General features: G+C 42.7%; 6 protein-coding genes and 1 long non-coding RNA gene across 20 annotated transcripts; 5 read left to right on the top strand and 2 right to left on the bottom strand.

Moving 5' to 3' along the window:
- Window positions 1-234: 234 nt before the first annotated feature.
- Window positions 235-52,352, top strand: hcn4 (hyperpolarization activated cyclic nucleotide-gated potassium channel 4). Its single transcript, XM_057025453.1, has 8 exons — window positions 235-2,014; window positions 13,581-14,004; window positions 22,866-23,027; window positions 26,038-26,256; window positions 34,054-34,200; window positions 34,302-34,542; window positions 43,503-43,667; window positions 45,319-52,352. Exons 1-8 carry the CDS (start codon window positions 1,335-1,337, stop codon window positions 47,601-47,603), a joined length of 4,323 nt encoding a protein of 1,440 aa, XP_056881433.1. The 5' UTR covers window positions 235-1,334; the 3' UTR covers window positions 47,604-52,352.
- Window positions 52,353-65,598: 13,246 nt separating this feature from the next.
- Window positions 65,599-68,909, top strand: LOC130517575 (trans-1,2-dihydrobenzene-1,2-diol dehydrogenase-like). 2 transcript variants are annotated; one of them, XM_057019557.1, is made up of 7 exons: window positions 65,599-66,032; window positions 66,173-66,230; window positions 66,304-66,467; window positions 67,205-67,457; window positions 67,896-68,020; window positions 68,219-68,369; window positions 68,669-68,909. In XM_057019557.1, exons 1-7 carry the CDS (start codon window positions 65,943-65,945, stop codon window positions 68,776-68,778), a joined length of 951 nt encoding a protein of 316 aa, XP_056875537.1. In that variant the 5' UTR covers window positions 65,599-65,942; the 3' UTR covers window positions 68,779-68,909. The 2 variants fall into 2 exon arrangements, with proteins under 2 accessions (XP_056875537.1, XP_056875527.1); XM_057019547.1 differs by having other exon boundaries at window positions 65,600-66,032; window positions 66,119-66,230.
- LOC130517587 (uncharacterized) lies at window positions 67,819-68,739 on the bottom strand. The gene is made up of 2 exons (XR_008947747.1): window positions 68,618-68,739; window positions 67,819-68,038 (listed from the first exon to the last, which is right to left on the bottom strand). It is a non-coding gene; the product is annotated as an uncharacterized LOC130517587 (long non-coding RNA).
- Window positions 68,910-70,509: 1,600 nt separating the features above from the next.
- On the top strand, window positions 70,510-73,269 carry dhdh.2 (dihydrodiol dehydrogenase, tandem duplicate 2). The gene is made up of 7 exons (XM_057015197.1): window positions 70,510-70,664; window positions 71,534-71,645; window positions 71,784-71,947; window positions 72,077-72,329; window positions 72,416-72,540; window positions 72,659-72,809; window positions 72,953-73,269. The coding sequence occupies exons 1-7, from the start codon at window positions 70,575-70,577 to the stop codon at window positions 73,060-73,062; spliced, it is 1,005 nt and encodes a 334-aa protein (XP_056871177.1). The 5' UTR covers window positions 70,510-70,574; the 3' UTR covers window positions 73,063-73,269.
- pkma (pyruvate kinase M1/2a) lies at window positions 73,267-83,608 on the bottom strand. Of its 3 annotated transcripts, none has more exons than XM_057015186.1 (11): window positions 83,386-83,608; window positions 80,088-80,266; window positions 79,756-79,847; window positions 78,398-78,529; window positions 78,112-78,298; window positions 77,724-77,994; window positions 77,493-77,643; window positions 77,224-77,376; window positions 75,920-76,086; window positions 74,429-74,610; window positions 73,267-74,318 (listed from the first exon to the last, which is right to left on the bottom strand). In XM_057015186.1, exons 2-11 carry the CDS (start codon window positions 80,239-80,241, stop codon window positions 74,212-74,214), a joined length of 1,596 nt encoding a protein of 531 aa, XP_056871166.1. In that variant the 5' UTR covers window positions 80,242-80,266; window positions 83,386-83,608; the 3' UTR covers window positions 73,267-74,211. The 3 variants fall into 3 exon arrangements, with proteins under 3 accessions (XP_056871166.1, XP_056871159.1, XP_056871160.1); XM_057015179.1 differs by lacking the exon at window positions 83,386-83,608 and adding an exon at window positions 81,607-81,893; XM_057015180.1 differs by lacking the exons at window positions 75,920-76,086; window positions 83,386-83,608 and adding exons at window positions 75,353-75,519; window positions 81,607-81,893.
- A 1,776-nt stretch (window positions 83,609-85,384) lies between these two features.
- Window positions 85,385-99,095, top strand: parp6a (poly (ADP-ribose) polymerase family, member 6a). Of its 5 annotated transcripts, none has more exons than XM_057015158.1 (23): window positions 85,385-85,632; window positions 86,892-86,961; window positions 87,390-87,467; window positions 88,506-88,600; window positions 88,740-88,800; window positions 88,982-89,072; window positions 89,168-89,234; window positions 89,300-89,449; window positions 89,834-89,984; window positions 90,659-90,712; window positions 90,908-91,003; window positions 91,936-92,028; window positions 92,226-92,351; window positions 92,428-92,547; window positions 92,665-92,732; window positions 92,836-92,884; window positions 93,002-93,114; window positions 93,828-93,900; window positions 95,188-95,257; window positions 95,786-95,865; window positions 96,137-96,200; window positions 96,478-96,562; window positions 97,152-99,095. In XM_057015158.1, the coding sequence occupies exons 2-23, from the start codon at window positions 86,959-86,961 to the stop codon at window positions 97,252-97,254; spliced, it is 1,890 nt and encodes a 629-aa protein (XP_056871138.1). In that variant the 5' UTR covers window positions 85,385-85,632; window positions 86,892-86,958; the 3' UTR covers window positions 97,255-99,095. The 5 variants fall into 5 exon arrangements, with proteins under 5 accessions (XP_056871138.1, XP_056871147.1, XP_056871121.1 ...); XM_057015167.1 differs by having other exon boundaries at window positions 85,388-85,632; window positions 92,482-92,547; XM_057015141.1 differs by having other exon boundaries at window positions 85,388-85,632; window positions 86,833-86,961; window positions 90,581-90,712.
- A 38,874-nt stretch (window positions 99,096-137,969) lies between these two features.
- celf6 (CUGBP Elav-like family member 6) lies at window positions 137,970-256,188 on the top strand. Of its 7 annotated transcripts, XR_008947621.1 has the most exons (14): window positions 137,974-138,259; window positions 145,987-146,069; window positions 213,208-213,256; window positions 222,020-222,148; window positions 225,393-225,472; window positions 232,658-232,831; window positions 233,759-233,906; window positions 235,021-235,170; window positions 235,732-235,794; window positions 236,379-236,459; window positions 239,189-239,332; window positions 242,953-243,100; window positions 246,554-246,627; window positions 248,660-256,188. XR_008947621.1 is itself a non-coding variant. In XM_057018571.1 (13 exons), exons 1-12 carry the CDS (start codon window positions 138,010-138,012, stop codon window positions 243,078-243,080), a joined length of 1,443 nt encoding a protein of 480 aa, XP_056874551.1. In that variant the 5' UTR covers window positions 137,970-138,009; the 3' UTR covers window positions 243,081-243,100; window positions 248,660-256,188. The 7 variants fall into 7 exon arrangements, 6 of the variants coding, with proteins under 6 accessions (XP_056874551.1, XP_056874542.1, XP_056874516.1 ...); XM_057018571.1 differs by lacking the exon at window positions 246,554-246,627 and having other exon boundaries at window positions 137,970-138,259; window positions 232,658-232,801; window positions 233,762-233,906; window positions 236,382-236,459; XM_057018562.1 differs by lacking the exon at window positions 246,554-246,627 and having other exon boundaries at window positions 137,973-138,259; window positions 232,658-232,801; window positions 233,762-233,906.
- Window positions 256,189-286,264: the final 30,076 nt, after the last annotated feature.

Genomic DNA, 286,264 nt, shown 5'->3' with positions numbered 1-286,264 from the left:
ATCACAAAGATCTTTCTTTCTTCTTTTTCATAAGACGTTTAAGCATCTGTGATCATCTTCAACATGCAGCTTACTTGGAAATAACTGAATGCACAACTATCCTTTTTTTTTAAGTGAAAGACATCTGAAGGTTAAACTGGTTGTACTGGAAAATATGCTGCCTGTAAAAATAGACTTTAAATAAAGACAATTTCCAGCGCACCCAAATAGTGCCACATGTGAGAGCGAAGGATTCCTGTGGAAGATTAGTAGTTCTAAAAGCACAGATGGGTAATGGCTGGGCTCGGTCCATATGGAAAAACTGTTATTCTCAAAGGTCAGTGAATTTTAAAGATCAATTTGAATTAAATGTACATCACAGTTTATACAAAGACAAGGACAGGCTCAAAAAATAAAAAACTAATTTTATAAAATGAATGAATCACTAACTCTTAAACATTGTTCACACAGATGAGGAGAATGTGCCCTTTTCCGATAGGACACACTTCAAAATGTGATTGTGAATTATAAACCACTAAATCGGAGCGTAAACATTTGGCGCCCGGGAGCTTCTTCGCTTCGACCTGCGTGCGCAAATTACGCAGTGGATCAAATCGATAATGGAGGTGACTTCAGCAGGTTTCAGTGGGGGGGGGGGGGGGGGGAGCCCTGCCGCGAAGGTAACCCAGGTTTTCCCATCGTTTACCTGTAGCCTCAACTCAAGAAAACAGGGGAGCGTTTTAAGAATGGGGAGAGCATTTCCCTTTAAACAAGATGGGCTGAGCTTATTTGCAGTTCTCGCTCCTATGGCAACCCAATAGCTCATCATCATGAATATTCAGAATTTGCCAAAACGCACCGTGACTGTGGTTCACTGATGCCAGCGGTGCGTGGAACGCTCCACTGTGTTTTTGCGTTGTCTGCAGGCGACCGGCAAGACCTCCCCAATAAACGCGCATCCCTCGTCGTTCGCGACCTTTCCCTCGTCCCTGCACGACGGTTCTTCTGCACGTCTCTCACATGTCACGCTAAGGTGACTTTCAGGCAGTTTTTTTTTTCCTCCCACTTTTGCGCACGATGACGGAGCGGCACAAAGGCAAACGCCGGGAACGCGGTAGCCATGCGGGCTGTGCGTGAGGACACATGCGAACTGTCAGGTACTCCGCTCGCTCATCTGTCTGAGGAGAGCCACGGCGGTCCGTGTCATGTGCAGAAGGATTCCAGGGATTCAGATTAGCTCCAGACTGATCACACTCACAGGCAGATAGGGAGCGCGGGGCTGGTGGCGGCACCCGCGACAATTCAGCTTCACAATTTCATGTGTTGAATTTTCATCACCGTGTCTCAGTGTCACAATGGACAGGCTGCACTCGTCCATGCGTAAAAGGCTCTACAGTTTGCCACAGCACATCGGGCACAAAGCATCCATCATGAGCGAAGGAGAAGACGCAGACAAGGACACCAGGAGGAAGAGTATCAGGATGAAGCCTCTGCCGTCGCCGACCTCTGCTGGGAGCTGCAAAGGCATTGGGGAGACCAAAAGTGGCGAGTCTGGGATCATGGAGACGGATATAGGGAGACCGATGAAGACCAGTTCGAACGGGGATTGTCGGAGATTTCGAGGCAGCCTCTCGTCCATCACCAGTCGGCATGTGCACGAGTCGGACTCGGCGGAGGAGAGGCGTCTCATCACCGAGGGGGACGTCACCCCCAGCGAGGAGAGCCCCCTGGGTGCCATCGGCGACGGGCCGCCCGAACAAGGCGCGCAAGGGGCCGGCGGTGGCGGCGGCACCCAAAAAGACTCCCCGGACCAGCAGCCGGGGTTTGTAAAGTTGGATGGCATCGATCAAATTCTCCCGGACGACGAGAGATTATATCAGGCTGGCTTCATGCACAGACAGTTTGGAGCGATGCTGCAACCGGGGGTCAACAAGTTCTCCCTGAGGATGTTTGGGAGCGAGAAGGCGGTCGAGCGGGAGCAAGAACGGGTTAAATCGGCGGGGTTTTGGATAATTCACCCGTACAGTGATTTCAGGTAAATGCAGACACCTCACACCGCACGCGCTCCGATCAACGAACGGGTCCGTGGGACGCGTCACGTTAACGTCACAGGCCCAGATGTTTTCATCTGGCACTTTGCTCACGTATTTCCTCTCCTGAATGAAATGGCGTCAAACCCAAAACTTTAATTGGAATAAACTCTATTCTGCTTAACAGTCATACACAGGTAAACCAAGTGTATTTAGTGTCACGGATCAGTTAAAAGCTTTTACATTAGATTCTCTGTCTTGTCATGAACTACCCTCGTAAATAGGCCAGATTTCCAAATTTGTTATTCTCCTAAATGCTGTTCCTTTGCACGAATATGCTTCAGAAACCAATCTGTGCTTTTCCTTGAGAGACTGTGCAATGGAGATGATTTTTCTGTCATTTAGTGGAGCAATCCACAATGTGCACTCACTCTCCTTTAATACAAAATATCTTGTGGCATAAATAATCATTGACTCTGATTAAAAGCTGGAGTTCTCCTTCTAACAGCTGCTGTCTGATGTGTGCCTTTAATAGTGTTGCCAGGCCTTCTGTCAAACTTTGCATGTAACGCTGAATACACAAAGTGAGTGCCAGCGCTGGATCATATTCCTGTCTTTGCTCATGTCCTTGAGTTTGTAATTGAACATATTTCTGTGAATCAGCCAAATGGATGCTCCCGTCTCACACAAACAAGATTTGAATTAAAGGCCTTGTCCTTTTGGCTTTAGGCAAATTGGGAGGCTCCTTCTACATTTCTCATTAGTTGAATTAAACCAATCAGCGAATGCAAATGACACCTCACGCACGTCAGGAAGGCCAAAGAGATAAAGAAACAGGGACAGCCTGAGCGTGAGAAATAAGTGTGTGGACATGTTTCTAGTTTGGCCACATAAACTATGGTTATATTCACCGAAACAAAACGGAGGAATGAACACAATCACATCCAGTTCAAATAGGTTCTTTTAACTATTTCCTGTCATGTAACTGATGTTATGAGTCAAAGGCCCAGATGGAAAAGGTTAATCAGGGTCTTTTTTGCATCAGAAAAACAACCCATTCATCATTTTATGCTTTTTACTCAAGACGTTTAGATCAACTACCAGCAACTGTCATGTTTTTGAGGAAACAATTGAATGAGGAACCAACCTAAATTATTATTAAATTATTATTATTAATCACCTAAAGACAAGTGGGACGTTTTCCATTTTTGTTCTGCTGCTCCCAGCTGGTTCTATTTTCTTTGACCCTCCCTCCTCCCGCTTACTCACTGGTTTTACATGTTGACACCAAAGGAGAGTTGGGGCTTCATTCTGGTGCTAAAAAGTCAGAGAGTTGGCTTTGAGCAAGGCACTGAAGCAGGGACTCACACTCAAGGCGAGTGCACTCACGTAAAAAGTCACAGGGAACAAAATACGTGAGGAAATGAGGTCAGACCTACTCGTTCGGGGTCTGAGACGGGACACTAATTCTAACCAAATTAAGGAACAAACACCATTATTAATGAAAAAGGGCAGAGAAATACCAAAGATGAGAGTCAGGACAAGGTGGCTGGAATTAAAGCCCTCAGAGAGATGAACAGGACCTTTTATTGGGCCATGAAGAGGAGAAGGGTCTCTGACGAGATGTCCCCATCCCATGGCTGCATCAAAGCTTCGGCGCCATAAGCTCAAATTAGAGTGTCACAAGAAATCACATACTCATCACTGCGCCGGAATTCAGTGAAATCTGCCCTTGTCAAGTATTGTATAATGCTAAGAAGCAAGGGAGGAGCAATATCTTGCAAGGGGAAAAGACGGATTAAAAACGGCATCATAATCCAATCTGCTGCCTCGTTTCCAGATCCAAAGCCGAACGATCTCCTTTGATTCAGACCGAGCAGCTCTGTCCGTGAGCAGATGTGGTCACTTAACCGGGGAGTGAAATCTACAAGCGTCCCCCCCCCCCCCCCTTCCCCCACCGATTTTTAAATAAGATGGTGGTTATTGCTGTCTCTGACCACGGAATATCTGCAGGCCTTTGGGAAGGGATTGGTGAAAAATACAATTGATGCTTACTTTCCTGACCACCCCGCCTTGCTTTGTCCTGCCCCCGTCGCTAGCTTACTTTTTCGCGAGCGCTCCATCCTGGAAATGTGACATTTCACCTTTCACCTTTTAAGCCGTTCCGAGACCCAAACATGCGGGTTTTTTTCTGCACTCCTGAACGTTGTATTATGCTCCCGATGGCCAAATAGATGGGAAATATCTCAATTCCTATGTAGACAACGGGCACCGTTGCCTTTCTGTATATTCTATCAGCATTGTGCGGAATCCTAGCAAGCGTCGCGCAGCAATATTAGAATGCAGCCCTCTGATCGTCAAGTGCCTTTTAATTATCTTGTGATTCAGAGCCCAGAGGACACATCTGTTGGAAAGGCTTCCACATTTCCCTGGCGGAATAGAAAAGGAAATTTCACACATTAAAACTTTGACGTGAAGGGTCTATTAATCCCTCCTTTCTCCTTCTGAATTTTGTTAGCAACACTATCAGAGGGGGGGGGGGTCGGCTGTCCACTAGTTTCTGTCAATCAGTTAAATCCCTTTGCGACACAAAGGTGAATCCTTCCATTCCGGCTCCAAAGCTCACTTTTTCTCCAGGAGCCCTTTATTCCTCACAGCACAGCTTGTTCTGTTTTTTTCCCCTCGCAAGTCACTTACGAACACGGAGGCAAAAATAAACCACCAAAAAGGCATCTTGCGATTTTGACATTTTCCTTTCGCTGGAAACACATTAAAGAAAAGTAGAGCGCGCGTAGTTTCAAGTGGGGTAATGGTTTTGACGACGCGAAGCGTGTTCAACAGGAAAACCTTCCAGCTTCAGAAGCTCTGATTTCTTGACTCTTTGTCCTGTCCACGCTTTGTTTCAGTCAGGTGGATTATAGTTGATTTGGGACAACACTGTCTTATTGATTTGCTTGGGCCCTGCGGGGGGTCGGACTCTCGGTCGCAGGATTTGTTGAAAAATCAGATGAAGAATCATGCGCATCTGCAACGAGGGCGAGCTCGGTCCTTTTGAAAGAGTGAAGGTGAGATTGCTGAGGGAATGTAAAGTCTGAGTAAACACGCTTTATTGCCGTGAATCTCAATAAAACACGTTTGATTTTATGTGATAGTAGTTTTGACACTAAATAGGATGAACGACACTCTGCTGCTATCCGCCTGCGTTAAATAATTCCCCCTTTAATTTAGAGAGGGTAAAACACGGGGATTACAGATGGTTCTGGCCAGGCCTGGAAGTGAGGTAATCAAAATAGACTGCTGCACTCATCCACGAATATGAGGAGCCAAGAGATTATTACAGTACAATTTATTTAATGGAGGGAGCCCGGGGGGGACGTGCGTGGCTGCTGGGTGGAAGCTTGACTGTCATCGTCGCAGAATGATTGAACAGCGCCATGTGACCTCACAAATACGTGGGAGTGTGTAGATGGTACACGTGAGTCCAACTGTAAAACAACAGGCTTTTTTAAAGCATGTACTACAGCACCAGAGCGGAGTTTCCCCATGGTAACGCAGTGGTCATCTTTATCAAGTGGACATTATATCCATTTTAGTAATGGGACGTTCCTGGCAGCAGTGTTGTTGTTGTTGTTGTTGTTAAGGGATGCCTCCCCCCCAGCTGGAGATGTTTGATGAATTTTGGTCACCTGACAAATGTACTGCTTCCCTTCCGGCTCTGCCGTCACATGCTCCGCAACATCAATCTGTGATCTCTGCAGGCGGATGCACAGCGCCAGTCAACCGAGAACCATCTCCCATTTTCTCTCTCTCCTTTAACACTTCCGAGTGTCACGTTTATTTATGTTTCCGCTGGACGGATGCTGTTGTCCCAAAAGACCAGCGTGTTTAATATGCCTCAGAATGCAGCAGGGTCGTTTGGAGAGAGATCCGGTTAATCTGAAAATGATTAGAGCCCGGTCACGTTTGAAGGGCTCTCTGCTTTACTGAGACCCTTCCATGTTTCACCTTCTGATGGTTCCACGTTGTTTACCTGCTCTGTACGTTCAGTGCAACAGTCCGATCCATCGCGATCTTCACCTGTCCGCTTGCAGAAGCTGACGCAGGCTCGCAGGTCACATGAGAATTTGTGACGCACACGTTTGAATTGAAAGTGGAGAAGGACAGGGATGCACACTACGGAGATAAAGCAGATAATGAACTGGGAAGAACTGAAACCGCTGCCGTGCGTCTTTTAGCCAGGGTGGTTGTGCCTGCTATAAATCTTAATATGATAGTTTTAGCTTTAATTCCAGCCTGACATTTCACATGTAATCACCGCTGGTCCACAACAATTAACATCAACTCAAGTTATGTAGGCGTAATCACCCAAGTGGGCATTCCTAAAGCTGATCCTGGGTGATTCAGCCTTCTCATAACCTGACTGAAGAGCACATCTCTTATTCCTTATTTTCAATAACTGCAGTGTCATGGGTGAATTATTAAATAAAAAGGAAAAAAATGAACACAAGAAACATTTTTCCTGGGGGTATTCAAGCAAGCACATCTGGCTTGATTTAATGGGAATTTTATGATGATACGAATGAATAATCAAGACTGTAAAATCAACTCCTATTTTCAAGGCGTTGTCTTTGATCAGTCAGCGTCCACGCACGCTCTTCTCATGCTTATGCTTACATGTTTGTTCCTCAGTTTGTTTTTGCCTTATTAGACGGCCGAGGGAGAGCTGGGATCATTTAAACGACACGCTCACATTAGGAGGCTCGTGGCAGCATCATTGTTTTGACCTGGGAAAAATGAAACTCGGACATCCTGAAGCTCTGTCCCCGTGCGCCTGGCGAAGGTCAAAACAGATCCCAGTATTAATTGGAAACCACGCTGTGGCCACCGTCCGTCCTTGAGCCGACCAAAAGCATTTTGCTGAGGATATTTTATTTCATGTTTTGCCCCTGAAATGACGTCTCAATCACAATTTGTTTAATATAGTAACCAAATTTAAGATCCCCCAGGTTGACCTCTCAAGGCTGTTCATTCCTCCGTCCCCATGTTCTGCTGTGTCTGGTACAGGTTGACCTTTCCAGCCCTGCGCGCGTCCCAGGTGGATTCTTACACCTCCTGTCTCACTGAAATTGGATTGGTTTTTTTCTTTTTTCTTTTTTTTCCCATCAGCCTAGATAAAATGACCAAGATGTCAAACCGGCGCTGATATGCTGCCGCACGATGTGAGAAACACCAGATTAAATAGCACTTTAACCGCAATAAAGGGGACTGGCTGTTACAATGAATGTCAATCCTATAAAATGTACAGTCAATCAGTCAAATGCGTGAGTTGCGCACTTTCAGGTGACTTGGCTAGCAACGGCAGAGGTGGATTAAAGACATTAAGTAAAAGGATTTTATATCTGATAGTAATTTCTCTGCATAATTTAACCAACAACATGAACGTACAGCCCAATAAAATAATATTTTACAAAACCTGAAACCTTTTTACATGATTTTCAAAACATTTCAGGAAATGCATTTGCAGTAATGGGAGACACAAACTTTAGATTTGGTCATTTCTTGGTAATGTATTTGGTTTGTTTCAATGTGTGTTCTGTGTTTCCTTTTTTTCTGAATGACAGATGCATCTCATGGTCTTTTCCCCCTGCTGCTCAAGCACATGGTTCAGCATTTACAACGCAGTAATGTGTCATTTTGATCTGGAAGAAATCCACAGGAGCGACATCTCACACCTGCCACTATTACTACTATTACTCCTCATGTCATTGATAATATGTAGTTAGTTCTTTAGTTAACAACATGTTATTTGTCTTTAATGGTGCCACTGAGCACCGGGGTTCACACTGTATGGTTGTGCAGAAGCTCAGGACGGTGGGGTTTCCACTTAGAGCACCAGAGATAAGTGCGCTGAATAAGGAACTCTGTGTGTGTCTGGCCTGATTCACAGGAAATACTTCCCTGGATCAATGTGTTTGGCCTGGCCCTGCCACATGCTGGGTGTCTAGAAGACTCAGAGAAATGGCTGGATTATGAGTCGCAGAATGGCTGAGACTGTTCCCGCTTCTCTGCTGTCAAAAGGGTGTTGGCGCTGGAGGGGGGGCTCCTGATTTATTTTTACCATTGCCATAACGTGTCCTTTTCGTGGCCCGCGTTCACGTCGGCATTCAGGCGCCACGATCTCGTGTGCGTTAATCTGATGCCGACCTCACGTAGCGTGCAAACAAAAAGGCATGAAGCTCTATCACGAGAAAGGGAAAAACAATCAGATAAGCTGCATCTCTCCTCTTGATCCGGGCGTGAGTGGATTTCTTTGGTTTTAATTCTGCATTAATTGAACTTCATTGTATTTTATTTCTCAAAATATTAGATGGTGCTGGTCCTCTTTTCTGCCCAAACATGATCATACCAGGCATGAGAGGTTCTTCTTTCTATCCCCTCATTTTGTCTTTTGTTGCCCCTTGACCTTGGATTGGTTTGATGACAGAGAGACAGAGCGAGAGAGACAACGCGAGAGAATTTCGTTGTAGCTGCTCCATTTGCTGATTGCAGCACCTGAAGTGGTGAAGATAATGGCTGATGCAGCCCAGCGCAAGGGCAGGAGGTGATGGCACCGTGTGCGACCAGCGTCTGGTGTTATGGACAGTAGAGAGAGAGTAAGGCCACTGTGCCTCTCTCTCTCTCTTTCTCTCTCTCTTTCTCTCTTTCTGCCTATCTTTGGCTGTCTCCATCAGAGCAGCGTCCGGCCGAGAGAGACGCTGGACCGTGTTCGTTCCACCACGCTCTGCCACCGGCTGACAGGAGACCCTTCTGACATGACCCTGAGGACCGTGCAGGAGATAACAAGGCATCATGATAAAACACAGATGCAATTAGTGGCAGGATGACAGTGAGCAACACTGGAGTGCAGATCTTGGCACGTTGCAGAATAAGTGCATGTTGCTGGCACTGGCTGCAGAGCTCTCTGTCCTCTACATGTCCAGGTTGTCGTCTTTCCATGAATTTCCAACTGGGGACATATTTTGTTTGCGTCTACCGGTATATGTATGCCATTGCTCTAAGAGCACTGCTAGCCGGTAGCGCTTGTACAGGATTCTCAGCAGGGCTATCGTGACCAAGGGTATGTAGCCACTAGTGATAGAATGGCGACAGCATCAGGACAAAACACTGTAAGTGGCTTCAAATCTTTCTTCTCAATTGGTTCCTTTGATTAGCTCTGGACAGTCTGCGAAGTGGCATCAGATGGTTTCAGCGCGCGCTCTTCAGCGCGCACTTCTGAGATATCCAGACTGGGCTTACATGAACGAGGAGGTCTGGGACAAAATCTCCATCATTTTGAGACGGGCGCAGCAGAGATTTTCATGTCTCATTGGCCAAATTATTTTTAGATAAATCAGAGATAACCGTGATTATAAGAATGCATCACTTTTTATAGTATCATCTGGCAGATGGAGAGGACATGAAAAAAAAACTCTCCTCTAGATCCAAAGCCTCCTCTGCATTATATGATGGGCAAGAAAATACTCCTAATATTAAATGACCCACGATTTTCTCAGACAGGATGTGATGAAAAATTACTGACATTAATCATTTCTGATATATGGTCAGTAAAAAATATAAGCTTTGATTGCTCTTTTAGGCGCATTGATCTTATGGACTCAGACCTGTACGTGTTTATGACCCATCAGCTGATATAGACAGCTTTAAAGGTAAATTGGGGAAAAAAGAACCATGTCCTACCATAATAATAGTTGTAATCTTATTTATAGATCTCTTTTAGCACTGGTCAGTAAGGTTAGCGCCTTTCAGTTGTGTTTTATTTTGTCTACTCTACCCTCTGCAGATATTTAGCAAATCCCCCTGTTTCCCCGTAGCCTGAGGTTGTGGAGATTTGCCTCTCCCTCCGCTGAAATCTTCTTAGCCTAGGTTTGATAAAACGGCGCATCTCGCCTAAATATAGCCGCCTTCGACTGCACAGCCCTAGTGTCAGTGATGTGCTCGCAGTGTGCCTGCTGGCTGCGCTCGGCAAAGACAGCAGCATCACGACAGTTCACCAGAGCGAGTGACAACAAAAATAGGATTAACCCCTTTAACCTGATGTTTTTTAACCCTCAATCACACTCTTTTGTTTTAAAATCACTTTACTGCACCCCTATTGCACATCAGTCCTTTTTTTTTAAGAAAGCAGAGATCCATGAATATGTGAGCGGCTTCGTTGTGCTTGTACTTGTTGTTTTTGTTTATTCATGGTTCTAATCATATAGAAGCATTTATCCTTCATCGCCGGGCCAACTCGACTTGTACCCACATTATGCTCGGACGGGCCGTCCCCGAACTGCAGAGAGGAAACACCGACTGTTGTCCTGCTGTTCCCATTCAGTCAGAATCAAGGGGCCAGTAGGAAATGTTCTGTGTCACTTGTACCTGACATGACAGGTGATCTGTTCTCGTGCTAGGCCATCACTCTCCCAGCATGGTAGCAAGCAGACACGTCTGCAGGAGGGATGGAAACACCTGCACGCACGTGCAAGCAAATACGCACGTGCACTCCAGCACCAATGGGGTCCATTCTTTTGTCCTCTGAGCCTCCTTAATTTTAATACCCTGAAATTTAAATGTGAGCCCATCTTGGGCCTTTGTGCTAGCTCCTGCAGTCCTTTTCAGGTAGCCCGGCTGGCAGGGTGAGGAGAATGAAAGAGGCTTATCATGTAGTCTGAAACACTCTGAGTGTGAGAACATGTTCCTCCTGCCCCTGGTCGTCCCACTGGAGAGCAGAATGGACTGTGGATTTGTCAGTCTACAGTCAGGAAAATGTCAAGGTTTCCTTCATCACAACCTGCTATAAGAGCAGAATAGATTGGGTGTGATTTATTGTACAGTTTCTTTGCTCCTGTGTCACTTGTGTATGTGCTGTATTACTTCTGCCTTCTATGTAAGCTTGATTAATATCTGCTTGCAAAACTAAGAGATTGGCATTAAAAAGGCTAACAGATTTTTGCTAACAGATGACGTTAGATGACGATCTGTTTTTTTAAAAAAAAAAAAAAAAGGAATTCTTTGGCTTTGCCTGGCAGGACACCCTTTAGTTTAATCGTTTAATGGTTCAGTGGTGGGAAACGGAGGGTAAACCAACCCAGTTATTACCTAATACTGACCCTACATTCAGATGATAAATTCCCAGATTAAAAACAGAGCTTCTATAGGAGGAATAAATCTTTTTTTTTTTTTTTACAGAGTTAAATACATAAGTGTAACAGTTTTGTTTCAGACGAAATAAACAAAATCATACTTGCAAACTGGCATCTGATCGAGTAGAATGGTAATTTTTTTTCTATGAAAGTGGAGTTATGAGATACATTACATTGAGATTTAGGAAATAAAAAAAGAAATAAATAAATCTGTATTTATAGAACAATCTTCTGCTATGTTGGGGTCCCTGTGCATAATAAAACACAGTAAATGGATCCCTGCTATCTTTAGGTCGCCATTAGGAGGCAACCACAAGAGTGAAGAGTGAAAAGAAGAAGACATGCACATACACGCGCACACGTGCATAAATACATGCATGTAAAATCACAGAGCACACAGATCCTCCTGCAGGCCCTCAAGAACTCCACTCCTTCCCCACTCATTTCATCCACTATTTTAGTGAATTGTCTATTACACATGCATATTAAGATGCATTTTCAATGAGTCAACAGCAGCTGCCCTTAATCTTATCAATCCCCACTCCCCGTATGACAAACGAGGCTTACTCAAACAGGTGGCATCAGCAGCGGCTCTGTTCTGAGAGAGTGACATTCAGGGGTCTTAAACAGCATTCTGGCTTTCTAGGATAATGCTGTGGACCCTTTAGCACTCCTTTATTCTTTATGTCACTCTATTTTCCCATATCGCTTATTTGTTTGTAGAGATTTGTCTGCATTTCTCGGGAGCTGACTGCTACCATAAAATAATGATGTGGTCCAGACACGTGAAGTCGATCAGTTAGGTGCAATCGTTTGTTTGAGGTGATTGAGCAAGGTTCTAATATGAGAAAAAACATGTTTTTAAGCAAATGATTCTATGTGGAAATGCTTTTGTTCAAGTAGCAGCAGCCAGAAGTAATAATGATTCCATTCGGGCTGATAATGGCGCTAACTGTAATTGCGTCTGTGTGGCTTTTGTGCTTGACTCCTGTGTCTGGATTTGTCTGTATTTAAACAACCAACGATGTTAAGTGGCATCCACACGAAAGGATGTGTGCTTTGAACGGGCTCTCGGTCTGGCCAGCATTTGAAACATCAAGATCACGCCGTGAGGAGCCACAGCGTTTGTGTTTCCGCTGTTTTCCTTGTCTTCATGGGCTTAACGTAGGCAAATGCGACGGAAGCGATATCTGTGTGAAGATAACTCCACTTGACAAAAAGTTGGAGGTCGATGCTGTTTTACTTTGAAGAATTCCAATTGCTGTTTCCTCTGTGTGCTTGTGCCTGTGTGAGCTGCCACGAAGCGGAGACGCGCCGCAATGATGCGTGCATGCGTACTCGGGCAAACGTGGGAAACACCTGTGTTCACAGATTATTTGACCTCTAAATTCAACCAACTGGGACAAAATAAAACATCGGTGATGTCGTCTGCTGTGCGTTTAGTTTTCATAATGCCTTCTGGGATCGCCACGCTCAGAGAAAACAAATAAAGACTCAAAGTATTATCTGTGGCTGAGTCTACACCTGTTAGAGAGAGACGTTCCCTGTCTTTGTCTCTGAACGTTCCATCCATCCATCCATCCATCCATCCATCCATCCATCCATCCATCCATCCATCCATCCATCCATCCATCCATCCATCCATCCATCCATCCATCCATCCATCCATCCATCCATCCATCCAAAAAGCAGAACTTCAAGAAGAAAAAATAAACATCCTGGACAAATCTTTGTTGAAAGACCTGGACCGCACCATCTTGTGTTCATATGATCTTCACTCTGTCTTCTAAACATTTATTAAAATTTGATTTTGCGCTTAGTTTGAGCACATGACCAGATCGTTGTAGCGTTGCTAGCCTTACTGGCTGCACCAATAAAGTGCGCGATAATGGTTAACGTTGCAGGTAGACTTGACGGGAACAACAGATCCCATTACTAAGCCAGCAGTGCAATTTATATCCAAAGTTACCATCTCAAAAGATAAATGAGGCCACCGCACACTTTGTGATTAATGATTAACCCCTGCTGACCTTAAAGCTCTGATATACTGTTCCACAAATGGCTTGAACATCATCTGGTATCTGGTGCGCAGACACAAACACAATATGTTGTTATGTTGTCCACTGTGCAGCTAGCTAACATCAATGTTGCTAGACTGGGTGGGTTTCTGCCCAATCGGATCAAGTTGGCTTGAAAAAACAGAAGCCAGAACCATAAAAATCTTTTTTTTAAAATTGTTATACCAAGTAAACAGATATATGTATATCATCCTTTGATTATTGATATTAAGATCTTAAATTATATGAATATGATGTATTATTAATATTACGAAATAATCTGCTGTAGCACCATTTTGTGACCCGTCTTTCTCCATTTGTTCATACAGGTTTTATTGGGATTTGACCATGTTGCTGCTGATGGTGGGTAATCTCATCATCATACCTGTGGGCATCACGTTCTTCAAGGACGAGCACACGCCCCCCTGGATCGTGTTCAACGTGGTCTCGGACACTTTCTTCCTCATGGACCTGGTCCTCAATTTCAGGACGGGCATTGTCAAGGAGGACAACACGGAGATCATCCTGGATCCGCAACAGATCAAGATCAAGTACCTGCGGAGTTGGTTCGTGGTGGACTTCATCTCTTCTATCCCCGTGGACTACATCTTCCTCATCGTGGAGACGCGCATCGACTCGGACTTCTATAAAACGGCGCGCGCCTTGCGGATTGTCCGGTTTACAAAGATTCTCAGCTTGCTGCGACTGCTGCGGCTCTCCAGGCTCATTCGCTACATCCACCAGTGGGAAGAGGTACGAACGTGTTGTTACGATGCCGCTTTTGTTTGAAATATTATATAAGGCAACCAGATTTTGAGATCTGGGTTAACGTGAACAGAGAAAACACTTTGATTTTCTGACAGATTGACAGATTCATTCATTTAAGTTAGCTCTGCACAATTATTGCAACCAATTATCATCCGAATGTGTCGCCATGCTGAGGCGCTGCTGCGTGGATGGTTGCAGAACGCTTCCCCCTATGTCTCAGAGATGGCTGCTGCTTCTGATTACACCCAGCCGTGAAAGCAGTGAAGAGGCTCTTTTGCTGTACCCAAGTCACCAATAAGTTGATGAATGCTAGGATGCTGATTAGCATTTTTCCCTCTGTGAGCCCATCCAGCTAGCAGTGGGACCGCAAACGCCAGAGGCACCGCTGCTACAGCGAGCATGATTATAATTACAGCAGTAATTATAGAAGTTTCCTCTGCTGTCACATGATTGGCGTTGTTGCCAAGACTCCGAGGTAAAAGGTGCAAAGTGAAGAATTAGAGCGCCAGCATGGAGTCAATCAACATATTCTTCACTATGAGGATAATACAGCCAGTCAGGCCTGGAGGGCAATATGAGAGATGACTGGAAGATAAACACATCTTAGCAAAAAGCTCGATCAGGCGCAGTCGTGCTACACGACCTGTGGAATAGAATAGCCATTGGAATAGTTCAAACTGTGCTGGTCTTTATTCTGACTCTGAGCCTTGCCCTTCCCGTAGATACAAGATAGATGACAGCCTATAGATATGCATGGGTTCTATTGGTCAGGGGTTAGTTAGCGTCTCCACCTACCGCAGTGGAGATTTTATCCTTTTCTTCCTGTCCGCAGAAGCTAATAAACAGCTGCACAGTAGAGCTGGATAATAAAAGAGGTTCTTTTTAAAAAAAAATAATTATTAAGACACAGAGTATGTCACATATTTTCTAATTTGTTTTTGGTATCGCCTTTTAAAATGCACAACAGACCACTTAACTGGGATTTTTCTTTTGGGCCTAATGTCACATTCATATGTTAACAATGCTGTATTGATATCCAATAATTAGCTTGTTTGCGCACAGCAGCTCTCGGATAGTCGGCGGGTTTGTTCACCTGAGTGCCTGACATCACAGGGACAATTGGGGAGGTTGAATAGCAGGTTGATTGCCAATCAAACAGCCGCAGACCTGCCCGCAGGCTTTAAAAGTTTCCTCTCTTTCAAGTATTCCGTCGTCCCTGTGGGTAGAACCGTGCGAGAGCGGTGACACTGATCACGCACGACCTCTGTCACGCCATTTCAAAGATGGGAAAAGTTCAGATGAAGCATTGGGGAGCGCTACAGCAGCGGGGATCAGGAGGAGGCAAATTGTGACTCCTGACATAAATTATTCTGATGTGATCTATGAGAAGTAGGCATTATCTTGAATTCATTTCTGTTTTTTTGGGTAGGGACGACGTGATCGTTGCTCGGGCGTGAACAAAACATGCTTCCTTTAAGAAGCTTCATTTTAAAAGTGACATTTTCACACATTTTAACCACATATCACAGGTATCGTATTGCTTCAGCCCAGCTTTTCCTTCACCTTCTGAAGCAGCGGCAGCTCCTTTAGCGAGCTGCCATTTACAGGTTTTATGTGTGTGTGTGAGAGAGAGTGTGCATGTTTTGTTGATGAACGCTAGCAGGGCAGATAAAGTGAAAGGCCAGCTTAGCTCCAGCACCAGAGTCCTCCAAACGCAACCTCACAGAAATGTCATCTGTCAGTGATGAATAACTTGGTGCCGGGGTCTCATCTCCCGACTGACTTTTGGACCTTTCCTATTGACACCTGCAGCTCAGACGAGGTGTCGTCATCTCTTGATAATTTTTTTTTTTGCATGAGGGTCTCAGAGGATGTTGTGACTTGATTTGCAGCAGTTTTTGTTAGAGCCGTTCCAATAAAAACTGCACTATTAAAGCATATACGACCCTGATTTAATGGCTATTACATGTTTGTTTAGATGGTGTACCAACAGTCCAGCAAGTGGGAGGTCCTGTCCCTCAGTGGTCCTGTCCCTCAGGTCCTGTCCCTCAGGTCCTGTCCCTCAGTGGTCCTGTCCCTCAGGTCCCAGTCTACTCTCAATCTGAAGGTTGATGATGTTGCAGTCACAGCACGGGTCCATCCAGTTGCTTTAGACAATTAAATTAATTTTGTTTATGTTGTGCATGGTTGCGTTTTCACCGCTGGAAACAAGGAGGTGTCTTTACAATTTCCATGGGTGCTGTACACCCACAGGAGACTTTGAGGATTCAGCGATCATGTCTGTGTTATTGTGAGCACACATCCATGAAGGTGATTATTTTCCATTTAAAGTTAAAAAAAAAGATTTTAAAAGAGCCAGCGGATTTCTTGTTATAGCGGATGCTAATCTTTCTCATAAAAAGCTGCAGACCCCTGTTATCCTAACAGTGCATGAAAAGCTGATTTATATTTATCTTAATTCACAAAATATCTCCAAGCTATAAATAGCCCTGCACAAATTCATTTGGCCTTTTTGTTTGAGTGAGTGGGGGCTTCATTTCCGCAGTGAGAAGTCACACAGAGGACACTTCTTCCAGGAAGCGTCAAATGCGGCTCGGTGCGCAACACTGCGTGGTTTCATGCTTCACGAAGTGATACTATTGGGAGCAACTTTTAAATTAGAATCTGTTCGTCACACAGCCGCTGCTGTGAATAAAGCTCTTTAAGATTTCATTACAATACGGCCGCATGTATCATCAGCCTGGGAGGCAGGACAAACCGAAAACAGGGACAAAACCATCATCAGATGCATCGCAATTAGAGACTGGGGAGATGGACACTGTTCAGAGCCAGTACAAATAAGGGCATAAAACAAAACAGCTGGAGAATTAGTGCCCCATCAAGACCTCTAAAGGCCTTGTCAAAAGCTGACTGTGGTAATTATTGGCTGCCTCACTCAGAGAAATGTGTTACATTGCTTAGTACAGCCTATTGCAGCTTTATGGGCCAGTCCGACACACTGCAAATCTTTCATAATCCATCAGGGACAGTTTGCTAAATCCCACGCAGCAGCGTCCTTGGTCGTTTCATGAGTGAAATGAGAATCAGTCCAGTGGATGTCAAAGCACTGAATTTGCTCAAGTCTCTTAAAGGGAACCAGGAAAAGACCGTCCTTAAGGTTCTCAAAAATTGGCTTAGTTGACAGGTCAAGGAGAGGTCACCGTTGAGGAGCCAACCTGGATGTCTGTGGCAGAATGTTATAGACCTTTATTGTGGCACCAAAACCCCGTTGGCCTGTCAGGAATCGAAGAAATATCAGGGGGTTGTTCTGGGTGGGCGTTGGTGTATCCTCTATTTTAAATGGGATAGGATGCAAATGTTCTGCGCCATTGTTGCATTTTCTTTTGCAGAACGTATCAAGAGAGCGATCTTATCCTCACTGACAGCAATCATGAGCATGAGACTGAGAGTCGCCTGTTATGACAATGAAGAGTTTTATGTTGTTCCTGATCAATGTCGTATTCTCTGGGGGAGCGCGCTCTTTTGAAAGACACAGCTGTGTTTGTGTCCTTGAGCGTGATCTTCACCCAAACCTTGAATCTGAATAAAGGTGTCTAATAATGCTCCAGGTCAACCAAATGGATGGCGCGGATGACTGCAAACCTACATCTCTTCTCTGTCTACACGTCTATCTTCACAATCCTTACAGTGAAAACTGTATAAACAAGACAATACCACTCCTAATGTGCTATTCAGGATCCGGATGAACGTCCTCGTCAATTGGGACATTCAAGAGAACATCTAAATCTAAAAGCCGGAATGGTCCTCAAATATTTCAGCAGCTAATGTGACGTCTGTACAATCACGTCATGCTCATCTCCTCAAACACTCTAATCCATATCCAGAGAGGAGATTGTGACATAAGTAAAGCAAATACCCCGGCAGCTCAGGATCTTCGATGTCCTTTTCTATTGCAGCTATCATAAATGAGCTCTGATTACTTCCATTTCCTTTTCTAAACACTCCAGATTTCAGGCTGCTGAATGCTGTTTGCAAACACAGGGTGTTTTCTGGTGGCGGTGACTATATGCCAGCGATTACAGTAATATACTGCACATAATGGCATTACATGTGTGTGTGCACATCCCCCACACACATGCACGTTTCCTCCGTCTCCTTCTGTCAGTTTCCTCTTGTCAGCTTTTATCTGGATAAAAATAAGACTGTGGCCGGATATTCCCCTCATTTGAGTCGTCTCCTTTTGACGAATCGGTGACTTGGATGAGATGAGTCATCCCGTTAAATCAGATTCAAAGCAGCACGCTAATGTCTACGCTCTGAGGGCTTCCTCCCTGTCTACAACATGAACATCTGGAGCGGCGAACCATCGTTTTTAGGGTGGCCAGAGAAGAATTTATGTGGCCTTTGCAGAAAAGGGGACAATGACTCGAAACTTGTGCCACGGAGCCAGTGTTTGTTCATTAAAGGTGGCAGAACATCTATTTCTATGAATATTTATGGTTCCCCTGTCAAAACGCCACAGTTAGAGGTCAGTGAAAGGATGGGGCACTGGGTAAAAGTTTGCATGTTTCTGCTCTGCGACTCAGGAGAAGGAGTGAGGCGCCTTTCGTTTCCGCTCAGTACATCTTTGCAAAAATATTGAAATGAGCTAAATCAGCTAATCAGCCCCCTGCTCACTGACCCATTACCTTGGCCAAGGACTGCTCTATCTGTGATAAGAAGAGCTGGAAGAATAGATTTAATGGGCTATTATTGAGCACACAATGAGGCTCGCCAGCAGTGGTGACAGGTCCTCAAAACTCTGAATACGCCTGGTGTGATATCAATACTCGCGGAGGATTTGCTTAAAAACTAGAATACAAAAAAAACGTGTAATTCTGCCCAAACCCAGTGGCACAGCTTGGTAGGAAGCGCTGTGAAAGGGTTTTTTTGTGATCCAAGCCCTCCAGGCCTGTTTAGACAGATGATGGAAGGGCTATCCCAGCGGTCCACTCCCAGGCCTCCTTCTCATTCTCCACGTTTACCACGGCAGCGCGAGCGTGACATTTTCGTCGGGGGCATTTAAAGTGAGAAATCAAACCCCTGCCAACGTCATCGCGTACGATTAAAACTGAGACATGCACAGATTGATTTAGTTTAGTTACTCATTAGTGATTACAGGATGGTGCAGCATGTTGCTCTATGGACTGGATTTGATAATACGTGTTCAGACTCAAACGCTGTTTAAGTTGATAGATGACTTCAAAGTCGCTGCGTCAAAGTGTGAAACTGTATTGCAATATTTAACAATATTACGTGATTAAATTGTAAAGTTGTGCAGTCGGTTGAAAAGATGCTCCTAAATGAAAAGCCCATTTATTTATTCTTTTTCTCTCATTAGCATGCTACATAGCAAAGTGCAGTCAAACCCAAAAGCAAATGTCGGTAAAGGTCATCTTTTGAGGTCACACAATGAAAAAAACAAAAGGGGGGGGGGGGGGTAGCTGAAGTATTCCTCTTTTCTCTTTCGTGCCAAGCATTCATCATCATTAGCAGCACGAGCTGCAAACACCAGATGCCTCAGACGAGTGCTACATCAACTGTGTCTGGGCAGCCACCATCAGCACCGTGGGACATATGCATCTATTTTCTTTCACCTGGATCGCACTGTTCTCCATCCATCTGCTGGAGATGACTCGGCAGCTGCCTCCTGGGCCTGATCGCTGCCTCGCAAAGTTGCCAAAGATTCGTTTTTATGGCTTTCTTTTTGTACTTACCTTTAGCGTTGCTTCCATGATGATCAGATGGACTGACTGTGATTTTAGACGAGCTACTACTGCTGACAACGCGACACCTATCACTATCATTTTATTAGCATCCTTTGACTGTTTTCCTCACGGTGGATAATGTGGCTTTACCCACAGGATGACTGTTGCTTATTTACTGCCTTGTCATGTTGTTTTATGAGTTACATTTATGGAACAACTACAGTGCAGTCAAGGTCAAAGTGGTTTGACCCATGGTTCTGCTCTAAAAAGGCCTCCTGTACAAGGGAACCAATAGGCCCCCCCTTGAGGAAGTGTTGTGTACCCTCATCAATCAAAACGCTCTTGTTTATGCTGATGCTAATACAGCCAAGCTCTCGGCGTGTCCCTATCAATTAAAACAAAGTGCTGGGCAATCCATCATTCTGGGTGTAACACACCGTGTTGCTAAAGTTGATTGTATGCAAAATGTTCATTTAGCGTTTCATATGCATCCTTGCTACTGTGCAGTCCATGTTTCTTTGTTAAACATGTAGCTGCTTTCTAATGTCCTTCAAATGAAATGAAAGGGATTTGAGGTTTGCCTCAAAACATTGATTCTTTGATAAAGTTTAAACCCTCTAAAAGAACCCATCTCTGGAGCTATTTAATTTTTAACTTTCTGCCCAGTGTGGAAGTATTTGAAATGATTGCAGCTGTAAAAGGAGATAGGGGCATCACCTTCTTCCCTGACAGTTTGGGTTACAAACTGAAGATTTGCATGGCATTACTCATGACAGTTCCTGCAGCGTCTATTCTCCTCACAGTGGTTAAAGTGCCCAAGGTCCTTTGAGGGCATGTCTACTGTAGGAACATAGCAGAAGTTATTGTTGCACAGTAATGAGTCACTGGGGCTGCGCCACAAGATAGCGGAGAGAATTTATCCTACTTGAGAGAGGCACTGATGCTGTGGAGGGCCTGATAGTGTTCAGTGTACTGACAGGTTCAAGAACAACCCGCGACACACTGAAGACAATAAATTTCATGCTTCATAAGGAGAGACGCCTCCTCAGATGAGCCAGTGCAAAGATTTAGCACATTTGAAAAGATGAAGTGAAGAGAATCAGCATGATTCCACAAAACAGCAGTTTTCAGTTTTTTTAATGGCAGCTACGCCGGCTTCTCTTAAAAGTCAGTGTGGTGCTCTTTAAATTTTAATACTTCATCATTGCAAGTGAACACAAACCATGTTGTAGCAAACCCAGTGAGGTGGCTGCTAGAAGTCGGGTTTGAGGTTGGAAAGATGTGGGTTTAGTCCCTGTTTTTATATAACACATTTCACAAATGCGAAGAGGTACCTCATGATTTATTCAGTCAGCCAGAGAGTGAATTTAGCACACTTATGCTATTAACTACAGCCCACGAGCTGATGTGATGTAGACAAGAGGCTTTATTTGTTGCTGTGATTACACAAATGGTAGTTTGCCTACACCTGGAGAAAAAGTGGTGGTTGCAGACAGAGCAGGTCCTGCAAGGTGAGTGAATCAGTACAGGTGGGGTGAAAGTGCCCAGGGCGACACATTTTGAACAAAAGGCCCAGTATTGAAAAAATAAGATAAAGGCAGAAGATGAGAGAAGGAGGAATGCGTAATGTTGCTGAGCGGGGACGCTTCCATCCACTCTGAGAGAGCGTCGGGTGCCACTCCTCACCTGGGCATATTTTCTTGGGCATTCCTCTGGCTCTGTGCTTGCTAGTTGACGGAGGTAAATTCATGCGAATTGATGGACGCGGCACTGTTGCAGCTCACCGGTCGCTGCCAGCCTCCATTTCAACGAGCACAACGAACTGAAAAATACACAGATGCACTCTTTGAGATGAAAAGAGGAAAAAACAAGCATTCCCAGTCATTTTAATGACAAGGATTCAAGATGAGTGACAGCCGTGTCTTCATCGTGCTCTCCTCCACTGCCAATGGAGGACATCGATAAAAGATCCCCCCCCACTCAAAAGAGCTTAAAAGTCACTGAGTGGATATTAATAAGGAGTGGAGTGGTTAACGGCTCGCAACACGGTCTTCAATGGGATTAAGAGGCAATTGAATGGTGGAGGCCATTAAAAACCACATCAGCCGAGAAGCTGGAGCGTCTTCTGTGTATATTTAACATTAGGATTAACAAACCGAGCCTGTGAACACCCTCACCCCAGGAGGGCGGCCACTGCTGCCCATGTACCATTATTGTGTTTGCAAGTGGCTGCAGATAAAGAGCCATTCTGCAGCAGGGGAGGTGAAGCTCCAGTCTGAACCCAGTGGACCACTTTCACTACAGCCACATCTGCATCCACTACAAACTGGTTAAAGGCTCAAGGGTTTAAAGTGCATCCCCTTCTCATTCCAGTCTCTTTGCCTTCTCTTGCATTTACATTTCCCCCAAATTATAGCTTGGATGTGTGGTGTGTGTGACATAAAGCAAACTGTTGAATGACCCCTTTGATTTTCTTCTATCGTCGAATTCATCCACACCTGTAATTTATCAATAACTAGAACAAGGTTTGGAGGCTCTCTTCCTTCAACTACATTGTTTCAATATAACATTGAATAATTCATCAGTATACGTCAAATACATGATGTGTGTTTGTTTATTTATTTATGAGAAGTTTCTGAATGAAATAAATGTCTCTAAGTATTTACAAGTATTAACAAAAGTCACTTATGAAGTTCAATTTCTCAAGCAGAATCTTCACCTTTTTGGTAGAGAGACGACTATTAAAAATGTTTTACAGAAGCAAATTGTATATTATAAATTATAATGATAAATTATTATCCTCAAACCTGTTAAACAAATGTAATGTAATTTTTTGTTCTGTGATGTCTTTGTTTTTGTTTTATTTATTCTTATCATTATAACACAATTGTACTTTTTTCCTCTTGATTTATTATTTTTGGTATTTAATTTAATTCTGTGATGTTTTTCCCCTCCCAAAACCATAAAATCATTTTAACAAAAAACACACAATATAATCAAAAACACATTTAACAGAATCTGTCTATTATTTTTTAAAAATTACCCAGAATGCCTGTTTCTTTTCTGTTTCCTGCTTCCTTTGGCTCCACCCCTTTTTAGATCTTCCACATGACCTACGACCTGGCCAGCGCCATGGTGCGGATAGTCAACCTGATTGGTATGATGCTGCTGCTGTGTCACTGGGACGGCTGCCTGCAGTTCCTGGTGCCGATGCTGCAGGACTTCCCTGCCGACTGCTGGGTGTCCAAAAATAAGATGGTGGTAAGTGGCTCTCCTGGGCAGATTCCTCCTGCCTGTTTGAATCACATTATGTCCTGTCATATCTTATCCATCAGCTCCAGTAATTACTGGTCTCAAACCCTTTTGCAAAGAACGCTTCACCTCGCTGTCGTCTGAAGTCCCAAATCAAATAAATCTATCTGCTACATTTAGCCACATTTATTCAATTTACTGATTGTTTTTATTTATTCAGAGCTTACAGCATCTCCCCCGAGGCTGTGTGGGGGGATATTGATTTTCCCAGTAGGATGGGGAGCCCTCCAGTCAATATTGGTCCAATATTGACTGCTTCCAGTGAGCACTCATGCTGCGCTGTAATTTTGCTGTATTGTCAAGGCAGCTGCAGGAGGAGAAGCCGTTTAAAGCTCGGCCAGCTTTCAAATTCTTCCTCTTATGTAAGACAAGTGTTGGACATGTGTGTGACTCACCCTGAGCTCGTGTTAATACCGTGTAAAAGAATGCGGTTCCAAAGCAAGCAGACTTGACGCCGTGTCATCCGAGGGGCCCTCAGCAGAGATTGATCGGGCACCAGCGATGCTGCGCTCTCCAGCGAAGCGGAGCAATAAATCCACACGTATTTAACCCTTCTGGAACGCAGCTGGGGCCGCTAATTTCCCAACTGATGCATGATCAATGTGCATGACAATTTGTGAGTCAAATAGTAAGTGGAGAGCTTTCCTGTGGTCCCATATTCATGATAAAGTCCAGGCTGCCGGTTCGTTCTCTTCTCAGTGGGTTTTCTGGGAATATTTAACTCAGACCTGGTTTATGTGATAATTGGTCTGTTTATTAGTATTAATTTAACAATTAACTTGAATGATTCCACGGCGAGTAATGATTTCTTGACCCCCCCCTCCCATTAGGAGGGTGCTGCTATATCTCTAAATGAGTCGCCAGCTCATCGCAGGGCCCTATGTGACCATTTTGGGGTTTTGCTACCTTGCCCAAGGGTACCTTGGCTGTACTGTGAAGGTAATCTGGCACCTCCCATGCTACTAGAGCACCTCCCATCTTTTGTCCTCACCGGGGCTTGAACTGAGAACCCTCCGCTTCTTAACCCAGTCCCTTACAGAGCGAGCTCCTACTCAATTTTTTAAAATAAATTTTATATTTTTACATGAATCAAAAAGATGCTACATAGAAAACATAAAAATTGCCACTGCTGTGGATTACATGAATAACACGCTCATTCGTTCATTCATTGGTGCATGTAAACACAGGTCTAGGGCATAAATAAACAGCCAACCTCCTCCAATAAAGCAGACACTTAAAACACACAAAGACATCTAATTATGTGCACTGGAATAGTTGTAACTCTTTAAACTGCGGGGGAATAAAACAGCAACTGTAAGGAACTTTTCATTTTTGCCCAAACCAGATTGTAATCAGCTGCGTGCTCGCCTCTGCGTGCTAGAGCAGATGTCACATGAGTTGTTCCATCGCTCAAGGTATGATGTATTTGGTTCATCATGCCTCGCTGCCTCCCTGACATGCTGGCTTGTTATATTTAATCACAAGAAATGACAGATGTTGGAAACCACTGTCCCCTGAGATGTTTCACACGTTATCTAATTTCTCTGTGTTTTCCATACCTGCGTGTGCAGAGGTGCACGGCGTCTGGTGTGACAGTTTGAGTGAGGAAAATCATTTAGGAGATAAACTGTTGTTACAATCCCCTTGTTCCTCAGTTTTATCACTAGTTTAAAAGGGAAGTTGCAAAGGGATTATATTTAGTTACGCAAGGCTGAGCTGTCAGGAAATATAATGTAAACTGTGGCTCGTGATTAAGGCGGAGGATTAAGATTTAATGTGATACGTCTGTTGTTTCAGTTGCAGTGAAATTAAGGGCTAATCTGTTTGTTTCGCTCAGACCGACATTCTAATGCACTTACCTCTACTTCCTGATGGTGCCAACAAAGAAAACGCATGTCTTGCGTTAAATGTTTCAGGAATAGGGGCTCACATGCCAAATTGCCTTGTCGCGACCCGAATCCAGGCACTTGTAACGAGATTATATTTGGACATTTTCTGTCCAACCTCCGTCTCAGCTGTGTTCCCAATATTCCCACTAAAGTGGCGCTGGCAGACGCTGCCAATGCTGAGGCCCTGGGACACGGGCAGCAGCGCTCAGTGTACTCGCTCTGAAATCCCGTGTGATGGATGTATCCTCTCATTAACATCAAAACGGAGTTTGTTGTGTTTTACGGCGTCTAATTAACTAATTAGATGCAATACATTCAAGAATCTTTGTGACAGCGGAGCAACTCTTTCTTTCTGAACGCGTGCAGAGTGATCAGACCGGAAATGTGATCCCTCACATTTGTTTGATGTGAAATGGCAGATAGTGACAGTGATTTTTGCACGGTGGAGGCTGATCCGCTCCTGATTGGAATCATTAAGAATCTTCTTTTACAGTAGCTGTGCTGTTATCTTGCTGGGTCATCGCTCCTTACCTTTTGAGGGGGGCTGCCCGCATAAAATGTCTCTCTCTCTCAACTGTGGAAATGAGTTTGAAAGCAATTTGGACATGTCACCCCCAGGAGAGAGTTGATATTGATTTGCCACGAACTACCACCGGGATATAAAGGAAAGGGGCCAATTTATCTACAAATGAGAAAGCTCACAGATAAATCGCTTTTTTTTTCTTCCCCAAAAAGCTGACCTACTTACTGTCATGCAACCCTCCACTCGCGTTCCATTCTCAGGGCTCTGTTTTAGGCTCTTGCCCAAATGTCGGCTTGCTCCAACTGTTTGCATATTGAAAAGTGTGTTTCACTCTGCCAGCTGCTCCTTTTTGGACCAAGACAGTGTGAAGTGGACATCTGCCATTAGTTTTGGCTTAAATAATTGTGTGTGTGTGTGTGGGTGTGTGTGTGTGTGTGTCTCCACGGGTGCTGATTGACCTTTAATGTGCCGTCACCCTACGTAAGAGGGCGCGAGAGATAGACGATGCGTTCACCCTAACTCACCTTGTCTCCTCTGTTTCATCCAGAATGACACATGGGGACAGCAGTACTCCTACGCACTTTTCAAAGCTATGAGCCACATGCTGTGTATCGGCTATGGCATGTACCCACCGGTGGGCATGACAGACGTGTGGCTGACCATCCTCAGCATGATCGTGGGTGCTACCTGCTACGCCATGTTTGTGGGCCACGCCACAGCGCTGATTCAGTCCCTGGACTCATCTCGACGGCAATACCAGGAAAAGGTGAGTCACAATGTTGTGTTACAGGAAAGGTGAAGTTGAGGGCTAAATGGCTGTTTGAATATAATGAAATGTAGTCATTTAATAACATCCATTGGAGTCATGGGTATCAGCTGTAATGAAACTTTGAGAGCAGCCTATAATCTAACTAATGGAGGTGGCAGATGTTGCTTAGGGTTTCCTATGTCAACACATAAGTCACCATTGAATCAAATGCTCTGGAAATGAGTCCCCTTTCTCCTGCCGTTTGTGAAAATTCAGGCTCTTTTGAGAAAAATGTAGGCTTAATTGTCTATGACTGGTTATGCAGTTGGGCATTAATATGGAAAAAAGAAATTCTAGGCTAGCTTATCATATGGCAGAGCAGGTAAGCACCAGCTACAGGTGGGAGACAGGAAAAAAAGCAAATGCAGGGTGAGCAAAATTATACATTGATTTTTTTCCCCAAGTGTAATCAATAAAAATAACTGGGCTGAAGCAATTTGATAGAAAAGTATTTTTTCTCAGTTGTTAGAGGTCCCTTATGCTGCTATAAGGAATCTTAAAAATATAATATGATGAGCAGGAAAACCAAAATACTTAGTTTTTCGTGTCAATTGTTTCACTGACAACTACCTGCACACTCCCCCGGGATTCCACAAAGCAGCCTTTCATCATTGGCCGGTGGAGTTTAGTCACCTCAAGGAGTTCCTGACAGCTGGCTGTGGTGAGGGAGTGATGGGAGGGGATGATCCAAGGAGACAAAGGCTCTAGAGACGCCCAAGCAAGAGTAGGAAAAAAGAAAAGCAAAGAAGAACAAAGTGCTCAAACATCCAGGAGCTGTTTTCCACCAGGTTCTGGCCAATTCTCACCAACGTTGGGTCCCGATTAATGGCAGTAATCTCACTGGCAGTTAAATGGAAGGGGTCACTCTTCCATCCCAGTATCCTACCAGTACTCTACTGGTCGGATTTGTGATGCCAAGTTAACAGCCGGAATTTCTGGACACCAGTCATTTTGGGGTTCCCCCTTAAAATGTGTTAAGAACCCCACTGTCAGTTAAAAGGGCTCCCCCGTGTTCCAGCAGCAGCTGCCAGCAGAGAGGTTATTATTGCAGACCAGGATGAATTTTTAAGAGGTGGATTCTCTCATTTATCTTTCTGGAGGCCTCAGTGATAAGGCTCTCTCTAGGTACTCACCACTGTAAATGGTTTTCTTGCTCTGGGAGCCACATGGTGGTAATTTCTACTGTACTGTACACAGCAATGCTTTTGTCTCATCAAAGCTAGCTCCTTCAAAGACCTAAACCTTCTCCATAATTGGCCCTCATGTCATTTGTGTGACAATCAGATCAGCTTCCCCTGAGATTTCATGCTGCTTTTTCCATGTCAGGCTGATTCCATAATCCAACCACTCAAGATGTGGACAGTCTAATGGTCACCCCCAAGAGTTTTCAAGGGACAGGTGGTTGATTTCAAATGGTCACTGGGTTTCAATGAGAGGGACTGTTGTTCCTGTCTGCTGGAAACTAGCCTGGACAATTTGGAAATCCAATATAGTCCAGTGCACCATCAAGCTTAATAAAAATGTCTTCTGTACCTGTCCCTGTGCTTCTGAGTCAGTCATCAATTTAAAAAAGAAAGGTTGCTATGGGAACCATAACAGTATCTACCATTTTGCTGCAGGGTCCATCATTTAAAGAACAGGAAGCATTATTAGTTTAGTTTGACCCATTAGTGCAGTCTCCTCCTGTATTGTTAAAATATTTTGAAAATGGGATTTAGGAACATTATTTTTCATATATATTTACTTCAAATGTCACTCAAGAATAGACTCTACTGACATCACCATGAACTCGAATCAGTTCAGATCAACTTTATTTTTAGTGTCTGTTACAGTCAACATAGTCTCCAGAAGCTTTACAGAAACCCAGAGCCTGACCCCCAGCAAGCAACAATGGCAAGAAAAAACAGTTTTTAAAAGGAGGAAACCTGGGTAAAGGAGGAGCGGGGGGCAGACAGAGGAAAGAATAGGCATATATGCAAATACATTAAGTACAAGGAGGAATCAAATGCCATAGCTGAGCAGGTCAGGGGTCACCTGGCCTCACCTGGTCTCATCTGGGCCCACTAGTGCCCCCTAGCATGCACCAAGAGAACTGCTGCATCACCTGGTACTCTTCACTGGGGTTGTGAGATAGCTGAGAACAGGAAACAGGTTACACACATACATTATATATTGACTAATCTATGGAAAGGTGGCATATATTAAAGGTGTTTGAAACATTTAACTTGCAGAGCTCTCACCCTGCTTCTCTTCCCTGTATTTGAATGGAAAATATGAAAATCCAGTGATTTTTAATTTAAAAAAATTGTTCTGGTTAAATAGAAAATAATTTTATGGTTAAACCATTGGATATACTGTATATAACAATAGAATTGTATTTGTTGATAATAATTTTATTTGTTGATGACATAATCAATAATCACAAGGCAGAAATTCTACTCTTGTTTCTACAGTGTCATAAATATATTGTACAGTAAATGATTTATACCTTAAAACTGAGTCAGGTTTTGAGGTTGGATTCAGTGCAGAGGTGGTCAAGAATGATTGTTGCGCTAAATTCAGTTAGAGATGGGCTAACAGCATCCTCCCTTAATGAAAAATCTCAACAGAAATTCTTGGTACAGCTCCCTCATTGCATATTCCTGGAGTCCATCTCGCTTCATTTATCGAAAGAAATAAACAATTTTTGTCTGGGTAAATATTGAAAGTGCCACTTGATTCGTTTCAACAAAACTGGTGACAAAAGTGCTAAATGTTTCAGTAAGGTTGAAAACGTGCTGCGTGGCCACGATGAAACACCATCTGTACAGTTCACATGTTGAGGTGACGTCGACAGCCACTGTAGTTACGAAGCTAATCAGTGAATAGCAACTGCCACAAGCCCCTGGGAGAGCGTAATGGGGAAAGTCTTCGAAGTACACCAATGAGAAGAAGAAAGGAGGGGAGATTTGCCATCAAAGATGTTGGAAATTATCATCAGAAAGCCTCGGTTTAATCTTTCCTGAATAGATTTCTTTTACAATGTGGCACCATGTGATAAATGCCTGGGCTGTCAGAAGCTTGCAAGCAGACTCAAATAAGCTCTTGAAAGGAATCTGTCCCCGTGTTAACTATTACAACAAAGCAGAGAGCGCAACAATCACACTAAATACCAGGAGTTGGAGTACGGCTCCTGCTGAGATGAAAAATATCTTTATTAGTCTCATTTTCAGTCTGCTAAAAATATATTCCTGATAGCGGGCTTTTGCTGCGTGTAAACACAGCCTCTGGGAAACTGAATAATGAAATGTCTTCATAGTCTACCTCTTTGCAATGCAATTTGTAGCAGATGCATCTGACAGCATGGGTTAGATTGGCCTTACATCCAATCCGAATTGAAAAGAGAACATTTGAAAGTGGACATGATGTAGCAGCTGGTCCTAGCATCCATATTTTCAGGTTAAAGCGGGCAGACGGCATTTGTATCCTGTTATTATTTTTTCCTTTTTTTCACTTTAGAATGGATCTTTGGACAGAGGTTTGCATCACACCCTGGTCTCTGTAATGTCACATGAATCACAGACCTGGGATTACACCTTGCCTGCTATTAAAAAGCACATTTTTGTGGAACTTACATGCTTTCATGTTCCATTTACATACAGGGATGGCTGTTTATTTAGCACAATTTGAAAATGGGAAGTCATCCTGATAATAAGAGTTTTCTTGTAATAAAGCCAGGGGGCTGCATCGATGGAGAGAAAAAGAAACAACTTTAGATGGTTTAACATTGATGCATATCTCATCAGGATTCTCACCAGCAGCAGCCAGAACATTACATCATCAACATTACACATCAAAACCAGTGATTTACATCATTTGCATAGACTTGTTTAAACTCTGGGGGGAATCTCTTCAGGTTTTCTGTCAGCAGCTGGTAACAGAGCAGAATTGATGGGGCTCATGCCGTGCGTGTCATGCACATCATGGCTCTCTTCCTTCTGGAACGCTGCAGGCTATCTAAAATGGCTCACTGCGGTGGCATTAGGCCAGGCTCTGGTTCGGCGTTATAGATGCAAAGTAAGTGCAATTACTCGCACAATTGTAATGTTGTGTTCGCACTGATTTCATGTGTAAGACGGAGGGTGATCCGTCGCTTCTCACACCCCCAGTTCTGCTGCAGCGCAGTTAGAAACGGCGTGAGCCAGGATGGGTTAAGAATCTGACAGTGTCCCACGAGGTTTTTTTCCTCTTGTCTCAAGCATGATGAGCCCCCATTATCACACAAAGAGAATTACATCTCCAGATTGGGGGCACAAGATGGCTGTACATGTGACTGCGCATACAGGGAAGCCTCCACTCCGGCTCTCTGTAAGCCGGCGATTATCTGTCACGATGGTCCTTGACAGTGGGAATGCATACAGTAGGCAGAGAAGGGGATGGGGATGCCAAACAAAAGCCATAATCTCATTCATTTGTAGGTAATGTGTGTCTTGTCTCATTTTAGAGAATCTCTCTGATCCTTTTCACTCATGATTCATGCACATTATTAATCATTTGTGATTACTGAGAAAAGTTCTCTTTGTTGTTAAAGAAATCAGGGGCGGCTCTTGGGATTTGTTCATGTCAAGCGTGTTGTGGCAAGCCAGCCCCAGATGGGTTTATAAGGAAACAGCGCTGAGCTGTTGCAGCCCCTCCCCTTTAAAACTCCAATTAACACTTTACAATTAAACATTTCTCTTGAGGGAATAGTTCATAAAACACTCAGGAATAATTATTCCAAGTAAAAAGGCTCCAGAGCTCTTTTGTCCACTCACTCAAACTCCCTGTTAAGACCTTTTGCAAATACATTTGGACTGAATTTGCACCTGAATAAAAGGAGGAAACTAGTAATAATTAAGAGGAACATGCACAAAGACTGTACCCTACTGTACAATGGTAAACAAAGAGGTTTCAGACATAGACAGGACTTCCTAAAGCTTTTCAGCAGCCATTTTCCTATAGAATCAACACATGTAGAGCCGTCAACATGTTGAGAAGTTGAACTCTCATGTTGCTTGATAATAGGTGCTGTTCTCATAAGACAAGACTGAGGACATTAAACAAAACCCCTATTTCCTCTGTGTCTCATGCAAAAGTGCACGTACTAGACTGGGGGTGTGACCAAGTGGTGCCTCACCATTAGATGCTTTAACTATAACCACATAAGGACTGGTAGGGTTTTCTGAAACACTTCCATAGCAGAGTTTCACTCTGCAACATGGAGGCGCTGATGTGTGCAGGTATTTTACATATGTAACCCCACATGTGTGGTTGTACTGATCAATGTTTAATAACAATGTCACCCTAAGGCTGTGTGTTTAAGTGATGTAATGTTAGCAAGTTATAATTCCAAGCAGAGCAGGGTTGCATTAAATTAGTTCTCCTGCAGTAAGGTCAATTAAAGTAATTCTGCGGCAGACATCACAGGCAGTCAATTAATTTTGGCACCCCACGGCAAAAACATGAATCGGGGCCTGTGACTCCAGCATATTACTGAAAATCGTATATGAACATCTGGTGCAAAGTGATACTAAATTCAAGTCACTATGTTTTCATACTTTTATACTCTATGCCACAGTCCAAGGTTGCAGACATGGAGACAGAGAGCATCGTAGAAAATAAATGTTTAGAAAGTATAATTAAGCGGCTGACATTTCTTATGGGACATGAATTATTCATCTTTATATGGTAAAAGTATTTGCATAGAGCAGCACGAGAGTAAAGGGAATTGGACACAAATGAAAAGCCACATAAAAGAGCAGAGAGATGGAAAGAATAGGAGGTGATCAGAGCTGATAATAAATATGGAGAAGCAGACAAAGTAGCGGTACAATAAAGATCTGCAGTGTGGGCATAGTGCAGGATGTGAGGAGGTGGACACACGTGGAGACTCCGGCCTGTATGTCAATGGAAATTCAGAGAGGATCAATCTGGTGTGCTCACCTACGCAGAGTTTGAGCATCCACCCTGCAGCCTGCAGTCACAGCGGGATGATTACCGTTTTGAAGCTCACCATGAGTTGATTTAGCTGAGTATTGCAGCTCCTGGCAGCAGTCAGGTGGCAGCTGAGCAGCAATGAGTTAATTTCTTGTCACAGGGGGGAGTTATGAGAACATCACAACCCCAGGAGGACGCGGGACCCCCATGCCCCCCACGAGCCTCGTCTTTACATCCCTCTCAGCTGCGCTTCAGAAAGCGTGCACGATTAGCCCACATGCAACACGGAGCTACTGCGTTGAAGCACTCATCAAATGGAACTTTATCTTGCATTTTTCTTCTTGGCTAATGTCCTTTCATGCTGGGAGGTTGAGGTCATTGTGGTAAATAATGAGTCCTTTAGAACATCCTGATAGTGTTTGGGAGACTTTCTGAAAGTGATGTTAATCCTTTGAAACAAAGTGCCACGCTATGGTGCACCTCATGCCAGCCACATAAAGAGATTAGAGAAGACACAGACGGGTTACACCTTCTTCACTCCGCCATCGCAGGCCGACACGCCATCTTGGATGCAACACTCGGCAGCCAATGAAGCTGCAGCAGGAGACGACGGTTCATTTATGCTACAGGGATGGCGGGGATAGAAAAACTCCAACCCTGACCCCAGGGCAGGGCTCATCCGTCTCCCCATACAGTCACAAACAACGAATCTCTGAAAGCAGCTTCCCCCTTCTAATCTGCCACATCCATATTACTTCTTTACTGTGTTACATTTCTAATAGATCCTCCGCTTATGATCTCCCGCCAAGATTAGCAGTGACAGGGGAGAGGGAGACATCTGAGGTCAGCCCTGTCATTGAGCTGCAGCACTGCTGGCAGCCTGCAAATGCTGATCAAAGAGCACCTCCAGTGTTGCAGTGTTAATGGTTAATTTTCATTTTCTTTATGTTTTCCCTCACCGAGGGCCAAGGATTCTGCTGTTATTATTCCCAAGGTGCTCCTGCTCTCCTTTGATGTAGAACACTGCTGTAGGAGGTCCAGAATCAATGCAGATTTTGTTATTTTTATTTATTTTTACTATTTAAAAACACATACAATGGCTTTATTGTCTGGCTTTTTTTTAATTCATTTTGTATTTTATTATGTTTTATTCTAATCTCAACCATGTTTGCAAGAACACACACATACATATACAATATATGAACCAAACATGAATGTGTCTCTGAGGTGTCACCTTGTCTTCTTTTATGTTTTTCTCTGTTGGCTCTAGTTTAAAAGTGCTATGGTTGAATTTGTAATTATGTCATACTTCCCCTTGAACCAACACACATTCACGTCCCCATACACTTAAGATGCAAGCCAAATGAAACATTACTTTTCAATAAATCCATGTAAAATTACAATAACTTTAATTTATGGATGTTAAAGATGAGATGCAAGTTTTCAGAGTTGGTTTCACTTAGACTGTCACTGAATTATGCCATGGCCTCAAAACCTGTAAAAGCTTTCCTACTTGATGCTTTGAATAAGATGCCAAGAGGGGGGTATGACCAGTGATGAGCATGGAGAGGTTCCCGTTGTGCAGGAAGGTTCATAATGAAGAGCTGTGTGAATTCGTGATTAGACTTAGATCAGAGTAATGTGAAGAAAAAAAAAAAAAACGAGTCGCCTGTTCATACAGTATCTCCGTGTTGTCGGGAGTCTGACCTCAGCTCCCGCTGCTCCCTCTGGTTGTGTATCAGTCTCCAGGTTTATGGCCTGAGACTAACCTCATTGTTGTGCGTCTCTGTGTCCCCGCAGTACAAACAGGTGGAGCAGTACATGTCCTTTCACAAGCTGCCGGCGGACATGAGGCAGAGGATCCACGACTACTACGAGCACCGTTACCAGGGAAAGATGTTCGACGAGGAGAGCATCCTGGGAGAGCTGAACGAACCACTCCGAGAGGTAGGATCCGCGGTCCCATCTCTTATTCATTTAGAATAAAACCCACAGATCGTTTCCCCGCTGTTATTCTAACGGGTGTGACGGTTGTCACCCTCCCACAGGAAATCATCAATTTTAACTGTCGGAAGCTGGTGGCGTCCATGCCTTTGTTCGCCAACGCTGATCCGAACTTTGTCACCTCCATGCTCACCAAGCTGAGGTTTGAAGTGTTTCAACCGGGGGATTACATCATCAGAGAGGGCACGATCGGCAAGAAGATGTACTTCATCCAGCACGGGGTTGTCAGCGTTTTAACCAAAGGCAACAAAGAGACTAAGCTTTCAGACGGCTCATACTTTGGAGGTAAGATGGGCGGCTGCTGCACCCGGACGACAAACCCAAAAGGTCACATAAACACACATTTCTGCACCGCTTTAATATTAATACCGCTGTCCTTTAGCACCTAAAGAGGTCAGCCCGGATTTGAATTTTGATTCGCTGTGGCATGAGGCTGTTTCGTCGCCGTGGTCATGCGATGCTGTGTTCTGCAGAGTTTGTCACCTCCTATAAAATCCTGCAGGGCTTTTCATTTGTCAGGCATGCCGTTAAATGTACAGGAAATCTGTGACGAAAATAGTGGTTGCTGTAGCACAAAATTAAGAACTGAGCATTGAGGGGTCAGGGGTGAGACAGCTGCGAAATTGCACCGCATATAAAGGCAAGAAGCCAGCGTTGATGATGTAGTTTACTTATGTTATGGTTCTTATCATGCAGTCCTCCCATCGTCCCACTGAGCCTGCGACACAGTATAGGAGACAATGCTCTCAAACTGCCCTCACTAAATAGCAATTAATTTGCCCAGTGACAGTGTATCGTTTAGACCACACTGTTAAGTAATGAGAAATTGTGGCAAAGCATTTAACAGCACATGACCCGGCAGTGGAAGTTTAATTATGCCTCGCCTGCTCAAGTCTATTTCCGTGCCCTCTCTCCAGGGCGCCGGGGGGGGGGGGGGTTCCAAAAGAAATAATGAAAAGATGGCAGGCAATCTATCGCTAGACACGCCAAAACTAATCAACATTAGACGTTGTGGCCCCGGTTCTCTCTGGGGCCTTGCAGTTTAAATGTTGTCCCAACGTGTTCGCTCAGCGTCCGGAGCGGCCAGCGACCTTATAGATTGGCTCCGGCGATCTTCCTCCTCATTGTTTCTGGCTCGTTTACGTCTCGAATGTCGTTTTTTTTTTGTTTTGTTTTTTTACACATTATAAGCAAAAAGCTTGGATTTGATTGCACTCTGACTGTTGCTGGCATCATCACTGGCCACTCCTCACAAGGCTGAGGATGGGAGCCAGTCAGGTAGGCCTAAAGCCACTGGGAGTATGTCACCAAACACGGCTTAGTCATTCATGAAATTAATTGGTGCAAGATCAGCATGTAAAGTATGCAGCATATGTGGAGCTCAGTCTGATAGTCACGTTCAGCGGGCAGGAAGTGAAACGCCTAAGGAATGCATTAAGTGATGGGAACACTTCATCACTCGGGATTTTTTGACCTCTATATTGGGCAAATTATCAGAATGAATCGCCCATGCTGACTTTCCAGTTTTGTCTCCAGTGTACGGAAGGACAGCAGGATGCTCTTCGCCATTCTTGCCACAGTTTAGCGCTGTGTAATTTGCTAATTAGTTGACAAGCTAAATTATTTGCACTTGTATGAACTGAGCAGGGTGCTCCAGTTTGTTAGCTTTGGATTGATTCGAGCTGGGAAACCTGAAGTCTAAAATGGACACGACGTGTGCTGGATGGGAGTGTCGACTGGGCACACGGCAATCCACTGGAGAGGGGAAATGTAATGTGACTGCAGCGCTAACGCCAAGGGACACATGGATCACTGCCAAGTCCGCTCGCTGGATGCTCTGGGCTCGGCAAGAAAACCCTCCACCACCCCCACCTCCACTTGACTCTGTCTTTCCTCGTAGCTCAGTGGACACACTTCTCCAAAGAGCACCTCCGTTGCCCCATCGGTGCCCAGACAGAGAAGGTTTTTGTGTTGCCACAGTTCATCCTTTGTTCATCCTGCAGTAGTTGGTGTGTTGCCAGTGGAAGCTGCATCTGCCTCTTGTTTGGAGTGGAGCCCAGTGACCTTGTGGTGGGCTTGCGTATCAGCCAGAGGTGCTTATCAAAAGCTGCCTCTGATCGCGCTCTTAAGATGGTTTCATTCTACCTTAAAGAGAGGGGCCTGTTGTTGTCTTCTGGGTAAGAGAGGCGCTGGAGATGGTGACTGCACAATCCACTTTCTCCTGTGTCAGCTTTATTCAATTTCTATTACTGTAATCCGTAGTCCTCTCAGTCCCAGTTGGGCAGCTAAAATCCCGTCCTTCACGTGTAAAACATTCACGTTGCAGCTTCCATTCACTCACTATACATGTTTGGCCCAGCCTGAATGTCTTGTTTCATATTTGTCTTTGAATGAATTCTTGTATATTTGTGATAATGTTGGGTAAAATTCCCAACTGGATTTGTCCCCGTGCTCATTTTCATGTCATGATAACTAAGTCCTCTCCAAAACTCTGATGGGATGCTAATGCTTGCCAGTTTCCATCCCGACATGCGATGTCTTCAAGTGAAAATGAAAGGAGCTGCTGTGCCACTCTTAGTCCCTCCCAGTTTCTTGCAAATTCCGCTCTGTTCTCTCCTCGAATTGATTGTTTGAGGAGTTTCTGGTGCAAACAGTCACATCCTGTCAGCCAAACAACAGATGAGCTAGCATGTTGATATACATTTCTCAGCAAATTCTAAGTCAGATTGTGCTAATCATACTTTCTGTATCGTGCAGTGAAGCTGGATATAAATCTGCATCCATTTCCGTGACTGTTATCTTTTCCCATGTATTATTATAAAGCAGTAAGCGTCTTAAATAGAATTATGCTGCTCAGTTTATAGCTCACCTGAGCTATAAATGCTGCCTGCAATTGGACAGTTGAGCAGCTGTGAATGTGACATCAGCAAAGCACTGGCATGCATCAGATATCCTATGTTTGCATGCCGGCCAAATGGGAGGTGTTTACCACGCTATGCTAATACTGTGAGGAAGTAAGCAGAGCTTGTCATGGGGAATCAGGGAGTCCAAAATGGATATTTCAAGAGTTAGGGAATGTCGGCTTTGTAGACTGGGGGCTGTGTTGGGGAGGAAGATAAGAGTTGACAGCAAAACTCAGGATCCAGGTGAGTTTTGCCAGACCAGGCTGCAGGACACAGATACTTTATCACAGACCAAGCAGTCCTGCTCATACGCATTAGTTCATATCCTTGCATACTTTTGAGAGGATGACGAGTGCGTCCACAAAACGAAATGCAGATGTGGAAAAGGAGAATCAAACTCTAAAGGCCAGAATTTGCATTGTCTCAGGTGTGTGTGTGTGTGTGTGTACACTTTTTACTGAAATGGTAAAAAAATCTTTGGACACTGTTGTATATTTCTAAAAACAGAGCATTTTTGGAGGACCAGCCAGGCCCCAGATGAAGCTTTAATCCAAATTCATTATGCGCATTATAATTGCATTTAGGTGTGATATTGTTGTGAAGGGTACGAAATCACTTGGGCAAATCACAGTGAAATTATTTCTACTGATTTGATATTACCTCTGAAAATATTGCTTTTTTAATCATCGGTGTTCTTTTGGGTGCCTACTGGCAGGAACAGGTTTAATAAGCTATTGATCTTCATGACCTAGGCCTCAGATAGTAGCAACAATGAAAAAGTACACGCATATCTGCACTTTAAATGCTTGTTCATTTTCTCGATTTAGTCGACATCAAACTAAGCTGCACACAGTCCTGCAAAATGGAATTTTCCCTCGCAGCCCTGTCTGTGATGGTGTGAAACCAGCTGGTTTCTCACACTGAGGGAACATCATGACCTATTATGGTGCCTTCATATGAGGTAGTGTTTAATGTATTCACCTAAATAGTTCATACGGTTGACATAACATACTATTGCTGGGTCAGGATAGCATGATCTGACATTTTGCTGCATTTTGCTTGAGTTTAAGACAACAGCGGTACAAAAATGCATAAGAGGAATTATTATATGCCTTATTCGCATTTAGATTTTTGTTGGGGCACAAAATACACACAAAGTTTTTTTTTTTATTAACATGCGCATTTATTCATAGCCTGTATAATTAAATAGTGCAACGAATTTGGGTTAAAGAAGAAGGCAGCAATGCAAATTCCGATATAGGACGGCAAAAACCCACAGATGACGTCACTCAGTTCCTCTATAGAGTTGCCGGTCACGAATGTGTAAAGAGCGGCTTGGCCCTGTATGTCTAAGAGCTGTGAGAGCGGGCGTAAGGACTCGAGGGGGAGCGTCTCTCCAGTAAAAGCTCGGGACACGTGGGCTGTTACATCCAACACAACAGCACATGTGTGTTTTCACCAAGGTCGTGGCGCATGATGTCATAGTCTCCTTTCCCTGAGCAACATTCAATTTTAATTGACATCTTTCATTTTTGATGAGCGCTTTGTCACTTAAGTGCGTAAATTTAAAAAAAGTCACAGTCAGAGCAAAGTTGCAGCCTCTCTTGCAGACTTTGCTCTGTTAAAGGGTGCTTTTTCACCAAAATATGAAGACAGTATTCACAAGTTGCACAAATTTAAGGCAAATGTAAAAAAAAAAAAAAAAAAAAGTACTGGCTATCTTAATAGAATCACCACAAGACATTTAGGGACTATTTCATACAAAGTCACCCGATAGCAGCACAAATGAACCAGGGCTCAGTTTACACGGCTCAACAGTCACACAGTAAACAATGATGGTAACAGAGATCCAAACCAAGGTGGGTTTGGCAGATAATTGAGGTGTGAACCCCAGGAACACGTTGCAGTCCAAAAATGATCAACTGGCCCAACAAGTGAGCAGTGATTCAGGTGTGAGCTGGGTGAGAATCTGGACCTTGAGCAAGAACAGGTTGGAATCATGGAAAAAAATCTCATAGTCAGGAGCAGAAGAGTGGCATTTGTCAGGGCAGACACAGTGCAAAGGCAAACCAAGTCCATACCAGGGAAGCTGGATGGAAGCAAATACTGGAGGCTCGACAGAAACTCAAATACAAACTGGCAAAGAGTCGCCGGACTGAAGCTACTGGCTCGATTGGCATGTCAGCATGAAAGCAGTTGCAAACCGATTGGGGGGGGGGCATGGCTGAGGGCAAGTGGAGCAGGTGAGCATGTTGAGAAAGGGGGTGTGGTCTGAGCAGAGGGGGAGGGGCAGGGCAAACAGTGACACGCCCAACACAACTTTATTCTAATACATACAGCACATGTCTCCAAATAAGCTACATTTTTACAGACTACATTTGTGTACATCAGTGGGCCTTTTCTCAGTCTGAAAATACTGACAGGCTCACACTAAACATGTGATATAAAAGATGTTTATCTGCTTTAGTTTTGCAAATTAACACCTTATAAGTTATTCAGCCGTCTTATAATAAATCAGTAACCTTGTGCCATTTTATTCTTGATGCTTTACTAATCAAAATGTAAATCCTCTGGTTGTAAATGAGGAACATAAAGAAGACTGGTGTCTGATTTCATGCAGGAATGCCGATGAGTTGAAGGAGATGTGAGTAAGCAGTTGGAGTGAAACATTTAGAAGCTCGAGAGCAACAGTCCTGAAGCTCATCTTAATTAAACCGTCCTTAGTTTGTCCTTTGTGTTGATCTGCAGCACGGTTTGAGGGTCCGTCTCTGCTTATCTCCCATCAAGTTTCTTGAAAGTGGTTTAATGGTCTTCAGTAGCCTCCATGGTTTTGGCTGTCGAGTTGCTGCCTGGTTTGATACCTTCAAAGGCCTTTTATAAAACTTCAGAAGGCAAAACTGCAACAGTAAATACTTATACAATACTAAGTTAACTGGTCTTTGCTACCTTGACACACACGTATGTTTAGAATGCAGCTATCTTTAAAGCACTTCTCAACTGGTATTAATTAAACCATTTACATGCAAATGTGGACACATTTCTTGGAAATTTCTAGAGGAAACTCATTCGAAAATTTTTAATAAATTAGCTAAGTGACCCTTGACCTCTCACTGTCATCTTGAAATAGCAGCTCCTTTTTACATATTCACAGATGTATACATTAAATTTGGGCAGAACTGTACATAATCATCATACTACCACTATTACTACCACTAGTGATGCTGCTACTACTACTATTATTGTCAATATTACACACATTATTGGTTACGTTTAAATGTAAGGTAAGCAGATATTCAATTAATTAAATAATTTAGTGTAAAGAGCAGCAAAATTGTAATGAAGTATCAATGGAATAAATGTATTTTAGATAAATGCACCACTGTACATTCAGATTAAAGTAGATTTTTTCTTTCTTTCTTTTCTTTCTTTACAGTTATGTGTAAAATCCAGTATCAGCTACAGTATATTTACATACCATAAATCCACATTCAGCTACCCACCATTTTGGCACCACATTTAATGTAGCCTCTAATGTGAGTTTCTGATACAGTATTCTGGATCGTGAACAGCTCCAGAGCTGCCGTCTGCATGTAGAGTTCCCTGCTAATCTCTTATTGTTTAGCTCAAAGCGAGTTGTATGAAACTGAAACCATGCCATGGATTCCCCCCTCCTTCCTCTTTTGTCAATGATACTTGTAGTTCTGATGGCAACGCTTAGTGTCTGGGCTTCACTTGCTGCTCTGCAAAGACAGTGAGCTGAGGCCAGAGAGCTCGCTGCAGCTCGCTGCCTCGTCTTGGCAGGGCTGGCTTCATCCAGAAAGCTACTGCACAAGAGGATTTAATACACAGCTGTGATGCTCCTCTCCAGAGGGGATTACCAGAGCAGTGCTCTGGGAAATGGACTCCCAGCACATCTAGAGCAGGGCTGCCCTTTTAGTGCACATGTACAGGCCACAAGCATGTGTGCAAACTCACACATGGCCTGCTGATCCCCCCCCCCTCCCCCCCCACACACACACACACACACGCGCGCGAACGCACCAGTAACATCCATCCATCCATCATCTATCTATGGTATATTTACACATGCACACAATGTCGTTAGCTCAGTGTTGTTACGCTTCATCAAAAGTGCACATTACTGTCAAATTACACCTTCTGTTACCTTTTCCCGCAGCTCTGCTTTAAACACATTCACGCAGCTGAGTAGTTAATTTGCACTCAGTGACCAGAGAAATTTCAAGTCCCGCTCATTCAAATGCACATCAACGCAGTCACGGTGCGTGGAGCGTACCACGGTCTGCTCCATGGTAATTCAGAGGTGTTTTTTTAAATAATGTTTTATCTTAACATGAAAGGATTTTCCAGCACCGGTCTCTGTTTGTCAACTGCGACTGTCACGCACATTTGGAAACTCTGTACTTCAGGTGGAATTGTGTTGATCACAGTGTCTGTGTTGTTTTCCTGTTATGGAGGATAATTTGGTACCAGGGGAATGGTGAAATTGTGCAGTTGTGTTTCAGTGAGGTCAACAGTGAAAGCATTTAGTGTCATCTGCCTGCCCACAGTGAGGAAACCGCACCTGGTGTCAAAGTCTCTCAAACCCTTATAAAACCCTCATTTTTTATTTGATGAGACCATTTTGGCCTTTCCCTAGCAAATCATTCACATTGTTTACAAATTGAATATCAGGTGCTTATCACGCGTAGACCGCTGCCAACAGGATCAGCTTGTTAGGCTTTACATTTCGTTCTATCCTTCCTCCAACCCCTTCTGCTAGGCTTCTAAACACGATGAGGAGGCTAAGGCAATGCAATACAATGACAGTTTGATCAAGAATCATTACTTGCAAGCAACATTGCTTATATTCTCTCTCTTGACAGAGTATTCAACACCAGAAATGTTTCTATTTCAGTACTTTCTCTTTTAATTCAGTGGTGACCCGCACAACTACACCGTATCGTCCTGCTACAATGTAGCGGTAACCCAGTGATCGCCATCCATCCACAATCAGATTCTTGTGCACTGGATTGCTCATTGATAATTTCATTTGGTTGCTTAACTCCTGGAGAAGATTCAACTGACTCTACTACACCAAATATTTGACATTTACCATTTGTTGTCACCTCATGGGCTCTGGAGGTTTTTTCTTATGTCTGGCCAGTTCTATGTGATGGTTTTCCCCATTCAAGGCCCATACATGTACAGGAGATGCTCAAAGTGTCTCCATGAAGGGAACCAAACAGGTGCCATAACACATCTTTCTGGTTCATGCATACATATATACCCCTGAACTATATTATGGTGGCAATTCACAGGGAGTTTTGGGTGATGACTGAAAGAATGAGATCACACATGCAGGCAGCTCTAATGAGTTTCTTCAGGAGGATGACTGGGCTTGGCTTTAGAGGAAAGTTGAGGGGCTTGGAAACTCTGGACAGGAAATCTTAAGGGGTAGTTCCCTTTGAAAAGAAATCCTGTGGAAGTTCAAAAACATGTACCGTGGATTATATATTCCATTTGGCCTGGGAATGTCTTAAGATTCCCAGGGAGTCACAGGGAAGTGTTGCTGAAAAAAGAAGGTTGTCTGAAAAGCCAACTCCCACTGTGATGTGCAGGAAGGATTGACTTAGTCCACCAGTAACCCCCATCAGTCTTTTTGTAAATGTAGGCTCCTTCATCTTTCTCCTTTATTTGATTAAAGGCCTAGGAATTCTTTAATGAGATACGTTTATAGTCATATAAACTACATGCATAATATCAGATATTCCAGCTGGAGCTCAACGCAAAATGTTAAAATGACCAGATTGAATCACTTTAAAGTTGTATAAATGTGTACTATATGATCAAATGACATTCTTGTATATACAGAACATATGCTGTGTGTTTTTACCAGAGATGAGGGTATATGGTACCGTATGTTATACTGCTTTACTCTCATGAATAAAACACTGACATACTTGCACAAGCACAAATATAGTACATTCTAACACACTTGAGTGTACACTTACAACGCGCACATGTGTGTGTTTCAACCTGTATATGCTCTCTTAAAATCTTCTGCTAATTACTTAAACCTTTTTTTTGTTTTTTAGAAAATGTGTTATAACAAAAAGCAAGTTATTATATAGCAGCTGTTTATATTTGCTAACAGAAGTGGAGTGTTTACAAGGACTTGCAAAACCTTTGGTAATAAAGTGGAAAGATTACATTTGTAAAAACTCTGTACTTCGCACATTGCGTTGACCAGGGCGTGTTTACTTTGTGTTGTAAAGATTTGGAGAAATCTGTCTCTAGAACAATGAATGATTTTCTTATTATTTATCCCGTTTTATCTTGCAGAGATTTGTTTGCTGACGCGAGGCAGAAGGACGGCCAGCGTTCGCGCGGACACATACTGTCGTCTCTACTCTCTGTCTGTAGACAACTTTAATGAGGTGCTGGAAGAGTATCCAATGATGAGACGGGCCTTTGAAACTGTGGCTTTGGACAGGCTGGACCGCATCGGTAAGAAAGCAGTTGCCTAGCGAGACCAAAGTCCTACTTTAATATTTGGTGGGGGTTGCAACTATTTTACTTAGCCAGCACATTGATATGTTGACTACATTAATGAGACTTTAAGAGAATCACTGTAGTCCAGTTGTACTTCTGCTTTTATTAACTCGTGGACATGCATGCACTGATAATGAGAGGGTAAACAGATATTTCATGTGTAACCAAAAGCTCCCAGATAAAACATTACAGCCGAAAGAGACTGAGGGAAATTACATTCTGCTACCAGATGAAGGGTTTCAAAATGCCTCCATTTTATCGTCTGTGCACACAATTAATATTTCCCCCCATATCATCACATTTCCTCAGTTCAGTTCAAGCAGATGAAAAATTCACAGTGAATGGCACGCCTCAGCCATCACCACTCAGCCATCACTCCATGCTCTGTTTTATCCTCAGCCATGTTTAGAAGGGAAGATAGAGAAATTGCTTTAGGGATCTCCATAGAAAATGGGCGCTTTAAAAGATGTGGTAGGCTGATAGCAATGTTCCCATTGGATTTTCTCTGGCAGCCCCCCCCCCTTCTTTTTTTCTTTCCTGTTATAAATTCACTGAAATAGAAACAGTCCTCAGATTATTTGCTGTCATGACAATCTGATTTGGGATTTGCAAGTGACCAAGGCTCACTTGGGTCAACGTGGATCAACACGCAGCAACTCCAGGAATCTGCATCCATTCGTAACAGAACAGGGTACGAGCAGTTCTAGGCTAATTGCCTTCACAAGGCTAATTTTATAGCCTTTTCTGAGCATTAAATTGAAAATGGCACTTTTGTGAATTAACCATGTCACCGATGGTGCAACATTAAACAATGACTAATGGCTTTTGTGAGTTGAACATACTCCTTTCAGGGGTAAGGTCAGCAGTTATGTCTGTCAGGGCAACATGATTCTCACTCTTTGACCTTGTGCAAAGCTCGCAGTCGTTTCAGAGTCCATGTTGTAATTGTAGAAGCGACTTAGAGCATTATGACGTCTTTCCTTGGGTCATTTAATTGGTTGCTGCTCAGATATTGTTGAACAGTTTGGTATTTTTTTCTCCTGATATCAGAATTCAATTCTTGAGATAATCTTCAACCAGAAGAACATATTACACCAAATTAGGGCTGTTTGTTGAATGGCCTTTTGACCCAAAAGCTCAGTTTAGCCCACACTCTATTCCAGGCAAATATTGGTTGTGCAGTTTTTACTTTATGGTCCCTATTGAATCACATTCAGGTCAACCATATACCATCTACACTCATCATGCTATTGTGTATTCAGAGCTCCTATATAGTCTATAGATAGCTATGTCTCTACTCTCTCAAAAACCTTTTCTTTGAGGTTGTTTCCCCCTACATCATATTTTCTTCTCTGCCATAATTTCAATCACATTTTTCATTCAATATATTACTCGAATATCAATATGTTATATACCGGTAATAATATATTGTGTTGAAAAAAATAAAAGTGACATCTTTCTTATCCAGGATGTAACTGGCACAGTGTCATTCTAGGGAGGTGACTTACTCTTGCTCTGCTAATTCTCTGCTTATCTCTTCTCTCCCAATCGTCTCTTTTTGTGGGTCTGTCCATGTGTGTCTGTGTGTGTCTATGTGGTTTCTCAGGCAAGAAAAACTCTATCCTGCAACACAAAGTCCAGCACGACCTCAGTTCTGGTGTACTGAACTACCAGGAAAATGAGATCATCCAGCAGATTGTACAGCATGATCGAGACATGGCCCACTGTGCCCACTTAATGCAAAATGTCCCACCCCAAACACCACCATCACCTACCCCGGTCATCTGGGCGCCTCTGATCCAGGCCCCTCTACAGGCAGCCGCTGCAACCACCTCCGTAGCCATTGCACTGACACACCATCCGCATCTTCCACACACTCTCTTCAGGCCTCCTGTTTCGGTTTTGGGGTCCCTAAAGGACCCCTCCAGCCGAATGAAAAAGTTGCACACTTTTGCTCCATCACCAGCCCCAGGGTCTGCTGGGGACTCTCCAGCTAGCACTCCATCTAAATTACATACCGGTGTAGATATGCCATTGTTAGCTTCTTTCCGGGCCCAGCACATGCCATCTGGTACATTGATTACTGGTTCTAGCAAACAGGGCTCTAGTAGTGAAGACCAGCAGCAACCGAATACATCCAATTCTGGGTTGGGTGGAGGAGGGCTTTCAGCTTTTCCATTTGAACAATTTTCCTCTTCTGACTCCCCCTTTTCTAGCACAGCCCAGCTACACCCACAGCCGAAACATCAACAGCCTTTTCGCTCTGAGACACCCCCCCTTTCAAACCTTTTCCATCAAGGATCTGCAGGTGGAAGCACAGGTTCAGGATTAAGTGGAGGGGCTGGTGGAGTTTTTGGCACCACAGGGTGGTCTTCAGGTGGAGCAGTTGGAGATGCTGTGGAAGGAGCCACTGGAGGGGACACCTCTTGGGCTGGGGATGACTTTACAATTGGAACAGCAGATTTAAATCCTGGAAGTCACTTTGGTATGGGAATAGGCAGTCGTGGGTCAGTTGGAGAGATCTCAGGTGAATCAATAGGAAGAATATCTGAAGGATTAATGGGTGCTGCATTTGGGAGATTAGGATGTGGGGCATCAGGTGCATCAGGGTTGGCTACCTGTGGACCGATAGGAGATGTCGCCAGATCATTGCAAGGCACCAATAGAGGATCGACTGGGACATCCTCTGGGGGATCAGTAGGATCCTCTGGAGAGACACTGGCAGCGGTGACCGCCGAAGGGTCTTTAGGAAGAGCTTCAGGTAGATCAAAAGGTGTGCTTTCAAGAGGAATGACAATAGGGAGCACTGGGGAATCACATGGAAGTGTTTTGGGAGATTCTGTGGGATTGACTTCTGGAGGACCATTTGGAAGAGCTTCTGTAGGGACATTAGTTAGCCATATGAGTGTAGGGTCAAGTAGCTATGGGGGAGGGGTACCTTTAGGACATCCCAGCAGAGCAGCAGGGGGGAGCCATATAGGACTTTCTACATGTGTGGGGGGAGCGAGTTCTAGTGGAGTTACCACTGGACATGTTACTTCTTCACGTTGTCAAAGTCCTATATTTACAAGCTCATCCAGCTTTGCGCCCAGTCAGGTGCCCCATTGCCAGCCATCTGCTAAACCTCCACAAGTCTCTCCTTTGCAACAGTTTGCTGGGGGAGGCAGGACTACAGGTGACTTAAGCCTCCTACATTCCCCTCCACAAGGATCACCATCAACTCGTAGAAGATTTCATAGCCAGCAGCCTGCTGAAGGCTCCCCTTCTTCGCTCAGCCATTTTAACCTGACAGGCCTGTCATCCGGAATTCTGCCTCACCAAATGTCCATCGAGAGGTCTGCACTGGCTTCTTTGGCCCAGTATGGATCAACAAACGCCTCACCCTGCCTTACCCCTGTGGCACCCAGCCCTACTATTCAAAGTCCAGTGGCAGGCAGGACTTTCCACTACAGCGATCCCCCCAGTATCACAGGATCCAACAGCTCCCTGCCAATGCCTCATTCTTCTTTTCCTTCACAGCTCCCCAGCCAGTCACCAAAAACAGGGAGAGATTCACCTCTGGGCCGCTTTTCTGAGGACCTAAAGCTTTTATCCAGCTCACACCCATCACTACCCCAGGAGGTGGTTCAAGCATTAGGTCACCATGCACCTTGCTCTTCAGTGGAAACTGGATATTACCCCTCACCCTTCTCATCACCCACTCTTGTACCCAAACCTTGTAGCCCGATGCCAGGACGTATGACTCCTCCGATCCAAACATCTCCAGGGCACCGTCAGCAAACTCAATCCCCTAGAGTCTCACCGGCCTTGCCTCTACAGAGAGGCTCCTCTGCGTACTCAACAGACCTAGAAACACAAACTGTCCGCTCTAAGTTACCTTCTAATTTGTGAAGTTTAATCACACCCTCCCCTGCTCCTCCAAACTGAAACAGATTATCTCCATGTGTGGCATTACTTTCTTTATTTATTCAGACTTCACTGTGTTCCACCTCTGATTTTATCTATATCTTAAATTTACCGTGATTTAAATGACATTGACCAGGTATGTCTGAGCTCTAGAGTATTTGATATGTTTTACGCTTTGTCTTCTTTTTTATTGGAAAACTGTTCCAGATAGAAATATAGTTAACTAAGTTAATCAACCCAGTGGGAGGGTGTGAAAAAAAAATCTCCATTTAAAGAACAGTCATTTTGTTTGTTTTTCTACCTATGCCAAATTCATCTGGTGATGATTAGAAAGACAATTCAGCTATAATAAATACTCTTTTTTTAGCAGGAAACTATGCACTAATACCTGCATGTAAAATGCTTTTTGTGTGTTTCAAAAAAGAAATCTACATTTTTAGCCAAATAATATTTGAAAACAGGCAGTCACTGTCTCTTTACGGACTCATACAAGATCTCATATTGTTGATCCTTAAATGTATCTATTAGATTGTACTTATTTATTCTCTGTATAGGCTTCTGCTGAGGGATGGAGAAGAGATTTTAGGAAACCAAAAAGGCTTTTCCAGTGAGGTAATCATTCACCTCCTCTTGGCCCGTCAACCCTTATTTTATACCAATTTATCTTAATAATACTGTTATATGAAGCAGGGGGAGAGGGGATCAGCGAGTTACCCTCCATCACAATATTGAGACATAACAGTATGAGAGGGACTAGCTGTCTGCACAGTCCTCCACCATGTTCAAACAAGCTCACGTTGTCTTCCAAGCCCATGCGCTATTGTATAGAAATCCGGCTTTCTTTTTCTTCCTGACTGTGTGGAACTGTTAAAGTGTGAGTGTTGTGAGAAATTGTGCGTGACTCAGTGGAACAGCAGAATGCAAAGCAAGGCTTGACCTTGGACTGTTTAAAAGGATATTTGCCTTCTACACAAAAAACCTAGGACTTCCATTCACCGCAGATTCTGTATTGCATTGTGTAGCAATAATGCCGTTGAGAATAAATCAAAACCCTGTTCTTTCATGAATATTGAAGGCGTAGCATGCAGAGTACAGATGCTGAAATACCTGACAAATGCTGGAAGTAAAAATATGCCAGATAATTTTTGTAATTCAACTGTCATAGCTGCTGTGTACAGTTAATGTAGAGGTGTTTCTTTGTTGAAGGCCTGGGTGTTTGAGGTGTTGAATGTATGCACATCTGCTGTCACAGTGCTGTAGCCTATTTATATGCGCTGAAAGTATGGTGCCCCAAGGGGTCAAGAGATTCTTTCATAACTACAAGGTCATTGATTGTGTGTCAGGTTTATTTTCTCTTTAAAGTGAATATTTCTGCCAGGTCCTTTATCCAAACAAGCACCCATAACAAAACAGAAGTAGCGCATACCACTGTATCCTTCATTTTACACATACCCTGAACATTTTCATGGAGAAAGATTAAGATGGCAATTGGTCTAAAATATACATTGTTGCATATTTAGCATTAGCGGGCTTTGTAAAAGTTCCCTACACGGAAATGAAAGCGAGAAACGTGTCGATTATCTCCCAGAGGAATAGTGCATGATATCGTACAACATGACTGTCTATAGCTCATCAGGAAGACAGATGCAGGTACCACTCAGACAGCTGAGTCCCTAACTCAGTCACAGCACTCAGCCGCCGCAGCCTAATTTAACAAGACATGTCTCTAATCCCTTGACCCTCACAGACTATCGTAGACTTGCACACAGTGGTGCTCCGGTACCATGTCCTCCCCTCATTACCGTTCCCAGAAGCCCTATAATAAGGTATAGCCTTACATAAGACTGCGCCTCGATACACATACACAAAGAAAATATGTTGTTTTTGGTCCAAAATTAGTACAAATATCTTACAACACAAAAATAGCTGTGAAACTGGTTCCATTTTGACTGGTTTACAATCGCACCAACAGTATCTGTAGTGAGACGGCAACCTTATCAACGAGAGTAGTGTTTTGCGAGTGGTAGCATTCATCGTGCATTCTGGATAACGTCATATTATTCAGATTGTTCAAATTGTATTAAAATGTGCTATTTAAACTATACTTTCATAGTTAAAGTGTAGTAAGAATACATACAGTAAGATAAATATTATACACCAACAAGATCCACAAACAATGACAAAGACTAGTATTTTGCAAATGTAGATAAAAGGGTCTATTTTTATAAGCTACACTTGACTGTCGAGGTTGGAGAACTTGTTTATTGGCTCCTCCATTAGGTGCACTTCTCCCAATAGCAATATCCCTAAGCTACATACAATGTCACACCTAATCTATCCAGACTCCAGTGCACACAGGTGTATGGGTACATGGACAACATGGGTACTGGAGACAGAATCCTTTTCACAAAGGAGTGTTCCAAAAATTACACCGTTCCTTTTATTTCTTCTGTCAATCTGACCTTCTAAATGCCCAGAGTTGGAGAACAGCTTGTAGCCCATTGCTGACACAAAGGTGTGTATGTGTGTGTGGAAGAGAGAGAGAGCATCTGAATGATGAAGTCAGCAGCAGACACAGGAGCAGACAGAAAGACACCCCATGGGTACTTATGCTGACAGGGTCCATGTGTCTTTCTTTCAACATGTCGCCTGCTACCTCGCAATTGTTCCTGAGTGCTAGTGGATGTTTTTCATTGCAGTATTGATTGGATGGAAAGGAAAAAGGCTTGGAGTGTAGCCATGTTGCTAGCAATGTGTGCCTGTTTCCTATTGTGTCTTCCTTGTAAGGTGTGTGTATGTCTCCGTAAATACAGAGTCAATGTGTTTGTCCCTTCTCTGTTGCATTTCTATTGATCAGTGTCAGTCATGAATGTTCCTTCAAGGTTTTAACCATGGAACTATTTGACTCTTGATGTTTTCCTACTAAGGGTGCGTCTTTTACCAAGTCCCGTGTGTTTCATCCTAGCCAACTTTTTATGCAAAGATAACCTAAATAAAGACGATTCATGACCGTTTTTGGTGGAAATGTAATAGATTTTTTTAAGAGAAATTCCATCAACGGACTTTTAGCTTCGCACTGCAAAGAAAAAAACATTCAACACTGACATTTTGTCCTGACGGTACAGCCATGTCATTAATCATGGGTGTGTGCTACATTGGCCTGCACCTTTCCCAGTTTCCACTGGTGGTTCTGTAAGGATGCAGTCTCAGATTCCAGTAGGTGTGCTTCCATCATTGGTGTCTACTCTTAGCCAACCTCTCGCTTCGTTTGGCTTATATTCGTTCATGAATGCGAGCAATACTGAATCAGTGGCGCACGCTAATGAAATCATTTGCTGTGATTGAGGATTAGGTGAAGCCATGGTGGAATCAAACCTGCAATTTTCCCTGGGAGATAAAGGTGTTTTTCCCAAGATCCTCATTAACCATTCATGAGGAAAAATGCCCCTAACCATCAACAAATGGTCAATTATCCTTGTACATTCGGGTGTTCGGTATCTCAAAGTTAATTGCTATGACATGACGATCGCCTCATGTGCTGAAAAGTTCTGTTTACTGTAGCATCTAACACAGCTGACCTCTTTTGCTGATGCTTCAGTGAGATGGAATAACACAAGAGTAATGTTATTTTGACCACTAAGTGAACTGCTGTCTAATCTGGCTATAACCAGGATGTGACCCAGTTTACCAGGAGAGGAACTGCCGAGAGCATGTGAGTTTACTCCGAGTCCGTATCACCTTTAGGGTAACGGCACTGTGCAGCTGGCCGACGGTAGTTTTTTCCCCGACAGATGCCATTTTAAAGAAATATGTAATAACATGATGATAGGATTGAATCATCTTCTCTACTGGATTGAAGTTAATCAAATGCTATCTCCAAAGGCGAGGCTTATTCTTCACTGGATTAGAGTGTGCTTGAGTCTGGGTGTGGGTGTGTGTGTGAGGGCGGATCATGTCCATACTACATTTCAAAAGATGAGTTGTGCATTGAAAAGAAAAGCAAAACAGTGTCATAATAATCATTTATTTATGAAAGGATGTACTGTAACACTGTCCAACCTGATGCTTGAATGATGGAACTAACTGTAATGTCCATGAGGTTGTTACTGTTATAGATTTATATATTTGCCTAGGACCTCTTTATATTTCTGTCATCATTTTTGACTCTCTTAGTAAGTGATGTCATGTCCATACCAGGATGTTAAGCACTGCTCACCAAGTTGTGTGTATATACAGAGTTCCCAGCATGATCATGACTTTTGAGGAAAACGTTGTCATTTGCATCATGTGACCTCTGTGTGTAACCTTTAAGGTGTTACAGAAGCAGCACCTGTTTTGTTTGTTTTTTTATTATTGACTTTCTACCTGAAGGCTCAACCTTTATGTTCCGCGGAGGCAACGACCGGTTCAACTCTTCTTCTGAGGACTCACAACCTTTTGGTGAGGACAGTATTTTGACCACTTTGCTATTGATCAACGGATATCTATTTTTTCTGCATTGAACACAGGAAATGCGGAGGGGGGAGGGGTGGGGGAAAAGCAATAAGGGAACTGCACAGGTATGGCTGGATGTGTACCCACGGGACAATACACCGAACCACTCGACAACCACTGACAGACCCACATGAGTCGTGGCTTGTGGCGTGTGTGACGAATGGGGGAAGGCAAAAAAAACTACATTGTCAATAAGCACACGTACTGGATGAAATAAAATATAGAATTAAACATACAGGACACCTGCCTGCAGTGTTTGTTCTCTTTGCTCATATGCTTAATTGCGCTTCACAAAGTTGCAAATGGCGGAGTGCAAACGGGACACTTCTGGAGGCGACAGGTCAGCTGAGTGCAGCTACTTGATCGCTTCCTCTATAGCGGGTTGATGGGCAGAATGGTTCCCCCACACACTCCACACACAGAGCGGTGAAGAGACAGGTGAAACTCCTTAGAATGCTGGAAATGTTGGCAGACTGCAAAAAGGAGGACAGGCAGTGTTGGCCCCTGTGAGCACTCAGCCATCTGCTTCATTAGAATTCCCCCTTGAGGTAACCTTCCCTTCCCCTCCAAGTGGAGCTCATTGAAAGTGAAGGGCTTTGTTTTAGATTGTCTATTGTAATTACACATTATTCTCCTTCTCTGATGCCTGCCTGCTGAGAGAAGAGAGGTGCTGGCTTGCTGATCTGCATCTCAGGACAGCGTAAAAAAAAAAAAAAAGGTCCGGGACTGCTGCTGCTGCATGTGCCCCCCGGTCCAGATCAGTGGTGTCACAGCGGCATCCTTGTGATTGAGGTGGCTGTCTCTTGGACACTGAAGAAGGACGACCAACCCTGATGCCGTCCTATGCAGCATCGATGTTAATCTGCTCCGGTTTTCCTTGGGTCAATCTCAGCAGTAATTAATCCCACCATCACCCTGCAGATCTCATGGTTAAAGAGCTGTCAATGCGCCATACGCACTCTCAATGTGTCTCAGTTTTTCTTTTTTTTTCATGGGAACCACTCTGGTTGGTGCTGGTAAGTGTTGGCGGTAGAAGATTTGAATGTATCATATTGACATGGGGAAAAAAACCATTAATCTTCAATCACTACGATGTAACAGTCGCTGCTGTGTTCGTGATTTACAGGTCTGCTCAATTTCTGCTGCACTGTTTTGAAACATTGTTTTATTTCATGTCTGCAGACCTGGCTTATATGTTTTTGGCAGCACAGAGCTCAGAGCACTCAAAAACACACAGTAACTACAGCACATCCGTATTAGCGCCCCCCCCTAAAACCCTGCCGTCAAAGCCTTCTGACATCTGCCAGTTTGTTCGCATAATATTGTCCAAATGCCAAGTTTGGGATGCTCTGGCTTTTGACGTGCTTGGCTGAAAATTTTTCTTTTTTGTGCGTGTGTTGGCTCTGCATATGTGCCTCCTGGGATTTAGTTTGTGAAAGCATACGCATGGATGACATCAGAAAGATGGCCACAGGTTGCTAACCTGATGTCCCCATTCTACCTTTTTAGCTCTACCAACACGCTCCTTCTCTCTCTTGCTGACAAACCCTGGTCAGAAATGACCATTTGTGCCCTGCTCAGAGGTAGCGGATGCTAATGCTATAAAAGATAGGATGAAAGTATGAGGTTAAGTAACATGCCAAAATGATACCATCAATAAATCTAAGACTTTATGTCAATTATATCTATTTTTTAGTATTGACTAATGTGCTAACCTTCCAAGGAGGATGCAAAAAAAATTGAAATTTTTGCAGGGTCACAGAAATTCAACCATTGAAGCTACCAGAAGGAGGAAAGGGAACCGAAAGCTGTTTTTTTCCCACCGGATTATGGGCTCTGTAATGTATTAGTGTAAATTAGAGTGTTGTCTTGACAGCTGTAATTGCTACACATAATGTACTCGCTGACCTCCACATGACCTCCTGGTTAGACCCTAACTACATCAATGAGGCTTTAGATTTTGTGTCATGGTCACTTTTTGGTGTTTCTCAGGGTTTGCAGTGTAATATATCAACACAAGGACCGACAGCTCAACTTGTAACCCTGCCATCTGTTAGCGGCCTCTCTCATATGTCCGTTTGGAAGCTCGGCCAATCCTCCCTCCTGGAAAGCTGGATGTGGCGTCCATAGCTGCCTGATTCAAAGGTCTTGCAACACTCCCAAAATGCTTAAAGGTCATTTATTTGATTGACTTGACAGAGATTATTTCTAAATGCTGGATCTGCTATTTTAAAATATGAACCCTGCTTTGCTGGCATGAGAGTACGATGCTCGAATTGTTTTTTTTGGGGGGGGCTGGTCTTATACTTCTGAGTAAAATGCCAGACAGTAAGCTGATGTCGTTTTCTTTTCAGCAAACACACAACCTATTTCAATATACTAGCGTGTAAGAGTATGTAGATCAGTGGGTGATTGCTGCATATTTCATAAAAGCGCTCTGTCCTCTAAAAATAATACGATAAAAAGAAACCCAGAGGAACTCATTTGAAAGAGAGGAAAATACCATTTCCTGATTTTTAGCAATTATAATCCTCCGTGACAGGTGATCCCTGCAACAGCATCCCTCTCCGCTTCCCTTCCTCCTCCTCCTCCTCTCCAGTGAGACTTGATGGAGGAACAGACCTCCCCCTCCCCCTCCCCCTCAGCCTCCACCTCGTAGACGTCGAAGCCCTCACGCGTTTTGCTAAGCGTGGGTTAACTGTGTTGGACAGAATCCACGCCACACACCCGCAGCCAGGCCGGCAGCCACTGCTGATCATATTAGCCCATCATTTTCCTCCCAGGCTCATCCTTTGAACTGAGAGAAAGGAAACAGGGCAGTGTACCACAACTCATAAATCAGAAGGTACATGTTGATGTCAACTGGCCTGGACCCGGAACGCTCGCCGTGTTTTCAAATACAGCATCTTTCTTTTCCATTATTTTCTTATTGGTTGTAATAATAATGAGTCAATAAATTAAACTGATGATGGAAATATAGCAAATGGAGCTTAAAGTGGAGCCCGGAACGAATGACCAACTGGATGAATGGAGAGAGGCTTAATTACAGCGTCGGGATCTTTCTTCATTACTCACTGCCACGGGGATAATCTTGCAGAGGAGCCAGAGTGTTGAGCAGAAAAGCAGCGATTTTCAAGTCAGCCAAGCAATTTACATAGTTTTTGCTGTTTTTTGGGGTGGGGAGGGGGAGGGGGGTTGCAGTCAGCCAAGGTTCAAAAGAAAATGAATTTCACCTTCTTGATGTTCACCGTGAAGGTGGGAAAGACTCACAACTGCCCACAGCAGCTGTTGCCAAAGTAAAAATCTGGTAAAATCTTTACATGAGGATGACAAAGATCTTCAGTATGTTTCAACCAAAGACACGAAGGACAGTTCAAGGTCAAATGAATGAAAGTTTTCAATCTAAAAGGAATGAAGTGGTCTACCTTTATTTCTTAAAGAAAATAATTCAGGTGACTAATGTGTGCATGAAAATGATTAAAATGTATTAAAAAAAACTTTCTTTTTTAAAAATCGATATGGTGCAAGTCTACATAACACAAACCTTGGACAATTGTTGGACAGCTGGAATCTTCTTTCTTTCATCATTTTTGTTCATCAGCTTTCCATTTCAAATACATTTAACTTAAATTCAAATTTCCTCTTATTTGTAACATATTTATTAGATTTCATATAAAAGCCAAGTGAGATCTGAATCAGGAACATGAACATAGCATTTTGTCACCTGAAGTGATCTAGAGCCACTAAACTGATCTCAGACTGGGACACTGAGGACCAAATCTGAATAGATATGAACAATTCAACTGGCTGAGGCGGGAGAAGGAGAAAGAACGACATAATTACATCTTTTTTTCTTTCTTTAGGTTTTCTTAAAGTAACTTTAGTAACAACTGCTGCACAGGAATCGACACACAATTCCATGTAGAAAACAATTTTTAAGGGTCTTTGAAACTAATATTTGTTGGTAAAAGTGATTTTTTTTTATATCTCTTGTCTGAATAGACACAGTCAAAAAAGACTAAAAAATGGCTCCATGAGCAAATGACCAAAATGCTCCGAAGACAAATTGGAATGTTCGCAGCAATTTCATGAAAAGCTGAGGCCAAAGAGTATTCACATTACCAGTTTAATCAAAACGCCACAGAGCGTAAATGTGCTCAGATATGGCTCCAAAACCCCAAATTTGTGTATCAATGTGCAGCGATTGATGTGTTTCCTCTGGTTTGTGTCACTTTCTATATTCTCGCTACATGCGGGCCAATTCACTAGAGTTTACATCAGCATCATCTTCACTGTTATTTATAAAATGCTTTAGAAACAGCCATTGCTAAAACAAAGTGCTGTCCATAAAGAAGAATCGAGCGAAAGGCAAAACACATCAAAACAATAGAAGACAAACATTGTTCAAACAATAAAACAAGAGCAGAGTCTCGTGCTGGAAGGGTTTGACCAGCGTGTAGCGGGAGGTGGAGTTTGGAACCGGCAGCAGACAACGGTTCTGTCCCCTCTGAGCTTAGACCTCCAGGAGCAGCTGATCAGCTGACCCGAGGGACGGAGCAGCTCAGAAAAGTGGAGCAAGACCCTTTAAAGATTCAAAAACCAAATAAAAGGATCTTAAATGAGAACCAGTGGAGGTAGGCCAGAATGGGACTAATGTGCTCCCACTGACGTACTCCATTTAAGAGTTTTGCTCTTTTCTGAATCTGTTACTCACAAAAGTTGTGAACGTCGGCTGTCTCTGTAGTTGTTGATATGGAGCAGGGTTGACTGCGGCTGCAGGCTCTTTACATTACACGAAGGAAGAGGAAGATTGTTTGAGTAAAGGATGACTCACTTTCATTAGTGGATCTGGAATTCTGAGCGTTTGGATCTTTGATGTTTCCTCCGTAGGTGTTTCACGGGGAATATTTTTATTTGCAAAATGCGCAAGATTTATATCGTGCATGTGACTGTCTATGTGCACCCACGGAGCTCAAAGGAACACACAGACAATTACAGTAAGGCCCCAGAGCAGACCTGAGAAAGGGAAACAAGAGGAAGGAGCAGGAAAAAAGCAGCGTCTTGTGTGAGTCCGTGGAAGAGTGAAGCTGTAAGTATGTCAGGAGGTGTAAAAGTGTGTGGGAGGAGGGTTGAAGGAGGGAGCCCACAGCACAGTGTAGGAATGGAAGGGGGGTGTGAGGAAAAGCCCTGTGAGGTGATGGGTGAGCAGCGGAGTGTGTCTGTGGCCGGGAACGCATGCTGCGCTTGTGTTTCAGAGCACGGTGAGGAAGGAAGAGCCACGCCGAAGAGGTGGTGATGTCATTCCCCCTCTAATCCGGGCCATGCCACTGGGATTAAAGGAAACAGTCAAAGTCTGAATGTTTCATGATTTCAGCGTCTCGTGGACAGTTTTCAAAATTTCGATGCTTCATGCAACATTGCTGGCGTACTCCCATTTAAGGCTCCCAGAAGCAAAAGTGGGCTGGACAAAAAAAGCAAAGTGTTTATTTCTTGCCCGGCAGCAATTCATTTATGATACAGTGGCTAGATTTGCATAGCGTAAAGTAACAGATTCCACATCTGAGCTGATTGGATTGAGGATGGATCTAGCAGTTAATTTAAATATTAATGGAGCAATTTTGTTCTGATGTTGAGTGTCATTTGTCCGCCATTAAAATAGTGATGCTGCTGGCGGCTCAGACCAGCCGCCTCTTCTGAAGACTTGGGACACGATGAGGATCCATATTTTATCCATCTGGAAGACTCAATAGAAAAAAGGGATACATTAAATATGAGCGGAATGGAGTGTTTGTTATTATTTCCACCCAAAAACATAAATCAGGACCTAAAAACGATGGTTCTTGGACATGTAATGCTGTATTTTTATTCCTGGGTTCAGGGTTTATACAGACCCTATTTTGGGGAGAGATTTGCTTGCTTGGTGAGACAGCGTGACTAACTGGCTGGATCCAATCAGTGCGTGGAGGGACTGCAGCGAAATGTTTTAAACTGCGCGCGGGGAGTTGCTGAACGAATTCAATAATTCCAAACATAAAACAGAGCTTGCACTCAAAGCGATCTCAGAGAGGTGAAATCCACTTCCTAATCCCCTGCCAAAAACTCAGCCAGCAAAAAAAGAAAAGGAAATTGGTTTTCCCCTGGTTTTGTGTTGGTTGGCAGTTAGCTCAAATAAGCATCCTACTCTCTCTCTCTGTCTCTCGCTGTCTCTCGCTCTCTCTGCCCCACCACTGACACCTCTTCCTCCCTTTACCTCCCACCAAAGCCCTAAATCACTTTGACGGTGGACAAGCATCCAGTTAATAAACCCAACAGGAGGCACCTGAAACTGCTGCTGTTGCCCTGTGTGTGTGTGTGTGTGTGTGTATGTGTGTGTGTGTGTGTGTGTGTGTGTGTGTGTGTGTGTGTGAGTGACCTGCATGTTGTAGCTTACAGTCTGGCTGCACGGAACAACCCCATAAATGATACAATACCAGCTATTGGTTATACATTCATCTGCTGTACTTCACAGCCAGCGGCCCCTGATAAGCAGATGGACAAACATGTCAGTGTACGCATTTGTGTGTGCACGTGCGTGTGTGCGTGTGTGTCTGTATAATCCTCTGAGCAGTGATGATGAGCCTCCAGTGCCAAAGCTGAATTTAGGTATGGATGCTCTGCGCCCTGTTATGACTGACTGACTAGGTCACAGTTTGATATACAGGTGCACACAAGCGCAGGGACTCCTGCAGGAAGCAGGCAGTCCTCCCGTCAGAGGCGTACCGAGGCATGACACGTGAAGACACACGCGCGCACGCACGCACACACGCACGCACGCACGCACGCACACACGCACGCAAGTATTCGCTCTTAGCTGTTATCTGCATTTGGACGGCTGATAAAAATAAAAAGTCCTATAAGGCAATTAAACAAGGAGTTACATGGCAGCATGTGTTGTCTGTTTAATACCCTCAGCTCCCCCACAGGGGAACCAAGGTGACCCCAGACGGGGGGGGGGGGGGGGGGGTGTTGAAGCAGCAACAGGATGGGTGCACAGGCAGACCACACGGCGTACACTGGTGGAATGTTTGCAGGGACGGTCCCAGAGTTGAATCATAGGGAATGCCGGCTCGATGCGGATGGAAAAAACAGAGGTTTAAAATCGATGACGCTAACAGCCGAACTCACGTTGTGCCCGAAACCTGAAGCAACAAGTTATCCATCATTCACATGATGGTCAAGTCATGGCACAAATCTGGTCATCTAATTCCAAAAGGGTCAACAAGCTGATGTCGCCCGTTAGCAAAACATGCAGCACCAACCATGATAAATTATGACAAGACACACATTGAAGCGGTTCGAACGTTGGTAAGATGAAGGCTTTGTCTACACTCTTGTTTAATACAGTCACTCCACACAAGGATGGATAAGATGTCAGCTGAGGGGACAAGCACCAACAATTACAATTACAATTCCTTCATCAAGAATGTACTGACGGCTACGTTGCTGTATCGACAAGCCTGTGCAATCTTAGAACAAAGTAATGATAATAAAAATAAACTACCACCTGAATGCTATGCCAAACAAGCTTTTGATCCACTGAAACGCATTCTGGAGCTTTTTCAATGACTGTCTGCCGTTTAGCTCCTGTTCCACCACAGTTACTTCTCTTCTGGGTCTTTTTCCTTTTTCCTGCTCTTGTGGTTCTGCGGAGGTTGACAGGTCGCCTTGACGATGTGTGTTGACAATGATGCTCAGGCTAGGTGATGACGCGTACCATCACAGAGAGGACAGACGTCAGCTGCATTCCTGGTGCACATGGATGTCATAACGCCACAGCTGCTCGGGACCTCACCCTTTAATGGACACTCCTCGCACAACCAAGGCAGATTATCAGCTGGCTGATAGTTATTTGGTGGTGTCGGTCCACGTCTTGGCTCCTGGCGTGTCACTGTCACCTCAACGAGGGGCTCTGTGATGTCTCCATATCGCCGCACACAATCTCATTGAAGCGATACAAGGCGGCGCCGGCGCGGGCTTAGAGGGAAACAATTGCTTTTTATGGCTTTGTTTCAGTGTGCGTGAGCGATACGGGCACAAAAAGAAGTGATGTTGTCCGTCCCGTGATACCAGGATTGAAGCTGCTGTTAATGGAGACAGATAGTTCTTACTCCAGTGGAACAGCAGCACACTCCTTGTTTAACACTCAACAAAAATAAACACTCACCACAGGGGTTTATCTGCCCGGCTGAAAAACATTCTCCTGCACATAGTCTGCACCCACCACATGAACTTTTTACCTTCAGGTAAACAAGACAACCAGCAGAAAGTATTCCAGATTAACTATCTGTCCCCACTTTGGGAGTCTTTTCTCACATTCCCTCTTATCCGCAACAATTATTTGACTCTCCTCCCTGGAATGAGGGCCCCAATGACCTTTGAACTATGTTTTTAGGGACGATTTGGGTCTAGAAGGGTATCCCAATGCAAATAATGTCTTGAATGGCAATTTAAAAAAAAATCTGCAGCGATGTGTCCTTTCATATTTTCATCTAAAGCTCACATCTACTTTTCTTCTGCATCGTAACTGATGTTCTTTGCTATACTGTAAGAGATAAAAGAGATCCTTTTAAAGTGGGACATCTACTTACGAAATTAATTGGTTCTGGAAGTTGTTTCGTAACCTGAAAATTATGTAAGTAGAGAGGCGTTTTCCATGTAAATGCCCTAATCCGTTCCAAGCCCCCAAAAATTCGGACATAATTTTTTTTTTATAAATCATAAAAATGCATCAAAACATGTAAGAAATACATGTTACAATAAGATTACTGCACAATAAATGTAGGAATTCAGTGCAAGGCTTCTCCAGGAACAAAATGAACTTTATTACAGGCTAATCTTACATTAGCCGTAATTACTAGCAACGAACGTTAACACTTGTGGAAACACCGCCATCTTAAGGACAAACATAGGAACACCCACAATAAATCCCGAAGAGGACGCTGGGATACACACAAACTTGTACATATTGACGTCCCTCCTAGCCAATGGGATTACAGGAAGATGCTAGGCGATAGCCAATGGCAGAACAACTACAAGCATTTTTGCGTTCGCTAAACTCCGCGAGCTGCAAGTAGCAGCGGTAGCGTATTTTTGCCTTTCGTATCCTGAAATTTCTTTCGTAACAAGAGGAAATATTTTCCCGATGCGACATTTCGTAAACTGAAAATTTTGCATGTAGAGACGTTCGTAAGACAGTCCCACTGTACTTGTGATGGCATAGCCCTTCTGACCTTTGACTCCACGATGCTTGCAGTGTTGGCTGGAGCCTCGGCCACGGGGCCTTTCACAGGTCTCCAACACTGAAGTGTGTGAGTGGGTGGTGTGTGTCATGCGATGGACTCGTGACCTCTCCAGGGAGAATTTCTGCCACTCACCCAGGAACTGCTGGGACAGACCTACCACGACCCTGATCAGGCTTAAGCATTAATAAAATGGAAAGGGTTAAACATTCTACCATCATACATCCTAATTAAAGTGTGTTTGTTATTACACAATTGATAAGCAGTCATCCTGACCTCCATGAGTAAGGATTTTTTTAAAAAAATCGAATTTACAGAAATATCCCAAAATATTTGATTTAATAAGTGTCCATAGAATCTAAACAATATGATGTAATGGAACTATATGTGGCCATATTGTCTCTACATGAGCTACCCCCCACATCAGCGCTAACATCCAGATGAGGGGTGCTCTGACAGTTCCGGTCGAACTTGCTTGTGCTCTATGGCTCAGGCATTCTGTGTGTGAGCTGCAGACTAAGATAGGACTCTCACAGGGCCGGCATAATGCTGGGAAGCTCAAAGGCTCCTCTTACTCTCCTTCAGTCGCACTTATTCTCAATCACTGGGAAAGAAAAAAAGTCCTCACATCAGAACATGAGGCAGCTTTGACAAAATGACATTTTGCTCCTCGAAGCACTCTTTCTTCCCCTTCCCTAGATGCATCGAGCTCCCCCAGCCTCCCTCAAAATGGCTGGCACCTCCTGGCGCTTGTCGAGCCTGACACCCTTCCTCTGCAGTGACCTTGAGACAAAGATGAAGGAGCGATTGTGCCTCAATAACTGCCGCAATATAGTTCCTCTACCCCCACAAAATAAAAATAAAAAAGTGGCGAGACGGCTCTCATTAACACTGACAGTCAGGGGGCTGGGGCGGGAAGGCGGGCTCTGCTTATCCACATCAATCAAAATGGGATTAGAGTGTCTCTCACTGGTCCCTTTTATTTCCCATTAACTTGAGGCTGCAGATAAAATGCAAAACTGGTAAATAAAGGACTCTTTCGATCTTCTGTGATTCCTTTGCTAAAAGACAATCTATTTACAACAAATAGGGTAAAACCTTTGCAGCATTGCATGCTGTAGCTCTCAGGTGTCATGTTTTTGTAAAGGTGTCATTCACAATCGAGATCTGGAAGTGTTATTGCAACTGCATCCCATGTGGAAGACAGCTGGGGGGGTGGGCTAGGTGGGTGTCGTTGGAGTTAGAGTCCCGCTGACAGCAAGATGCACACATGACAGGGCGTGACAGTGTGTGGAAAAAACTGTCTGCTTTGATCAGACTACTAAAATTATCCACCCCTCTGCAAAAATGACCAGTCACATGACTCATCTAATGCCATACATCCACATCCTGGAAGGCAGTGGGTGCAGAGATGATGCATGGATTATTATAAAGACAAGGGGAAATCCTCCTGGCCATGCTGGAAAAGTCAGGGTCTGATGTAGTGCAGCATATTTTAGGGTGACTTCACGGAAAACCATTGATTTTAGAGCTATGATAACCTCCCAGATTTCAAGTTCAAATCTGAGATAAAACTAGAAAGAGCCTCTTTATAGAAATCTGGGAGGGGCGGATACAAAAACAGCAACCATCATGGAAGTTGAAACAAAAAAATTAAACCTGCACAGAAGGTCACGTGTCAAATTTTCAAAAGAGGTTTCAAAGGAAGCAGCACCCGCGCCTGAAACTCACGTGAATTCTGGCATTTTGTTGTTTATTTAAAACAAGAATTAAATCAAACCTGCGGCAATTGAAAGGACATACTTTTTTCTTCAACCTAGAGTAACGAATGACTTGAATTCTGAGATTTTTTTCGTTAGCTTGTACAAGAGAACTGTAGCACTGAAAGACTGTAACACTGTGGTCAACTGGTCTCAGAAGATGGAAACCAAAGGGCACAATACTGTCAAAAAGTGAGGACCTGGAATTGACCCCTAGGTGACCTCAAAAGAAAGGGCTGTTGATGAGGATGACATCTTCTCCAAGACCACAGAGGGGGGAAAAAAGATAGCAGCTCTAGTTTTCAGATGTTTCAGGCAGTAATTCAAACAGCACAGTTCACCCTGTCAAAAGCTGAGGGGAGGTCAAGGCGGATTAAAATTCAGCAGGCTGCTTTAAACAAGGAGCAGTGGTGTCCTTTTGAAAATACCAGTGGGCAGAGACTGGTGAATGATGGGGATTTTGGTGGGTAAATGCAGAGAGGGCACAAGTTAACATCCATCTCTGAAACTTGGAATAGTGTATTTAATTGGTGGATGTTTTTTTCTCATTATTTTATCATTTATTAAGTGATAAAATGTCATTCAGCTCCCCCTTTTCAGTCTTGTATGATGTCTTATTTGAGGTTTGGAATCTGTCTAAGACTAGAAGAATGATTAATAAAAGGTTGCTGCAGTATGTTGTGTCAGGCTGCAGCGCATCGTGCGCGCTGCCGAGAAGGTGATCGGCTGCAGGCTTCCATCCATCCAGGACCTGTATATCTCCAGGACCCGGAGGCGTGCAGGTCGGATCACGGCCGACCCTTCCCACCCTGGTCACGGACTGTTTTCCCCCCTCCCCTCAGGCAGGAGACTACGGTCCATTCGGACCAAAACCTCCCGCTACATGAACAGCTTCTTCCCCTCTGCCATCAGGCTGCTGAACACCAAGTGACTTATCACTTAAGCACCATGTACAGCAGCCAGTCGGACCCATGAACATCACATTACTCCTGCATTGACCTGCACTATTTCTTACCATTTATGTATATACTGTATATATGTCTTATTTTATTTTATTTATCTTATTCTAGTGTTGTGTTCTTTATGTTGAATGTCGCAGCGTCACACCAAGACAAATTCCTGGCTTGTGTAATACTGTGTACTACATGAACAATGGCAATAAACCTGATTCAATTCAATTCAATTCAATTCAAAAGATAATTGTGAGATAAAAGTTGACACTAAGCGCAACAAATGAGTGGAGGAGCAAAGCAAAGACCAGGGTCTGAATCAAAGGGCCCAAACACGTGGGGACCGACCCAACCTCATTCAAGCTGTCACAAAAGGCAAGACATGAATAATAAACACCACTGCGACCCAAATTTGCATTACACGCTCAGCTCATGAAGGACAGGGCAGCAAAATTCAGCCTCCACTGGAAGAGGGACGTCCAGAGGAGGGAGGAGAGGAGGGAGGAGAGATCCCCCTGCACGGCTGTCAGGTAACTGGGTCCAGGTCCTGTCTCACCACTCCTCTCACCACCTGAGCCTCTGCGACGTCCACCCCTGCTGGAACCTGCGCAGAAGACAATCTTCACCTCGCGCCAGTTCCAGAACTCCAGCCCCGCTTTCTCTCTCAGGTGTCACCTCCTCCTCTTCGGCAATTTTAGCTCTTTTCTTAACACATGTGGCGGTGTCGCCCTTTAGCCCCGTCGTAGAAAAAGGGAAAAATTATTTGAAGAAGAGTTGGTCATTTCCATGGCAACCAGGTCCTGTGGTATAGGCTGGGACATTGGGGCCAAGCCCAATGCCATTTGCATACAAATTGCCCAGCTGGCACCTTGTTGTTATGACGACGGCACACGGCTCCCAGAATTCATTTGGAAGTAAAATACAATAGGATGAAGAGTTGTCGATAAAGTTTTTCTATGTTACTTTGCTCTAACCTCTATTTTAGACATTGATTTTAAATACAAGCCACATTGATTTCACAATCCGATTGTTATTAATCATGTTTTAGTGCAAAGTTTTGTTTTGTTTTTTTACAAGTGATCAACAACTTCTTGTGCCATACCCACGTACTGTACTTTGGAAAATCCAACCATCGTCCTGCATCGGGATTTTATCCAACCCCTCTCACGCCTCCCCAGGAGCCGCGGCTGATTCCCGGACTGTGACCGAGCAAACTGTGCTGACAACACAGTGTCCTCTACTGGCAGCATGTGGCAGAAAGTCCACACTAACAACAAATGGATAATATTTAGCTCAAGGGCAACAGAGTTGATACTTTTCCTCAGCCGGTCTCGGCTTGCCGGTCATTAAACCGACCTGCTGTGAACTGGTTAGTGAATATCAGAGCGACTACAAGCGTCCTCTTTAATCATTAGCCACTGTGTTGCTCAACAGTCCGTGGTTCAGCTGTTCAGCTGTGCAACAGCACTTTCTCAAAGGCGCAAAGTGATTTCTGCCCTGTCATTAAAGACCTCGTCTCCAATTATTAGAACCGACCAGTACAAACCACCTCAGCCCAGAAAGGCCTCCGTCAGCAGGACAGCAAGGCAGGTGTGCGCGTGATTTCTGTGTATGCTGCAGCCTGTACCTCAGGGTGGGAGCGGAGAGGAAGGTGACACTTCCTGCATCCTCAGAATATAAATGCAAGACTCTCCTCAGTCGAGCGACACCGGCTGTACGGCTGGACAGTAGTACTTTTCTCCAGCGGCGCGTGCGACCTTTTTCAAGGTCGCGACTCACCAGCAGCTTGGATCATTACTAAAGCACCAACTGTCTCATTTGTCACCGACCATCCAGCTGAACATGGCGACCAGGTGGGGCCTCTGCGGGGCTGGAAAGATCAGCCATGATTTCAGCGTGGCCATGAAGACCCTGGCGCCCGAACATCACCAGGTACTCAAATAAGCACGTTCTCGCTGCCACCAACCGAGCAGCTCTGTGACGAGCGCACGTCGAATCCTGTCCTCCTCTATGTACAGATAGCAGCCATCGCATCACAGAGCTTGGAGCGCGCCAAGGACTTCGCCAAGAAGCACGGCATTCCGACAGCTTACGGCAGCTATGCAGAGCTGGCCGGCAACCCGGACGTTGGTAAGGCCCACGAGCGTCTTGGGTGCGAGCGGCACGACGACCGAAGCTGGCTGAGCTCTCTGTTTTCCGACAGACGTGGTGTACCTGGGGGTGCTCCACACAGAGCACTGGAAAGTCGGCCTGCTGTTTCTCGAGGCGGGGAAGAATGTGCTGTGTGAGAAACCGTTCGCAATGAACTCCAGACAAGTGAAGGAACTCGTGGCCGCCGCCAAGAAGAACAATGTCTTCCTGATGGAGGTAAAGATGAAGGGATGCAGCCCTTTGGGTGAACCTTACCTGCTGTTCAACGTCATTTTAGGGGAACTCAAGGATGAAATAAAGGGGAAAAAATAGTCTCAATTCAATAGTTTAAAATCAATGCAGCTACTCAAAAACCAAAACCTGCGTATGACAGAGACACTTAAAATATCAGTTCTCCTTTATTCCTGGCATTAAAATACCCCGGTTTTAGAATCTGTTTAAACATATGTCTATGCTATGACATCTGGATATTATATCAATCTGCGGATATTTATTCCAGATCAGGTTATTAACAATATTTCTCTTTTTTAAATGCTTTCATATCTACATTCCAGTTGGTGCGGTTGTTTCTGCTGAGGATTGAGTACATTTGGCTTCATTCAAAGTCTAGGGCCACTGTCAGTACACCCGATTTACCTGTATTCCGGTGTACGTCCCACTACAACAGCTGGCTTATTCCGAAACACGTTGCTCCTGTATGAGTAATTGGAAATTTGGTCAGAATCATGTGTAACGTGGGTCCTACAGAAGCAGCAGCAGCCTTAAAAATTCATCAAGCTAAATGAATCCTTAAATAGAGGGTAAAATATGAGGAACATTTGGAATCAGGCAGATGAATTTGATGGAACATGCAGAACCAGGGGGATCTGGACCTGAAGGGCTGCTCGGGTGGAACTCCACCATCAAATATTGGAGGTTGTGTTGCAGTGGGCGCTCTGCTCTTCCCCTCTCAGGCCATCTGGTCTCGCTGCTTCCCCGTGTACGCTGAGGTGCGCAGGCTGCTCGAGGAGGAGGCCGTTGGGGAGGTGAAACTTGTCAAGGCCTACTTCGGCTCCCCTCAGCTCCACATCCCCCGTTCGGTGAGGAAGGAGCTGGGAGGAGGCGCACTGCTGGACATCGGGGTGTACTGCCTGCAGTTTGTCCTGATGGTGTTCGACGGGGAAAGACCAGCATCCATTCAGGCCACAGGGGCGCTGCTAGACTCAGGTGGGATTCAGCACAGGTGCCGGACGCAGAGTCGAATCATTAAACACAGAGAGTGAACTGGAGCTTATAAACCAGCTAGTAAAACAGCTGCTATGATCATAAATCAGAAAAGAGGAGGGGGAACCTTTTTTCTTTTTTCATAAACTGTCCAAAGTAAACACCTCAGGAGGGAATTATTCACACTGAAAATCCCAGACTTATCTTAAAAATGTCAGACTAATCCAAATCCCCGGAGAATACAGTAATACAGTAAAAATGTGACAGGGGACTATGTAACTGGGTGTCTTACAGCCAGAAACTTTAATAAACGCCATCACATCATTGAGCACATTTAACTGAACAAAGCCTTTTGGGAAAGAAAATGCTTTTAAAGTTTAATTATTGATTATATGATCATCAGTTTTCACTGGATGCCTCCTTTTTCAATGTGTTTTCCAGGGGTAGATGAGTCCGTGGTCGTGGCAATGAAGTTCTCCAGGAACCGGGTGGCCCTCTGTGCCTTTTCGATCGCCACCCGGCTCCCAAACGATGCTGTAATCTGCGGCACCGGCGGCTGCATTAAAGTACGTGGTGTCGGGTTGCTGCAAGAGCAGGTTTACCTTAATTAAAACCGAGACGTGCAAAACCACGTAGAGAGCTAATTCCCAAATTAAAATGAAGCGTTCAGACAAAGAACTGCTGCGTCAGGTGATTTAGGAGCTGAGCGACTCTTTGTGTGTGTGTGTGTGTGCGCATGTGTGTGTTTCTTCCTCGCCCTCCAGGTCCTTGACCACATGCACTGCCCCACCACGCTGGTGGTGAATGACAAGGAGATGAAGTACCCCCTTCCTGAACCCAGTCTGCCCCTGAATTTCACCAACAGCACCGGGCTTCGCTACGAGGCAGAGGAAGTGAGGCAGTGCCTGCTGAAAGGTAGGTCGCCATGACATCGAGGCGGCCCAAAAGCAGCGTTCAGGGAGAGAGACGCTTGTCCGCAGCCTCGTGAGGAGTGTGCGAACGCTCATCAGGATGAAAGTCCTTGAGTCGTCCTCTAGCTTTCAGAGCTTCTCACTCCGGTTGGTTTTGCAATTCATTTACATAATCTTTACATCCCGGCTTGCGTATAAATAATTTATGCCCTATTGTGGAAATGAGTGTGAATTATCTGCTGGTAAACAAACCTGTCTTGTCAGTCGGGATGGCTCCTCCATGAAACTCTTCTGCATTCTCAGGACTTAAGGAAAGCCAACGGATGCCTCTGGCTCAGTCTGTCCTACTGACGGAGATCATGGATGAAATCAGGAAGCAGGTGGGAGTCGCCTTCAGCCAGGACAGCCAGTGACATCACTCCAAAGCTGGTCTGCGTCGCCTAAGCCAAACCCGCTTAGATGGAGCAGGGGCAGGCGCTGAGGGCAGGCGTCGCGTGTTTGCTGCTCCGGCAGCATTTAAATAAAGCTCTGCACATTATCGGAACCCTTGTCTCCCGTTTATTAGTGTTTCTCCTTCCACATCCTTAACCAGATAAGGCAGCGCGCAACAGAGCGACCACGTGTAACCATTAAGTCTTTGCTCTTTGAAGACGAGCGCAGCCGTCGATGTGATTGATGAATCTGGTAAAGATCTGCTTTGAAAGAGGCCCCATTGCATTTAAAATGTCCGCCACTTAAGAGAATGACAGCAACAGAAGCCCTAAATACAACAAAAGGAAGAGTTTCTTGAGCCAAAGCATATTTCCTTTATTTGCACATTGATTTTTATTTCATTTTTTTGCCATAAATGGGGAATCTGTTCAGACTGAGGCTCATGAAGTGTGAAACTCTTTATTATGTAATTTCTTTGAACAGTTTAGGGTGAGCCACTTTCAAAACATGCTGCAGACACAGTGTGAAGTGCAGAAAAAAACCACCCTGAATGTTTCCCACTTCTCTAGAGGTGTGTTGAGAACAAAAGAACACAGCAGAGGTGATGAGGATGATGATGGTGACGAGAGATGCACGAATGTGTACGTGAGTCTGTTTTTTACTCTTCACTTTTGAAAATGAGGCTCACGCCTGAGCACTTCCAACAGGATTTTCTGATCAAGTCCACGGCCCAGTGAGTCATTAACGCGCGCCTCCTCTCAGTGTTAGTTACTGATTTGTTGTGGAGCAAAACTTTCAAAACCACTTCCAAGGCGGATGTTTTTTTGTTGCTTCTGCAGGGTTAGGGTTACCGTCTCACCTGGAAAGCACGTTCATCCCAGAACTCTCCTGAAACCATGAGCTTGAATCAATCAACCATTTCAATAATTTCAAGAACATATTAAGAGGATAACACAATAAAGTCTGTCCTGTTGTTCATTCATGATATCTCAAGCTTGCCTGTGATGGAGTTGTGAGCTTTTAACAGACACAAATGAAAACATCTAAAGAATGAATTTTTAGAGGTCGGAGTTCATTTGATCAGTCTATTTTACATATATTTGTATGTACATTGTGACTGTTGGATAAAAGTGTGAACATTTTGTGCATATTCAATTATTGTAGGACTAGTTTGTATTGAATACTGCTAAAAGGTTAAAAAAAATCTTTATTTTTTAAAAATGTAATCTATGTTGTTTCTTGGAAAAACCTTTCCCTTTCCAGTAACAAGAATTCAGTTTAAAAACAGCCCTTAAGACCAAATTAAGACAAAAAAAAAAAACACACCCCTGAGATGTCACTGTATCCGCCTATTGTCAGTTATTCTCAAGATTCAAGGACTTTTATGGTCATGCTAGCCCACACGAAATTACAGACTTATGTTCCGGATTAAAAGTCAATCAAGCACACAGCAGCCCAAAGTATGATTTAAAAAGTATATAAAATACATACAAATATAAATAGTACAGGTTCAGGTTAAGATAAGTGTATGTTGTCATTCCCCAATGAAAAGGAAAAAAAACATAATTCAGACAAAATTATATAATTTCATTAATTAGGACAAAACATGATTATATGATAGATAGATAGATAGATAGATAGATAGATAGATAGATAGATAGATAGATAGATAGATAGATAGATAGATAGATAGATAGATAGATAGATAGATCCCGTGTCTCCCCCTGGTGGTGCTCCTTTTGAACTGCAGCCACCGAGAAACGTCCTACTCTTCAACATGGCAACCAAGTGGGGAATCTGCAGCGCAGGAAAAATCAGTCATGACTTCACAGTGGCCCTGAAAACTCTTCTCCCAGAAGACCACCAGGTATTAAATATGACATAAACTCATAAATCAAGCAAGTCTTGGCTCTGTTTGATTTATACTGCTGCGTGATGGGTCAAGTGCTGTGAGCGTTAGAAACGAACTGCTGATTTAGAAGTTCACGCCGTCTCGAAAATGTTATAAATTGAGTATCGAACGTTTCTGCGAGCTACGTTTAATCGTATTGAATGCCAGTAAATGTGATATATTTTCAGTCGTTGCACTCAAACAAATTTTAATGGATAACACCCATTCGGAAACGTGTTGGTAAAATAGAAGCTTAATATCGTTGCTGTATTTCTTAATTTAAAACCTGCATTAGTGTTGAAGAAAATACTTATTAAGTCTGGGATTAGGACAGCAGGCTTAGCAAATACTTGTGACCTTAAAATGTTTCATACGGCTATATAAAAGGAGTATTCACTGGAAAACCAATACTTTATTATTTCCGGGAGTGAATGAACTACGTCTCCCACAATTCATAGCTTATATAAACAAGCTGTTCGCGAAACCAGTGCTTTGAAGTATACGACAAGTTCAGCATTTAACCAGAAACACACTTGTCATTAATACAAACGGAGTTCATTGAAAAGAAAAAAAATATTTTACGCAATAAATAGAAAAGTTGGATTAATATCAGCAATAGAGTGGTCAGGTGGTGGTAATCTTGTGAGTAGTCTCAACTAATCAGAGGCCTCGCTGTCATTGTGGGTAATGTAGTCATTTGTAGTTTGTGGTAGTAGTGACTTCTACAACAACAAATCCTTTTTTTACTGGTAGCTCCTGGCAAATCTTACTTAATTGTAACAGTTTTTAAAAACAAAAAATAAATTGAACTACCGGTAATTCAAACTTTGAAATTGTGTTGTCAGGTTGTGGCTGTAGCTGCTCGTAAATTGGAAGATGCACAAGAGTTTGCCAAAAGGCACAACATTCCACGAGCTTATGGCAGTTATGAGGAGCTGGCAAGGGATCCGGACATTGGTGAGATTTTGTGAGAGTGTTTTATTTGAAGAAAAATGAGCAAACAATCCTCTGATTTCTAGTATTCCCTAAAGTTTCCACTATTTGATCCTGAGATGCGATGTAGAAAACTGCTCCATTGTTTATTTATTTGTGCAGACGTGGTGTATATTGGAGTTATCCACCCCTACCATCTGAGCACTAGTCTACTCTTCACCAATGCCAAGAAAAATGTCCTCTGTGAGAAACCACTGGCCATGAACACCAAGGAGGTGCGGGAGATCCTGGAATCTGCAAAGAAGAATGACGTCTTTTTAATGGAGGTGAGGATGGTCCCACCAAAAACATTACATTACAATTCAAATGGATCAAAACTAGGGATAGCCTGTAATTAGCGATCCTTGTTGAGCTGCAGCTTAATATGAAATGGCCATCCTGTCCACTTTTAAAAGGCTGTCTGGTCCAGATTCTTCCCGGCTTCAGTGGAGATAAGACGACTATTGGCCCAGGGGGAAGTGGGTGAGGTGAAGATGGTGAGGGCAGACTTTTGTATTCCGGTGGTCAATGTGAGGAGATCAGTGGACAAGACCCTGGGTGGAGGAGCGACCCTCGATCTTGGCATCTACTGCCTGCAGTTCATGTGCATGGTGTTTAATGGAGAGAAGCCAGAGTGCATCCAGGCCATGGGGACGTGTTATGAGACAGGTGACAAAACGATTCATTTTTTAAAAAGAGCGGAACTGTTGTCTGGAGCTCTACGCTGCACTAAAATACTGCTTTTGCCACCACAGGAGCCGATGAAACCACAGTCGTCACTCTAAAGTTCTCCAACAACAGGATGGCTGTGCTGACTTTCTCTTCAGCTTTAAAACTGACCAACGAGGCCATCGTCGTGGGTACAAAGGGTGTCATCAGGGTAGGTCATCACGCCATCTTGCGATCGGACAAACTGTAGCACCCAGGTACAGCTACGCTAGGAGGAATTGACTGAGCTTTATGTATCATGGATGTAACATGTATGCTTTTTCAAACAGATTCCAGAACACATGTGGTGCCCAACAGCCTTAGAGGTGAATGGCAAGGTGACCGAATACCCTCTGCCAGAACCTTATTTACCTCTTAACTTCCCGAACAGCACAGGGATGCGTTATGAAGCAGAGGAGGTCCGACAGTGTCTCCTCAAAGGTACTTGAAACCTCTGACTATGGAGGTGGGTGTATATAGACACCCCGCTAGGTGGCGCCAGAGATGCTGGCGCTGGCTGAACGAGCATAGATTTAATTAGAAAAGCTACTGTTTTCTTATAGTATGGCTCTCTCTTACTTTAGGGCTGAAGGAGAGTACAACTATGAGCCATGCTGATTCTCTGCTGCTGGCAGAGCTGGAGGATGAAGTCCGCAGGCAGGTGGGGGTGGTGTACAGCCAGGACTCCCAGTAAATGAAGAAATACCTTCTTTCGCCGTTATAATTTCACAGCACCTTTGAGTGTTAATGAGTAGTATTGTTTAATTTGATTACACCCTTAGTATTTGAATCAGTATTCATCACTCATATGTACAATTATACCAAGTATTTTGTTTCATGTGATTAGACTGCAAAATGAAAATGACTGAAAAGAAATTAAAAGAATTGCCACACAGAATAAGTGCTCCTCTTTAATGGTGGAAATCCAGCCTTAAAGTACATCTCAGCACACCAGTTAAACTTTAATTAGTTAGTACTTACACTTTGTAACAATCAAAGCTTGTTAGACATGAGAAGCCAGCTATAGTGAGTCACTAAATGGAGAAAAACAAAGTTCATCACCTCTGAAAACCACCCTCAAAGTGCTTATTCTTTACTGTCAAGAGGCAACTTAGACATGATCCAAAGGCTGTGTGATACATCTAACGATACATTAACTAGGGCAAACACTTGTAGTAGACATCCAAAACTAACATTTCTCTATGGTCAGACAAAATATAAGTAGTATTGGATGTCCCCAAGACAAAACTTTACCATTCACAAAAGTCAAGTATAATATTGAATGTAACATAGAGGAGATCTGGAGTGCAACACTTGGAAACTTCAATCACAATGGAAGCTGGCATGAAAGACACTTTACACACAGCACTACAGCGGGAGCTGCTTGGGTGGAATGGAGGAGCGAAGGCTGGGCTTTCGGGGCCCGTAATGGAGAATGAAATGTTTATTTTGTTCGTCATATCAGCAGGAGTGTAGTTGGTAAGCTTTTTGCTTTGTATTTTAAAATGAAGGTTCTCAGTCGATTCTCAATATCAATTGATAATTTCAGTGAATAAATACCATAGTTGCTGCTCAGTGGGTACTAAATCGGCGGCCCTGCTAACTGGCGTAACTGAGAAAAGAAAACTGTGATAGGAATGAGGACGTGAAAAGGAACAGGCCTCCGCTCGATCCCAGGGCAGCTCTTCAGCTTAAAAGTGACATGTCATTGATCTGCACTATTGTTCAGTGGGCTGACTGTATGTCTGGTGTCAGGTGAGCACTGCAAGCTTCAGGGGACTGTGGAGTGGAGACCTATGAAAGATAAATGAAAGTGAAGGGAGAAATCAGCCCCTGTGGCGGTTCAAGCCACCAGAACCACACGCATGGTGTTGGTGTAACCGGAGCCGGGACGCCAGCCAGTCAAGATGATGACAACATCGCCCTCCTTGAAGAAGCCTCTGACCTTGCCTGGAAATGAAACCAAAAACATTTTTAGAAACATTCAATCTGATATCTAGTGTAGAAACATCCTGCACTGATCCAGTTACAGCCGCACAAGAACCTGCCCACACACGTACCCATTTCCATGGCAAAGTTAACGCGCATGTCAACGTCCTCTGCCCACACGTCATTGGATGGTTTGGTGTACAGGACCGGAAAGATGCCGCGGTACAGGTGGGCCTGGCGTGCCGTCTGGGCGTTGCGGGTCACGGCGAGGATGGGAGCACGGGGCCTGTACCTGGATAACAGGTGTGCGGACCTGCAGATATACAAACAGCAGTGAATGGAAAAGAAAAAATATTTAAAATTATCTCTAGCTTATTGCAAAAATGGTTCGTGCTTGTAAATGCAGGCAGGATTGACCATTTCGGTGTGAGTATTTCCAAATCTTAATATAGCCGACAAAAATTAATTAGACAAAACAAATGGCAAAACATTAATGTAATTAAACTTGTTAGTTAAAATGCTTCCTAAACCTAGCACTTTACATAGTCACATTTGTATTACCACCGAATTAAAAACAACCCCCTCTCCCAAAAACCAAACTTGTTTATCGAGTTGACCGGAGTTGAACTCTAATCCAATTAGAAGTCTAATCACCCAAAATTACTCATTACAGGCAAAGACACAAACAGTGGCAGAATCCAAACGTCCCCTTCCAGACTTCAGCGCGTTGTCGCCTTCTGACTGACTGACAATAAAATACTAAAACTCAGAATAATAAATGACTAAATTAAGTTTTCTCACTATGTGAATGTTTTGGGTGGAAGCATTCATTATTCAGATTAGATTTAATAAAGTCTGGAAAAAAGACTTTGGAATTAGACCAATAAATTGCATTTATTATTCTATTTGTGACTCAAAAAATACCCTCTGCAGCACACTCGACACACACACACACACACAAATCAAAAGGGGAGGGCTTTTGTTACACAGTCGGTAGAGGGAGAACCGAGTTTGTCTTACCTCCTGCGCTGGCATCATGTCTTTCTCTTTCTTACCTCCCAGTTTTGGTGAGGACAATGATGGCGCTAGCGCAGCATTTGAAGGATGCTTCCACTGCACCGACAGCTACCGCCTCTGAAGGGTCTCTAGTCAGTTGCGTGTGTCTTCTCAGCCCCTCAAACAGCTGCCTGTGGAAGGTAGCCGCCTCGGCCTCTCGTGCTATCTGAGTCCAGAGTGACCATGAGGGGAAGGGTAGGGCTTTACTTTCAGTCACACCCAGCAAGTGCTTCTACACATCCATTCACTCTGCTAGGAGAGGCTGACACAACTGAGCAGCTAGTCCCCTGGTTACACAAAGCAATTGAATCTATAACAGAGGAATAATCCCTGACACATTTAACAAATACACAAATTGAGCAATGGGAAGATATTACTCATGTGGACCACTATATGGTGAATATATTACTGTATTTGAGTAAAAGGCAGCCATGTCAGGTACGTGTCAGCCTCTCCCAGTGACTTCTCCAGTCTGTCCCTGACTGACCCTGCTCTCTCTGGTTTAGGAATCTGAGGGGCTGAGGTGTTTTCTGCCTCGAGCTAGCAGGAACAGGGAACCTGCCTACCTTCCAGAGCCAGTGAGCACAATGATGCCAGAGGCTAAACTCTTAAAGGAGGCCTCGACGGCGCCGATTGCAATAGCCTCAGTTGGGTCTTTGCAGTGCGGCGTGGAGCGGCGCAGGTCCTCAAACACCTGCCGGTGGAACATGGCTGCCTCGGCTTCCCGGGCAATCTGGCGTAGGTGAGGGCAATACACATGAAGCCAGGCCAATCCCACACCAGGCAGATGCAGATGTTAAGAGAGGAAAATGGGTGGGATGGAAAAAAGGAACAAGAACACAGGAATGGACAGACGTATTAGAAGGACAGAAGAAAATAGAATAGAAAGACACATAAGAAAAAGGCAGAAGGACAAAGAAGAATTTGTGTGGATTTAGTGCGAGGATACAAAGTTAAGTCTTCACAATGAATGAGATATCTCATGTTAGATAACCCAACAACACCCAGACACAATGTCATTTTAAAACTATAAAAATGCTATAAAAACAGTAGACGCAGCTTAAGTGTTAATTAAAATTGTAAAATGAGAGCTTGAGATGTGATAGTGCTTTTGTACAGGCAAGGTTAAGGGGAAAAAGTACGAGACAATAGATCAGTGAGACAGAAAGAGTATGTTAAACACAGGTTAGAGCCTAGACTTGCAAGACATGCAACCTCAAAATGGGGGGGGGGCTATGGAGCTGCAGCTATGCTCAGTGGCTCTTGCTTCTGCACAGCAATGCAAAAAAGATTCTAGCTGAACACATGCGGGTTATCCGTGTCATACAGAGGGAATGAACCAGGCTGGGTCTGACCAGAGAAAGACAAGCAAGAAGCAACCACATCATATTCCATGTGATGTGAAGGTGAGGCTTCAGTTACAGCCTTTATTAGGTGTTTTTATAGTCTGTCCCTGACTTGAAAAACTGCTACAAATAAAAGACCATTACAGGAATACAGTTTTCCAGCAGAAGCTCGGTTTAGGAAGGTATTCTTTTTAACCGTGTCACTTTGTCTCAACTGTCTCATCTGTAAGGAAATGGCAATATTTTTAAGGCTTTGTTGCAATTTTGCTAACATTTTCCACATATTTGTAAATATGCAGTTGTTTTTTGTTTTCCACAGAATTAGCTCTGACTAAACTCAAATCAGTTAAGCAGTTAAGCAGCTTTTTGGCCAAGGAGGAAAACATGCAGTGTTGCAACTGAATAACATGCAAGACGTGCTCACATTAAGTGTTATTTAAATGGAAAATATCTCACAAGTATACACACACACACAGCTGATCATTATTCATTTCCACTGCTACATTTGAAGTATAATAACTCACCATATGCTGCGTGCGGACTGCCTCAAGAGGATAGTCTCCTTTAGCGGTCTCACCACTCAGCATAATGCAGTCAGCACCATCCAACACAGCGTTGGCGACGTCGCTGCCCTCGGCACGGGTGGGTCTGGGTTTCTTGATCATGCTCTCCAACATCTGAATTCAAATGAAGCGGCTAACTATCAGAGCTTAAGAGGCCTCCAAATGACAAAAACAAACACGTGGCATAGAGGAATCAGACATTAACTAGATAACTTTTGCTGCATCCTAACCTGTGTGGCACATGTGATGGGCTTGCCAGCTCTGTTGCAGCGTCCAATCATCATCTTCTGGGCGAGGAAGACCTTTTCTGTGGGGATCTCAATACCCAGATCACCGCGGGCGACCATGATGCCGTCGCTGGCCTCCATGATTTCATCAAATCTAAGCAGAGTATAAAATCAGAGTAACAACCATCTGTTTTACTTGAGACTGGACATTAAAGAAAGCAGAGTAAAGCACACCTGCGCACACCCTCGTGGTTTTCAAGTTTACTGATGATCTTAATATCTTTGCCCTTTTCTCCCAGCACTGCTCTGACGGCGTGGACATCTGCAGCTTTGCGGATGAAGGAGGCGAACACCATGTCGACTCCGTGCTCCACACCAAACTGAAGGTCCTCCACATCTTTGTCTGAAACAGCAGGCAGGTCTACAGCAGCACCAGGGAGGTTTACGCCTTTCTTGCTGCCCAGGGTGCCACCATTCTCAATTTCACACATCAAGTAATCAGAACCTGAAGATATAAGAAAATATAGAGGAGCAAAGAGAGAAGGGCTCTATGATTGACACTTCAGATCAAAGGCGGTTTTTGGGGCCAACTTGATTCTTCATAAGCCCCTCCTACACTTACCTATTTCTTTGACCTGCAGGGATATGAGTCCATCATCGATGTAGATCTTGCTTCCTACGTCCACCACTTTGGTGATGTTCTTGTAATCAAGCCAGAGGATCTCCTCACTGCATTTCTCAATGTACGCATCGTCCAAGGTGATCTTAATCATGTTGCCCTTCTTCAGTTCCACTTCAGCTGTGCCGCTCTGTCATAGTATTGCATCAAGTTTTTTTTCCCATTTAATTTCTTTTTTTTTTTTTTTGGCTTGCGTGTAAAATCTTGGAATGAGTGGTGCTAAACTCACTCCGCGGATGAGGCCAGTCCTGATCTCTGGGCCCTTGGTGTCCAAGGCGATGCCAATAGGACGGTATTGGATACTTCCAGGCTCAAAGCTTTCGCATGCCTCACGTACATTCTTGATTGTCTCTGCATGGTACTACAGAGGAGAAACAGAAACACCTGGTATAATACACACACACACACACAAAAAGATAATCTTTTCACATCAAAAGTCAGACTAAATCTTTCCTGATTTCAGTCAGCTAGGAATGCCAATATTATACTTACTTAATGCCAGAATAATCAGGGATTTTTTAATTTTTTTTTAATTACCGGTATACATATAGTGAATTTAAACGTAGTTGTCTGCAACTATAAAGTACATTCAAATGAAAAGAAAGTGGAAGCTGATTCAGATTTATAGCTTTATAAGGGTAAAACTGACCTAAGGTGTGTTTGACAGTGCAATCAGAAGTGTCACGTTGGCAACTGCATGTTGCTGAATAATGAGTTTCATCAACGCCGTAAACGAAGCTTCATTGAAAAAAAACAACTAAAATATGTACCTTTATCTTGGCCTAGTCATTTTAAATTAAATCTCCTTTAACTCAACCCGCCTTGAGTAAAATGTAAAAGCGATTAATGTGAATGCAAAACGAAATAAATAGCATTCGCCACCATATTTTGACTCTGCTGTTGACAGTAGACCTGACCCTGTTGCGTTGCACCTGCCCTCACACCCTGGGACATGACGGCAAAGAAGCTACACGTGGTGCACTTTAGTATCGACAAAGCTTTCTCTTTGCAGTTCTTCAATTCCACAATAATGAACCTTTTTTCATTGCTGCCATTAATTGTGAAGGACTTCCAAGATATTACACTTGGCAATGTTAAAATGTGTTGTTTAGGTTACTTTTTTCCCCATTTACTAGAGATTTAAATAAATTGAGAGCTTAGCGTTAAGTGTAATTCTAGAGAGAATTAAATGAGTTCAACCTTGCAAAATAAACTTCCCATGAGTCTCAGCTCTTCTGTCGCTGCCTATTTACTCTCAACACTTTAATCTGCCTCTTTTGGATGCTACTACAATTTAAACACAAAGTAAGGTGCCCTGCTTATTTCTCAGGTCACAAATGTCTAACCTGCTCTTTATCTTTCTCAGCTAAAAGTAGTTCACTCTTAATACTATCTTGGCCGTTCCAGACATCTTTATTGAGCAAAAACCTTTTCAGGGTTTCTTAAAATAACCTTGAATAAGATTAGGACGTGACATCCCAAAACCTACAAATCTGCGATAAAGCACATAACCATGTTTCACAAGAGATAAACAATAAAGACGTGACTTTTAAAAGTGACCTCCGGATACAGTTGCGCAATACCTACCTCGTGTGTGCCATGGGAGAAGTTCAAGCGAGCAATGTTCATTCCAGACTTGATCATCTCCTTCAGCATCTCCACAGAACGGGAGGCCGGTCCTGCACAAAATGTGTGAATACATCCCTTTATGACATTATAACAAAGTATTTCAAGTAAGTAAAACATGATTAGTTACATTTGCCTCTTATCAAAATCAGGCTGCTTTCTGATTACAAAAACTCAAGAAGAACTGGTTAAAAAAAATACTTTTAACAATTTAGCCATAAATGTGCAACTGTTCCAAGTAACAAGATCAAATGTGATTCAACAGTTGGTATTAAATTGTAGTTTTGACTAACCAATGGTACAGATGATGCCAGTGTTGCGAGCAGTAGTGGGCACTGAGTCGATGTCCAGCAGACACATGTGCTCCAGGAAGGTGTCGGCCATGGCAGCATTGAGCTGCTGCGTCTGGATGAAGGCAGAGCCCATGTCAGACTTTGGCTGGGGCATTGTGTTGGATGATACCTTATTAGTCCTGCAAAATAAAAAATAAGAAGAAGAGATCTATAATAGGCAGAGGAGAGATTTCTACAGCTGATCATATTTCTTAAGCAGCAAGCTTGAATTTTATTGTATTAAAACCATAAACTACATGTTTTATTGAATAGAATAGATAGCCTTTATTAAATCAATTCATTTTATTAAAAGAAATATTCTAAACATTAGGCTTCAGAAATGTTCCCAAAAACATCCTATTTAAATAAAGACCTTTGTAAGCCACTTGGCACAAAACAGATTGTGCAACCATTTGCCACAAAGTGGTGAATGTATGATTCCATTGTTGATACAATTCACCGTAGCTCAGAACTAAAAGAACAATCATTGATTCAATTCAGAAGTAGGACTAAAGCTTTCCTACGATGCTACTTTATACTGTTCCTCTTTAGGTTCCCAGTGAGTCACTGTGGCAACGACACTGCCATGAATACACAGTACAGGAAGTGCTCAACTTTCATCATAATACTAGATTCATTGTCTTGCAATGTGCTGCCTTGAAACTGAACAAGAGAAACTCAAGAACATAAAAGCAACATTTACGGTGGGCTAGTCTCTAAAAACAGCAATCATGAGTTGGCAATTTCCTCTTATTTGTTATGTTCCAATTACAGTAAATGGACGTTTAGGATGGGGGCCAGAGCCCCACCGACACATTCATGTCTGCTGATGACATAAGAAGTGTGGGGCAGACCAGACCAGCGCTGTACGTGCGCACAGTCACATCTCACAGATCCAACACACACAAGGGCTGGAGGCAGACATGTAAAGCACAAAGGCAAAGAAATATTGCAGAGGTGAGACCGTTTTCACACGGCAAACAATTACATAAAGCAGCCTCTCGACAATGCTCATTCTAAAGTCAAGACAATGCAATGCAATACATTTGAAAAACGTGATATTTGCTGGTTACATCCTGCCTCTTCTAACCTACCCTGCACTCACTGTGAACCTGATTAGGAATAAGTGGAGTAACTGTTGTTCAGGTTTTCTGATCCCCAAACAGCCAGTGAGCAACCAAAGGCCAACAGCAGCCACAGTAACCTTCAACCAAATGCAAGGCTAAGTTTAGAGTTGGCTGCCAATGCTAATCTCCTCCAATCCCTCTCTCCTCTGTCTACCCTACTCTTATTGTAGTATAGCATAAAACTCACCTGTACGATCCTTATCAGCAAAACAGGTGACTTAATCAGGTGACTTAGTATTTAGCGTCATCCATTTATGGACCTGACATAGCAACTGGCTAATCTAAATTGGCTAAAACAGAAAGTAAACATTTCTCAAGTAATCAGTCGAGCACAGGAAGGCTGAAAGGCATACCCCCGGTAGATTCTTCTGTTCCTCCTTGAAACAAAGAGGACTGTTACAGCCAATGACCTCTGCAACAAACCCAGGGCGCGGGAGCTTCCAATGTCAAGGAGCCATTTTCTCCCTCCAACAGAACTACTGGCAGACTGGCCCGGTGCCGTGTGTGCGCCAACGCACAACACTTTCAGCAGCTCAGGAGTAAATCCCTTCCAAAGGGATAAAGGCTGCAGAGAATACCTGCTGTGACAAAGCATTCGCCATGACCCGATGTAGCGGCCATACATAAGAGGAGACTTCCAGCACCACACATGTATAGCCTGTGAGCCACCACCGTCGTGAATATTGGCCTGACCTAAACTGTTTAGGTCACAAGATACCCTGGACTAATAATAGTATGGGACATGTCTGTTTAGACATCCAATACTCAGAATGTACTATGGCACTTCCACTATGTCAATCCCAAAACACAACTGGGATTCAGTTTGTTAATGGCACATATCGAAACAATTTAATATCGGCGTTGACATATGATATGCATCTGTAATGCCAAAGGAACAAAGTGCCCACATCCAAGATACAGAACAACACTGTGGCAGCTGTAAAGCACCTGCTTTAATCACTTTAAGGCCTAGCTCAGCTGCAAATGCTACTTTATGGCTACTGTACCAGTCATTACCCAAAGAATCACGTGAATCACGGAAACCCAGTAGCCAAGGTTTTAGAAATCATGGTGTCTGCAGAGGTACATCCTGCAGCATGTGCTGATGCAACATCTACCCTGCCATGGCACAAAAATGTACATTTTGAGGCTTATCTAGTCAGGGTGTTTCAATTAAAATCATTAATTCCTCACCGATATGAAGGATCGGTTGACAAACGACTAAATGTCAAATCCTGTGGAATGGGGACAAAATCGTTCCTCTCAACGTATTTTGTGTCAACAAGGCACCGCTGTAGCAGCTACTGCAGTAAAGCTGCACCGACACTCGCCACACAAGGGTATCGACTTCAGCTAATTTACCTCTAAAACAAGAGCCCGATTTCCATGACAATATTACATAACGGGACGAACATATACACCGTGACTGTTAATTGACGTGTATAACGAAATGTTGAAATCTTCTCCTGATGGGCCGCTCTCTCGAAAGAAGAAGTGGCTGAACCAGCATGTCGATTTAACAAATCTAAAATGAGTGTTTGTTTTTTTTTGAAAATACACGGTGAAGTGAACTATAGTGGATTGCTGCAGAGGCGATGCGCTGCAGGCCACGTTCTCATCCTGCGTCACATTTTCCTGAGTAGACGTGAGCAGCCAGCCAATGAAAGGCCACAATACCACACGGCCACACCCACTTCGGGAGGCAACAGGAAGCGATTCTTTTGACATTCGTTTTCCTCAAACATCACATTCGAAAATATAATTTTTAGTGCTAAGATTTCGTTGAACGATATCGCGTAAAAGCACCATCATAAAAGGCGTGAAACAACAGAAAAATGTCCTCGATTTCCATCTTCTATGATATGAACTTTCATAAACGTTGCCCGCTAAACACCGCCTACGCAGGTAAAACGCAGTTTTTAGCTAAGCGTAAGACCGCTCACACGTGCTGGCTCTTGAATACTCTGAGTAACAACGTGATAAATATTAAACGACCGGTAGCAGCTAGCAGCTTATATGTTAGAGGACTTGTCAGCTCGCAAGATGTGACCTAAGCGTCAAGTAAAAGATAGAAACGTGACAGAACGAGTGTCGCTAAAGTTTTAATCTCCTTCCGTGTTGCAAATACACACCTTAACACGCTAGGCGACCGTCTGCACAGATGCAACCACCGCGACTGTGGCCAGCCCAAGGTGATCTCTGTGCTCCTATACTCTACCGTACTACTTTACAGGGATGCTGAGACGTATCAATCCGAGGTTATAACACTAAATGTACAGTGGATGCGCCGTTTTGACTCGGCAATATCAACTAAAAGCATCACACGTCACTCTCTCGTGTGTTTTATTGTTTAAAATAATATATCATTTCGATTAGATGCTTATAACATCAGAAAGCGGAAGGTTACAGAATAAGGCGGTGGAAGTGCTTGGTATAGCTGCTGAGCCAATAGGAATGCTTGAATATATTGGAGAACGGCGGTGTCTGACCACGTGACCATGTGACTGGGGATGGCGTAGTTATAGTGGAGTTTCCTCAATAACGCAAATGTACAGTCATCGTGCTTGTCCAGTACGTTTGAAATTAGTAATCGTTATTCTATTATCGTAATGTTTGACCTCGTACAGTAATTGTGCCTTTAAGGTTAAGTAATTTTAGCAGGCAATACAATTGACCTATAGGCAGTCAAAACGAATGTTAAAGTAATAAATGTAACGTGACCACTGATCGCTGCTAAGCAAGGTTTGTCGTGCAATACCGCCACCTAATGGTGACACATGATATCACGGTTCGGTAGAACTATAGCGGCTGCATAAGTAAAGAACAAATGTTGCTGTGTCAAGGTATACAATTGTTATGTTAAAACTATTCTCAATTATATATTGCCATGATGAACTTTTTCGTCTATGCCTGCATGCATGTCACAATGTTCCACAGACCTTCCTACAAGGTGCTTAATTATGATAATCAGCTCTGACATGCAGAAGACAATAAATCCTTGCAAGAGAGCTTGTGTTATGAAATTCATTTTAAGATTTAATCCTTTTTGTTCGCACTGACCTGTTTATAGGTGTGACATCAGCACTGCTGTTTCCACTGCCCATGTTACTCTTTCAGTGATCCACACAACCACCTCAGGCAAACAGAAACACACCTGCGCAGGTAAGGGACAGTTCTGCTGTCCTGTCAGCCTGCAAAAGTCTGTGGCTGTCAGTCAGTATTAATGCCTGCTGACACCTGGGCCACGAGGTACATTAAGACACTGTGATAATACAGGACAAATGAGACAGCCTAATGCTTCTGAGTGTATCACTACTACCACTGCACTGGAACTGCTCACCAAATCCCACCATAGGATTTAAGGAGCAGCTTGATAAAGCCAAGATACATACAGAAATCATCAACAATCATCTGTCCCCAGCCCCCCCCCCCCATCACATACAGTAAAAGTGGATAGAAATATTTGAAATCAAATGTCAAAAGAAGGCACAATTGCTGCATCATCTCTCTGTAAAATGAATTCACATGTTTTGGAATGGAGGGTGTGAAGGATTACAAGTAGATTAATGTTGCATGTCAGATGAAAAAAAAAAATACATGTTCAGACTGGAGATGAAATTCCACTGCAAATACAGTGTAATGCCTGAGCTTGGCATGCAAAACATGAAGACACTTGAATGTATTATGCATTCATCTTAGGTGTGTAACATTGTTTTAAGTAATTAGTTCCTTTAAGCCCACACATTATCCAGTCATCTCCATTCTTAAGGTCAACTCCTAAAAGATATAATTGAAATAATTAGGTTAAAGAATGATGAGCTCTAAAGACATTGCCACAGATTCACGCAGATGTGATATATTTCCTTTTTTAACCCTGAGAGGGTGAAGGTTTACTTTTTTGGGGTATGCTTCAGGATTACAATTCCCTTGTAGCAAAATTGCAAGAGAATATTTTGAAGCATGAGAACTGACTGACTGTACACCACTGCACTCAACAGACACACAAACACAGAGAGACTGAGGCGTTCAAACAGTCAGAGCCATATTATTTCTATTTTCTTGTCTTCTCAGTCAGCAGCAGTGCAGTCAGCTGCGGGTCACGTGACAGACCGTTCGCTGTCACTGCGCATGCGCGCGGGACTCAGTGTTGTCAGGCAAAATATATAGACGGCAGCAGGAGCGGAGATCTGCAATAGATAAACACACAGTCGAGCGCACTGGCAGGACGACAGTTCTGTCGTCTCTTTTCTATTAGTTTATTTTAATGTCATCTGTCGTTTCAGTGGAAAACAGCCGCCCAAGGAAGGGAGCAGGTGTGCCCTTTAAGAGGGGGAGCAGCTGAGGCAAGGGCAGCATCCGAGGCTCCATCCTCTTCGGAGGTAAGTCTGGATGGATGGATTGTTGGATGGGAGAAAGGACGGACGGAAAATGGAGACAAATGCGTCTGATTGCATCTGTGTTTGTGCTGAATTTCATTGGTGGGGTTGGGAGGGGGGGCATGTTTGTGTTGGTATGTGAGTCGTCGAGGTTGGTGCTGGTGGGGGTCTTGAGGACAGAACCGGGTAGAAGAGACATAAAGAAAAGCAAAGGGAGCCGAATACATGCTATTTAACAAAGGAGCCTTGCAAAATCTGGAGCAGATGATGTCTGGAAGGTTTATTAGAAAGAGATAAATAGTAGAATTCCATAATTAGAAACATATTAATGAAATATCATGATCATTTTATGTACACATTAAGTCAATGGGCCTCTCTACCAGTCCAAGGCGGGTCTAATATGAAGACCGCAAACAAAGGAAATTAATAATGGGTTCTTTTAATTTTACTGACCTAGAAACAACATGGAGGCATTCATGCCTGAGGATTTTTTTTGGTTCCAGTCTCAGGATGAACGCAAAAAATTCTTTATAATCTTTATTCTGATGCTCAAGTTTGAAATATGCATATTTGCATCTGCAGAGTATGTCTTTCCAAAGATACAATGTAAAATAAATTAATAGGTTGCTATAAACGCCCTTTAATGTCAGTGATGCTGTTAATTCGTGCATTTTTAAAAACAAGTCTGTTTTATGCATTTTCACTGCCTATCCAAAGACAGACGTATAATGTTTTCACAATGTTCTGTATCATTGACAGTATCAATGTATACGGGTTATGCTGAAACACAAAATTGTCATGATATTTAAAAACAAATATATCCTGGAAAATCAGAAAAGCGGGATGAAGAAGCGCATGTGTGCGTGCGCACACACATGTGTGTAAACATGCGTCAGCATTCACTATGATATTAAGACATGAAGGTCTTGGGAAAGCAAACAAAAGAAACGGAGCCATTCTGGTACTCAGTGTACCACAGTGCATACAGCATCTCCCACACATTCTCTCCACAGTGATTAATGCCACTCTGAAAAGAGGCAGAGATGGCTGTTGCTAGGTTACATGGCAAGGTGAAGTGCGGACCATTTAAAGAAAAGGGGAGGAGGGCACCACTTACAAAGCATGGCATCACTGGAGATCATCTCTTTGTTCCATGTTTTCCTTCTGCTCGACTTCTTTTTGCTATCTGTACTGTTGTTGCAGTTCTGAGGTGATCAGACCAACTTCTGCAGTTTTCTCTTGTCCTTCCTTCCTGGAAACAGGCTGCAATGTTTGACTCTATCCAAAGGACTAGACCTGTTTGAGTGAGCCTTATGAACATCAGATCTAATGGTGAGACATATGTGTTTCTATAGTGTAATGCAATAATTTGTGCATTGTATAATTTTTATTTAATCCTCAGTGTTGCTTTGAATGCTCAACTCAATTATCAGCTTCTATGATGTCACAAGATCTCCAGAATTTAAGCCTTGCTGGTAAAAATAAAATAAGAAAAAAAGGGGTTATTTTTGTCAAAACCATGGATATTTTTACAAATGCATCGAGTACACATCTGAGGGTTGAATCACAGCGAGCCCTTTCTCTTGCAAAGAATAATGCTTTGAGATGCTATATTAAGCTGTGTTTTGAAGCCTTAGGAGGGGTCTAAATAGGGAGATGTGAGAAAGGATGAGAAATGAAGGGATGACAGAAAGAGGTAGCACATCTCCACTATAATGGCCTTTTTTCTTTTTTCTTTTTTACAATGCTTTCACCCACAGGACATCAAAGGCCAGTGTTGGACTGACGAGGAGTCAGATGGGGAGAATGAGTCAGAACAGTTCCTGTATGGTATCCAGGTAAACCGGCTGTTTTATAATTTCTAATTATATTTTTTTTTATTATTGTTGTCTCAATAATGGCGTCCAACCATGTGAGCAGAGTTTCCTGCAGATGAATTTGATGCAAAGCGTTGTTTAAGAGCAATTCTGGCACAATCTGAAATGATTTGGAGTCAGTCTTTAGTAAATATGAATGTTTTATAATCAGCAGTGAGTGCAGAAGAGAAAGATCAGACTGCCTGATAGTTCCAGGTTGAAGTGAAACAGAACTTCCTGTAAAAATGTTTTGTGCAAATGTGATGAGAGTAAATATGACAGACTCAGCTCCATTAATCCGGGCTACTCCATTTCTGTGGCAGCTGTTTCGCGCAGCATCTCATCTGGTAAAGTTCAGCGCTTCGTGAGATCTTAATCTGTTAGTTATCCTTTTTTCCCTTGCTGTTATCTTCCAAGTCTTGTGATTGAAATGTAAATCCAGTTTGGGACTTAAAGCTCATTTCTATGCAGACGGGGGAGCATGAAAGCAGCATAGTGCGGATAAGGATGAAAGAGGGGGATCTGTTCTACTCAGGCAGCGAGGAGGGGATGGCAGTTCAACTAAAAGTCTAGACACCAGCCAAATGCCCAAACTTGAGCTAAAATCTTAACGCCTTAAATGATATTCATGGAAGGTGTGTGTGCGAGCCTGAGCCTATCCCATATGACACCTTCATGTCTAAAACTGTATCAATATGACACAACACGGCATCTGAAGGAAGATCGTTTCACAGATAGATGAAATTAATACACCCAACATCATGTATAAAGATGTAAGAAGTGTCATATAAGGAACTAACTGACTCCATCTCAGACATATGCAGTAACTGAACACCACACTGTGTCTTTCTCGATGTCCGTCCACATATAAAAGCAAATAACACATCGAGGACAAAGACAGTACAATTCAGTTAGCATTTGTCAATGCAGTAATCATCTCACTGCGCTGCCATCGATCCACAATCATGTCAAGCCGCGTGTGTGTATGTGTAGCCAGCTGTAACATACGTGTCATTACAGGGGAGTTGCGCTGCTGACCTGTACCGCCACCCGCAACTAGATGCAGATATCGAGGCAGTAAAAGACATCTACACGGACAGTGCCGTGTCTGTTAGGTACAGCATGTGTTTTTTAATTTATTTAATTTTAGTCACTGCATGATTTGTGTGTAAAGTTTATCCTCCATTAAAAGCTTTAGGATATAATCTGCTTCACCATAGTCGTTAACTGCAATTGATGTGTGCGTCTGCACAGGGAATATGGAACCATCGACGATGTGGACATTGATCTTCACATTAACATTGGTTTCTTAGACGTGAGTCAGCAGTCCTTCCTATTTCTGCTCACACCTCCTCGTCATTACATTCAGCATTCTAAGGTTGACATTTTACAAAGTAATACACCATTTATAATGCATTGTGTGCTCATAACTTATTTACATGGTGAGGAATGGCACTAATTAGGATGATAACTGTGTTTGCGTGCGTACGTCTCAGGAGGAGGTTGCGACAGCTTGGAAAGTTATCAGAACAGAGCCCATTATTGTGAGACTGCGCTTTTCTCTGTCTCAGTACCTCGACGGACCTGGTGAGTCAGTGTGGGGGATGGCGTCCTGAGAGGGGCTTTAGGTCTTTGTGCCAGTAGCTGAGCACTTTGTAATATTGTTTGTCCTCCTTACACAGAACCATCAGTGGAAGTGTTCCAGCCATCCAATAAAGAAGGCTTTAGCCTGGGCCTGCAGCTTAAAAAGTAAGAAATATTTGTTAGATTTAGATGGATAGATTTCATCTAAATCTGATTCTCCAACGTGGCAGGATCCTGAGCACGTTCACCTCGCAGCAGTGGAAACATCTCAGTAATGAGTTCCTCAAGGCCCAGCAGGAGAAGAGGCACAGCTGGTTTAAAGCCGGAGGAACCATCAAGAAGTTTCGTGCTGGACTTAGCATCTTTTCCCCCATACCCAAGTAGGCTTATTGTATATTTTAAATATCCTCCTGTGAGTGTACTTTTAGAGACTGGTCATCATCTGTGATAAATAAGTGTTTATTTCTGAATCTCTGACATTCTTGATCCGGAGATTTAAACCTAGCATACTCAACAGAGGTCCTAACCTCTGCACAACTTGTATCCTGGCAACACTGTTCGAGCACAAATCTTATAGCGCACTTTGGTTTAAGTTTAGTCACTTGTGCTGGAGTTTGTTGGTTGAAGTTGAAATAGAGCAGAGTTGGTATTTATTCTGTCAGTCTTGCTTCAAAATTACCAACATAGTTACAACCTAAAACATTGCAGTTTTACATACTAATGAATCATACAATCAGCTGAGAATTGCTGTTCTTTCATTTTAGGTCACCAAGTCTTCCTTTGATCCAAGACACAGTTTTAAAAGGGAAGCTGAGTGTCCCTGAACTGAGGGTGACCCGCCTGATGAATCGCTCTATTTCATGCACAATGAAAAACCCTAAAGGAGAGCTCTTCAGCTATCCTCCAAATAGCCAGGTCAGTGCCATTCTGGAAAATCACCCTCCAGAGTCAGATCCTTTTGATTAAATTCCAATTAGTGTGATTAATTACTCAACCGCCCCACTTATCAATTGGCCTGAGAGACTGGCCAAGTAGTGGCCATCATCTGTACATGCAGCAGTGTTTGTTCGTAGCAGCAAATTGCTGACACGCTGTTTAATCGGCAGGAGTCGTTGTCAGAGGTCGATCACACAGAACAAGATGCTTGCTTGGGTGATAAAAGCTTTTCTGTCTGTGTTATGATCGTTTCCATGAATATTTATAAAAGGATTTGAATGCTGCAGCAGAGGTACAACACATAGATGCTCTATTTCTTTATTTATTTGAATCCGACTCCACTGATTGCCATAGAACCACTGGCAGTTTGCAGACATATTTGGGCAAATGAAACTATAATCGTTCTCAGTGCCAAAGCACATGATTTCCAAGGCATTGTACTCTATCTTCTGGGATTTGTTCTTCTCGGATATCCGACGCATGAACTGTTTCTACCTGAGTGTGTTACTTACCCCTATCATGCCATGGCCGTTGTGCTGTTTCCCATAATCCTTTGTCTTCACTTGACCCATCAGACTGTGGCTGTCCCAGCGGCAAGGGCCCCAGCGCAGATTACCACGAGGCAGCTGATTGAATTGTTTTTCTCGTCCCAGGCGGGTGGTCACTGCAAGAACATCCCAACACTGGAGTATGGCTTTCTAGTACAGGTCAGACATCAGTGACTTATGAGAGTAATTACTGCTGCACTTACGCACCAGACCCAGCGAGAGCCTCTTGTGTTGTCCAAAACATGACACAGCTGTATGTAATCACAGCGTGAATTAGGTTTTATCGCAATTCTACCTCCTTCCTGTCATGGAGGAGTGTTAACCAGAAACACCGCTGCGATTTCCTTCTAACAGATAATGAAGTACTCAGAGCAGAGGATCCCCACACTAAATGAGTACTGCGTGGTCTGTGACGAGCAGCACGTCTTTCAAAATGGATCCATGTTGAAGGTAATGAGAAAGATGAGTGAATCGGCATATTACACTATGACAGCATATTAGACAGCAGCACATGTTAGATGTTTTTCATAGTTATATACAAAATGATGATACTATCGCCAGCTACAGTAATTTCCTAAAAGTCTAGCAGCATTTATGTGCTGATTGATATTGAAATTGTGACTTTAGTGAAACCCCAAAATGCTGGTAAAAATTACTCACGGAGGTCTTTATTCCTCCACTGGGGAAAAAAACAGAAAGCACAATTCACAAAACCGCAATTTCCGAGTCCAAACAGAGGAAATCACAGGAAAGGGCGGCAGGAGGAGCAGCAACCAAGCGAGGGTTAAGCGCGAGAGAGGAAAAGCAAGGAGTGGCAGAAATTCACAAAAGGAATGAACAGAGAAATGATTTGCTACCGGGTACCAGTGGTTCACACTCATCTGGCAACAACTGGAGGCATGATCACTCCTTTAAAGCAGCCGAGTTGGTGAGCGATGACGAGGTCCAGGCGTACAGCTCTGCACCGCAAGTCATCATGCAGCTCCTGTCAGGAGAGAGAGAAAGAGAGAGAGAGCCAAAGAAACCCTGACAGAAGTTCTGACACCTAAAAGATAAGCTGAGCCTCACAATTACTCATCTAGTGCTGCCAAAATCAACCAATAATGCCTTCAATGAAATCTAAAACAAAGCAAAAATGAACCTAATGCAGTTGTTTAGATTATTATTAACATCTTTTTTTGTGTTGCCAATATCAAGGAATCGTTTATGAAGTAGCAACTCATTCTTGTGTCTTATTTCCAAATAAAGATTTATTTTAAAAAAAATGAAGCATCAGATGGGTTAACTGGTGTGAAGGGGCATGATGAAAACAGTCGATGACCAAACAAACTGAACTGAGAGCGTTAATCCCTCATCATCTACGTGTATAATCTTTTATACAGCCGGCTGTGTGCACCAGGGAGCTGTGCGTGTTCTCCTTCTACACACTGGGTGTGATGTCCGGAGCTGCAGAGGAAGTGGCCACTGGGGCTGAGGTAACGATGCAATAAATCATATAAAATGTTATTTACAAGTTTTGTATTTTCTCCTGGTTATAATTTCTTTAGGCCAGATAGGATAAAATGTGTACAGTGTGCAAGAAAAGCAGCATACATAAAGTACAAAATACATACATACATATTGTAACAATGAGGAAAGAATGAAATAAAACATGTAATCCACGTCCTCTCAGGTGGTGGACCTGCTTGTGGCTATGTGTCGAGCTGCTCTTGAGTCTCCTCGTAAGAGCATCATCTTTGAGCCTTACCCATCAGTTGTTGACCCCAATGATCCTAAGACACTGGCCTTCAACCCAAAGGTCAGCACTCTCTCCAGCAATGTAATAAGATAATAAAGTCAGTGCATGCAGTTCATACTTACGAATATGATTAAAGATGTCAGCATGCTCTGTCTCTCTTACCTGTGATGGCTGTGCGGCTCAACTACAGAAGAAGAATTATGAGAGACTGCAGAAAGCGTTGGACAGTGTCATGTCCATTCGGGAGATGACTCAGGTACAAGAATGAGGAGGAAGGGAGATGAGGGAAGGGGGATATTAAAGGAGTAGCCTCTGTGTTCTTTATCCTGTTATGGTTGACACTTGGCTGCTCTTCAACCCGGTATTTTTCCAGGGTTCGTATTTAGAAATCAAGAAACAGATGGACAAGCTGGACCCTCTGGCCCATCCCCTACTGCAGTGGTGAGTAATACATGTGTTTGTTCCCCACGTGTGTTAACTAGGGGTAATTTTATTTTGGGAAATAAAGCAGTTGTATCACATTCATGTTTCTGCCTCCCTGCAGGATCATTTCCAGCAACAGATCACATATCGTCAAGCTGCCTCTGAGCAGGGTGAGGATGCCTGACATCACTCATACATCAGTTCATGAATGTTTCATTGTGCATTTAGGTGGCATGAACTTATTCTCTGTCTGTGTCTCTCTCGCCCCTCCCCAATGATTATCACAGCAACTCAAATTCATGCACACCTCCCACCAGTTCCTGCTGCTCAGCAGCCCCCCAGCCAAAGAGGCCCGTTTTCGCACTGCCAAGAAGCTGTACGGTAGCACCTTCGCCTTCCAGTGAGTCAGATTTGTTTACTCGGGAGACGTCCAATGTTTTTTGGTGTTTGTTTAAGGGCTACTTTTGCATCCTGTAACTTCAAGTGCTTCAAATCATTCAGGCAGGTAAAAATGTTTTGGGAAATAATTCATGCTGCATATGTGATATTATATAAAACATTTCCGCCCTTATTGCTGTCGGGTAAATATTATGCGGGTAATTACTCTCAAATCAAGCACTGTGGCTAAAATGCATGCATAATTTAGCATTACTGCAGCACACCCTGGCAAACACTAAAGTGTCTCCTTGTAACACCTGGTCTTTATGATTTGAATGTCGGAACCATTTGAGCAGATTTTTGTCGTAACAACAAAAAGGACAGAATTATTTTGGATTGAGAGCCAGCACATGGAGCCAGCTCCTACTGTCAGATGGAGCAAATGGAGCTTGGATGAATATTTCAGATAGACCGCTAAATTACGCTCAATGCAGGATAGGAAAATGCCCAAATGTACAGTATGTACCTTACTGCTGTAAATGGAAAGATCCAATTTTCAAGAATGCCCACATAACAACAATAGGATATTATAATTCATTTTATCTTTCAGCATTACATTATATTCATTTTAAAAAAGAAATGGCCAATCCAACAAAATTTACATCCATACACTTTGTATAGGTGGATGAAACAACTGGGATAGCATCAGATCTTTATTCTTTTTTCTTCTCTCAGTGGTTCCCACATTGAGAACTGGCATTCCGTTCTGAGAAATGGACTCGTCAATGCCTCTTATACCAAGCTGCAGGTACGTAGTTTCAGCCACGGACGGTGAACCTGCTGCAAAAGAGAGTGCGCGCTCGCTCCTGGCCGAATCATTTTTTGCAGTGAATGGACGACAGCTTCGCTCTTGTCAGCCTTGCTGTTGGCATTTCACAGAGCTGTGCACGTAGAGAGATTTTTTTTTTTGAGGCCGGACATGTCTCCTCCTGTTAAGGAGGAAGGTGGGTGGGGCTGTGATGTCAGCTGTCAGGAGGCTGGCTGTGAGGGTTAGCCGCCTAGACCACAGAGCAGTTTAGATCAAGAGTGTAGACCTGAGTATAGAGTATAAATATCAAATATTTAATATTCATCTTTTACTTATATATCTGTGTTTGGTGGAGCTGACCTCATAAGTGTTCTCACAAAGATGCTTACGTTCTATTCAAGGATAAATGACAAAACTGTGAATGCCGGACCACCAAGAAAGCCAGACAGTGACTTTGCCTGCTTTGCACTACACACACGTCTGGAAAGTAGATTAGATGCAATTAAAAAAAAAGAAAAGAAATCTGAAGGATCTTTGAAAGTGTCATCCCACCCATGAGTGCTCCATCATGTCTGCCTGTCTCATTTATGCCGTCTTTGTTCTCAAGCTTTTTGAACTCTGCCATCTCTGATCTCGCCTCGGCACTCGTCTGCCTCCTCTTTCTGTCCTCTCATCTTCACCTTGAGCATTGACCCCCCCCTACCTCCCCCCCGAACACACATACACGCACACACTCACACACATGCTTGCCGTCCTCCACTGTCATTGGGCTTCACAGTCATTGGATGGCAGAGTGGCCTCCATTAGAAAACTCTTGTCTTTTTCTCCTTTTTGATTTCCTCCAGATGTTCCCCGGCCTGACCTACAACTTTTCAAAGTCCATTTTTGTTCTTCCATTTGCTTCTTCTCTGGTTTCACTGTTATTTAGAGCACATCAACCTCCATGAATCCCTTTGTTGTCCTAAAGTGGACAGCCCTGTTTGGGTGGACATCATCACCACTTGTCATCAGTGCATAAAGGAGAAACAGTGCCAATGTTTTCAGTTTTCTCTAACCAGCCGCTCACATTTGTTTGGCGATTTACTCTCCACTACCACTGGATCTTTGTGTGATCTTTGTGTAATTCCGAATTGTTGATCTATAGGATACTGTAGGTAATTACTCCTGTCACAGGAAAACTTGAGGAACCTGCGGTAGTTATGCGTGTATGAGCGTGTGTGTGCAGGTGTGTGTTGCTGCAACAGCTCAATGATTCCTCCTTCCTTCCTGCTTTCTTTTAAACCCAAGCTGCATGGGGCAGCGTATGGAAAGGGCATCTATCTGAGCCCCATCTCCAGCATATCTTTTGGATACTCAGGTAGGAACAGCTCATCGCTCCATCACCCTGCATCCCTCTGGTCTCACCATATTCACTGAGTGCAGTCTATGTCCTGGTTGTCCCGGGACACTTTTACATGTGGGAGATTTTCCATGCTACCCTAATGTCTCACTTCCTGTTGAGTATCACCTCCTGTACCATCCATAAATCATGTTGTGGTTTTATAATGAACGCGATTGTCAAGGCAACTTTGTGTGTGTTTATTCTTTTGTTTGTGTTTAATCACAGTCTTGACTGTGCAAGGGTGGACCTTCATCATCAGCTCCAGTTATCGAGAGTTGTTTGTTATGATTTTCTTAAGATATGCAGAAGAAAATATCAATATCAAATATCATTGAAACATTAAGTGGGAATTTGAGACAGTTATAGCCGAAACCTTTGTGAAAGTTAGCAAGTAATCACTGGTCTGAACAATGAAACCACCAGCGGAAGGTTTTACGCAGCATAAGTGACTCTGGTTGAGGACACTCTAACTCCTGGCAACTGTCTGTGTGTTGCATCTTGCAGGAATGGGGAAAGGACAGCACCGTATGCCCACCAAAGATGAGCTGGTGCAGCGCTACAACCGAATGAACACCATACCACAGGTGCTTTGCTAAAATCACTGGATAAATACAATCATTTAAAAGAAATCTTCACTGGTTCTCATTTAAAGGAAAGACTTGTTCATAAAATGGGGCTAATTCATTAGAGGATACAAAATATTATCCTATTTATGCTATTGCACATCACCTCTGTATGTTTGCTACAATCCTTGGGTTTTGCTTCAGTGAGTGAATTTAGAAAAGATCTCCATAAATATTGATCAGCTCTGCTGGTGGGACATTACCATTGTCTCCTGTCTCTTTCCTTTAACAGAGCCGTCCCATACAATCAAGGTTCCTTCAGAGCCGAAATCTGAACTGCATCGCTCTGTGCGAAGGTAATAACAAGCAGCAGGTAGCGTACAGGGGGAAAATGATAAGAAGAGAGAAGTATTCGATCCCTTGATTTTATTCTGTTTGGAAAGCTAAATATCTGTGCAGTCAAAAGAACACATCGAAGCATGAATAGCTCTACTGCAGCATACTGTCTACAGTTGAATTTAAGCCTTTGTAACGTGAGTCATACTACGCAACACGTATTTTAACAGTTACTATTTCTGGAGTCACGACACCGGGTGCCTGACAATAATTCTTTATTCTCTTTTTTTGAAACAGTGATAACATCCAAGGACTTACAGAAACACGGTAACATCTGGGTGTGTCCAGTTTCCGACCATGTCTGCACTCGCTTCTTTTTTGTGTAAGTAGCGCTGCTATTGATGAGTCACTGCGATAGAAATACAAGTCTTGCGCGGCATCGTCCGCCATTAAATACTTGGCTAAAGACATAGACCTCAATTGTTCAGTTAAACTCAGCAGTGATTTTGTGGGAAAAATCTCGCTGTAATTGCTCCTTTTGTGAAGAAATCAAACGGTAACATCCATGTTTCAAACTGTGTATTTTAGTGTTGAACAAACACAACATGGCCCCTGATGGTCAGTCCACATTTTAGGCACACATTTACCAGATGGCAGGTCTATTATTATTATATCCACTGCTATTTCCTGGATTGGGAATTCAATTTGAGATGGCACTGTGTCAAATTCAAACCAGGGCTCCGGTTCTCCTTTTGAGCTGCGTGGATTGTTTTTTTTCCCCTTGAAGGAATTGATGTGGGTAGAATAAAAACAAGGAATAATATCAGTGGGTTCTACCTCAAAAGACGTTGTAATTGATTTCCCTCTGAGACAGGAACAGCTGATAGAGGCGCATTTAAATATAAATGGCTATGATGCCTTTTAATGAGGAAATATATAACAAGTGTGGGCACGTTCTTGGGTACGTGCAGGTACGAGGATGGCCAAGTAGGAGATGCCAACATCAACACCCAGGAGCCCAAAGTGCAGAAGGAGATCATGCGTGTGATTGGGACCCAGATCTACTCCAGCTAATAGAGGTTCTCCATCTCTCTTTCCCTCCCTCTCTCTCTCATGGAGGTACACAGACAGGCAGACAGTGAATGTTTGGTGGAGCTGACCTCAGGCCAGGTAGCGGAGGCCGGGGGAGCTCTTGAGCACATTATTTCTGAAGTCGTTTTCCTCTGATTGTCTCATTTCTCACCTTTCTCTCTCTCCACCCCTTCATCTCAGCATGCTTAAGCAGCACATTGTTCATTTAACCTTCCTTTAAGTTAAAGTCTGTCTACTTTCCTCACTCACTTTCCATCAAAAGCATATCACTATTGAAATGTGTGCACACGCTCAAACCTGAGGGCTGACTGGGCTTTTCTCCTTGATAATTACTGTTGCACTTTTGCTGATCCTCGGTACTAATTATCTCTCCATATAATTTCTTTATGTGAATATCCATAAAAAAAAGACATTCCTACTGACACAGATCCCATTGTTGCAAAAATGTGATGAATTTACATTCCTAAACATGTTCTTTTTTTGTCTTTGCAAAGGCATCGTGTCTTCTGTTTGCTTCATAGTCTTTAATTAATTATGTATATTGAGGATCAGGGTATGTGGACATGAGGGGCAGCCAAAGCAGTTCTGGGCTCGGTGCATACTGTCAGCACTTTTTTTCTTTTTTGCATGGCATCTAAAACCAGCCATTAACAGGATTACGTGTTATTTGTTTACAACAACAGTAAGTGAGTTTGAGTCTTAATGCACTCTGCATCTCAGACTAGAAAGTTAATCAGTGTGGCAGGAGAGCAGCTTACAGCAGCATACATTATATTTACTGGCATTATTACAGCACTGGTGTCCGGCAGCTTTGTGCCCTTTTATAAAGGCTTTTGGAGATTAACTGCTTTTTTCCCCTGGCCTTCATGAGGTTACGCAGCTTGAAGAAGATGGCATCAACATTTGTGTCAAAGGCAAACATCCAAAAACGGCTGTATGGAGAATATATTAGAAAGGCCTCAACCGCTGAATGTCAATATACTGTTAATAAGAATATATATATATATATATACGTATATATAAGCCGATCCTGCCACTACTCCTGCCACACTATCTGTTCCTGTGCCCAACAACCACAAAGCCTCATGTGTGATGGTTGCTTTTTCTTAAGTCCGTCACATTATGGAGTCCATCTTTTGAATTTACATTGCAGAAGCTACGATTTCATCTGTACAGATAAAAGTGGGGCTGAACTCTTACGATATGGCGCATCCTCCGTCGTCCCGTTGGAGAATGCCAACCTTGTACAGCGAATCAATTTTTATCGGTTATTCATGTACCGTATGTATGTATCTATGTATGTACGTGTGAGTTTGTATTTTATTGACATTAAATTAGACATTGCACTTATTCATCATTTGCCTGACCTGGAGAAAAGGACTCGCCTCGGGCCTGCTTTGGACAGAGTAGAGCAGAAGGAAAAAAAGAAAATTTATGGAGTCAGCAAGACTATAATATCCAACATCGTAACCACGGAGACGGCCTTTCACTGTCCTCAGAAGCTAGAACTAAATTATACTGACTACCGAATGGACTCGAGGCGCCAAAAGAGATGGAAATGTAAATAAGGACGTTGGAGACCTTGTTGAAAAGTTTTGCAGTCGTGTACAGCTTACTTTTTCCCCATGTGGCGGGACTATGATAACTGATGTCTGGTTTTTCTGAGATCTGAGCTGCGAGTGTCTTTGAAAATCTGTTCTCTGGCCGTCTGTCTCTGGTGAGTAATGTGTTCAACAATGATGTTGACGACAATGATGGTGATTACGATGATGAAAGGCGATGATGCAGGAGGAAAGAATAAAGCCTGATTTTGCACAGTTTTACACGGTCTCCTTTTCTTTGATGTCCAGACCGAAAAATAACAGTACAATCTTCCTTTTTTGCTGATACTTTGTTTGATAGATTTGAGCAGAAGGGGGCACCGTTACTCCACCAGCAGGCACAAAGACCACCTCCTCGATACTCTTTCCCGTTTTCATTTTCAACACAGCTTTTATATTCAAGCAGACACAATGAGAAACTACCATCAGAACTTCAGCTCACAACACAATGCATCCTTTAATTTTTTAACATTTACTTAATCATGCAGTGAAATGGGTGCTAAAGATCTGCTCGGCTCTGACACACGCTTATGATTTGATATTGCAGTGGAAGTGGGTGAATAATGAAAACAAATTGCTGACCAAACTAAATGTCAACACTGCTGCGTACATTCGGAATACTGGGCAAATGGAGATTTTATGAATAGATACTGTGTTCCAGTTCAGTGTGCAAGTAGGCTTACCAGCTGAAAAACAAAACTAGAAATAGATTCAGTAATAGAATGATAATTTAGTGTGTAACATGCATCTTTCTGGGTGGATGGGTGCAATACTAAACATGAGACCACTTTCATCTTTTGCCTACATTGATTTTTTTCTAGCCGTGTTACACATTGCAGTCCGTATGCTCGCCTCTAAGAGAAAAACATCTCTAAAATCTGCTTGGCCTCTAACCACGGAAATCACTTTCCCTGCAGACTAACTGGACACTTCTCTGCCAGTCGAGTCCCCGACTGTTGTCAGCAGGCCAGTGGGAGAGATCGAGTGGCCGGACCTTCACAATAATATCTGCATAACTGTGTGAGAGAGAGTAGCAAATGGTGTGTAGTGTTCACATGCTCCCTGAAACCCAGTCCTCATGTTGGACACGACCCCCTCTTTTGGCTCAGGCCCCCAACACAACGGCCTATTTTTTCCCTGCAGTTCAGCCCTCTACCACAGAGGGGAGCTCTGGTGTTGCTCTAATTTGCTTTCTTTGTTTGCATTGGTGACCACACACACTGTGGCACATTTGCAAAGCACATTACCACACACTCGCAGGTAAACATGCACAATGGGTGTTTGGTGGTGACGGAAGGGCAGAGGGTCACAGAGGAAGCGACTTCTCCCCATCCCTTCCTCCCAGCCTCCGTAATAAGTGTTACCGTTTGATTTCTTCACAAAAGGAGCAATTACAGCGAGTTGTTTAATCACCCACACATTTATTGAGCTTAGAGTCTCTTAGCTTGCAGCTCAGGCCCCTGTCGTCGGCAGCAGCGGGCACCTGAGTGACAGAGAAGGTCAGTGGTTTAACAGGGCGCGAAAGGGGGTCTCATTTGAGTTAAGACTTTCCAGGGTACTCCGTACGCCACAAAGGCCACCGGGACAGAGACAAAGAGGAAGTTGAGACCAGGAGAGAAAGCCAACCAGACAGACAGAATTTACATGTGTGCAATTTCAAATACATATATCATACACACATAATGGCATCGCAAATTTCATTAGCTGGCAGCATCAGCTTGTAGTTTGTAGAAAACAACAATGCTGTATTAATGCTACAATGCCCTGTTGTGTTATTATTCCTCCACATGGCCATTTAATTGGACTTCTGGAATCAATTGATTGACAGAATTATGTCAGACTCCACTAGAATAGGTCATCATATGCCTGCTTTCAGCTTGTTAGTATCGGACCTTTCCTAATTGACCTTTTAAGTCACAGACCGCCTAACAACCAACAAAGAAGTTAGCCAGTGGCAAACCGGTAGCATATTGAGCGGAAACTCGAGCTGACACATCATAAATTGGATGTCCTTATTGGTCCAAAATGTGTGGTTCTTTAACTAGCGTGTTGTAGATCCCCTTCGATTAGACTTTCCCTTGCAGTGGGAGTCTCATTACAACTATGACAATTTCAATTTAGTGTGATTTCAGTCAGGCTACCATTTCATGTTTGTTTTAGCGGGACAAATAAACATTTATCTAGCGTTGTGCAACTATTGCGAAGTTATCACGCCCTCTCCTGTTTCAGCAGGCTGTTATCGCTCTCAATTCAGCCTTTTCTCAAAGCAAAGTTTTTCTTTTCTGCAGCAACCACAGACCAACAAACAACAACATAATCCCCACCATATTCTCCATTGTTGTGTTTGTCGCACACGGTGTCTCATCACAGCGGTTCCCCCCCGACATCGCCACTACAACAAAGGTACCGCGAGCTGGAAAAGCAGCATTAGGTACATCAAAGTTGCAGTCAGTCCACGTGTCGGGTGAAAGAACCCATATTTAGGTGATTTTTTGGAGAAGAAAGGAATACTTAAAGTTTGCCAGAACAAAGCACCCATATTGTTCTTGATCCTTACATGCAGTGCATCAGGCATGGACGTGGGGACATGCTGAGAACAGGTGTGGCATACACAAACCTTTTTTCCCCCCTTTTCTTTATCCGACAAAGCAAAAGCAAAAACATCAGAATTCGATTTTCCTACTTTACAGTCCGCAGAGAGCCCAGTGAGCCCAAACTCCCATTCAAAGCAGTAGCAAGCACAGTCGGTGTGAGAGCGTTTTATTGAATTTTCAGCCTGAATGTTCCTCTATATTTATGTGCCTCCTCTATGAAAATAGTACGATATGAATGATGGAGCACAAGCCCTTGTCTCATCCCTCAGTGGTAGCAAGGATGGTGGCGCGAGGTCACAAAGGCGACGGGAGGCGGTGTTTTTGGGGGAGGAGGCAGGTGGTCGTTTTTTGAAACGGCACAAACGGGGGGAAAAGAACAGCAGTGCTGAGTGGTGACCGAGGAGAGACGGGTGAGGTGAGGAGGGAGGAGGAGGGGGGGTCGTCGAAGAAGTGGGTAGAAGGAGATAGGGGATGAGAGGGAGGGAGGAAGGGACTTAACACTATTGCTGCTCATAAAGCCAACAGCTGTGTGGGTAATGTTTTGTGACACCGAGTCTCTCCGAGCCCTTCTGTTTCCCAGAGAGCTCGGAGACGCCATATTCTGTCGTCACAAATGGCTCTGTCATTCACCCCCTAAGTCTTAATTATCGCTTCCAGTTTTTTTGGCCACATTTTGCTCAGGCGTATGGATCCATCTGCACGCCGTATAATTCCACTCCGCAATTTACAATTGGCATTTATTACAATGGCCTCGGCGGCATCTCCTCTTTAACACCGGCAGCCTTTCCAGAGAGACGAGGGGGGAACAAAAGAGCAATGCAATCTGGCACACCCTCAGTTCCCTCAAATCTCGCTTGTCTTTTTTTTTTCATCTGTAACCTTGCTCTCCGTACGACTATTGCTCCCCACCCCCGTATCAATCCCCCCCTCCCGCTTTGTGTGTTTTCCCTTTGTTATTAATTTAATTTTTATGGGGTTCACAGTACTTGCACAAACCACCCCCATCTGCCTTGAAGCATAGGAAAAGGAAATAGCTGATGTTGATTTTCTTTTTCTCCTCTCCTCCTTTCCCCCACTCCATAATTCATTTTGGATTAATTCTCCTGTCTACAGAGACAATCCTAATTCTTTATTATTTCCACTTCACAGACTTCATGACATCCCCATATCCACATATCATATCCAGGGGAAACTTTACACCCAGCAGACCTTTTTGTTTCCTCTTCTTGCTTCCTGTCTCTCTCATCTCTCATTCACTCTCCCTTAAACACACCATCTCAGTCTCTCTCTCTCTCTCTCTCCATTTCTTTCACTCCTTACTCCATCTTGAAGTTACTTGTTAGTTCCTGCCCAGCTGAGCCTCCATCTATAGAGGCAGGCAAGCACCCGGCAGACGTTGGCTGGCACACACAGACACACACATACACACACACACTCACACACACCTAAATGTAGCCCTACTCCATAGCATGACGGGCACCTCTTCAAAAATGTAACTACAGACCATGACGACAAAGACCGTAACAGCTGTGACTGGTCCGCTTGATCGGTGTGTGTTTCCTGCTACAGTGTAAAAACTCTGGTCACTATAGTTCCACACGTGCACTTCGTGTGCACGTATATGTCCCTATTTTGATGAAGCGACTCTCCGAACACAGTCAGTGCAGCCCAACTGCACATGCTGCCTGGTAGGCTCTCTAGAGCCAACGTGACGACCTTTGTGTTATCAATGGGAAGAAAATGACAGCCTTTTTTTAGTCATTATGGGGCCACAGGAAAAAAAAATAACAAAACATTAATTTGTCACTTGTATTTCCCCGCTTTATGTTGGGCTCTGCAGTGCTTTTCTTTGGCTCCTTCACAGCACTCACCCGTCAATTTCCTCTGCCATTAGAGATGTTTGCTGGCAGATGGACTCTTAGGCTCATTGTATAGCAGCCCTGTTTCACCCTTATTTATAGCTCCTTTCTATTTCGCCACTCTTTCTCACTCCTGGTTGCCATCTCTGTCCCTCTGTCCATTTCCATGTTATTTTCTAACTCTGCTTTTCAATACCCTCTCTTCAGCAGCCTCATTGTGCCTTTATCCCTGCCGCCGTATACGCTTGTTTCTCTACTCTTGCTGTCTTTGAACATCTCTCTTCATTTCCTGATCTTTGTGTTTCAGCTTTGTGACTCTTTTTAGGGTTTTTTTTGGGGGGTGGTGTTTTTCTGGGGTGTTCTTCCTACATCAAGTGCGGTATTTTTCTCTCTCCCCCCCCCCTTTATTTATTTCTTATTTAGCTATCATGGGTGCTCTTCTTCGTCCAGCACACCTTGCTAACATTAATGCATGAACTTGTGCCCAGACACACGCAATGTCCCATCACCAATTCACTATTAAGTGGACTCTGAATTTCCCCTGAGCTTTGGTATGGTGGTGCTTGCCTCTGGAGTCCAGCCCTGCTAGATGTGTTGTCTGCTCGCTCACCATTCAATACCCTCCTTTAATCTGACAGGCTTCATTTTGTGCATGTGTGTGTGTATCTTTTTTCTTTGCTCTGTGTCTCTCTGGTTTATATTACATTATTATCTGCAAGTGTACTACTGCATTTCAGATGTGCACAGAAGCAGAGGGTGTTTTATGTATTGTCTGCTTTGCTTTTCCGTTTCTCCCTTATTACTTCTTTCACTCAGTCTCTCCTCTCTCTCCTTGATCTCTGGCCTGAAGTCACTTGACATCCTGCTGCACCCACAGAAACACACACTGACAGAATGAAAGTCTTGCTACAAGCAGCCAAAGCCAACATTTTGTTCTCCCCTCTGTTGTTATTTTGCCCTTCAATCTGTCTCCCTGTCCTTATCACGCCCACTTTTTTTCCCTCTCACAACTTTCTCTTTCTCTATCACTTTATCACATCCCCTAATCACTGTCCCCATGTTTTCTCTTATTATCTTCATCTACTCCCTGCCCCCATCTCCACCCATTTCTGTCTGCGAGGCAGGCTGGGTCTGGATGTTGACCTGAGAAGGACTGACATTCAGAGGCCGGTCCCCTGCCTGCAGCACTGACATTTCTGCCAGACTTTGATGGTGCCTTTGAACAGAGATGTGTGGAGGGAAGAGCTGCCTGTCTCCCTGCCTTCCAGCAGCTCTAACTCTGCGTCTCCACCACTTAGAGTGAGATGTACTGTAGCAGCCTGCTCTCCCATCACTTGCACGGATACATGAACGGAACGTGCGAACACCCTGCGTTTGAATCTGCGCCGGATTTCTGCACACGTGACTCTGTGCGTATGTTAAAAGGCGCATGCACACAATCACGCACCTCCTGCTGGAATGCCTTCAAAGCCTCATTGCACCCCCTCTGATAAAACTGGCGCTGGGAGGGAGACAGAGGGTGTTGGAGGTGGCCCGGTTATCTTTCCCACCTCTTCCCTCTCCTCTCTTGCCAACCTTCCTCCTGCTGCGGTGCCTTCAAAGACACCCATGCCACTTTAGTCACCCTGGAGCTCCACTTCTCCTTTTCTTTCCCCAACTTCTTCCGATCTTTTATAACCTCTCCTCCATGCATGCTTTGTTACAAAATCAGAGGAGGTAAATTAAGAAAAAAAAGGCACAGAGACAGGAAACTGCTTGATGGGAGTGTGTTTTTATTCTGACAGTCAATATAACGTGATGTAAAAGTGCTACTCTGTTCTGTTTTTTACTGATCGTCAGTTCTGTGCCAAACTGCCTGCTTTGGCAGACCCCCCCACCCCCTCCCCTCTTTCTGCTGTCACTATGGGGAAAGGGATTTTTCTTTTTCATGTTTTGGAGGTAAAGACCAAAGCATGTGGTGCTCTGTGAGTCTAATTAAAATGAGTTGGCTATATTGCCTTGCAACAGCGTCTCCGAGAGGTGGATGAGAATTGAAACACTAAATTTTGTTTCGTGCTCTTCGTCCTCTCTGTGGAGTCGGACTGAGCTTATCCTTGATGAGAGCTGTAGAATTGACAGCTGTGAGTGCATGTGGATGCATATCGGCCCGTGTGTGCGTGTGTATGCTATTTTAATAAGTCACTTAATCTTCAGTTAGTCCTATAGGCGTCAGTTATTTAACTTCCAGTATGGGAGCATTAAAATGTCCTCAACACAAAGGGCAGCATTTGTGTTCATGTCGGGCTGTTTGACTGATGAATTTGACTTGACTCCTGTCATCGATGTTCATGGAAAGGACATCAATGCCACATTATTTTATCTTATGACATGCCATTTGGTCCTGTCTGCATGAGGCTTTTTCTTGAGCAAAGATATATCCAACCACAATTGTAAAAGCCTATTTAATAAGTCTTTTGCACTGGAAAGAAAAAAGGATTGAAATCAAAAAGTCCAGAAACCATGACGATGAATTTAAAATGTCTGAATTTGTAGTGAAATACATTGTACGAAGCAATCCTGCTGGGAAGCTCAGTCTGTCCTGATCTCCCCACCACTATTGCAAAAACCAGTGGACAACATTGTGGTCCCGTGGTGCGATTTCAGGAGGCAATCTGGTCTTCCGCGATAGATAATGTGTGATGGGAAACACAGCTCTGTTGGCATCTGGTGGAACATTTTATATGCGCCACCAGCAGAGCTTGGGAAGCACTAGAGCAGCATGAAAAGAAGAGTCTTTAACCTTTGTTTCTGTGGAACAGGGAGGAGAGCTAAACACTCAGATGTTATTAATGATGGCTTCTTACGTCTTATCAGTGGCTGTAACATTTGAACCGCCATCGCCAGGCTGCATGCCATTCACAGGAATTTGACATGCTTCACCCTATTGCGTATAAAGTTGAAAAAAGTGTTTCAGATCAACCCAAAGCTGATCGAACATCAACAGCGCTAATCCAAGATACACTGACAGGTTTTGCTCTGCTCCTGCATTGGCACGTTTGTTATTTCTCCACACACGTTTGGATGTTGGTCAGGATTAGGTTACTCTAAAACTGAAATGATTTGGGCTCCTAACACATACGCAGAGCCGATGCTTTTGTTTTGTCCTTACCTCCATCTGTGTCTCTGTTTCAGTTGGATTTATTATTCAGATGCACTACGTTTGCACCAGCTGTGAGATGGGCTGTTAAAAAACCAAAGAACTGGTCCAATGCTAAAACGGAACATTGAGTTGTGTTGTGGTCGACAGTTCTAATCCCAATGACCCAAGATACAGACGCGAAAACCCAGTAAATTGCATTCATCTTTGAACTGGTATTTTCTGAAAATGGTTGTATTAAATGAACACATTAGTAATTTTATGCAAATTGCCCTGAGTTGTGTGTTCTTTTTCTTATTCTAATTTCCTCGTTTATAGCAGCACACCTTTTATTTCCTGGCTGGATATGAGAGCAGCTTCTGCCTCTAAGGTTGCCAACAGATCATTAACTCTTCTTCTTGGTAGTTCAATTTTACAAGACTTTTATAAAAGGAAAAAAAATGTGGCTTCACTTCAAGACAAATTGCACAATAGGGCATTTGCAGTGTGTAAAGAAGCAGAGAAAGTGTCAACTCCAACCCTTTCAAACAACCCCCTGCAATGGTGGCATGGCAGGCTTCTGCCTCAGCTTCTCTTGCCAGCTACCCCTCCCCATTCTCTCCTCCCTTCTGGCCTGGGCCCCAGGGTGCCTGTAGCCTGCCTGTGCTGGGCTATTGATTGGGAACATGGCTGCAGCTCACCTGCTAATTGAAAGCCGATTGGGGCCCGAGGGTAGCGCTGTAAAACAGGCCCCACGTGGCATTAAAGGCTGAAGTCTTATGGGCCACTGTAAATCCAGTGCTGCTAATAGTGGTGGTATATCCATCTGTGCTGGTGTGTGTATGTGTGTGTGAGAGAGGGCTTTCTCTCAAGTGCACACGTCTACAATACAAATGGGTGCTGCCTATCTGGTGTGAATCTTAATTTGCACATGTGAACTACATCTTTAATGTCCTGCTTTGTTTTTCCTGCATGTTGAATAAGAGATTAAGTACTAGATTTGAAACTGTATTTATCTATTTATTGCATCCAGGTTTGCAAACTGTGGATGACAACCTGGACTGAATCAGAAAAAATACATTCATTTGCAGTGTCTTTGTGAATTGTGTGCTTTTTTCAGTTTGCTTTCAAAGTTTGTCATTAAACTTAAGTGGAGTTGGTGTAGAAAACATTTATCAATTTTTTTGGGTCACTGAAGAGCCAACATTCCCTCAGGAGCCATAGTGCTGAAGAAAGGAATTCATTTTTAGATGGTAAAAACCCCAACTCAAGGTCAGTTGTTGTCTGTCTTGTTGTTAACAATCAGAAAGATGCAAATACAGGCCATGGTAACAAAATATGCGAGAATAACCGTCTACACACACGCACACACACACACACACACCACACACACACACACACATGCACACACCTGTGAGACTCTCCCAAACAAAGAACATTCTTGTCATTTATGGGCACATTCTCTCGTCTTTCTTGAATCCTCCTGACAACAGCAGCTCCAGTCCTTCAGCCCTTGCCCACCCCGTCTTCCCCTTTCTTTCTGACTTACTCTGTCGCTCTCTTTTCCTTATTTTGTCACAGCTCGGCTCACCTGTGATCCTCCACTGAGACTGAGCTCACCTATCATGTTGTGTTTTTTTCCCCCCGTCTACATGCAGGATTATGAAACTCACCACCGATGTTCATCCAGTCCAACTTTGCAGCCTGGTTTCCTAAACGGCTGCCAAACAGCAGTTATTGATGTAACGTATGAACACCCCACTTAATTAAAATGAATGCTTTCTAGCGTTCTACCTTCCAGGTTTTCTTCTATTAAATCTGACTCTGCTTCCCATTTCCCCTCCTCCTTCATCCCTCTATCTCTCTCTCTCAGAGTGGCTTGATGACAGTGGGGGTGGGGAGGGGGAGGGGGGTGAGTCCTGCAGCATGGCATGTGGATACAGGGGTTAATTGGATTGTAATTAGAGCGGAGGTGATTAATTGATAGCATCTGTAAATTTGGATGTTTCCATTGTAAATGTGACAAATGAGAGCGTGGCAAGCTGGAGGAAGAAGGGCAGAGGGATGGAGAGAAAAAAGATGTCGAAGGGAGGGAGAGAAAAAAATGCCTTTTTAATACTACATCCTATGTTAATATATAAGAAGGATAAATAAGACGAAGCGCTTCAAATGAGCTATAAAATTGTTAAAAATACATCCTATTTAATGGTGTCAGGGTATCATAAAGCTGCTTCCTCTGATGAAGTACGGGGAGGGAAACAGCGAGCAGCATAAACATAGAAAAATAAAAACAAATCCTGTACATCGAGAGTGGCCGTAGAACAACACACACCAACGGTGACATTTACGTTCCGATTTGCCCCACCGCTTATTACTTGTGCTGATTACATCATGTCTCGCTAACGGTGTGACTGTGAAATGTTTAAACTATTTGATAGCAATAAAAAAGCATCGAGGTCAAATAGTTGCATTAGTCGTCTGTAGTTGGAACGAAGTTACCTGATCTAAGCATAGGAAAAGCTTTATTTGCTTTATCTACAGATGATCAGGTAGACACCGTTTAGCAGTCAGGTGTGCAATCAACACACCGCTGTGTTATATATCGCAGTGATTTAATTTAGTCTACGTTTAACTATATGTGTCATGACACTGCTTACACCATGCTGTTCAACACAAGGAAAGATTTGCTAGAGTGCAACATATGGAGAGAGTGTGAACAACACGGCATTAAAAGTAGGTGTGTAAGGTCACAGCAGCTCCACGGACACTAGTTTGTTAACAACATTCACAGTGGACACCAGATAAGATGGGACCCACACAGAGCGTTACGTTAAAGGTACAGATGACCTCAAAGTCAAATGTACATTTTATGCCTCCCACATTTGAAAACCTCTCTCCAGAAATCAGACGATGTTTTCATTTCTTTCTTTCTTTCTTTAACAGCAATGTGTCATGGAGGAAAATGTGCACCATGGATGAGAGGCTCATCACAGGGAAATATGCAAACACTAATGTGTTGTCTCTGGCTGTGCTGCAATGTTATCTCTTCCATGAGAGACTGGTGCAGTGATATGGAAAGAAAACTGTTCATGTGAATATCTGTGAATTAACAGTGCTATAGAGAGTTACTAATGTATTTCTGGCATTAGCATTTCTGGCTCTAGCTATCCTCTATAGCTGCAGAGGACTCATCTCAACATTGACTTCACCCAATTTGCATTTATTCAACCTGATAAATGCCAACTCGTGGAAATATCTCATAATTTAAATACTTCTTAAGTAGAAGAAGTAATCTGGTTGTATTACTGTAATGTGTTACAAATGACTAGGAAAGCCTTACAGTTAAAATGAGAGACAAAAATAATTTTGGTATTTTTTGGTTCAACTGTCCCCGTTAGGACCACCCGAGCACTGGCAACTTATGAAATCAGATTTTTTCTCATTAAGTGAATGCAGAAAAATGAATGAGGCCATGCTCCTACAGTGGAAAGTTCTCCAGTCTAATTTCTTAAGCAGGTGTCAAGACTATGAAAACCTATTCGCAGTGTGTGGATGGCTCACCATGGCTCTTGTGGTCCGTTGCTCAACGGAACAAATTGTTCATTAACTGTGGGCCTAATGCTCTAACAAATGTTCCAGGAATATTGCTATGGTGGTCCATACGAGGCTGGAATTAAGCTAATCAAATAAGCCTCCAGTCAAGTCGTATCAGACAGTTCCAGACTGCAGCAAATGAGCCCACGTTGCAAAATTTACATTTCATTTTCCCCAGGGGACAGGTAGCGTCCCACCCTGCCACCGCATTTCCCCTCAATCAGCATTTGGCTCCTGAAGGTACACGAGGGACGTGGCACTTCCTGGACGCACTCTGATGCGGCTCCAAACCCCCTCTCCTCTTCCTCTGGCACGTTTGAGATGAGTAAGGTAAAGAAAATAGAGAAGATGACAGCAGGGGAAATATTTGCTGTTGTGTTTACAGATCCCGGAAATGAGGGCCGGGCATATTTGCGCAGCTGTCCGTCTCTCAAATGCTGAGTGTGTGAGTGGCCACTGGAGCCTAGTTGTTTGTCCAATGCGCCAAGCCTTCTCTCCGTAAGTTACTTATGCTTTTGGTCATGTATCACTTTAAATATATATATACTGTATATGTGTGTGTGTTTAATACATGCATGCACAGGTATTAGAGTATGTGTTTGATTGAGCGTTTATCCAGGGAGAAGCAAAATCCATTTGTCTCTCATGGCTAAGATGCCAGAAAAAAAAGCAGGAGAGATCCTCCTCTGAGAGGCTGGAAAAGGAAGGAAAGCCAAACAGATGTCACTGTAACTCCTAACTTACCCTCCTTGTTACCTTCCTGCCTCCAGATGTCCAAATTGTCATCTACCATTTTGATGTCTAATGCTGGCCTGCATAAATGCATGCACCATGCAAATGTGGTATTTCAGCTATGAAGAGGGAGAAAGAGTCAAATACACAATAGTTGTGGTTTCATATTAGCAAAACTGTGCAATTACCATAAATCTCTTATTGTGTTGATATCAATGGTAATCTTAGCCGACGACTACGCTTACTTTGGGGATCGACTTTGTTTTGCACATTATCATCGATTTTTTTCCGACAATCTCTGAATTGTTCTGCAAGGTTTGTTGCTGCTTAAATTTTCATGGTGGCAACTTGATAACCTGTAATCTCATCCATCTGAAACGCTGCCAAATTACGGTGCTTAAAGTGCATCAATGACATTCAACACTACAGGCTGTAGAAAGTGATGATTTCATCTAGCGATCTTGGTGTTTTCATATGACGCCATTGTAATGTCCAAATAAACAAAATAAGATGTAATGTTCACTATTGAAATGCACAATTTTACCTTTTTTGTTTTAGATTGCCATTTTCTAGATCAGGAATATCCTCTGGAGTATGTTCAACTCTATCACTGGCACAGGTAAGTGTGCTTTGTGCGCGTACAGGTGCAAATTTATCTTGTTTATATGCCTGGTTTTAATGCGTGTCTGTTTGTCCTCATCGACCTCAGGTGGCTTTTCGACTGTTCTCCTTCCTGCACGTGTGTTTGCTCGGTTGCTGATAGTGGCGGATTGGATCGTATTGCATACTGACTGAGTTCTGCCTAAAATGGCCGATGTGAAAGACAGAAAAGGCCTTATAAATGACCAGCTCGTGGAAAATCCTCTGTTGTCCAATGCATGATGTGTTATCGTGGGTATCTATCCTCTTTATTGTGGCATTAATGATACTTCCTGCAGCTCCTCCAGAAAAACCTGGTTTGGATTGGAGATGGAACCCTCCAGGTCTCCACTCACCTGGATCACCTTCCTGGAGAGATGTGTAGCAAGCGCTCCACACCAGATGCCTTTATAAGGCACCTGTTGCTGTAGAGGAGCAGTGAGGCTACTCTAAGGGCCTTTCAGATGTCTGGGCTTCTTCCCCCTGTTATGAAAATTGTCACACAAAGGAAGGAACACATCAGCATGGAAGGAGATCGATTTTCACAAACTACTGATAACATGCTAACAACTTCCAACCGACTGACCAAGCCGCCCAAACTTGGGAGAGGCAGCTACAGCAGATATGGCAGAGAGGGCGAGGGTTCTGAAAAATCGAGCTTTGGATCCGATCAGTCAGCTGTTCTTGGCAATCCAGTGGAAGCCACAAAAACCGGGATTAGACGTGCAATAAGCACGGCCTCAAAGATCAATTTTAAAGATTCCATCGTCAGGACACTTGATAAATGTCAGCCCTCTCTCGTCGTCAGGTGGAAGAGATTTCCCCTCAGACCGCATTTGAGCTGCGGGGCCACGGAAGAGGCCTCATTATTAGAAGTCAATGTGCTTTTTTGTTATGATGTTTATTGTTTTGTTGCAATTAATTTTTGTGTCGGTGCTATTGTTACTTATACCACCAAGGGTGCAAGGTGCTTTTTATATCCAGGTGTACAGGGGTTACGATGCATGCAAAATACCAAGTCAATTAAGGTTATTAATGGCAAAATTAAAGAGGGAAGAAGTAGATGGAGCTCTCCTCCAAGAGACACATTTATCAAATTCAGAACATGGTAAATTTACCAGATGGAGATTTAATCTATACTTATATGCACTGGGTTCAAAGAGAGGGATGACAATCTTAATTTCAATTTAATTAAATTTTGAGTGCACATATGAAAAGAGATGCAGATGAGAGATTTGTTCTGGTCCAGGGTTATCTACGGGGATGCTTTAGTTACTTTTTGGAATGTCTGCGCTCCTCCAGTGTCTGAGTGGAACTTTTTAAAACATGTTTTTGAGTTATTAGACCCTAATCTGTGGTGGAGACTTCAATGTTAGACTACAACCGACTCACATCAAAACTCTGCTACACAGGGGAGGAGAAAGCTTCTATAAATATAATACTAATGATGAGGGAGTTAGGTCCCTCAGACATATGGACATTGAATCCAGCTAAAAAATACTTTTTTTACTTTTTTGTCTCACCCACATTTGGTTTATTCTAGGCTTGAATATTTCCTACTGTTTTTTTAAAGGGACATGTGTAGGGTTACAAATTGCAATATTGGGACTATGGATGTATTTCATCATGCACCAATCTAGTTGAAAGTAACACTGAATACTGAAAAAAGGAGGAACATTTGGATGCTAAATACACGGATATGAGGTCCAATGCGAGAACAAATAAGACCAGATTTAAAACACAGCGGGGAAATGTCCTCACAAAGTCTTTGGGATGATTGCAAAGTGGCTCTAAGGGGGGAAATTATGGACTCTTGTCATAATTTGAAAAAAAAGAAGATAAAAATGAAAATTGAACAGTTACACTGAGAAATGGAAAAATTAGATAACATACAGAAAATGGCAACAAACCTTTGGAAAAAAAAATGTGTATGTGTGTATGTATATATATACACATATACATACATACATACATACACATATATACACACACACACACACACATATATATGTAATTAAGATCATAAGATCTTTACCCACATTCTGGCAAAAAATAATTGAAAACAGACACATAAACAAAAACAAATTAAGGCTCTATAGGTTTCACTGTGAGATCTTATATTGAATATTAAACATATTTGGATTTCATCAAACCAATTGAGCCAGTTATTGTTCACACTGTTGATTGAGCCGATAAGTTAGAGAATCACCCCGAATAATAACACTGGGGAACACAGATTTTTTTGAGTTAAGGCTGATAGCTTTTTAAAACGAATTTTTGGGTGTGGAATCCAAAACTCTCAATTGATTTCAATTTTTCTTTATCATGTCAAGTTTGAACTATAGGATATCCCATAGTTCAAAGTATCCCTGATAGAATATTGAGCGCACTGACCTATTGGGAGCTGCACACACGTCTTGCTGCACTGTCTCAATTGTGACTGCAAAAACAAGATGCTTCGTAGCTGGAGATGAGTCCAGTAGTAATCAGCTGGCAAATCTTACTACAGCTAATCAGTAGAATTTGGCTTATCTGGAAGGGAAGCTGTGGAGAAAAAAAACTTGATTCCGCTAGAAAAAAAACTGAATGCACTTTGGGAATCAGCATGCCAATTTTTAGTTTTGTTTAATCAGCATAAAAATCTAACTCAACAGATTTTCTTTCCCCCAAATTGTTCCTCAGTGTAATATTACAGGTATAAAAAAGACTAGACTAATAACACAGGATTTCTTAATTTGCTGATGATGTTTAGATTATTTATTAAAAACCCAAAAATTCAATTTTGGAACTACTGTCTTTCTTGGATGCTTTTGACTCAATCTCATTTTAGCGCTTTTCAATCAATCAATCAATCAATCAATCAATCAATCAATCAATCAATCAATCAATCAATCAATCAATCAATCAGAATCCCAGGGCCTGACCCGCAACAAGCAACAGTGGCAAGGAAAAACTCCTCTTTAACAGGAAGAAACCTTGAGCAGGACCAGGCTCATGTAGGGGGGCCTTCCTGCTGATGGCCGGCTGGGTAGAGAGGGAGGAGAAGGGGGAGGACAGGTAGAGGAGAGAATAGGTAGAACATAGAGATACATTATATTAATCAAAATAAGCTGATGGTAGAGTTGGGTTGGGTGGTTTAGTGGGGTCGGAGGTCAGTAGGTCAGCATACAACTATGAAGTCAGCGATACCTGTAGATGGATACAGAAGAGGAGGGGGGGGGGAATCAGACAAACTACGCAAGAAATAACATCACTGGTCTACTTGGTCTACTTGGTAAGGAGGAGAGGAGAGGAGAGGAGGGAGAGGAGAGGAGGGAGAGGAGAGGAGAGGAGAGGAAACCATGACCTATAGCTATAGCTAACCTATAGCTTTTGGATGTTGAAATGACAACATGGTCTTAATAATAGTGATTTTATAAAAAAGATTTCTTCAGGTACGCCACCAAAAAAGCAGCTCTATGTTAAGAAGTCAAAAGGTGTTTGAAAAAGGTGTTCATTAGTCAGTTCATTAGTTAAAGGTGAATTCTACTCTTGAGGTTAATTTCTAAAATGTTTTGTAAAAAGATAAATCAATTAAAGAAAATGAAGTGTCAGAACCAACAAAGTGCAGCAATGTAACCCCCCCCCCCCCCTCCCCGCCTGCTGTAAAAGTGCTGGTTAAATGCTATACATCCTGTAAGTGTCTTCATAACTGTGAGTTATATTGATGCCACTGGAGTCACTGTTTGGACTTTATTCTAGATTCAAATCTTTCTCCTTTGGAGTTGGCAGGGTCAGCAATCCGAAACCTGGAGCTAAAATACCTGGGACACAAGTCATGCCATCTTCAAACTGGCTTCATTTCTGTCAGTGATTAAAAGGGTTGAATGGAAGAGAAAGAGACTGAAGATTGAAAATTTGCAAATAAAGTTTATTGAGGCCAGAAGGAGATTTGGCATTTACAGTCGGCCCCAGCAGTGAGAAGATCACCAAGAAGAAGGTCTGATGAATCAGAGCTTCCAATCTGAAGGAAATTTCCCTCTGAGCCAAGACGCTGCTGGAGGTGATGACCAATGATAACTATGCAACCAGGGGCTTGTGATTGGGGTGGCGTCCACACTCACGGTGGGGATGAGGTCAATTTCGGGGGACAAGTGAAGCATTGAAGTGACAGCAGAGGGAGAGAGGGATAGAGGGAAGGAGGAATGGGGGGATGGAGGGATGGAGGGGGAAGTTGGAGTGTGGCAGAGATGCTTAGATAAAAAATAGAATTGTGCAGCACTTTGTCTTCATACACACAGATTTTGTTAGTTTGCAAGTTTTGCAGTTTTTTTTTATGTCTTCTACCTTTATTTTTTTCTCCATTTTTTTAAACCCTCAATTGTGTTGCTGCTTCTGGGCTGATTGATTCATTCATCGTGAACAATATAAACAAATGCAAATGCAAAATAATACAGCCCGTTATTGTTAAACCTGCTATTCCCGACTCCAGACATTAAAAACACGTTTAATTGATTTCTAGCCAAGTCCGTGTGTGTTAGCATCCGCTTCCTGACAAAATCGAAACTTTCCCACTGCAGCAACAAGTAATAAAAATCAAATGTAACATAGATGGTTTATAGAACCTGTAAACAGTGACATTGAACGGCTGCCATTGGTTCCTAAATCGTGTTCCGCAGATTCATCCAATATGGATGCACAGCAAATCCTTCAGATGCTTTGTCTTCAAACACTGAAGCCACAATTACCCCCCAGAAACAACAGAGCCCACAAAGCTTTTGGAATGGCTTGATGGAATCTCTGCGTGGGATTCAGAAACATTTCAAGTCATAAAAGTGCTCCGTAAAGTTTGAGAGGCTCGGAATTAGGAGAAAATGTAGTCCCTGCTAAACATTTGACATTTGCTGCTTAATTTCTTCAAAGGGCGAGTGCAGTATATTGAAGATATCACTGGGACCTTCAAATTATTTCTAAATGTTTGCATTATCTGGACTTGAAATTAAATGAACCGTTAAATATTTAGCCCGGTTTGCTAAAGTGGTGGAAGAGCTAACATCAGGCCTCGAACACCATCGAGCTCTAATTTCTGCAGGGGACCGATGTTATGCATTCCCTAATTTTCTGAATTGCCTTGGGAATGAATTTTTTTTTTTAGCATACTTTATGTAGTCCCTAAATACACATTTTACTTACACAATTTATTCAGAAATGTTATGAAGCCTGTACGCCAGACTTTGTCTTCTGCTCAAAATATCCCTCTTTCAGTCTGATGGTCTCCAGGTTAAGGCCTCCAGTATGATAATACACTCAGTATGAAGAACATTTAAATATTCCTACAACTATCTGAGATTTATTTTTGTTCTCACGTGTGGATTTCGTAGCAATCAATGATTAATCAAGTGAAGAGTGTCGTTCTGCACTTGCAGGACCTTTGTGTGACCTTTGACACATTGATCCAATCCCTGTAATCAATAAATGATGACCTCTGGGGGTATCTTGAATTGATTATTATGCTCTGTGTGAATTTTTCAGCCAATAGCTCTGGGCCACATTGTAGTCGGTGCCTCCGTCCATTATTATTTGAACATCCCTCATTCAAAGAGAATCCTGGATCCTTTATCATTTAGAGGTAAACTTCAGATGATCATCTTCAACAGTGGTGGACAGTGCATCATGTAAGCAGCATGATGTGGGCTAACGCCGTGCAGCCGTTGCCTCAGATCACTCCAAGGTCAGCACATCAGCCTGCCTAACCTTGTCTATTTCATGTCTAAGTGTGCGTACATGCAGTCTGTTGTCTTTTCCAAATTGAAAAGAAAACGTGTTTTCTTTTGTTTTCTTTAGTTTCTAATTTGAGTCTGAAAGTTTTCAACACTTTGACTGCAGCTGATCAGTGCATTCCTAATTCGGCTGCCCGTACTTGAGCCAAGGTCAGTGGACTTTATTTGATTGAGAAGATAATTTCACGGGTGCACATCAGCACAATTTTAGGAACGGTCAATTTGAAAACATTTTGATTTGTTACAGTTACAGCACTTAGAAGCACAGCGGACACTTTGGCCTGTTGTGTCCTCCAATTTACACAAAAAATCTCGCCTTCCAATATAGAGTCTAGATTCTCCAGCGTGGGTTTAATATTCCTGGTGCATCCTTTTTTTTCCACTGAGTGACTGCCCATTAGATTGGATTGTTTATTCTTTCAAATGCAGATATCAGGTGTGGCTGTGATTATTTTATGTTTATGTTCATCTGCATTTATTTCACTGTCAAAAACCAATAAACCCTAAAGTTATTCAAATCCATTAAAGAATAATTTGATTTAATGATGACCTTTCCATCTGTGCTAACGGGAAGTTGTAGATTCAATTGTTAGATTACAGAAAGCCCAGGCTAAAGCTGATATAAACATGTTCATTATATTAACATAGTCAGCATTTACAGTCTTTAGGCCACAACTCTGCATTTTACTTTATATACATTAAAAAGGCAAAAAAAGATGCCGCTAGGCAAGTAGTATCTACTCCAGTAATAATGAAACGTGTCGAGAGTGCGACATCATGACTTTTTCAACGTTTTCATAAAAATAAGTGTAAATCAGAATAACACATGCAAATTAAAAGCTATTATTGGTGCCTTGAACCATTTTTTTTAGTCACATGTCTCACACAATGACGGAACATGAACACAGTATGTATTTTTTAAAAAAAAACTTCTAAGTCTCTGAAACAACGCAGTAGTTTTATGATCATAAAATACTGTTTTGCGGTACGTTGTGCGCGACACTCATTAATCTGTTGTTAGAAGTCAAATTGAACACATTTCTGGCACATTCATGTTATTATTGTATAAGAGGCTTAGGATAATAACTGTTCTATTTCTGGTGGGGCCAGAGCTCCATATGGGGACATCTGGCCATGGACTTCTCTTCCATCACCAGGAATACCTTTCTTCGTGGACTAAACACATATGAACAGTATATCTCCGATTTAAACAGATATATCCTTGATGTTGATGTTCTACGTGCACTTGGTCTGTAAGACAGACAGATCCCTCATCAGTGGTCCTCATCAGTGGAAAGGCTGTTTTAATAAAAGTTTTTTTCTGACCTGGTTTGAGGGTCTAAGCACAGAAGGAGTCACGCGTGTGCAGATTGTAAAGCCCTGTGAGGCAAACGCTGTTTCGTGATGTTGGGCTGTAATTAAATTTGATTGTGGTTTAGTAATGAGGGTCCCCCCCTAGTGGCAGATTGCTGATTAGCCATGTTTTTTCTGTAGTTTACTATGAACATACAGATATGAGGATACATTTACTTATTTATTAATATTGTTATGTGCATATAAAAGGACTACAGTGATTCAGATGTCCGGTATCAACATTAATATTTTCACTATGTGCCACCAAATCCTCCCAAAGAACTTTAACAACTATACCACAGTAAAAAGCCTGCCCTACTATAAAAGCCTCACCTTCCTAACAGTACATCATATGATGCTCCACTGGCTTTTTCTTCAGTGCACTAAATGGCTGTTTTTTTTGTTTGTTTTTTTACCTGTGACTGCATGTCATTCATACTAAAAACAACTGTCTTGACCACAAAAATTTTGTGTCACTGTTTGTATGGTCTCCTACTGTTATTTACTAGCACCTCTTGTCAAACTACAACCTTCAAGGTTGTATCAGCAATTCTGAGCAATAACATAACATTCTCAAAACAACGCCGTGTCATTTGGCCCCTCCCCTCAACCGTCTTGAAACCTAATGCAGAAGCCCAATCCTGCCCTCTGATTGGTTAGACCACTTTGTCATTTATGTATGTATCTCAAAGCCTACGTGGACAGTAATTGGCCTATGGGGACCTGAGTTTTTCACTTTCCTCTCATGAGACAACCAACTAACACTCCATGAGGAGTAAGCTTTTTTGGGGTTTTATTTGCAATAAATTGCTGAAACAATCTTTAAATACCATGATTATAATTCCTGCATGTTCTGCCCACCTCAGAGAGTTTATTACCAAAACGTGGGTTTGGAAGCACATCAGAATCAGGGCCACCTGTTCTTCTCTTTGAATGTAGCCTTAAATTGTATTAACTTAGAAACTGTGGTCAATTTAAGCTGTTTACTCATATATCAGAAAAGCTTTGCAACATTTAGAATAATTTACAGGAGGAAAAGGCAGCCATCAGGGCGGGGCACATTTGCGATAATGACTGTAAGATGTCAGCCTGTAACAATACATAATATATGCCATAACCTTTACATAAAGATTTCTGCTTCAAAGTTTCCAAGAAAATACAGCATGAAAAGAGAAGATGGCGGTGTGTGCCTGAAGTAACTAAAGGTCAAGGTTCTTTCATATGTTAAAGTCGATTTTTGCACCGTACATTGCTTCTCCTCTTTGTCGATGGCAACGCATTAGTGAGCGAGAAAAAAAAAAGAGATAAACGCTCAAGTCAAAGCAAAGACAATTGCGGTATGTTGTAGCATTACTAATTGTGCAAATGGACACACTCTGCACTTGCATCGTTAAGTCCGTGATGGTTTCTCACTTCATTGCACTCAAGGAAAGCATACATTCAAATGACGTTTTTGCCATTATGCAGCAGTTGTAAATATTTATACCTGGAAAAAAAAACCCACATATACCTCATTCAGCTGAACTCAGAGGCCAAAGGACAGATGAACTTTCATATCGATAATGTAATGATTCTATATTTCTGCATTGATATTCTGTTATGTGAACACTGATGACAACCGGAAGGCACACAGATGAATGGGATTATGTCTTCTTGTGTATAGAAATAAGCATTATTGAATAATAATTCAATTCTCACACGGATTACAAATTCCTCACTCCGGCTCTATTAGTTGCTCTGATTTCCCTCCAAGCAGGCTCTAACCCATACTAAAACAGAGCACTGGATGCACCCATCTCCCATACACTCACACACACATACAATGAGAGAAAGAGAAGGCAACTTAAACAAGCCTATCAAATGCACAGCAACAGAGGCTCTTCGCCGCATACACAGTGTGTGGTTTCACTGCTTCCCTCATCAATCACATCTAATACTCCCCTTCACTCTTGTCCATTTTATATTTGTTTGGTTATTGCATTTGCAATTATTGTTGCTGTAGTTTGATACATTCCCCGACAGCTCTTATTTTCGTTATAAGTCATCAATTAATGCAGAGAAATGTAATTACTGTGACAAGGCGTCTAATGCGGACCGCAGGGATGAGAAATGGATCGTGATGCGGCGTACTTCAAGCTGTCGTTTGCCCCCGTGAGTTCTTGCCGACTCGTCCGTACACACAACCGCTTCTCGAATGTCCCGACCGGTAACAGAGCTCCAGCTTTCTGGACAGATTTTCAAGAGGTTTCCTTGCATTGGTTTTATGATGGAGACAGATAATATTGTCATTTAATTAATCATATTAATTTGCCACAAATTTACGAGCGCATGCAATGTGCAACCTTTGTGATTGAAGTATACAATAAGGGGTTAAAAACACATTGTGACTGTGCACTGTTTTCTCGCTGCGGCTAAATGCATCAGCTAAACAACAGGAAATTTCCAAGAACTCACTTAACATCTCCATCAACCAGCAGCAACAGGCAATTACTGCTACAAACCCATAACAGCTTGATTGTGTGAAAAATGTGAATCAATATAATCAATGAATGCAATTACAAATTGACTTCAATTAATCAAGAAAGGAACTTTTATCAGAAAATGATATTGAAATGAGTTCTATTAGTTTTCATTTGTCCATGTTGATGATGGTACAATCAAGCTGCATCATTTTGATCCACTTATCCATCATGTAACACTTTGGGACAGAGGCGGGGGGTCCATCCTAGACAAGTAGCAGCTGTCTGCAGGGCTAACGTAGAGACAAACCCTCACTCACACCTATGGTCAATTTAATGTAGACCCCACAGACATGAGGAGAACAAGCAAACGCCACACATGGGGGATTAGAACCTGGGACCAAATGTAACACCTGTTTTGTAGATCTCTTAGTTGCTTTCATGAACTCTCATGACTGTCCCACAAGCAAAACAAGAGTGAAATCATACACAAAACTGAATTATTTTGGGGCCCCGCCCAGGGAAAATCGTTTCCCTCCTTCATACTAAAAATACCTCCTGAGATCAGACTATAATATGAAATGCTTAACAAGCACTTAACACATTATCAGCATATTGTGGTATGTGTGATAGTGACATAGGGAAAAGGTTTTGAAAAAGGTTGTTAAATGACCAAAATTTCAGTACGCAGTAATTGAGTGTGTAATCTAGCAAACACATTTACATAAACAAAGCTTTGTCAATGATGCAGCGAAGGTCGTTAACTTTCATTAACTTTTGTAAACAGTTCAAATAGAGTGAGACTAGAGGATTGGTCAAAAACACACAAAAAGGTCATACACGTTTGGAATTAATGCAAAGAAAGATTATTGTTACACTGAAGGAACAAGCGCGGTAAACACAAAGAGAGAGAGAGAGAGAGAGAGAGAGAGAGAGAGGGGTACAAAGTGAATTAGACCACTCAGAGAACACAAAACCATGACCTACTGTAAATATCCTGATGAGACAAGACAGCTAGACCGTATACTGTCCTTATATTTGTCCTTTTGTGAGACAAACTTACAGATGACATTTTACTCGCTGAACGCTCGCCGCCTGATTCTCCTTTGTGAATCATTATTACTTCTGCTGAAGACATCTCTGGTCTCAGACCATAATGCTTGCCAGCTTTCCTTTGCAATGAAGCACTTATTGAAAAGATTTTTTTTTTTAGACAGAATGCTGTTGACCATGATTATTTAATGTTAGAAAATGTTGTAAGGTTTGATTTCCCATGATTATTTGGGTTTGGAGCTGGGAGCACTTATATTCTGTCTAGACAACTCTGTTTAAAAAAAAAAAAAGATATTTAAACGATTTAGAGAGGGAAGAAAAATGATTATCATTATCCAAAGTGTGTGTGCAAAGTGTTTAGACTCTAAAGACAGGCCTGGGTTCTTTGCATAATGATAATGCCGAACTGTATCTAATATGATTACATGACATTCTTCACATTTTACAAGAGACTTTTTTTGCCCTGACGTTGACCTTTCTTTTTCCTCAGATGCCTTGACTCCCCTGTAGCCCAGTTAGCCCATCAAATGGTTTCTCTGACTGAATTCGTTTCATTCTGTACCCCATTTATCTCTCTTCATCCCTCTTTCTTTGCTCCGTCCTCTCTTGTTTCATCCTTATCCTACCCATCAGATGTCCTTGTTACCCATTCTTCCCTCACCCTCCCCTTACCTGTCTGTCTCCGTCTTTTTTCCTACCTTGTCTCCCTCTGCTGTGGAGGTCAGGTATGATGCAGAGCCACAGAGCTTGCCCGTGTTTAATTACATTAATAAAACACCCTGTGAGATGGAATGACCTCGCACCCCACAACCCTCCCAATACCCTCCGCATCCCTCACCATCTACCCTTCCCTCCCTTCCTGTTGGTCTATGTCTGTTGAGGTTCAGCAAAGGCCCAGCCCAGTTGGCACAGGGCTGTGTTCCACGGCTGATTGTGAGGCACAATCGTGTTTCTCCCTCTTTGGGACTTGTTCTGCTCCTAAACTCCAGTGGTTTCTGACATGCTCGCTTCGCCGGAGGTCATGTCAGAGTCTCCCTTCCTCCCTGACCTGCTACAGGCCGAGGAAAACTGAAATGAAGGCCATTCCCTTCTGGTTGACCTTGCTGATGATAAAAAAAACATTTCAGTCCTTCTCTTCTTCCTTGCTGTCTACGGATGGACATCTCTGACTCTGTCAACTGGAAGGCCACGCATGTTCCTCCGCACCTACATAGATTCAACCTGCATGAATCTTTCATTGGAAGGAGACTTTCTTGGCCCATGCTGGGGTTTGCGTCACTTGGCATTAGTAGGGTTTTCCGCTCTCCGAGCATCATAAAGCTGAAATGGGTGAGGTGAACCAAATGCCCCCTAGGCCAGGAGACAACGACCATGTGAACATAAATTATGACAGCAACACGATGCTGTATGACAGGCAGCAGTAACTTACTATTACTGCCTGCAACCGATGATGAGGATTCACGTGGTAGCCAACAGGTCGGTGCGAGGTAATATGCATAGGATTCATGCAAATGGAATGCCTCCAACATGTTTCAGAAATATCGCTGCCAGTGGGTAAAAAGCCCATATCTGCGAGAAGCAGCCTTATTTTCTCACTGACAACCATGCTTCCTTATTGAGGTTTATGAAGAGATTTTGTGGGCCTCTGGGTCACACAGCTGGTACTCCCTATAAAGAACCACATAAACAGGTAGAAGCATGGAAATGAGTCATTGGACTTACGAGAGTTTTCCCTGCAACAGCAGGAATCTCATCTCCTACAGCCACCTTCACCATCTTCATGAATAGTCAACAGCCTTACCATAAAAAAGTGGCATCATCTTCTCCAAGGATATTAAAGCCTAATATGGACACATAACTTTCATTTCCACCACAATGGGGAAGCCTAACTTGATTCTGTTCTTTTGGCCATGCTATTTATGTGCCAAATCTCCTCTTGGCGCATGTATGTTGATACTGCTGTGCTGTTGTGGCATGCTGTAGCCGATATATTATGGGCTAATGGCAAAACCACAGGGGCACTCTGGCACCCTAATGGCTTTGATGGTAGATGCTTTCAGTTAGATTGTGACAGCAAAATGTAGTTAAAAGCCTTATACGCTGTGGGCTTTGCAAGTCTCTTCAATGTCAGAGAGCTGTTTTTCTTCCCACAGCCATTTCTGCTCCCAACAACAGCCTCCATCCAAACAAAGAATCCGTGAGAGCACATGTTGCTCATGTTTATTTGATAAAAAAGCCATCCGATGCCATTTTTTTTTATCCTTTAGACTGTCGAGAAACACTTATTTCATTGATCGCTAATACATTTCTCAATTCACGGCTGACAGATAGGTTTTTGTCTCTTCCTAGGATGTTGAATTCTGTTAAATCACCATCTGTGATGCATTTACTGCATTTAACAGCTCTGGTATTTGCATTTCTCACTTCCCTTTGTTCTTCATATGCTGCCCTTGCTGTCTACTTTTTGTATTAATTTTTGAGGGTTTTCATTTTATTACAGATAATTTCTCTTCATCTCTGAAGAGAAGACAGAACCCAAGTACTTATCAGCATCTCTTTAGAGAGCGCGCAAGTTGGATTTAGGTCGACAATGTTATTGATACTATGTTTACCAGGTCATATGATAAAAGTGACAGCTAACTGCATTGTTTCTATTCACAATCACTTGTTTTCTTTTCTTTTTTAACAAGTCATCTTTTTCATTTGTAAGCATTGTTTCTACAGCTTTTTTTTCCACCTCAGTTTGGAAGTGGGGAAACAGAGAGGCAGAGAGAGGACAGTTAATTAGATCGAGGTCCAAGGAGGGGAGGGCACCTGGTAATGGAAAGGAGCTGTATGGAAACAGATGGTTCAGAATTTATTAACTTGCAGGAGCAATTCAACGAAGCCAGTGTGTCCAGACATTAGGCCAGTCTCTGTCTGGGAAGGGGCTGGCAGGTAGAGCCTGTCGGAACCCCAAAATAGAAACCAGATTTATTGCCGGATTACTACAAATGATCCACCAGAAGGAAACCTTGCTGGTAATACAGAAACTACATTCATTTAGATTTAAAACCACTTTTACTGCAAATCAAAAGGTAATTAATGAAAAGTCTATTTGTTGTTTTTTTGCAATTTTTTGATCTGGTTTTCACTCAGAGTGAAAACAATTAATAAAGGTTTAAAAATGTGGCCGTTGGTTGTAGGGTGTGGTTTCATTCACACACACACACACACACACACACACCCACACACACACACACACACATGAAATATGTAGCATTTAAACCTTTATTTGAGAATGCTCTTATATAAACAGTATTTAATGTCCAACCCTGTGTCCTCAGAGACAGAAAGTCCATCCTTTAGTCTTCAAAACAAACATATACTGTCCTTCCAGCACAATAAACCGCATCATATTGGATGGAAGCACACTACAGGGAATATTACATTCTTAGACAATAAGAAAGAAATAACAATATTACAGTGAGCCCCTGAGGTCCTCCGACATCTAAAGAGAGGTGGATTTCAATTCTACATACTGTACTTGTGTTGTGAGGAAATATAAAGAATACACAAACACACCACCAACACACACCTACATACTTCTCTGAAGTAATTTTTTAGACACACTCTTACGCTTGGGTTAAGTTTAACTAAACTTAACTGAACCACATTTTAACCTTAACCTCAAAACCACCATCAGACTTTTGAAGCTACAAGCACAGGACAAAATGTTTTCCCTAAAACCTTCTTTCATTGCCATTGCAAAGGCGTCCTTGTTAGTATAACAGACATTATTTCCTTTTGTCATGTGAACAAACTCCTCTACAAGGCCTTCTCTCACATGGACACTGATAAGAGGGAACTATGTAAGTGTACTGTTTGGAGAGGACAACTCAGCATTTAACACAACATAGTTTCTGAGCAGTAAACCACGGGTGGTACACATACCTCACATCACCTCATACCCTCCTCAACACCAGATCCCCCTGGGCCCATGTGCTGTATTCCCCTCGCCACCTATGACTGCGAGGTCACATCAGAGTCCAACATTATCATTTGCTAACAACACTAATGTTGTTGCACCAATCCTCACAGAGACAGACACTGGAGATCTAGTACCATAAGAAATGTTAATATATTACTGATCAAAATATGTGTGCTGGGAGGAGGTTAGGTGAGATAGCCAGGGTGTCCTTCTAGCGGCATTTTAAAGGTTGGATGTTTCTCAGTTGCCCAATCACCCAATCACAACCACTTTAGCAGGAAGCAGCACAGGGACTTTCATCAACTTGTCATCAGGGGTGCTAAGGTAGAAAGTGTGGGCACCTTAAAACAAAGTGACCACCTCACATGACCTGTCCTGGACTCATCACATTAACGCCACTCTGAAGAAGGCCAGGCAGCATATCGACCTCCTCCCACTAAAGGTGTTGAGGACCTTTTACCCCTTGCAGCTTTATGCACATTTTGTGTGGGAGCATCACCACATCTAAAAGTTGCAGTTGCATCGACTGCCAAATATCCACGAGCTTCCATAAACTAGTTCATATGCGTATCTTTCCGTGGTGTTTCCCTTTCCCAAAATCAAATACAAGAAAGGATCCTCTAAAGGTTTTATCAGCTGTAAAGAGTTGTAGGACTTTTGATGTGCGGCGCCAAAGCTCAAAAGACAGCTCTGCTGATATCAAACAGCTTGCGCAACACAGTGCTAAAAGCTAATGAAAAATAGATTTAGTTGAGAACATGTTACGTTATTTCTGTCTCACCAAAGTGGTGTGATAGAACGGCAAAGTTTGCGACAGAACAGCTTGTGAACTAGTTGTGTAGGCTCTGTGAAGCAGCTCTGTTTGTGACTCAGCTGCGTGAACTTCAAAAGCCGTGCTGCTGATCCTGCCAGGCCTTCACCAAAGTAAAAATAGACTGTGATGACAACTCTGAGGTGCTATACTGATGCCTATTAGCAATGAGTGTGTGTGTTTCTGGTGTAGCTAAGGGGAGATCCAGTGAAGCTACTGCCTGTGGCAATCAAATAAATAGAGGTGCCATATAGATGGAATCTGTAGGAAACAGGGCCATTCACTTTAAAATGTATGATTTTAAAGGTTTTTGAGGACTGTTAAGGACTGAGGGATCTCTGGTTCCCAGTGCTCTTTCTGAGGAGCTGCACAGTCTAAGCATCCAGTCAGAAATGTGGGAAGGTGTTTGTGGAAATTTAAAGCATTTGTGCTATATAGTGGTGGGAAAGATAGGAAATGGGATTAAAGAAATGAAGCCAGAGGTTTTTTCAAGTAATCTCCTGCCTCCTGTAACTGAACATTACCTGCTTTTTGTCAGAAAGACTGAGAAAATAAACTTTAAAACACCACAGAGAGATGTGCAAAATCAAATAAACTAGTACAAAGAAAGATAACAAAATAGAGGCTTTGTTGTTCTCTATAAACTACTTTATTACTGAAAGGATGTAATGATATGTTTTTAAAAGGCTTTCAGGACACTCAAGGTTACCTTACAAATCACTACTAATAACACAATCACAGAAAACTGATAGATTAAAGAAATTAAATGCATAATATCGCAATAAGATGCAAGAGCTGAATGAACACATTAAATAGAGGACTTCACTTTGAAAATGTATGTTTTAAGTTTAATTTAAGCCACAGGAATCTGAGTGTTTAATGTCTGGCTCCATGTGGACAGATGAGCAGATGCGAGTAGAATGGAGGAAGATGAACCTGAATGAGTGGCTAGGGGGTGCACATGTAGAATTGGGTGTCATCTACAGAGCAGTGGAATTACATGGTAGATTTTTGGAACATATTGCCAATAGAAGAGAGGTAGGTATTGACCAGTAGGAAACCAAGAACTGACTCTTGAGGAACACCAGAGACAAATTGCGAGTTGAATGTTTTGAGTTGGACTGATTGGCTATAACCAGATAAGATTCAAACCAGTGAAGAGAAGTGTCTGATAGTCCTATGCCTGACAGGCTGTCAGGAGGGCGGGAGAGATTGTGTCAAAGGCCTCAATCATATGGAGGAGGATGAAGATGGTGAAGAGGCCAGAGTCAACAGCCATAAGTAGATTGTTGGTGATTTTAACAACAGCGGTTTCTGCAACTTTGATATGGTCATAACATTAAGAAGCCTTTCTCCCCAGAGCCTCTCTAATGTACTATTTCCTGGTCTATTTGACATAATTTCACTCCCTTCTTTGATTCTCATGACAACTATGCATTTTCAGCATATTACCTGTGCATTACAATAAAATAATGTGTAAGTGCTTTCCACCACTTATTACCTTGTAATTTAAAAGGAAAATATGCTAGTATATTACATCCATCAAAACAAAGAGATGATTTGTGGCTGCTAATCAAAACACACATGTTCAAGTTAAATCAGTTGCAGGTTAAGTCACTGCAGCACAAAGAAAAAGCTATATTGAATATTCTTTTTAAAACCATATATCGTGCAGGAAAGGTGCAGTAAAGTCATTACTTCCATTGGAAGTTCTTCAAATGTGTGACAAAGAAGTTAACGGAAAGGAGAATGAAAAGAAAAACATTTTGCAGCATATTACCCCAAACGTGATGATTGTTTTTTTGGTCTCATTCACTGTTAATGTGGTTACCTCTTGCTGTTGCTTTGTCAGTTTGGGGTCTCTTGACTTGCACCATGTGTACAGATCCTTGCACATTTACATGCAGCTATCATCTGGAAGATTACTGCCATAAGTGAGAAGATTACTTTTTTTTTTTTTTTACCATTGAAGCACAAGGGCATATTCTTTATTGGCATTTACTAAGCCAATCTTTCAATCATGCTTCCTCACAATTAGATTTTTTATTGTGTCATGATGATCATGAACAGATAACTGATACTAATTTCCATAATGTTAATGGTTTCTGTGCTTTCAGGGGCCCCTTCCTTTGCTTGGCATTAAAAAAAACAAAAACTATTGATATGAAATCCAAGGACACAGTGGCATATCTATTTTTCACTCTGCTCTAATTTCATACATGCAAAAAAACATCTGTTAAAGCATGCTGCGGCAAATTGAAACAGCAATTTCAGTCTGATGTTTTCAAATGGTGATGGCATTGCACTGATGTTATTGTTGGTAATGACAAGCTCAGAGGGGTGTTTATTGTAAAGACACTCATGACTACAGCTTTTGAAATGTCTCTTCTCATCAAGCTGTTGAAATGCCAATAATTGTTATAGTCCAAACCCATTATATTGTCTTTGCTTGCACTATAAAAGAAAGGTGCCTTGATTTTGTCAAATAAAGGTCATTCATCGGAGGGTTACAGATAAAAACCTGCCCATTACAAAAACAGACATGCTCAGGCTTGGCAATCTGCATAAATGTCACAGAGTCCTGCAAATTGAAGGACACCTTAAACTCTTTTGAAATGGTTATTACCATTCTTGGTAACTTTAATATGTAATTTGCTTGAAGGGTGTTCAATATCAGCCCGCATGTGCGGTAATGTTTTATATCATATCCTTTAAGAAATGAGCTCAGAATTCTTTCTTATTGTTTCATGTAAATAGTAAAAACCTCTTTCATGGCTGTGAGATAAACAGCAAGCTGGAGTCTGCAGCTCTAATAAGCATGAATATTAACCCTGAACACTGTCTGCCTACATGCTTCAGGATGTTATCATTGCACAACTTGTCATTTTTCTTCCATTAAAAGTAGATTCTATAGTGTCAGTACTAGCGTCTGATGCATTTTGTCACCTTTTCTTCAAAAGCCAAGCCTTTGTTTTTCCAATTGTCTCCAGTGTTGTGCTAAGGACAATGGGCTGCTGGTGCGAGTGTGACGGCGCACTCGGTCACGAGATGAGAGGTTATTACCCGGTTGTGTTTCTAACCATTTTTTTTGTACTTAAGACTCAAAATACCACACAAACAACACACTGTACAGAGGCGAGAACTCTCCAGTTTTTCTGCTTGTAAACCCCTATACTCCCCCTTCTTAACTGTGAAAACTTTCCCCTCTTGAGGAACCCCAGGGTTGTTTTAAATCTCAGGCTCATCCTCCCCAGATCCCAGCATACCCTGACCTCACCACCTCCGCACTCACAGGTCAGCTTCTCTCATGACAGGCACGGCAATAAAGCTTTACATCTCATTTTGCTGAGGCAGAGTGTTTGTTTTTTAACTGCGGTGTAATTGTCCTGCTGCAGTCTCACTAGTACCGAAGAGTTTTAAAATTCCACGCAGGCAAGCACTTTTCCGGGCTTCAGTGTGTTTGTCTGGCTGCATGCATCAACTTAGTAAGATACAGCTAGACCAGCTAAAAGTGACACATTTTACATTGAATAGACTCCATACAATAATACTGTTTTATAGGACACAGTTAAATGACTGAAAATTCTTTATACCTTGATGTTTAGCGGTTAAAGGAAAAACTGCCTTTTTTCATGATTCTACACCAGACAGGCAACACCTGTGACACTGGTTTTAAAAATTTATATGGAGTGCCGTTATAAATAATGGACATAAATATCCACATATATAGGTGGCGGTGGTAGTTCAGTCTGTAGGGAAATAAGGGACTGTGCAGAGAAGCAGAGGGTTCTCGGTTCAAGCCCCGGGGGGGAGGTGCCAGGGCACCCTCAGAGTACTGCCGAGGTACCCTTGAGAAAGCGCCCATAAGGCCTTGCAATGAGCTGGCGACTCATTCAGAGGTGAACTCTGGCTTCACCCATATGCAGCTGGGATAGTCTCCAGCGCCCTCCCTATGAGGGACATAGCGTTGAAGAAAAAAAGACAAAAATATATATCCATATATAGTCTTTTATACATATCAGAAGAATCTCTGTTGACAGAAAAGTGACAGTTTTTTTCAACAACAGCCTTGGGGAAGGGGAAATAAGAGACTCTGTGCATGCATGAAGCAAAGAACACAATATACTCACACAAGTAGGAAAGCCCCCCTACTTCCTCCAGTAGAAAACAAAGGTGCTCCTGGCCCACATAGGAAACATCTTGTCTTGGACTTGCCTCAAGGTATTCCTTTTGTGCCAGAAACCCCTCTGCTGAAACATCATGCAAGCATCCTGACCAGATGCTCCTCTCGACATAGAGGAGCTCTACTCTAACTGTATCTTGGATGTCTGAGCTTGTTATTCTGTTTCTAAGAATGAGCCCAGCCACTATTCAGAGGAAAGACAGCAGCTTGTGTTTCTGATCTCCTTCTGTGGACCGCTACCTGCACTGCTGGTGACCACAGGTGAGGAGAGGAACACAGACTGACCAAAACATTTGCCTTTGCCACAACAAACGTGCACACAGCACATGCACACTGCACCTCACTGCAGACTCTGCATCAGTCTGTCAGTCGCCCATTCTGTTTTCCCTTCACTTGTGAAAATATATACTGCTACTTTCTTCTGTTTGTTATGGAGATGACAGGACATTGGAGTTTAGAGTGCTATTAGTAGAATATTAGGGTATTAGTGGTGGGAGCTATTAGCAGACTCACTCATGTCCTCTATGTCTCACCTGCAGCTCTAGCAATGAAAAGAGTTCAGTTCTCCTCGAGCAGATTGGTTACAGAGCCCAAGCTATATATTTAGGTGAGTGGGCCTACATCAATAAAATTGGAATAATTTTGTTTTAAGATCGATTTTTTTTCTTTTGTGTACAATCAGAAATTTGTTTTGACCAGATTGACCAATAAAGGTTGTTAGAGGATTCAATCTTCATCTGTGAATAAAACATTGTTTCACATAGTTCATGAGAAAATGTATAGATGCTTTATGAGCTGTAGTGTAAACCTTGTTGGGCTCTCCCAGGCTTCCTTCCCAGCAACATCAACGAGTTGGCATTCTAGAACCAGCTGTATCTTTTCCCTCTTTGGCTGGTCAGTGCACAAAACCCCCAACCCCCGTTTGTCCTGTGGGTGATGAGTCCCTTGGAATACAGACCCATGTCTGTTTTTGGAGGAACCTGATGAGACACAATGGCCAAAGTCCCAGTCATGCAGGTACTTGCCAACTGGCTTGGTTCCAGGGTCGGGTCCTGTGAACTCAGAGTTCACCGATCTTTGGTCTTCTTCATCATTCGGGGTCTTCTTAACCTGCTCCATTTCTGTCCCTTCTCCCACAGCCAATTTATCATGGGAGACTCTTCAAGAGACAAACTGTCTATGACAGGAAGTGCTTTTCCACCACCCTCTATCGGCTCTCCACCGTTCGATGCGACATGGTACGATACAGCAGCACTATGGTTCTTCTTTGATTTGGACAGGATCTCCATAAAAAGGCAGTCTGAAACTATCCCGATTCATGTGACATGGAAACACAACTTGTTCATCAGTTGCAAAATACAAGTGGAGCAATGGTGGCTAACTAGCCAGCTCAATGTCTGCAAACAAAAAACGATTTCTAAATATACATGTGTGTTCAACATGAGATCACATGAATGAAATAAGTACTGTGAAAATGCTGAAAGCATCAGAATGCTCCAAGCCTCTTTCTAGTTCCCAAAAATTCTGTGGCCAAGCCGAAGCAACTCTCCAAAGGTCGGCACTGTAAATAGCATCCAGTTGATTGAACCACTTCCAGTCCTTTCTATAAAAAAAACTCCCAGTCTTTCCCGTTTGCGCCACTTTGTTCTCTAATAGTCCGGTAACCGTCTTTGGTGTTTTTAGCACTTCTCAATATCGCATTTACATCCGCTGGTTCCTCTGAGCACCTATCAGGGTCCACCAGGTAAACCTCATTTCTAGTCTCACCATGTAGCTCCATCTTCTCTCATTTGCCACAGAGCCCACAAGCATCTGTAAATCCTTGTTGGACTATTGTTTTGTAAAATGAAGAAATACACACTGTCGTGATTTTAAAAAATGGCGGGTTAGAGTTTTCTGAAAGCTGTTGTTTTCGTGACTTGTTAATTACATCAATCCCCTGGCCAATCACAACACTGTCAGAGCAATATTGACATAATAATACCTTCTTGGCCCTGCTACCCCTGCATGGGTGGATAGCTGTCCTGAGTTACTTTCTTAGTTAATGAAAATGACTAAATTAGCTGTCATAAATGCCCCCTGCTACTTCAAATAAGCATGGTATTAGCATCCTTTGGCCATAAAATTAGCACGTATTCAGGTGGGATTTTTCGGAACCAGTGAATTACAGATAGCTTCTAATAACATTGTAACTGTTTGTAACCCGAGACTTTTCTGTTGCCTCTGATTTGTATCTTCCCCAATTATCTGTTTGAAGGATCTACGCATATCCAGCTGCAAGCTCCATTAGCTCTCCTTCTCTTTTTGTCATGGTTCCCCACAATTAAAACCCAGCCTTTCTTTTTAGCTCTACTACAGCCGTCCTTTGAGGCTGTAAAGGGCTCGTTACTGACGTCCGTTTCAGGTTGTGTTTCAGAAGGTTTAAGGTTTTCACAGTGGGAAAAAGTCTTGTTACCTACACTTAATTTGCATTTGATAATAACTTTCCTGTCATCACTCTCCAAAGAAAAAAAATCATTCAATTCAAATTAATCAGGTTATTTCTAAGCCATGTATGCTAATAAGTTTGTCTCTATCGTCCAGGCTCATCTGATAGTTGCAGCTTTGTGTGCCGGCACAGTTGATATATCATGACTTTTGGAAAAGTGAAACAACTCAGTAAGATTAATGCTGTAATGTATTATTTAGTATTTCAATTACTTTATTATTACAATAATTGCACCAGCACCACTTTGTATAGAGCCAATTTTTCTTCTTTTTCCTTTTACTTCATATCTATATCCATCTCTGGCTCACAGGGAAGGTACTGGAGCCTATCTCAGCTGCATATGTGTGAAGGCAAGGTACACCCCTTATAGGGCCCAGCTCATTGCTCAAGAGTACCTCTTTATTATTTGTTTACTTGTTGGTGCTGAGAGAGAAACATTAATTTGACTGCCTGTAAGGCCCATGAATATGTAGTACATTACATGACATTAAAGATCTTTCATTTGACTCCTAGAATCCTTCTGTATTATTCACGAGACTGCTCCTTACATAATTTTATATTGACGTGTTATTGTGACCATTTTTCAGCATTGTTGTAAAGTCCTGCTCTGGTTGCAGCAGCAGCCTGTCTACAGCGGCAGTGTGGAGGTGAACCCTGCTCAGGAGAGGCTCTGCAGTGTTTTCAGATATTCATTAGTTGTCAAAAAGTGAGATTAGAGATATGACTCACTGCGGTCTACCTGACTTCTTATTTGTTTTCGTTCCCGTATTCCCTTCGTTGTGTTCTGGAAGACCTTTAAACAGGCAGCAGAATCGGTGCTTATCACTCAACGGTACACCAGCGGCAGCTCAAAAAGAGATGCAATCTACCTTTTCAAAAACAGAAATGAGCAAAACTTCATTTGTCCCAGCACGGCGTTCTGACACGACCAACAAGCGCTTCCGCATTTCCCCTGCAGCACAAAAGCAAATGAACTGGCAAGTGAATTGTGCTTTAAGAGAAAATTATAGCTCCTGAGTGAGTGGCTCTTTATCTTACAGGGTCCATGCGAGGGGAACAATGAGCCCCTCTTGGAGGCAGAAACTGCAGTTGAGGTTTGAGGCTGCTTTGGTATTACCACACGCGCGCGGACGCACGCACGCACGCACACACACACACACACACACACACACACACAAAAAAAAGCTGTCACACCTCATACTGACTGCACCATGAATATCAATGCTGCTCCTCTTTTGGACTCAGTCTACTAAACAGACAGTGAAATACGTTCATGCATGACTATGCTCCACCTGGCCCACTCTATATACCCACTTTAAGGGGATAATGAACACACAGTATAAAGGAATTGTCCATGACAGCAAGCTGTTCTGCACAATGGTTGACTTATGCCACTGGTTTTGCTCCTTTGAGAGACTATATTTTTAGTCGTGTTTGAAGCTAGTTGGATATTCCAACGTGTCACCTTGACACTGGTGTGAATAATTTGGGTGATAAAAACAGAAATGGTCCTCACCCCAGTCTGGAAAAGAAAAGAAAAAACCCACCAGCTGTATCAGGTGAAATATTTGGGCTAAATATTTTTTGCATTCGTCTGGGAATTGGTTTCCATGGTCATGCTTCTTCGTCGGTCCCACCAGATTCTTAATGTTGTTGCCCATTTAAAAACATCTCTTTTTTTTTTTTTAGCGCTAATGGGTCTCTCCAAAAATAATTCTAAAATAATTTGTCTCTGGGTGTACTAGGTAATCGAGGGGTTTTTGGGCTCTCATAGCGTTTTTTCTCAAGTTCCTCAACACTTCACACATACAGCTGGATCTGTTCGCACTCCTCTTCTGTCTGAAAGGAGAGAGATTGACCCTGTGCAACCGTACAGGTGCTGAGCCTGGCACAGACAAGAAGAAGAGGCCCGTCCAACCCTTCTGATATGCTTGCCTGTGCTCGAACAAAGACAACGCTCAGGCACAGGCATTATTGAAGAGATCACGCGGTACCTGCGCTTCCTCCTTCCTGGCAGTCTTTGCAGCTGTGCAGGTTAACTATCCCACAGTAGAAGGAAACTACAATAATAAAGCCTATAAGCAGCATTGGCACTGAATTAGCTGTCTTTGTGTAGAAGAATGGCCCTGATGGCATTGACAAGGGAGGCCCATTGTAGTTTGATCTCTTTTCAGAAGAAAAAAAAAGCGTTTTATGAGATGGTCTACAAAGACGCGGTGAAATTACACAATAAATATTCATAACAAAGCAAACATAGTGCCAGATGTTACTGTTAGTTTCTCTCAGATTACAACTATCCCCAAAGACTCCTCCCCCCACTCTCTCACACACATGCACGTGCACATGCAAAAAAAAAAAAAAAATCTAAAGTGATCAGTGCAATCACAGCTGGTAGTCATAAAAAACCCAAAAAATCTCATATATATATTTTATTTATTTATTTTTTAAGGTTGCCCACTTTTTATTTCTGACAGATGTGATTGTCCCTCTGATAACACCGATCAGCTGAGAGAAATTGCTTTGAAATGTCAAATTTGCATCACTGTGTGGGGAAGAAAGAATGTGGTCAACTAAGTTAGACAGACAGACAGACAGACAGACAGACAGATAGATAGATAGACAGACAGACAGACAGACATATAGATAGATAGACAGACAGACAGACAGACAGACAGACAGATAGATAGACAGTTAGATAGATAGACATTTAGATAGATAGATGGATAGACAGATAGATAGATAGAGAGATGGATAGAGTATGCCAACATGCTGCCATTATTATCATTTGTTATTCTGACTTTGCTGCACACGCTGCGATTGATTATTGATACATGAGATGAGCTAAATAAATGTCATCATAGCAAGAACAATTACTCATATCAGTGAGAGCTGGGCTGCCCTTGTGTTTAGGTTATATTCCCCCCTGCACTAATTAGACGTGTCTGTGTGCGGGGTACACTGTGCACGTAATACAACACCGGCGGTGCACATGTTCACCTGCATGAATAACAAAACCACTGAAGAGGTTGTTGTTGAACGGTTCACTCTGCGTGTGAGGTATAGGACAAAGAGGTTTGGATGCTGTAAAGAGGAGCCAAGCGCGCATTTTTACCACACGGACATGGAAGAATCCAAACTGCAGCTGTGGTTTGAGAGGAGCGGTGCAGGTCAGCACCACGGACAGCGACACGCAGCAGCTTTGGAACCAAAGTCTAAAAGTGCCGTGTCATTATGTGCTTTTCTCTCTATTCACGTTGTCTTTGCATAATGGAAACTGAGAAGCACGTTTGTTTTTACGTGGCACGCCAGTGCAAAGCCTGCAGTGCCTTGTATTCCAGCACAGTGGCTTTTTAATTATTAACTTGAATATGCTTTTCATCCGAGCACCTGACCTGAGCTTCCATTTTCTAATTCAAATAGTCCGTTTAAACGCACGCATGTGAGCTGTGCAGGAAAGAACCTGTTGCTACTGTATGTTGGGGGGAAATACATTAAAACAAATTAAACTTAAGATTTGAAGCTTTTTTACATCTACATTGATTGAAGTACAATCAGACCTGAACATAAAGAGAGGCAATGAGAGGGGCTACACCAGCATTTCAAGTGGCTCTTGATGAAAGCTGCAAATGTTCATTTTTAAAGGACTCTTCAGTGAAAAACATGTGGGGTGAATAGCCTCCCAGCTCTGCAGTTTCTCTACCCTTCCAGACAGCACCTGGGACTCCAGGTGTCAAAAAGCTTGGTTGGACAGTACCTGTGAAAACCAGCAGGACCATTCCTCCTGAGAGAGGACTGTGGCTACATGTCTCAAATCTGCTGGTCGGAGCCACAAATAGCCCCGCTGCTTTAAAAACAAAAAAACTAAAGATCTGACTGGGAAGCATTAATGCTGCGTTCTTCTAGATAAATGCAGCAGGTTACACACTTATACTGTGTAGTCCATGTTGGAAATTGAAATTTTTCATACCCAGTGTTGTTGCCAGCACAGTGGAGATAATTTTAAGATAAAATGTCCTCTATAAGAATGCTTTTATTAACGTATATAAACCACCTGACAGAAAGCAGGGGCTGCACACACCCCTGTCCCAAGCTTTTTGCTCTACGCAAATGTTTGCGTTTTCACTCTGCCCTGTGGGGGCCTTTAGCTATCCCGCGCTCCCATTGGCCCTGGTCGTGCTCATTATGTAAATGAGCCCGTGGGTGGATTCCGTAGACGGGAGCGCGAGTTGACGTCACAAAAAGAGTGGAATGGTATGTGTGTGTGTATGTGTGTGTTGGGGCTCTTAGAAATGAAAACAGGTATAGGGCATAAGAACTAAATAAATAAGACTGATTCCAAACAAGCAAAGAGAAGTGGAGGAAGTGCAGGAGTGGAGGAGGAGGAGCGGGGAGAGAGGAAGATATAACGGAGGGGGGAGTGTGCACAGTGCAGAGAGAGAGAGAGAGAGAGAGAGAGAGAGAGAGAGAGAGAGAGAGAGAGAGAGAGAGAGAGAGAGAGAGCGTTGCTCGCCGGCCCATTGAGGAAAGATGGCTACAGTCACTGCAAACGGAGTGCAGCAGGAGAATGGATTCAGCACCACGAACAGCGCCGGCAGGATGAACGGACTCACCATCGGTCAGAACACCATTCCAATGAAGGACCACGACGCCATCAAGCTTTTCATCGGCCAGATTCCCAGAAACCTGGAGGAAAAAGACCTGAAGCCCCTCTTTGAGGAATTCGGAAAGATATACGAACTCACGGTACTGAAAGACAGGTTTACGGGGATGCATAAAGGTTGGTTATTTCTCCTCTCTTTACCGGTGTAGAGAAATGTCACAAAGAATGGGCACAAGCGGGGCGATAACCCGAGCAAGTGGTTACGCTTTTCGGGGAGAAAGCGTAAAAAGTGTTATTTGGCAGATGTTTTGGGACAAAGTGGGACCTCCCCCCTCCACGCGCACGCACACACACGCATCGCATCGACACGCACGCAAACACAGGCACACGCGCTGTTTATGAGGAGGCGTGAGAGGGGGAGCACGTGGAAGGTTGTCGGCTCGCGAGCGCGGGGTTAATTGTTGCCTTGTCCACGTGAATCCAGCTGAAAACGCCTTTGTGTGTTTACATCGCATCTCGTGCTGAAGGGGGCGGGACAGGCCGGGGTGGTGGTGGTGGCGGTGGGGTGCTATTCCTGACTACCCCAAAAACTACAATAACGCGCACAATAATGCCCCCTTTTGTGCGCCACAAGGTCTAACTAAAGGCTGTCACGGAAGCGGAAGACGCAAACTGTTATCAGGCTTTCGGCGGCGGTGATTAAGGTGGTGCTGGCACGCTGCCGTGACCTTTCAGCGGGCCGATGTGTCGCCCACTTTTTCGGACGTCATTAGCTTTGGAAAACACTATTTACACGGCAGCTGTATTGTTGGCGCTGCTCCGTGGGCGGGATGCAGTCAGGAAGTACAAAGCAGGATAATAGTAGCTGAGAGACAGCGTGCAGAGTCTTCTCTGCTCTTCTAGTCCCCCCCACAAAAGAGCTCCGATCACGAGCGTGATTAGTAATTAGACAGGGAAATCAGTGATCGATCACTCCTAATAATAGTAATAATGATGAATGCAGGTTGAAGAGGAGGCGGGGGAGTCTGTTGGTTTTTTAGATAAAAAGTTCCGGCTTTTATTATAGGACCTATTTTCTATATTCACATAATGTTTTACTGTGTAAAAAGAAAAAAAAAGAAAACACCAACATTCTCTCTTATTAATCAGGCTATTGGGATTTTTTTAAAATCGGAATTAATGGTGTGTTGTTTGGCCATTTTCAAAGCCGCAGGCAGTTTTTCAGTTGTGATAAAAGAAAAGTACTTCCAGGTCTGTCGGTGCTGTGCGAGTGCGTATCAAGGCTGCGCTGCACGTCACCGCTGCTTCTCTCTGATTGATATCTATTTGTAGCTAGTTGTTAACTGGTGTGTAGGTTGTAATGCATACAAATACTCACACTGGATTGGATTTCAGTCAACTGAATCATAATACAAATAATCTATTCACACAGAGGATTTATGAGGAGTGATATGCAACTTAGCCGTTACTCTTCATGCTCTTGATCATTATTGATCATGTCTGTGTGGGACTGCGAGGGCTCAGCACAGGATTCTTTTGTCTGTGTGTGTGTGTGTGTGTGTGTGTGTAGCCTTGATGGTCTTCCTACACCACCTGTTCCTCCCTCCTTCGGCCACCAGCGCACGCTGCCACCGCTCTCCCTCTTTCTGGTGTTCCTCTTTGGAGCCCGGTGATCGATTAAAACAATATTTCTGATGTCCGTGCTGTTTACGCCTGTCCTCGAGCACCGCTGAATGTCAACACTCCGGAGGGTGGTTGCCACCGGAAGGATAATCCTGTTCAAAGCCAGGCTATATGACGGTTCAAATCATCCTCCGCCAAGGCCACTCAGATGTATGCATTGTGCCCACTTCATTCCACGTGACATTCAAAGTCACTTTGGGAGCACCGGTGTGCACTTTTAATGAGATTTCACCAATGCATTATTTGGATGAGTTTTTCTTATTGGCCACTCACCTAGACCATGTTCATGCCTCATGCTGCGTCGTTATTCGATACCTGTGGACTGAAGCAAGACAGTACACGAGTAAGAAAATGGGATTAGTATCGTTAGCGCAACAGAAGTAGGACTTGTGCATCATCTGCCGCATCACTCAAGAAGAGTAGTTCCGACCAGTGACTGAAAGCCTGTTATGAAACCAAGAACCTCTTTTGTCGGGGGAATGAAGGTGAAATTAATTAGTTGACTGCAAAAGTCCTTCATCTATTTAGACTGAACTGTGTAGTCGTAAAATATGTGGTGCTATGGCATAAATCAGTCTCTCACTTTAAAACGAACTCGACTGAGGTGGCGGTTAAATCGACTGTGTGATTCCGCGACGATCACCGCTGAACGCTCGCCGTCTTTCACCTCCTTCTGTAGGTTTTTCTTGATCATCTTTACCGCTTTTGCGTCGCTCTCGCCGCTCTGCTGAGCTGCAGCAGCTGTTTCCAGTCAATTAACTCTTACTAATCCGCTGACAGACAAAGTCATTATTGGCAGGGTGACACAGTCGTGTCACCAAAACTACATGAAGAACCGGCAGCCGCAGCAGCAACACTGTGCTCATGCTCCGGCATCCATGATGGTGATGAATGAACAACAATAACTGAGATTGTGACTACATTAATGCTAATATAATTACACCGTCGTTATCAGTACAAATATTGTACACACCGTCATAAGAGACTATTTGGATTTGTTGGATCTCATTTTGGAGGCGCCTGCAGCCGGAACCGGGCACAATTGATGGATTTCTCCGGATTAAAGTGTTAAGCAATGTAAGAGCCATATATTTTCCATGATGCGAGAGAAAGTTGAAAGGATGCAGAATATCGTGCCTACATTCATCACATTGCCATAAATGTCACAACCGAACCCACCAACGAATGTTGTGCTACTGCCCAACCTCAACTTGCTAACTTTTCTGTATCAGCTAAATAAAAATGGCCACTTGTTGAAACAAATAGGTGTTCTTACCGAATAGACCAAGATTCACTATTTTAATCTATATCGCAAGAATAATATTTGATAAACACTGATGTAAATGTGAGTCCAGGAGTACTTTGTAGCTATTGTGGGTTAGAAGAGACAGCTAAATATGCAAATGGGTCACGGTTATAGCAGGAGAACAGGAGGCTCATCGACTTCAGTCATACGTCCAATCCACATTTTTTGTCTCTCCATCATAAACATTAATGCAAACATTTTTCACAGCTGAGACACAGAACAGTCAGGGAGGATTTAATCAGCTCCATAATCCCTGAAAGTAAAAAGTTTATGAAGATTCGCTGCAGAGACAGAGACAGCTATTTTGAAAAGCCTCTTTGAGCTCGGTTTGAGGTTGAGGAAGATTTGATTTGTTTCGGGGAGATGATTTGTATGGCTCTTGGCATCAGTTAGTAAACCATACCTAATGTGTGATTTGCATCACTCCATGTTTCCCAGTCTGGCTTCTGCAACACAGAACTGCACAATAATTAAGGATTTAAGAGCAGATCAGAATATTCCGCACGTTTGCTCGGAGCTAACTCGTGCAGATTATGTTCGGTGCTTTGAGAATTCTTCATCTTGCTTATTTTACTCAAAACGTCTGTGGACAGTTTGGTTTTTCTGAACACGCTGAGGGGATTCCAGCTTTGTGCTGGTGCCTGTTCGAAGGGTCACTGTGGCGATCAGCGCCTGATTATATCCTGATGCGCTTTTGATAGCGTGCATGTCGTCAGGGAGCCATATACTGTGTGGGATGACTTGACAATATTGGTGCTCGCCAGCGCGGTGCAGCCAGGTCGTGCTGTTTAACATCCATCACTTTTCGCTGAGCACTACATTATCATAATACTTTGTGCCGGTGCCAGGACGCGTGCATTGTTCAGACATGCTGAATGCTAGCGGGGGGCAAATCTTTTGCTTGAGTAGTGTTATCTATCAATCCGTCTCTGACGCTGAGAGGAGGGAGTCTGAGCTGCAGCACGCAGCCAGGAGGAAAAGATACAAAGAGTTGCTAAATATCCTCATCCATTCTCCCCTCCTCGGTGAGTCCGTGCTGCTTAATTGTCTATAAATAGCCTGCCAAAGTGGCAGAAAAAAACCCCCCTTAGCATTTAAATGTCAAAAGTAAACACCAGCAGTGAGGTGATATTTGGTGTTTCCTGATTCACGGATCCTTGTAGTTTACTGTGAATTTTATTATTTTTTAAATGATAGTTTTCAGTAACCCGGAGCGCCGCGTGCAGGCCTCTGCTGTGTTTTCTCTGCAGCATGAATGTTGTAGAGGTGTTGGACAATGATTGACACCGTGCGAACGCTGAGTGACAGCTGTAGCTTAAGTCTACAGATGACCTCTTTGATCATTAGAAAGAGGCCCATGTGCGAATCCGACAGCTAACCGCTCCAAACGGCTCCGCTGCAAACGGAGAGAGAAGGAACGGGAGGACGGGAAGCTGCTCGGCAGGTAATAGTGTTGTTAACGTATCTACGTCTCAATGCCCAAGAGAGGGTCAGGCTGACACGTTCTGCATCATTGAGGTGTTTTACATAATTTTCCCTTAGTTTTTTAAAAATTGATTTACACTTTCTCCACTTTAATGAACGATTCCCGCGTCAGATGTGTGAGGAGACTGCAGGAGAGCAAATTGCTCATGATTCATGAACTGGGTGCTAATGAATTGGAATTTTATACAAATTTGCTCCGAAGTCATTTCAATTACAGGTATCTGATGCTCAAAAAAGTGCAATTTACTCGTAATGCTTGGATGCAGGCAATTGTCAGCACATGCTCATTTCCATATATAAACACTTTTTTAAGTAATTAGCATAAATGTGTCCCACATAACGCAGAGGCCCATTTGCCTTTCTCATTTGCTTTAAGTGTAATTTCTTGAACCCTTGTCCCCCTCTAAAATTATACCGTGCTAAATTGCCTTTGATTACCAAAGTATTGTTTTCACCTCCCTTAACCTGCTCATCACAGGGAGCCACGAGTCCTTTTGTTAAACCAGCACCGCATACTCTTTTTTTCCCTGACACTTAATGCAGCTTTCCTCCCCCAGCATTCCGTTAATGTTTTTCTAACTCAAACTAGAATTCACAAAAGAAGATTTAGAGTCCTATAGAATCTATTACTGACTTACAAGACCTTTGCTCAGTTCCTCGGTTATATTCTATAGACTGATTATCATGTATGTGTAATGCCATGGTATTCTTATCTCAGTTAGCCCGCCTAACACATTGAGGTGTCAGTCCTAACCTTTTCCCAGCTGCTTCGTCCTGGTTACCTCCCCTCAGACATTACTGGTGTGCCTCAGCTCATATTTTTAAAGTCTAACACTCATCTGTTCCACCACTGATTTTCTCAATCATTCACTCCTTTGGGCTTAATGCGTTTCCAAAGCTGCCACAGTTGGATATGAAGTTTTGCCAAAGTCCTGCCAATTTTCCACCAGCTCCAGGAAGGAGAGGCAGCCACCCAGCTGGCCAGCATATTAAAGGCCAAAAGTCCCTTTAACAATAATACTATCACGCACAATCACATACTCTCACATTTCTGGAAGTGACAACTCTGCAGCAGAAGGCAGATGGCTTCTGGTGCTCCTAAAATAAAATCAGAGCAGTGGTGGGAGTACTCACATCCTTCAACCAAATACATATCTGTAAAGATACTTGTTAATAAGTACAGGAATCAGAATTAAAGGATTCCTTAATTAGATTTGCACAAATGACATATATTTTAAATGTGAAAATTTAAATGCAATAATTATAACCAAGGCAACAGCATTTGTTAACAATAAAAATGTAAGACAGCGCTGGGCAAAAGTGACAAAATAAAAGCAATTAAAATGAAATTAGAGCCATATCAATAAAAGATGTACCATATAAATCTTGAACAGGAACATTTTTTTTTAAAATTCACACACACACTAAAAAAGCTGAATATTTTTAAATTGTGGGACTCCCTAAAGCAAAAGCAGGTGACACCTCATTGAATTATTATTGTAATTAGCTGAAGAGGAAATGGTTTTAATTATTTCACAGACTGAATCCTATAAATCACGCAATATGGGCCAAAATATCTACCTCGACCATCGAACAGTGTTGTGCATGCAAGAAAATTGTTACCGGCCTGTCTTAAACACAATGGTCCACAATTCAGAGTTCATAGTAAAATCTTAGTAATCATTTTAATATTTCAAGTTAAAGTTGATAATCAACATACTCTTGAGTTGGTATTAACGTCGAAGAGAAGTGGCAGATTTTAGAATCACACAAGAAAGAGAAACAATCATGGAGGTGAGCAGTGAAACTGATCGTGACACTGTTTCATGAAACTATTGTGTGGAAGGAGTATTGAGATTTCTGCTGCCTGTGTTTCAGAAAATAAAACCAGGCCGGAGAAAGTTTCTGTTAAAAAAACCAATAACAGCAATCTGTAGGGCATTACGGTAGTTATGAATCCGGGTGAACTCTGGTCGTGCTGTTTGTGTGACAGGGTTTATCAGAGGGAGAGGGCAGGAGACTTGTATTTCTCAGGAGCCTCTGCCAGGACAGGCCTGCCCTTAGGAGGCCTCATGTCCAGTCCCCAAGTTTTCTAATGTGACCAAGGGTGAGAAGTGTTACCCCAAACTTTGTGCTCGGCTGTGCGCTGCTCTGGTGTCATCTGGGTGATTTTCTCCTCTTCAGTTGCGGCGGCGGTTGAAGGTTGTCGCCGACGAGAGCGCTCTTGGTCGGGTGCCAGAGTGTGTTGCTGGGATTTTAGGGGGCGGTGACTGTTATGTGTAACATGCCAGCCATCATTTGTATGTGTGTGTGTGTGTGTGTCTTGGGGGTGGGGGGCTTCTCCCCTGGGAAACCTTTGCAGCAGGTGTGACATGTAGTAATGGGAAATTATGCTGCACAGTGCAAAACCTTTTCTGAACCTTTTTCTGCGGGGGTCACCCACTGTCAGCACTGCCAAACTCATAAAGGAGCAAATGCTCACCTTTAATAAGGCCTGTCACATTTTCTGTTCAGGACATATTTATTGACGCACACTCGTTTTGTCTTCCTTAAATGTCTGACTCGTAGAAAAGCCAACAGTCAATTGGCAGCAGCAACAACAAAAAGCTACAAAGAAAGGAATAAGAACGGATTTTGACTACTGTGAGAAGAAACTTCTGATATCTCCCAGCTGAACTGAGAAACATAACTTGTTGGAACACATTTGACATGTATGGGGGAAAAAAAACAAAGAACGAGGAAACGTTTTTTGTTCTTCTGAGCAAAGACCACATGCATAAATTTGGTAATTCTACTTTCAAAGGTTGTCATATTTAGAGAGATGGTGAAAATTTGAATCCTATTTCTCGTCCAAGGGTTATTTTCTCTGAGGGTTCAGAGCTATTAACTTCAGAGAGCCACGTCACAATTGTCAGCAGAGTATATGAGTTCCATTTTTACAAAATACATGTTTTTGGCAACAGATTGTAAAACTCCAGTCAGTCTTATGGTTGTAAATTGGAATGACTTCAGTCGAATCACAAATCTGTGGTCGGATTGCAGGAACGCTTAATCTCCAAAAACAAACATCCTTCAAGAGGCTGTTTTCACGTGCAGCATTTCGAGTGTGCTTCTACTTAAAGCATTAAAGTGCTTTTTACTTTGTAGAACTATTCAGTAAAAGTGACGATTTGGTCTGAGAGCTTACTTTAGCTAAGGTTTGTACTTAACAGTATTATGACACCTTGAACATTGATTTTAATTGCTTCTCAGCACTGTTATCCCTGAGTCACCAGACAATATATTTCTGGTCCTGCTCCTTGATATTGCTATCTTCTTAAAAACCACAACCACAAAGGTCGTCTGTAAATGAAGAATGACGCCCTGTTGCTGCAAAGTCCTTGTCTGCTGGAATAAGTCTTTCTCTCTTTCTGTCTCCTGGACACTTTAGGATGTGCCTTTCTTACATACTGTGCCAGAGAGTCAGCACTGAAGGCCCAGAGCGCCCTCCATGAACAGAAGACTCTGCCAGGGGTAAGTGCCTCCGATACACCCGCTGCCACAGGCTAACGGCCCCGGGGTCGGCCAGCCTGGCATGGGAACCCACATTGACATAGGAATTACATCACACTTGCTCTCACACACATGCTGAGGCTCATGAGGACACAGCGCAACATTAGAACACGAACACGCCCAGATGGAAACAGATGGAGGGAGTCACTCGCTCTGTTTTAAACCAGCCTTTTAGCCTCTTCTTGATCACGCTTGTGCCGATTTTGTCCTCCTACACGCGCAGTCACGCGTGCACACACACACACACACACACACACACACACACACACTACTTAAAGATTGCGAGTGGCCTATCTCACCTTGCAGTGTCTTATTACACTAATCACCCTGGCGGAGATATTTGATAAGCCCACCTTCATAACAGCCTGCACTGTCCTTCTCCTGTCCTCTCACAATATGGCTGCCACAGACACTAATTGCCTTGAGGAATCCCACTCTCATTATCACATATAATCAAACAGTAAGTATAAACAATCATTTTTCCATGTATATCACCATCTGGTGTTTTTGTTTTAATTCTCTTGACTGCTTTTTTTTGTGGTCCTTCAATCGTTTTTGCCTTTGGCGGACGGGTAACTTTTCAATTAAAATAATGGCCTCTTCAAATGACACAGGTAAAACAAACCCAGTAGTAGGCTCTTAAGCCCACCCAGGAGGAGGCCCTCGTTCGAGGATGAGTGTGAGCTTGTGGTGTCTACCCGTACTCGGTGTGTGCGACGAGGATTCGACTCTCGCATCGAGGGAATTATCGAGGTCTGATTGAATTATGCCCCTAGCTGTGGTAGCTCCCAGGCTTCCCAGTACCCCTCTGCACAAGCCCCACCCTCCTCTTTTTTTTCTTTTGCTACAGACCACCACGTCCACTCAGGTGGAGGCTTTAATCGGAGCCCCCAGAAATCCATCTCAATCTCCAGGGAGGTGAGAGGTATTGAGGGACAGGAGGAGATAGGAGGGAAAAGACAGGAAGCAGGACTGCTTGGATAAATTGTGTGAGTGTGTGTGTGTGTGTGTGTGGGGGGGGGGGGGGTGGGGTGGGGGGGGGGGGGGGGGGGGTTGCTCATCACTGTTAGGTTAATCAGTTGTTTGCACTTCACTGCATTTCATAGGTACTTCACTGAACGTTAGGCACATTGGTACACTGCGGTGAGACAGACCCTGAGAGAGCGGCCTCCCCGGGTCGTTACTACCTCCCACCGCTTCATAATGAGATGATTGCCATGATGGTCTCGGATACGTGTTTGCGTCTTTATTGCCCTCGTGCAGGGACATTCTTGTTTGTCTTCTATCTAGGAAAAGGTTAATGGCGTGTTCGCTGGGGTTTGGGTAAACATTTCCCCTGGACAGCTCGCAGCAAGGAGTCAGTCCTGCAATCTCAGGCTGAGCACAGCCTGCATACGGAGAGCTAATAAAGATGTTCCGTCTTCCTGTGAAAGAGAGAGAGAAAGAGAGAGATAGATAGATGACGTGTGTATTAAACAAAGCCAGGGAAAGAGCCAGAGAGAAAACGCGTGGAGATGGAGGGATGTAGGAAAGAAAAGTGACATTTTTGAACAGGCTTCATTGTTGTTGTCGAGGCCCGATGGCCTGCGATGCTCTGTGGTATAATTCTGGCCTCCCAATGGCATTTCAAAACACTGGAGATGCCACAGATGTGCAGTCCAGTTGCTGCTGCAGTTGCTGCTGTCAGCTATTTGCAGATTTATTTTCTGTCCTTAAAACAAGTCCATTGTTAGATTGCACTTAAACAGAGCTCAGCAAAATCTCTGGATCACAGGGAATGTTGGGTTTAATTTTCCAGGTGTAGTTTGGATTCAGTACTCTGTGGTTTATTCACACCGAACTTGTAGTTGCAGGCTGGTAGTTGAAAACATACCAACCCAAATATCAAGAGGACCCGCGTGCATGACGGGATGCTGATGAAGTGTTGTCACACTGACTGTTCGGCTTTAGTCTGCAACAGGGGAGGCCGGTGTTGTGCGAGCTGCATGTCTCAGTCTCCATCTGACATCTGTCAGAAGGAAATTAGTTTTCTACTGGGCTGAGAGCCGAGGCGGTAAAAGCCTCGTGGTGCTTGTCCCACGTTTCCAGTTTGGTTGATTTTCTGCTACATTACGGTCTGCAGAACTGTCAGATGAGGGACAGGGTCAGAGGTCAAGAGTTTGTTCTTAGAATCATTGATATTTTCCAACTTTTATCCTTTCGTGATGAAAAAAAAATCACAGAGATTTCCCAAACACAGTGTCATGCATCTGGAGAAGTGTGTTTTTACGGTATTACTGAACATCGCAACGTCGTCTTCCAGGAAATTCTTATAACATCATGTCCGCTTGATTAACTCCCAACATAAACACCTATGTGATCAGCCCCTCACGTTTCTCACTCGCATTTCCTTAACTGTTTTTCTTGCACATTTCTAGGTAAGTGCATTGCTGCAGCATGCTTTGATTTCTCTTTTTCCCCACAATAATGATGCATATATATTTTCACAAACACAGAGGAGAAGGAAAGCATGAGAGCGAGACAGGGAGGAGCCAGAGATATTTCTGTGTGTTTGTGTGCTCTCAGTGGGGTGCTGTGCCTCTTACATCATCACCAGATTGCCTGTGAATCTTAAGTTTTACGTAATTCTTACACTTTACTGACTAAATTTTGATCTGCGAGCGCCGAGCCTCCGTTGCCAACGGGGAATGGGTCTGTGTCTGTTGTGGCTGAGGCGAGCTTTGTTTACATTGTTTGATTAATTGCATGTAAAGAGCATAATGAGCTCTTGATACCCTGTGCACCCAATCCTGCAGCTAGAGCTCATACTCTAAATGTAATCAGAGATTCAGCCCCCTGTCCTTGGTGAGCTCCTCTGTCGGGCTCGTGCACAGGTTCGGCGTATTCCTGCGCACAACACAGCGGGTTAGGTTATGTCTTCCACATGATTGACCTTTTTCCTGCATGTAGATTTGGGATAAATAGTTTACAAAGAATGGACTAATTGTTTGTGTAACTGCAAAAAAGTGGCGTAAACCCACCTTTTAAACCCATCTGGAAACGCACGTAGCAAGAAAAGTGCATGCTGTAACTGCAGCAACAAAAAAGCTCTTGACAAACATTTTGTCAAACAACACTCTAACTTGCTGTTGCCGGAACTGCGAGCATTCAGATAAATCCTGCCCTCTCCTTTCGGGGCCACGTCACTTTTCTCCTCTCAGACCAATTAGCTCCTTGTGTTCTCATGTAACAAGCATGCTAATTGGGCGCTACTGAAGCCTGAAAGCCAATTAAAAAATTCTGAGGGAAAAAAAAGATGCAGCTCCTCTTTGTCCCTTATTCACTCCTGCCCCCCACCGTGCTCTCTTTCCCATCATCTTTTCCACTCTCGCTCATTCTGTTTCTATACTTGTTTCTATGAAACACGTGGCGTGTTGGGTGGCGCCTTCGAGGATCTATTCAGCGTCATTCTTTGCAATTCCTCCTTTGCTAATTACAAAGCAGCCAGTGGATATTGAAATAGCTGCAACAGTCTGGACCAAGCGAAAGTTCTGGCTGTGTCGGTGCCAGAGTAACTTGCAATCAGACGGTGCAACTTTCGAGAAAATGTCAGCCACAAACTGTGACAATATCAACAAAGGAGGCTCATTCCTCCAGCCTTGCGCTATTTGGGTATTTAGTCTTGCGTGAATGAAAAAGTATGAGGGCTCGTGATGCCTCGTGTTTGTGTTTCCACCTGACCCGTGCAGCCAAGTGCAACAAGGATGACCCGGGAAAAATATTCCAAATATTTTGGAGTGAAGCGCTTTAGGCTTGAGGGTGTCGGCGTCACCCAAATCCGTGCATGGAAAGCACGGAGCGTTGGCTTCAGCGCGCGTGTCACGCGGAAGTGGGTCAGCTGGAGATTGTGCAATAGCAGTATTACAGAATGTGTCACTAAACAGACTGTCATGGACCAGCGCGTCTGTGTTCTTGACACTTTCTCCCTACATTAAGTCACAGATGTGGCCGCCGTAGACCCACCATATGTCTGCGTCTGGCTGCACAGAGAGACTGAGCAAGCGGCATTTTTCCTCCTGTTGTTGCCTCGTTTGTGCTTTAACACAAACACTGGGCACAGACACATAACTAAAAGTTATGTCTACAAACAGACTCCAACACATCCCTTATTTTTGGTCTAGTAAACAGAGATTTGTTCACTTCTCAGAGAAACTTGGTTCACTATAGTATTTCCTATGCACTCCTGCAGCATTTGCACTATACGCAGTAACATGTTAATCGTTATATCCTGTATTATAGGCTTTGTGATGAGTATTTGGGCTGTGTGCAGGTGCTACCAGACAACCCGCTGAGCTCCTGTCTAGTGGGTGCCGCAATACCAAAATGCAAAGGTTTAAACTAATTACTCAGACCACACTGGGATGTTGCCCATTCTTTTAAGGAGCAGATTGTGTTCCACTGCCAGTCAATTTGTCTTCTGCGACATAGCTTGGCCCTGAAAGGTTGCCATTATGGAGGAAAAAAAAGGTGCAGGCACCGGACGAGAGACCCCTCTTAGGCTCCTCTCTGCTCTCTTCATCATCAATTACGTCTGTATCATTGTCTTTCTGCTACCTGCTTTAGAAAAGAAATTAAAAAGGGCCATTGTTTTTCTAATCCCTCGGGTTGAAAGCATTTACCACGCTGGAGCGCGCCGCATTGGCCGTCCTGCCGATAGGGACTGAATGGAATCACATTCGAGGGACGCATGTGGCATTGTCTCCTATTATGTGGCTTGTGGCCCTGAATATTTAGCAAAAATTAATTACGTTCCATGTGATGGGATTTTCAACCTTGGAGAGCGTCAAATGTTAATCTTTGCAAGCGGAAAGATAGGCAGACGCGTCAGTGGTCACTCCGGTGGTTTTCTGGGGGTAAATGTGAACAGGATGCAAACACAAATTGGCCGATTGGAATGGGAAACTTGCAGCAGCTCATAAGGATGGAAGGCCAGAGGCACCGGTCAAATTTAGAGGAGAGATGGAGCGTTTTAAAGGCCCGCCGTGCATGAGAATTCTTGTGTCCAGAAGATTGTAATTTCCAAATCCGTTTGTCTTTTTCATTTTTTACCAGCCACAGTTGAACAGCAACTTTTCACATCAATTATTTTGGTCGGAAATAAAAGAATATTGTACTGTTGCTGCCGTCATTTGAGGTTACTGTATCGTTCAGTCATTCCATTAAACCAGGAAACCAGAAAAAAATGTTTGAAAAAGCCACACTGCGCCCGCCATGAAATTAAAATTAAACATAAAAGAAGAGAATGTTTTTAAATTGTTTCGTAACATACGCCATTTCTTAGTTGCATAAGGTAAACGTCTATACCCACACACACATACTGTACACATATGCTGGGTAACGATAGATGATCACTGCGGGTCAATGTAGCCATTATTTTTTCCCTTTGATAGCACATTTTAGGTTTACTAATAATTTTGTTGTCATATCATGTTCTTTTTCAATCTTTCTCTACATGAGTTTTTTTTGTAATTGTATGGCTTCTATCCATCTGTCAGAGCTTATAAATCAGATTTATGCTTGTACAGTATATTTTCTTATTGGCCAGGTTATGGCCGCCTGTCAGCATTGATAAACAGGAACACAATAATGCACATTTTAACTCTCCTGAGATGCGAGGTGACAGTGAAGCGAATGCACCATCCATAAATCCACAAAATAGGAAAACCAAACTCTTATGTTTGTCCTTTACTGCTGCTTAACAATTTTATAAGACGTAAAACATTTCCCTTTGAAGAATGATATTTTTTTTAAACAGTGAAGCGGTTTTCAAAGTAAAAGTGATGATGTGAAAGGGAGGAAAGTTCAGAAAGTTACTCAAATGTTGAAAGGTGTAGGTGTCCACGGGTAATGACTTTGGTTGGAGTAAATGTGTTTCATTTTAATGCGCCTGGAAAGGCTGTACAGTAAGTCGGGCGGTTTTTTCACGCCTTTCCTCCCGATCGACATATTCGCTATCTTTTCCTCTCTGACAGGTGTAGCCAGACGTCGTCGTGCATGCTCTCCTGTGCTAATTTATCCACTTCTTTTGCCGTAATGAGGCAGAACTGGTAAATGTGGGGACAGCATTGTTAACGTTGCTGCATCACTGGGGAAGAGGAAAAGACTGACAAATAGGGAAGAGGGATGGAAATTAGGTCTGTGGGCTGTCATGCCTCTAAGAATGATGCGTTCATTTATTTATTTTATTTTTCTCTCCGGCTGCATCGCTGTCTCTTCGATAGTTAGCATGGATGCTGGAATATGACATTTCCAAACCAATTAAACATCAAAGATCCCTTTGCAGGAAGATCAGGTTGTTTTGCAGTAATAGTCGGAAGGAAAATCACCACCACCAACAACAAAAATCATAAGCTTTTCAAATTCCCGTAGAGATTTCTAATTACCTTGTCTGTGTGGGTTCTGAGTCAAACAGGTCATGGTGGTTTGAGATAAAGTGGACAATCAAATTAAGAGTCAGTTGGGTTTTTATAAAGCCTGATGTGACACAGACTTTTAAGGGTCAGTAAAAGGACAGGTTCTTTTTTCAGACTGAATTTAAATCCACTTTTGCATGTGTCCTTGTTTTTAACTTTGTGGAGATCACCACTCACCTCGAAAAGACAAAGTTAATCTGTCATATGCCCAGGCTTAATGACTAAATGATCCAAAAGTAGTAATTTTGATGAGTCTTTCTTCATGTTTTTTGGGACTTTGTCATCACTCAAGTGTTATTTTCTTACAGAGCAATCCTTTTTCTCTGCTTCAAATCTAAAAACACAAAACATAATTAGCTTTTAATACAGGAGTACCCGTCAAGTCCTGTTTTAAGTAGTGACAATCTGAGACAACCCGAAATGGTGACAGTCACTCGTTTTTCATCCTCCCTCTTGATTTCCCCTTCTCCGGTCCCGGGCCTGTCTTTCCTCTTCTGCCACTCAGGTATGTTAGCGGCCTTTCATTGCAAATTCAAGGCTCATTCTGGCAATCACTGAAGACGTCCAGGCAATCTGCACTTGTTTGTTCGCAGAGAAAACAAGAGGTGAAGAAAACACGGTGCTATTGAGCTCAGCAAATCACCGTAGCAGCGCGAGCTATCAAACGATGCAGTTAATCACACGTGGACTGGCCGAGACCTTTCAACAAGCACACACACCCACACACACACAATCATGGAGAACTTTTCTATGATTGGATATCCAACATGTCTCCAGGAGAGGGGACCCAGAAGGAGAAAAGGAAAAGTGAGAGACGGTGTCAGAAAGCTGACAATGACGGAGTAAGAGAAGAGACAGAAAAGAGGATCCATCATGAGCGAGGGATCAGAACGCAGAAGGAGAAGCATTCTTGCATAATTAACACCCGAGCATTGCCAGGACAAACTCCTCCATCAGCGTGTCCAAAGGATTAACTACGCCACGCTCCTCTTATCTCCCACACTTCGTTTAAGAAAGAAAATGACCTTGCGCTTGTTTACATGGCGATTAAAGATGGGTGTGTGAGCGGGGGGTGGGGGAATGGGGTGTGTGTGTGTGTGTGGGGATGGGGGGGGGGGTATGTGGGGAGACAGGCAGAAAGTCAAACTCCAAAGACTTTGTTGCCTGAAGTATTTTTGGTGGTGCGCTCTGAGCAGATGTAGACTGTCACATGACAAGTACAAAAAAGCAACAAAAAACACCTGATGTAGCTGCTAACGAGCAATGAGTGGGCTGCGATAAAAGGAAAAAGAAAGCGTTTGTGGGTGCATACTTTTTGTTTGTGTGTGTCTGTGTGTGTGCATGTGTGCGCGTGTGTCTGAGATAAAAAGACTGTTTGGCATGTGGGTGGTTCCATTAGTTAGTCTGCATGTTATTGCACTGGGAGTAACTGCTGCTGTTTCTGGGCTCCTGTGAGTGGATCTGTATCCTATAAACTGTGAATGTGTGTGTGTGTGTGTGCGTGTGTGTGTGCATATACTGCCATTCAGCACAAGCTGTGCTCCCCATATTCTTGCTTAATTAGTTTTTATTAAAGAATAACATGGCTTTAAAATAATTTGGATACAATTTTACACCCTGGTCTTCTTGTTGCCACTGGCTGAATGTTTCCATTTTATTTTCTGTTCAACTTCATGTTATTTCTAAATATCTGGGGAGGGGGTCCACATCAGCAAGGACCTCACCTGGGTCCCGTAACAGCACACAGCTGGTGAAGCAAGTCACCAGATGTCCTACAGCGTCTTCAACAGCTGCGTTGTTGAGTCCATCCTGACCAGCTGCATCACTGTGTGGACCAGCAGCTCTACCATCAAGGCCTCTACCAGCATCAAGGACCCCACACCCCCCCAACATGGACCATTCACTCGTCTCCCCTCAGGCAGGAAATACAGGAGTCTGAAAAGCAGGACAAGACTCAGAAAGTCTCTCTGTCCCTCAACCATCAGGCTCCCGAACAGCCGGCTATTTACACTGTTCACCTTTTGAACTGTGTTGTAGTTTGTGCACCTTAATTTTACATAATTTCACATGTTTAGCACATGTATCATAATATTTCTGAAGTTACACATTGCATAGTACATAGTTGACATGCAAATCTTGCAGAGGACGGCAGCAAATCCAAACCGGGACATTGTGTGAAGACCTTGCTACGCTGTACTGTGACAAACGCAGTGGACAAATTCAGGAATACGTGATTGAATAATCCAACATTATCTGTGGACCTCTGAACACATAGGAGATTTAGATAAAATGTATATTTATGTTCAATGTGTTCAAATTGGAAAATAATTTAGAAAATGGTAAATCTGGTGACAATTAGCAGCACCCAAAGAGACACATTAAATTCTTTACAAGAACCAACAATGCAATTGGGAACTATCTACCAGAGAGTTACGGGGGCATGCAACAGGCAGCGTTATCAAAAAGAGCTCTAAACAAATTCCTAAAAAGTTCCTAACAGTGTTTTTTTCCCCCCTAATAACAGTAAATCCAGAGAAAAGGTCCCCCTTTGCTATTCCCTTCAGCTGATGACAAAAGAAAATGGAAGTAACGCTTTTGTTAAATGTCATATTAGCCACAAGTGAACTTTGCGCACACGTCCATCTTTTTTTCTGTTGCTCGGCCTTTATTGCGGTTGCATCTCGCTCCTTTCCTTGTGCCACAAGAATATTGGTGTCTTTCCTCTCTGCAGGCTGTGGCTGGACCACAAGAGAAGAAGTCTTGTCAAATCATCAAGTATTATTATGAACGATACAGAAGTTGAGGTTTTCTTTTATATTTTTATTGCACTGTTTCTGAGGCAGCGTGTGCTCAGGACAGTTTTCAACGTGCATGGAAGAGTACAAACTGTATTGGGTGAACATTTGGAAATGCTGCACCTATAAAAGACTCCTGGTAGGACAGGAGGAAACATAGAGCGAGACAGACAAGTGAAAAGTAAAGTTAGGGCACATGGGCCCCCACTGGTTCCTGTTCAGGCAGACTTGCCACTGTAGTGAGGGGACCTGACAGCTAGGTGTTAGAAATAGCACCGAGGCTAACACCTTTTTCCTCTTGCTTCATGCACCTTGCTCATAGCCACATCCCTGTCACACCTACACACACACACACACACACACACACACACGCACGCAAATGTATACCGTGGTCGCACAAACGCACCCTGTGAACACATGCTGCACAGTCACGCCTGTCACCAACACACACGCGCACAAGTGAACACTACACTGTCAGATCAATATTGCATTACAGCAGAATGTTCCTCTGTGAGAGGTTACAGCGAGAGGTGAGGATTGTGGGTAAAAAAAAAAGTGTCTCCTCTGTCTGCACATCTGTGAGCGTCAATGGAGTGTGTGCACCGGGCGCATTTTAGCTGGTATGTGCGTTTTTAGAGTTAGCCACATTATGGAAGCGTTGTTTAAAGTACACCACACCACGTCATATTATTGATATCAACATAGACAGCGGCGGTTCTGTTTTCGATAAAGTGACATGGAGGAAAATACAAAAACGACCACCGTTAACAAGCAAACTCGGATGTCTGTGTGCACGTGCGCAGACCAGAGGCAGCGGAGTCCTTGGTGCCGACTGAAGTGGCTGCTTCTCGAATTGAAACTGTATCATTAAAATGGCCACAGGGGCGAGGGAAACGGCTCCTCCACACCTCATAAAGTGTGGATGCCATGCAAGGCGAAGAGCCTCGCACCAGCGCCTTTACGGCACGCCAAACACACTTTTCACACACCTTGTCCTCTCTCTCTAACTCTCTTAAAACACATTCATGCTATCTGTTTAGATGATATTACTCACTCTCTGCTTTTCTACTTTTCTGGTTTTACCCCTCTTACTTATTGACCGGTATTTCAACTTCTTTCAGATTCCTCTCTTGCCCCCCCTCCCCGTGCCCGTCAAATTTCTCCGACAAGGAGTTGAAGCATAACATTGAAAGGGTATAATCAATGGAAAAGCACCACTTTGGGAGCCCATTTGATACATACCGTAGGGCAGAGTTGATTCAAGGGTGTGGATTGAGTCAAGCCTCATTTCATATCCACCCCAATTAGTCATCCAGCTTGTGCCCTCTATAACCCCCTTTTCTGGAGGAGCACTGGGTCGTGTTTTTCCCCTTTCCCTCTCAATCACAGAGCTTTTTTTCTACAACATAATAGAGCCATTTCCCTTTATATGAAAGTCTCTTCTCCCATTCCTCCCTTTCTCTTACTTCTCACCTTTGACAGTCAACCTCTCTCTGCCTGAACCTTAACCTCTCCATCTCCATTTCATCTCCGCCTTCACATTCCAATGCTCTGTTGTACCTCTTTTCTACCCATCCACTTTTTTCCTTCCACTATAAATCTCTCCCCAAATCCTACTTAAACCTGCATCAGCAGCTGTCCTTAAAACTCCATTATCTACAATTACTTCAGCATTAGGGAGCCTGAGTACACCTGCCCCTACATAAAAGTGCCCTCATCTAAAAATATTCAACCCACCCAACAGGGATTTTTGCTATTTTTTCCTGCTTTCTTTTCGTTTCCTTTTGTTATTCCTGTGGCGAGGTTGTGAACCAAAAATGCCTGCAGTCTGGATTAGTCCCCGTGATTAGCGTGTGTGCGCAGTATCAAGAAATGTGGCTTTCCCAGCATCCTCTGTAGTTTGCACCGATAACTTTAGTTTAAGTGTGCAGCCAACCGTCACACAAGCGTGCGGGAACATCTACAAGTCAATACAGAAAAGCAAACTCACAATTGTTCAATAACTCAGTAAAACATGAACTGTTAGGCTGCAGGCCGGTACCATATTAACTTCCCAAGTCAGCGCTGGCTGTACTGCAAAATTAAGTATAGAAAAATGTCTTTTTGTGTTACCAAGCAGCACTTTAATAGGAAAAAGCAAATTCAAATTACAGTGATTTGTTTGATGTAAGTGATGGTCATCATTTGTCAATTTTGTCCTCATGATATTAAATCCACTCACCTAGTTTTTTCTTTTCTTTTTAACCTTTTCAGACCCTTAAACACTGTTACTTAGAATCAATCAATCAATCAATCAATCATTGAAACGATCAATCAATCAATCAGTCTTTAGTTATATGCCGTCTGTTACAATCAAAATTGTTTCTTGAGCTGGGCCAGGCTCATGTAGGGGGACCATCCTGCTGATGGCCAGCTGGATAGAGAGAGGAGAGGAGAGGAGAGGAGAGGAGAGGAGAGAGGAGAGGAGAGGAGAGGAGAGGAGAGGAGAGGAGAGGAGGGGCAGCCAGTGGGGTGACAGAGCCTGTCAGGTGATCATGGTTCTGGACCCTGGCAGCCTCGGCCTACAGCAGCATAACTAAGATATTAACCTGATAATTAGACGACCCTCTAAATATGATAATTATGTCTAGGATATTAACTGGAACTAAAGAATTACTGAATTACTGGCAATAAACTTTTTCAAAGAGGAAGGTTTTAAGTCTAATCTTAAAAGTAGAGCTGGAGTCAGCCTCCCGTACCCAGACAGGGAGCTGGTTCCATAGCAGGGGGGCCTGGTGGCTAAATGCTCGGCCCCCCATTCTACCTTTAGAGACTCTGGGGACTTCAAGTCAACCAGCATTCTGAGAAGGGAGCGGTCTATTGGGATTATTAGGCGTCACTAGCTCCTCTAGGTAGGATGGAGCTAGGCCTCGACGGACCTGGTAGGTCAGAAGAAGACTTTTAAAATTTTAGATTTAATGGGCAGCCAATAAAGAGACACCAGTACAGGAGTTATGTGATCTCTTTTGTCAATACCTGTCAGAACTCTCACTGCAGCATTTTGGATCACCTGGAGGCTTCTTAAAGAGATGTTTGGACACCCTGATAATAAAAAATTACAATAGTTGACACTGTTTCTTCATTTGCCATCGATAATCAGCAAGTCACACATTGTGATGATGTCATTTGATACTGAACGGGAACTTCAGTAAATTAAAATGACCCCAAGTAAGATTAATGAAAGAACAACCTTCACCACTGTCAGCCCGTTTAATACGTCAGTGAAATGTATTGTTGCCTCATGCAGTTATCTCATTTATGAGGGAAGAATTGGTTGTTATTACTACGATTTATTTAGAGTATTTATTTAGATGCTCACTAGCTGTATTCTAGAATTGAGCTGTTATTCAAGGATGCAATATCAAATTATCCAAACCTGATTCACAATCAAGTAAACTTCAGGCAAACTCACTGCACTTGTTCTTGTTTCTAATAATTCTTGGTGAGGGAGGAGTGGAGGTGTGAGTGTGGGTGACAGACAGGGAGCGAGGCTGCTTGTCAGGGACAAGGGGAGGTGGGTGGCCGTTCAGAGTCAGCTGCAGATACCCTGATCTGCTCTGATTGACAGTGATGGCAGATAAGGTGCTGGTGGAGAAAGGAGTGTGAGCGGAGCTGCAGGCTAAGATAAGGCCCGAGATCAGCACCTTGCCACATCACACACCGAGAGTCAAGCAGAGAGCCGGGGATTGAGATGTTGAGGGAAAAAAGTATTGGCGATGCAACGGACGAACCCGGCTAGCCGGAATGTATTGGAAGTCTGTGCATCCATTTGCGGGAGTTAGTTCATCAGACCGTGTCCCAGGTAGCCTGCTGACACGCGGTTGGAGGCAGCTCAGCTGGGAGGCAGCTTTGAGATGGAGGAGGACTAATCAGCTCATAATCCTAGCAGCTGCATTTCCCGGGCAACACTGCTGCAGCATCATGAGCGGCAAACAAATAATCTCTCTGGTTTCCGTCTCCCGGCTTGGCCTTTCCTGTCAATGCACCCTCGGTTGCCCACTCTCTTTCTTAACATTCTCCTTTTCCAAACTGACTAAAGTCTTTTGTCCGTGTGAACTCTCTCTCCTCCAGCTATCTTTTCCATAACATTCAGATATCATTCACGTTCATCCAACCCCGAACTAATAAATACACTTTCTGTTTTGCCGTTTTTCTCTTCAACGATACGCTGCTCACATTCTCTCGTTCAGCCTCCTTAAATTTTTTGCGTGCTTTCCGCTTTTTAATTTCCTCTTCCACCTTCTTTCTTTTCTGACTTCACTTCTCCTTCCCTGCCCTGAAACCCCCATCTACACCCCTCCCCCGTCTTTCCTTCCAGGGGTCCAAGGTTGGCGTATTTGTGCAGTGATGTTGGAGGCCTTGATGATCACTCTCTAGGAGATGATTATGTGGTCAGGGCCCCGTAGCCTCCTCTCCTGCCCCACACTGCTGGAGTTCCACTTCTCTGTGGCTCAGTGTGTGTGTGTGTATGTGTTTTTACTACAGCCGCAGTAATACTTTCCATAACACAATAACTAAACAATAAATGCAAATATGAATTGAAAAATATTTTATGGACTGGTTTGAACATGGATCATTTTATATCTATCGTCTTCTTTAGGTTTTGTCTAATAAATAGACAGTTGGGCTTATTTTAGGTCTGTTTTAAGCCTTTTTTAAAAATTTCCCAACATATTCAACACATTCAAACTTGCTTCTGATTTCTGCCACCGACTGTTTCAAAAAACTCTGGGTCCAGTTTTGGAGAAAGCAGAGTTGCTAACATGGTTATTAACCTTGCTTGAAAGGCAGCCATATTATTAGTTTAAATGTTCCCGTTCTTGTCTTATAGAAATTGTCATTTTGCAGTTACTTTAAAAGTGAAAGCGAGGAGAGCAGGGAAGAATTTCTTTTTAAAGCTTTAACCAATAGCTGAAACCAGCTCTGGCCATCATTATGAATTCCCTCATGGTCTCTCTGCCTGAGTCATAACTCTTGTTTTTTCATCTCCTGAATCAGTACTGCAACTGTACACAAACGGCATATCAGCAGCAGCTCTCGCTAACTATGCTCAATGCGCAACCAATTTTCCTGGTCTTCTTGACCCATCAACTCTCTCCTTTAGTGTTTTTTTTTCCAAACACTGACGCCCACCTTGACGGGGAACGCAGATTTGTCGAGTCTGTGGCGTTCTGCTGCGATATTTTTGTCCGACCAGGTTTTCAGGTTGCTCTGAAGGAGCCAAAACAAGTCATTAGCTGTCTTTCTGTTTCCCTGCTGGAACAATGGCCAGACTTTCATAAGTTTCTGCTATAGGAGCTCTAACAGAGGCTGGGCACAATTGATACCTTTCGTAAAATAAATCCGTGCAAAGATGAAAGGATCTTGATAAATGAAGGGCTATTTTGCCATAATTGCAACCCTTTAAAACATCTCGGCGGTGATTTAAGCAAGCTTCAACTTAAGTTAGTGAGATCAAAGTGAAGAGAGAAAGATTAGAAATGCACCGGCTGCATCTTAGCGGCGGGTCTCCGACTCCTGACCCCACGTGGCCCACGGCTATGAGGAGCTGCCGAGATTCTGCAAATTTACAGCCAACTAAATCAAAGTCTCTGTCTTATCATCTCATCCAGTTCCTGGATCCCTTTGCAGTTAATCATCATCCCTCAGCTTCAGCCTCATTATGAATTAGAGAACCGCTTCTGAACAAACATGCTCGTGGACGGAGAGAGATTTAGTTTTGAATGGACCGGGACTCACAGACACAGGAAAGACAAATGACAGTCTGGAATATCATGAATAGAGGGCATCAAGGAAACAAGAGGGGTGTGTGTGTGTGTGTGTATGTGTGTGTGTGTGTGTGTGGGGGGGGGGGGGGTATAGAGATAAATGAGGTTAGATCAGAGGGAGCCATTAGGATGGCAAAGGGGAACAGGGAGCAGTTTTAGGTCTGGCCAGCCTCCCCTGGGCCATCGTGAGACTATGTTTAATCAGGCCTGTGAACCGACAAGTCACCCCAGCACACTCATTAGGCCTGATGGGAGAGCTGCACCACGACAGATGAGTGCAATATTTACTACATTCATCTTTTTTTCCCCCACACATCCTCCCCTCCTCCTTTCTGTGCCCCAAAAGCCTCGTCTCGAGCCCTTTTCTTTACTGGGCACATGTGCACCCGGGGAGCCAAATATACACACGACTACAGTAGATGTCTCTCAACACACACCCTGTTTGGCTCAGCCCGGTCGTTGCGGCTTTGGCTGATACACTGTATACAAGCAATAGTTGGGCGAGAGCCAGGGATCTCCAGGAAAGATGAGCCCGCAATTGATAAAGTGTTCAAAAGGATATGACTCAGTAATGGATGACAGAAGGCTTGTAGGGACAAATAAATAAAGGCCCCAAATGCACTGTGGGATTAATAGAAGTCAGTCATCAAAAAAACTTAATTTGCCGCAGCTCCCCCATTAAAAGCATTCATAAAAATGAACCACAATACTCAATCAATACAGTCTGCCACCTGGAAACGAAGATTACGCTCCTCAGACCCAACAGGTTGGAGTAGGAAAGTTGATAAGGGTGAGACAGCGATGTTTGCTGAAGGGAAGCACACAGCCGTGTTCGCTTTCCACCACCTACATTAAGGGGCAAAGATTTATTACCATGCAAATGACAACCCGCTGTGCATGCCAGGGAGTTAATTACATGCCAACCTATCAGTGGAGTTACATGACAAAATAGATTTGGCAGCGGTGGAGTAGACCGGAATCGGGAGGAGGGATCGTAGGTGAGAGAAGAGGAAAAAAAAGTCAGAGACGCTGCATCATTTGAGAGGATCCCAGTTACCGCTGCAAATATTAAGCGCGCACAAATACACAAAAGTAAACAGCAGTGGGCCTAGCCTGCAGTATTCTGGTTTACAAAGAAAAGCAATAAGTATTTTGTCTCTGTTTTATTGCCTCTGCTGCCTCTCCCTCAGCAGCCCACCAGTTGGAAATATCCAAACTCTTTATTTTACAGCACTTATTTTGCTGATTCTTGGTTACCGGGACTGGCACATTGTAGAAATGTCAATATAACAAGACAACATTTACATTGTGGGCAGTCTGTAGGCAACACAAGGGGGAGAAAAATTGCTCAGACATCCCAGAGGAACCAAGACTTTCATGGCCACTGTGCAAAAGGAGAGAGGAGCAGAGAACAGAGGGAGTAAAGCATTCTTTATGTGTCTCTTACGTGAAGAGCGGAGAATGTCCTATAAATCCTGATGGTGACGGCCGTGTAAATATTTATGTTCACAAGCCAGACTGAGACTAACAGCACAAGACGTTGTGGCTGGGGAGCTGGGAGTGGAGCCCTCTCCCAGCTCGGCACGTTAACTCAATATTCATCTTCCTGGCTCGCTCTATTTCTCCCGGTATCTTCCCTGCTGCAGACCACACATGTATATTCATTACTGACCTCTGACTGTCTCAACTGTGGAAGCCATGGGCCCCTGAAGGCCGGTGTGGCGGCGCAGCAAAGCCCGTCATAAACGCACAACAACGGTTTGATGGCGGTCTTTTGTGTGTTGGGGGGGAAGAGACGTAATGAATGCAGAGTGCAGGAGCAAGCTGTCAGGAGCAGCCATTTATATCCTTGTTTGCTTCACTGTAGTTCTGTTGGCACTCTTTGGGGGGGTTATGACTCAGTAGTCTGCTGGGATGCTGGGGGCAATTTTCCACCGTATACCATTGGGTGATGGGTGTCTCATGGGCTTTAGAGAAGGTGACCTGAAGATCCAACAGATTTCTTTAATTATTGTTTTTTTTTTAGAAAGAATTACGAATCCAAATTAAATATTACAACGCATAATTGACAGTTGGAAGCTTCGTGAAGCTGGGGAGGGATGTCATAAAACGTACTAAATATCTACAGTGGTTTAAACTATTTATGCTGCCCTCACTGCCCTTAAAGAGAAGGAAGGAGGGATGGAATTATCTACATAATATCAACACTTTTGCTTTATTTATTATATACGTCAAATGTGGACAAATCCTCAACTTCTCCTGTTGTTGTTTGCTGGAGCTTTACCCCTTTGTCAGAGCCCAATTTTATGCTAAAAAGCATCAGCTACACTAAAACCCTGCTCTTGGTGTGTGCCATCATGTGTCCTAGTGCTCTATTTATGTTTTCTATCACCAGGCCAGGAATTCTAAAACTCGTTTCAGGCTGACCGAATCAGCGATGGCAGAATAGAACATTTGGTGTTTGGCTTTCTACGTGATTGTGCATTCGTGTGGAATGCGTCTTTTTGTATGTTGGAGACGAGGAGGCTGCTGCGGCCCCTGGGAGACAGGAGGTCTAACGAGGATGTATGGCTGCTTCAAAATCCATCTGCAGGCATTTTTCTGCTGTCATTCACCCCTTCTCTCAGCTCACAACACACCTCATCCCATTTCTAAAGAATACACAGGCACATGTGGTAACCCGCTTTTAGCCATTACGTCCACTATTATAGCATTCTCCCCGCGTTGACAAGTAATCAGACGCGTGCCTGGAATCCAGAGCTTCCATTGTCTGAGCATCATCTAAGCCCCTGAAATGGAGGTAATTTTTTTTTTTTATTAGTTTCCTCAGTATCTTGAAATCTGTAGATCTGAGTATTTGTTCATCATTGTTTGGAATAATTCACATATATAGTCTGAAGTAGGTAACATTTTATGTCATTTTCTAAAAGTTTTTAATTTATACAAATTATGTTGTACCAACGTGAAAGCATTGACCATTCTGAGCTTTTACCTGAATTATTTTTGCTTTTTGCTATAATTTTTTTTTTTTTTAAACACTGGGATTTCCTAAAATTAACAGTTTAGCCACATACCCTCTTATTAGAAAACCTCAATTTTCAGAGAGCTGTTTATTTATTTTATTTTTATTTTTTTTTGGGGGGGGGGGGGGGGGGGGGTATTAGCACTGCAGTAACATCCCAATGTTTTAAGAATATCTTCAGAAAATCTCACTTTTTTGAAATATAACTGCTGTTTTTTTGTTTTTTTAAGTCATCTAAAAATAGGCTTAAACAACAACAATTCAGCCATCGAGGTTCTTATTCCCTTTTACCTGTAGAGTTAAATGGGGAAAGGAGAGTCGGGTGTAAAAATATTGAAATGATCTGTGTCGGCGTCGGAACCAATTCATTGTGTTTTGAGGCAGGTTTGACAGCCCAGACACTTGCTGATTTGGCCTCATTTAGTCAGAATGTCGCCATTCCCATCGCAGCATGGACTGATTTGAAGAAAGGAAACACAAAGTCTGAAATCATAGCCTACTTTGGCATGGCTTTTAAACATGAAGTAAAGCTCCTAAATTAAATGCCAGGGTTGATGTGGCTAAAGTGTCTTAAACCAATTTTACATTCAATTCCAACAACATCTTTGTAAACAGTAATTAGCAGACTATTACCATGGAATGTAAATATCATTTTAACAGGCTGCGACACTAGACGGAAATTGGATAAAGTGATTACTTGACCCAGCTTCACCGATTGCACTGCCTGCTTGTTATTAATGCACTTACATAATTAGAATTGCATTAAATGTGCTTTATTTGGCTAAGCTAATAAATAAATGCAACAGGTTTCTTGGCACACTGGTGTTTTGAGGTTGTGGATGAGTGATTGCATATTAGGGCAATTTTAATCTCCAGGTATCACCAGGCTTATTTTCACAGTACATTTATTGGCTCAATGAAGGAAAACATAATAGTTTCACAGAAAACAGCGAGCTTGTGTGTATCACATATCAGACACACAACGCTGCACTTATACAATGGATAGTTCCATGAAAGTCTGAAGCAGAATTAGTCTTGGGAAGACAGAACTATACAAAACGTCTGCAGTTGTTTACTTTAGCTGAAAATAAAAGCAAATTCAATTTCACATGCTGAGCTTAAACCTCAACGAATCCAAATATTGAGCTGAAGACCACATTTTAATTAAAACACTGGGAACAGAGTGTGATTCAGGTGAAAGGTAAAAATAATAAGCGCCCTGGAAGACAGCAGCATCTGCATCAGACAGCAGTCTTTCTAAATCAGTAAACAGCAACACAGGCTGATTAGCATCTGTTGTACAAACACAGCCCCTTTTGTTTGGAGTTGGAATCTTACAGAGCTATGCCTCTCTTATTAGTCATAATAATGCGAGTTAACATATTTTATCATCCAAAACAAAGCGATCCGATTAAATGTGAATTACAACAGCGTCGTTCCTTTAGAAGGCTAAGACACGAGGCAAAGTTATTCGGCTCAATTACTGGACGGCTTTGACTTAATGAATGGAATTTTCAGACAGACCAAAACTGTCAGCATAAGTGATAAATCACTCACAATGGATTAATTTGTCATTTTGTGCTCTCATTATTGCAACGCTTAGTCAGAAGACAACAAGCACTAAGCCTGTGCTGCAGCCGTGAACACGGTCCAAAGGTTATCTGGCTCATTCTGGACTAATCCTGTCACACTGTGTGTTGCATACTATCACTTATTTTGCAACTGAAAAATGAAAACAAAACAGCACAATTGCAGCCAACATAAAGATCGAGTCGAGATTTAAACCATTTGACTCATTCACCAAGTGTGATTGCATGAAAATGTGGCAAAATCAATACCAATTCGCTTCCACTTACCAGGCCTTATTCACAAACACACCCTTTCTTTTAGCTAGACAATGTTATTGGGGCGCACCGGCGCATCTTGTCAACCTTTCCTTGCTTCCGACTGTTTTCCTCGCTGTTGTAGAATAATCCCGCTTCCCCTACATGTCATCTTGCCTCCAACTCCTCTCCTGTGTTGCCGCCAGACAGTTTAGCTCCGTTTCTCTCTGATGGTTTTATCTGAACCTGCTGGAGTGAAGGAGCGTATGGCAGAAAACAATAGCAGAGAGTCTTCCTGAGGTCTTTCACAGATGCCGGGCTGCATCAGACAATGTCAGCATGCATGTGAAACACCCTGGATGGTAATGTAATATTTGTCATGCATGTGTGCATTCACATAGACCTGTCCCTGCATGGAGTCAGTGATACACACTCACACACACAGACATTCAATCCCCAAAGCTTCTTGTGCCCATGATAGGAGACGGTGCCTTGCTGGTAGTGGTGATAAAGCATTTCCAAGCTGCTCTCCCCAGCCCTAACCTCCTGCCTGTGTCTCTTCCTGTTTCATAAACCCCAGCCCCTGCTGGTTAAGCCCATCGATCCCCACAGCCAAACAGCTACGCCCATGACAAAGCCTCTCTTCCCTGCTTCTTCTCAGAGACAATGTTAAATTATCTGCCATGTGCATTCCCTCTAGCATGATCGCAGTGTGATTCAGAATCATTTCTCCTGACAGCATATGAGTCTGTGATCGGGACGAAAGTTTGAAATGCACAACTCCACCTAAAGGCTTCAGCACCGCTGACACACGCATCAACCTATGGAGGATCATCAGAGCCAAGTCAGTGCCCTCAAAGTCAGACTGCAATTAAAAGGCAGGGGGATGACTGTGTTAAAATGGCACTTAAGGAGCCAGGAGCTCAGCAGGCTGGACCCATTTCTGTTAAAGTGGCCGCTGACGACTCCCAATTCTCTCAACCAATTATCGGAGTACTCATCTATGCACAGCGGGGCCACTCCCATCCGTTGACCAATCAGAGACATGCGCCTGAGGTTAGTCATGATGACAAATCAGTCCAGGATTTGAGTAAAGGTCAGAGGGAAACTGCAAAGAGAACAAACTACTCTAACTACAAACACACAAGGTCAAAAGAAGAAAGAGACTAAACTAACACTCAAGAATAATGCTAGACTATGGCTTAGTATAAAATAAAACTATACCACAATATGCAGTGGTTGCAACTACCTAGTAGCTAGAACAAACATACTAGCATAATATAATGTAGTAGTAGGCAGAAGAAGACATGTGTAGTTTTTTTTGCTAAATTTTGAGTGAAAATGTTTAAAGTGATAACATCACTATCACTCAAATCAAGAGGATGTTAAAGTTGGAGCACAAATATGTCTTTATATAATCTTAATCTAATGATTGGACTATTGGTTCATTTACGTCCAGATTATTTGTGTTGAATATGCAAACTACTAACAGATTATAGACTCTTAAAGGGCAAAAAAGATGTCTCGTATTCACAGCTGAGCCTGCGGCCAGCTGTCAGATCAATATGAAACCTGCACATCACTCTTCTGCTCATTTATAATACGTGAGAACACTCCCTCGGTGCGTGCAACAGCCTCGTGTGTGTAGGCTGTCATGCAAATCGTGAAACATTGAGAGGTTATTTCCACATTATATCCAGGGCATCCGTTTTATTGGACGCGTGGAATTAAAACTTCATCCACTGCCAAAGAGGGTTCTGTGAGTGGCAATAATTGAGGGAATATTGCCTGTCTCGAAGAGCAAGCCACACTTTTACGTGAGGGCCCAGAAAGTCATTTCATTTTTCTGCCTATTACTTTTTTCCTTCTTCGTCTCTCTCCCTTTTTTTTAATCAAAGCGATGTGAGCTTTGAGACTGGGGGATTGAGATGGAACATGCGTGGCAGTGAGGCCAAGAGAGGAATGGGGGGAGGAAAAGTATGGAGAGATGAGTAGGACTGATGTGACCAAGGGAATTACCTGAAAGAAAGATGGGAAAGAGAGGGGGAGGGACATTGATGGCAGTGAGCGGGTGCCAGCATGTGAGGAAGATGGGTCCAGAGTGATATATATGTCAGACCGCACGCTTGTGTGTGTCTGTGCATATGTGTGACCGGGTGTCACATTCTCTCCATCTCCTCCAACCCAACACGTCCCACCCTGCTCTCTCCACTCCTCTCCCGTCCACATTCACCCATCCCTCTTTCCATTCTACCCTCTCTCCCCCGCTGCTTACGCTGACAGTAATTTGACAGGCCCAAGGTTGACAGACTTGAAGCTGGCAGGGTAAGCGATTGTCAGGCCCGGCGTGGTCGGGCAGCTGCTGACTGGCTGAAGAGCCGACAGTGAGAGCGGGAAGGTGCGACTGGCCGGGGGATTGATGCGAAGGCGGCAGGGAAGTGCTGCCGTTGCAGCTACGCCATGGAATGGGATGGACGGGTATCGAGAGACCCAGAGGGGGGTTCAGACCGGAGTCCAAAACACAACCTGAGCTCAGCCCAATATGTGCCACCTCTTTGGTCTCTACTCTGCAATTTCACAGACAGGTCTGAGACACCAGTCAGACCCTGGCCTTCACGCAAATACTTATCCCATCAGTCATCAAACTGCTGCAGCTTGTCTCAGATATTTCTGTTTGCGTGCAGTTCTGACCGTATTATTTGAGCCAGGCAGATTGAGCAGATACTATCTAACCAGGCGTAACAGCTGACAACCTCACCATGAAAATACTGCAGGAAAAGTAAATTGTCTCAGCAGAGATGTGGATTTGTGTCAGCCGTGACCTGTTAGTCACCCCCATAACGACGCTCTGGCCAACAGATAAATCAATTAAAACGGAGAAAATGTATTGCACGACATATGGATGCAGCTGAAAAGTGACTTCAGGTGTGAAATCAGCTGGGCCAGGTGACGGAGCGGGTCCCAGAAGTCTTCACACATGTTATGTTCACACATGTGCAAGCTAACCTGGTGTGGCAGAAAGTCAACACAAATATCCTACAAAAAGCTGTCATTTACCATACACCGACTCAAAAAACCCACAGACAAGTTGAATAAATGAAATAATGTGCTTTTTTTAAACCTTCAAAGCCCTTATTTTCTTGGAAATTCTTCTTTCTGTGTATGCTCTTGCTGCTACAATAGCGTTGTGTTATTGTGAAATGAGGGTGGGAAACATTTCATCTGTCTCGTGTACTTGTCATATCATGGGGTTTAATCATATTTCATGCATGTAGATCGTAAAACACAGTTCAGAATTAACTTGTTTGCCTTTGACTTCAAGAAACAAACATACATGACATGTTTTTATTTTTGTTTGTTTTTTTTAAATCTGCCATGAGCAATAACCCAATGCTGTTGTACCTGTGGACACATCAGAGGGGTTTATGGGATCTTTATTCCTGATTGCACCCTTGTGAGCTGACAACAGCATAAATCTCAGCAGTGCTTTAAGCAGCAACATATGCAGCTATGAAACGCTCAGGGAGCTTCTTGCTGTGAGTAAAAATCTTCCTCGCGTCAGTTGCGTCGACCAAGTTCACCGGAGAATCTCTGCCAGACTGAGATCTGAAGAAAATGACTGTATTGTTTTTGTTTTTTTTAAAAAATTATTATTCATTTGAAAATTGAGGCTCTGATGATTTGCAATTGTCAGCTTGCTTCTCAAAGCACGCCAGCTCAGTTACCAAATGGCGACATCGTCGCTCATGGCATTAAAGTTTGCTGAAGAAATTTCCAAACCAATTAATCAGATTTGTGTGATGCCATTGAGCGGAATTATTCGGGGAAATCTTTTATTTAATGTGAATCAAATGACGCTAGTCAGCACTGTCATCACTTTAGATAATCCCAATGTGCAGCTGCCACCACCACCCCCACCCTGCACAACAAAGTCGAAACCTAATTCCCATCTCCACTTTTAATCAACACTGAAACAAAGTAAAGCTAACTCGCTTTGGCAGAGGCGCTGGGGCCCCGCGTTAAAGTTCTCCCTAGTGCAGAATTCCTGGAGCCATTCTTTCAATCACATCTTCTCACTTTGGGAACCAAAATCTTCTCCACACGAAAATATGAAAAGAAAAGGAATTGGAAAAGAAGTGTGGGAAACCATCCTGAGACTGGACTTAACTGGTTACTATTTTGTTGATAAGTGGGTTACAGCTGTTAATACACTGAAAATGCTTCAGTTGTCTCCTTTTCTTTGCTAACTTTCCTTGATTTCTCCATGGATGATCAGAGGTGATTCTTTAAGGGGGACTTTAGTGTGATGTCCCTTTAAAAGGCAGCACGCCTCCCTGCCTGGCCCAGCATCTGTGTTCTGTCTTGCTGGGTAGATTACGATGCGCTCCAGCCAAAGTGCCCATCACCACTCCCTTACAGCCTGTTACTAAAATCCCTAATCCAGCCTGCCGAGACGCTGCAGTTTGTTGACTCTCAGGCCATATGTTCACCCAAAGATCCGCTGAGACGCAAGGGTGAAGAGGCGTGGCTTGAGCCGGCTGCTTTTTCGACTTTAGGTGCAGGATTTTCCAAAGTGAACTGATCTTTGAATTAGTCTCTAGTGAGGGGAGCGAGGGAAGGCCATGGCAGCAGATGGAGACATCAACTCTTATTGTTCTTCTGTGCAAGGTCTAAGCTGGACCTGTTAGCCACTGTCGCTAATCACACCACTGCACATGGTACCGAGTTGATCTGGTTGTTATTGGGGATATGGAGATCTCTGACATTATGATCCCACATGCTGGGAGAACAGACGGGGCTCGGGGCTTCTGGGAGCAAACTGAGAAGCAAGGCAGCTTTGGGGCCCCTCTAACCTGGATGATCTTATGGAGAGCAGCGGGAGAGGCTGCTGCAGTCACACCAATGAGCTATGACCTTTCCAAAGCCTCTATCAGGTCTACTGATGTACAAGCCTTGGAGGAAGAACAGGAGAGAGGAAGATCAGAAGGACGAAGTGGCAGAAGTGAGGAAGAGCCGAGGACTAGGTCAGCCAACGTAAAGCACAGATGTTTTCTTATTTTATAAAATATTAGGATGGATTTTTTCTCATATATTTGAAACCAACTGGAACATTATTCAGAATAGAATGCCATTTTTCAAATATGCTGCCTGACAATGCAACTTAAACTAGACCAAACCAAAGAGAATCAAAGGTTTAGGCTGATCTTCCAAATTTGTTTGTGGTGTTAAACGCCGATCAAAGTACATGAAGCAGACGAAAATTTCAAAATAAATTTCTGTAGAAGTCTAGTTAACATCCATTTCTACTAGATAATATTTCTACTAAAGCAGGGAGGGAAAAGCTGCTGCCTCCCATTTTAGAGTAGTTACAGCAATTCCTCCAAGCTCAGTTATTAACTTTAGCAAATGAATACACAGTTAATACACAGATTTTTGGGCCGAATCAATATGAAGATCAAGTCAGTGTCATTTGTATGTTTGTCTGAATGCATTGGAGCAAAAATGCTGAAAAGAAAACTTGCTTTCCCCCACACTTACACGAGAAAGGAAGTTTTTGAATGTATCATGTTAAGAAAGTACGACACTGGAGCTTCACCTTGAACAATCTGCTGTCTGCTCTTTAAAGCTCAGGCCCTGTTTAGTTTTCCACTATCCTTAAGTAACATTCTAGGTCCTGCAAGACTGCTGCCATTCAGCTTGGGTTCAGCACATTTGCCGTCCACATGGGTGAATGAGTTTGACTACCTGGCACTGACTGTTATCTCATCGTGGTGTCCGTATTTGTCTACCTCTAAATAAACAGGCCACTCTAATTGGGAGGTCAGAGATGGGAATGCAGGCAGTGTCAGCTTCCATTACTGCTCTTGTTACCTGGCCGTATCGTCTCCCTGGGAGAAATTCGTTTTCCTTTGTTTTCTCTCTCTCCCTTCTATTCTCCCCCTCTCTACCCTTCCTGACATTCTTTCTTGCTGTGTTTTTTTTATTTTTATCTCACTGCGTTTTTAAAGCCATGTCGAGACGAAGAAATCCTCAGATGAGAACAGCACTGGCATCGGGGGACAGCATTCAAAAGAATGCGTGAGCAGGCCGGGAGGGTTGATATGTAAAATGTTTGAAAGATTGAAAGGTCAGGATGGTAAATTGCATCTCTGTACCGGTATATGAAGCTCACCAGTTCTTTTGAATATAATGTGTAGGATTAATCCATTCTTCTGCCCTTTGTGCTCACAGTGAGCAATCGCCTGTGTAATACGCAAGGGCCTGATTTTTGGGACACTTTGTGAATGTTTCCCCTCCCTCATATATGTCCTCTTTGAAAGAAAGGGTTTGAAAGCTCAAGTGATTGGAGGAGCTTGCAGAAAGAAAGGTGAAATGAAGGCTTGTGTTTATGCCTGTTTTTGATTTTTGCATGGGAATGTTGAAATATTCATATGCTTTTTAGGATATAAATCATATTAGGATTTATGGAGACGGTATTTTTTTGCAGATCAATCTACGTGTTTTTTCTCTTCTTTTGTGAACGGCTGGCTATAATATCGGTGCTGGGCTTCATTTTCATATAATTGAATTGAGGCCCTTCCCACTGCAAGGGAGGATTTGGTTAAGCTGAAAGTCCTCCTTGACTGCTGCTACCTCTGTGCAGATTCACTTACAGCTGTTACCACAGCAGCAGCCTGCCAGGACCTGTCTCCGTGGATACCTCTCCTAATTACTGTGTTTATTGGAAATTAAAGATATACCAGCTAATGAAATGCGGCAAAACATTACCGCCAATGCAATGTCATTAATTCTAGCCTGGCTCCCATCTCCCATGTGAGGGAGAGGCGGAAAGAGGTGCCGGGTATTAGCATAAATATGAATTTTAGTCAGCTGGAAAGCACTTGAATGGAGGAAAAAATAATGAAAAAGGTGTGTTTTCATTTCCCCCTTTTATTTTTCAGGATTTGGACAAAAGAAAAAAATGTATGATGCTAGAGTGGGTACAGGAAAAGCAAAAGATGCAGATAACGTCAGTCCATGGCTTTCAAGATGTATGGATCTCTGATAGACACATGAGTGTCTATCACAGATAGAATCCTATAGAATCCTGTGTCTACAAAATAAACTTCTCTCATGTCTCCTGCAGAGACTAGCAGGGAATTCACGGTTCAGATATTAAACAGCAGATAGCAAGTAAACAAATCTGTCATATTCCAAAGATAATTAATTATTCTGGGATTTTGTTGTTCAGCTTCAACATATAATAATAATGCTTACGTTAATGTTTATACATCTGAATTTCAAAAAAGAAGAAATAAATCATTCTTTTTAATTTGGTGCTCCTTCATAACATCACAAATGTATGTATGTATGTATGTGTATAATATAATATAATATAATATAATAATATAATATAATATAATATAATATAATATAATATAATGTAATATAATATAATATAATATAATATAATATAATATAATATAATATAATATAATATAATATAAAACAACAGCAAATTAACAGCATGTATGAAACTTTATAGTGTGATTCTGGCCTGTGTTAACGTCCAGTCAGAATCTTTGTTTTTATTAGTTTTATCCAGTTAATAGATTTGTGTCTGGTTTCGGACTATGCTATCGACCTTTTCCCCCAACTCATCGCATCTCGCCTGATTTGGAGTCATTAAGTTGCTATCTGCATTAACCCAACCCTGCTTTTTGTGCACTGAGAGAAGTAAATAGTACAATAATCAACAACAGATATATGTGGAGAGTCAGGGTGTATTGGACATTAGATGGTAAAAGCCTTATTCCCCCCTGACTTTCCCCATTTCTGTCTCGTTTTTGGATAATGATGTTAACAGACTGAACATTTTCTGCACTCAAGGGAGCAGACATATAGATAGAATTAACAGCTGAGAGCTTTTAGCATTTCTACCTAATTAGTCAGCAAATACTCATGCCCCTGTGTCTATTTTCCGAGTGTCCTTTTGGCCCCCCATACTTTATGGAGCTTTAAAATGACAATATTTTCAGATGTTACCACTCCCATCCATTTGGTCTAAAGCCTTTTCATTCATAGGTCATCACAGATCACTAGGTGGGTTCTGCTGATGCACTTACAGTATATGCATGGAAAGCTCTCACACACAAACACTTTTGGGAACATGAAGTATTAGGGGAAAGGTACCACTGGGGGCAGCACATTAACAAGCTGTTCCTCTTCCTTCTCACAGCCGTGCGAATGAAAACAGTCCCAGAGCTCCGTCGTCCGCGTCCTATCCTCTCTTTACACCCCAGGCTGCCTCATAATTCTCTGCTTCTCGTCGCAGTTTCATCTGCGTGGCAATAGGAGAAGACACAAACAAAGCCGGTGTGCACCAGAGATGAGCATGAAAGATGAGAGAAAGTGTTTGAGCTGTCTTGTGTTTTACTCCTCCATCATTTGTGAATAGCGGCTCCCCAGAGAGAAGAGTCGCTCAGCGTGGACACAGCAACTCCCGGGACTCTCTCAGTACTTCGAGGGAAAACTTGTGAAAACCTATTTTATTGGACCGTCCCTATCGAGGATTTCTTTGCTGTTTCCTTTTGTTTTGTTTTGAAGGTGTCTATAGACAGTTGAGAATAGAGAGCAGATCAGAGGACAAGAAAAAAAAGACATGGGACTTTATTTTTTGTGCTTTTTTGTTTTGTTCTATAAAGATAAGAATTCAAGGATGAGCATCAGAAGCATTTTATGCTCTTTGTTGTCTTTTAGGCGATTCACAGCTAATTACCTTTTCTGCAGAAATAGTTTCTCTGTGTCTTAAAACTGTCAACACAACCATCCAGTCTGTGTGCTGCCAGTTGGCCTCCCTGTTTTTGGGGTGCATCCGCTTTGCCCTACACATCTCCTCATGTGCCAATGTCCTCTGCACATCCTAAGGCTGCACTGTAATGTGATTAAACCCCAACACTGTCCCAGCAGTGGACTCCTCCCAAACTCTCTACCTGCCTTTTGGAGTAGCTGCAGCTGCAATGATGAAAACAAACCCGTTTTTCAGCACTGCTGATATTGAACTGCACCAATTTCAGCATCCCATTGCCAGACACCACACCCTGTAAAAGTAAAAAAATAATAACAGCAAAATCCAATTTGATAAAGCAATAATACGATTTACAAACATCTGAGGATAGATGTGATCCTAGATTATATGTTTAATGAAGTCTTGCAATATTGGCCATATGCAAATCGTTAGCCATGGGAAGCTTTTTCAATAAATCCCCTGGCGTATTGGCGGGGAGTGGTGAAAGGAATATGTTATTAGGATCTTGTGTTGATTAGGCCCTGCTTGTGCAGACCGTCATGAATTCTTGGCACCTGATGAGATTATCAGCCAATTGACAGCCCACCTGAAAGGAAAGCAGAGAAGATCTGAGGGGCCAAAGCTCAGGCCTGCTTAAATGCCTCCACTCAGTCAGCTCATAAATGTGGACTCTGTAAGGAAAAAAGCACCAGCCACCTCTGGTGACAGCTGTCAGAGGTAAAACTGAAGACAGGAATGTAGAAGTGTCCTTTTCTCTCCACCAATTGTCAGCACTTGTTCACTGTTTAATCCCTCTGTTTCCTGTGGGAGAAGAGTAGGTTCCTGCGCTCCTTCGTTCTTATAAATCATCTCTCCCACCGAAACCTGTCCCCAGTGACTGTTGGCTCCTGTCGGGCCATGATTAAGACACCCAGGTTCTATATGGTGACAGCTCATTCAAAGCAGGCTTCTAATGGCAGGAGGAGTGCAGCCTATGTGAGGTCCTGGGTGTAGTGTGCATTAATGGTGCGGATGTTACACTCCGAGCAGTTTGTCTTGTATGAATGGCCTTGAGGGACTTAATCCTGTGCAGCCCCGACGGCAAGCTGTCTTGGAGCGCGAAGCTCATTGAAGACTTTTCAAGTCAAATTTTAACGAGCTACAGTATGCGTGTGCATTACCCCCCCAGTGGGATTTTTCTTCCATGTGACCAGAAAATTCATGTGGATGCTGTCATTGAAATTATCAGCAGCGTAGAGTTCAAGTGTTCAAAATAGCGACTGACCTCTGCATAATTGCCAGACGGGACCAGAATTCCTTTGTTTTTCCTTTTCTCTACAACTCTCCTCTAATCTCCCAGCAGGTCAAGGATGATAGACAGGCTGACATGTCTGTCAATCCACACCACCACCCCCACCCCCCCACTCTCTGTGCTAACCTCATTTCCATCCTCTCAGACTGTTTATTGGCAGTATAACCTATTTTTATCAATACGTTCTGACCCCATCCTTCCAAGCCAAATGCGACATAGCTCTAAGGGGGCATGATGCCTCTTTCCCTTTTAGGGGGTCACCAAAGCAGCCACTTTTTTCTGGCACACAGGGATGCAGGTAGTGCTTAGATACTGAGTTCTGATGTCCACCTGCTCAAAAAATGACAATGAGGTAATTAGCCAAAATTACAGTTCAACGTAGTTCATCCATTGCTGCCCTTCTCCTTATCTGTGCAAGCGACAAAGTGATCGAGTTCAACATTTGCACTACAGCTGTCAGACCGTTAACTGGTACCCGTTTCGGTTACCTTACCTACACCTTACCTAGCAAGAGACTAGACAGATCACCCGGTTCTATCAAAACAAAGAAGGACACCTGGAATCAACATTAATATGAGGTAATAGATTCAAAAACCTTTCGTATGGGTGTGTGGTATTGACACAAGTGTGTGTTATTTGTACTGTTGAAACTGAGGACCTGTTTGGTTTGAGCAAAATTACTAATTTAGTCATAAGAAAGCTGCTGCATCATCAACAAATTTAAACTCTTAATTATGGTGGGGGACTATGTTTCTATTTACAAAGGTGCTGACTGGAGATTTACTGTTCAGGTTATATTTTTAGAGAAATAAAATGACAAATAAGGACATAATAACAATGAAAACAAAATGAATGAATGAATAAATATCGGTGTCTGTAAAGTTCTTCCCTGTGAGGGAACTGGAGTTTTCTCTATACGACAACGTCATACTCCAAACTGTGCCAGATAGTGGAGAAACAGCCCATTTAGCTAACACCCTCCTATCAAATCTTCAGGCAAGTCAAGCAATTACCCTCCCTTCATGGTTAAACAGTTCATACATTCCCTGCGGACCTTGTGAATTTCTATTATAAATTTTCAATTTCTGCCGAAGTACAATGAAACCTTAAATCGAAGACATCTAATCCAAAACATTTACTCCATCTGCTCCCAACAGAGGACAGGGTCCTGTGATCCGGCGCCCGTGTCGAGACAGAAGCAGGCGACGAGGCAGCAAGAGGAATGAGTCTCACTTTGTTAACAGTCCATGGCTACAGCACATCCCCGGTCGTCTGTTTCTGGAGGGTGATTTTTCAGCCTCCAGGTGTTTACCTGCAGGATACGCATCCCTCCTGAGAAACACATCAGTGTCACACACTAGCTGTGGGCAGGCACATCGCTCAGTGCTGAGTGAGCGAGACGGCGAGGGTGGGGCTGATGGTGGCAAACAAACAGAGAATCGAGGGCAGCGCTGCTTTGTGTGCAACCCTGCTGGAGCTCAGACTCATTAGGTATGAAGCCATCTCAGAGCAGGCATCTGTATCCTGTGAGAGATCCCACCAGAGACTACACTGAGAGAGCCATCAGATCTTCAGCAGCGGGCCGCTTTGAACACAAACTACCAGCCCCCCTTCCTTCCTTCGTTGCAGCTCCCATCTAAACACAGATACGGGATGGAAATTTAATGAGAGTTCTTTACTGCTTAAGCCTGCTGCAGCTGCTGCATGGAGCAGAGATAGGAATGTTTTGTTCACTTTTTTTTTGCCCTCTGTGTGCAGGCGGAGGGGTGAAAGTTGCAAATGGAAGTGGGAATAATAGATGAGTATCTGCTTGCATCTGATGAAAGGTCTAAGTGATACAAATGTGTCCCATTTCCGTGATCCATCGAGCCCTGTGTCATCGCGGTGATTTGTGGGAAAGGTCGTGCAAGAAATGACTTTGGCTCAGGAAGCGAATCCCCTTTTATGTTTGTTGTGCCTGGTGCGGCGGCCCACAGAGTAATGGGCTGGGGAGATGGGCGTATAGTGCAGGTGGTGTTTTTTGGAGGATAGGGCTGATGTATCATTTGCCAAGGTCGTACTCAATTAGGCTATCTGTTGAGCATAGCTGCATGAGGTTGGCTTAATCAACCGAAGAATGGAGACAACAACGACAAAAGAGGAAATAAATTAAGCATGGCCAGGCCACACTCTCAGGCGCACAGCAGCCGGCTGAAGAAATGCTCCATTTAGCTGGCCATATCCTTTCTGCCAGAACCCTCCGTCCTCACACGACAGCGAGCTACACACATTCCGTGCACATGCACAACATTCATCTCTTTGATTACACAATGTCAAATGAGCACAATTGTACCTCATATGGCAGATCTATTAAATACGGATTCAAAAGATCTCCAAACAAATGTGGGAGGGACTCAAGGTGTAAGTGAGGTGGCCTTGACACAACAAAGACACAACATTTGTTTACCCTGATTAATCCAAGATTTTGAGGGTCACTGAAGCACCTGTGAAACAGGCCAAGCCCTGGAGGGAAGGAGTCAGACTGTGTTAATAGTTAAGCAATCAGCGGCCTTTCAGGTTAATGGGCTTTCAGCTGTTTGGCCCTGGTCATGTGTGATTTCAAGGGTCATCCCATTGCTTAGTGGCAAATACCAGTCACATTCACCCCCACCACATGCTGCCAACACAGGCTTTTGCTTTCCCGCCACACCCTTGGGCTCCCAGGCGGCTCATGACAGTAAATATTTGATTAAGTAAATGAAGGTTGATTAGCTCTCAAATGCCTGGCAATGAACTCTTCTGAGCTCGAGTGTAGGACGACTTGGATTTCAGTTTCTTACTAAGGGACCGTCTCTCAATTAGATCTATGTCTACGTTGTCATCTGCTCGAGCTGTAAACTAAGTTATGGGGTTAGTGGGAAGACTGGGGAGGCGACAGAAGATGATTAATTTGATTGTACAGGAACTCCACAGATAATGTGACAGCGTTGCTCTGAGGGTAAGGAGTAATGCATCGAACCTGCGTCTGCATTTACTCGCACATACCTGTACCCCTCTCTCTCTGCTTCTGTCTTCCTCACTCGCTTTCTGTTGAGACCTCTTAAGCTGTGACATTTCCGTTTCCCTGGAGACAGAGTGTGCCAGGCGGTTGCCATAGCAACTCCCTGCTCTTTAAGGCCCACACAGCATTAGCCCACCCCCTACCCCCTATCACCCTCTACCCCATACCAAGGATAGGGGTGCGCCACAGAGAAAGCACACCTGCTGGCTTGCCGCTAATTGGATATTTCTCCTTCTTACTACTTTGTTACTGCCCGAACTTTTTTACCCTTCACTGGATTGCCTCTTGTTTTTTTTCCACTTCTCCATTGCTTCCATTCCATTCCAGTAATGGTGTCTCATTCTCTATTTTTCACTTTGTTAAAGTCCTTCTTGGTCTTTTATAAGCGCGCTCTGCTTCTTCTTCTTCTACTACAGCCTGAATGCGACCTCTGGCGTCAGTCATCTCTCTTCATCGGACTCTGCCACTTCCTTCACCTTTTTCTTCTTCACTTTATGATGAAGTGCAACCCTTTTATAGCACCATCCTATGACATGTTAGCACGATTGTGACCCAGACCGTTCTTATTACTGGTTGCTTGTCACGTTTAAGCTTATTCTGATGAGTGTCCCTGGATCGGATGACCAAAGTATCACATCTGAAGACAGAAATAAATCTCCCTCTCTTAACACATCATTGTGCATTTCACCTTCGTTCGAGTTTCATCACTGCCTGAATGAGTAGGAATTACCCGTAGGGGTGTGCAGTAGGGCTACGGTTAGTTAGTTGGATACGTCTCCTAATGGTGACTGATCTTCTCATTCTCCAGAGAACTCCATAAATTAGAACTACAAACATTACGTTACAAATCATCATCTCAGTCACTAGTGGCTCTCCTCATCACCTCATATTTGTCCAGCTCCTCGCTGCACGCACACCGCTGTCCATGCGACGTGAGTAGTTCTCATCATTCTTATTTTCCCCCTGTATGCTGTCCCGCCCCAGTGCACCTCCTGATTGAGTGACATGTTTGTACATAGATGTTTATCATTTACAATATATTGTTTGTCCTATTCTGCCCATTTCCAGAGAGACAAGAACCTATGTATCTATATGACACAGAGTGTCGTAAACGCGTTCGTTATGTCGGTAAATGTAGAGATTCGGTGGGGTATATCTGAACCAAAATCATTTTTAAACACCAGGATGTGCGTGCTCCTATTTTCCAGAGGGGTTGGGGCTTGGCAGGTGCTCAGGCCAGCCTGTCACCCCATTGACTGGTGACATTTGAGCAATGATAAAAATGAATTTGCTTGCATGGCACCAGGGTGTCACTATTCCAATTCAATTAGGCCCATGAACAAACCTAGTGTGTGTTTTCCTGCTGATAAAGTCATAGCTATTGACTTGCGAGCAGCACGAGTGACAATTATGAAATCAGTTTACTGTCACTCAATGAATGTTGAGCAGGAAGACTCGGAACTGTTCTATCTGTGAAATAAGTTTGGAATTGACCATTAGCAGGGAAATCGAAAAAGATTCCAGGGTGACGATGATTCTAGTATCTTATGAGATGTTTCAGTACCAAATCAAACAATGTATTTACTGTTCCCCGCTATTGGGGTGAGTTAAAGTAATATAACAATTGGGGTCCAGCATTCCACCCCGCTCATCTAGATGCATCACCTGGAGCTCACAATTATTCCATTGATCCATTGAGTTACAGGGCTTCATCTGTTCAACCCATCCACCTTTGAGCACTTCAATTATCAGAGCTATCACAGCCACACTGCTGCGAGTGGCAACTTGTCCAACACCGTAATCTGTCAGGGAGCAAAATCCTGGCCGCTATGTCGCAGAGCCCGACAGTTCCCATAAGTCACCTTGACCATGAAGGGCCATCAGAAGTTGACAGGGTGGTGAAAGGAGTTCAACTAGCTTTAGGGATCGCCACAGCTTGGCTCAGCTTAGCTGTACAAAGGATGTTAGAGCTTTACCTGCAATGTTGGCAACACCATCTACATCATCTTCGTGAGTGAAAAAGGAATGGTGTCACCTTGTCTTGGTGCACGTTTTGACCGTTTGGTAGTTTTCAAGATTAGGGCAAGAACTTGAAATGTTTTGAGAACAAACTGAGTTTCTGTAGGTGGTCAAAACATCATCCTAGATAAAAAAATACAAAAATGCACATTTTATATACTGAATAAATTAATAATAATAAATAAAAACGATGTACAATGGTACACCTTAAGTGTGGATTACGTTTATTCTGACTATATGGACTATTTGGTATGTTTGAATGGCGTGGCAAGCGAGTACACAAACAAGGAACATTATTCCTTTATTATAGTCATTCACAAATGATAGACGATATTTCATTTGTGCTCTTCAACAGGCTGAATTAAAGCTGGCCACTGTTCTTTTCTTCTTATATGGAACCCCAGGGAGAGGCTCTCAGAGGCAGACAGTCCGGCCTGAACTGGCCGGCCAGCAGGGGACAGGATATTGATCTGAGATCCAGTCTGAGCTCGGTGAAGCAGTGCTGCCATAGTGCCGCCCACACCATCCCACAGAAGCGCTATAAAAAGCCTGGATCCCTGTGTGTCTTTGCGAGTGAGCGATAGCGCTACAGAAAGAAAAACAAAAGCACAAATGGTGTATGTGCACAAGTTTTATGCGCGAGAAGTCAACGGAAAGCGTGCCCGCATTTGTGTGCAGTTATGCAGTATGATTCCCTGTTGTTTTGAATGCTCGTAAGGGTGACTGGTGCCGACAGCCTCAGGGTGGAGGTTTGTGACTCAGCGGCAGTAATGGACAGAGCCGGGCTGAAAGCAATGCCAAATGGACTGCGTTCAGTCCAGAAATTATTCACCACATATCTTTCCTTGAAAACATCCACAACTTTGTTACTACTTGGTTGCATGGAGGGTTGAGTAATTCTAGTGTTGAATCAGCAAAGCACAATTTAGATTTCAGCCTCTAAAACATTCACCTAAATAGCATATTCTCAGTCTTTGTCCATGATAGATGTGTGAGTCCCTTGAAAATAAGTTTACAGCCATCTTTAGTCAATTAGAGTTTTGCCTTTTGTAGTTTGCTTTGATTCCAGTTCTGATCTAGCTGCATTCGTTCTGCTAAACATTCAGAGCGGAAAATACCGACATCCTCCCAAGTGCATTCCTTTGGCCCATGAATTCATTTTGTTTCATCTACATAATGTCATCGAGCTCTAATTATCATAACAAAGATTTGATGTCCTCTGGTGAAACCGCTCAGAGACCAAAATTCAAACTCGACGGCTCTCAAATGAGATCTAATATAGAAAGAACTGTGAAATGTTGACAGCTTGATGAAATTCAGCTGATAAGATAAAGAAATCAGAAGCGTAGTGTCATAATCACTGCAAAGGACTGCAAAAGCAACCTGTCTACAGACGTATCTTAACAATGTGGTTCCAGAGAGTCTCTCCCACCTTTAAAGGCAATCATTAGATCTTGCATTATATTTTTTACTTCTAAGATGTAAACACATAACTTTGTCAGCATCAGAGCCTTCAGTATTTTTATTATATTACCCGTATATTTGATAAAATGGGGTACCTGTTTTACGGTATTAAGACCTTGACTCGAATTTTCAGTGAAGGACATTACATGCAAACCTGAATAATAGTGTCAAATATGTAAATCCAATCTTTCGGACAAATTCTTATATGCCAACAGGCATAAACCAAGGACCGAATATAAACACATTGAGAATTATCTGGTACAAACTCAATTTCAGTGAAGGTTAAAATGATAGAAGGCAGGAAAAGGGAAAAAAAAGTCAAGCCAATGTCAAGAGATCAAGTTATTCTTGAAGTAGAAAAGCTGAGGTGACAAGGCTAAGAAAGGAATTATCAAGATGAGCCTGGCCCTGCTTTGCACCTGTCCTGCTTAAACAAGCACTTAGCTGAGAAAACGGCTCTAAGCCAGTGTATTTTCCACTATATCTCCCTCACATATCGTGACTGTCAACATGTTGTCCATTTTCATTTATGTGGGATTTCATTTCAGAGGGGCGAATCTGAACTTCGCTCTGCAAACATCAACAACAGCTTAACGGTTCAGGTGCTGCTGCTTTTCATTCCTCTCTGTTGTTGTAAATAGTCACCTTGGGGTGTTCTGAAAGATATGCAGCAGGAAGTACCGGGAAGAGCGTCCTTGGACAACATTATTCATTTTAGACCTAAAAGTTGAAAGTGATTATTGAAAATGTAAGAAATACAAAAGTTGGGAAGCATATAGGAGAAGCGGGATTTGAACCCAGCACACCGAAAGAGACTGGAGCCTTTATCCAGCACCCTCAACCAACAGACAAAAAACAAAAACATGTATTCTTCCATGGAAGAATATCGGCTGCAATAGACCACACTGTTTCACAGAGAGAAAATCCATGAGGGCATCTGTCACACCCAGGTGCAGATTAGTAGCACCCCACAGACACCTGTAACATGGTACGCAAAAATAAAGGACGCCTTCGACTTTTAGCATATACGTGCATCGTGTTCCACAACATGGGCATTCTGACTGTGCCTGGCTGTCAACAGCACCCAACTCAATTACTTTAGTCTACAGTGCAACACTAATCCCCACCCCTCTTCTGCTCCCACCCCGCAGCCCCCACCATTATTCCTGTACATCAACAGATTTGCATGTACTTTCACGCCACTATTTAGTTCGCTGTTTATTTTTAGAAGCCCAAGCCTAATTAGGGGGAGCTGGTGTAGAACACAAGCATAAATGGCAACATTAGTGTGAGAGCTAATGAGAGAAGATATTGTGGGTAAAGCTCAGTAATTTCATCCCGTATTATTATTCTTTCATTAGCATCTCAGCGGATGGTTGACCCTTCTACCTCTGTTGCGCTCACTCTTTCTTGCCAAGAGCAAGAGAGGGAGTTGGGTTCCCCGTTTCCTCTTGCATGATGCACGATTAGTCAGGTACATACTGTATATCCATAGATGCACATTTTTATGCAGGTCCCAGGTTCCCTTCGTTATAGCGTGCATGGTTGATCTTGCTTCTTGATATGGAAATTGTTAGGTTTTTTTTAATAAGACTGATTAAATGATTAAACAGTTTAATCAGATTAACAGGGTAGGATTAATCACAATTAAAAAATGTGTCCGATAAATTCCAATTTTCTCTATTAGTTGTTTGGAGAATGGAAAAATAAACATCAAAGGCAGATGTATACATTTAGTGAACTGTCACACCAAAAGTTTAAGCCCCTGCTTCAAGCACATAGTGTCTCCTTGAAGCAAAAACTCCTTCCTGCAGTGTAAGCAAATCACTCCGTTCTTATTAACAGGTCCCTCTTTGTTTTTCTTGCACTCGAACCCATCAAGTGGGCCGGCGGGCTCTTCTTGTTGTTGTTATTACATATCGCTGCACTCGACTTCGCTCCCCTACATGCTCCAGCACCCATCAGCTAGAGTCTTAATGTGAAGAGTTACTACGTGTACTTTAATTGCATTTTAAAAATGAACCGATTATTTTTCATTATAAAAATAAACCATTCCATGTAAGCTCTTTTATAATGAGTCAGTTGGAGTAACCTTCATTTGAAGCCAGGATTAGCTTTACCATTACATGTCTTGGTGTATCTTGTCAAATGTAAGTGGTGACTGTATGATAGAAGTTAACTAAGGTGATTCATTAAAACAATACTATGTGTTACAAGCTGTTTTTGCCATTTCATGTGACAAACTATAATTTTGGATACAACAGAGCAGACCTCTCACATACACAGTTGGAAGGTTTAGTTGGGTTCAGGTAAGGGATCTGACTGAGCCACTGAAAAACTTCTCCCTTAAGTCGCCCCTGTGTGTTCTGGGTCATTGTCTTGCTGGCAGGTGAACCATTGGTCCAGTCTGAGGTCCTGAGTGCTCTGAACCAGGTTTTCATTACTTTGCTCTATTCAGCTATTGTTTAACCCTGGCCAGTCTCCCTGTCACAGCTGCTGGGAAAAAAAAAAAAAACAACCCCAGAGATGCTGCTCCCATTGAAGAGATGATATTTAGCAGGTGATAGATTATACCTGGTTTCCTCAAAACATAATGCTAAAAATGAAGTCTGAGAAGTTCAATCATGGATGCATCAGAACAGAGAGTTTTTCAGTAAGGACGGACTTCTGTCTACTGTGAGAGCTTACCTCCTGGAACTTTGTCCCATCTGGACACAGGATCTATACAGCTCATCCAGATGGACCACAGGGTTATGATTTGTTTCTCCTACTAAGGCCCTTTTCCACATATTGCTTAGTTTGGTCAGATGTTCAGCTCTGGCAGGAATCCTGGTGCTTCCACACTTTTCCCATGACAGGCTGATGGAGGCCACTGTTTCCTTGGGATCCCAGCAGAAACTTTGTAGCCATTCCTAGATTTGTGTCTCGATACAGTATATTCTTTGAGCTCTAGAGGCAGTTCTGGTTACCCCAGGCCTTGTTTTTTTATTTTTTTTTTTACTCTGTCAGCTGTGAGACCTTATGTGGACAGATGTGTGTGAGGCCTGAAACCTGCAACCACACTAAACTCAACCTAGTTTTTACAATTTATAATGATGTAATGAAACCACTTGCTGAACAGTTTTCATACCAGCCTTTATGACAAGGTCTCACGTTCACCGTAGTGGGGAGTGATGTCACGGCAGAGAGAATCAAAATGTAATTCAGTCAACACTGAGGAGCTGCTTTGAATGTCCCCATGACTGTGCTGTAGCCACGTTATCTTCAGGCCTTCACTTATCGTTCTGATTTCACTTTTTGCTATGATAACACTCATTTGCTTCCACAGTGTGCCTGAGCCTGTATTTGGGGGTGTTGGACTGGTGATGGCAACACAGTCGCTATGTCCATGGACTCGGACCAAGAGCATCGCATTTGGCAGTCAGTTGTGCAGGGCTCATTCCATGCGGGCTCATTATCTTTATAAGTTTATTTCATCCACGGGGAAAATGATGACAAGAGCTTAAGCCAAATTATTTATAATTAATGCAGTGGTGTGTCTATCAACATGGACATGCAGCACACATTTTACCACTTTTTGCCACCGGCATTTTTTTAGAGCACATTGAAAAGTAAAGGGAAAGGGAGAGTTTTCACCAAATGTTTTGTTCCAGGAAACAGTCTGTGAATTGTCACTGGACACCCAGATATAGGTAGCCGAAAAGCTCCAGGCCTGGGTGCTGTCACACATGTCTCCACCAGTGGTTGACTCAAGTTAAAGTCCCTCAGTGCTCCTTTGCCTAACCAGGCTGCTCAGAATGTACAACACCTTCCCTGATGGACTCAGATTCTGACCTCCCCTCAAGCGATGGAACTGCACTGGGCTGTGCTCAGTGAGCCAGATGTAACGGGATGGATGGCAGAGATAGCTGTGCAGAGGAGGAACGACCAAACCTGCTTCAGGTAACACGAAGATTGGCACCAGAACTTTTTTTTTTTTTTCACAACTGGCTTAGTGGCAAAGCCAGAGGGGATGTTGCCAGTTTGATACAAAAGAAAACAAATAGGACTGTCAGAATGTTGGCCTGATTTTAGTAAGTGGATAAATCAAAAGATTCATTGCAGTTACATTTTTCATAGAAACTGCATTTGTCTGGGGCAAATTTGGTTTTTACTCTGTGAATCGAATAACATTTCAATTTATTAATTTAGACCTGATGTTCTCTGGCTGCCTTGTCTGGAGTGATTTATGGATGGACCCAGTTTCCTTTTGGCCAGATGGATGTGACTTCTTGTAACAAGAGTGAAAAGTTTTAGTTATGAAAGAGGCAGATTTCAGATTTCTTTGATTCGGGGTGGAGACTTTGGGACGGACAGATGGAACTGGAGGCAACAGAATCTGGCCTGGACTGCTAAGTTGCTGAGGCATTTCCATCGAACTTGTTCCGTGATCAAGAAGTTTTATTGAAAGAGAAAAAAGAAAACTTCCATTTCTTCATTAACACACAACTGTTTAAAGTAATCAATGCTGAGACTTAATCCAACCTCAGCTACCAGCCCAAAGCATAAATGTTTGAAGTGTCATAAATAAGAGTAAGAAGCTGATAAGTTGCTCTTTAAAATCGCTGTAGTTAATGTCGAGGTTCCAGTCAAATCAGGTAGTTACATTAATTTACATGTGAAAACCAGACACCCATTCATCCCTATAACTAGTGGGAGGATATTGGCTTTGTATCAGGGAAATTTTAAAGAATAAAACACACTGTGGAATCAAATACGCTGTACATTTACTGTTTGTTAGGGAACTGTCTAAACAGCTGCTATCGATTGTCATGGATACCTCAACGGCCTTTTAGTTGTACAATGTAATGCCAACAGGAACTTCTCTGTATACAATGTCAGACTAATAGGCAAAAAAACAACAACAAAGGCTTTAAGATGTGACCGGAGCTTCTCTAATATTAATATTTGGCAGCAACAGGACAAAATTAAGCTCTTAATACATTAAATAAGCGACATTTGAGAGTCAATCAGATGAAACAAACATATGCAGCAGAAGCAGTAAATCTGTCAAACAAATTGCTGTAATTTGTCAAATGTTGAACCCAACCAACCCAAACCCGTCACATTAATGCCGCACACATTGAACATGTACGCCGGCCCTGCACATCTGTGCTCCCTAATGAAGATAAGGCTGATGTAATCCAAAGTAACACCCATGTCCACATACTGATACTCACACACCTTCACTGCATGTCAGGAGATATCACCAAAAACAGAAGAAAGGGGAGTGCTGGATAAAAATTCCATGTCCGCTCTCCATGTGTCACACTTTAAAAGGAGACGGGGTATTGATCTCTGCAAAGAGAGTCTGTCAGTCTCATGACCGCCTTGGGCTCCCAGCTCAGCCTGAGCCCAGAGAGGATGTTATCCCTCGGGGCTGATTAGAGGCATTTCACTGGGAGACTCAGGTCAGTCTTTAAGCTGGTCCCTTCTCCTGTAAGCCTGCCATGTCAGACACTCATAATTCAGGGGCATAGCCCATGAGGAAATACCTTAAAATACTATTAAATGTATTTATTTTTTTTACAGCTCTATTGCTTTTGAGAATTACTCATCCTTGACACTGTTTCTGTCAAAACTGCCTCCAGCACAGCTTATTACTGGGAAATACATGGAACTGTTTTTATGCTTATTTATTTTATTTCTAAAATATATACTGCATGGATAAAATGGGCATATTTGAACATTAGACTTTACTTTCTGGATGGATCTCTGTTTCCCCAACAACACTAAATCTAGTTCTGCCAGAACTGCGCGTGATGAGTGAAGGAGGAGGTGCGGAACAACAAGAAAAGCTCATATCAAACCTTTCGGCAGAACTGACGTTTTCAGAACAATCTGTTGACTATAGCCAGCATTGTAACAGAGGGCAATAAAATTGTTGTTGAACTATGGATACAGACAATGAAGAAAGAGACAATTCTAATCAATTGTCTGATTTTAGTTAAGTTCAGCGGGGACCAATAAAATCCTTCATTTTATCTGTCACAATTTTCACTTGAAAGTTACCCTCAGTGCACCGGTCTAAACCGTGGGGCAAGAAGTGATATGATTTGGTCGCTGACCAAAATGGAATTTCAAAATGGAGTTTCTGAATGTGAAACCTTCTCCTAAAAGGCAGCTAAAATCAGAAAATTCTTCAACATTCGTTTAAGAACAACTTCTACATACCTGGCACATCATTACTGAGATCAACCTGGAAGCGTGTTTTATATCGAGCCTGTACCGCTTCAAAGACAAGAAAAAGAAACAGAACTTCAGAGAAGTCTCGGTCGAGAGGCCCTGTGCTTGTGGTGCCAGGCCTTCTGTCTCTCAGCAGGTCAAAGCAGGGACAAGCTTCTACCGGGGGGGCAGACTGACCTTTACTTTATTGAGTTAAGCATGATGAGATTACAGAACAACCTGAGCTGCCAGGCCTATTACCACCCAGTTCTCCATTAGTGACCTCTGGCTGAGAGTAGATGTATACAGTATGTCCATCCAAACTGCACAAAGACACTGACAACAGCAAGGTTACATGCAGTGAACCATATATGTTCAAACAGTAACTGGAGTGGCGCACACATACACAGTGTGGGTTTTAGTTGTATCCAAAGCATGTCTGAAAGTTAAAGTGCATGCACATATTAACTCTATGTATTTATGCGCACATTGATGCGTACCTTTAATGTAAGAGTACAGGTCGGTGTTTAATGTGCAACAGAGCTGGCCGCAGGGCAAGCATGCTCTCTGCTTCTCTTTTTTTTGCCTTGTCGTGTTTGTCTGTTCCTATCTGCCTCACAGCCTCCTCTGCTTTCCCCTCATGCTGCCTGGGGAATGATTAAATCAGTGTATGCCTGTCCACAATCCAAAGAGATTGGCATAAACACACACCCTTACAGTCACCTAAATGGACAGATATACACACAATACAGACAAATATAAAGATTTGCAAATTATCTACATCCCTCAGACAAACATTAGTACCCAACACTTCAAATATTTATTCAGTCCTAAACGCGGCCTGCCGCCAGATCACAATCTCACAGACTGTCTCGTTGAGGTTGGATATGGTAGCTTGCGTGTTTCCACAGTGCTGTAATGATTCTTCGTATTAGTCACTGTGCCATCCATCCACATTTATCTTTTTCACCTGACGGCTGGAAAATGCGATGTATATTCAGGACCAGAACATCTGTGGTCTGTAATCACACTGGAAGCCTTTGCCTCCTTTACACGCCCGGTTGGCACTGTCTCTGTGCGCAGCCCTTCAGCATGTACATTACCGCGTGCGCTGCTCTCCGTGACAGTTCTTCAGCGCGGGTTTGCGTATGAGCGCGCGGCTCCGTGCGCGAGCGCAGGCATATGTGTGTGGCAAGGCATCCTTATGATAAGTGACTCCCAGGCTGATTAAAGAGAACTCTTTCGCTCCATAATGAACACAGGAGATCCATCAGGCATTGCCTTTGAGGAAAGCCTGGCACGTCAGCAGCTAAAGTGTCTGTGATCCCTCGGAATTCAACCAACGTTGATTAACTTGGCAGCATATTAAGTGGAAAGGTATTGAGCTGGCTGTATGAAGGCGAAAAAAAGACATCAGTGAGGGTTTGTCTTGTAGGGACTGGTAGGAAGTTATATTTGCATATCTGAGTAAAGTTAAAGTGCTTATGTTTGGGAAGAAGTGCAAATATGATTAGAGTTTTTCAGGTCAGCCGAGTGGGTCAGCGTATTATCAGGCTTATGTCTGTTTAGGTCTAATGAACCGGGAGGAACGTGTCCTCAAATTTGTCCATTTCACATATTCAACACTACATTAAGATGGCTTTTGCTTTCCGTACTACCCAAGGGTATAAAAGGTAAATCACAGGGCAAGTGGGGTTACAATTTGGATGAAGAGTACAATCTCTATTTGGAGTTGGATGAGTAGTTGAAACTAAAAAAGGTTGTAACACGAATGAATATGTTCATATTTTCCAAGAAAAGCAGACGTTTGGTTCTTCTACCAGTCAGCATGATCTCCTTTATCTCCCTGTGCCAAATGTGTATGTGGAAAACCTCTTGTGGCCCCCAGACTTGTGGAGGGGAAATAGTATGAGTTATAAAACATGGGGAGGGCAGCAAATTGGGAATTCAGTGTAAAGGTACAAAGGTAAACTTCAATAAGGTAGCATGGGGACTAGTTTCTCTCTTTTATCCTTTATTGGCTAGTGTTCCCACAGCCTGCTGGGAGTTGTCCCACTTATTCCACCATACACACCCTGCTACCTAGGTGAACCCTCCTAATATGGGATAGAGCCCTGTCTCGCCTGCAGCAGGACGCCTGATCTGATATCAGGCCAGTGGGAAGTTGTGCTGGTATTTTCACCACAGCCACATTTCCCAGAAGGTCTTTGTCTTGGCTGCGCTGAACCTGGGGCCATGTTGACAGATAAAGGTTCTCAAATCTGATTTAAAAAATAAGTGGAAAACACGGGAAATGAATCCGCTTTTGTGCTCACTCACATTTCATTTGCACACACACACCAGCTGTATCAAAGTGCCCTATTTCGGAGTTGAGTTGTGACAGAATTTTTAAGAAGTTGAGCCATTCAAATGGTTCCAAGTCAATTTCATCCTCCTTTTCCTCGAGTCAGTCATGGATTGTTGCTCCCCTACCATCTTTGGTAATTTGTTTCCTCCTGTTTACAACATCAGACATGGCTTTTGATTATGCCTTTGTGTTTGGAAATGAACTCGTCATATTCAGCTGTAGAGGGCATTGAACTGGTGAAATGGACTCAGATTTTCAAGGCTTCTGATCCCTAAGCATAGTGGCTGATTCTGTTGACCCCAGTGAGTAAAGATGGATATTGTCATCCAGCCTACATCCAAATCTCCTTTTTCTTTAGTTCCCTCTTGATTGGCTTGAGTTTGTCTTTGTTGTGTGGTATTCCACTGACACCCTCACCCTGGATTAAAATCTTAATTAACTTGAGTGTCAGTCTGCTTTGCTATAGTTGAAAAGGAAAAGAAGGGGAAACTAAAGAGGAGAGGGAACTGTGGCACACGGAACCATGGGAGGATCGCCAGCATACTTCTGGGATCTGCTGTGTTCCGCCCATATCTGCTTTAATGCTGCCTGTGGCTGTGATGAGTCCTCAGAACCAAAGTGATGCTACAGAAGAAAGAAAACTGTTATGTTAGAATTAATATTAATAATCGTATAAAAAGTTGATCTCTCTCAGAGCGGGACCTTTCCACATAACACAGACAGTGAATGCCAGCTATCATTTGCTGCTGAGGGATCCAGTCCGGCTGTGGCTAGTCGCCACGGTCTGATCGTGTGGGTCACCTTCATGACAGGAATGACAGGCGTGATCAAAGGCTGGCCATTTGCTGCTGGGATGGTTCATCCTTTGCTTCCAGCTGTGCCCGACTGCTTGTCTGACCTTGGCCTCAAGTCGTGAGTGTTTGTGTGGCAAATAATGGCTAATCTCTCCACAGCCGGTGTTCCTTTGCTGGCCCCTCTATTACTTATTTCATCTTGGCATTCTCCTTCACTTTCATCATTTTAGGGAGCAAAGCCTCATCTTTGCTTCTATCTCCATCCCCTATCCTATGCTGGATTCTCATTTCCGAAGTGCCCAAAAGGGGGCTGGGGAGTTTTTGGCGTTGGAAAAAAACCCAAAAAGAACCCAGCACCTTTAATTACAATAAACTGTAAATATTCTAAAAACAACATGAACAGTCGATCCTACTCCTGCACAAGCAGGGCATATAAGAACTTACTTGAAGGCAATGCTGTATTTGTCTCATCATCTGCACTTTCTGGCTATTTGGACATTATGATCATCCTCACACGCTTGGCCTTAATTCAGTGGCTGTGTTTCTTTCAGTGTGAAATGCCATTTAACTTCCAAACGAAGCATAAACCACCCATAATCTGGCTACTGAGAGTTCTATTTTCTGTCTTGGTATAAAAGCACCTTTGTCTTTGGGCTCTTATCTGCCAGGTTCTTACAGAATATCTTCTCTTTTTTTCGTCAAACCATCATGAATGTGATGCACCTCCCACTGTAAATGGCAAGTGTCACTTCCCATGTAAAACAGCTGTAGACTTTATTGAAGATCATTGCCCTCACAGTATCGCTCAGCCAAATAACTTTACCAGTCAAATGGTGAAAGCAATTCTGTAGCCAGGATAAAAGGGTGACCGAGTATACCTCTAAACTCACTCTCCTCATTTTTTAATAATTGTATATACCCAGGAGCACTTTTTTGTATTTACTTCTTGCTGAATGAGAAAGCCTTTGAATGTGCATTAATGAACTGCTAGGATCATCTCAGTTGATTTAAATACCAAAGGATATGCTGGCACATGGGAAATATTTAGCGCTTTCATTTGGTTTGTGCTGTCACACTTTGTTACCAGACACCTTTCAGGGCATCTTTATTGACATTGCAGGCACAATATCAGTGGCCCCCAAATGTCTTGTTTTGTATGAAATTTAATAAATGCTAAACATTACAGTTCTCAGTTGACCCTCTCGGGTGGAGTCAAAGCACCATCAAGAGAGTTTGGTGAGAGACAAGGAGAGTAATGTGAAAGGAAGGACGAACAGAGAAGTTAAGACTCATGCATCAATCACCACCTCTGCTCTGTGCTTTAACTTTATGGTCTTTATTATTATTATTATTGTTGAAGGGAAATTTGCTTTGCAGCCAGCAGCACACAAACAAGTCCACAAACTGGAAAAGTACAGAGAAGAGAAATGGTTATAAATAGGACAAATTTAAAAAAATGTATCGTGAATCATGATAGGCTGATTAAAAGCTTGTTCCTGTTAGTCCAAGATGTACCAGGACCCAGAATATTGACGAGGCTAACTTAGCCTTTACCCTGTATGCATTGAGTATGTGGAGACTGAAGAAGGAAGTGGGTGGAGGGAATGCAGATGTTACAGAAGCGTGATTCCAAGCTCGGTGTTCAATAGAAGACCAAAGTGCAGGAACTATTGACAAGCACAGAACTAAATCTGCAAAATGTTCAACATTTATACACTAAAAGGACATGAAGTTGAATCGTTTTCCATAAATTTGAAAGCATTTTAATTTTTCTCTCTGAAAAGGTGTTGACTTTCCTTTCAGCTTTTTAAGATTATGAGGAGAATCAGACAAAGAAAGGGGTTGGTTAACAACTGAAGAAGAAACAAATCATCAGACGTTATTACACGTCATTCTCGTCTTGTATGTATCTATTCTTATAAGACCATTGCATGACAGGCGTGGACCTCATAAATCTAGTTTGATGTGCACGGACTGTACGATGACTTACTGAATAGCAGTGAGTCAATACACAACCTCATCAGCGTGCGTGAACAAGCCACGTACCCTTTTTATAGATGCGTTCATGTGCACAGAAAAAAAGTCTGAAGAAAGAAGACAATGTGGACTCTGTCTTGGCTCGGGAAAAGATCTCGAACTGGAATGTTTTGCAAAGGGAGTTGGAAGTATGTATTTAATCACATGTAATTGTATTTAGCATTTACTTCCTGTTGCATCTCTATTGGTTGGTTAGAGGATGCAGTCACAATGTGAGGTCGTCATCCTAAATGTCTGATGCCTCCACAGTTCTCCCATGACGGTCATTTTGTGTCTGGGAAGACCCAGAATCGTGCAGTGTATTCCAGCTAATAAGTGACAATGTTAATAGGATTGTTTTTCATTTTTCTTTGTAGTATGGACATGGGAGGTAAGTTGAGGGGTGCAGCATTTATCTCAGCATCTCTAACGCTCATGAAGGACATGGCCAGAAGATTAAATATTTACAATACGACTGTACATAAAGCCATAAACATAAGCATAAACCATAAAGCGGTGGGAGAAGAATGGGGGCTCTACAAGACTAGACCTTTTGGAATAGGTTCATGTGATTGGCAATGGCAATGCAATCAGAGCAGGGGGATAATTTCACTAACGATTTACAATTATCTGCTTGGTGGCTGATAACTTTCCTTTCCTGCCTGAGACATTTCACTAAATTGTTCACAAAATACTCAGAAATGTCACTGATTCTTCCCCAAGTAATTAACTGGTTCTGAAATTATCCCTATTTAATCATCAAGGTTCTGTATGACCTGCAAAGGCACACTAGATGATGGAAAAGGCAATCTTTGTGTAGTTTACTTAAATTTACTTTTCATTCTCTGCAGCAAACTGCCGCCATCCTGAAGAGCCAGCGGTTGTGTTTCTTCTGGCCAAGTTTAGTAGAATCTCAGGTTTGCCAGTTGAATGGAAGCATCGGGAGATCCTTCTGAAATTTTGTAGTTTTTTTAAATGATATTTTGTAGAAGCTGGCTGAAAATTGGCAACAAACCCCAAAAGAATTGAATCAGGAACAAAAACAAACATATTAACACAAAATGAAAGCGGATTGTGTTTGCTTTAAGGAAGAAACAGAGAGGCAGACAGTAAAGGAATAAAAAGTTATATGGAGCAGTTGCAGGATTGGCAGCCAAATAAAAGTCTGCGATGAAGGATAATTGGGTAAAAAGGGTTTGGGGAGAACCTCTGCTTCCCAATCCAACAAAATTAATTACTTACTTTCCTAAAACATTTCAGAAGATCACAGCAGTGACAATAGTCTGTGTTTGTACACCAACTCCAGCCTCGTTGGATGAAATCCCTTTTTTCCCAGTTATATGAGCAACAGAACTATTTCTTTCAGCACAATGACGTTTCGCAATGTAGCCTGAAGTGACTTTGACCATCACCGAACACCAAAGGCAGATCAAGGCACCAAGGCAGTCACTTCTATTGCTCGCGCTGTATGATGCTGTCTTTGTGGTCAAAGTTGGCTTGACTGAGTGGCATATTTCATCATAGGAATCAACTCAATAAGAAGTTACAGAGCAGGGATAAAAGAACCTTAAAGGAGTCGTTTCTTTTGGGAGGGAGTGAAAATCAACCGCCTTGGAGATTTTAGCATTCGGCGTAATAACGAGGTTACTTAAGGACCCCTTCTCTGTTGATACTAGTGGAAACTTTGCTTTGACAGCAATGCAGCACATTCCACCACTTGATGTGGATGACAAATTTCAATAATTGACATTCAGTCATCAGATAACTTAAATCAGCGAGAGCAGCAGGTCTGAACAGTTTCTGCCAACTGGAAGGGCTGCATTATTTATTTTTGATATGTGACTGAACTTACAATATGCTCACACGTAGTTAGAGTGCATCCCCACCAGACTAGGTAAAACACAAAAATACAGTTTCAAATACGTGACGCGTGCTGCTGTCGCCTCGCAGAGAGGTTTCGGGTTTGAATGGGTTCTCTTTCGGGAACTCTGACTTCCCCCCACAGTCCAAAGACATGCGTTTGGTAAATAGATTTTTGGGTAGAAATTGACTGGCCCCACATGAAGGGTGAACATGCAGTTGAACATGGATGGAGGCATTTTAGCTGGTTGCATACTTTGCAAATTGCTGACAAATGTATTCATTTTGCTACCATTGTACTCTGAATATCTGACTGAAGAATGAGCATCGTGGAACGGCGAGACACTAGAGACGTTTGTCTTCCCCACTGGGAGAGAGGTACAAAAGAAAAAAAACATACATGGAGCAAGACAGAGATATTCTAAGAGCGAGAAGCCAGTGTTGCTGCTCGTGCACTGGGATCGCCACGCCCACCGAGCAGCCCAGGGCTCTGGAGTGAAGGAAGGATTTCATCTGTTTTATCTGTCTCCTCTTTTTAGGTTACACAGAGCACATCCTTTTTTCCCCCTCTTTTCTTTGATTCAGTGAGGCACAGATCTTAATCGTGCCGACCGTAATCTACCAGAGTGGAACGCTTTTCTTCAATAGACAAAAAGGGGGGGGCTTATGTGTGTGTTTTGTTCCTACAACGTAGTGACAGTAGGCAGCGGACTGGTGGTGGTAGAAGAATACAACGGAAGAATAATTTAACCCGTATTGCAGATCCCAGTCCTTCCCATTGCCCTCCTTTTTTGTGTTTTGTATTTTCTTTTGCGCACCTCTGACCAGCTTTCACCAATCCTCTGAAACGTGTTCGGGTTTCCTCAGCATGCATTTAACCACAGAGCTCCAAGAAGGCGCCTTCGATGACATCTCCTCAAACCCCGCTGACAGATGCCAGTGCTGGAATGTGCATCAGAATTTCTGCCCCTAAAAGGCAAATAGTTGTTTGTTTTAATCTCCCTTCAGTCTGACGGGTTGACATATGACAGTTTAGTGTGTCTGAAAAGTCAACTTATATCTTTCTTACAGCTGACAATTTAGTTTTCTTCCCCATCAGCTGGCATCTGAATCTCCCTTATGTGGAAAAAACAGCCATCCATCTGGTGCTAGGAGCAGCCTCAGACTGACACTATATGTTATTTGCAAAGCGAACTGCAATCATAGAGATCATTTTTGCTGCCAGAGTCAATCCCCCTCCTCTCTCCCTGTTTGCTGCTCTGAGTCCTCCCTTTTCTCCTGCTTTCTCTTTCTTCTGTGTTTATTTGGCTTTCAGTGTGCCTCCTTTAATACCCATCTTTCTGTTGCCTCATTCTATTCCCATCGCCTTTGTCACTTCCTCCTTTTTGTTCCTTTGTTTGCTTGTCGCTTTCCTGTTTCTGCAGCACTTTAATGTCATTTCTTTATTATTTCTTTTGTTTCTTCGCTCTCTCATAGTCTCTTTCTCTCTCTCTCTCTCCCTCTCTCACATACACAAAGAAATTCCCTCTGTCTGAAGTTTCTGAAGTCAGAAAAAAGAAGCGTGATTTCCGAAATCTACAAAAATCACGAGCCGAGAATATTCACTGTGAATAATTGAAGGTAGACTAACACGACTCCGTCACTCTGACAGCCACCAAACTCTACAAGGATTCATTTGAGGTGTGTGCAGTTCAGGTGTGATAGAGGAAATAAGAGAGACTATTATTCTGGGGGGGCGGAATTTTGGCCTGCAAGCTTTGTTTAATCTTTATCTCCTTATGCACGCTGTCTCTCCTGTGGGACACTTCAGTTTGGTGGCCTTGCTTTTGTCCTCAAAGTGACTCAGAAGTGAATATTTTAAATATCTTAAGTAAAAGCAGACATCACAGGTTACTTACACTGTAACTAAAAACTTAATCACAGGTAATGTAAATATTTCTTGTTGGTATTTGCATGTTTCCCTTTCTGGGTATTTTCTTTTGACTCTAAGAAGCCAATAGTTAACCACTCCTTTGGGTTTGTGAAGCAGAAATAAATGTTCATATTTGTTTCAGTAAATGTTCAATCGGAAACTTCATGCCCCAGCAGACAAGCCTCAATTCCCTGTTAAATGTTTGCAGCATCGATGTCTGTGAACAGCGTGGATTGGTAAATTGGATAGAATCTTATCAAGCGTAAATAATGGCAGCTATCTGTAAATAGCATTGGAGCAGGGGAGCAACAGATGCCGCTCCTCTCGAAGGAGAATCGCCTGCTCTCCTCCACTGAGCCCGTGCTTCACATGCTGCCACTCACATTTTTGGCTCCCATTTACATTGATTTATTTTTAATTCTGAGACAAAAGGTTTTCATTTAAAGTTCAGCTGAAGCTAGAACACAACGGTTTAAACGTAACCTCTGCCATCTGGAACACATTTAATAAATATCAGCCATCATGTGAAAACATGCTAATGTCCTTTCATCCATCCAACCAATCAGATGCTCAGATTATCAGATACTTTGGTTTTGTTGTATTAATACGGTCATTACATTGAGAAGCACTTGAAAAAATCTAAACACCTCTCATTTCTATTAATACAGTGATTTTAATGAAATGTTAAAAACTAGTTTTTGGGGGGAGGGTTACCTCAAGTGGATCATTCATTCAGATGAGTAAATTTTCTGCTATAATCCATGTGTTCATTTGCAAAACCAAAATATTTCTGATGAATAACTTAGTGCTGCATTCATTACCATTATCTTGACTGTTAACAAAAGACTTTTTAGATCTGCATTCATCCCGAATATTCATTAATTTTGGGAATCTACCGCCCATCTCCTGGTTGCAGAAAGAATGAACACTACAGAGCAAATTTCAAGTGTTTTAGACTTCTCAAATTCTAAATCTGCATGAGAGTAGCTAAGAAAAAGCTGAGTGAGCTACAGTAGTTTGATTACTGTACCAGGCATTCATCAGCAGTGAAAGTGAAAGCCAACACTTTCCTGCATCCACTGAGGTTTGTGTTCTCCCATTGATTTCTGGCCAGGCGTTTGCTCACCCCAGCCAAGGTCCAAATGCAATTTAAGTCTTGTGTGGGGACGCCTTTCTAGCACAGAACCTGACATGATGTGGTCAACAGCTCCAGGCAGTGAATAAGCTCAAGTGGTATACACCAACAGTGAAATGTATTTCCTCTCCTAGCTTACCTCACGCCTCCACGTCGAATTAAACAATAGAGGCTGGAGTGCTTTCTGCAGGCATTTAGCGGAGCTTTACACCTTCCATCTCTAGGACAAGGATCGTCAATGACAAACACTGACACTCGTACACATAGGGAGAGAAAAAAAAACACTTCAATTATTCAGTTTAAAATGACATCAGCTCTCGACCCCGTACTTCAGGAAATTAAATTTCAAAATGCACCACAGTTATGGCAGCAAACAAAGGCGTTGATGATTAAGGCTTGTTTTTTTATTACTAATACTAGATTTTCTACTCCGATCTGCAGAATATGGGAAATGAAGGTAATAATTTCCAGGTTTTCAAAGGTTACTAATTTGGGGGGGGGGGGGGGGGGGGGGGGGAAGCCCCCAAAATGGCATTGCTCAAAGACTGTGGTACCCATGTTATCTCTTATGGTTAATGAGCTTTTTGAGCCACTTTCTGTTGCCGTTGCTACACATGACCAAAAACTGTGATGTGACGACCAGTCTGATAACAGAAATGTCACAGAAGGTTAGGTGCTTACGTGGGATTTTGGCCACCGATGTTCAAACCCAACAAATGCCAAGTGAGCCGCTATCACCGTGTTGCACTGAAAAATACCAAAGGCACAAAGGCATGTTAAAAATGATGTGTTGTCTGTTTAATTGTGTCGACAGACAGCAAGGCCATCACCAGCCTGTGCATCTGAGCCCTCAGATGAAAGAATAATTGCCCCGGGAGGCTGATGGACTGTCAGTAGTCACAGGAGCTTGTTTCCTCTCTTGTCCTTTTTTCCTGTCCTCTTGCCTAGTGACACAGAAGCAGACTACAGAGGCACCTCGCATCACCATGCACGGTGATAAACTGCATATTGCATTCTGTTTCAAGTGTTACAAATCTCTTGCAATAATATAATAAAAGATGTATTATTCAGTGCTTCAAAAATGACGAAGGGGGGAGATAAAATATGCAGGCAGAGCACGCCATTCCAAAACAGTGTCACCATGCGACATGTGACAGGTGATGAGGGAACATCACTTCAGGTCGCCGCAGTCAGCTGGGAACGGAGAGATTAGTTGCGCGAGGACAATCGTGGGTAGATACCGGAGCACTTTACGGCTGGCAAAATGAATGTAATATTGGGAAAGAGAAAGGGGTGCTGGTGTAAATAAGCATAAATTTTCAATCTACGATATGATGAGAATCCATTTGTGGTCCCCAGGTGTGACAAACAAAAGGTTTGGATGTGTTTGTTCCAGATCTGTCTAAATGGTTTTGCCTTATTTCCCATTGAGATGGGGTGTGCTGGGAGTGTGAGATTGGGGTTCTTGGGGTGCCAACCGAGTAATTTTGCCGCCTGCACTCAGAGGGTATAATTGCAGACCTGAAAAATACCCATTTTGCTTTGGCACGTGTGAAGCGAGAACCCTCGTATACGTGGCCAAATGAACATGAGGGGTGTGTGTACATGTGTGGGACCAGCGTGGCTGCCCGGTAGAGCGAGATGTAGGAATGATAACACATTTGCATGAGGACTATCGTTCATGTGTGTTACTGGAAGGGGGGGAGGAATGCTTCATTCCAGGAAACCTCATCACAGGAGAGTATATTTATGAGCTAGTGGAAAATGTGGCAATATATTTTTAGGGAACATATTCTATTTTATGTCTGTGATTTCCAAGTGTTTTCCTATTGGCCTGGGGGTCTATGTGAATGAATAATAGACAGAGTAATGGCTCCATCCATGGCCAGCTAAAATTGTTTTGCTTCCTTCTGGCTCGCAAATAAAAAAACAGGCAAAAAATGCCAAAAAAAGATAAATAACCACCACCCAATTACTCTGGCATCGCTGTTTTCAGGAATTTATGTTTACATTATCAAGATGCAACCCTGTTCTGCATGACAATACCTTGCCACAGAAACAAATGGCATTTACATTCCCTCTGTGTGGGAGTGAGGAGCAGGTTCTTTTAGTCAGTTTGCCTCCTGAAGCAATGGAAGGCTCTGACCTAGAGCCTCCCTCTCAGCCCATTAGTGAGCACGGAGAGCATCACTTCGACACCTCTTCCTCTCACAAACACTCCCTAGAATCAACACAAACAAGCCCAGAACGATGCCCCTCCTTCTCCCCGACGCAGAGCCAGGCACAACGAAGCTGGGGCATTGATTTTATAATGATGCCCTGGCTGCTCCCGGCCCTGGAGGAACAGAGACTGGCTGAGCTGAGCTCTTGGTGTGTGGAGAGTTTCTTGGATGGGAGCCCTGCTGGTCCCTGGGACCAGTCCGGTGGAGAGGCTAGGCTACAGACGTGTGCAGTCAGTGGATCCAGAGCATGTAGAACATGGAGATGCAGCCGTGCCCAACTACACAGAAGCACCCGGAGCCAAGCATCGCTCCTCAGCACACACAGACCTGCAACTGCCAATCAAAGCGGCCTCAGGCGCTGCCACTGCCTTCTGTGCATAAATTAGCATTCATTTGCATGAGAATCCACTCATTTAACAGACCCACTTGGCTCACCCCCCAAATGGTATTTTCTCGCCCCCCAATCACTCACTTTTCCTCTCCTTATCCTTTTACAAGCACCGATAAGAGCGAGAAAATAGTGTATTAACCCTTTTTTCTTCCAAACCTCTTGACACAAATTGCATGCGTACATACATGAATGTGTTTGCAAAGAAAACACGCCAGCAAGTCGACAAAACAAACAAACAAACAAACAAAAATGCACTCCAATCGTAGCTCTCATTTCATTCAACACTTTTTTTCATAGTTCTTGATCTCATCATAACCAAATTTCTAAAGTGCAAAATAAGGACACTTTGTAAAAACTTGTTAATATGTCCATATGGTGTTCTTTAGGCCGTGAATGCCGTGACTCAGGCTTTCTTTCGTGTTTCAATGGTCAATCAATGACAGGTCAACCAGGAAATTTATTGTCTAGATTAAATCTAAGCGATCTTGGCAACTTGTGGGTACAGCTGCGAAGCTGCTGAATTTAAAGTGAAACGTAAACTTCCCAGCATGACCATGAACTTTTAACTGCACTTTTGTATTTACTATTGTTATATTGTCACATTCACCCTAGGGTAACAATGTCTTTAAAGGGTGACGCTCACTGTCCTTGGAGCGGCATGGGAAAAACTATAGTGCTTAAATGGCTTAAACAAATTTCTTAATTTAACTAAATTCACAAGCAACTCACCAACATTCTTGTGCTGGTAATACGTTTAAACACAACTGGACCTGATAATCCACTAACAGTCTTTGTTAAACACAGAACAAGCCTCCCACTGCCCCGAGCACTTCTTGGGGGCAGTAATTGGCCAGGACTGCGCTGGTCTTGCACCATCCTAATGAAGGTTTCTCACATACTTTCCCCCTACTACCACTATGTGGTCTCTAGTCATTAAAGTTAGCTATGTGCTTCGTCACCAAAGATGTATAAAACGATGAATGAGGGATTGGAAGCATTTTATATTGTTATGAGAGTTTAGTTGCCAAGCAGAGGTAAAAGAGAAAATATTTGATCATCATTCATGGAAGAAATTTCACTAAAATATCAAATCTTATCAAGATCTTATTGATTGAAACTGAATAATTTTGCAAAATAGACATAAAAGCAAATACAAAAATGCATCAGTGAACATACATGGGTCACTTTTGGAAATAAATATGAATAATGTTGGCAGATGAAGCCTTTATTTTATCCTGATTTGTTTTGAGGCACTTGCAAACATGATGGCATAGATTTGTGAATCTTTAGGCATCTAAACTTGGATAGGTGCCAGCACAGAGTCTAATAAACGCCCATGGAACAGCAGTTACATTAAAGCTAGTGTTACATTTGGTGTCCTGAATCACAGCCATTAAAATCTATTGGATTTTAGTGTTCTCATGTTATTTTGGAAGATGTCATGCAGGTGTTTGTGTCCTCGCACTTCTGTGTGCATGGCTGTGTTATTTTGTATTTCAAACATTATCCCCAAAACTGGAAAGGTTTCACGTGGCGGGATGGGGGGGGTGTCTTGTGTCCTGTGCTCCCAGCTGGTCCAGGCAAACAGCTGAGCTCCCTGTCACCATCTCCAACCTCAGTTTCCTTCTTTTCCTCATATCTAGTATGAGTCACCTGCTTCAACAAAATACACACACCCCCTAAGGGCTTAGGCTGTCTTATTCCATTTCCTTAGTGTCTTTGATCTCTAACCCTCCCAAAAATACATTTTGCCCCCATCCCTCCTCCTCGCAGTGTTAACTTCCTGCCATGCTATTTAAGCTTCCTTGTCTGCCCGGAGCGACTAAAGCTTTGGAACGAGCTACTTGAGTCTCCTAATGACATCAGTGCAAGAAGAAGAGACCAGAGAGAGTTGGACAACAAGTACAAGACAAAGAAAAAATCCCTGAGATTCACACAACATACAACTGCTGGCATTACCTGTGAGGTAGGGTTGATGTTCCCACAGAGCTCTGAAAGGGCCCCTCCTCAAATGCCACTGCTTGTTATAAGACCTCATGATGTCGGTGGAGGGCCCTACTTGTGGATTAGCTTAAATTGAGGACTAATAGATGTGAGAGAGCATAATTACTGGCCAAAGAGGAGGCCACAGGAGAGCCACAGTGATGGTGAATGATCCTGGCTTCAGAATATCCCTGAACAACACTGTGGGCGCACCTGATCTGCCGGCCACACGGTCCTACTGACACCCAATGCCATGCCCTGCTGTGACATGCACCCAGACAGGCCAGCCATGGCGTCCAAGTCTAATTAGCTGTCGCAGCAGGGACCAGGAACACTCTGCGGTCTGCCCTCTGACAGCACATGTCCCAGTATAAATGCCCCCACATACTGACCCTACGGGCAAATGAGGTGGAAGCATCCACCCTCTCTGACCACAAGTGTAGCGAGGTGTGGACCCATGACTGAAAAAGACAATGCCACCTGGTTATAAATCGCACACAAAGACTGTATTCTCATGCTTCCAGATCAAAGCAGAAGCCTACTTATGGCAAATTAGGACTGTGAAAGTTTGATTGTATTTTTGTCTTTTTACTTTTGTGTTTTAGTTCCCAAGCTTCTGCAACAACAACCCGGGAACAGTTAAACCAGCAGAAAAAAAACAACTGAAAGAAGTTGACAAGTAGACGAGACAAAAATGTTGAGCACATTTAGTTTGTAATTGGGTCATTATGGAGCAAAAGTGAAGAGTCTATACTCTGAGTACTGCACACTGAGGAAACTGCAGCTAATAACTGATAAAGGGTCTGTCAGGGAGCGTAACAAACACAATGATGACAATAAAGCCAAATAGACAAAAATACAATATCCCTGCTGGCAGATCTACAGTTGTAAGCAGATGTGCTCATGATTATTAGTGCTAAAATGTAAATTAAGACATAATAAATGCCTTTGATACCACGGGCAAGGAATTGAGAAAAGATAAATAAATCATTTGATATTCTCTCCGGGCATATAAGTGGCCATAAACTATCATTCAGCCTTCTCTTCTCTTCATGGGAGACAATTTACACACTTCCTCTGAATCGCTGGACCCCTTGTCACCTTCCTCCCAGCACAATTCTTCTTATAATGTGTCCCCCTCCAACACTCTTCTGCGTTTTCCCCCCTTCTACTGTTGCATTCTTGCATGGGCCTGCAGATAAAGATGCATCACATTCTGATGAGGCACGCTTTTGTTGGTTTAGGACTGTGCAAGTTGCTGTAATACCTCTCGACTCCTCTTACACACAGTCAGGCGTGTGCACAGACGCAATCATGCGCTGACACCGGCAGCAGAAACAGCTCTGTCAACACAATACTTTCTTAAAGTATTTTCTGCTCAAACATTCCAGCTGTGTTATTAGCATGCTATTATGCGGCAGACAACAGCAAACATAAAAAGCTAAATATATATATATATATATATATATATATATATATATATATATATATTGATAAGCTCTATTTGTCATCTGATACATCAGCACAATTTTTCTCTTTTGCAACTTATCAAAATAGTTTTTAAGCACTAACAAATGAAAGAATGCTGTCTTTGAAAATGTGAGAAAATGATTTAGCTTCACAGCATATTTTTCTTTACAACCATCACAAATACATTAAATGAAATGATGGCTTCAGTTAAGTATCAACCCCCCCTTTGTATCACTGGCACTATTATTTCCTCTTATGTCGCACTTGTGCCTCAAATCATTTCTATTGAGCATGCTCATATGCTGTGATGGCTACCGTTACACCCAAGTGCACACAACAACAAACACAATGATGAATTGTGCTTTTGCAGTGTAATATGTTTCACACGTGGTCACTATACATCACCCCCGGTGTTGTGTGAGTAGGTCTATTTGATCCCTTTCAGCAGATGGATCCAATTGTCCGGACTCATATTGGCCCGTGACAGAAAGCAATCTAATGGCAGGCTCATTGATGATGATGAGTTCTGTTCCATTGCACTGAGATCCAGTCCAATTTCAAAAGCAAATTCAGCCATTTATCTTCCAAATAATTGTGGCAGTTTATCAATTGCTCCCAGTCTTTTATCTATCACTTCGATTGATGTGATCATTTTCACAAACAGCCTTCTGTGCTAACAGCATCGCGGAGCATACTTGCAGGACTGCTTGCCTGTGCGTGTGTGCGTGTATGTGCATGTGTGAACATGTACTTGTCTTTGCAAACAAACAAGCACGCATGGCTCGTGTGCATTATAAGACTCCAATATTGCTTGAAACAATAATACATCTCATGTTATCTTTTTTCCCCTACTTTGTTCTGCTGTATTTATTTATGAGACCATTTCACTGTGATACTGTCTGCTTGATAAGCATCTTTATGCTTGTGCCCTCCATTCCTATCTGCAGTCAGAGTGTGTTTGCGTGTAGGGTTATCAATCCACAGCTCCTCTGCGTGATGTGTTGTGCGCATGATGAGTGTGTAATGCTGTGTGCGTATCGTATTATCAACAGTCCTTGAGTCGGAGTATGGCATGAGATGTTATCTTAATGCTGAGAGGCTTAAGAGCTGTGTGGAGCATGTAGAACGTATATTTCAGAATACAAAATATCAAGCAATAAATGGCAAAAATAAAACTATTTTTGAAGTGTATATGTCAGAGAGGAATCAATGAAATTGTGGTGAGAAAAATAATTGAGAGAAAAGAATTTTGGATTGCATTTTCATTGAAAGTAATTAATAAACCTATGCCAGTGTGTTTGGAGGGTATTTATAGGTGTAATCAATAAATGTATATTCTGTGCTTATGGTGATGGCAATGGCTTGCTGTAAATATAATGCTGTCCCATGTCTACGATGGAAACATTGCTAAATGCAAATGCTTCAAACAAAGTAGATGCATTAGCTGGTAAAGGCATTTTTAAGACTTGTTTTATTTACTTATTTATCTTTCAAAAATGTTCAAATGTGTTGTTTTCTTTCTACCTCTGGTGATGTTTTATTTTAAAGCATTCAAGCGCATAAAAGGTAGAACCCCTTTGAAAAAAATAGTCTCTGAACGTTCACTTAGATGCGTCTCATCTCTTTATTTGGTTATTCTTTTCCCTGTAGTTCCATATCAGTGACGGTGCTGCCTGTTCCTTACACACCCTTTTATGGTTCTTTGCCCTATATGTTACTGAGTGTTTGCATGTGTGTGTTCCACTCAGATGATGTCATTGCCCATAGCAGAGTGGGTCTGGCACCCTTCTCCTTCGCTCTGTGATTGCCCACTGCTGACTCCTCTCATCAACATTTGTGGTGTGTTATGGCTGGAGCACAGACCCGGCCGCCAGGTTTATGCGAGGAGCAAAGCAGGAGATGTGCTCATACATCTGACAGATGCACAAGGTGTCATTACCCTCCATTTATTATCATTCTCCCTGTCCTTGTTATACTCGCAGCCAGTTTAGCCTTTTACCCAGCCTGACTCCAGAACAGTTGTAGTCTGACCCGCTTCCCGTACCTTTCTTAGCTGTCCCCAGCCTCCTTATCAATGGCTGTTAATACACATCAGAAATGGCACCAAAAAGCAGGACTCTGAGCTCACTTTTCAAGAAAATAGTGTGAACTTACCCCCGTTTCCCCTTATTCCACTGTCTCCTTTGCTATCCTCATTTTCAAACGCACACATATTTACAGTACCACACACACACACATAAGCCTGCCCTGGCATGGTGTCCCTGCGGCCCGGAGAAAAAGGCAGAGAGACAGCGAGGAAGGGAGGGGGGAGCAGCAGTCGCCTCACAAGAGCAGACCTCATAAAACTCCCTGTCACTTTGACTAATTTGTTAGTCTTGTCTCACTGTGTCGAATCGTCACCCCCTCTTCCCCCGATGCACCTCGAGCCCAGCACCCCCTGTCCTTCTTTCCAACCTACTCCCCTCTATATCCACACTAAGAGGAGGGAGGCAGATAGGGAAGGAAAAAATGGGGGCAATAAATGTAATATAGTGTGCTGGCCATTGGTTGCAGTGATCTACACAGCAATCCATCTCTAGTTAGAGGAAGAACAGAGGTTTTATGGAGCAGAGGATAGCATGATGGCTCGATTTCTCATCCACTTTCTGTCTTTGTCTGCCCCGTTCCCACCTCTGAGAGGGACTGCTGGGCACCGGTAAAGTAAAAATAAAAATAGCAGCAGCTATTATGAATGCGGGCAGGTCTATACAGTCCCCAGGATGAGACTGGTCTGGACTGGGAGGCGCAGGGTGGGGCAATTTAGTACAAGTGCTCAGCTGGTCCTCTCAGTGGACAATAAAGCCAATGCTGCATTCAAAGAGATAAATTAAAAGCCAAAATCCAGCTCTGGGGGGAATAAACTGCCAGGTAATTATATAGAACGGGACATAGATTACAGAGACAAAAACACAAACAGAGTTCCCTCGTGACACCTCAGCATCACATTGGGGAATACTGTGTTAGCCGGATACGAGCAAGCAGTTCATTTGTTGTTGTTTTTCTTCTCTCTTTCCCAAACTAACCTCCTACAATAAGTCCTAAAATAGGATCTCGGGCTGGAGGCTAAAAATAGGCTGCATTTCACCATCAGCCACCCTCCGCTGAGCTGTCAGCTCCCCTTTTCCATGTTCTTCGCAGTGAGAAAGACACAGCTCTCCCTCATATGTTTTCGAAGGAGACGTGCAGCATGCGCTCGCTCCAGCTCCATCCCATCTACACCAATACATGGCAGGCCCAACCTCTCCCCACTTGCCAGCTTCGCAGACGGGCTGCTGTGAACTCGCACGGCAATTTGAGAGAAGGATTCATCCCTACTGTGCTGGCCCTGTTTCTCTTGAACACATCACTGAGGGGTAGGATGTCTTGACATTTGAGCGATGGGTGATAGGAACAGTAATATGGGATAGCACAGTGCAGGCTGTCCAGGATATGGCTTGCTTGCGGGTGCGGTAATTGTATTTCAAATTGCTGTATTTTTTCATTTAAGCGTTAAATCGAGTCATATGGAAAACTGTCACTTTATGAAGAATATGCCTCCTCTATGTGTTTGCTAGTACCTTCATATTTGTGGGGGCGAAAGCATGTGAGGATAGGTGATGAAAAAGGGCCTAAAATAATGACCCAGGCAGCCACAAACAGAGTTAAACCAATTACAAGCTAAGAGCAACACTTTTAAGGGAGTATTGACAGAATTGTCAATTTCATTCAATGGAATCGTATTACCTCCCAAGTTTTCCAAAGGTACTGATGGTAATGATACGGGTCGGTGCACAGTTCCGCTGTGGCCAAAGGTCAGGTGGTTTAAGCGTCCCTACAGCCCCTTTCAGAAATTATGCTTCTTTGTTTCTTTGGCATAATATATCCCCCTTGGCTCTTTTGAAAAAGTCAGTCTACATTAAAAATCTTTAATTGGGCTTAAAAGGCAGTAAATGGCATCAACAGCTCCAGTGAATTCACAGGCAGAGAAACCACAAAAAGATAATGAAGGGCATCAAACAATGGCTGGCTTATCAGGCTGATGGTTCCCGATGACTTGAAAACTATTTGCTTTTCTATTTGTGAGGTGAAATGAAAGAACATCTGATGAAACTTCAGAACAGGGAAATTAATTAACTGATATGATTATTATTTCTTTGTGTGTGGTTGTTTTTTGCAACATTTCATATTGAAAAGGTCATTGCTTCAAAACAAATGTTTCCAGTTAGCTTAGCATTAACAAAAAAAGGTCATCATTCAGCCACTTTTTGCCCATCAACAGACAAGTCAGCATGTAGTAAAATGAAATTAGTGACTTATGGCTAAAATTTGACATTCACAAGGCAGGAAGGCTATTGTTGTTTGTTCCTAAATTAATGCTAAATTAGAGCATCTCCAACCAAAGCACAACGAAAGAGCAACCAGAATGCACAACTTGATTTGCTGCTGATTAGCACATGAAGTACATTTGTGATATCCTAGAAAAGTTCATCATCTGTCTTTGGCAATTATTTACAGGGACAAACTGGTTATTTGTGCCTTTGCCACCATCGACCTCCCACATTAGATTTGTATTTTTTTTTTACATCAAACTGAGCTATTGTCTTGGGTTTTACATGCTGAGCCATATTTGTCTGATTGGCACAGCTGTGGGATCAAAGTTATGAGATGAATAATGCGACTGGCTCACACAGTAATGATTCATCACCACACCCACCTATTAATATCTTACTGCACTCAACACACATGCTCACTGGCTGAAGCAGAGCAGGGTTGTCTCTATATTTCTTTCATGTGAAACGATGTACTTAAAATAATAGTATTCAACATAAAACCACACTATAGTGAAGCTAATTTCCATAAAATTCCCCAATGTTATATTGAGAGCTATTAATACAACAGCCTATTGTGAGTTTGTGCAGGAAGTCCCTTTAATGAACATCTGCATAGAGTACATCAGAACTGCCTCTTGGTCTTGAGTAGCTAGATCTCAAAAATAATCTATAAATTAAATAGCAAAATAAGGTCAAAGGCCAATATTGTCCTTGCCTTTTTTTCTCTGCAGCTTGTGGAACATGTGCTCAAGCAAACACACTCAAGTGAAGTTATATACAGTCCTCCTCTGAGAAATGTGAGCGAGGTCCTCTCTTCCACACTGTTGGTCCTCCACCCCTCTCTGACTTCGACTGACTTTTCTTTATCATAACAGAATGAAAAATATAGATTTGCCTGTGGAGATTGAAAAAAAAGAATGTATAGACATTGCGGAAATAGAGCATGAAAGAGAGGGGATATATGGAGAATGAAAAAAAGTGAGTGAAAGTCGAGAGACAAAAAAGGGGGAAGTGATGAGGAGAAAGAGAGATGGCCTCTCTAAGTGCAGCAGCACACAGACACAAAGCTGTGAGTTCCTGGGCAAGACAGCATGAGCTGCCTATTTGTCAGCATTGATCAACCCATTAAGGGGCTGTGGTGGGAGCATATTGGTTTTGGAGGCCAAAGGGGCAGAGAGAGACAAAGATAAAGTAAGACGGGGGGTGTTGAACTCCTTTCAGCCTCGGCAGCCACATGTCTGCGGGATAAAAAGCCTGTAGTCTTCCTCTCCAGTGTCTATCCACTTCATTTTGCAGGGCCAATGGGAACCTGCTGGATGTCATTTGTTTTACAATGTCTCTGGAGGCTTTACTCTATGTGTTTTCTTAGCTTTATGTCATTGCAGTGATAATGAGGAGCTGGCCGGCCTATGAGATGGACACGGTGTCACTTGTCCTCTTGGTGTGCAGAATATGTGTGCATGTGCACAGAGAGATGGGTGGCGGTTGTGTAGTTGGGTCACAGCCCTCAGGGAGAGCAGTGTGCCTCCTCGCACAGACTCTGATGAATTCATATAATTAACTTTGCCTTGATCTGTTGGCTAATCCTGCACTCAGTAATAAGGGATTAAAATGTCACCTAAGCCACCTGCTGTTATTGAGCCTCGACTTTTTGTGCCTCTGTGAGTCAGTGAGAGAAAGAGAGGACTTCGAGTGTGGGAGTTCAAAGAAAAGTAAAAAGTAAGATTCCAGCACCAGGTCGATCTGTTTGCACAAGAAAATGTAGGTAAAGTACGTCTAAAAAGTGCAGCAAAGTCACGTAAATCATGTAACTCAGAACTACTCTTTACTAAATAGTCAAACCCGTTGTCACTCTTTGCTGAACATAGACCCGAAAGTGGGATGTGCGGGAATGTGGGAGTTTTTTTCTCGTCACTTTGACCTCCTTGGACCAAATAAAGGAGAAGAAAAAGCAGTGCCAATTGGTTGGCTAAGAGCCCGTAGACCAACGGCCAGCTTGCCTTGCCTGTCTGTTGCCTAGCAACCCCGAGTGTACTTTTGGGTTGTCTAATGACTCTTGTTGCTGCAGTGGCTCAGGGGCTACTAATGAAGCCTCCCAACTGACCACTGCTCTTTAAGACCTGGAAGCTGACTGATCACTGGACAGGGACTTCAGGCTCTCCTAAAACCTCTAACATGAGCCACATCCTGGCCTATCCTCCTCTACTGTCACATTTGAACACAGAGCATGTACACAAAGCGAACATTAACTTCCTACAATCCGTCTTTAATGTTCTGCACAAATGTCAAGGCCCACGAACGGACATATGAAGCACAATTCTGAGGACTGTTTATCAGAAACATGAGAAAGGATAATGTCTGTATGGATATTCCACACAAGTCAGTGGTTCAGTGGTACCAATTTGTACTCTGGCATTTGAGATGTGTTTTAAGATGATGAATTTGCTTTAGTGTGTTTCCATGGTAGCAACTGTATGAAGGTGAAAACCCTCAGGTCAGCAGAAAGTTAATTATCGGCAACATTTCAATTCAAAGTTTGGGGCTTTTTTAGATACTGTTTCAAGTATTCACTGTGATTATTTATGGGTCCATTTTTTTACCACTGAAAAACCGGATAAATTTATAGGGACATTGCAGCTAGGAGTGGGATTGCACTTGTCTATGCCATGTCTTCAGAGTCTTCACGCACTTGTCTTTGCAATGCACCCATCATCACTCTGAGCTTCATTACAGTGTCAGAGCATATAACAAGATGAGCCTAATATATTTCCTGGTTGTCACCATGTACACACACATGTTGAACATTTATGTTGCATGTCCTTGGCCACACTCATCTGCTGTCAAACGTTGTCTCGTTTGAGACTTCAGCACACACTGGGTTACACACTCACTGATCTTCTCTGGATTCCTCATGACGGTCCAGTGTAGAGGAGCCCGGTTAAAGACAAACTCACCGCTGAGTGAAGCCAGAAAAACGCGCTTAAATATAAATTGTGTGGGAGCCTCAATGACCACGGGTCATTGAGGCTGTTTCTCAACATTCACCTTTCACACAGGAAAAAGGAGGTATTTCTGTTCAGAGGTGGCATAAAGAAGTATTCATGATCTCACGTTCAAAATCTACAGGAGAGAAAAATATAAATAACCGGGGTAGTTTTTGCCGGTTTTTTTTCATTTGTTAGCTGGGTGATGTGTTGCCTTCACCTCAGCAAAGAATTGATCGGCAAAGGTTGTTTATTGATTCCTTACTGTTAACCTTTCACAAGCTGTTTCCCTGCTCCACTCTCTGGTCATTCTCAATAGCTTACAGGAGGAGGAGGAGGAGGAGGAGGAGGAGGAAGAAGCACGAGACGGGTCAGCTTGGCTTCCCAGTTGCAGTGTAAGGGGTTGACAGGAGGATGGGAAAGAGGGATAAGAAGAGATATCTCTGTGGGTCAGGGAGAAGAACAATAATAGTTGGAGACTGGGAGTCTGGGGCCATGAAGGGACAGGAATACCAAGGGTCCTCCTAAGCAGACCTCTCCCAGTGGAGCTGGGAGTGGCTGATGTAATGGCATTAATCTCCAAGTGCCATCTGACACCCAGTGTGGCTCCGTCATTGCGAGTGCTAATACTGCTGAACTGTGAGGGGAATTCAGGCATCTCTAGAGGCATTGCCCTGGATTAATTAAACACGCCGGCATGGACTGCTGCACAGATTTATCTCCTTTGTGGCGCCACTGTTTGATTTTTGCGTTGAGCTCACACAGCCCTCCAAACTGTGGACTTTCACGAATCACGAACGCTGCCTTATTTCAAGGTTTCTTTTAAGTTGAGTACTGTAGCACTTCTTGCTGTCATTTTATGCTAACCTTGGACTTTCCTTCTCTTTCTTCTCTCCTTTTTCTGTCCTCCCATTTCTTTCTCTTCCTCCAGATGAACCGACCCATCCAAGTGAAGCCAGCTGACAGCGAAGGACGAGGAGGTAATTAACCTTCTCCTGGTCTCCACTGTACACACCCCTTTAAGATGACGCATATAAACAAACATACAAATACACTGTATCTGTTCCAGCCTAATATTTGGTTCTCAATTGAGACAGACTGTGAGCTGGTTGAGTAGCCTGTAATATAGGTCACTTGCTTCTACTGACTTACCATCTGTGCCAGCAGCCGACTGTCCCGAGTTCACAGTTACCGGTGGTGGTTTAATGACAAGAGGAACAAACGAGCGAAAGAGACTCTCCATTCGTCAATCTTCAAACATCAGTTTTACTGTAAATATGCCAAAAGCAGTTTAGTCAATTGAGGTACAGCCATAGAAGTTAGTTCTGTGTTTGCGAAAGTGGGGAAGAGGCACATCTGGTATAAAAAGTCAGATACTAATTTATATGGTTTAATATTGTCAGAGTCATATTTTTGGGTTGTAGAAAGGCTCGGATTCTCATGGCCTATTTCCTCCATCTGTGGACGGCATGGTGTGAGTATTGACTGGATCTTAGGAGTTGTTTATGACTAAGGTCACTTTTGTTGCAGATTAAACCAGTTAAAGATTTACATGAGAGTAATTACATCTAATTGGACACATTGTGTCTGCCTTGTGCTTGTGTTTCAGAGTGGTGATTTAGACCGCTTAGGTCAGACTGAGACACAACACAGCTGATTTATGGGGTGGGATACAGGCAGTCCTTTTCCTCACCCACACACAGATCTTATTTTTTCGTCTTGGTGGCATTTAATTACCAGCCATCTAAAAACAGGCAAAGTCTGACCAACAAGGCATTGGTGAGAGCCAATCTGCATTCTCACCAAGATAAATTGGATCTTGGGGCTTAAGAGGGGACGATGGATGAGTTCCGATATCAATTACTACCCCCTTTTTTCAGCAGGAGGAGAAGAGAGATGAACAGCCAGTTTGAATGAAATACAGAGGGTTGTTCGGCTGGAACAGCTCTTGCTACTCTGTCAGATGAACTTTCTATATAGGAGGACAGCACCGGATAAAATAAGACCAAGCAGACAGGCCCCAGCAGAGATATTGAGTGTTAACGGCAACAGGAAGTCAGAAGACGGGCCAGGGAAGTAAACTACAATCACAGCTGACAATGGAATGAGATTTACTATGAAGGAGGGTGGTTAAAGGAAAATAAAAAGCCTAGCAGGATGACTTAAGGAAAAAAAGGAAGTGAGGGATTCAGTTTTGAATTTGAGGCAGAGGACTGGTCAGGAACACCAGTCTCACGAGGGATTCTATGGTGTCAAACCACAGTCTGAACTGGTGCATATGTACCATTAAAAGAGTGACATTTATCACTAGCAGGAATCAGCAATTACCTGTCATGGGAACCTGTGCAGTGATCTTGAATGCATGCCTGTACAAGTATCAAGAGACATTACTCTATTTGGCGATGTTAGTACCCCTTCTTTTGGTCACGACGGCCCTGAGAGACAGTCTCTGGGGACATGTCCAGAGGAATCAAACCAGAGCTCCTAGAATGATTGGGGCCTAGTGTGTCAGTCTTGCCAAAGTGGATCAGAATGATGTCTCAGTGTCTATTAGCATGAATCAAATCGCTTTTTTTTTTCTGTGGGATTACGAAGAGAGAATGGGGCATGGGAGGGGAGGTTTACAGCTTTTACATCTATTTTTATTACAGGCTCTGCTGACCTTCTCTCCATCTGCTCTTTTTGTGGACATGGGTAACAATGTCCAACTCTATATAGAGATTCAAAACAAACAAAAGACGCTCATCTGTTGCTCACTCGCTCGGCGACAAACGCGAGAGTTACTCAAAACCTAAGGGACAGGGATGTGGGACGTAACATTCCTTGCTTTCTTCATTTTGGAATATGTCTGTCTTATTTGTAGTGTACATGCTGTGCAGTTATGTGTTTTTTTTAATTATTTCTGAATTGTTAATTGTTAGTATGTTTTAATTGTATTATTTTTTTGAGTCACAAGCCTACATTTTCAAGCTAATTGTTTTCCTCCTCTGCTATCTCTCAAGGCTATTTCACACTTCATGTTGCATGATTTGCCTTTTTTAAATGTTAATTTATTTTTTTTAGTTACTTTGAAAGTTTTTAATTATTCATCTTTTATTTGTTTTAAACTATCCAATCTTCCTTTTAGTTTGATGGTGGGTTTTTTTCTTTTTTTGGGGTGAGGGTGGGTGGGTTTAACGCAATTTACACTTCCCTTCCTTGGAACATCTCTCTTTCATTTTGGATTTCACCTTTATTTCTTGAGGAAATTAACTCGCTTACCCCGGGGTTCAAAATTTCTGTACTTGACTTTTGCATTCATCTCATTGGCTTCTTCTCAGACTTTTCTTTTTAATCCTTCTTGATCCTTAGAGTTTTAGACTGGTTTGTTGTGCTTTGACCCACGTAGTCTCCACTTTAGGTTGTATTTTTTCCAAATATAAACACTGCTGTGATGGTATGGCTGAGCTGTTTGCACCATGGGCCCAAGCCCTGTCCAATGTTCATGTCAGTGTGCTGTAAAGGAAGAGATGAAGCGCATGATAGAGCGAGAGACGCGAGGATTCAGTACCGGGCCCGTGGAGAAATGTGAAAGCGAGGGATGGAAGACAAAAAGAGCGAGAGGGGAAGAGGCGACAGGATGAGAAAGTTAACGGAGGGTGATGGAGGCAGCTGAGTGAAACTCAGTAGTAAATCATCTCAGAGCCGACTCATCCCTATCTCCTCCTCGTCTCACCAGGAATCTTTTTTCGCCTGACCTTGTCTGCGCTGTGTCAGTGTGAAGAAAAGATGAGGCCAGATTATCTATGATTGGAGATGGCCATTATCTAAACACAATCTTAGAGCTAGGTCCCACTCTTGTAGCCACTGCTGTGAGATTGGAGCCCACACTGATGAGAAGGGAGATGGTGGGTCAGCCAGTAACACCCTCTTCTTTTATTAACTCTGATAAGATGGAAAAGCACTCTATGCCTGGCCATCTCCATCAACATTGTCTTTTTCACATGCTCAGGGCATTTCTCTACAAACAACTACTCTACCTTTCTTGTTTATAAGAATTGTAATCCCTGAATATAATAGTCAGCAAGCCTGCTGAGTTCGAGCCTTTTAATATCTTGTTTGTGCCTTTCGTCTGTCAGTCTAGCTGAGGGGAGACTTCCTGCATGGGTCATATTTGTCCTTGCCAACCTGCTGCTCCTCAGAAGGTTGACCTCAGTTGGACAGTGGAAAGATTGACAGCACTTCAAGATATTGAGCACTGTGCTCAATATGTATGCCCCACCCCGGTAGGTAGGAAAGAGTGAGGGCTGCTGGCTGGCTAAGTCTGGCAGGCCACAGGGGACGGGCTGTCTGGAGGCGCCTCACACCCACAGTGGCGCATGCTTCACTTTACATGCAAATGAAGCCAAAAGATTCCTGTGTTCCTCCGGACAGAAAGTCACAATGAGCCGTTCAAGCAGTTGATATGCATGCACTGAGAAATATAAAGACTGGGGGGTTACAAGGACAGACAAAAGAATTTTGGGATTTCCAACAATGACCAATGTGGGATGTTAATTAAAGGTTAACGGCAGTGACTCAAATTAAACAGTTCCATGATTGCCAGCTCACACATATTTCTCCTATAAAAGAGGCAGTTAAAATATTTGTCAGCAGCCACTATAGGTAGAGTCTCACAGGAATTCTTTGATGTTCTTTTTAAAGTACTGGTATATATACCAGAGTTCAGACCTTCTCAACAACGCTGGAGCCAATGGCCTGGATGTCCCCTAAGGTGTAAACAGCCTGCAGCTTAAATCCTCTCATCAAGAGTGATAAACTGACAAGTCGAAGGCTGGTTTTCCTCTTATGATTCCATTTACCACCCCCACTACATTGGATATCCCATGTGCATACAGATTGGGACCACTAGCAGAAACTTTTAGTGTTTGCATCCATCTGACTGGAAAGGAACCTAATTACTCCAGTCAGCTGGGTAGGAACTAAGCACAAGTTACAAATACAATAGAGTATTTAAATACATGTGAGTGTCTCATAAGGGTAGAGTCAATGATTCTAGCGATTAAGTCATTTCTGTAAAAACAGATTTACCATAGCCTACAAACTGCATCATTTTTCTAAGGATTACTGCCATTTTTGGAGGCTTTTTTTTTTCCTGGATGGGTCACCAGTCCTTCACAGGACACACACCTTGCCGCCAGGGGCAAGTTACACTCTACACTGATTTTTTTTACTGTAGGAGGAAACTGGAGTACCTGCAGAAAACCAATACAGACACAAAAAGAACATCCAAAAGCCACTTTGAACCACCTACAGCTGAGAAACAGTTCATACGACCGTGCGCTATCCTGCTTCCACACAATTCCAATTGTTCTACTGTTACTTGAGGACCAACTTGAAGAGACACAAGTTGAGTATGTCTCTGGTAACAACTAAAGCATTACAAATACTGCCAGATGGCTACAGCTTTATGGAAAGAAACCTCAACAAACATCAGCCTGAGCTCCAGTGCCTGCAAAGTAAACGCAGAGAAGCAAAGACACACCAGGGGAAAAGTTTTACACAGACATTTTATCTGTTCAAGTCTGTAAAATTCATTCATTTATTCATCTGGTGCAGTGTAAAAGATAAATGCAAACATTACTGCTATAGTACAGTGCTGAAGAGTGTGCTTCTATAAAACAGATAATAGTGAATGCATAACTAATGGGCAATTAAAGGAAAGTACGTTAAAATCACCATACTTGTAAATATTTAACACTATTTTTATAAGGAGCAACTGATTTTATTTTATTTTTTTAAACCTGTATCATTTTCAAGCACAAAGCAGGATATCAATTACAGTTTCCACATTCATGGGAGTAGCTCTATCAATTTTCAGTGAAAATGTGCACTTTTCTTCTATTTAAACAATGGTACAATGTCATGGTATTTATTTAGCTGGAATATTGATAAAAACAGTTTTGTCCAGGCGTTTCTTGTTTTAGCTAACTTATGATTACACTGGAGGGAAGTGTCAATGGCAAACACACAAAAACATATTGATGACTGGGTCCTCTTAAAACCATTGCTCCCATTCATGTATCTCTTTTGGCCGTACTGAGCCTTCCACCATTTGTTTGCACGTCCTTCGTTAACTAAGATAAATGATAACTGAGTCGCACAGTCAACATTTTAATTACCTCTTGCAAGATGATTGATTGACACAGCCTATTAAATAGTTTATTGAATATAAAAGGCTAATTGGCTCGGTTGATACCGGATATATACATGTGACTCATTGAGTATATCAAGTACTGTGCCAGGGTAATGTTTAAGTTGAAAATACAGCAAAAGAAAAGCTGAGCATTGGCTAAAGATGTAATTTACAGAATTTCTGCCATAACTGTGAGTTTGCATCCTTATCACTGTTAAGAAAGGAAGATTGTCATGGACCTGAACTCAGGCCCAGGTTTAATAATCACCTTTTTATTTTGTTTTTTAGTTTATAATGATTAAATATCCCCAGTAGTCTACCAGGAGTTCCTGTTGTAATTAATTTTATATGAACTAATCATGTATATTTTTTATCAACATGGGGCTACAGTAGATAGACTCATTATCTTAAAAATAAATGAAAAAAACATAAACAGTGTGCAGTCTGGACTGAATAGCAATGGAGATATGGGAAATTAGAAGATCCAGACTCAAATACATTTGTGCTGCACTGAGATTTTCAAGTTTATTATATAAATGCTTTGTGCAGATGCACAGTTAATATATATTATTATTACAGAATAAAACTCTACCTTTGAATATCTGGTTGGATTGAATATCTGGACATCAGACATAGACAGAGTTGCAAACAAAACAGCAAAGAAATGTGTTCCCAAACTATTATAGGCAGCATGTCTTTTCAACATTGCATTGTTTCTGAAACATCCCATGATTTGGATAAATCCACAATTGGTTTGAGATTTGAAGGGTGGGGATGCCCTGGTTGTTGCCATGGTCTTGAATGGTATCTAATGTAGAGGGTGGGATGTTGAAGGTGTGCTGAGGCTGTCATCCACTCTCGTGAATGGGCTACTGTAGGCCTCAATTAATCTGTGAATCTGCTTATGACATTTTAAAGCAGGAAGCAGAAATATGTTAGACATATATTCATTGCAGGTGCTGGAGTTTTCATGGCTGGAACCCACACACAGTCTCTGGGCTTTTTATTGAAAGCCCCAGCATGGTTGGAAAGTTTGGAATGTGAAAGGTCTCTTCAGAGTAGAGCAGAGAAGTGCTACAGAGCTCCAATGTTCCTCATCTGGGAGGCTAAGCACTGGCAGAAGGATAAGATGAGCCCCTCTCAATGAGAGATAAGTACAAAGAGGTCAAACTGTCAACTTAATGAGTTTTGTTGTATTTCTACATCCTCATCTTTCCATAGGAGGGTCCTCACCCCTCTTAATACAAATACATGAAGGTACTTGAGGTTTTTTTTCCCTCTTCTACCAATTTTTAATGGATAAGTCTTTCAAATGGTGGACTTGTGCTTTTGTGGAGAGGGTGCATTACAAGATATTTATTAACCTTCATAAAATGACCATAATGTTACGAAGTGGCCATGAGGAAATGAACAGGATCCTCATTCCACAAAGAGCCGCCGTGACACAGGTGCAAGATACAACTAATTAATAGCAATCTATACTCTGGCCGGGGCATGCAGTGGGCCGACGGAGACTGAGGTCAAGCAATGAAATGATAGCAGATCCAAATTCATTTTCTCACCGTGGCTCTCCCACAGGAATACTACCTAGCATATGCACACTTCCTTTAATGCTTTCACTCGGGTGTAATTTATTTTTGCGTTTGCCAGCACATTTGGAAAGTTCATTACTTTGCTCATGGGTTGTTAATTAGCCTTGTAAAGCCACCATTAGATCTCCTCGGGCCAGGGCTGCGATGAGACTTCTGTCCCAAAACATTAACACACTGCAGGAGGCTTGTAAAAAAAGCACTCAGCCCCTTTGTAAGTTGTAACAGTAACACCCCTGCGAGCACCTGAATGATGGAAGGAAGAGCTACAGCCATGTGTGCTCTTAACAGGCCTCATTTCATGTTTCACCTTTTCTTTCATGGACAAGGGTCAGGCTCATTTCGTCCCAGCAGCTGTTTAGAGCTGACTTTACAGCCATGCAGCTCCACTGCTGATGCCCACTATCCATCTGCGGTCATGTCACTCTTTGTAAGATTCCAGTCGACGGTATAACAGTTTGTCTCCACGGTGATCTCTTTGGGGTTCTCATTCACTTCCAACCCTGGAGCTCCATGGGAAGAGGAACTGTAATGAGCAGTAATACCAGGCTCAGCTGGTGAGTTTGAGAATCCCTGCTGTGTGAGGCGTGACTACAGGAACACGGACTGACACGACTGCTACAACTCCGGCAGCAGAGACCTGACAGACCATGGCCTTATTGATTATGCAGGTGCTCATTTGTGTGGCGAAGCGGCTAGCAGGCACGTGTCTCATTTGAACTTTACAGGAATGAAACAGGATCCCATTTCCTCGCTGTAAAACGGAAGCCCCGGTGCTTTATTTTTAGAACAGCTGCGTCTAATGGGGCCTGGCAGGTACAGGAGGCGTCACATCTGTCGAGACCCAGGTGATGCTCTCGCCCTCCGCTCCACACCATTCCCCACCAGTCGAATGACTCACACTGAAGATCAACAGTGTCATTTCCAATAAACTCTTCTTCCTCTTCCTGCTACATTCCATCAGCTCTGGCGATAGGTTCGTGCTAGTAGCCATTTCATTCCACAACACTGTTGAACAGGGGATGCATAATGCAGAAGATGTTAAGAAGATGAATGTTCTGTCTAATGCCAGGGCACTGGGAAGATTAATTAGAAAAGTTCAGTTTCCTTACTTGCAAGAATTTAGCTTTTCGGTGGCGTATGTGTCTGTGCCACTGTGCCCTCTGGAGGAGACCGCATGCAGTTTTTGGTGTATTGGTCAGGGTTGAGACGCCATTTAAACTTAAATATGAGCAACACTTTGCCTGTAAAATTAGAAGAAACACAATGTTACTGATGTCTAGTAAATCTAAATGGCTAGTAAGAGGACAAGCATAGAAGCTATTACCTCATAACTTTTGCCCCCATCTTCCTTTTCTTGAAGAACAAATACTTCTGTCTTGTAAAACAATTAAACAGGCACAAAAATGGTATTGTCCATTAGTATGTTGCTATGTAGCCTATTAATGACCACGTTTCTTGTCGATAAGCTCCAGTGGAGCTTCATCGCAGCATTTTTAAAAATCTGTTGCTGCAAGGTAATTCATGTCAAAGAACTAAGTTTGTATGGGTTCCTTTGGACTTAGTGTGCATGAAACATGCAGAGTGAAGCAGAATGCCGCTTTATTGAGAAGTGAATGTGCAGCAGGTGTTATTCTTGCTGATAATAATTTTGACCTTCAGAGGAGAAAACCCATTGCCTTGGTGCTGTCCTGTGCTCCCATTTCACACAGGGACTCAGTGAAGCATGCAGACTATCTAAAGGTTTGTCTTCTTGTGTAACGTAGCCTGATAGCTGTGTGCTTTTAAGGTGAAAGTACAGCACATCTCGAATCAAGAAGCTCACTGAAACCAGGAATACAATTTAGGCGAGGTGGCACATCACACCACACTAAGATGGACAGCAATAACACCAAGGGCCGAGTTTTGCACCGAAGACTGCTGACTGGTCTCTTCCACCTTTCTCTTTCTGTCCTTCTCCCCTCTTCCGATACATCCAGAAGACAGGAAGCTGTTTGTGGGAATGCTGGGCAAGCAGCAGAGCGAGGATGACGTTCGACGGCTATTTGAGTCCTTCGGCCAGATTGAGGAGTGCACCGTCCTGCGAGGGCCTGATGGGGCCAGTAAGGGTCAGAGCTCACACACGTCCGCCTCTTTTATTACACCTTGTCTGTCAGTCATAATTCCTCTCTCTATGCATGCCTTTCTCTCTTTTTCTCCTGAAATATTTAAAATGAGGCTTTTCACTGCCTACCTGTGATGTTATTCACATATTTTTTATTTATTTTTTACATGTCTCACTTCTATTTCTTCCAAACGTCCTTGTTGCTTCCCTCTGACACCCCTCCACTTTTGCCACAGGTACATTTTGTCCTTGCTCCACCTCTCCTTTTTGTACTGTCTGCCCAAACATATCCAACTAAAAATGACAAACTCCTTCCACGTTCAGACCTTCATCCATCACCAACACCATTTATCTGAACGTTAGCTGCATCATAATCACGCCGTGTGATTATGGCTCCACCAGCCACCACCGCTCACCCAACTGGAGATTTCCCCTAAATTAATAATATCTGTGGTCCGTCATTATCACCGTACAAGCACCGATCATGTCAGTTCTACTTGAGTTTGCGTTCTACAAAATGTACTCTTCTATATGGAGAAAGGGACGCTGTTAATGCGCAAACCTAGGAGTACATCAAAGAATGAGGCAGGCCGGGGCCGACCAACACACCTATCTGTGTCAACATCTGTTCCGGCATTCTGAGTCCCAGGTCTCGTGCTCTGCATCTGCCCATGGACCCCCTCCCCCATCACCCTCCCCTTTCTAGATTGTTTCCCCTGTATAGTCTCTCCCTCCCTCTCTTCCTGTCTGCTCAGCTGCCTCCAGCTGATTGACAAGCACATAGAATAAGGTCAGCGCTGTCGCGTCAAACAGGGACTAGATTTCTCGCTCATTTACGCTTTCACTCCTTCACCAAACACCTCGTCCTCTTGTGTTTCCTGCTTGCACATGCCATACATTTACAGTGTTGTGTTTGTCCTGATTATAAATGACGCTTTGCTTTTTCTTCTTTTTATTTTTTAGAGCTGTGAAAAACGTAGTGCATTTTTAATGTCGCAGGCTCCTTATACGTTTCAGAGGAGTGCAAGTATCACATTGTTGTGAGGTTTTTTTTTGCCAACCTTCTCAAGTGGGATGGTGTTTGCTTAATTTCAGTGAGACAGCAGCACCACAATGAAGGCTTTGATACCTGTTGATGTAAATTTAAGCTCCTCGAGGCTTTTCAGCAACCTTTTCCAGTCAGTGAAGTTTAATATTCATGTCTGTATGGGGCTGTTCCTCGAAGTAGTTTCAAAGTGCAACACTTGCTGCCAGAGCAGAATAGAGCCCAAAAAATTGATAGAAAAAAATAGAGATATGGCTTTTAGGTCTATAATTAAGTTGTGTTATAAATGTCACCCATCCAGAGAGATGGAATTCATGCATACATATTATTACCCGGGGAATTCAAAAGGCAGTGCATATCCATTCGCTTGAAAGCAATACCGTCTTTCTTTCTTCAACTTATTCCAAGCTATCAAATTTACGAAGGAAAAAAAAAACTCGCTGCACTGTAATTTGTGAGGCTGTAGCATTTCCAATTCTTCTGAAATGTTGTGTTCTCTGTCCCACAGTTCTTTCTAGGTCAGGATGAGCAAAAGTCATGCATTATGTTGTACTGGATGTGGCTGTTTGGCCGGCGTGACGGCCGTAACGCTGCATTCCCAGCCCTGAAATTCAAACTGACTGAGGGCCAAAATGCAAGGGTCACAAGGACTCTGGTATCTGATAGCCATGTTTGGGAATCAACAGCCTTACACAAGCAATAGGTGTTAGCGAGAAAAAAGTGGCCCCTTGCAATTCCCACTACAAAGGTTAACCGTGTTTGTTCCTTCAGAGGGAGACTTGCAGTCAAACGGCACACAGTAGTCCAACGCATTTCAGCTGAACAAATGAAGACCTTTCCTTCCTCTACCCAGAGGGGTGTTCAAGTGAAGTGAAAGGGTGCCGGAGTGATGTGACAGAATCAAAGCCTTCTTTGACTTGTTTGTCTCTGTAGATCGAGATGTTTGGAGGACATTTGACAGAACAGAAGACACATGGCCTTTGCTCCCGGCTACATTTCTGAACACGTTCGGCTGCTTATGGTTTACTGCGTGGTTAGAATGCTGGTGAAAAGCCCGACTTTGTCTTCCACTGACATAACGTGTGTCCCTTGGATTTGGCTTTAGGATTTTTTCATCCTGGAAAATGTTAATTTGTTTGTTGGGGACCTGAAAGGCTGACTAGGGAGATGTAGAAGTGAATGGGTCAATCAGTGAACGTAATTCGAACAGATCACTGCGACTCCTTTGGGGATGTGTAAATAAATGCAGGGGACTATACATTATGCAACCATTTTGTGTCAAGAGTCCTCAAGACACTGCTGGTCCTCAATTAATGAATAAGGGGTAGAATATATCCACGACTTTGTTAATTAGGTATCTCTTGACTTATCACATGAGCTACCTGAAGGCAAGGATAAGAATAGGATATAACAGAATACCTTATGCAGTCTGTGATGACCATAAAGCTTAGAGAAATAGCTCCTGTTTAATTTAATGGTTTCTGGAAAATTACTAGGCTTCACTTCTGCCGTATTTCAGTTCACAATCTTTGTCTTTGTTTTAGAGCCTATCTGTGCCTACGCTCGGATGCACATTTAATCATGTGTTAAAACAATGTAACCTTCCAAAAAATGTGCATTATTATGATTATTGTGCTTAAATCACTTCCCCATAATCCCAAACGTTACTTCGTTAAGTGAACAGAACACTGCAGCCAACACCCATTTCCTTCCAGGCAAGTTTTTATGTTGACTTTTCTTTTTGTGCTTAGTTATACAACAGTTTTAAGATGATCTGAATGCCCCCTGAGAAACGCACCCCCTTCCTTCTGAAATTACATGCCAGCAAAGATTTGGTTAGATGGGCAGATTAGAACACTGCGACTTTGTCATCATAATCTCTTTTATGAGTGACTGCACACAAATCACAATGTGTAAATATTAAACAGATTAATAATCACAAACAAGTCAGGATAGTAAATGCCTTGGCTCTCTGCTCCACTATGGAGGCGGTAGAATTAGAGATGGCTGAGGGACAGGATGTTCTGTGCAGCTAAAACCTTCACTACAATTAGACCGATTTATTCAGTTGAACATGCAAATGGCAGAATTATAATTACAAACCACATCAATTGAAAACTACCGTAAATAATAGGTTTCCTGTTCACATTTAAGAAATGCCTGACATTCTGCTTTCTATCTATCTCTTTAACTCTGTGTACAGGCTGCGCCTTTGTCAAATTTTCCAGCCACGGGGAAGCACAGGCCGCCATCAACAGCTTACACGGAGGACAAACTATGCCCGTAAGTAACCGGACTTTCCAAGGCTTCAAATAACAAGTGCGATGCTGCGTTTGCTGTTTGAATACATTTTTCTAAAAAGAGCTCAGATGGATTTTTTTGTTATTTTTTCAAGGCTGACTGTGAACTTTAAAGCTCACAGCAAAAATCCCTTGTTTTATCTGTCCAACTAAGAGAATTACATTTTAAAGCTGTCTTTTACACACACACACACACACACCACACACACACACACACACACACACACACACACACACACACACACAGAGCGATTGGAGGGAGAATACTTTTTTGCAAGAATTCAAGCCTAACATACAAGTAAGAGAGAAACTGGCAATATCCAGTTTTTGTATCATGAATATAATATTTATAAGCTACTATTGTATGTGGAAATGAACATATTTGCAGTCAGCACAGTGATTCTTTTGAAAGTCAATCTACAGCCTGGCTGATATTCTCCGAGCGTTATCACATACAAAAGATTCCCGCAGTCAGCATCTGGTACCGTACAGCGCACCCCAGCGTATCTGTATCTGTCTTTTCACTTGGTATCCAATTTGTTCTGCAGACAGACCGAGAGTGCACACATTTACAGACGTATAATGATATGATTACTTTGCACCGCGTGCAAATCCTCAAAATTGTTTTCAGGATGCTACGTTCTGCATATGTAAATACAACGCTATCAAGTGCAAACCAAAGTCATGGAATTTGAAAAAAAATAGACTTGTATGCGTACAAAATATGTCATCAAACATCTGTGATTCAATTTACCATTGATATTAATCATTTAAATTCAGAAGAGTTTAGTCCAAGAAGGAGGACAAAAAAAAGAATGACTCTTACGATCACTTGATTAAAATATTTCTATTGCAGGGAGGTCGCAGGGATTAATCTTTTGAGAAGCTCTCTTTACCTGCTCGTGAAAAGTAAAATTGCTGTAAAATTGGTGGCTTGACAGTGGAAGACAGTGTGTCAACTTAATGCTGAAGCAATTTAAATGCCATGGACTTGTAACACATTCTGTTCTATTTCCATCTGTCTGGATGCAGCGCAGGTCTGTTTTTCTCAGCCACAGGGGGGAAAAAAGGGGAGTGGTAAATCATTTCTGCTCGTAAGGCAAAAACTAAAACACAGGTGCACGTTTGTGCAGCCTAGAACATTGGGAACGTCGACAATTACAAGGTGACTAACGGCTGATTTCATTCATCGTGGCGTTGCTTATTCCCTTTACAACTGCTGCAGTTGGCAATGAAAAACTCCTCGCATATGATTTTATATCTTCTTAACATAATTTACTAATTTAAAATTAAATCATACAGAATTATACTATGGATGACTGGGGAAAGCTAATATTTTTTTTTAATATTTAAGAAGTCTGGTTTAAAGCGACGCATTAAAATGCATGGCACAACGAACCATAGCACCATCGATAATACAGTAGATGATATTCAAGAAAGTGGAACATTTGTAAGGGATGGGGGAAAGTGCTAAGTTGCATGTTGAACATAGGCTCATGACCCTCAAGGAGTGAGAGCAGAAATGAAAACTGCATTCACATCCCCAACATGAACGTGGCCAGGATAGTGACAAAGCAGAACCTTGTTAAAGAATACGTATGAAACACCGAAATGCTTGAAAACACTTATCAAAGGAGGCTTCATTACAGTGACTAGAAGGGAGGTTAACGAGTGGATATTAGTGAAAAGCACCCTAGAGCAAAGATGGATCTTCAAAATTAGGTCAGATTAATAAACCACGTTTGATCACTTAACTGTTCATTCCCACATTACACTCAGTGCGTTGGGATAATGTGGCACACTGACAGTTTTCAGCCTCTCATTAACTTTTAGCTTTTTCTAAATGTGTTCTTCATAGCTTGGGACCCCCTACCCAAAGCTGGAGTATTTATTCCAATATGCTATAAATAAGCTTTATGATGATGCTCCTTATAGTGGTATATCACTGCAACCGTAATAAACTGGTTTTATAGAATAAAGGCTCAGGCTGACAAATGCAGCTGACAATGGTTTCATTGTATTTATTTATCTTATTCATCTAATTTTTCAGAGACAGGGACACAAAATACTCATGTTGTAGTGAAACCACAGAATCGCAATATAAATCCCATAACTCATAGATGATGATAATCGACAAAAGCGTTATGAGTAAAGGTGTAAAGAAGGTCAGAGTTCTTTACACCTTTGCTCATAAGGCTGTTGTCTAAATTTTAAACAGGCGGTTGCAGAACTGGTGGAATAACAATAGTCCTTCAATGTTTGCTGTGACACTAAAACTGCAGTTTCTGTCAAATTACCTTTAATTATCAATCAGAAATGTTTATGTCAAGGCTTAAACAAGGCTACTTAAATGTTTTAGTAAAATCACTGATAAATTGTGAATCTTTTCCCCGTCAGCACCGGGTGTGTGTTGAGTACTTTACAGCTGGACACACACAAGCACACACTCCCTGGCAAACATCCACACCTTCACACACTTCACTGATGTTCTGCAGTAAATATTTACAGACGCTTCCTGGCAGCCAGATAGTGTCCTGGAAGCAGGATGTAATTTACACATCTTTTTGATTCCACTTCATTTTGCATTACATTGAAGTAGCATGGGAGGGAAAAAAGTGGTGGAGTCGGTTTGTGTGATGGTGGAGCTCAATAAGGAAAAAATAAACTTTAAATCAAGTTTGGAATACACCTCAGGTCAAAGTTTAATAAGCAGTGGCCTACAGCCACAGTATAATCACGTTGCTCACAGATTAATGCACAAAATTCCAAATATCTTATTGACTCAATCAACAAATTATGTTTACATCCAGTAGATTTACATTATTCATTTCCATTGGGGCTGTTATCATGTGTTGATCTAAAATGGCCAAATTCAAGTTGTTTCTGCACATTTAGTGTATATTTTTGTTGCTGCAGACTCAGATACCCTCGGATTAGATCGCATGGTCAAAAACTGTCCGAGGCAATAAATGGCCTCAAATAGATCTGGGGCGGATCAAAGCCCAGCCAAAAGATCATGAGTAATCTCTATCATCTGCATCGGTCTCTCTCTCTCCTTGCACCTGTTATGTCTCTCTCCAACTTTCTCTTAGATTAACAGGCAAGGTGGTCATTAGTATCCAACTAAGGCTTTGGTACCGATGGGGAAAGCAGTTAATTTGGTTCATATCAGAGCCACATGTCATCACAACAGAGTAACAGGAGGCAGGATTCAGAGGGTGGCTTGCTTTGCTCACTGCCTGTCGCCAGCTGTGAGGTCTAGATAGCCCTGGAACAAAGAGTTCCCTCTCTGGTATCTCTCTCACTCTTAATGTTCTCTCGGCAGCATCTGTGTTGCCTGGCACAGATACTCATGTCATAAATAAAACCTGCACCAAAATATGGCTGGTCCAAGATAAAAGACTCCAATGAAGCCTCGGGGCAAAGGACTCCGCCAAAGGGCGCACGGCGATAGATCAGGCCATAGATTTAATTGATGTTTATCGCAGATTGCAGGTGGTTCCAAAATTAGCTAAAAAGGTGATTGGGTATAGATCAGGTGCTGAATTACAGTAAGGCTGCAGAGGCACAGGTGGTGGAGCTTCAAACAGGCAGACAACACACGGCAAACTTGCAGACGGTGTTGTGTCTGGCGTGGCAGCATCGCTGACAGGGAGCAGTGCAGCTCGTCTCACGCTGGCAGGAACACGAGCTCACATGTGCCTGAAGGTGCAGTTCCAGAGTGACATGAGATGACATCAAATAACCGTCAAACATCTCACCGGACAAGGTTTTGAAATTTCAGCAGACTTGCAGCTGAGTAACTCCAGGTCTCATTGGGAGCATGTGTGCCAGGGGTCTGCCTCTGTCTGGACCAGCATAGCGTACAGTTGTTGACTGCTGCTTCCCAAGCTAGAGGCTGCGTTGTCCCTGAGATGCTAGCAGGGATGCAGGAAAGTGAAATCCACTGGAAGATGTGTCCAGTTACCAGCATTTTCATTCCATTATTAATGTTCAATTTGGATAAATTAATCCTCCCTTCGGATGATCAGAATGTGCCTGTTTACCTGTTTACACACACTTAACGCCAGTGCTGCAGGAGAGATGAAAGCCCAATGCCATTTTATTCATACCGTTGACTTCTAATCCCTCAATTACAACTGTGCATTTTCTCATCTGCGCATTTTGTGGCCTCTATAAAATCCAATATCGGAGATTTACACAAGTCAAGTGTTGTGCAAGAAATTAGATTATTTTCTGAACCTGTGACAAATTCCTTGGTTGTACCTGTCAACAGTGAAGGCTCCCTGTTGGCCCTTATCAAATTCAGTGAATTCATTTTCTCTCCAGGTATAGGAGTCACGCTGGCACAGGTTATTATTCTGTTTGTTTGTCAGCCTGTGATTTTCTGCTACCGTTGACGAGTGGCTGCTTTGCATCCAGTGTCTGTTGTCTCCTGCCACCTGTCCCTTCATTACCTGGCCACACATTACTCTGTCTGTAGAAACTCAAGCCGTGAGGCGTGTCACACTCTGAAATAGGATTTCTCTGTTAAGGCCTTCGATCTATTCAAAATACATCGGCTCCAGGTGTAAAGGGTGTCAGATTCTCAGGCGGAGGAAAAGGGTAGGTTTTGTTCTTTAAGTTTGGATATTTTGATCAATGTACTAGATGTTGACGTGAGCAGTAGCACTCGCAGCACTGCTGCTGATGCTACGTCTGTGGTAGTTTTTGCCTCTTCCCTAGATGTTGCTGCAGCAGGAACAAAACTCAGACAGTGAAAATGAAACGCTTGAGTCAATCTGCAGTGTGTACATCCAGCCTCAGGCCTTCAGAGGCTGATTCCTCTTGATGTGTCCTTCATCAGCTTGTAAATAAACTTATACAAATACAGATACCCCAAAGATACCCCACCTTGAGCTGACTTTGCTCTGTGCCAGCCTTATCAAATCAACAGCACATTATCTTTGGCCAGTCCACAAAGTTGAGGAAGAGCTTGAAAGGGTCTGGAGTTGAGAGGAAATGAAATGAAAAAAGGGGGAAAACTGAGACACCACCATGTCAGAGTATTGATTTAACTAATTGAAATGGCATTGAGGGGAAAAAAAACAGATGGGTCTCCACTGGCCTGAGGTGGGATGCTGACTGACTCTGATAGGATCCCATCTGAGAAGCACGATCCCCGGGGTCCATTCTGGTGCCTTCCCTCATTCCCCAGCCTCCTCCTGACAGTTATCTACACCCAGCACATGCTCCTAATGGAACATTTGCGAGGCAACTTTCACACAGGTTAGTCATATGACCTACTTACAACTGAAATATTTGTTAAATTATCATTCTATATCTCTAAAGAACTACATTTCAACTATAACAGTAATAAAACCATGTTAATAATATAAAAAGTAGGATAAATAACAATATTCTTAATTTATTTCTATACAATATATAAAACAAACCAACAATCCTCCCTAAGCGACCCCGGAGAGGAAAATATTTCCAGGCACTGAGACATTAAACTATATTACAAAGGTTGGTTAGAAATAAAATAGAGGTAATTAAACAAACCACAAAGCACAAGAACACCCTGGAATTCCACCCTCTCAATGTGACTTATTTGTCCCTGCGTAAAGTGTTGTGAGGTACTTATAAATAAAACAGGACAGTCTGTGTATTGTTTACTGGGCAACAGCATGGAGGAAGATTTGAAGTGACAAACTGTTCTTAGGCACTAATATTGTGCAGTTCTCAACCGTTGGTCTCTTTCTCTGTGCTTTTCTTCTCTGTGGTAACAATATTCCAACCACCTGTTAGGGCTTAGACGTTGACCTGCCGTTGTCCTGGTTTTGTCCATTTCACTCTCTTACACAGAGATGAATACAAGAGCACCCACGCTTAAGTTCCCTCTGTTACTGAGCCCCCAGAGTTTTAGGAACTGAATAAATTCTAAGTCAAAGTCTGAATTTTTCACTGACCCTGTTGGGGGTGATACATTTTGTGAATGATAAGTCCAGGTTTTGATGACCGAGTTATTTTGCTTGCTGTGTCATTGCTTTTATGATCATGTTAATCACATCCAGACTGCTCCTGGCTACTTGCGTCCTTCAGGCCTGTTAGTGCCCTGCACTCTTTCCCAGCATGCACCACCTGTAATTAAATAGGAACCTGGTCTTCTTGGCGATGTTTGTGGCTACTTTCCTCTGCCTGGCAACCCCCCGAGCCCTGTGTCTATCCCGCCGTCTCTCACTCACTCAGGGACATTCTCGCCCAATCTCATCTTGCCTGGCTGTCACATGAGGAACTGACTCTGGACTTTGTCTCACAAATGATTTAATTGGATGCAAACTCAGGAGCATGGACATCAATACGGAACTGTATCTGCTCTAAGGCAAAGCCATTAGTCAATACATCACCCTGCACATGCCAAAGGCTTACGTCGGACCTAATTACCCAGTACTGTATTCAGTCAAGCTTCACCAGTGAGGGACTGGGACTCTTTTGGGAACTGGTTTGAATCAGTTCACAGTGTATATAATGAAATAATAAAGTTCACATAAGCAACTCTATTTAACAATGATAGTGATCTTGAGTGATGCATAATCCTGTCCACCGGCCTCCCTGGTATAGCAAGTAATGTAAGTCATGCATCTTATTTGAGAAACAAATCCCTTTATCAGCACTTTTTATGGTTTGTTTTGATGTAGGTTGTTTTTTATGGTTTTAATAAAAAAAAAAGACTGATATACTGATACAGATCTGTCATATCTTTTTTTTTTTCTTTTTAATGGGCGGTGAAGACCAGAGCATAGTGATCTATTCAATGAATAAACACATGATCTGTGTGGTGTGAGAAACAAGATACACAAAAACATATTGCCAGGGCTTTTCTAAATGATCTGCATTTCAGTTATTATCAGCCTTATAGTGTTAAGTGTTGCACTTAAACCATCGAAAACAGCCAAACTTGTTTAGGCACATTTGACAGGTCATAAATAGTAAGAAAGATCTTTGGAACAAGTTTTTTGTTAGTTCAAATATATGTATCCCAGCTTAACCAACTCCCTGCAGAACATTTGACGTTGCCTTGTGCTCTTTTTGTCTTCTTCTCCCCCATCTACCAGCAAAGATTATATTGAGAGTTTAAATGTCAGCATTAGTCACAAACTCCCCCCGTTATCATGTGTCCACATAGGGTGCCTCATCCAGTCTGGTGGTGAAGTTCGCAGACACCGATAAGGAAAGGACCCTGCGCAGAATGCACCAGATGGCGGGCCAGCTCGGCATTTTCAGTCCCATGACCATCCAGTTTGGGGCCTATGGCGCCTACTCTCATGCTGTAAGTCTCAGCCCGGCGGGGGAGGAGACGGTGAGCTTTAAAAAAGAAAACAAAACTGTTGTGATTTTACATTTTAACTCACTATCTCTCCTTGTAGGCGCGATACTCCTGATCCTTGTGCGAATCGCCATAGAAATTAGCCTTTTTGTTCAAAATATAAAGCTTGAGAAAATGCTGTACAAACACTATTCAAAATCATCTTTATGTCTTCGATGCATGAATACCCAGCACTGGTTTGTAAACTCTTTTTCTACTGGCACATATGCATTTACACATGGGTTCTGTTATGATTACACATCACCAGGGATGTTGTCTGACGTTCACCTACAGACACATGTCTAAATATCCTAGTTCTTAATTAACTACGGTATATTATTCTGTAACCGTTAATCGTTATTGTAACTCATCTGAAGGTAAAACCTTTCTTAAATGCATGTTCACAAACATGGATTTTGACATCAGTGTGTGCACAAGGTAGGCTTTAAGACCCCGTGTGTTTTGAGGACACGTAACGATAAATCCAGCTTTAAAAAGAGGTTATTACACATTTCACTGTGAGCCTTCAAACCCATAACCGCATTTCATATATTTACACATGAAAGTCACAGCGGGAGCTAGAAGTGAGTGAGACTTTGCACTCTCCCAGTAGCTAACAACTCAAACTGACAGGTGTGAAGCCCAGTGGAGCACGAGTTTAGGGCTAACTCTGTCCAGCACTTTATAAACTATGTCAATAAAATAGACTTTCACCACCCAAACTCCTGCTTTTGGCTGTACAAGCAGCAGTATGAGCGCAGAGTTTCAAAAGGCCGACTCTGTCCAAGGACAAGAAGTGGGCCGATCAAAGAGATGTGAGTGTAAACACGTTCTGCTCCTGTTATTTCAGCCTTCTTTCCTCTGTCTATCCCTCCATCGCTCCTCCCATTCGCCTCTCCCCGCCTTTCTTGAACTTTACAGCAGATGATGCAACAGCAAGCAGCTCTGATGGCAGCGACACAAGGGTCCTACCTGAACCCCATGGCAGCCATTGCTGCCGCGCAAATGCAACAAATGGCTGCATTCAATGTCAACGGGCTGGTGGCCACTCCTATGACGCCATCCTCAGGTACACACACGAACAAATTACAACCACACACACACACACACACACACACACACACAGACATAGAGGATTCATTTCCCATTTCTCCATGCTGGCTTGGAACATTTTCATCATTAGCAGAATTATAGAAGCTGCATGTACTATAATAATTCAGGACATTTCTGCTTTTGCCCTTGTTACATTTTTAAGATGTAGGCTCCAGGAAGTAGATGGTGACAATGTTGAATTAATGGAAGCCGAGAGCAGAGTACCGAGTGAGGCATGATTGGAGAAAGATGTACTGAATTCACTGACACTCATTGGTACCACAGTGTAGTCTCTCCCTTGCTCTCTCTCTCATTATTCTAGGTTCTTTTCCTCTGTTAGTTTCTCCATCTATGCCTCTGTGAAAGTATGTATTCTGGGACCGAGGCCAACTTGATGACTATGGATGAGTCCTTGACTTATACAATACCGGAGCAAAGATTTGTTTGCGATAATCCTGAAGTATCTTTTTGGCCCGTGTCACTAGGAGCTTTGATAGTGTGACACTAAGTAGGCGTAATGCTTGCAGGCAGGTCATTGCAATGTATTAAATAAAAAAAAGCTTGGCACTCTACCTGGCATTTGTAATCCACAGGTCCTACATATACAAGGTATCAGCTATAATCCTGCCTGACTTAAATGCCCTTCACCCGGATTAGAAAGGAAAATGATAATAATAAAATCCAAAAGGAGACAGACAAGGTGACAGACATAGGAAATCACAGAGGAAGAAAGAAGCACTTGTGCTGAACATTGTGGCTCCTTTTCCCTTAAGTTTTTTTATTTTATTTTTTTTTTTATGCAATTTGGTACAACTATTTTAGGAGTGCCACCTCATTGTGGTGTGGTGGGTCCCTTTCCCCCTGCATCAACATCTCATTTTAATCACCAACTGTTCTTTTAGCTCAATTTGAATTGGTACCAAGCTGTAACAAGAGGCATTGAATGGGGGGTCAGAGTGCCTTTGTGCTCGTGAGCCCTCTCTGGGGGAGTGCATGCTAATTTATACCTGTATTTTTGATTGACTGTGCATGTGAAACGTGGAATCCAACATTTACATACAGCATCTATGCATTTATGTATGTATTTGCAGGCACCAGCACACCTCCGGGCATTTCCGCTGCAGCCGTGCCCAGCATAGCTGCCCCTATTGGGGTCAATGGATTCAGCGCCCTCCCACCTCAAAGTAACGGGCAGCCCACCTCTGAGCCCATTTACACCAACGGCATTCACCCTTATCCAGGTGAGCAAATTACAGCTTTAAAATGGGAGAGGAAAGGAATTATCCGACCATTCTACAAACTTCTAACAATATCCTTTGCTGATGGAAACTGATGTGTTTAAGGTTTAAGGTTCAATCGACATTGTCTTTGGCAGATTTCTGAGCAGCTCAGGCCCATTATCATGATGAATCTATTATGGTTTATGTGATGGCTCTCGAGTCGTTCTCAGCTTCTTAATGTTATCTGGGACCGATTCTTGCAGAATTGACAGGCACTCACTCCACACTCCTGCATTATGCAAAAGCAGCTGCAATTGTAATGAACTACAAAGTGGTTTGTTTGGCATGCTGTTAATATTTAATGCAAACATCTGGGGTGAACAGACATTCCGAACAACTGAGAAATGACAAATCAAATTTCCCCCGCTCCCTATGTGATCTTACCCCCATCAGCTCTTTACAGCTAAGCCAGTTTCTTTCTTGCTCTTTAAAGTGCTCTATCCCTCTGTCTCCACCATCCCCTGCTCCTTTGTTTTCCTATTTTTTTGGTTACTCCTTCTGTCTCTTTCTTTCTCTCTGCAGCACAGAGTCCAACAGTGACTGACCCTCTCCAACAGGCTTATGCTGGCGTCCAACACTACGCAGGTGATCTGTCTCTCCTATCTTCTTTTCTCTCTCACTTCCTCCATCTGTCCCTTTGCCTCTCCCCTCTGCCTTTCTATTTGTCACATCAGTAGACACTTTGACAGGTAGAGATAGCCAGACCAGCCAATTTCCTCATGGATTAGGCTACTTTGCATTGGGATTGCAAAAGGATTTTCAGTTGACTCGATTATATACCTTCCCACAAAAATAAATAAATAAACGGTAATTCCAAAAGTCACCCAGGGCCGAGGCTCTGAACCTGTCATAGCCTCCCACATGAGATGACATAGACCTCTCATAACCACGGCTTGCTGCCTGACATCAGCTCTCATTAACACATTGTAAGTCTCCTTCTCTTTCTTTGTGTGCCTGCTTCATTGAACCACACTCCACTCCCCTTTTCCCGCACTCTTTGTGCAGTGATTCACAGCCCAGCGACTGCCGGCTTCTACTCATAATGTCATTTATTTATGCAACGTGTAGAGGACGAAAAGTGAACAATGGAATAACGATTTGAGATTTGTTGAGTCAAATATGAAAATGGAGATGTGATATATTCTACTGTGGTTCTCCCTTTGCAACAGCAGCCTACCCTGCCGCCTATGCGCCAATCAGCCAAGCGTTCCCCCAGCAACCAACCATCATTCCCCAGCAACAGAGGGAAGGTAAGAGCGAGCAAGCGCGCCCACCCAAGATAAAAGGTGATAATTGCCATGTTCCATTCTAATGTAGCTGCGCTGCTTTGAATTAGCAAGGGGAGGGGGGAGGGAGGGGGGAGGGAGGGGGGGCGGCTGGGGAAAATGTGAGAAAAAGGTTCCCCATTTAAAGAGAAGAACATTAGCAGTGAGATGGAAAGTTACTCTGTCATTATTCAAAAACTGCACTAATTCAAACTTGCAGTGTTGGACTGCTTAATCAGTCCATTACAATGTGTTTAAGTGGTTATAAATATTCATCAGATTAATTAGCCGCATGCATAATCATTTATTTCCAATCCTAGGGTAGTGTTCTGTCTTATGCCACCGCATCAGATGTAATAAAGCATAGGATATACTATGATAGTAAATCACTCTTTTTGACGCCACTTGTCAGTCTCCATTTTTCAGCAACACGATTGTAAGCGACAGTGTGGACTGGCATTAATATTCTACAAAGGAACGCTGAAACTCGAGATTACCTAGAGGGAAAGGTTGCTTTCCTCTTTTTTTCAAAAAGGTGCATGTCAGGGTCAAAAAGTTGAAATGTACTAAAGAACTGGAGCAAACCAAAACACACATACCACATTATTTGCTCAGGAAAAAAGAAGACAAAAGCAGGATTTAACAACCTGAATCTTATTTCTTGCTTGTAACATTTTGATAATTAGAGAGAATAGAGGCCACGGGGATGCAGGCGCACCCAGACAAGCGAGTGGAGTGAGCTATTCTCGGTCGAGCCTGTGGCCTGTCTGAGTCGTGGGCTCCTCTGGGTTTTGGCTGCTTTCCCAGCCTGTCTCAGTCCACTGGCAGTCCAAAGCCTCGCCATTTAACAACACCTAAACCTGGATAAACAGGCACATTCAAACCTCAGCTTCAACCTCCCACTGAAATTTACAATTTCAACCATCTCAAAGCGACTGCGACGAGAAAAACTCCTCTAAACTGGTGAGCCGAATACGCGTTTTGGGTTTATGTCATCTCATCATATATAGGTTTTGGTCAAAAAATTCCACATTGTGCTACAATAACAAATTGAAACACATATTGACATGAAACTAAAACATAAAATGCTTTATGATTAATGCAACACAACATATTTGATTGACACATCACCTCCTGAGTAACATCTGGTTTCAAGAGTGCTTTTAGAGATCACTTTGCAGTAAATAGCATTTTATTTTCACCCTGCATTAATGTTCTTTTCCACCATCCACATCAACACCTGATTACAGCTCCAGCTCGACTTAATAGGATCATATAATCCTCTTGTGTATGCGGCTTCTACTTTTATTAAAGAAACAGACTGTATGAGTGCACAAGTGATGTCAGCAGTGCGCTACTTCAGTGTCATTTAAAAGTAACTTATTTAATAAATAACAGAGGATTCAAAGTTTCACCGATTGGTGCAGTTATTAAACGAGACAGTTTTCGTTTTAACACACAAAGTATATATATTACAGCCTGGTTGAACACAAATAAATAAATAAAGAACTATAGAAGTAGCTCATTACATGGCATAACCCAGAGGTCTGATCCCTACTGTGCTTCAGAGATCAAGTATTCTCAAAGCATACTGAGCCTTGACTCAAAAGCCTAAAGCACACAAACATTAAGTATGTAGACTTGCACAGATATATTATTTATTACAGCAATAAAAATGCAACTAGATTAATTCTTGTCATTGTTTTATCATCGGTGTGCATTTTGAAACTTTCCAGCTGTGAAATGAAAATAGAAACACACACAAACACACACATTTGTATTAAATATGTGTATGGAGAGTCCAGACTAGTGGAAACGCAGCAGCGGATTGATTTTGTATTGTCAAACAAATCACACTTAAACGCTGAATCTATCGCGAACCTACACCTAATAAAACAGAGATAAATTTTCCCCAGTTTCAACCCGTGTGTCCTCTATCTCGCCAAGGCGTAGCAGCACACAGCCAGCCGCCACTGCAGCCTTCTTATCAGCGCTCTCACCAGCCAGTCTCATCTCGTCACGCTATCACCCTGAGCAATGAGACAGGAGAGACGGCTAGCAAGGAAGCCAGCTGCGAGCACACTGTCCCAAAGTCCATCACATCTCTCTTTCCCCCATTTTTCCTCTCGCCGTTCATGCTTTGGTCTCTCGCTCTTTTCAGTCCTTTCCCCCTTTATCCAGATTGGCCTGTACAATATAGTGGCAGCTGGGTAGATGAGTGTGGAGGGAAGGAGAGAGATTGGAGAGAGGCCGACTGTCACACAGTAATTGGGACAAAGACTTGGCGTATGCTCTGCCTCCTCCTCCTCCTCGCCTCTTCTTCTCAGTCTCAGAGTTTCTCTTATTCAGTATAACTGCTGTATTCCTGCACTCTCACTCAGTAGCTTTTGTTTTGCTGGTCCTTTGTGTGTTGATCCATGATTGTTGTTTCCTTATATTTGCACTTTTGGCCGCATGCTGTGAGCTTAATATATGAGGCCAGATTGCACTTATATATGTATTATGAAATGAAAAACTACTCTATTTGTATTTTTTAGTTCAAACTCACTGGATAATTAGATATATGTCAGCCAGCATTTACACCATCATTATCGTATGTTTATGTGGCTGTTGTGTTGCTGTAGCGGCTTTCTCTTTTCTTTTTTGATTGGTCAATTCATATCTCACTGGGCAACTCCTGCTCCAATCTCTTGCTCTCTGTGTCTCATCGGCAGGGCCAGAAGGTTGCAACCTGTTTATTTATCACCTCCCCCAGGAGTTCGGAGATGCAGAGCTCATGCAAATGTTCCTGCCTTTTGGCAACGTCATCTCTGCCAAAGTCTTTGTGGACCGAGCGACTAATCAGAGCAAATGTTTTGGTGAGTAAAATGGATCGGAGGGGGGCATACACAATCTAAACAGTCTTGTGTACATGTTTGGGGACTGCATCACATTAGCATAGTGTTTACACATCATGTTAGTGATAGCAATGGAATTTTTGCAGCATTTTCCAAAGCAAGTCATGACACTTTTTGATTAATATTTTATTTACACGACAGGTTGATGATGTAACAGATAATACTTCACATTAAATGTTCTGTATTGAGTAGTTGAGAAAACGATGCTTAAAAAATGCCCTTCATTTGTGTGTATCCAGGTAAGATTATTGTATTAATGCTGTACTTGTCATCTGTGCCAGAACAGCGGAGGATATTATTTACACACAAAAAAAAAGACAGTGAGTATAGTAGGGAAAACATAGGTTGCTGTGATTAAATTAACTTTAGATCTAATATTGTTTAGTGATTGAGGCCATCTGCATCTGGGGTTGGAATGAAAAGTTGGGAAATGAGGCAATATCAAATTATCTGACCAATCAGAAGTCTGTAAAAGTTTACATTACTGTTTTGTACACTATTATTGGATCTGCAGGCAAAAAATAATCAGTAGGCGGGATGTAACAAATTAGTTTTGCTTTTAAAAACTCCATTTTAGCTGTGAAATAGACAACACATACACACTTCATTCATCTGTCCATAGGTGGGCCTATTGTCAGTTCTAATACAGTCAATATTCATCTACCATCTTCTCCATGATGTTACTGGTCCGGCTGGGGAACCCAGCAGCATCACAGCACCCCTCCCCATTCTATCCCTTTACCTCCCACACAGCAAACCAGTTCATCAGGGTGGAGGCGTGCAGGTGGAATCCACGGGCTTAAAGAGATAATAATAGACTGGTGTGGGCCTTGCAGTTGATTCAGTTGGACAGCAACACCCTTGAGACAGACGAGAAGAGAGACAGAGGCTCCCAGCATTGGCTTTCTTTCAGTTTCTCTTCAACAAGGCCTGTCTATGAGGCTTCCTCATCGCTCACAGATCTCATTCTACCCATCTCAGGATCATCTCTCTCTCTTTTGTGTGCGTTCTACACCAAACATATGCCCCTCACTATTATTGTCAGTCAACAATAGGGAGGGACGTGACCTCGTCAGTCTCACCGGTTTATTATTCAAGCTCAGTAATGAAGATCTTGGCAATTAAAGCCAAGAATCTTTTGTGCCTTTTTATTTATTTTTTTACTCATTACTCTCTGTTTAATAAAAAGCTAGCTAAGACGCTTAAGATGTTACAAAGTAGGGAGACGATACTCCGTTTGAACACGGATAAGTTATCAGACTTCGGAGGAAGTGGGGCCTCCTTTTTTTTAAAAATATGCGCAGTTTTGGTCTTATTAACATGATTTTGCCATTGAGCATACACGACATGCAAATTCATAATCAGCATGCAGAAGAACATAAATAATTTAAATAATAGCTAGGGTTTTTTTCTACCATTAAGTTATTGGTCAAAGGACTGTATTCCCAACAGTACTCTGACCTTATGTTTAGTTTAGCTAAGAAATGCCTCCCAGAACAGTGCAAATGCAATGTCATCATTACAAATAAAAAATGCCAATTGAATTAGCAATTATTATTTTTAATGACTATATTGCATTAAAAATAATAATCCCTAATTGAATTACCGATGGTGTTTTTACATGCATCATAATCAGTATTTCACTGGGTCCAGAAAGTTGAAATGTTTATGTAAAATGACCCTGGCAGACCTTAACTTTACCACCACCTTATGTCTGCAGAACAGGTGAACAACAGGCTGGTTCTGAGAACAGACAATAATCACACATCACGTTACGAGTGTTTATAGGATGAATATCTTTAAAAAAGTTCCCCGGAGGAGCTCTCACTTCACAGTCCTATAGAGGGTATATACTGGAGGAGGACTTAAGGGAAGGATCACTGTCAATTTAATATTCCGACACATATCTGCAGCACTCTAGTGAATTTATTTGCAATGGGATAAAACAGTGATATTACACACTTGGATTTGGATGAAAATAAGGCTATGAATGAAATATGATTAAATCGTTTACTCAAAACAAATGCATAATGTATGATGGGCAATTTTGTATACCGCATTTACATTCAGACTATATTTATTTTCATCTGGGAGCATATAGATAGATTCGATTTAATATGGTTTCCGAAAGTTAATTTCAAAAGTTCTGTGAATATGGAAACGTATCCGCAACTAAAGTATAGGGTGAAAATTATGCTCTTTGCTATTTATTATTAAAGTAATTTCTGCTTGCGATGCCTGGATGCATTATTTTCTCTCTGAACCTCAACTTGCTTCTTCAAGAGAAGAGCTTGTTATGGTTCTAGCAGCAAAAGGAGTGTTTTTTGACAACCTCTGAGGCTTGAGTGGCTCTAAGTTGTATTTTTACTTTAATTTTAGCACAGAGTGCCTGCAAGTTTGTGCCTGTCATTTCAAAGATGTACACGTTAAAAATAGGCTTTCCACAGACCCAGACGGCCGCAGCCTGGTCATAGAGACAGCACCTCCTTCAGCTGGGGTAAAACTCTGAACTCGTGCTATCGAATCCATCAGGAGAAACAACAGGCGCAGAACATGTCATCAAAGCACAGCTAAAGTGAAAGCACAATCTTTCACCATTATATTAATGGCTGTGGCTTCAAATATTAAGCGGTTTGCATGCCATTTTCCCTCCTTTTGTTTGACCCCTACCGTCACTTCTTGGCATGTGGATGTAAATGTGAGGTATGGAGATTCATTAAAGACACAGATAGCGATGGGAGGAGGATCACTGCCAACTGACAGGCCGTTCCCTGCTCAGTTTGTTTAAAGGGTTTGTAAAAGCAGCAGCCTTATCTCACCCATACTGACAAAAGCCTGCCCTCTCCCCCCAAATTAAATTGGACCCATAGCGGTGTGATCAAATCAGCTGGCAGGCGGAAAATTCCTGCCGTCAATCACAGAGGTGTCTGATAAGAGGAGGCAAGGAGTCCTGATGTGGAAAGCTGTGGGCTCATTCCACTCCGACACCCGAGTGATAACTCAGAGATGCAGGCACCTCCGTCCTGCACACCTTGCTTCCAGCATCCCGTCACGACCCCCATGCCCTCGGCGCGTCTCTCAGTCACACGCTCACGCGCACCTACAGGAAAACCCGTGGCACCCTCGCGTGGCACAGACATCGCTTTGGTCTTGAAAATCCACACGAACCAGGAGACTCATTTCTGCTCTTTAATCTGATACCTTTTTACACACTTTCATGTTCCCCGTTGAAGCTAGCATCACAGCCTCTAATAGCTCGTCCGCGTTTGATTTTTAATATCTGTGTTTGAGCCTTTGTGATATTTTCTGTAATCTTTCTAAGTCAGAGGTTTTTAATTAATCTGCTGAAAAGAGAAAACAAAGGTCTATTGTTGTGTCATTGTTGGGTATTAAAAAGGCTCTTTTCTTCCTTTGTTTTTTTTGGGTTTCTGTCATCTTGCCCGTCTGTTCTCCCTGTCTTTCGTTTCTTTGCCTTTTCTCTCATCTCTGCCTATTCTTCTCTTCCCATGTGTTATTCCTTTATTACATTTTCCCATTTTTCCCTTGTCTACATCTCTCTCTGTTCTTTGTTCTTTTCTCAGGCTTTGTGAGTTTTGATAACCCATCCAGTGCTCAAGCCGCTATCCAGGCCATGAATGGCTTTCAGATAGGCATGAAGAGGCTGAAGGTGCAGCTAAAGCGGCCAAAGGATGCCAACAGACCTTACTGACTCCTCTGCTGTATACCCAGGTACAGTCACTCTCACAGAACAGATCCAATAATTCCCAACCATGAGATTGCCAGGGTTTACAGCAAAATCTTCAGAATCAGTCAGAGAGAGCGTGACTACTTCATATAAACACACCTACACGTGACATTCAATTCAGATGAAATCAATAATTTTGTGTTGTATGAGGAACATCACCAACGATGCTAGAGAGGCCGATCTCAACCCAGGCAGTTCAATCATGACGCATCGTTTAGATGCTGCCCAACAGTCATGTAATGATGGGAAAGTGCACATTGAGCATCACTTGTTCATAACACGGAGGCGGTATCACAAATTTTTGGTGGGGATGCGCCTATTCTCACCACAGGGTGTCAAACATGTGTTTAAAAGGAATTTTGATGAATAAGCAGTTTTTCATGTCCTAATTACTGCATCTTACCAATACATTATTATTATTATTATTATTATTATTATTATTATTATTATTATTATTATTATTATTAGAACAAATCAATTTAAAATCTTGTGCATCTCAATAAGATGCTGAGGAGACCTTCTGCCTCGGCACTAATGGGATTGAACAAAGTATCCGTTTTCAAAGTGCAGAGTGAAAATGATTTTTTGAAAAACCTCTAAAAGGGCCTCTATAATGAGCATCATTTGGTTATTGAAACTTCTACAATTGACTGAAGTCAAAAGCCAAGAGCCTCAGCCCATTTTTCTGTCATGTCATTCTTTGCCCAATAAAAAGGGAAAGCAGTGAGATGCGTTCTAACAAAGTGTGTTACAATAAAGTATATTCAGCATCATTGATCAGAATAAAAAAAAGCATACAGCAAAAGCCTTTGTTAAAAAGGAAACATCACCTTTAATTGTCTGTGAAGGTTCTCAGTCATCCAGGTCATTGGAATTCTGGTACTTCAATTGTAGCAATTCAAACAGTCCAGTTGCTAAGATTCAACTATCAGAATCACTGGAAATTATGTGTCCAAAATTAGCACATGTACAGATTTTTTTTTTAAAAAGTATTAAAGTGATTTCTCAAATCTACAGGGGAAACAGTGTGAAAAGTTATACTAAAATGTGAAAAGAGCGTTTTCACTTTTGGTGCTAACATCCCCGCGGAGTGAAAATATGATATTGCAGATGGTTTTACCATGGGCCTGTTAGTTTGCACTTAGCCTTAGCAACATAACATCCTGATCACTCTCCCACAAAAATAAATAAATAAAAAATGCCTCAAACAGAAGCAGGATATGATAACTGAAAGTAGCACTGCTATCAAGCTTGAACATTGAAATTTCTTAGTCTTTCACATTTGAATTAAATGCCAGAAACAGATTTCAAATATAGGGTGAGATGATGCAACAAAGGACTGGGAATATTCTAAAATGTTTTAAGAATTACTACAAAGACGATCAGGGTTGAAAAGTGATTGACTATAAGAACATAGCCAAGAAGCTTTCTGGAGTGACGATAGACGTTTGTTTTTATTAAGCTAGCAAATATTGTTACAGTGATTTCCTACGTGAATATAAGCAGTTTTATGTTTGCTTCATACGCAAAAAATAAAGAAGCATAAAGGCATGTTAATGGAAGGTCAGCTAATCTTTGGCAAACCAGTGCCCAACCATGTCATGCACATACATACAGGCACCCTGTGAAAATGTCTATCAAATAGAAACCCCAACAAATGAGATCCCAAACAGTTAAAAGTCAAAATTTCACATCAAAACATTCATGTGACTGCTCATGAAACTGTTGGCGTCAATGCAAATTCAATGGATCTGTGTCTTTTTCTGGGTCACGGAACTGTTTTAGTGACTGGGTGTTTATGAAGAAGGGGAGTGTAATGGACCCCACACCAGATAGTTGTTTGGATAAAGAGAGATTTAATACAAAATACCGCAAAGGCGCTTTATTTCACGTGGCGCCATCCATCCAATAATCTGTACCCATCTGTTACAAAGTGTAGCTGCCAATGTGAAATATAGATGGATGCTCTCTTCACCCAACTGCCGGAGTAACTTTTCATTACAATCACAGAAGCCCGGAGGATTTTCCTCCATAAATAAAAGCATGGTAATATCAATTGTTTGTTTTAGATTGCAGTCTTTTAAGGCCGTGAAAGGGAAGAGGTGTGCAATACAAATGATAGATGTCCCTTTTATCCCCCGTCTGATAGCATTTGAATAGAGTCATGTTCTGCTAATTGAAGAGAAGCTTTCAAAGGAGACACCCTGTGGAGAAAACCAAATGGGCCTGGCTTGATTAAGCACATCAGTGAAGGGAAATATCACGTGATAGTGCTGAGTGACAGGACACTGAGACCTTCTCTGCTTCCGTGCACAGACTTTTCCCTCAGTAACAGCTTTTTTTCAGTTTTTCCACGAGTTTGTAGGTGCGATTGAGGGCTTGAGTTCCTGTCTGTCTGTTACTGTCTTCTTTGTCTAAAGTCAGTTTGGTCCATCTCAGTGTTTTTCTACTCTTACTAAATCACTTCCTTTTGCCAACATACCAAAATCAAGAACATTATTGAATAAGCACAAGTGAGAATACAATAACTGAAGGGTTTAAATCAAGCCCCTGGTTCAGATTATTTTTAACCCTCTCAAGATTCACAATAATCTTGTCTCATTACATGCAAAGCAGGTCTAAATTGGGTTCAACTGTTTTCTGGCTTGAAAAATAAGTACAAATTTGAAAGAAAGAGTGTTTTTTGCACATTCTCAATGCTTTATACTTAAAAGTTCACATGTAACTTTTCAAATTTCCAAATTCAATCACATTACAGTAATGAAAGTTGAAATGATTTTGTTTTGTGTGGATTCCTTGAATACATAGATAGCTCCTGAGCCCCCCCCCCCCCCCCCCCCCCCCCCCTTTTTTTTCTCCATAATTCAGACAATTTTGCTTTGAAGTTTGAATTAAAAACATGATCAGACAGCGTTCTGTTCCACTGGTCTCAGGAGCCTTGCTACTTTGAAATTGCATTCTGTGTCTTAAAGATAAACTTAATGCAAAAAGGCTAACCCCGCTGAATGTAGGGCCACCCTCGTAGCAAACAATGGAAGGCAAATCCAATTATTGTAGCCAGGACAAGTTTCTGAAATATGCATTTGTGCCTTCAGGGTTATCAGTGGAGAGCATAAAAACATCAACTGAACTTTGTAACCTGTGAAGGTCTCCGTCCTGAAAGCATTTCAACACGACGCAGAGGAGCGGGGGGAAATACATCACGTGCTGCGTTGAGATTATTTGTCTGCCGTTTCTGTTTGACTTGTCTTTTCTTTGGTTTGTTTCCATGATAATGAACTGTAATAACCTGAGTGTAGAGCCAATTCTGAGAGTATGGAACAAATATGGAGAGGCTGGTTTGAATTATGACTTGGGGAACAGAAAAAAAAAAAAATCCAATTGTTTCTCTCCTTCTTTTGCACCCCAACCTGGCAACCTGACACGGCCAATCACAGTGTGAGATGGCCTTTCTCCGCAATAGCCACTCCCACCCCACACACACCTGTCACGGGGCCAAGTTCCCTCAGCTGTAAGTTGAACCCATGGTGTCATTTTCTTTTGGATGACGTCATGTGGTGGGACTGTGACTACGTTGCATGACGTGGCGTTGACTTATATCTCTAAAGCTCTCATTATTTCTATTCTGCCCTCCTTTACATATATGTATATCTGCTGCTTATTGAATAGTGGCAGTTTGTGCAGTAAAACGACGCCTCTCTTGGCTACCTGTTGTACTGAATGTCAATGACATGCTTACTGGTTGGTTTGATTCTAACTGGAAGTGACGTTGACCCTTGTGCTATCGTCCTGTGTGCCCTTGTGATGTTTTACTTTCTCTTGTGGGGTTCATGTGTATGGATGTAGTGGAGTGTCTATTTCTCTCTTCCTTCGCATTCACATCTGTTAATTTACAGCAGCTGTTTTTTGTTTTGTCCGTCTTTTTTATCTGAATTTTTGTCCAAAACCTATCCAGTATTTATAGGAGTTCATAAACATAGCAAAGATCTGGCCCAGTATTTAAGGAGTCAATTAAATCTCAGTGTTCATGCAGATAGCACAGGCAAATGTTGACACTTCACTCCTTCCGTGGTTCCATCTGCACTGGGAGTACATCTGCAAGATTGTTTTGTTTGTCTAACATGGGAATCATTTCCCATTTATTTATTTATGAGGGCGCAAAAGGGAACATAAAAGCAAAGCTGCTGGCAGCGCTGGAGCCCCAAATGGCCAAAATCTGTCCACCGTAAAACCACACGGTGCACATCAGCATGGGACAGACGGACAGGGTGCACGTGACAGGGTTTCCTTCTGTGAGAACATTCAAAATCTTTCAGTTTAAAGGCAGAAACAGAGTAAATGAATCGCCTAGTCCAGTGTTATTTATCTCAGATTTGCTTCAGAGTTCGTGTGAAATACTCATCATATCAATCCAAATTAAGATACAACGCAAGATTTATTTAAAGTCCAATGAAATAATTTTGCTTTACTACAAAAAGCAGCACATGTGTGAAATGCACCTTTTTTCACACAACTGCAGCGAGTTTCCTCTTTGTTGGCGTTACCGTCAGACTCTTTGTGCCGCTTTGATAGTCGTTGAGAAAGGTCCATTTTTAAAAGGGTCTCAGCCTCTCACAGGGATAAACATTTTCCAAGAATAAGATAGATAGATAGAGAGAAAGAGATGGAGAGAGAGATGGATATGTCCTCACTTTGACAAACAACACTTCACCTACTATGTTTGGGCCTCATGTTGGAAAATCAGATATTATGAAAGTGTATCAGGCTCATTTACAGCAACAGAGAGGATGAACAAAGAGTTTTCACGCGTGTGTTCCTGTCACAAAGTCAGGCCTCTTTCATGTTCACTCCAGGAGAGTGATTTACTGTGATTTTGTAGTCTTTCTTCATCCACATCACAGCTCACAACATATTAGGGCGGATTGGCTGTAAAGTATCTTTTGTATCCAAAGCTCTTAAGCTTGGAAATTGTGGACACGTTTAGCGACAGGGTAGCAATTTAAGTCAACACAGGCACGGCCGACTGAATAGGATTTTAATTAGAGGCTTTTTGCAGGGGGGGGGGGGGGGGAATTATATTTTCTCTCATATTGGACAAACAACATGGACGTCCCAATCATTCATTGACATTTGATTTTATTTTTTTTGTTTAGTGTAAATTCTACAGTTTCTCTTTCAATAGTCAATAAGATAAATGGCATCCTAGGAAAATTTGGGGGCGCGCGTTTCTTTTTTTTTCTTTTTCTTGGCAGAGTTTTAATCAGTTTAAAGTAGTTCCACCTTGGATTAGTGCTGTCACAGTATCGGTGTCTGTTCCATATGGTTAAAACACAAATCTCTCACCCCACATTTAGCCCACTTATTTCTGGTTTTGATTGACACACTTTTTTTCCTCTCCCCCGTCTGTTTCTCATGCTGTTGGCTGTGCCTGTCAGTCTGTGTAATCACCAGGAGCCAGCAACCCTGAGCATGTTTGCTGCAGCCTCACTGAATCTGCTCTCTTTTATTCTCCCCTCTTTCTCTTCTCTCTCTCTTCATCACAGGATGAAGGGCCGCAACACCTTATTTCCACAAGTGCAGTAAAAGTACAAAGACTTCTTGCTCTGCTACATATCATGAAGGAAGGGTGGTCCCTTGATCCTGCTGGAAACCCGCTGGAAGATTGGGTGACTCGACGAGGGATCCCAGAGTTGTTTTTATTTTACTTCTTCCTTTCTTTCTTCGCAAATGCCTCTTTTTCCCTGTTTTGCTTTGGCGTCTGTGGAAGAAGAGTTTTTGCAGAGACCAACTTTTTGCTGCTGTTTTTTAGACATGATGGGGAGAAAAAAAAACCTTTATAGACTCATTATGCTCAAAGCATGCATACTGACAGAAGATATACAGTAGATAAACACACACTGATAACAAACCAAACACACACAATTAAGGGCGGTGGGGAAAAAAAGGGGAGGGGGGAACTTTGTACATGTATAAATACGTGCAAATGCCGACTCAAGTACTGAAGCAGACACACTAAACACACAAAACACACACACCAGCCTGCTGCCATTTTGGTTTTTGTGCCTACACAGGTGTGCTCTGTGAAAGGGCAAGCTCTGGATCAAAGAAGAAGAACACGACGACAAAGAGAAAAGGAGAATCCAGGATAATTTACATGCATCATTCCTTAGGAAATAGGGACCAAAGGACTAAACGCTTTTTAAATCAATATAAATATATAAATATATAAATATATATTTAAAAACTCTTACCTTGTAGCTGCAAGTATTAAAAGTTACTCGTAGTCAAAAACAATAATTAAATCAATATCCAGTGGCCTATTGTAAGTAAGAATAAAAGAAAATGGGAATAATGTGTAAACAAAAAAGAGGAAAAAGGAGGGGGGGGACATGGAATTGTAGTATAGACATTTTGCTCTGGATGCTGATTTAGCACCAGATTGTAGGTTAGTCAAGTAGCTTAAAAGAAAAAAATAATGTAGATTTGCTAACTTTGCTGTTGTTAAAAAAAAATTTAGAAAAAAAAATACTTGAAGTTGTTCTGAAAGTGGGGGGGAGGGCAAAAAAGGGTGGGAAGAAACCATTCATCTGCCCCTGTACGCAACAAGTCTCTGTCTCCAGGATGTAGGTTCAGCCACTGGATATCTCACTCATCACAAGTCACCGCACTCTGACGGCAAAGGACAGACTGATCAGGACAAAGGGGGGAGGAAAGAGGATGGGGGAAAATGACTGAACTTTCAAAATGTCTGCGCTGGACAGGGTGCAGATCTTTTTGGCTTCTGACTGGCCTTTGTGTTGAAGCGACAATCCACTGTAAAGACCAAGCAAAATGGACCCGTTCCTTTAGGTTCTACTCCAGATTCCTTTCCTTGTTCCTTTGTATCGTGACAAGGGGTGTGAAATACGAAGCTTCAACTTGTTTAAGAGAAAGGTTCTACAAAGAGACAAAAAGGATGATGCAGCGTGGAATCAAGGGGTGGGGGGGACAGCTACTGAAACTGCCAGCAGAATGAACAGCATTCAGATGAATCGCTCCTCGTGGCATCAGAATTCTGTCAGAAAACAAAGCAGACCCATTGTAAAGAAACGGGACTTGTACAAGGGACACGCCAAGGATACCCGCGTCTGTTGGAGCTGCTGCGAAACTCCAAATGGAGAAAAACTGCCTTTGCAGATGCAAACAAACATTTCTCTGAAGACAAACTCAATTTGTTGTATTGATGGAAAAGGGGCGCAGGCTTTTAGAGCTAATTTAGCTCTGTCAAACAAAATGGAAATCCCATTATTAACATGTTCCCTGACATCCATTCTTCATATAATAAATACAGAGCCTATGGAGGAGAGAACTAAAATACGTACATACTTTATCTAAATTAGATTTGGCAGTCTAACTTCAACCATCCTTCAGCTTGCATATATCTGGTGACACCGCCGCCATGGCGAATGGAATCAAGTGCTCCGCTAGTAGCGTGTCTTGATTTAGAGGCCTCTAGCCTTTATTTTGACTCTTCTACAACCTGAGACATAGGCTGCTCTTAAAAAAAGGATCGATATGTTTGGAATGAGTCTGGGGGGGTGGGGGGGGGGGGGGGCAAATCTGCTTCCGGCACTCTGAACACTTCCCAATTTTCTCTGTTGAAAACCAGCTTACATCCGTACACCAGCTCTTTGAGCACTGACAGCTGGTATTGAGAGGCATGGCTAGGCAAGAAGGAGAGGGGGGAGGTGAAGTGAGGAAGGCAACATCCAAATAAGATGTTGACTTCCTTTAAACTGATGCTTCAACGACAAAACCTAATGACTTCATCTGTGGAAAAAAAACAGCTTCAAAATGGTTCGTTTTGTTGATTGGAATCTTGACAACCAATTATTCTATGCCAATGAGACTCTTTTTAGTCCCATTCTTTTTTCTTTTTTTTTGGAGTTGTGCTTTTGTTCATTAAATAAGAAGGTCTTGATTTGGGCTGTCAGCCCCTCCCTCCATCCCCTTTTCCAGAGGTCAACCATGCCTTTCCAAAGCCCAGCAATTCAAAGGCTCTCCCCTAGGAACGCCATTTTCAAACCTGGTTAATGTCTGTGCTCACTACCCTTCAATTATCTCCTGCACCGTATTAGACATGCTATTTCACCTTTCCCGCTAATCATGCTGAAATCGCCAGCCTCTATACATTAGCAGCAACCAAGTGAAAAATCACTGCGATAATCACTTGGACCAAACGATGGGAGAGATGGTCCCCTGCATGCACATGGATGACAGAAGGAAGATTAGAGAGAATTATGTTTGTGCCGATACTCCCTGGCAAGGCTGTCGACAGATGACCTGGCACCAATAATGCTGCAAAATTTACTCGAAGACGCGAAGACGGTGAGGGGTGGAATGTTTTTAATATTAGGTGTTTCATTTTGCAAACTAATTTCACAGACAGAGGCGGACAAGATGACATTGAGGAAACCTTCTTTTTTTTCCCATTAGCATAAACATTGCAACAAATGTTGCTCAAAAGTGGGTTGATGCCCATTCATTTCGCTGGTAATGACGGAAATCTTGAGAAACATCTGGTGCGGGTTGTAGTGTTACTGTGCTTCTTTTCGACTATCTCCACAGAGGTCTTTTTCTTAATCTATATTATCTATTGCTTGCTCCTGCTTTATTTAACTGACTTGAATCCCTGCTGGGACACCTGTAAAGCACAGTATTGGTCGAAGCTAAAGGATTTTTGCGAAGCACAGTAGGTCGTCGCATTCAAAATTCAACCCTTCAATAGGACAGCTTGACTAATAACCGTCACATTGAAATCCAATTCACTTGTTTCTTCCACGTAATTCAGAGTAATTCTTGTGAATTAAAAGACAAAGCTATGTTCTGCAACCATTTCTGTTTATTATCTATGTGTGCAAGGCTGAAAGAATCAATTGGCAATCAAACGTTCCACGAGCAGCTCATATCCAGTCTTTGTTTCTCTCAACGTTATGTTTGCAAGAGATTCTGTTCAACAGAACGTGGAGCTCACATTTCTGCTCCAGCAGTTTCCGGCGCCTGGTAGCAGATGCTGTACCAGTTCCCAGTGTTAATGATACCGTAGGTTAAGTCCCCAGTGAGCCCGGAGCCAGCCTAGCCTACCATCCTGCTAACTGCATGAAAAGTAGTCTTCATTTAGCGTCGTTGTTCATCCAGGGTTAAATTAGGCAACGTGAAATCGCCATTCAGGCTCTGCTCTTCTTATTACACTTTGAAGACAATATTATTGATGTAACAGCCCTACTACCAGAAATAGCTCTGAAATACACTCCCAAATGTCCAAGAAAAGTATTTTTTCCCATTTTTGTCTGTCCATTTTTTCATTCACTGACAGGGCTTCCTCCTTTCCTCCTCCCTGATTCCACGGAGGAGGGTTTAGGCCACGGGCCATTCTACAAAAGCCGCTATACACAAAACGGCTCGCTTCCATTCGGTGATCACAAACTTGTCCTCTCCTCTCCACACCACCTTAATGTGGCAGTATCCATCTTGCAATCACTCTCCATCTAATGCCACTTACACCTGATCTTTATAAGAGGAACTCAAAGGTAGACGGCACTGCACTGATGTTAGGAAATCTGAATCCCAGGTAACCTAGAGTATTTGGCAGAGTTCACATTGATTGGACAATGCTAGCAAGCAGCCTTTGAACCCCTACTTTATCCAACTGTGTGCATGATGCACAATCGATCGAGGGGTTCTCAGACTGTTGCAACCATCAAAATATTATATGTAAACCATATATAAGGTTCACCTCAGCTGTATACCTGTGCCAAGCTGCAATACCTCTAGACAGCAAAGCCACATCCAATGTCAAAGAGGTGAGAATGTTTCATCATCAAAGTTAGCTTTTACAAAGAACCCTTTGGGTTTGCCTCATTGATAAATTAATCTGAAATATAAATGAAGCCCTCAGCCACATTTTAGCTCGAAGAGCAATTACAAATGAACTTACAGTGACTGTCGCGTAGCTGCCAAATGCTACATTGCATTCGTACTAATTCACCATGGTTGCAATGTAATTTGGGAAAAACAAATTAAAATTAACCGAAGGCAATGACACAAGCAAATTTACCAGGCTAAGACAATAAATTTAGCACCATCATTATGTGTCAACTATGTGTGTTTTCTGCCACTGATTTATGAACCCTGAACCTAACACGAAAGCAGAGGCACAAACACAGCAGCCTGGTTCTTGTATGACCACGGCACTGGTCAGAGGTGTGTCCTGCTGAGGAACATCTAGGGCCACGCAGAAACTATTGGCGCATGCCTATGTGTGTCCACACCCCTGGGTGCTAAACACCATCCTAAAATAGCAGTGATTGTCAAGAAAAGGAAGTAAAACCTAATTGACTGAATGTGGGGAGATAATTAAAGGAACCTGTTGGACAGGAAGGGAGAAATTAATGCTTCTCTTTAATAGCTGCTTTAGGAGTGTCTCTGTCATCTCACTTTTGGACAGAAAGGCTTTTTTTTTCCTTTTGGAAATGGGATTTTACATGCTAAGAGGTGGAAGTGAAAGTAGGCATTCTGTGGCGGGGGGGCTGTGTGCTAAACTGAAACTCCACAAAATCGCTCCCAAATGCTCAGGGCATCAGACACTATGATGTCATGATTAGTGGAGAGGTTCAGAGCCTTGCCTTACCCCTGACACCGAGGGAGGTCAAACAGAATCACAAATATGAGGTCGGTTTTCATCCCGCCGCGGGGAGTGCTGCGATAGCTAGATCTGATGAACGGCGAGTTCAATGTCACCCGATTTCAATAGCAGCGAGCAAACATCATCACCCAATCGCAGCAGGTGCGCGATGACAAACGTGGCTGACAGTAACAAAGGAGAGGAGAAGGATTTGTGTTTTAATGTAAATAGCCTATAAATACAAACAGAAAGGAGGGTTGTATATGTCAAGAAGCCCAACTCTGTGGGACACTGATGTCACTATAAAATGTATCCACAGCAGTGCAGGGATCTCTGAGAGCATCTGTCCTGAACATACATCCTACAACAGGAAGGACTGGACCAGGGCTTAGAGAGCGCCTGACATAGTGTTGAATCTCAACACAGTCCCAGAGTGAGCTATAAACCTATAAAGAGTCTGTGTACACTGACGTGAGTTTTCTGATTGCGAAGGATCGCCTGTGTGGTCACTTGATTAGTCCAACTGGGGGAGATGAACAGTGTGGCAGTCCAGTTCACCCATCTGCATGCTTACCCTTTTGACAGGGTTACAAAAAAGAAGAAGAAAAAAAAAACGGCCATAAGGGCACGTTGAATTCTTTAGATATGTTTGAACTGCTCATCGTTTTATAGTTTTACAAGATGAGCGTCCAGATGACAAACATGTACATAAATCCTGATCTAACAGTCATGACCAAAACCACACATATGTGGGAAAAGACCAAGACTGGAGAAATGTGGCAACCAAGTGAGCAATTAGAGCCGATTCCAGCAGAAATCTCCCTGCTTGATTTACCAAATGTGGCTCTGATCTCCAGACCACACAGCTGCGTGACACTTGTACATACAATATAGCTTATTTTTCAATTCTGTTCAACATTCTTTACAGGCCGTTCAACGCATCATATTCAAAAATGAAAAAAAAAGAAAGAAAAAACACTGAAAGAATAAGAAATATATTTCAGCAAAACTAAGAGAACGATCCTATAAGATAATCTATCAAAGCAGAGGATAAAATGTTTTTATTTCTTGTATAGTGAAGCACTGGTGGGGGAAAAAAAGGGATTTTTATACTCATGTTGGAGATTCGTTCTTTTCTTTCTCGTTTTTTTTTACCTGCTGAAGCTGGGATAGACCCATTGTCACAAAGTTGATTTATACACACTTTGATCACATTCCTTTTGGTTTTTTGGGTGTTTGTTTTTCACCACACAATCCCTGAATGAAATCCCTCGTGAGTGTCCAAGTTCAAAGAGAATCTGCTCATTGGAAGTCTGAACTGTAAAAGAATGATTTCTTGTACTGGTCCTGTGTATTTAGAAATATTAAACCACTGAATAGTTGAGTCCAGATGAATCAACCTTGCATGTTCATTAAAGAATCTCATCTGAGGCCTTTTTGTTTAAAAAAAAAAAAAAAAAAGCAAAAATTGTAACTTTTCAAAAGCGCAAACGTTTCATACATATGCTGTTACATCTTTGCTACACCTGAGTTTTATTTCTTCTTATGAACTTTTCAATGTCAATGCCATCGCTTTGAGTTGTTGCTTTTCCTATTTTTTTGGAGGGTTGGTGGTAATCACAGACATATCTGTTTATCAATCATCTCTTCTCGAGCCTGAAGTTGATCTCACTGCTCTTTTAGACTTGATCTAATGTGACTCCGTCTACTGATGACCCTCTTCAGCCGTTGATATTGTCACCCTGCTTTCCTCCAGTCAGGTTGATTTGTCCATGTGAGGAGGGAAACTGCCTTAAATCATGTCTGTTCTCTCTGACAGTGCGGCCTGTGGACCGTGTCCAGACACGGTCTGACCTGGGGATGTTCCAACTGCGAAAAATATATATATATCAAAAAGTCAGAAATCTGTGGTAAAGAAAATTGCATCGGTGGAGTCAGTTTTGCCTCGAGCTCATTCTGTCACAAGAATGTGGTCGCCCGCCTCCATTTCCACTGGTTAAAAGGACCAAAATGTAAACTGACTCAGATTATTGAGGCGTTTGCTCTAATCAAGCATTCAATGAGAGCCTTTAAAGAATCCACTTTAAGTCATTGATCATTTGCACTGTGGACAATAGATCTTTATATTCCCAGCTTCAATATCGGGTTTGATCCTCTTCGTTTGTGCTCGCCCCAAATCCATTTACATTATCATACATTTGGGATTTTACAGTCACAAATTTGAACATACTATGTCTACTTTTCTTTTTTTTCTTTTTTAAACAGAGATGTAACTTAAATAAGCATAAGGGTTGGGTCCCTTCCCCTGATTTGGGGTGATTATCTCCCATAGTGCTCCTGAACTCTGTAGTTCTCTAGTTCATTATATTCTGCTTAGACTAAAATAAAGCACAGTCCTGTAGAAGATCACGCCTGCTTTGTCCTTTTTACCTATTCACATAACTTGATTAGATAATTCCTGAAGGTTTGGAACTATCACGGTTCGATGCATGACCCCGTACGCGGGGTGTGAAGTGTTCGGTGTCCTCTTGTCGCTCGGATTGTGGAGAGAATGCATTTACGACATACCATCGTATTAATTGAGCTAACAGCGCTAACCATATCCGAATACCAAATTAGATGAGACGGTTAGTAGAAAATCATTTAAAAAGGGCGAATAATGCATAATAAATGGAAGGGAGATTGGAAGAGGGTGCGGAATAAATTGAGAATTGATTAAAGGGAAATGGATATACGGCTCTTGTCTCGTGGAGGTGTTACAGATGAAACAAAAATCAGGTTCAGCCAGTGCTGCTAGTTGTGGTTTCTGTCTAAGGAGCAGAAGTTTCAACCTATTAATCATAGATTTTCCTTCCTTCTTTATTTTATTGACAGAGATATTAGAGCAGGTAAGGTTGGGGCACATTGAGGCCTGAGGTCAGTGTTTCTAGTCCCACAGTCTCCTCCTCCCTCATTAAACCCCCCCTAAAAACATTTCAGTGAGATACGCAAACAGTCTTCAACTGCAACAAAACACAGATGCACATTTTTCAACTGTCAATCACCATAAAACAAAAACCTCAGAAGCAACCGACAGTAATGGTTGCCCAGGTCAACCGTGACATCACAGGGAGCCAAATCATCCCTGGACACCGCGCATCATTTTTGGTTTATGGTTCCCACTGGTGCACCTGTGTAGTCATGGCGCGAAAGCAAATTTATGGTTGCTAAAGTTGCAAGTGATGAAAAAAACCCAAAAAACAACAAGAAGAAGCCGGTCAGGCTCCTGCCTCTTGGCCATTCACATGCTGACTGCTGTGCCGTTTCTCCGGGGACTCTTTCTCATTGTGCGACAGACAATCCATGATTCCACATGACAAACTGGATTGTTCCTCGAGTGAGTCCTGCTGAATTATTTTGGTCCTTTCGATTGCATCTCCTGCCCCTGAGATTTTCCTCTACTGTTGCCTTTGAGCCATAAGCCTCGATAGCCACCACCGTCGATACTCAATCTGTTCCGTAACCCCTAAAGCTAATGAAATGTGCTAACAGGGGGCTGTTTGTTTGTCTCCAAGAGGGGGGCACAGAAAAGAAAATGAAACTGCAAGACTCTTTTGACGCTTCCATTTTTTCAATGTTTTGGAATGAGGGATAATCATGAAGTATGGATCGGATGAAGGAAAGCTATTACAGTTTGTTGTCTTCATCCTGATTTGAGTTGTTAAAAAAGGTCAGTTTTTCCACCATTGCTCCTTGCAGTCCCTGGGCTTATCCTTGATTTTCTCTCCTGTCAATATATTTATTAAGAAAAGGAGAAGAACTTTCAAGCTTTTATCCCTCCAGATCTTCAGCGTAAATCTGAAAAACACACAATCTCCTGCGCCACTGGAGTGTCTTGTGTGTATTAACATTATTGATGATGTTGATTGCTCTCACGAAGCTCAAATATCGCAGCCGACGACAGCGGCGAGAAAAGCAGAGTTTCTGGAAATCTAGCTCAATCCTTCAGAGGCCTCAAGCTCTCAAACTGTACCGATGCTGATCTTAACGTGCAAATGGGAGAAGTTGTTTGAGGTAGAGTTAATGTTGGATACGGAATTCAACAGTTACACTGGAAGAACCTTTTAACCTCCAGGTAAAAACAAACTATAAAACATGCAACATCACCATTATATAAACACCAATTACAGACAATATAAAAGAAATATATACACCTTGGACTATGTCTGTCAAGCTATTAAATTCATGCCATGTGGCTCATTAGGCATGTACAACGCCGTAGCTTTGTGTTCTAGGTCTAAACTACATAAATATTTACACCGCTGACTTACCACTTGTCACTTACTGTGCATTTAGCTTCTGACTTTTATGGTCCATTAATATATCAATGCATCCATTAAAGACACCCGGGCAGGAGTTAGGAGTTTCTGCACACTCCAATGGACCTGTCAGGGTGTTCTTTAATGGGAACCATGTTGCAAACAGTCGACGTAAGCTACAGCGTAATGTGCTGTCAACAGTCTTTAAAATGCAGATTTGCTCAGTGGGGAAGTTTATGAATCTGGGCTATTACTTCTTTTGAAAAGTATGGTTGAAAAAGGTTCTGTCATTTAAAGAGGCCTTGAAAGGATTCGACAATGTGAAATGATTTATTTACATCCCTGTTCATATGCAGATTCCTAAATAACAAAAGAATATAACTAAACAGTGTGTGTAAAGAAGACCTCGGTAAGCAGAGCGCGCAATCTCTTTGATCCTATTATGTATTACAAAAGCTTAATCAATATCTAATCAAGGGGAATACAGCATGCCATGTCTTACAGAGCTCTTTGCTGTCAGAGGTGAGGTTGCCATGGTGACTGGACAGGTGTAGTTATCTTAGGCTGCAGTGGTATTGATGGAAATTAAGAAGCATTGATGAAACTTGAAGATGCTCGGATTGAAACGAGAGATAAATAAGGAGAGGGATACAGCAGGACACATGGAGGGAGGAGGGAGGAACAAAAGACAACTAGGTTGGAGACACAGACAGGTGAACCAGGGATGTGTCTCACTGCTTTTTTCCTCCAACAGAAGGAAGGCACTCGCTACGATCTCCACATCTCAGACAAGAAAAGAGGACAACAGGAGAGTGGCGGTAAATGAAATGAAAAACACATTTCGAAATGATGGCAGTAGCTCTAAATTCATCAGCCTCTCCCAGAATATTCAGTCATAGAGCAGATTGTTCCATATTTAACTCTTTCCCCGAATTCCATCAATTAAAGAGAATACCAACTCTCACATTATGGATTCCTTCTTTTCTGTCTTGTTTAGATCATCCACATGACAGTGAAAATATATACAAAACGAAAGTAAGCGACAGGCAGCAGCCTGCAAACCGTCTGAGTCACAGTCGACTGGGGCACGCTGATGATGATGTCACCAGGGTGCACAGACTGCGCTCCAGAAGGAGACTTGTGGAGCGGCACGTTCGGGCGCCGTGTGCTGCTCAACCTTCCACTCACCCGAGCAGCTGGGAGTGCGGCTAACTCTGTCCTGTCCGTCCTGGCCCGTGGTCCTACTGGCTACCAGGGAGGGCTGTCTGTCAACACCTGATTAACACTTAAGATAATAGGTCATTAAAGTTCCCCTTCAATCAATGAGACCAAGCGGGTAATCAAGGACGAAAGTGAATGAAGCAAAACCAGCGTGGAGTCCCCGTGGGAGCAGACAGCCTCTAATCAGGATTTGAAAGAGTTCTGCTTTCATCTGCGAACGTTGACGTTGTCAAACTGTCACGGCTGATATTTCGCAACTGCAACTTCTGCCTTCTTGCTCCCGCTGGAGCCGCGACAGTGTTTCATGGGCGGTTCTGCTCGTTTTCATAAAAAGATGAGGATTAAAAGCTATTCCTCCTTCATCAACGGCCTTTTTGGGGCCAATTTTCCCTTCATCAAAAGTAGCGTAACCTCACTCCACTTGTCCAATGCCGGGCGACAGGATGCCCGCTCCCCCGCCCCCTGGTTGCTCTGATGAATTAGCTCTGGCCTTTGTTTAAATCTCTCTTGGTATTTGCCAGGTCAATGTTGTTTAACCTGCCACCTTTCAGCTGTGAAATTTCATCCCTTTTCATAAATCACACTGAAGTGTCATTACTTTCTGATTACTGACTTAATCACATAAAATACACAATTAATGCTCCTTCTGAGCCTCCCAGTTGCCACACATGAACAGTTACCCACATCTGAAACATGACAGGCATATGAGTGTTTATGGATAATGGCATAGCCTGTTTTTATCACAGGCTTTATTCACTCATTGTGTATTACTGAATGTCGTAAGCGAGAGTGTGTGTCCTTGTGTTTGCCACTTAATAAGTACCAAAATACTAAATTTACTAGCAAAGTGAGAACGTTTATGGGAAGTGGGGCCATTTTGGCTGGTCCCCACAACTTCAAAGGCCTGTTTGTGGATTAAATTTTGTTTTTTGATGCAGGTTGGATTTGGGTTTTGGTTCTGGTTGGGGGTTACTTTAGGGTTAAGTTAGGCAGCTGGGTAATGTGGTATGTCTACAAAGGTCCTCACAAAGAAAGGTGTGTGTGTGTGGTGTGTGGCCATTAGCAGCTGACAGTTGAGCTGAGCTAAAGCGAAGGCATGAGAGCTGGTGACGATTTGGGGGGAGGGGGGGGGGGGGGGTTGGGACACAGGGATCAAGCATTATCTTCAAAAACAACTGCAGTGCTCCCCACAGTGGGCTCACAGCTTCCTCCAGTCAGGCTGTTGGTTTGTTTGCTCATGTGGTGTGTCAGCGTCAATGGTTCCTCGTTTCTGAATCGATGCGCTTTTCAGGTCCAATTATTCGGAGGGGAAAGCGATAAGGGACAGACAAAGGGAGGGCATTTAAGAACAGAAAAGTGAACAGATCAGGTGTTGTTTTTTTATTCTGATTCATGTGTTCATGAATGTGAGAACATCATCAATGAGACTGAATAAGAAAAAAACCCAGAAAAAAAACCTCCTCCATCGGCTCATTTGAAAGAAAAAGAAGACCTCCAAATAACTCAAGTGTCGTTTGCACTTGTAGGAAGTAGCAGGAATCATGCCACATGGATCATAAAAACCCATCGCTGTGGGGAAGTGTGTCTTATCCTGTTCTGAGAGGAGCTCTGGTAAGGAGACGTCGCGGCTATCTTGCTAATAGAGCTGCGAGGGGAGAATGATGCAACTCGGAGGCAATACTTTAATTTGCCCTTGGTTTCGCAGGCGCGTCTAGGAACAGTCACTACGTCCCAACTCTGATTGGCCCGCTTACCTTAAGACACGGGCCAACCGCTAGCCTCCGAGGTATGAGGTAGTCGGATTTAGCGAGTGTTCTATTTTGTTTTGCTGTGTTCCCTTTCAGCCTGGGGAGGGCAAACGGGGTGGATGTAATCACTGCGGTCGTAGGTGGAGCAGCAGCTCAGGGCGGGTTTGTGATGTTTCACTTTCCCATTATTTTAAAATATTTAAACTTCATTCCTATCAAAGGATGTTTGCAGTTCGGGCCACAATGTCCAGAAAGCTAGTTGTTTCTTAGCAACCTGTGCAGCAACTGCGGAAGATCACAGAAGCTACTTATTAACCTGTTGCTATGACTACAGTGGTAGGCGATAACTCAGAAAATGCTTTAACCCTTTCTTTCGACGCTGCCTCCCCCCGATCTGCAGATAGACAGATAATGTTCAGAACGTTTGGCTGAGAGAGGAACTGAAGCCGGACCCTTCCTGCGTTTATCTGATTTAATCCCCCTTTTTTCTCTGTGTGACTGTGTTTGTGTGTGTCTGTGTGTTACAACACATTTTTTCTTTCCAAACTAAAGAAAGTCAGACCCTCTGCGTGATCTCAGGGAAAGTGTGAGACACATGTTCCTCCTTTTGTTCCTTTCCTTTAACGCATGCGAACGCACGAGAGGAGCGAGGGCAGATGTTTCTATTTCTTTTCTTCCTGTACCTACAGCTCCAAACTGGAACGCTGAGTGGCAACAAGCACTCCCTGCACGCAGGCTGGAGCAGGAGTGTAAACTGATTTGAATTGATGTTATTCCAGGAGAAATCAATGCATTTTTTAACAGCTGCAATTACGCCCCTCACGTCAATTCATCAAGAGATTTGCATGAGGTAATTGTCGGCGCCACGTCTACTGATGCATTTTTATTACGTTTCAATTAGGACTTGAATCCAATTAGGAAAGTCATTCCAATCAACCAACAGGGGTCTCTCCTCAAAGCCGCGTCTGCATTATGAATTCGTTGCAGAGTTCAAGGACAGAGCCTGTGAAATCCGAGATTTAATCGGAATATTCCTGCACAAAATGTCTTTTTACACAATAGAAAAACCAACATTTGAGCAGCTAATTGGTCTCTTTCTGCCCATTAAAACTTACAGATATTGTTTACCCACACCCCCTTCCCCAAATCAGATTGCTTGAAATAAATAAACATCACAAACAAAAGGGCAATAAATGAATTTCTCGTTGCGCATTTGTTCTGTTTGGCTTGGATTTTCTTTTTTTCTTTTTTTTTTGGGCGGGGGGGGGGGGGGTTGCATCATTGTATCAAGGCAATCCAACAAGGCAGCTAACAAACTGAGATTCCAAACTCATTAACTTTCATGAATAATAACTCACTAGAATGTGTGAGGGCGTCTTCCGAGCATTATGGGAGCTATACTCTGATCGGAAAATGAAGGATTTAGTTCAACTCATGTGTGTAAAATGTAACCAAAGCAACGCTGTCAGTCAGACGTATGTAGGCGGTTTTTCAGAACGTAAAGAACCGCTTGTAAATGCTCTCAACTGCACCTTCAGATGAGGTCAAAGGCTCAACCTTAGACTAACCCTCATTTTTTCCTGCTTCCCATGATGAAACACACACATAATACTCCAAACTATAAGAAATGCTTGTTTGAATGATCTTATCTTTCTCAGATGTGATGGACATCAGAGCCCAGTGCTCCCTACATTACTTCATATCCACATCCCAGCCTTTGACACCCTCTTCTCATTGCTCCATCGTCATGCAAACATCTTTAATCCAACTTAAATTTGTGAATACCTGTCCAAACAAACAAGAGAGGCAGGAGTGAGGTCAGTACATGGAAATAGTTTGCAGAAGTGTTCTGAATTGGGAGATTTTTAGAAATATAGATTATAGCTGTTTGCATGACGACACACACACACACACACACACACACGGCACCAGTAAGCATTGGTGTGCACGGTGCTACTGCCCCCTAGGGGTGAGTCGGTGGAACAGCAGCTGTAGAAGCGGCAGGCTGCGCCTTTAACTTCAGCACCAGACACTTGTTCTCCGGCACAAGAAGCAAGTATTCCTCTGGGATTTCTATCATCACTGTACTAATCAGATGCACCATTAAGATAAAAAAAAATACAGCTTGTGGAGCTCAGGTGCTTCTATTGTAAATGCAATATGTCTGTGTGGGTGTTCTGTGTATCAGAGGTACAAAAGGTCAAAACTATTATTATTGCATTGTAAAATCTCCACTTAATCACAGTGTTGAGCAGGATATTCACCACAGTGTGACTAATGCAGTAAAAGCACAGTGAAACCAGCCAAACTATCCACGCAGACGTGGATAGTTGTGACGAAGACCAAGTGAAGAAACTTTAGAACGGTTGTTCTAGTTCCTCTTTATCAGCCCTCATTTTCAAACACACTTTTCTTCAGTGCTTAACAGGAAACGGGCCGTAATAACCAATGCATACATAACAACAGGGTTTTCCTTTTTCCTCCCATCACTCTGCCACAGACAGAAGCAGACGTATAAAAACAGACAGAGATGCACTAAAATTGAGGCGCAGAAGATGGTGGTGAAGAGATTGCCCACTTAGGCTGTTACATTATCTTTTTTGTGTGTTCACTTTTTATTCCCTGTTCTCTTGCTGCCTTTGCGCTTTCTTTCAGCCTTTTTTCAGGTGTGCACATCTATTTCCTGTCCTCCGTGTCCTGTCTCTTGTCATCCTTTCACCCGTCCCTCATCTCTCTGCCATCATCAAGGACCCGGCAGAGACAAAGGTCTGTATCTCGGCAACGCACCTAGCAACCGCTCCTCGTAACTATGGATTATAACCTGTTGCCAAGGGAGACAGAGATGGAAGATTGATTTTTTTTTTTTTTCTTTCTAAATTTGATCCATGAATAAACAAAGCTTTGAGACTGGGCAGATAAACATTTATGAATAGTAACTGCACAATTTCAATTCCCAGACCTTTAAAGATGACCACAAAAGCCGGTTCGTCCTTATTGTATCTGCATTTTATAACATACTCTACAGGGGAACCTGCTGTTAAATAAAAATTATGGGATGATTCATAATTTTATTGTGCTATAAAATATTCTTTAAATAGGGTAAATGAATACTTGAGTGGAAGAAACCAAACTAATCACCCAATTCAGATTCACTGATTGGTTTTAAGATAAATACCTGAAAATAGAAGTCATGACATTTAATTCATTTAAATTTTTCATTATGTACAATATTTCAGTATATTAACTGTTTGTATTAAATCATTGCTGTGCTGATTTGACTGAGGATATTTATCTTAACATGTTTTGGGTTTTGTCACATTATTTTCAACCAGACCATAATTGAATCATTGTTATTTAAATGACATTTTGCTTTTTTTAAATAAATGTTAAGATGTCACTGATTTAGTAAATGAAAACTGTAGCTCAGCTCCGAAAGAACAATAAACAATAAAAGGACACACACACACACACACACACAAACACACACTCCAAAAACGGTGCAACAGTTTGTTTCCTCTCCCTTTTTCGGTGCTCCTCGTCCATTCTCTCAATCACCCACTCTCTGGTGAGTGTTTTTACATGGCCACACCAACTCGTCATTAAACTAACCTGCTATTTTCCATCACCTCTGAGATAAATTGCCACACTCTGCCTGGCATCCTGTGGACCAGCTTGTGGATATTAAAGCCCCAAATTCATCTGCTCTCACCTCTCCGGGTGCTTGTAAGTGCACTAATGATAGCCTGCCACCAGAAAGCTGGTGGAATGGAGCTGTAATGTCCTTGGAAAGTGCAGGCTGGTGTGCACGCTGTGGAGAGCAACCAGCGCAGTGCCAGGCGTCCTCGCCTCCTGTATCCTCCAGCCTCAGTGTTAATGGACGGATCCTAGCTTGAACCCTGATTGCTGGATGCTTATGATGGGGCCTGCATCTGACAGAGGTCTGCACCATTAGCACACAGTTATGCAGTAGAGCATGCACACACACACATACACACACACACACACACACACACACACACACAGCAGTATCATTGCTACATCTTCTCAGTTATGAAGAAATAAAGGAAACACATCTGTTTCATGTACCAGCACCACTGTTGTCTTTAAAACTATGTATATCCATGTATTGTTCTTAGGATCAGTTTTGCCATTTGTTCTAAAAATCAAAACAATAACAATTGAATCATATATTTCTCCCATTCAAGTGCCAGTTTTACCTACGATCACTTATAATTCCTCCTTTTGACCAACAATGATGGTAGATATCTACAAAATGTTCAGTAAACGCCTGCTCATTTTATATAGCTTGATTTTTTAAAATACTTGTGTTTTCTGCCAGTACAATTTTAAATTGAATATATCTGAAGTGAGAAATAATAAATAAAAAAGTTCTGTGACTTAGCACCACCTTGTGGCCAATTCTCTAATACCCAATTTTGTTAGTATTTTTCCAAGATTTATTATTTTTAGCAGTAGTAGCAGCAAATGAAGCAGTAGTAATAAAGTGATGAATTATGACATTTGTGTCATGTTTTTGGTTCCGTTTCTTATATTTTCTGTTGTTCAATATGAGATATAAACGTTGATTAAAACAAAAATTATTGGCATGAGTAGACAAGTCTAAGCCATTAAAATTATCAAAATTAATTCATCTTCTGTTAACTATGAATTGTTTCTAATTGGGGTCAAAAGTGGCGCTGGAGTCCATCCCACTGGTCTTTAGGAGAGAAGCAAGGCTACGGACAGACAACAGGTCACCTGTTTGCAAAATACTTAATGGTCTGGGGGGAGAAGAACCAAAGCCCAATTAGTAAAACTCACACAAACACAAATTGTGTATTACTGTATTTTATGAATAAATGCACTGTTCTGCTGTTTTGAATGTCTTTCTAGCCTAAACACACACACACACACACACACACACACACACACACACACACACACACACACACACAACACACACACACACACACACACACTTCTCAGCAAGAGGGACACCCAACTATAATGCGATATGTGTTTCGACCACTAGAGGGCAGAAATGATCTACGCAGAGTATAAAACAATACCATAATAAACTGCAGCAGACGCCCACCAGGGAACAAAGGATTAGCTGTTGGCCCGGCACAATAAAAAAGACAGTTGTATGTAAATGTCGTAAATCCACTGTGGAAAAAGAGGGTTATGCCAGTTTAATTTCATACACGGTCAACCCACCAGAAGACAACCTCAAGCCAGGAAGCATGGCTGAATAGTCTTATAGTTCTGCTGGGGAATTAAAAAAAAAAAAAAATCAACTTGAACTTATGTTTGTCTTTGAATGCTTTCTTCAAAAGTTTTCATGGGGGATGTTTGTTTGGCTTTATCTCTTAGCAGTTTTGGCATGTGGATTCCTTCTGTTCTGTCGATAAATGCTGTTAACAATAATAATGATTATAACAACAATAATAACAGTGTCCAGGTTAATTGTTGATGAGAGTAAATAGGGACATCATTAAACTGAAACATTTAAATTTCCACCAGATGGGGGAGTGGTGGACAGTAACTGCTTTATGAGCTGTTAATTGATCGATAACGTGAAGTAAAGCTCGTCATTGTTGCAGGACAGATGGACCGGAAAGAAGAACCAAAAGACACATCTTTGGCTGAAACAGTAACCTGCAACATTGCCGTGAAAATGTAACTGCAGATATGGTAATACTGTATCATTTATCAATTAAATTTAATTGTCTTTATTAAAAGAAAAATCAAAACCTATTTCCCTACCTTGTGCAAAAAAAAAATCCAATTTACTCTCCTTTTCAAAGCCATATAACATTTATGCTACTTTAGCTGCCTGCAGACTTGCTGCGCAGACATAATTCTCCCAAAAGGACGTGTTTGTGGAGGCAGAATAGCTGCAGTCATCCCAGAGACCTGCTGGCTGGACTAGGACAGTTGAGGCTGAAGTAAGAAAATGTCACCAACTGCTTTTGCTGCCATGTGGAACTTTGTTGCCAGTTCATCTTATTGCATCTAAGCTCCCTCACTGTCACGGTGTGATTCTTTTTTCTTTTTTTTACCGGTTCTTTGTTTCATTTGTGTTTGATGTGGGTTTAAGTGTTTTTTTCTTTCCTGGGTTTAAGTTTCTAGCTGATCCCCTTGTGTTTTTTAGCATAGTTTCTGTCCCATTTTATTTTAAAGGTCTCTATCCCCCCCGTATTGTCCTCATGTACATCTTCTGTTTCCCTTTAATAAAAGGTATCTTCCTCCTTGCATGTTTACCTCGATCATTTTCAGTGTCCTACATTTCTCTTTTTTGAACCTTAAGTCATGACCTAAGAAGAAAAGAACATCCTCCTATTCAAAATAAGAGTACATGTACAGTGCTGACATTTCTTTCTTTTTTTTTGGTGGATGTGCTGCACAAATGAAACTAATTTGATTTCCAAGATTAAAGGTCGACACTGGATTACGTGGGTTGTATCTCTCCTCGCGATGCGGCGCTGTTAAAGTGCGGTATGCTCACACTTCTGAGGAGGGTAATACGTTGACATGATACATGCTCTGATGTTCCGAAAATGTGGAGTAAGTGGTGCTGAACGAGACTGGCTCTGGCTGACAACCAGGTGGACGGGTCCCCCACCTCATTCTCCCCGTCTTTCATTTGAATAATGCATGCTAATTACCTACTTGCCAAGAAAAGAACTGTCAGCCCACAGGCCCCAAAAGATATACAAGCACACGTGCAGACGTGCATTAGCATGGGCACTCAGTGGCACACACGCGCATATATGCACTGGGTGTCACTGCAGCATTAACCTCCTTAACGCAGGCGTATCTGCCTATTTGATCAAGTTGAGAGAATTCTAATAGCAAAAACATCTGTTGTGGAAGCTAATGAGAGACTTCAACCCCTCCTCGATACTGTCATGAAAAACGACAGTATTTTCCCGAGACATCAAACGCTTCCCATTTAATTAGAAGATTAAATCAAAACAATGTTTTTTTTTTCTTTTGTGATATTTGTCTCCTAACCTCGATTAAGTAAATAATGAAACCTATGTGTGCAGTGAAACAATGTTAAGGCTTCATATTAACTTTAAATGTTTGTAGGGGGACGATAAAGGCAGCCAAATTCAGATCAGATTAACTCTCTAATCTGTGTGCTCGTTGGAACTTTCCTATTTACCACATTAGGGTACTTTGGAATCAAACCAGTGCTGGAGACCGAGGCTGTGGTGCAGTGACAGCCAGTCTAGACAATGTTTGGGCTCCCACCAGTGGAAACCAGGAGCTGGTCGGTCATCCGCTCCACAGAAAATACACCCAGTCAGTTGTGGTCCGGCCACAGTTGCCTCTTACATCCGTCTGAATTTAGAGCGTCTTTCGTACGTCGCCCGGGCCTCCACAGCCGTACTGGTAACAGAAGGTTTCCGTGGATTCATGCACACCTGTAACAAAGCATGCGACGGCATATGCCTCCTCATGCTGGTTCCTACACATCAGCTCCACTGTGCAGCCTCCTCTGTAACATAGTCCTGGCATGAGATTAATTCTTTTACATCACATATTGTGGGAGCTTAGAGGCTTATTTCCAACCCACCGATGGGTATCCTGGCTGCAGGAAGAACATAGAGGAGGGTTTTTTTTGGTGAAATGATAGGGTCCATAAGTGTTTGCATTGGTGAATCCAGATATTAGCAAACAAAGCTGCCAGTGCTGGCTTCAACTTCCACTCACAAAGCAAAAAAAGAGGCTCATTGTCCCCTTCTGTGTGTCTGCCTGTAGAAGCACCCCCATTGCTATGCGAGGCGTGATGCGTCCTCAACAATAATTTGGGGATAAAATCAATGATGCTGCTCGTGCACGGCTCGCGGTTTTTACTGGCTCCATCAGCGGCCTTTGAGAGGGTACGTGTGGCTCTCTGACGCAGAGCTTTGACGGATCTTTAACATCTGTGCTGGTAGCGGGCCATGTGTGAGCAGAGACGATGATGTGGACAGGGCTGTCCATTAAAGTGCCACACAAGCTGCGGCTAAAAATATCCCATTCTGTCCACATCGGCCTGGTCACCAGTTTGCTGCCAAAGACGGTTCTGCCTGATGGTAATAGATTTTAAATTGATGGATTCCATTTGATCACATCTCAGTTGAATCTCCATTAAGATGTCAACTGAGTGGTTAATGTATTCGAGATTCTTCACCTTGTCACGCTAAGCTGTTATTTATGACACTTATTACCAAGCATAACCCGGCCATCAATTAATGTCCTACAGGCATGCTAAGCAATTGGGCCCACTGGCGTCAGACCAAATGTACTGGAACGCCTATTAATATTACAATCCACGCGCAGGTGCTCCCCTTTAAATGAGCAGATTTTAGATATGGGCAAAGCTTTGTATTCCTGCGACTCCAGAATTTTCAAACTGCAATTGACAAAAATGTTCAATTCTAAACATCACGTAACTGAATTGTTGTGTCCATCAAGGGTCCATTTTCGGCCCGCTGCTTTTTAAACTTTACATGCTGCCACTCGGTGACGTCATCAGTCCGCACAGCTTAAAAGGCAGCAGAACAACCTGCAACGGAAAGAATCTGCTGGAAGACAAAAAATAATGGAACGTGACCCCAAAGTGTTCGGATCTATTTTCCCTTCAAAGCATTTGAATTGAGTTTCAGAAGCGATGGGAGAACTTTAGTGATGACTTCAAGGTCAAAAAACTATTTGTACCACAACGTGTGTGGCAACACAACATGTGGGGACACAGCATGTGGGGGACACAGCATGTGGGGGACACAGCATGTGGGGGACACACGTATGGCAACAACAAGGGCTCCTCATTCACTTAGTTATTTGCTACTCATCAATGCAACAGCTGAAGGGAAGCTTGACTTGGTAGAATGATCCGTTTTCCTGGGGGGGAATTAACGCCGCTCCAAGGGCATCAGTATAAAATGCAGGGAATGGGTGCAGTCAGGATGTCCAATGATGCCTTTTCTTTTTGCTCTCCTGACCACAATGAGACCAAACCACTCAGCTGCACTCCCACGATCTTGGCCTTCGCAATGCGGCGCAAACCGTTCTTGTCTTTCTGTGACAGCCCATTAAACCGGCACATAAAAGAGAATATTAAAAGACTTTAAAGAGAAGGAATGATAAAAGACACTGAAAATATTCCCAGAAGCAACAAGAGTTCGCCCCCCCGTGACAGATGGCGAGAGACCCTGTGTTGGTGCTAAATCGAATTCATCACGTCACCTGATATTTGTAGGATGTTGCATATTCGTCTGTCAGGACTTTCAATAATTTCGGCCATCACTGCATATAGAAAGTAGAAGAGCCCAGTTCCATGGACTCCAGCATGGTTTAAATGATCAAAACAACGTTGAGGTAAAACAAATGACAACCTGAGTAATTCAAAGTAATTGTGGTGTGGTTGCAACAGCTTCATCATCAATGTAGCACTTACACTACCAGCTACAGGTAATTCCTGCTATGATTGTTAAAATTCTGTGACTACAGTAGTTTATAAGTGCAGTGGTAATTTATGTATTTAGGTATGTACACATTTTTCTGTAGTGTTTAGTGTGTTGTCTGTTGTGACTGTTGTGAGAAAGTGTAACTATCGACTGTATTCTGACGTTACCTATGGACCTAGCAGACAGTAAAGCTGTATTGTGGTAATTAATTCAGTTTTTTTAAATACAGTTAGAGCTTGATCTACATCCCTGAAGCTCTACAATAACCGCTGCACATGTATTAGCTGATATTAATATATTAACGTGCTAATATGCAAGATCAGCGAGACCTATGACATCTGCATACCAACTCTCTGCTCTGTGCCTTTGTGTCCTACATTACACACTCACACACATCTGTACTTCAATCTTTAAGGGGACTCCAAAGGACATAATGCATTCCCCAACCCAATTCTATAATTTCAACCTTAAAACCGAGTGTTAACTTCAAACAGCCCTTTGAAGTTGTGAGGACCACCAAAAATGTCCTTAACTCCCCAAAGTGACATCACCATTGTCATCCCCAATATATAGCATGCACAAGCGCGCGCGCGCACACACACACATACACACATTTTACTAATGACCCTCAAAGCACAGTCTTGTACTCCAGCATTTTTTTCCTTCTCAAAAATGCCAAGAACTGATCATCGAAACAGGAGATGGTTCGTTCTGCCTCTGCTCAAAAGAGAAATGGAAAAAAAGAAGTGTTAGAGGAGTCGTGATGCATATACAGGAGGGGTTCATTGATTCTTCTTCCTCCACTGCGTGCATGCACATCTCGCTGTCAGCAGAAGACTGATGGCTGTAACGACATGCGCTGTATGTATGGAATGCACCGATGTATACGTGCACTATATGTGGAGGAGCCTGAAAGCACGGTGAGATAATGCCTGGTTCTCATCTGCCTCATCCTTGCTCATTCTGACACCCTCTATGCCCTCTCCGTCACACTGCTGCCTCTCATCACAAACCTAATCGTCTCAACCCTTCGGGGAGTACGTGCTGTGCGAATTAAAGCACCCCCCCTTTTTTTAACACCTCTGTCTTCCTCTTACTCCTTACCTCCTCATCACCCTAATAATTTCAGTCGTTTTCATGAAATGGGTGTCGGCCTATAAGTGGCCACAGTGTTTAAATAATGTGTTTATACTTATCTCCATTTAGCTATTGAGCTCCTGACATTTTCAATTTATGTTTACCAATTGCAAACATTAACATGCAAATGGGGAGGATGCCTCACGGGGCTCCGCTAGTCGCTGAAAAGGGGTCATGAAATAGGACAACGAAACAGTAATGGGACAGCATTTTCCATTGCATTTGTTATTTTTAATATTCTGTCACTAATGGGTCTGTTATTTAAACTGTAGAAGCCGTTGGTGTTAGTGTACAGCCAAAATGGACTCGTAGAATAGACAGATTTTTAGAAAACATATAAGTAGAATTTTTTATTTCCTGTGAAGTCAGGAACACTACTATAATGCTATCTGCATTAACCAGACTTTAGCGTGCGGAAAATATAACCTGAACTAATATATATCTTTGAACAAATGTTCAAATAAGAAAAAAACCCTTAAACAATACAAACCATATCCATATGAGCAGAGACACAGAGAACTGCAAAGTGTGTATCATGAACTAGATAACAGCTCTTCTCAGAAGGCTTTTCAATCAGGCGAGAAGCCCTAATTCATTTTCTCCTCTGAGCCACAGTTGGTTGCCGTTGAAACCGTAATTACATGGACAGAGCGACTTAATGCTCATGAAAGCAAAAAGGCAAAAAGGCAAATTCTATATTCAGGAGTTCAAACTGCGTTTGGTGCAAACGTGGCTGTGTGGAGTATAAGAGAGACTGCCTGTGGGAGAGGAGGAAGGCAGGAGTAATCTATAACTGAGAGGCTAGTAATGAGAAAGATGTGCCAGCCGTCTGCTCACTGTGATAAGATGAGGAAGTTCCCTCAGGGCCTAAAGCATCTCTGACCCAAAACAACAACAAAGACAACAAACGGGTTACTGCCCAAACCATTTCATTTTTTTTCTGTCCATTCCTCCCTGCCTCTCTTTCCATGAGCCACCTCTCTTCCGCCTGTAACCCCCCTTTGTCTGCACATTTTTGTGTCACTACTCCTTTACATTTATCTCGCCTGTGCTGATGTCTGTTCTCCCCTCGCTCGACAGTCCCGGCTGAATCTAACTCCGCACAAAGCGCCGCTGCCATGTAATCGGTTCCATCAGCGTTTTTTATTAGCTGAAGAAGAATACATGGTAATTAAGGGGAGCGCGGCCAAGCGTGACGAGGAGAGGCTTCACCCAGCCGCCGAGGTGGAACAAGAGGGAAGGAAAGGAGAAAAGCAGAGATGAAGGGGAGAAGATAGGATGCGCAGGGGCAAAAACGGGGGAAATGAGAAAGGGCAAAGAGGAAAAATGAGGGAGTCGGAAAAACAAAAGATAAGAAAGCTTTGACAGGAAATGAAAGGCTGGTGTGAGAGGGCCACAATGGTTTTACTCCCACTCGCCATTGTTGTGCGCAAGTGTACACCGCCTGAATGGAAATGAGGCTAATGTCCCGTTAATGTGGTCCGAGTCACACTGCAACTATACGAGGACCCCAGCTGTCATCATCTGCCTAATCCCCTGTGTCCACTTAAATGGCCCATTCAGGACAAGTGCACCACGAGGGTGCTATTGGAACAAGGGCTCTGACGTTATTTCATGCTAGGTCAATTTTTATATTCTCAAGACCTCCTAAATGATACATGTATTAATGAAGTCGACAAGAGATGCTTCACACTGTGGAGCAACTTGTTCGGACCGAGGGCCTCTGTGGCTAATCTAACCCTCCTCATAAGCATCTCTCTATTTCTTTGTGTGCTGCTTTTCGTAGTTTATTTGTATAGCATCATTTTGGAAATCATTAACCAGCCATCTTCCACACAGCTCTTTGTTGATAATAGCACATTATGTAAAATGGTGGGAAACTAAATTGATAAAAAAAAAATTGGGGTAGAGGCCTAAAAAGCACAAAGGGGCAGATGAATGCTCGAAACAAATATGCATTACAAACACAGTGAAATGCAGGCGAGCAAAAAGCCCAAATTCAAAAAGGTATAGTTCTTGCACCAAGCCCAACATCGTGCTGCCAAACTGTGCTAACATTAATTTTCTGCTGAAACAGCCATTGGCCTGAGAGCAAGTTTGCCCAGAGCTGAAATATCAATTATACTGTTCTCTCTGGCAGAAAGGGTGAAGCTTTAATCTTCACACAAGCAATCAAAATGTCTCCTGGACTGGACGGAAAGACTGAATTGTTGGCCAGGCTTAAAAAGGGCAGCAATTCCAACCCATCTAGTTAATACTGACACACAGGAGGTGGGTGGGCAGCAGCATTGTTAGTGCGATTTTCGATCCTTGTTTTCCTTCACTTCATCACGTGTGTAGTGGCTAACGGTACGAAAACAAATATTTACTGGGAAAAATGTAAAGTCAGAGCAGGGCCCAAACTGTCACACCTCTGTACACTATAGCGCCCCAGTCTATAACGCTGCAGTTTGGGACTACGGAAGTACATTAAAGCATGCTAATAGACTTCTTACTGATATGGCAGAGCGGCACCAACGTGAATACCAATGCACACCTCCCCTATCCTTCTTTCCATTTACGCTAAAGGTGACCTTAGCTGAAGTCTGAACGGGTCTGTCGAGCAGAAATATCAAGTGTAAAACCCTGTTGTTCAAACTGGAAGAAAGACAAACAGATTACACAAGCACACACACACACGCACACACACATATTTTGCTTCGACACACATGCGGCAATGTGTCCTCCCAATTCCTCTGTCTTCTTCGCACACACTCGCCCCCACTGAGCAGCGGCAGCAGCAGCCACCTTCCTGGCTGGCATGTGAAGACTGTAATTTTCCGCCACACTTCCCCTGCTGTTTGCTGGCTCTCTCCGTGGTGCTGGGGAGATAGAGAGCGGGTGAGTGGTGAACAAGGTGCGCACCCCTCGCCAGCTCTCCTGCCTCACTGCGATTATTAATGCGCAGCAGCCAGCGTGGCCGCCAGGTTAAAGCAGCAATCACCGCACACTAAATAAGATCATTCACAGCCTCTTTACAGACAGACAGACAGATGGACGGACGGACAGACAGACGGACGGACAGACAGACATGCTTATGAGTGAAGGTGTCAGAAGGTAGCGCAGACATACTGACACACAGAGTACGTGCATATAAAAATATATTAAACAATGTCTTCCCAAGAAAAGCTTGATGACTGTTTTCCTGTGTGAGTTTAGATAAACACACACACACATAGATTAAAAATGTGTATAACCTGTTGACACATATCGATGCAAAGTGCCGCACAAACATGACTTCAATAAATTCTTAGCCGGTAGAACGTCATGCAACAATTCATCCGCAAACCATCGAGGCGTGAAGCTTATCCGCGAACACTTCTCAGGACATTTATAACCATCCGCTCCAACGTGTAACCCCACACGCAGTGTGTAATAAACAGTTGGCTGTGTCCACATGTGACATGTGGGTGCTCCTCCCAGACCGAACTCAAAGCTTACGAGGGAGGCGATGCGACTTTCTGAGAACAGAAATCAATGGCAAAGGGGCTCAAGTATAAACAATTATTTACACTGCGTTCTGGGATTATTTCACCGTATTACACACCGCTATGATTTCCAATAGTCGACCCGAAGTGCGATAGATTATCAGGCCTAAGGTTCGCAGAAACCTCTCAGTAATTTCAGCCAGATCAATTAACAAATGAAGCTCATCGCTCGTCATTTTTGCTGATGCTGAGCGCAACAAGAACAGACTAAATTGGAGTGTGTTTATTTCCTATCCACTATACCTGTATTGTTCAGCTGCAATAACACAGCACAGATAAATGTCAATCCAGGCAACCTGGGGGCTATGCGTTCCTAATAGTTGACTCCTGAAAGAACAAATCTGAATATTGATTTTTTTAATTGCCCCTGATAAGCAGTAGGTCCATCTATCCGCATATCGCCACGGCAGCGTATGACGGTACTGGATGGATTTTAGGCTCTTAAGGCTATTTACATCCCACAAAACCTCAATTTTATTTTCAGAGACAACATCAGATGGGTATTCAAACCTAAACACACACTTCTCAATTTGTCTACTTCAAGAGTTTAAAAATTAAGTAATTATACAAAGGCTCGCACGAGAGTATCACTGATGCATTCAGCATGTTTACAGGTCGTAAACAAGTGTTCTGGTTTTGTCAAACCAACAAAAGAGGCACAACATTTTTGTAGCATAAGCATTTTTTTTATAATGGCATAATGTTAATCCTTAACCATCTTAACTAGAGTATTATGTTACAGTATGGCTGTATGGCTGATATGATATGATATGATATGATATGATATGATATGATATGATATGATATGATATGATATGATATGATATGATATGATATGATATGCACACATACTGGTTTTAGCCTCTAACATTACAGTGATCTCTCTCCTTCACCACTATGAGGACAGTTTGTGACATACAGGACCAGGGACGTCCTCTGGCAGCGCTGACCTGTAGCTGTGGGAAGAACTGCACTGAAGTCCTCAGCAACGTTTGCCTAATGCGGCTTTCTGTTTGTCAATTCATCAGAATGAGTCTTGACTTCTTCTCTTAACTTTATGCCTCACTCGTTTTCTTGTTTAGACTTTTTCTGTTGATTTTGGAGAGAGAGACAGAGAGAATTTGTCATCTGTGTTTCTGGCCTTTCTCTGCGTTGGTCTGGCACATTGTTGTGATTTTCCAAATGTGCTTTGACCTTCCTGCATCTAGATTCTATATATCTATGTCAGTAGATCCCTTCCTACAGGTTTGAGATCAGGCCTAGGGTTCATTTCCTTGAGTATTTTGTAGCACATTTGAAAAGATTGTTAGCCAAAGTGCTTGACAGCTGGTAAGACGTGAATAAAAGAAACAAGGGAAAAAATTACAAGATAGCATTGAGATTAGAATGATCCAAACTTGATTTGTACCAAAGCTAGCTTTATTCTAGCCGGTAAGAATAGCTATAGCATTGCTGCAGCTAATGGGCTCATTGAAAACTAAACTAAACCAAATCCAGCGGTCGCATTAGACTCTGTCAATGTCAGTCATTTAGGAAACTAGATTTTTTTTTTATCTGCCATTTCAATTTTTATGGTTTAATGAGCTATTTGATCCTGTCTGTAAAACAAATGTATATCTGTTTTGTACTAAGGACAGCCAGGTTGTACTGCTAAGCTTTAGTCACCACCACAGACAGGGTTTTTTCAGAATAAAATAATACCTAATCACAAAAAATTAAAAGAAAAGCACATTCTAGGTCTGTTTATTACTCTGTATAGAAAGTAAGCGAACGCTTGAAAAACATAAAAACACATTAAAATTCTTGGCTCAGGGACACAGGCACGATTTGGATAAACACTGCGAAACTTATTCTGGACAACCTTGATTAGATCTCTCCAAGAAAATTAGGTCCTAAATGAACAGAAATAAATTTTTAACGAGGCAAAACTACGCAGCTACAATCAAGCAATGGAATGAGCGAGCAGTCTTTAAATTAAGCTTTAGGGAAGAGATAGTAGCATAAAAACTGTAATGAGCCCTCGTACCTGCGACACGGGTGGGAAAGTGAGTGTTTTCCTTCTGTGCTGCAAGGGGAACAGTCACCGGGCAGTTATGGATGGAAGGAAGAAAAGCCTTCGGTGGCACTGATAAAGTGACTTAAGACCGCTGCTGCCACACTTGGACAATTCCAGACGCAATCTCCTCTTTTTTTTCCCTTTCCTCTCTTGCCAAGCTTTATTCTTACAGGCAAACCACTGGCTGTTTTAGTCCTGAAACACGCACAAATACAAACACACTTAATCTGTCAACAAAAGTAGGAGGGGAGCCACGATGGTACACAGTAAAGCCCTGACAAGCCTTCAATAAAGGGGCAAAAATTAAAGGTTTGTAAACACCCTTCCATGCCAGCCACCCGAGCCCGTCCACCTCCACCTTATCTGCTGCAGCTCCAGCCCACTGATTCTGCTTCACAGGTCTGTCAGAGCATCTCACCAAGCTTGTGAGCTCTAAACAGTTTGTGATCTGCACTTGCACATTATCATTGACTCTGTATGTGTACGTACGTGTGTAAATATATACATATATGTGTATGTGTGTGTGTGTGTATACATATATACATATACAGTATTTGTATATATATACGTGTGTGTGTATCTATTGCTTGATTCTCTACACCAAAAAAATTATGAGGGAAATGAGTGCTGTGTTCGTGTGTGTGTGTGTATGGAGGCATTCGCACAAAGGTTCCCAGTTGAAGGGATGCAGATGTGCTGACGCCTGTAATAAAATAAGGCCAGTCGGGTGTGCAAGAATTGACATTGCATGTAGGTGTGCAGCCAGACATCTGCATAAAGAGCCTCTCCGTCCGCCAGCAGCCATCGTGGCTTCGACAGATTAGAAATGGCGTGTCTACGGCTTCACCACAAATAATGAGAAATGAGTTTTAAATTGTAGCTCAGGCACAGTAAGGGGGGGGGGGGGGCTGTCAATATGTGGTTTGTGTGAGGCCGAGAGCGGAGGGGCGCATGGAAAGTGTTAGAGGATTTAGGGGTGAGAGAGATTGGGTGAAAGAGAAACAGAGGGAGAGAGAGCGAATGAGGGATCAGGGGATGACTTTGTTTTGGTTTACTGCTTATTACCATCATAATCCTTTGTCCTGTTTTCCACTCTGCAGTCCAGGCACACCTCTCCCGTCTCTGCGTTAGACACTGTGATTGCCTTGTATTTAAGAAGCCCTCTGTAAGCCTCTGTTCCGACAAATGCTTTTCCAATACCAATCACAGCTGAGTGCACCTCATTTGAATCTGTGAAAGGAGTTTTGATTCCATCAGCAGAATGCTCCTCCAAGCGCAGAACCGACCGTTCAATACAGTGGCGATGTGTGAAGAGCTTACAATGCCCGCACAGAGGACGTGCGCGCCGTAAAGGGGTTTGAGTGAGAGGTGTGCAGGATTTTAAAAGGTGTCGATCATTAATCCCACTTTCATCCTCTATATTCTCATTCTCCTCCACAACGTTTGAAATTTCTCCGCTGTGGATTTCTTCAGAAGCTTTTTTTTTTTTTCTCATCATAAATCCTCAGGGGTGTAAATGCCAACAGTTTTAGTGTTTTAAGCCACCCAGTTAAACACCGATTTGTCATTTTACATGGTGTATCTGCACTTTACTGCATATAATTGTATGTTAACAACAGTGTAATAGTGCCTCTTAAATATATCACTCTGTGTTTTGCCATATGAAAGATTGTCTTTATGATGATCCATGAATTTATAATCCAAACTAATATCTTTGGCCTGAGACAAACATACTGCAGGTAGATAGAGACGACTATTGTAAAACCGGTTTTGATTACAGTCGTGTGCAAAAACAACAGACGAGGGAAGAGAAAAAGAAAGAAGTGTGTGCAAAAGAGGGTATGCACATCATGGCACTGTGTGCGAAGGGTCATTTCCCCCATTGGTGGCAAACAAATAGTCAGCATGTGCTTTGATGCGTTCACGTGGAGGGAACTGCTTAAATGGTGAAAGGCTATTTTACATGAGACTGCACAGAGAGAACTTTTGGTGCGCTGCTGAATGTTAAAAAAAAAGAACCCATGAAAAATGGTACTTAAAGAGGAATCACAAATGATTTCCTCAATATTAAAACCTGCGTAAACGTCATGTTTAACGTGTGTTGCAGGCATGCATACAGTTTAGATACTGTAGTTTCTTTTGATTTTGTGCTAATAAAAGTGCTCCCTTATTGTTTTGGTACTGTTATTTGGGTAAATAGAGTGTATCAGGCTTGACATATTATTATTATTATTATTATTATTAGCTGTACCAGTAGTATTAAGTAACATTAAATAGTACACAACAGCAACAACAACAAGGAGAGAGCTGTTTTTTTGAGGGTTGTTTGTGTCCTTCGTGGCTTTGACCTTGTGTGTCTCCTGTCTGCCTTCTGTCCTGATTGTCTCACCTGTTCTTTGTCGTCGTCCCACACACCCCTGCCCTTGTGTTAAAACTAAGCTCCCCCTGCAGTCTTTTCCTAGATCATCTGCTGTCTGTACCCATGTGTCTAGATGTTTGCACTACGTGCTCTTCCCATACGTTCCCATGTGTAACTTGTGCTTTCTATTTCTTCTTTTTCCTTGTTATTTCTCTCCCCACAGAAGTTAATCTATTTCTAGTTCCCTTTCGATTGGCCTCCTGTTCCTTTAACTCTATTACAATGCTTTGTTTAGTTATGTGATTCCTGTTTTATTCCTTTTCCACAGTTCTGCCTCTGAGGACTGGCAGATCCACCTAAATCCAGTTACGCAACATTTACAAAAGCCTCTCATTAACGACACTCACGGTGTGTGACAGTGTCATGCTAGGTCATTCCACTGACCACGATGCTAAATGTGCACAGGGAAAGCTCGTTGTGCAACCTATTTATGCTTCTTTATGATTCACCCAATCTGCAGAAATGGAGAGCTGGAGGAGCCAAACCGCTGAAATTATTGTATACCTTTACCTATATTTATAGCTCTAACTGGTAATTACGCTGTGCTGCACCCTGTACCTGTGCCCAAGTTCATGCACAGCTAAAGGACCGCCGCTCTTATTTATGCTGCCCAGGATAGTTGAAGTTCCCCAGTGGCATTTCCTGATTGAAAGGCAATAACAGGTTTTCCGTCCACCTAAAATATCCGCTGCTTAAATATATTTCTGTACTCCTGACACATTTTTTTGAACACATGTCTATTATTAATTCAACAAAATGAATTTCTTTATAAGTGGAAACAGACAAACAAGAAAATCTGCTTTATCATTCAGGTGATTATATATAAACAGATTGTTTTTCATTTTACTTGTGTAAAATTTGCACTATTTGCTTGTTTAGTCGGATGTGGATATTTTTTATGGTTAAATTAATTTTGTTTTATAAGTAGAAATGTTTAGAAAACTTACATAATTTTATAAAAGTAGAACTAAAACAATAAGCTAATATTCGTTTCATTGTCATTAAGGTTTTTTATATAAAAGGGTTGTTTTTTATTTTGTGACCAGGAGCAAAACATTATAATTACAAAGGAAATCTGAACCTGAGGGAAAACGAAAAAAAAATCCTGACATAAAATCAAATGCCAGTGCAAGCCAAATACATCATTTGTCGACACCGTTAATATTTCTGTTATATCAAATACAATTTCATGGTTGACATAGTGGAAGAGGATTAGCACCCAATTTATATACCTTGAAAAGGAAACACAGACAGCTAAGGCTGTAGCTTCTAATCCTACCAGAACTCTGGGCACGGATGCATTCAGCCTGCAGTACGACTCCAGACGTACTTGCTGGCCTGGATAGCTGATGACTTAAGCAGTGACTAGGGAAGTCCAGAGGCTACAGGGAAATCAAGAGTTGTACCCAGCAGCCAAGAGAGACTTGACAGAGTCAAAGGATTATGTACTGTGGGGCTAACAATACTAATGGCACTTCTTCTGCATTATGATAATTGCAAAGACAAAATTGCCACCTAATTTCTCCCTGTTTCTAATTATTGAGCTCTTCAGTGTGAGCAGGCAGTGGGAGCAGAGCATTGGCAGGCAATTAAACTCCTGCAATTATGACTCTATTGTAAAGCTCAGCTTTACCAAGGATTTTTAGGGCAGAGACTGATTGCTCTCAGATGCAATTAAATACAGGATAAATCCGGCAAGGACCTGTGAAGACGTCTCTTAAAGTTTGCTCCAACAACTGATCGCGCAACAGCCAACTCTGTGAAGGAGGTCGTTTGGAGGAGCCGCGCCCATAAGCTGCATATGTTATTGTACCTCCAAGGGATTTATATGCCTTCAGCCAGAATTTCACTTCATTGGTGGCACCTAAAGACATGAAAAGTATTTGCAGAGGACACGCTAAATCCGCTTCCTCTTGTGTGTGAGGCTGAGCAGTGACCTGATGCAAATGTGTTCGCTGGGAAGTTGAGAGCAATGAATTGGGAGCGCAGAGCAACATGGCCATCTGGAAAGTCAATGACACAAAGGTATTTTGAGACACACTGGGAGCAGAGTATTTTGTCTGATTTCCTTGTACAGACGCTGCTGCTCCAGTGCACCTTTGCTAAAAGGCTTGTGTAATTTTAAAACCGAAGCAGCAGCCCGGTTCTAAATGAAGTGAGCAGTCAAAAACAAAGCGTGTGTTCCCAGGGTAGCAACAGCAAATTGCACACAAAACAATAAAGTGATCAAAGGAAAAACATCCTTTTTCCTCTATATATTTTATTACCATCCATCCATCCATCCATCCATCCATCCATCCATCCATCCATCCATCCATCCATCCATCCATCCAGTTTCTGTTTACTACACTGTTTATAACAGTGGTGCTGGAGTCATTCGCAGCAGTCGTTACAAAGGAGGCAGCAATTCATCCAGAATGTTCACAGTCGTGTGTAATTTAGTCTCCAATCTGCTTGCTGCACAATGGTCTATGCATTGCAAAATACGTGTAAAAAAAACAACGTTATCCTTATTGCTTGGCTGTAAAGAAAATAAAAGTAAATCGGAGTTTATCTGAATTTATTGCAGTGTAATAGCATATTCTGCGTCTTCTTGTTATATGTTATCTTCTTGTGGTAAAACCATTGCTTTCACACATGCCATTAACGAGTTAATTAGAAGATGTAGTTGATTGATTTGCAGTCTGAGTTTTAATCATCTGCTTAACCCTTAACACTATCTTTTAATTGTATAGTAATATGGTAGTTTGACTATAAAATGATCGGGTATATGACTGAGATATATTAAGCACACACATCAAGCCATTTTTAATTTTTGATTTGACTTTAGATCGATGCGTATGGGGTCATATAGCATATCTGCACACAAATATGCTGTAGTTACTTTTAATTATAATGTGTTTATCTCTAAATTTGTTCTTACTTCACCAGCTCAGTTCAAAGCTGAAAGTCACACTGGTTTAAAATGACGTCTGCATATGTGTAAATGACAAATAAAACTACCTTTATGCATATAACAATGGTTAAAAATCTAGACTGTGAGAAACCCTTTCCCAGAACACTTCCTCCCACTCATTTATTATAAATTACAGTAGTTATGAAACAAATCAGAATGACGAGACCCTGTAATCATTAGAGGGATAAATGAAATTCTTATCCGCTGTCAAAACAATAATTCTCGTTCATTTTTGCGTGACTTTTGCTTCTTCTGGTTTCTCCTTTTAACTTACATGATATTGAAACAAAAATCACTGCAAAATATTGGAAACAAGCTGCTGAGTGGGAGCAAAAGACATTACAGTAGAATAACAGTAACAAGCTAGTCCTAACACGAAGTCTCGTTTCATTTTTACGCTTAGCTTAGGTGAATATTTGCAATATTGAGTTTTGATTTAAGAGTGGAACTGGACCCTTGCCATAGCTGCCTTTTTGTGTGATACATGGAATGTCAACATTCCCTTTAAAATTGCAGATCCTGCTGCTGTCAGGCTCCTGTTTGGTGTTTGGATGATTTTGGTCTTTGTGTACTCAGAAGGATGCTCTGCATGGCTGCACTGACAGCAAAGCACTGGAAAAGAGCGACATCCCATTTTCTCATTTGTTTCAGCACAGCCTATTAGTTCTTCACATAATTTGTCACTTTGTGTAGTCTACAGTATTAACATTTCACCCAAGGCCACAAAGAATCAAATATAAATGTGATTATCAGCGGGTGTTACTGCCGCTGCCAATTTTAATTAGACATCGTGCTTTTAATCAAAATCTGCACGATTATTTAAAAAAAGAAGCTTTCAGCTCCGCCCAATTTAATTTTTTTTCTTACAAAATGTACAATCTTCTTATATAATTGTGCTGCTTCCAAAACATCAAATCATTTGTTTGTACTTTGACAGCTTCCTGAGAACTGCAGTTGATGAGGCCTAACGTGTCACTTTTACTGACAAGCACATAAATCAAGAGTCTCTGTATTTTTTCCCCCCAACATGGAGTTTCACTATTTCACAGTTTCCAATTACTCAAAAAAAACTTTCCTCTTTATCGCTTCTGGTAGAATTGCACATATTCTAACAATTTCTGCCCTCTTTCACCTCCAGTCACATCTTCTTCTTCAGCCGTCCCTCCGTTCTTTCATGTTAGCGTTTTTAAATGAAAGTTCCCGGCCACTTTGTGAGCCACATCTGCAATGCAGTGCCAAAAGGACAGCAGCGCCTGGAGCAGAGATGTGCCTGGAAAGGAGGTAAGGCTAGAAATGAGGGAAACGCTTTTCCGATATAGGCATTTGAAATCTTGGCACTGACGGAAAAATGCCTACTTTTAATGTTCACAAATCTAATGCAAACACGTCCATTTGGACCTCAAAGTGCTGTCACAGAGAAATCACAGGGAGGGTCATCCACCCCCGCCTCCATCCGTGCCTCCCAGCCTCTCTGTTATTAATGGCGTCATCATTTTTCCTCTGCTCACTCTATTTCTTTTCTGATAGAGGGGCCTGCTTCATCGTGTTCTGCCATGTTTCTATAATTGCTCCAACGGCTTGCCTTATGCTGAGCAAGTCATTTTTTTTGTTGTTCTTTTTTTTTGGTATGTGCCCCAATCTGCAACGTGTGCATATCTGTGTGTGTGTGTGTGAGAGCGTGCGTGTGTGTCCCCACAGCAGGGCCAGCCACGGGTTTGTGGGGCAGAACCAAGCCATAGGCAAGCTCCACATGGAGTGAAATGACAACCTCCAGGCCACCATTGGTTGATGACCGTGAAAACACTTGCAGTTAACGTAAAGCGAGGGAGCTACGGTCACAGTCAGATGCTGCACTTACGGGCAGCTCTGACAGCAGTGAGACGAGCCCCTCGACAAGTGAACTCTGCAGTGCTGCAACAAAATGTCAGTTCACAGCAGCAACTACCTCAGACATTTCAAGCACGAGACAAAAGGGGAGAGCACACAATTGGAGCCATTTGTCACAATTTTGGGAATAAAGGCTGCTGCATCGCTCAAATCGTGAACATCGGGGGGAAAGTAGAGCATGCTTTGTGACTGTGAAGTAAGAGTGCAGGGAACGAACCCCTTGACTGCCACAAATGCCACCCAAGATCAGATAAAGTGAGGACTAAGTGTTTAGCTACAGCAGAGGAGCAAAGCTATAAGGAGAAGGTGTGAGAGAACGACCCAGCGAGCTTGAGCACCGCTGTCTCTCCCCAACATTAAATGAAATCACTTAAAAGGGGTGGGGGGAAAAAGCACTCCACTCAAAAGTGGTCAATAACAGGCACTTCAGCAATGCTGGCATTATTTTACCATCTGGAGAATAGTTCTGAATGTTTGTCTGGAGATGTTTTTCTTGCAGCTCTTCTAGCAGCATTTCTATTTGGAGGCTGAAGGCTAAAGCCACCTCATTACCGCATGTTCCTATTGTGGAGCTTAAAGGCAATAAATTATGTGGTAAGGATGGATGATTAGCGAGCTGCTTCTACTATCAATCTTAACCCCACTCTGGTAACATTTGACCTGTTATACCCCCTGCATTACATCCGTGCCTGCTAACACTGTACACATACATGTGAACACACACAGAGTTTATTATGCAGTAACATCACCAGATTCCCTCAGGCAGCTGTGCATCTCTGTATGACTGATGAGGGTAATTTCTCCCAAACAACAGAATGATCACTTTGGTGGCGAGCACCACAGACGGTCTCGCCTCCCTGTCTCGCCTTTCTCCTGCTTTTGTGGCGTACAAAAAGGCAAGATGAAGAGATATTTGTTACTTCTGTGTGTCTCCTGGAGTGTCTGCGAGGCTTCCAGTGGAGATAAAAAGTACCCTTGCACATTAATATCTGTAGCACTACTACTGATGATAACAATAATAATAAAAATGTTTTGTACTACCAAAAGCTATTCAAACCCAGGTTCTACTTTATCAGTTGTAACCAGAAGAGAGTTTTTTCTTTTTTACGCTTCCCATAATTACACTTGGGATCGACTCTAACAAACATGCCCAAGTAAATTATTCTCACAGTATGAACTGGGCTGCGCCACAGTAAGGTTATCTGCCTCTGTAATATCTGTACCATTGAATCCCCTATCCCAAGTGTAGTTAGGACTTGCCTGTCTTTCTCTCCCTGCCTCGCAGGTTCAGCCTCAGTGGGCTGTCTTCACCCATTCTCCCATCTGTCACTCACACACAAAAACAAATCCACCTGTCGGCCAGGAGACTGGGCTGAGCAGGATGGCGCGATCGCTGTCTGGGTCCGACTCAGTGAGGAATGGAACGAGCCAGCGCCCCCCACTGGTGATTGAAAGCCCATTAGGAGGGCTTATAACCCCACCCGTCACTCCCGTCACCTCACCTGCACAGATGCGCAACACTAATGAAGACATTCAATATTAATAAAGCCACTTGAACATAAAAGTCATGCCTCTATGCTTTTTGTGGTTCTTGTGTCCTTGGTCACAAGGGCTTTCCAGCCTCATATCTGTGTCACAAACCAAGCGTTGCGACATTCGCACGATGGCACCTGATTGCCTTAACTATGAGGCTATTAGTGCTGCATTATGTAAATTGTAATGGTCACAAATGTATAGTAAGATGAAGGCTAAGTACAGTGCTGTGTAATGCTGCT

The sequence above is a fragment of the Takifugu flavidus genome, chromosome 2, assembly GCF_003711565.1.
Source record: "Takifugu flavidus isolate HTHZ2018 chromosome 2, ASM371156v2, whole genome shotgun sequence".
Lineage (NCBI taxonomy): Eukaryota > Metazoa > Chordata > Actinopteri > Tetraodontiformes > Tetraodontidae > Takifugu > Takifugu flavidus.
The sequence above is the reverse complement of the archived record's forward strand: the minus strand, read 5'-3'. Positions and strand labels throughout refer to the sequence as shown.

Bases quoted from the DNA above. Each gene is read 5' to 3' on its own strand.
- parp6a (XM_057015141.1), top strand. The intron at 88,601-88,739 runs GTACAGCATGTG...GCGTCTGCACAG, and splicing joins GACAGTGCCGTGTCTGTTAG to GGAATATGGAACCATCGACG. The intron at 95,866-96,136 runs GTGCTTTGCTAA...TTCCTTTAACAG, and splicing joins GAATGAACACCATACCACAG to AGCCGTCCCATACAATCAAG.
- hcn4 (XM_057025453.1), top strand. From the start codon at position 1,335: ATGGACAGGCTGCACTCGTCCATGCGTAAAAGGCTCTACAGTTTGCCA. The intron at 23,028-26,037 runs GTAAGTGGCTCT...TGTTTCATCCAG, and splicing joins TGTCCAAAAATAAGATGGTG to AATGACACATGGGGACAGCA. The intron at 43,668-45,318 runs GTAAGAAAGCAG...GTGGTTTCTCAG, and splicing joins GGACAGGCTGGACCGCATCG to GCAAGAAAAACTCTATCCTG.
- pkma (XM_057015179.1), bottom strand. From the start codon at position 81,878: ATGTATGGCCGCTACATCGGGTCATGGCGAATGCTTTGTCACAGCAGG. The intron at 80,267-81,606 runs GTATGCCTTTCA...TTTATTTTGCAG, and splicing joins AACAGAAGAATCTACCGGGG to GACTAATAAGGTATCATCCA. The intron at 77,644-77,723 runs GTGTGCTTTACT...TACTCTGCTTAG, and splicing joins AACCACGAGGGTGTGCGCAG to ATTTGATGAAATCATGGAGG.
- celf6 (XM_057018522.1), top strand. From the start codon at position 138,010: ATGGCTACAGTCACTGCAAACGGAGTGCAGCAGGAGAATGGATTCAGC. The intron at 146,070-213,207 runs GTAAGTGCCTCC...CTCTTCCTCCAG, and splicing joins AACAGAAGACTCTGCCAGGG to ATGAACCGACCCATCCAAGT. The intron at 225,473-232,657 runs GTAAGTAACCGG...GTGTCCACATAG, and splicing joins ACGGAGGACAAACTATGCCC to GGTGCCTCATCCAGTCTGGT.
- LOC130517575 (XM_057019547.1), top strand. From the start codon at position 65,943: ATGGCGACCAGGTGGGGCCTCTGCGGGGCTGGAAAGATCAGCCATGAT. The intron at 66,033-66,118 runs GTACTCAAATAA...CTCTATGTACAG, and splicing joins TGGCGCCCGAACATCACCAG to ATAGCAGCCATCGCATCACA. The intron at 66,468-67,204 runs GTAAAGATGAAG...TTCCCCTCTCAG, and splicing joins ACAATGTCTTCCTGATGGAG to GCCATCTGGTCTCGCTGCTT.
- dhdh.2 (XM_057015197.1), top strand. From the start codon at position 70,575: ATGGCAACCAAGTGGGGAATCTGCAGCGCAGGAAAAATCAGTCATGAC. The intron at 70,665-71,533 runs GTATTAAATATG...TTGTGTTGTCAG, and splicing joins TTCTCCCAGAAGACCACCAG to GTTGTGGCTGTAGCTGCTCG. The intron at 72,541-72,658 runs GTAGGTCATCAC...TTTTTCAAACAG, and splicing joins GTACAAAGGGTGTCATCAGG to ATTCCAGAACACATGTGGTG.